Source organism: Emys orbicularis, chromosome 14, assembly GCF_028017835.1.
Source record: "Emys orbicularis isolate rEmyOrb1 chromosome 14, rEmyOrb1.hap1, whole genome shotgun sequence".
Lineage (NCBI taxonomy): Eukaryota > Metazoa > Chordata > Testudines > Emydidae > Emys > Emys orbicularis.
The window spans coordinates 483,074-686,614 of NC_088696.1; the positions used below are offsets into that span (position 1 = coordinate 483,074).

Here is a 203,541-nt window from a genome sequence, read left to right on the forward strand (position 1 = left end):
TGGTAACATACAATAGCCAGTAGGAGAACACTTCAATCTCCCTGGACAGTCTATAACAGATTTAAAAGTAGCCATACTTGAATAAAAAAACTTCAGAAACAGACTTCAAAAAGAAACAGCAGAACTAAAATTCATTTGCAAATTTAACACCATTAATTTGGGCTTGACTAGGGACTGGGAGTGGCTGGCTCACTACAAAAACAACTTTGCCTCTCCAGGAATTGACACCTACTCATCTATTATTGGGAGTGGACTACATCCACCCTGATCCAATTGGCCCCGTCAACACTGGTTCTCCACTTGTGAGGTAACTCCCTTCTCTTCATGTGTCATTATATAATGCCTGCATCTGTAATTTTCACTCCATGCATCTGAAGAAGTGGTTTTTTACCCACGAAAGCTTCTGCCCAAATAAATCTGTTAGTCTTTAAGGTGCCACCGGACTCCTTGTTGTTTTTGTGGATACAGACTAACACGGCTATCCCCTGATACTCCCCACTATTGTTACTGACAAGGTGGGAGGGCCTGTCAAGGAAGGAGAGGAAGTACAGAGGGGAGGGTGACTCCATTTAAGAGACCATAACCTGTTTTAGAGTTACTGATAAGAACATAAGAACATAAGAACATAAGAAAGGCCGTACTGGGTCAGACCAAAGGTCCATCTAGCCCAGTATCTGTCTACCGACAGTGGCCAATGCCAGGTGCCCCAGAGGGAGTGAACCTAACAGGCAATGATCAAGTGATCTCTCTCCTGCCATCCATCTCCATCCTCTGACGAACAGAGGCTAGGGACACCATTCTTACCCATCCTGGCTAATAGCCATTTATGGACTTAGCCACCATGAATTTATCCAGTCCCCTTTTAAACATTGTTATAGTCCTAGCCTTCACAACCTCCTCAGGTAAGGAGTTCCACAAGTTGACTGTGCGCTGCGTGAAGAAGAACTTCCTTTTATTTGTTTTAAACCTGCTGCCTATTAATTTCTTTTGGTGACCCCTAGTTCTTGTATTATGGGAATAAGTAAATAACTTTTCCTTATCCACTTTCTCAACATCACTCATGATTTTATATACCTCTATCATGTCCCCCCTTAGTCTTCTCTTTTCCAAACTGAAGAGTCCTAGCCTCTTTAATCTTTCCTCATATGGGACCCTCTCTAAACCCTTAATCATTTTAGTTGCTCTTTTCTGAACCTTTTCTAGTGCTAGAATATCTTTTTTGAGGTGAGGAGACCACATCTGTACACAGTATTCGAGATGTGGGCGAACCATGGATTTATATAAGGGCAATAATATATTCTCAGTCTTATTCTCTATCCCCTTTTTAATGATTCCTAACATCCTGTTTGCTTTTTTGACCGCCTCTGCACACTGCGTGGACATCTTTAGAGAACTATCCACGATGACGCCAAGATCTTTTTCCTGACTCGTTGTAGCTAAATTAGCCCCCATCATGTTGTATGTATAGTTGGGGTTATTTTTTCCAATGTGCATTACTTTACATTTATCCACATTAAATTTCATTTGCCATTTTGTTGCCCAATCACTTAGTTTTGTGAGATCTTTTTGAAGTTCTTCACAATCTGCTTTGGTCTTAAGTATCTTGAGTAGTTTAGTATCATCTGCAAACTTTGCCACCTCACTGTTTACCCCTTTCTCCAGATCATTTATGAATAAATTGAATAGGATAGGTCCTAGGACTGACCCTTGGGGAACACCACTAGTTACCCCTCTCCATTCTGAGAATTTACCATTAATTCCTACCCTTTGTTCCCTGTCCTTTAACCAGTTCTCAATCCATGAAAGGACCTTCCCTTTTATCCCATGATAGCTCAGAACCACCAGCTCTTCAATGCACATGGATCAATGTGCTGTCAATGCCCAAGAGGGGGCAGTGGTGGGGATCTGTTACAGACCAGAGAACAGGTTGAGTCACTTCTTAAATACTTGTCTGTAATATGTGGAAAGAAAAATGGTTGTGATGGGGGACTTCAGTTGAGAAGACATGCTAGAGGTCTCCTACAGCCAGGACTAAAACTCCATTAGAGTTTGTAAAACATTTCGATGCTGATTTTCTAACACAAAAGGACTGCAGCCAGCAGGAGGTAACTCTATTCTGGACCTTATTGTGATGGATAATCATGGACTGTTCACTGAACTGGAAGTTGGGTGTTACCTAGAGACCAGCAATCATGACCTAATTATATTCATTATGGGCAAAGAGAGGAAGGTTCTGACCAATAATATATATATTTGGTGCTTCAATGGGGCTGAGGGAAATTATGAGTGAAATTTACACAGAAAAATGTGAATGAAAATTCACAGTTGTTTAAGAAGAGTTTACTAGATGGCAAAAAGCCATGAATTCACAATCAAGAAAGAAGAAAACTTTGGCCAAAAGCCAGCGGCAAAATAAAGTCAGCAATCAGAAATAAAAAGGCAATATATAACAAATGGAAAAAGGTTAAAATAGATAGCAATTGATATAAATTAGAAGTGATGAAGTACAAAAAATTGATAAGGGAACCTAAAGATATCAAGGGACATTCATGGCTGGCAGGCGTAAGGAGAATAAGGAGGATTTTTTTATGAACAAAAGAAATTCTAACAATGGTATAAGCCCATTATTAGAGGGAGATGGTAAAACTGTTAATAATGATGTAGAAAACACAAGGGTATTTAATAGATATTTGTTCTACATTTGGAAATGAGAATGATCATGTACTCATATTACCTGAGGATAATGAGCTACTTTCCAGTCTACAAGTAACAAAAGAGGATGTTAAACAGCATCTACTAGAGATCAAACATTTTAAGAACAGCAGACCTGGATAACTTGTACCTAAGAGCCCTAAAAGTGCTGGCTGAGCAGATCTTTGGCCTGCTGGTTCATTTTTAATTAATCATGCAGTACTAGGGAAATTCCAGAAGACCGGAAGAGTGTTCATGTTGTGTCAATTTTCAAAAAGGGCAAATGGGATGACTCAGGCAACTATAGACATCCCACTCAAAATAATGGTAAAGATGATTCAGTTGACAAAGAATTAAAGAATAGGAATATAATTAATGCCAGTCAATGTGGTTTTTATGGAAAATACGTCTTGTCAAGCGAACCTGATTTCATTATTTCATGAGATTAAAAGTTTGATTGAAAAAGTAACTGTGTAGCTACTTAGACTTTTGTTAAGTGTTTGATTTAGTACCACATGACACTGATTAAAAAATTAGCAATATCTATAAAGAATAAGCACACGATAAATGGATTAAGAACTGGCTAACCAACAGAACTAAAAAAATAGTTGTCCCTGGGGAACAGTCACTGAGTGTGGGTATTGCTAGTGGGGTTCTGCAAGGATCAGTACTAGACCTGACACTATTCAACATTTTCATCAATGATCTGGCAGTAAATATAAAGATGACACAAAAGATTAGTGGAGTGGTAAACAATGCTGAGGACAGGGAAGTCATGCAGAGTGATCTGGATTGCTTGGTAAACTGGGCCCATTCAAACAAAATAAGTTTTAATAAAGCCAAATATAAAGAATGCCTAGGAACACAGAATGCACACCATGCCTGCAGAATGGGGGACCATATTCTGGAAAGCAATAACTCTGTACAGGATTTAGAGGTGATAGTGGACAAACAACTCAACATGAGCTCCCAGTGAGATGCTGCGGCAAAAAGGGCCAATGCACTTCTTGGGTGTACAAATAAGTGAACAGAAGGGAGGTGATTTTATCTCTGTATGCAGCATTGGTGAGACTGATGCTAGAATACCGTGAAGCAGTTCTCGTGCCCACCTTTTAAAAAGGATACTGAAAAACTGGAGAGGGTGCAGACAAGAGCCATAAAAATGATTCAAGGGCTGGAGAAACCGTTTTACAGTGAGAGACATAAAGAGGTTGGTCTGTTTAGCTTCTCATAAAGAAGATTGAGAGATTACTTGTTTACAGTACACCGGTATCTTCACAGGGAGAAAATAACAGGTACTAAAGGGCTCTTGAATCTTCTTGCAGTCAAAAGAATAATGAGAATCAGCGGCTGGAAGTTAAAGCTGGACACATTCAAATTAGAAATAAGGCACAATGTTTTTTAACTGTGAGGGCGATCAACCATTGGACCAAACAGCCAAGGGAAGTAGTGATCCTCCACCTCTTGATGTCTTCAACTCCAGACCAGTGCCTTTCTGGACAATTTGCTTTAGCCAGACACAAGTTACTGGGCTCACCAGAGGGGTAGCTGGGTGGAATTCTCTGGGCTGTGCTACACAGGAGGTCAGACTAAATGACACAGTGGTTCCCCCTGGCCTTACACTCTATGATTCTCTGAAGAAGGGGGGCTCACTGTGCCAGGCGCTGCCCAGACACAGTAAGAGACAGGCCCTGCCCCAGCTGAGATCAGGGCCCCACTGTGCCGGGCGCTGCCCAGACACAGTAAGAGACAGGCCCTTCCCTGAACAACTCACATTTTAAGCAGACAAGGCACACATTGGGCAGGGCAACAGGATCCAGCACACACTGAGCAAACAGCAATGCTCTGAAAATGGCACATTAGCGCCTCACTTACCATGAGGTACATGGCCCCCGAGGGCCGGACGGGCTGGAGTCCAGAGACGGCAGACAGGGCAGCGTAGCAAAGGTCAGCATTGGACTGAAAGGCAGAAAGGAGAGAGTTCAGGACTCGGGACATTCCAGGAAGGCAGCTCAGCAAATTGGAGACAAATTCTTGGCCAGAACCCAAGACAGGTCCCCCACTGCAAATAAAGGGGCATCTAATGCAAACAGGACAGATGTTAACGGCCTTGAGTGCAGTCGAGGTGACTGAGCTGACCTCAGCAAATCAGTGTAGACACCCCCCCCCCCCCCCCCAGCATTTCTTCCTACAGTGCCTCCTGGCTGGCAGTGCTATGATAGTCAAGAGATCCCCACAGCTGGCACTCCTGCCCCCTCCTGGCAGCACCCCCTGCTGGGAGAGGTCAGGACAGCAGTAGCCAGGAGCTCCCCCCTACCAGCACTCCTGCCCTGCTCCCTCCAGCGCCTCCTGCTGGGAGAGAGTGGACATGGGAAGATGAGGTCCCTAGCGAGACACCACTGTGATGATTCATAGTCCTGTTTGACCTGCTGATGAATGCTGCTGGTCCCCTCTCACTCTAAATACCTGTCTCTCGGGGGGACATACCTTGAGGAAGCTGAGGGTGTTGTGGTAAAACTCTGGGGGTGTTCGGTGGATGATGTGTTCCAGTGCCCCCTGGACAATTGTGCAGGGTCCCAGGATCCTTTGACTCAAGCTTACAAGGCCATTCCTGATCTGAAACACAGGTGACACTCTGACCTCAAAGATCGCACACTCATGAAGGAAAGGAAAATGCTCCCACCCTGACGCCAGCATTTCTAGCTGTTCATAGGATCAAACACGCCCACAATTGGACAAGGGGTGTTTTTCAAACTTTGCAAAGCATTCCGGAGCCAGTCCCATTATCTGGGGTCTGTATCGCAGGTGTCTGCAGACTATCTATGAAGGCCCCAGTGTCACTAGCTGTGTTTGAGGGCCAGAGCTGGTCCCAATCCTTAGCTAGGATCCAGCCCTTTCACACCACTCTTATGGTACAAAGGGGCCAGGAAGCAGCCAGAGCTCACTAGCTGGAGTTTCCTGTTACCAGAGCACATCTGATATGCTAGAGTAGCTCCTAGGCTTCTCTGAAGTAGTCTGGGGCTGAGGCTGGTACACAACCACCCCCAGAATCTCAGAATCCTTGTGCCTGAGAATCCATTGTCATTGACTGTGGATTTGACTGAACTGTGCACACAAGTGTCAGGGCTTCCCAACCAAACGCGCCAACACCAAAGGGCTGGGACTCGCCTGAAGCAAACCCAAACCAGAGCCTTTGCAAACCAGTCTCTGTTGTGACGCAGTCTTTGGCTCACTCTGCTCATTTCTATTCTGTTTAATCACCACTGGATACTGCATCATGGCCAGCCGGGGACAGATGATATCAACACTGCCCTCTCCCTCTGCTGTCCTTTGTGAGCGCTCGGGTGCCCCAGATTTGTGGAAAGCTCCCAGCTCTATGGGGTATCACCGGGCCACAAATCAATGAATGATAACTAAAGAGCCAAAGCTCAGGCTGCACCACCACCTGCTATCTTGTTCCCACCAATAAGGAGAAACCACATTACAGCATACAGGGACCACAAGGGGGCAGCACGACTTTGTGTTATTCCTGTAGGGGAAACAGGGCCTGCCTGAGAGAGGAAAGCAAAACCCTTCGCCTCCAAAGTGGCATACAAGAGAAGCAGACATGCCAAACCCACGAAAAAAATCGCAGAAATTAGGCTTGTTTTTTGGCTTAATTGGCTTGTGAGTTGCTTGTTTGGCTTGCAGCTTGTTGCTTCTTTTTATTGATCGGCTCCTGGCAAGCAGGGGCAAGGGGGGAGAGAGTCAGGGGTGCCCAGCGGGCCCAGTCCCAGACTGCACGCCGGGGGGATCTCGTCACATAGAGTGTTGGGGTTCTTAGGGATTGGCTTGTTTGGGCCTTGTTTTGAAATGGGATTAGCTTGATTTTTGGGTACTGTGAAAGTTGGGGTGCTTATTTACCGCGTGAAAGTTGGCAATTGTGAAGAGAAGGCGGCATGTGTGCATGAAGCAGCAGGCAGGAGCACGAGGGCATGTGCGTGTGAGCCTGCAAGGGAGCGCGTGTGAGCAGGAGGAAGAGTGCATGCCTGTGCATGAGTGAAAGGCAGTGGTGTGCACACGTGCAGGGGAAGGTGCCTGCTGCCGTGCATGTTTAGTGTGTGGCGCTATTGCTGACATCGAGAAGGCCACCAGACAATGTTCCTCACCTCATTCCCAAAGATGTCTCTCCGATCATTAACCAGGATCCATCCCATCCTCCAGCCTGGGACCAGCCAACGCTTGGCCAGGCCTCCGCAGGACAGGATCGGCACGTTGGTGCTGAGAGTTGCTATGGGCTCATACTTGCACTCTGCAAACACCTGTGAGACAGGAGGATGCGTTAGCAGCCACTCTCTCCTTGCCAGTTCCCTGTGAGAGTCAGGGGAGCTCTGGGAGGGCAGGGAATTGACTCATTAACTCACTGGCAGGGATATCAAAGCAGATGAGCAATGAACAGTGAGACTCTGGCATGAAACAGACAGTGCAAAGAGCAGGTTTGGGGGAGCTGTAGCGCTGCTTCAAGGGGGAATTCATGTGCAGTGCAAAGAGCCAGCCCCTGCACATCTGGTCCTAATTAAGGGATGACAGGGGCCCCTGGATGGGAGACACAAGCCCAGCAATGCACACAAGAGCGCGAGTGCTTGCACCGCAGCTCTGAGTTTGACCCACTCGGAGGAAAGGAGAGTACCAGACACGAGATGCCCTTCCAGGGGACAGCTGGGCAGACAGGACCAGGGAGCTGCAAGTACAGCACATGGCTGTTCTCAAGGGCAGCAGGACTAATGGCTACGGCTCTTGGCTGGGCTAGTTACTCTTAAACCTGCTACCAAGGGGCACGTGTGTAGTGAGAAGCCACAGACCCAGGCTCTGGGGGCAGTTTGTGCATGGCAGGGACAGGCACTCACCATGTCTCCATAGATTTCATCAGCTAGGATGGGGACACACTGTCTCGAGGCCACTGGGGGAGAGAAGTAAACACTGAAACTGGCTGCCTTGTTTCCCTACAGGGTGCAGACTCACCCTCATCCTACAGAGGCCAGGCGTGGGCTCTCCCCTAGCCCTACAGAACAGACCCCAATCCACCCACAGAGCGTCTCCATATTCCTTCTTTCGGACTTGCAAACCAGTGGACAAAGCATTAGAGAATACATTCTTAGGAACAATCCTTCCCAGGGCTAGGCTTGCAGGGCCTATGCCTGCTCTGACCCCCGGCCTGGGACAGACGCTACTGATCCACTCATCATAATGTTGAAGGCTTTCCCAGCATGGATTCTGAGAGGTGGATCAGGGGCACGATCCCCATTATACAGCCAGAGAAGGGCCACACAGTGGGTTAGGGACAGACCCTAGAAGCTCTCATCCTGCATCCCTTCCCTGGCCATGCTAACTCTGTGCAGGGTTGTCCCAAAGGCCCTGGGAATAGGGTAAGTCACAGAGTGTGGGGTGAATCCTCCAGGCCCTGGTACTGTTATTTCTGTAGCACCAACATTGCCACATAATAGGTCCGGTCCTGCCATAGAGCTCACCATAATTAGACTGAAACAGATAAGCAGAGGATAGGGCAAGGCAGCAAACCACAGCCCTGCCCTGGCTCAGTGCTCAGAGACTCACCGGCCAGGATTTTCTGGAGATGGCTCTTGCTGAATACGGAGCCGCAGGGGTTAGACGGGTTGTTCACAATGAGACAGGCCGTCTTCGCGTCCACCAGCGACTCCAAGTGCTTCAAGTCAATTTCCCAGGATTTCTCAGGCTAGTGAGGAGGAGGAGGGAGAGGGTGCATGAAGATGAAGAATAAGGCATGGCGTATGGAGCGAGGACCCAGCTGGGGGCTGGGAACCAGGCATGGGGATGAAGTGCAGCAGGGCTGGGCACAGGCTGAGGGACTAGGAGTCCAGGCCCAGAGTGAGGCATGAGGGTCCAGCCAGGCCGCCAGGTGCAGGATGTGGAGCGTGTGTGGCCAGGTGCAGGGCAAAGACCACGCAGACGTAGCTGTGCTTTGCGCCTAATGAAAGGCACCAGCATTTCTTCCTCCCTGTGAGAGGGCATCACTTACACAGGGGCCTTGGGGAGCACGGCCACCATGGAAAGCTGAAGGCCCATGAGAAGGGCTGGGCTGATGGGCTCTGGCAGCAGCTTATTTGGCTTTGGCACTTCGCGCCTTCCTCCCTTTTCTTATGAGGAGGGTAAGAGGTCCCTGGAAGCTCTCTAGAGGGGGCTGCGGCATTCCGCTCCTAACTGCCTTACCAAGAGGTTGTAGAATTTGACCTCAATCCCCATGGAGAGTGCAAGGGTCTTGTAGAGAGAGAAGCCAGGCCTTGGCACCAGGATGTTCTGCCCTGGATTAGCCAGCACTGCTAATGCAAGTTCGATTGCCTGGCTGCAGCCACTCGTCAGGATAACGTCCTGCAGACAGCAAACGAGAATGAGCTCTTTGAATGCAACCAGAGGCTGCTCTGAGAAATTCCAAAGCAGCCACTGACAGCTGAACTGGGAGTAACGAATTGTCCATGGGTCTGCCAGAAGCAAGAGCTTCTTGGCTAAAAGGGCCTGGAAGAAGCTAAACAGACAGCAGCAGCCACTGCTGGCTTCTGGGAGCTCAAACCCACCAGATCAGAAAGCCAGGAATGGGTGACAGGGGCAGAAAGCCAGATACGATCACTTTGGAAATGGATCACGTCCAGCCATCTTGCTCTCTCCCTGGATAGAGACAAGGTGTGAGAAAAGCCCAGCTGGGGCCCCACCGTGCTGCACTGTCTCGTTTGTTGCTAACACCACGGAGCCCATTCATTCTCCAGTGAGGACACTTGCCAGGAAGGCTTCATTACCTGAGCTTCCAGAGGTGCTTCGGGGCAGCTATAATACGCAGCAACCACCTGCCGGCAAGACTGGTACCCTTGGGAGAGAAGGATGGAATATGGAGTGACGGTGGTTTCACCGGATTTCCCCGTTCTGGGCAGGAACCACCAGATGCATGGGACAGAGACACGCAGCACAAAGAGGGGTCTCCAGAGGAATAAACCCCAGGGCAGGATGGAATTCGTTTGAATTCCGAAGGAAACAAAAGACAACATTAGTGGGCCCTGACACAAGCACCTTGTTCCATCACTGAACCAGCTGCTCTCAGCACCCAGGGCAGGTGAGTGACATCCTGGCCCCAGAGCAGGCCTGGGAAGTGCAGGCTTTACAGCACAGATAAGGGCCTGCTCCAATGCAAAGTCCCCCTGCCCCTGAATTAATGCCCCATGCTCAGTCCCCACAGCCCAAGTTAACTCCGCTGGTAACTGGGTCTACAACCTCCATGGCCAAGCCAACATGGTGTGGAAAGTGCAGTACTTATATCAGCTAACACCAAGAACAAAGCTGTGTGGCAATGCAGCAATCTTTGCTCTGCTCCAGGGCCCTCACTCTGAGGGGATATTCTCAGTGTCTATGGGGTCACAACAGGGATGGATTTGGCCTCCCGTGGGTCTTGAATGATTGTTTGAAGCACTTTCCTGTGAAGAATGGGACTAAAACAGCTAGCCAAAGTGACAAGATATAGACTCATAGACTCATAGACTTTAAGGTCAGAAGGGACCAATATGGTCATCTAGTCTGACCTCCCGCATGATGCAGGCCACAAAAGCTGACCCACCCACTTTCCCTTAATTTAAAGACTTCAAGTCGCAGAGAATCCTCCAGCCAGCGACCCCTGCCCTATGCTGCGGAGGAAGGCGAAAAACCTCCAGGGCCTCTGCCAATCTACCCTGGAGGAAAATTCCTTCCCGACCCCAAATATGGCGATCAGTAGAACCCCGAGCATACAGGCAAGATATGGAGCAGAATGAGGATGCAACACCCTGCCCACATCACACTACTGTGAGGAAACCTATCCAGGAGGCAGAAGAGTGTCTGGCCCAGCCTTTTCCCAGAACAATGGCCACGTAATGACTGGGACAAAGCAGCACAGTTCCTCCATGAGCAAATCAGGCCTCCAACCTGTTCAAATGCCCTGCTGCTCATTGGTGTGCATGGGCATACACAGGGCCAGAGGAGTATATGCATCAGAGTGAGTCAGTGTCAATCAGAAAGATGTAACAGGACATCCGTCTAGATCCCCTGGCTCAGCCCTGTCCTCCTGTGCACAAGCTGGGCTAGGACACTGCCCTTAGAAGAGGAATCATGGGGCCTTACCGACTGAAGGAGCATATCCATTGTAGTTCCCTGAGTCCAGGGCCTCCTTCACAGCCTGGATGACCTCATCATCAGTGGGGAGGTTTCCAAATACCGTTGGGTCACCTTTTAGGGAATGACAAACAGCAAAATCCTTTTTTCTCATGTCCTTTAATGATGGAGCTGTACACAGCACACCCTCCCCTCCTGCATGCTTCAGAGACCCCCCGGCTGCAGCTCAGCTCGGGGGCCCTCAGTACCCCACCTCTTCGCTACCACCCCCGCTGTACAGCCACACAAAGCACTGCCGGCAGGGACAGCGCATTTCCCAGTACTCACCTAGGGACAAGGAGATCATGGGCTTGTTTGGGTTGGGTTCCACTTTCATAGTGTCCACGATGGCTCGGATGGGATTGAAAGTCTTCTTGGACATCTCAGAGGCCCGGACTGCCCATCTAGGCTTCCGGCTTTTCACCTTCCCCAGGGAGAGGCTGTTCCCATTTCTATGTACATGGACATCGCTATTGCCGTTCATTTGGATCAGGTAAGAGTCCATTCTGAGATCTGCCCGAGAGAAAGGGCACTCCCCAGAGTTAGCCTTTGTTGTGCATTATTTGTTATGCACCAGCTGTGTGCTCTGCCCCATACAAGATACAAAGGGGAGTTGCTGCTTGAGGGGCCAAAAGTGAGGCCTTTGAAGTTAGGCCTTTGATGGTCACTGGGCCTTACATATCGATCCCTAGTCCCAGTTCCTAGATCAGCAGTGCCAACAGACAAGCTGGGAGGGAAAGGGGGGCAGAGAGAGTGGGGATGGGGAAGGGAGAGAGAGGAAAGAAACAGATGGGGAAAGCCAACCCACATTCTAATGAGACTAGGGTGACCACACACAAGTGTGAAAAATCGGGATGGGGGGTAATAGGTGTCTATATAAGACAAAGCCCCAAATATCAGGACTGTCCCTATTAAATTGGGACATCTGGTCACCCTAAATGAGACCCTGCCACAGGAGAGCAGGAATAAAGATGCTACTCCACCCCAGCTCCACCCACAGCACAACCTCCACCCACAGCCCCACAGGAGAGGCAGGTTTCTGCTAAAGCCACAAATTGGGAGTTTGCAACCTTGTCATTTTCGTGGTCATCACTGGGCTTCAGAATTAACACACTGCTGAGATGAATGAGGGTCAATCACGCCTCCCAGAGCTGTTAGGCTGAAACCATCCTAGGTGTAAGTCCCTGACAGCAAGGATGGATTTACCCAATTTGTGACTGCCTGTCTGTCTGCAGACATTCTGAGCACCTGGCTGGGGTGACGCTCAGAAAGGACAGGCACTTAATGATGTTAAAATGACAGCTGAGACTCTGCAGAAACGCTGTTGGCCCTGCGCTGTTCTTCAGGGCAGACCCTGCAGAGAGGAAGGTGTAAAACACACGATTCCCTCCCTGGCACTGAGAAGGCAGCAGAGAGATGGCTCACAGGGAGGAGATGAGAATTCCTGAGCAGATAATAATGGGCATAGTGAAGGGTGTGCAGCGAAGCTCCTAGAAAAGGGGAGCTGCCATTGGCTAAGGCAGAACGGACTCATTCACCTAGACTGTGGCTTGGACCAAGGGTCCCCCCCACATACTGCTCACAAGCAGGGCTGGCTCCAGGGTTTTTTCCCCAAGCAGCCAAAAAAAAAAAAAAAAGCCGCGATCGCGATCTGCGGTGTCAATTCGCCAGGAGGTCCTTCGCTCCGAGCGGGAGTGAGGGACCGTCCGCCGAATTGCTGCCGAATAGCTGGACGTGCCGCCCCGCTCCGGAGCGGCTGCCCCAAGCACCTGCTTGCCAGGCTGGTGCCTGGAGCCGGCCCTGCTCACAAGGGGCTCAGGCTACACTCACATACTGTGAGAGGCTGAATTAACTGAGCAGTGATGTTGTGCTTTCCAGCTACAAAAAGTGTAACCAGAATAGTGATGGATTCGTCCCCCAGCGAGTGTAATCCCAGCTGCACAGACCTCCCCACTGCTGGCTTTCCAGGACAGATGAGACATAGGCAGAGCACTGAGATTTCAGCCTAGGGTTGGGAGGGGCCCTCTCCTGATATCAGCCCTCACTTTTCCCCAGGTTAGTTCGAGTTTCTCCTTTGAGGTTTGAGCCCTTCTTGCACTTATCAGCTCTGCTGAGGAAAGCCAGTAGGGAGAGAGAAACCATTCAGCAGAGCCCAGTGACAAAGAAACCAGCCACAGACTCAACCCAGTCCAGAAAAGAAAAGCATTTGGCCTGAGCTTCTGGCCTCCTTGCTAGTGCAGCTGGGGTCTGAACACACACCAAGGAGCCTACTTGACCAGTCTCCAGCACAGGAGAACCTGCACGCAGCACAGCATCAAGATGGGTCTGAAACAGCCCCACAGCCTAGAACCCTGGGCACTCCCTGTCTGCAGGGGAAACTGGCTTCATGGAAAGAAGAAACTCTGCCTCTGCAGTGACCCAGGCCAGTCTCTCCCGAAGGAAACACCAAGTGCTCAGTACTTTACCTTCTACAGCGCAGAGGGAGACACTCCAGTGCCCAGTGTCCGAGTCTGTCCCTTATCCTTGACAAGTTGCCCTGAGAAGAAACTCAAATGCAATTCCCCAGCCCATGAAATAATTTCCAGAACTGGGCGTTGGGCTTGAATCCTTCGGCTATTGGCTGTCAGTGAGGGCTGTGCTCCCCCACTCAAAAACACCCCCTCCCTCCCCACTACAACTGCTCTCACTTCAAACATCTGGTGCTCTCCTGCACATTAACTCTTTCTGGGAGCTGCAGGCAGAGGGGCATAGTTTGGATTTCTGGATGTCACTGGGCACTTCCTCTCTGCGCTGGCTACCCCTGTGCACTTAGCTATGGGAGTCCCCAGCGGCCCAGGAACCCCTGACCTAAGCACATTGTAGAGCCACTGCCCCCTAAAGTGGGGGACAACAAACCTGCAAGTTTGTCCTTTCCACCCCAATGCTTTGGGCCCCTCGTTTCTAGATCCCATAGCTCAGAAAGGGCACAGATTGCAGGCATCATGCAGATACCTGTGAGAGGGGCTGTTACTCCTTTGGCAACTGAACAAACAGGCACATATCTCCTCAGCCTTTGTCTGAATGTGCCAGGGCCCTAAGAGTTAAAGGGAGTCTCAGTTGTCCCAGTTATTTGTCCCAGGGCCCACACAGCCTGATCTTCTTGGCAGATAATGGAAGGTGATGCAACTTCTCTCCCCTCAGTGCAAACAGCTCATGATTCCAAATGTTCTCTTGGGGTGGGCAGGTGCTGGGATGTCACAGCAAGGTGAAGTGACACTTCACTGCCCCTTGGGGTGCTACTCCGGGAGGGCAGCATGCACAGGTAAAGGAGGTTTTAATTTTTTAGCCTTACAAAGGCTGCTTCTAGTCCATAGATGCCAACCCTCCCCCACTGAGACTGTGTGTGTCTGGGGCTGACTGAAGATCAAAGAGCTGCTCATGGGCTGCAGGAACCCTGCTAATCTCCCTGCAAACAGACAGACTGATGACACAATGTCAGGGGTCAGCGGTCATCATGACAGTGCCTGTTGGTATCCACCAGTGTAGGTGGAGAAAGGATGAGCAAGGCCCTGGCTTGGCCCGGTGCTTACATTACCCAGCCACCAGCCCTGACAAGCTATTAGCATTAATTCTGCAGCTCTGCCCCAGAGTCAGCTGGAAACAAAACGGTGCACATCAGCCCCCAGGGTGCATCTGCATGGTGACATGTTGCCCTGTCAGAACGTGGCTATAAACAGGTGACATGATGCTCAGCATAGGCCAGGACAAGCTGCAGCAGCCTTGTGGCAGCTACTGCCCAGGGTTACTCCCAGCTAGCTGACATGGGCACCCAATTGTGCTGGATGGGGACAGAAACAGCCTTTGCCTGAAGCAAAGAGCTCACTGTTTTGTCTTCTGACAGGAAAACACATTGTTGTGTGGACCAGGTCCCAGCAGCAAGGGGCCTCCTGGGCACTTAGGGGGCTGGCCAATCTCTTGCTGGAGGCACTGGGCTTGTCTGGTGGCTGGGGAGTTGTAGAACATCCAGTGTCCCTACTGCTGAGGCCTGTGGGGCCAGGCCTGCACTATGATCAAGGAAGAGAATAGTGGAAAACAAAGTGGCTCTGCCACTGGGATGCTGAGACCCCTGGTGCTGGGACATCGAGCACTGGAGGGGCTGATGGCAGTACCAGGATACTGCACTGGTGTTAAGGGTCAGGTGCCCAGGAGCAACCCCCCAGCTGGGCAACGTGCGCTGAAATAGCTGCTGCATCCCTCGTGCCAGCACTCGTCTAAAGATTTCACAAGAAAAATGGCCTGTGTCAAAAACAAACATTTCACAAAGAAATTTAGTTTTTGAAAACTTTGTTTTTTTTCCAAATGAAAAACTACATTTTGTTATTTTCATTTGCTGTCTGTCCCCCGCCCACCCCCACACTTAAAAAAAAAAAGAAAGAAAATGAGAAGTTGGCTTCTACCAGAAACTCCCAAACAAAACATTTTCAAAATGTTTGTGAATTCTTCTTTCTGCCTCTCCCACAGGCTTTTATCTCTTTGAGTTCAGGCAGAGCTGTAAGGGTTAAGTCCTGAGGCCCTCACATAGACTATTCTGCCTGGCAATAAACACCCTAAACTGACGCAACCCAGAGACTCTACCTGTAATCCTGTGCATGGCAGTGAGGTTCAGAGGAGGGCATGGCAGGACCCTGCCTGCAGCAGGGACAATATTGGCATGGAGACAACAGGTAATCTGTGTTACATAAGGCTGGGGACTGGCCAGATGGAGCAGCAGGATGTAGGATCCAGAGGGAGCTGTGGGTTCCTTCAGGCATGGCCTACAGTAACAAGAAGGAAATGGAGGTGTTTAGGCATGCACATTCCTTACCCAGCCTCAGTTCCCTGGAAACTCAGTGCCCCCAGATACAACAGGCATGGCTTTGCAGAAGGTTCTAGAAGAGGGTGACACAGGCATCTTTGATCCCATGAGTGGGAATCTACAGAGGTCCTTGAAGAAGAATCGGGGGGCATGTCTACACTGCCCTGCTATTCGGGCTAAGGGGGTGTGAACAGCAGTGCACAGTCAGGAATACATTAATGCAAACTTGGAACCTTTACGTTCGGGACTGCAGCATCCACCTGGGGGGAGGGAGTTACAGCGCAGACCTTTGGTGCATGCACACTGCTATTCACATGCCCTTAGTCCGAACTGCGGGGCAGTGTAGACATGCCCTGAATTACACGCAAGGCTGGAGACCTGCCTAGAGAAGGAGGGAGTGAGATCCAGAGGGAGCGATTCCAGGGTTACCTCTCCATGGCACTTTAGACAGTGCATGAAGAAGCAGGGAGGAGGGGAGGATACACCAGAGACTAGGGGAGGATGGCAGTGGTGGAGTTCTTGTGCTACAGGGCACTGGGTAGCCACTCTTCTGTTCCTACCCACCAGGAAGCTGGTAGCTTCAACTAGTCAAGAACTCAACAGTCCACTTGCCAGTCCTGACACATCTCCTTTGGCCCAGTCCTACATCTTGGTTTTACTCTCTCCGTCTCCTCCTGGGCCTGTCAACTTACTGCTTTCTTTTTACCCAAGTGGTTAGTCAATATTTGGGGTGTTGGCGATTGTTTCTGTTAGGAGGAGAAATTGATGACATGAGTCAAGTATTTCTTTGATGCAATCCTATTTATAGAGGATGTACAAAGTCCTGTTTCCCCAAACACAGTAGGAACAAACAGGAGGCAGTTCCTTTGCTCACTAGTCTAAGGCCAAGGCTACACTTCAAAGTTCTCCCGACATACCAATGTCAGTCAGTGGTGCAAAGAGGTGTGATCTGTGACTGACATCACTACCTTGCCAACAGCTTCTAGCACAGATGCAGTTATATTTACTGGGGGTGGAATTAGGTATACCAGCAGAAGTTTTGCAGGAAAAACTGGGTCCAAAGGAAGAGTACTTTGCTGGTATAAAACACAGTACAGCTATATCAGCAAAGCACTCTAGTATACACTAGCCCTGAGACTCTTTCCAGCCAGCACTCTGCCCAAAAAGCTCTCTCTTGTGGCCTTCTCTCAGGGCCACATTACAAGTCACTTCACTTTCTGTCTCCTGGCTTTCGGCCTCTCTTTGGGTGCTTTCTGGCTGCTTCTGGCTCAGTCGCGGACACAGCTGCAACCAAAGGAAATCCTAGCCCATGTTTGTATTCACTCTAGTCTTTGGGCAGTAGCTGGCTACCTTTGTTTTGGCTCTCACTATACAACAGGGCATTAATTTGTTTCCTTGTTTAGCTGGAATGGAAAGTGGTTATCACACCCACCAAGGTCAGTGAAATCTGTGACTGCCCATAGATCAAAGACATACTCCCTGGAATCCAAACACCCTTCAGTATATCATACTTAACATGTCCCACACCAACTCTTTGTCTTCCCTGTCAGCCTCTCAGCTGCCCCATTCTCTGTGTCTGCTTACAACCCTATCCTCCCTGCTGCTCAGCGGGTCCCACCCTATCTGGGAGTCAGCTTTGCTGTCTCCCTCTCTCATGCCCACCTATCCAGGCCATGTCCAAAATATTGCTGGTGCTTTCTTAGTGCTGCCAACATTTATAATTTTATCACGAGTCTCACGATATTAGGTATTTTTCTTCAAGTCCCAGCTCCTGGGTTTCTGTGGTTACAAGAGAATCTCAGCCTTCATCTAAAAAAAGAAAAAAATTGCTTGCCTTCAGGGCTACAAAGAAAAGTTGGAAACTGTGAACCAGAGGGTCCAACATGAGGAGACAAATGAAAAGAACCCCACATTTATTATTTTAAAATCTCAAGATTTTTAAGTCAATTCTCAATTTTGGAGGCTGGACTCATGATGTCTGAATGATTAGGCTTGTCAATACTGCTTCCTTTATCACATCTCTGAGACCCAGACTTCTCTGAACAGTTGTGCTGAGCCCAGTCTTCTGCAACAGCCATAATGTGTAACACTGTACCACAGTCCCCAGAAAGATGTCCTGTACAAATAGCACAATGAACAGACAAACAGCATAGTGCAGGCAATCCATTCTCACTTCTCGTAAGATTTCATGTGCCACAGCTAATCAGGGTATCATCAGAACATAGCCAACATGTCTCATATACAACCACAAACCTTCTAGGCCCAGATCATGAAATCCTAGCATTTCCCTGAAAAGAGCAAAGACCAGGAGGGTGACAACATCACACTTGGTAGTGGAGATATGTACCTGTGAAATCAATGCGAGGAAGACTCAGATCACAAGCAGTACAAGTATAGTGGCTTATCCAAACTGCAGATGTGGGCTGTGGGTTTCTTAAACAGTTATGAAACAGAGGAGGAGGGACGATTACTATCACTGCAGTACAAATTCCTTTGGAAAACTTCTTCATCCCAAAATTTTATGAAGTAGGTATGGAAGGATTAGAGAAGTGCAGCTGGAAAGTGCAGTTGGGGGGAGGGATAGCTCAGTGGTTTGAGCATTGGCCTGCTAAACCCAGGGTTGTGAGTTCAATCCTTGAGGGGGCCACTTGGGGATCTGGGGCAAAATCTTGGTCCTGCTAGTGAAGGCAGGGGGCTGGACTCGATGACCTTTCAAGGTCCCTTCCAGTTCTAGGAGATGGGATATCTCCATTATTATTATTATTATTATTAAAGCTAAGGCTGCCTACATTGTACATTTATTTTAAGTCTCACTTGGCTTTTCCTGTCCCTCTGTTTATAACTCGGATACACCTGGAAGGGTTTTAACCCTATGTTATTGACATGCCTGGCCTCGATGTGGTGTCTCTAGAGATGTTCATGGTCTCTCCAGACACTTTTCACAATTTACCACGTACCTGCTTTCTCACATTGATTTCAGCCATGAGAAGATAATTGTTGTTTATATTACCCCAAGGCTAAGCTCTAGAGGAGGCCACAAAAAGCCTTCAAAAAAATGTCTGCCTCTTCAGACTGACAGGGAGACCACACTTAACTTCTGTGCATTAAAATGAGAGCCCATTTCTTAGGCTAGGTCTACACTACAGCGGGGGTCCGACCTAAGATACGCAACTTCAGCTACGTGAATACCGTAGCTGAAGTTGCGTATTTTAGGTCGGCTTACCTAGCGGTGAGGACGCGGGAAAGTCGACCGCTGCCGCGCTGCCGCCGACTCCGCTGCCGCCTCCTGCCGAGGTGGATTTCCGGAGTCGACGGCAGAGCGATCAGGGATCGATTTTACCGCGTCTTCACTAGACGCGGTAAGCCGATCCCCGATAAACCGATTGCTACCCGCCGGATCGGCGGGTAGTGAAGACAAAGCCTTAGAGTTTCTGCCCAGCTTATGCAGCAGCAGCAAGCAGGCCTCGGAGAAGCTGCTCAGGGGAACGCAGGTCTCTTGTTTCGGTGGCCATTGAACTTTACACCACGTGTGTATGGGTCTGGGAGTAGCTCTAAGAGACTCCCTGCCCTCCCCCTGTTCCTCCCAGGAGCTGAAAGCACTTGCTGGTGCCACAGGGGGTTGAGTCCAATCCCTTTCCACCCCAGCTCTTGCTCCCAGGGCTGGAGGCGCTGTAGGGTCACCAGCCAATCAGTGTGCTCAACTCACTGGCAGTCTGATGGTGCCCAAGATGATACCTGTTGTTAGAGAGAGGATCTTGGGGTGGAGGGCAATCAAAAGCCCTGACTGGCTGAGAGGGCCTGAATCGATGAGTTGTGCTCATTGTTAGAGCTGTTGAGCTTTGTGGACTCTCACAGCTGCCCAGCAGCAGGAAGTGCTATTGGGAACAACTCCGGTGTCACTGCCCTGTGTGGGGAAAGATCTCTCCTTGCTCTGCCTTAACATCAGAGCAAATATTAGGTAACTAGGTCTCCTGTTTTTGATTTATTACGTAAGTGTTTCATGCTGTTGCACAGTCCACACGGAGTAAATAACCAACAGAGCTGGGGATTGGGAGGGAAAGAGAGGTGCAGTGGGATGGAGGTGCTGTGTGTGGTGAAGAGGTGGGAGGCTGTCATATTGCGTTCACTGTTCCTATGATTATTTATTTACAAGAGACAGTTGGTACACCTTGCTATGACGTTAGGGAATGTCCAAACAAAAGGCTCCTAGCTGCCTTGCATTGGAACAACCACAGGAAGAAGAGACTGGGCATTTCACGCTATTGCCTCCTCTCTGGTTTGTAACACAGGGTGTCTATCCCAGTTACTGCGCCAGGTCAGCGCTCTCACCTAAGGGCAAGGCAGGGCAGGCCAGAGCTGAGTTCCCTCATTGACAAAAGGCACCTAGTGAAGCAGCAACAACAGAAGCAACGTGGAAAAGCAGAGTCAGAGAGAATGCCAAAGCAAGAACAAGAACTAAAATGTTGCCCCTTCCTGGCTGGCACGCCTTCCCCCCCCTCAGAACCACCTACTCCTTCCCCCTCCCCATCTGCCGCTGTCTCCCCACTTCATTGCCCCCCATGCCCTTCTCCAGCCTGCGCTCCCTCCCCACATGCCCTCTCCATCTGGCACTTCCTCCCTACCTCACCACAACTATATCCCAGCTGAGCCTGAACATGAAGGTCTCTGCACTTCTCTCCCTGCACCACAGGCTGGGCAGCATTTCCTTAAGAGTCATGGTCTGGTGAGTTTGCTGGTCTTTCCCCTGCAAACCCTGGGCAGATGTGGGGTGTTTGCAAGACGCCCTTAGACCCGCCTGGGCTGTGGGAGCTACTCTGTTTTCAAGGCTACTTACTGAAGCACAGTCTATACTACTGCAGTTTGCTCTAGAAGGCCAAAGGCATGAAATGGCCCCACTGTCTCCATGAATCTCGCATGGGGTTGTATTTTCTGCACCTCCCTGACAATCATTGCCAGCCCCAGCAAAGGAACTGAAGCAATGGACTCTTGCGATAATTGGACCTAGAAATTTACATTAATTGTGAGCTTGACTGTAAAAACTATGTAAAGTTGCTAAGATGTCACAATAACTGGGGGGAGGGATAGCTCAGTGGTTTGAGCATTGGCCTGCTAAACCCAGGGTTATAAATTCAATCCTTGAGGGGGCCACTTAGGGATCTGGGGCAAAATCAGTACTTGGTCCTGCTAGTGAAGGCAGGGGGCTGGACTCAATGACTTTTCAAGGTCCCTTCCAGTTTTAGGAGATAGGATATCTCCATTTATATATAAAAAAACAACAACCTATAACAACAAATGTTGATGGGAAAAGGTGCTGAAAAGATCTGTTGATATAACTCAAGGACTGTGTTAAGATCATGCTTGGTAAAAATAGAAGATGTGGAACCAGAAATTAATGAACCAAAATTGATGTGTCAAATATTAGGACTAATTGGTGGGCAAAATAATGAGGCAACGGGCTATTCTACCGACCATTCCCTTTGTGGGTTCTTAAAGAAAAATTGGGTAGAACAGATGGAGGCTACTAGAGTGAACTTCAGTTTCTTAGCTGCCTCCCCTACCGTTTCCTGGGACCCTGGGCCTTCGTCATCCTGATCCTGAGCAATGTCCCGATCAGACAGGCCAGAGAGAGGGCTTCAGATGACTTTGCCACCCCGACTGGTTCCAGCTGAACCCCAAGCACCACCTGAGATGAAACAGGATCAGGATCAGATTTTAGCAGCAGCAACAGCTCCAGCCCATGGCAACTAACTTCTCTTTTCCCCTGAAGGACAGTTATTACCATCTTTGATACCATCTTTCTAAGAGACTGTCAAACAAGGGCTTTCCCTTCTAACAACATTCTCCAGCTAACGAGAAGGAGAACAAGGCATGTTGTTAAAATGAAAGCCTTACTTAATACTTTACATTTCAAATGCTTTAACTTTTTTCCTTCTTCTCTCTATTGTTAACAAACAATTGAAAGGATATTTAATGCTATGTTTACCACAATACTAAGCAGGCTGAGTGTTCTGTATACCCAAACCTAGACTTTGTTTAATGCTGGACAGTGACTGAGTTATGCCCATATCTCCCATCTAAATTAATGCAACAGGGCCACTCAGCGTAAAGCCAGCCCACCATCCTGTCTGCAGCAGCACTCACCAGAGGAATAGTCAAGGGGTTTGTCTATACAGCAAAAAACAACAACCCCCAGCAGTGAGCCTCAGAAGCCGGGTCTACAGACATGGGCTCGCAGGGCTCATCCCATGGCATTAAAAATAGCCCCATGGGCATTGTGGTTCAGGCTGGAGCTCGGCTCTGAAGCTTGGGGGGGCGTTGTCAGTGCCCAAGGTGGGACGTCTCTAGCCAGCTCTCGTTAGTGCCCCTGTGCAGGAACCCGGAGTGTGTGGTAGGCCGAAGTGTGGGTCCCTGGTGTAGGGTTTCGCTGTGTAGACGTAGCCAAGGTGTCTGGCTACAGGCTCACACCCCGGTGCAGTTCCCGGGGGATCAGGTGATGGGTGTGCTGAGCTGGTGCAAGCGCTGCGGGTTTCTCCCACGGCTGCTGTGTGACTCCCCTGGGACCCCAAGTCTGGGGACGAGCATCCCCTGGCGGGGCTCGAACCCCCGCCACAGCCAGAGGCGCCTGGCTGGGTCCGCGTCCGGCCAGCGTGTACCGCAGACTTCGGCCACCACAAACACCGACCACCTCAGGCCCCGCCCCCACGGCCCGGCCCCGCCCCGCCCCGCCCCGCCAGGTGAGCCCCCCCCCGGGTGCGGGGCGGGTCTGACGCTTCAGTCCCGGCCCGAGATGGCGGAGCGCGAGCGGAGGCGGCCTCAGCAGCCGGGCAGGGCGCGCGCGGCGAGCGGCCCCTCAAGGGGCCCCCGGCCCGGCCGGTGAGAGCAGGGCGGGGCCTGGCGCGACCCAGAGCTGCCCCCCATCCAGCCCCCCTGCCTGCCCCATCCCAGGGCCCCCTCCTGACCCACCTCCTCCACCCTCTGTCCCCTGCCCCACCAAGCCCCCTGCCTGCCCCATCCCAGCGCCCCCCGACCCCCTACCTCCCCCACCTGCCCCCCTCACCCTCTGCCCCCACCCCACCTGCCCCCCCAACCCCCTCCTCCACCCTCTGTCCCACCTGCCCCCGCCCCCACCCAGCCCCCCTGCCTGCCCCATCCCAGCGCCCCTACCTCCCCCACCTGCACCCCTCACCCTGTCCTCACACCACCTGCCCTGCCCGCCTGCACCCCCAGTGCCCCCTCCTGCCTGCCCCACCTCCCCCAGCCTCTGTCTCCTGCCCCTCCTGCCCCCCCCTCTGTCCCCACCCCCACTGCCCCCCCACCTGTCCACCTGCCCCCCCCCAGTGCCCACTCCTGCCCTAAGCCACCATCCTCTGCCAGTGCCCTCTGCCTGCCCCCACCCCCTCCCAGCCCCCCGTCTCCCCCACCCTCTGTCCCCACCCCCACTGGCCCTCCTGCCCCAAGCCCCCCCCACCTGCACCACCCCAGTGCCTGCCACCCCCATAACCCCCTCTCCACCAGCCACCGCTCCCACCTGCACCTCCCCCTGCTCCTTCCCAGCACCTCCTGCCTGCCCTTCCACCTGCCCCCCAGCACCTGCCTCCATCCCAGCTCTCCCACTTCCCCAGTCTCCCTCTAGCTCTGCCCTCAGCCACCTCCCAGTCCTGCCCCATAGTGCCCCTAGCCTCCCAGTCCTGCCAGCACCCCTGCCCCCATCTCCCCACCCTGCCCCAGCCCAGCCCCGCCCCTAGCTTGCCCCCATCCCAGCACCCTCTGACCCCCAGCCTTGGCTCTTATCTCTGCCCCCCATCCCTCTGCTCCTCAGATCTGCCCCTTATTCATGGCTTCTGGACCCCTCTCCCCCACCTGCTTTGACCCCTGCCAGGTCAGCCTCTGAGTCTCTGTGTTTGGTTGGCAGTGAGGAGCCCCCACCTGTGTTGCCATCCCCCATACGTGGACCCAGCTGCGAGAGGCCGGAGTGCTACCAGGCAGAGCCGTCGGGCCTGTTGGAGTGTTACCAGTGCCGCTACCTGTGCACAGCCAGAGGTAAGACTCACCTGCCTGTGACCCAGCGGATGCTCTGTCTGCACTAATTCCTATAGTGCACAGGGCCCTGTCTGGGGGATGAGTGTGCCAGATGTCCTGTCTAAAGTGGGGGGAGAGGGGTCTGCTGCCCCTGCCCCTGCTGCCTCTTGGCTGTTAGTCCTGGTGAGGCTGGACACAGGCACCTGCCAGTTCCCTCTGTGCCCCTGGCCAGTAGCTGGACGTGTGTCTTGAGCTGCTGGGCTCGCCCTGTTCTAGGGTGACCAGATGTCCCGATTTTATAGGGACAGTCCTAATTTTGGGGTCTTTTTCTTATATAGGCTCCTATTACCCCCCCTCCCGATTTTTCACACTTGCTGTCTGTTCGCCCTACCCTGTTCCCCCAGCTCCTCCTGGGAGAATGAGGTCTGCTCCTGTGGGGGGCAGGGAGAGCCCTGATTGGCTGCTGTAGCTTAGGAAGTGGGGCAGTGGAGAAAACAGCCAATCAGAGGAGGGTCCCCACAGGTGATGCTAACAACCTGCATGCCTCAGCAACCCTACTCCTTTTCAGAAATTTGATTTCCGGGGCTAGGACCTAACCTGACATATTTACCCTGTGTGTGTGTGTGTGTGTACAAACCCACTGTAACCTGGCACACTTATCCTGTGTGTGTGTACAAACCCACTGTAACTCGGCACACTTACCGTGTGTGTGTGTGTATATACACAAACCCACTGTAACCTGGCACACTAACCCTGTGTGTGTGTGTGTATATACACAAACCCACTGTAACCTGGCACACTAACCCTGTGTGTGTGTGGGTGTATATCCACAAACCCACTGTAACCTGGCACACTTATCCTGTGTGTGTGTACAAACCCACTGTAACTCGGCACACTGACCCTGTGTGTGTGTGTGTAACCTGACATACTTACCCTGTGTGTGTATACTTAATACAGTGCATTTTAACTTGCGTGTGTCTGTGGGTGCACTTTATCCTGATGGCAATGGTCCCTTCTGTCTTTGGAATCTCCGAATCTATGCGTATGCAGACCTATTGCAACTCAGTGGACTTCAACCTGTGTGTGTGTGTGTGTGTGTGTGTGTACACAGACCCACTTCATCCCGTTGTGTGTGTACACACACACCCACTTCAACCCAGTGCTCTTTAACCTGTGTGTGTACACACACCCATTTGAACCCAGCGCACTTTAGGCCCAGGAGATGGCTATGCCTGCAGCAAGGTCCATAGCTGGGATGTATCTTGCCGGCTGGGGATCTTCCTCATTCCAATAGTCCCAAATCCTCTGAGACAAAGACGACACTTGATTCCAGGAGAGCTGTTCACTTGCTGATCCCAGGGCTAGGGTGTGTGCGTGCTGCAGAAGGGCAAGGAAGAGGTTGTGCCAGTGGCTGGTGAACTCTCACTCTAGCTCATGCCTTAAGCTGAGTGTGGGTTATTGAGGTGAGGGCTCTGGCCAGCTGCATATGGCTCTCTACTCCTGTGACTCAGTGGTGGGAATCAACCTACAGGGAGCAGCAAAGCAGCAGGAATGGTATTTGCTGTTGATGCTGAGAGGAGAACAGAGGAGGCTAGATAAAGGGTGTCAGGTAGTTATTACAAGCTCATAAAAGGGGTTGTATCAGTGGATGATGGAACTTTGTCCCGTATCAGTGCAATAAAACTCCTCCAGAAACCTGTCTGGGAGCAGGGAATGAGGGAGGGTTTTGGTGCCTTTGCATGGGTGAATTAGTTGCTCAGAAAGAGTCAAGTTGCTGTCAAGACTCCTACTTTAAAAAGCTGCCCCCTTTCTCCTTCGTACTGTTTTACAGCAAATCCAGCCTCGCACAGCAACTTGCCTCCCGTATTCTCCGCCGCTGTCATGTAATGCTCAGGGGTAAAGTCAGGGCCTGCACACAGTACCAGGGGCGGCTCCAGGCACCAGCGCACCAAGCGCGTGCCTGGGGCGACAAGCCACGGAGGGCGGCCTGCTGGTCGCCGTGAGGGCGGCAGTCAGGCTGCCTTCGGCAGCATGCCTGCAGAAGGTCTGCTGGTCCCGTGGTTTCGGTGGCAATTTGGCGGCGGGTACGCCGAAGGTGCGGGACCGGGGACCTCCCACAGGCGCACCGCCGAAGGCTGCCTGACTGCCGTGCTTGGGGCTGCCCGTGCACAGTACTGAGCCATCACCTGGGCTCTCTGCTGCCTTCTCTGACTGGACAGTTTGGAGGGTGTTTGACCAAGTTCCTTTATGCTTTATTCCAGGTGTGAGGGTGAAATTTCTGTGCACCCTTCACTCCTAAGACTCTTCCCTCCACTGGAGCAAGTGCATAGACTGTCAGTTTTTGGATATAGGGGCTGAGATGTTTGGCACAGTTAATTTGCCGTACACCCCCATGGACACTGAAGGGAGCTAATTGGATCCAGCAGCATGTGCAGCTACTGCTGGCTCTGAATGTTCAGGGACGAGAAGGCTAGGAGTATAGCGTGTTCCCAGCCAGCCAATTGGCTCTTCCCTAGGTTTGGAATACAGGGTCTTCCCAGCTGGCCCTGCCTCAGGTGGATTCTTCATTTGCACCCCAAAGTGGCTGAGTGCTTGGCAAAGTTGTGAGGCTTGCCCTGTCCACGGCATACAGTGGTGATGAGGGATGCCCCTTGGTAAGGCTGTGTGCCTCATGGGGTTTGAAGCAAGTTAAAACAAATTAGATTTTCAGAGCCCGCTAACAGCTGCCTTTATTTCCTGTTCTGGGGCTGCTGGCTTGTTTGCATTAGTGAGTTGTTGATCCTGTCTGTCAAGGTAGCTGTGTCACACCTCTCAGCATGACAGAGTGCCCACAGGTCCCATGGATTTATCTGAAGTTGTGGGTGCTCAGGACCTAAGAAAAAAGGCCCTTAAAATATAAAGATCAAAGCAAAATTGCCTCTCCTCCCTCCTAAAGCAGATTGGCTGGAACTTGGCTTCCCCTTCTGGTCCGCCCCCTGCATTCAGAGGGCAGGTGAGGAGCTCTCGTATTAATCAAGCTTCTTGATTTATTTGGATTTGTAACAATTGCAAGCCCCTCTCCAGAGCTCCAGGTACTTCAACCACAATTGAAATACACTTGACAGTAGGACTGTGAGGAGTAGTTCCCCACTATGCTGTATGGCTGCCCTGTCATCAGACACCTAAGGAAGAAGTTGGGCTTTGCAGTCCTGGGAAAATGCACAAGTTAGTGCCGTGAGGAAAAGGTGGGCCTTGCATGTTGTCCTGTGGTCATCTTTCCCTCAGTGAAAGGGAACTTCAACTACTTAATTCATGGTCAGCAACAGGCACACCCTCCCACATGCCCCTGTGCTGCTGTGAGAGAAGCCAGCCCTCTTATAGTTATGGGGGGTGCGGGACCTTCTCAATAAGAGACCCATTGCTAACTGGCCTTTGAATTGTTCATCTTTGCAGCTTGCTGCCAGCTCGTGGAAGTTCTGCTGACCATGCTGATCCTGATCTGCAGCTCTGTGTCCTACAGCTCGACAGGCGGTTACACCGGCATTCCCAGCTTGGGGGGCATTTACTACTACCAGTATGGAGGGGCTTATAGTGGCTTTAATGGGGCAGAGGGGGAAAAAGCCCAGCAACTTGACACTCAGTTCTACCAATTAAAGCTGCCGACAGCCAGGGCAGCGATGGCTGTGGGCGGGGCCCTGATGGCCTTCTCTTGCCTTCTGGTTTTGGTTGGTGTGCTGCGGCTGCCATGGCATTTCCCAGCCTGGCTGCTGCTCGAATGCACTCTGGACATATTGATTGCACTTGGCTTCCTGCCTGCTCTCTACTTCTACTTCCACCATCTGTTGGATGCCTACGATTCTCCAGTGTGCAAAGAGAGAGAGCATCTCTACCAAAGCAAAGGCTACCAAGGCTTCAGCTGCAGTGTGCATGGGGCAGAGATAGCAGCTGGGCTCTTTAGCTGCATTGCCAGTGTGGCGTTCTTGGTCAGTGCTGGCCTTGCTATCAGGGGATACAAAACAGTTCATCAGCTGAGAGAGAAGCCAGTGCAGATGTATGAGTTTTAGGGTGGCTTCTGCATACCCAAGCTGTCCTACCAGCTCATCTCTCTCTGGCTGCCAGCCTGGACACCAAGAAGGGGCAGCATCGTTTCCCCTGGCTCAGGACATTGCATCTGCACTGCTACAATCAGAACACAGGACCATGGCCACAACAAGCACCCTTACCCTGAGAGAACAGCTCCAGCTAGAGCCAAGCCAAGCTGCTTTTAACCCGCCCTTGCATTTAAATCTTGTGCATGTGAGCGGAACAGATGCATTCTTAGTTCCATAATCTACATCTGCTCCATGGCTCTGCCTCTGTTAGCAGTGACTAGCTTACTGCTTGTGCTGAGCTCAGTATCTTGGGAGTAGAGGGGCCCCTCCATCCCCTGATCTGCTGAAGCAAGATGTCCCAGCTCTCTCGTTGGTCACAGTCCCATTCCTCCCATACAAGGTAGAACTACCAGCACTTGGCAAGATACCGTGTTCATTAGCTAAGACTGAGCTTTTCACTTGACCTTAAATAAGCACAATGGGACTCCATCTCTCCTCCCGTCACTGCATGTTTGAACAACTTTGATTCCCAGCTGCTTGCTACAGCAGTGCAGGGAGCAGGAGAGAATGACATAGGAAGAGAGCCCAGGCTCGGCCACTAAACCCTGCCACTAGCTCTCCTCTGAGCCTGTGTTTCCTCACATGGCGGGGATCAGGGGGGTCACCTTTAAACAATGGTTTTTATTTTTTTTAAATGTAATTGATTGTATAAGAAAATGATTCTACAAACCCAATCATTAGCGGAAGGGTGAGTGAGGACAAACACCAACCATTGTTCCCATAAAGCAGGGGTTCTTAAACTGGGGGTCAGGACCCCTCAGAGGGTCCTGAGATTATTACATGGTGGGTCACGAGCTGTCAGCCTCCACCCCACATCCCGCTTTGCATCCAGCATTTAGAGTGGTGTTTAATATATAAAAAAGTGTTTTTAATTTATAAGGGGGGGTCGCACTCAAAGGTTTGCTGTATGAAAGGGGTCACCAGTACAAAAGTTTGAGAGCCACTGCCATAAAGCAAAGTGATGTCACCCAGGCAGTAGCATGTGACCCTAATGATTAGTTGAGTGCTGCATGCCTGCGTGGAGCCTAGCCGGAGAGCCCCCGCACAGGGCAGGGCTTTACACTATAGGAACATGTTCAGTAACACCTAGGATTGAGCCTGTGACCAACCCATGGGGAAAGGGCATGAAGGCCTGGGAATGTAATGGCTCACACTGGAAACAAGAGAAGACTGTCCTATTAAATACAGTTTCTGTGACTATCCCACTATGGTGGGACACTGTCCTCACCACTTAGCTGAATGGCCAAAGTGTAGGTGCGCTAGGGCTCCCTACAGCTCTGAACTGTAAGAGGGACAATGGCTAGGGTTGCCAACCCTCCAGGAGTATCCTGGAGTCTCCAGGAATTAAAGATTGTCATGTGAGAAAATCTCCAGGACTACATCCACCCAACATTTTGTTCTCATGCTGGAGGGCATAACACCACCTGCCCTTTGTTTATGGCTAGGCAGGAGTATCTTGAAGGGTTTTTTTTTGTTTATAACATGGGCTCACAGCCTCCAACTGGTTGAGAGCCCTGCTGGAGCTGGGCCAAGCACTAGAAAAGACCCAGCCCTGGCCCCCCCAGGTGCTAGCTGAGCTAAGCTCAGACTTTCTAGCCCTTCTACCTCTGCTACAAGCTGAGTCAGCTCGCTAGGCTTGGGCACTCCAGAGTGTTGGGAGGACAGGTCAGGCCTGGCTGAAGTGAAGGGGAGACATGTCACAGCATTGTGTATTTCACCCAGGTGTGGTGCAGCAAATCCAGGTGTTACTGAATGCTCTGGCTCTCATGTGTGGCCACTTCTTATTTTGTTCTTTCTGGATTCAGTGCTGGCTTTACAGCTGGTGGCTTCAATGATAATTACTACTGACCCTTCAAGGGCCAAGCACTGGTGCAAATCCAGCACCTGGATCAGCAGATCACCATCACCATCTTCTTGTTGGAGATCTGAATACTTGCTTCCTTGTTGGAAGGTCCAAGCCTCTGGAAGCTCTCTCGCTAGGAAATGGCTGCTTCTGGAAGCCACGTGCTGGCTCCTGGCACGTTTGGCCTATTGCACAGCGCTAGGCGTCTAGCTACACACAGCCCTACAAAGTAATGGCAAAGATCTTTGCAAAGGGAGAGAGGCTATATGGATGAAATGGACTGTGAGCTGGCAGGCACTGCTGGGGATGCCACCACTGTTGGGAGACTCCTAGCCATTTTATGGAATTAGCGTGGTTCTCATCCTATAATGTGATAGAAAAATGAACTTTTATCAGGATCTTCCAGAGCTCAGTGGTGCAGCTAGTGAAACAGTTTAGTATTGGCACTCGAGTACTAGATGGCCTCCTCATGTGAGGCAGAGCTAGGGTAACAAGCTGTCTTGGCCTGCAGGTGCCACTGCTGGTGGCTAACTCTTTCTCTAGGTATACAATTTCTAAGCAGAATGTTGTGGATAAGAATGTGCTTTTCACTGACTTTTATTCTTTCATTCACAGGCTGCCAAAGTTAGTCGCTTTTTGAGATAATGCAGGGAAGAACTAGATGATAAAATATTAGAGACTAATCAGAGTCCCATAAAGTAATTGGCCTGATGTATAACCTGGACTCTCATCAGATCTGTCTGAAGCAGCACTAAGCCAAGCTTGCTCAATCCTTTGATGGGAGATTTCCTTAGAAAAGCTAGGGTAGGTGCTGCAGGCAGTGAATCACTACTGATTCCAGCTAATGGTGTCAAGGGACTGTGGTGCTCAGAGCTCTAAACAGCATCTGTCCAGAATAAGGGTCCCATGGTGCTTTTCCAGAAGTGTTAACAGCACTTTCCTGTTTTGATCCCCAATGGGTAGGTACATTCCCCCTTGGTAAAGTCTCCCTGTAGTTTCAGCTGGCAAAAGAGATTACTATTTTCAAATTCTCTAGCTCCAGACACATGGTACACCTGCATAAGCCCCTCAGTGGTATACAACAGGGACCATCACTTGAAGAAAAATAAGTTTATATGATGCAAGATTACTCCTATAAAATTCTGTGCCAGATCACCAGCTGTCATTCTGCTGCCCCCTTTTACACCGAAGTCACTGTTTCTTATAGCACAGGGTAGTTCTGCTAGGAACATATTGTGCAGAAGACTCCATTAGGAGAGTTGACCTATAAATAAATGCCTTCCAATCAGTGCAGAGCTTGTATTAACCCTTTGAGCCAGGCATTTATATTACCATGATAGAGAAGCAATGCCAGAGACAAGTGTGTTTCCATTTTAAGACCAATCTGTGATATAAACCTCTCTTCTGGGCCAGAATAAATTTGGGCTGGAAATTAGGTTTCTAATGATCAGAGATGGGAGGTTCTGGAAAAGCCTTGCAATAGGAGCAGTGAGGGCATAAAGGATTTTAAAACAGAACTCGATACATTTACAAATAGGATTATTCAAGGGGGGTGCCTGCACTCGGTCCCCTCCACGCCCATGCTCTGTTTGTCTCACACTCTCTTAGGGGCAGGCAGGGGCACCTTTCTGTATAAAACGTGTCTGGTCTGGGCCTCAAGAGCAAGGTTAATCAGTGGAGACTGAGCAAGATCTGAGACTTTGGAAAACAGTGTTCAGCTATGAAAATTCTGCTCTCAGATCTCACACTAAAGCTTCCACGCTTTACAGTAAAGATATTAAATGCTGAGCTCTTCCTTGTATTCTTTATAAACAATTAAAGGTGAACTTTACTCTTGTTTGTTTCTTTGACTTTTTTATGGAATAAAATGGGGCAGTGGCTCTATGAAACCATGAACAAGCTTCAAAATGAAATGTCATGTCACAGCAGCCCCTCTGTATAGCATCCCTTCGTTAGCACTGACCACATGGAAAACACGCAGAACCAACATGACTGGCCAGCACTGCCTAACCCCCCCCCTCCCCAGTGAATACAAGTGATGTTTAGCCTCTAGTGTTTCTCTTACTTAATTGGCACCAGTCTCTAGTCTAAAGCATTACATGAGATCACGAAGTAGCAGGGTGGAGTCAGAGATATGGCAGGTGAAGAAAAAGATTAATAAAAGCCAATTATCAGCTGAAGTATATCTGGTTTTGCTTGGTAGTGCCCTCTTTTTGGTACCGGTCACTCATCCTCTAGGTAACTGGGAGGGGAAACGGTACTTATTTAGCAAATCCTTCTCTCAAGTCATAAGGCAAGAGGTGAATTATCTGCCCTCCATTAGCCCAAAAATACAGGGGGAGGAGAACTCTATTCCTGCAGCCTGCATAACCCTTAGCAGCCAAATAAGTAGTGTTACCAAGTGTATTCACTGCAAAGCTCTGTCTAGGCACAGTGGCTCGTGTCAGTCCTAGCCACAGGCTAATGTTTCTCCACTTACTATCTGCTGCAGATACCTCTAGAGAGCTGCACAACAAAGTACTTCTGAGGCAAAACTACTGGCCAAAACTCCTCTTCACATGAAGAAATTCCACCTTGAAGATGCTTTACAAGTACTTTATAAGGAGGAGGCCCTATTGGGGGGGAGTAGCCTGCTCAGCCAGATGACTGAGGCCATGTCTACTCTACCACTTATGTCAGCAAAACTTATGTCGCTCAAGGGTGTGAAAAAAAACCAACAGCCCCCTGAGCGACATAAGTCTTGCTGGCATAAGTGCTTGTGTACATACACAGGGTTATCTCGGCATAGGGTGGCTACACAAGAGATCTTACAGCTCATCGGTACAGCTGTGCTGCTGTAAGGTCACGAGTGTAGACATGGCCTGAGACCATCCTGGATAAAGCTGGTCACAACTGTGCTCACACCATGGCATGATTGTGGCACTATGCGAGTACTCTCCAGTGCATTAACAAACAGAATATACACCTAGATGAAAGTAAAAATCTTTATTGCTATGTCCGCTGAAAAGTTGATCAAAAATATTCTTCCTTTCTGAACTGTTCTGTATATCTTAGTAAAGAATCAATGGAATCACATTTTAACCCCAAGGATCTTCCTCCTTTTGCTGCCACATATACTGAATGCACCTTCAGCACTGCAATGTAACAATCTACTTCCACACACAATGAAAGAGGGGTATTGTTATAGCTGCATGCTAGAGTCAGGTACATAAAATAGTATACGCTTCATTTTAAAACAAAGGCATGAAAAATAGTTTTGCAGCAATTTATCTTTAACATGCTCTAGCTCATGTGACAAGTTAAAAAAGTTAACACATTTCAAAAATATCAAAAATACACAAGTCTGAAGATTGCAATAGAATTGCAGCGGACAATGATTGCACAAAAACTATGATGTGAACCCACTGCCTGAAGGCCCTTTGGCACAGAACCTACATCCTCGAGGAGAGGTGGAGAAACTCCCAGTTTACGAGGACCGGTAGATGTGGTTGAATGTTCTGCAAACTAGAGAAAGGGGGTAGATCTTAAGAGCAACCTATTCCCATGAGAGAGAGAGAGTATCCTTAACTGCTTGCCCCACTCTGGAATGAAATTAACCCTCGCCCCACAGCTTAGGAGCCTCACCTACTCTAGGCAGCTGGGAGCAGTTTGGAGACTGCTAACTGGCTAAGAATTTCTTATCCTCAATACTTTTTGCCTTGGAATTAGTTTGCTTTTATATCAGATGTTTTGTTCATTAGTTCCTTCTACTGGGACCTTATTGAACAAGTAAAGCAGATAAGTTAGCGCCTTAGGAGTATCTGCTGCTGTTGAAAGTGCACACCAAGAGGGAGAGAATTACTTGAGACTTGACACATGGAATAATACTAACCGGCAAACTGCAGCCCCCCACTGGGAAAGCGGCAGCTCCCACTTCTCTTCCATGGACAGTCTCCTTGTTACAGAGATGCTCTAGGACACTGATTCTCAACCTTTTCCATATTTTTATCACTAGAAGAAGGGGAGAGTGGCCACAACCCCCAGGTCAAGAAACCCTCTTCTATACTAAAGCTGTGTTTACGGGGAATCTTTCACTGCTGCACTCCTGCAGAGATGATAGCAACTGTGCAATGGCCTGAAATCACCATCAGGGAAAAGAAGAGGCTATGGAGAACTTTGGTCAGATAGAAATTGAAATAAGCATGGGAAACTCCTCTTTCTTTGTACTTTGCCTCACCCTCATCTGAGCGCCCATCACTAGGGCTGCCCTCACCAGCCCAGCCTGTCCCCACGTGGGTGACAGGATTCCTAAGGAGCTTGAAAATATAAGAAAATGAAGTAAGTTAGGAAAGACAAGGAAGAAGCTTGCTGGCCCCTGGAAAAGAGGAAATCAAGAGGACAGGAAGAGGGGGCAGCTCAGATTGCAGCCTGGAATGAAACACTCTTCTCATAAGATGTGTGTTAGAGCAATATATCAGAGCAAGAGGAAGCTCTGTGTTCTGATTGGCATCTATGATAACATGCCATGTTGTGCAAGGACACCGCCACTAACCAATGAGTGTACAGGATTTGGAGGGAGGGAGCTGGTCACATTAAAACCTCTTTCTGCTCGAAATACATAGGAATAGAGAAAATCCTAACTGATGATCACTGTACACAATTAGCCTTTACTTCAGCAGCTCCACTCCACAGCTTCCAGGGGGCTGTAGGAAATGGAGGCTCTGTATCTATATTCTCCATCTGAACTTTCTGTTTTGCTTTCTCCTGCACTTTTTCCACTGAGCCATACGGAGCTGATAAATCACTCCTCTCAATGACAGCTGCAAACACTCCCTCACAGCCCTGGCTAGTTGGAGCCCAGATATCATATTCAGAATCTAATTACTAGTTGGAGACGTGCTGGATTTTCCACATCAGTGCAAGGATTCCAATACAGAACCTTATTTGTAACAACACATACTAGTGTACTAGTGCAAGGATTTGATTCACATTCTTACTCAGGAAGAGGGGCACATTTTCATGTCAGTGCATTAGTCCAAGACTGAACAAGAGGCTGCACTGCAGCTCTTCTGTAGTGCTTCTGAGACTATTGGGGCTGGTTCAGAAGTTTGTTAAAATTATCAGTAGTGCAAGAATTAAAGGGGACCTGCAATTTTTGCTTCTTTTTAGGAAGAGAACCTGAAAGGTTTTGTTTTGTTTTTTTAAATAATTTTTTTGTTCTTCCTGTTCTCACTGTGGACTCCTTGGATAGCTCAGAGACAGAGTGGGAGCGCTGTTATCCCTTAATTCTCTCTAGATTGATAGAACTAGCAGAGATTTCAAATCTTTAACAAAAAGGTTCTCCCCCAACTTCTAAGTTAAAATAGGTGTTAACAAAACTCAAAGGGTGAGACCACCCTATGGGAAAGAGGCGGTTTTCTATGACATTAGCTAACATGGTAATTAAACCAAGGTGAAATCCTAGGGCTTGTACACACTAGCACTTATGTCAGTATAACTTATGTTGCTCAGGGGTGTGAAAAAGCCACCCCCCTGAGTGATGTAAGCTACATCGACCTAAGCACCAGTGTGGACAGCATTATGTTGGCAACATGCAGAGTTGGATTTATTATGCTGACAGGAGAGCTCTCTTCCGTCAGCATAGGGTGTCTGGACTAGCAGCACTGCAGCTGCACTATTGTAGCGATTCTAGTGCAGAATAGCCCCTGGTGTGGATCAGGCAGGTTTTTCCACACACGTTAGCAGGGCTAGGATGTTGGCTACCATATGGTACAAAGATACTTTTTTCCCCTAGTGAAGACAAAGCCAAGGAGTTTTACATTCTGAATAATAGCCACTTCCCCGCTATCAAGTTTTCTCACAGGATCTATGATGTCAGAATCCCACTAGTTCTCTAGTTGTACATTGAGTATTCTAGGTCAGACAAGACCTGAATTTCTGATATAAAAGATAAGCAAAAAATAAACACACCGAACAAAATAAAACTCACCCCAAAAGCCCAGAACTCTTTTGGAAAAACCTTTCAGACTTTCTTCCTAGACATAAGAAATAAGTAAAACAACAAGAAAGGGCACTAGTCCCATATAATGTCATAATGAGGCTATCAGTGTTGTCATACCACTGAGGATATGTCAACACAGCAATTAAACACCTGGGACTGGCCCGTATAGAGCTGACTCAGGCTTACGGGGCTCGGGGCTGTTTAATTGCAGGGTAGATGTTTGCGCTCGGGCAGGAGCCTAGGTCTGGGACCCTCCCTCCTTGTGGGGTCCCCAAGCCTGAACGTCTACACTGCAAATAAATAGCTCTGGAGCCCACACAGGCCAGCCGCAGATGTTTAATTGTAGTGTAGACATACCCTGAGATTACTGAGGCAGCTCCCACCTCAGAGCTATTGTTCCCAGCTCCCAGGCTGCAGACTCAGGAAGATGATCTGCCTGGATCACAGATGGAAGGTTGTCTTTGCAACCCTTTTGTAAAGATGAATGCTTAAATCCTGGAAAAACAGCCAGAAAAGGGCTAGCAGGGCACCACACTGCATACTGGCCCATCCAGGCCCTGAAGGTGGAAACTGGAACACATTTGCCAACTGGGCGCTGGGCAGCTCACTGCTACTCTCCAGAGTTGTTCTAAAGTCCTTTTTTCCTCAAGTGTGCTGATAAAAATGTTTGTATTTGGGAAAAGTTCCATTTTCCATTTTGAGTTTAAAACTAAGCAGAAACCACACAGCTTCATCTTGTTCACTTCCTGGTCTGGGCACTTGCAGCTGGAGCCCGGGCAGCCCTGGACACTGATTCTGCTCTCTGCTCCTACAGAGACAAGCAAGGGTGCTTTTGCTGCTACAGTGTAGGGGGTTCATATTTCGCAGTGTGTGTTAGAGGGAGTGCGTGTGAAATGGACCGTCAGAGACCTTCTCAGCACATGCAGGGCACTCTGGCTGCTCACTAGCCGTTACTGCTACAAACAAAACATCCCGCTGGACAAGATGAAGTCTCCCCACTCACACTTCTTAGCTTCTGCCAGCTAAGGGCACCACACAGAGCACAGACTCTGTGCTTTGCAGGGGATTCTGGCTTCATCCCATGTCTCGTGGATATGGAAGGCTCTGCCTTGAAGTGCACACCAGGGGGGTGGCCAACCCCCTATCCCCTACAGTTGTACACACTAGCCCCACCCCTACCCATGATCATATTTGTTATGGAGACAGCCAAACCCCTCCTGGGACTCCTCCATGCCCCATGGTCATATCTGTCATTGGGGCCCCCAACCCTCATGCCCCAGTTGTATCCTTCAGGTTGGAAGGAAGCCCCTGGATAACCTCATAACAAGTAGTGACAAAACTACCTCAGCTCCCCCAGTGTCCCTGGATGTACCTATCAGGAGGGCACCAATTCCCATGTGGAGGAATCCCCCCATAATACCCGTTGTGAGGTTACTGAAGCCCCCTCTCCCTAAATAGTAAAGTGCTGGGCAGATGGGGAGCAAAATGGCTCAAGTGCAGTCAATGAAAGTGCTTGCGATGCATATAAGAATCAATTCTCTGACTGGTTCTGTGTCGCTAGTAAGCTTCATTGTGACAGGCTGTATTCTCTGAACAGTAAAGCCAAGTGACCAGTCCCATCATGATGGCCGAATCAAATACTTCACAGAACTCTGGATGCTGTGCATAACCACAACTGCCTCCTCAGCTCCCACACAGAAATCAGCCCACTGCCTGGCAATTCCTCAGGAGGGCAAGGGTTAATGGCAGGTGGTGGGACCACACATAGGGAAGTCTGCCTTCTCAAATGCCAGACAATCCCCGGCATGGAGCTTGGCTGCTGGCCTGAGTACCCTGGGCTCACAGAACAGCAGGGATGCTGCCTCAAGAAGCTGGCAGCCCTGAGTTTAAAGCTCCAGGCTTGTCCTGCAATCCAATAAGGAGGGAGCTGATGTCTGTTCCTTCCCGTGCAGATGCCAACTCCCCTACACTATGGAGCAGCCCAGTGGGGTTACAAAGCTGTGTCAAACTCATCTGGAGGAGCCATTGCAGCCTTCTCATTGGGCTCCTGCTCTGCACCACTCTCATGGTGCTGCTTAATTTGTTCCTTCACTTCCTCTTCCAGGTCAGGGGGCACAACAAATCGATCCTCTGGCTCCAGCTGGGTAGGAGCAGCAAAATAACCTGTTTTCTTCTTCGGCACCTCTGTGGCTACCTCAATAAGGTTGAGGCTCTCCTCCAGAGGCACTATGGAGCCATTGGAAAGCTTCTTCCCATAGAGACAGCATGTGGAAGGAGACTTCTGCAACTCGCACCTCTCCTTGGTTCCTGCCAGGAGGATGTTGCTGTTCATGCTGTTCTGTCTCCGAATCCTGAAGAAGAGCCCCCCAGAGTCATCCTCTGAGCCTGCAGCAGGAGATCCCTCCTCAGCACCAGGAGGCACAGGCTCCAGGCTTTTTCCTTTACAGCAGTGGATGTCCACTTCCACCTCCACTTTGCTGCCATTCGTCATCACACCCTCCACAGGCTGCTCATCATCACTGTCCAGCCCATTGTCAGACTGATTACTAGAGAATGTGGCACAGGAAGGTTGGCGCTGAAAGATGCTGGAGGGGGGCACAGGATGGAGGCTGCAGCGTCGCTCGGGTCGAGGCACCAACCCTGCATCCAGACCAGCACCACTGTGTTCATCGGATGCAGTGGATCCCACCTCACTGCTAACTTCTGAGGCTGACAGCTCACTGCTGAACTCTGAGGCAATTCCACTACTTGAGGAAGGTGTTGCTGGTTTGGCAGTGGAAATAACCCCCCCAGGGCCCGGCAAGGTGTGGCCGTGCATCTCACATGTGCAGCTGTCCTCACCAATGTTCAAACACACCACCATTGCTCCCACATTGTCTTGGCAGCCATAGCTTTGGGCTAAAGTGCAGACCTTCTTTGCAGCAGCCAGTGGGTCATGCAGGTGGCGTACAGCCATGACAGCCTCTGTATAAGAGAGGTGTTCCCAGAGGGCTTTGTTCCCCAGTAGGAGCATCTCATCCTGCACAGTCAGAGGAATGGAGTAGACGTGAGGCTTGGGCAGGATCCAAGGATGCAAGTATGTGCAGCCTAGCATCCGAGTACAGCAGGTTACACCATTAACCTTGTTGTCCTACAGTCAAAGAGAAGGCAAAGTCTGAGCAGTTAGCATACAAAGACCATTCTGAGCACATTCTCTCCCTGCCTATACACTTGCCTAGAGCCCTCAAGGAGGTGGACAGGTCTTCTCTTTCACAATGGGATTAGTCCATTACTAGACAGAAATGGTAGAACTATCAATAATAAAGCAGAAAAGGCAGAACTGTTCAATAAATATTTCTATTCTATATTTAGGAAAACGCCAGATAATGTAGTCATATATGATGATGATGATGATGATGATGATGAAATACTTCCAATTCCAACATAACTAAGGAGGATGTTAAACACCAACAAGCTATTATAGTTAGATATTTTTAATTCAGCAGATCTGGATAACTTGCATTCAAGAGTTTTAAAAGAGCTGTCCGAGGAGCTTCTTGGCACACTGGGGAAGTTTCAGAGGACTGGAAGAAAGCTAATCTTGTGCCAATATTTAAAAAGCATAAAAGGGATTACCTGGGTAATTATAGGCCTGTCAGTCTGCCATCAGTCTTAGGCAAAATAACAGAATGGCTGATAGGAAACTTGATTAATAAAGAACTAAAGGAGGGTAATAAAGTTAATGCCAATCAACACAGGTTTATGGAAAATAGATTGTTAATTTGACACTCTCTCTTTTTTTCATGAGATTAAAGTTTGGTTGATAAAAGCAATAGCGTTGATGTAGGGACCAGTCTACAAGAACATTTAGTTTATGGCAAACTGGGGTGTGAATCTACCCCATGCTAGCCTGCCACACGCTCACTGTCTGTGTGGACCTTGCTGATGCTCATTAAATCTAGTTCTCTTTGAAAAAGGACTAGATCAAAGCAAATTAATGAACTGTTATTGGGCATCACCAGGGTGCACAGAGACACAGAATGCAGAAAGCTAGTGCAGGAATACAGGTTTCAGAGTAGCAGCCGTGTTAGTCTGTATCCGCAAAAATAACAGGAGTACTTGTGGCACCTTAGAGACTAACAAATTTATTAGAGCATAAGCTTTCGTGGGCTACAACCCACTTCTTCGGATGCTATATGCATCCGAAGAAGTGGGTTGTAGCCCACGAAAGCTTATGCATCCGAAGAAGTGGGTTGTAGCCCACGAAAGCTTATGCTCTAATAAATTTGTTAGTCTCTAAGGTGCCACAAGTACTCCTGTTATTAGTGCAGGAATAGTTTAACACCCACCTTCCTGTGAAAAAGTGGCTACTTACCTATGCAGTACCTGTAATTCTTTAAGATGTGTTGTGCACATATACATTCCACTGCAGATGTACATGTCCCAAAGCACTCGAGCTGGAGACTTTTACCAGCAGTAGCACTAGGTGGTGCATGTGCCTCCGTGCTGCTCAGGTTCCCAGATGACACCACCTCCCTCTCCGTTCCTCCACACTGCCGTATGTAGTGTCCAAAGTCAGGGGTACCAGAACAATTTTTATAGTGGGGGTGCTGAGAGCCATTGAACCAAACTGTAAACCCTGTATATAATGGAAACCACTTCAAGCCAGGGGGTGCGGCGGCAACACCCCCAGCACACCTAGTTCCAGCACCTATGTATGAAGTAGAAGGGAAGGTGGGAGTGTCATGGAACATATATCTGCACAACATATGTCAAAGAAGAAGCAGTTACTCACCTTTAGGGTGACCAGATGTCCTGATTTTATTGGGACAGTCCTGATTTTTGGGTCTTTTTCTTATATAGGCTCCTATTAGCCCCCACCCCCGTCCCGATTTTTCACACTTGCGACTAGTCGCCCTACTCACTTTGTGCAGTAACGATGGTTCTTCGAGATGTGTGCACCTATGGGTGCACCACTGTAGGTATGTTTGCGCCCCCACGCTGTTGATTGGAGAATTTCAATAGCAATCTGTCCTGCCTGTGCAGCTCCCTGCCTGCCACGAGGCTAGCTGGCGTGCAGAGGCATTTCTCCCTCAGTTCCTTCTCTACCGCAGAGTCAACCAGTGGAAACGCCGAAGTAGAGGGGAGGAGGGAGAATTGTGGAGCACCCATAGGGACACACATCTTGAAGAACCATCGTTACTGCACAAAGTAACTTCCTCTTCTTCTTCGAGTAGTGTCCCTATGGATACTCCACTGTAGGTGACTCCTGAGCAGTACCCACCATTGGAAACTGGGACTTCAGAGTTTGATACAAATGATAGTCCAGAGGCCCTGAATTGGGCGTCTGAAGCCGAGTCACTCAGAATGGCATAGTGTTCTGCGAAGGTATGTGCAGAGGACGATGTAGCTGCTCTGCATACCTCTGATATGGGGATACCTTTAGAGAAGGCGATTGATGAGGAGACTACCCTTGTGGAATGCGTGCGTACTGAAGATGAGGGTTTTACCTCCTGTAATTGGTAGCAGAGTTTAATACAGACAGAGACTCTCTTGGATAGTCTCTGAGCTGAGATTGCCGCACTCTTTGACCTATCTGCAACTGATAGGCAGAGCCTCAGATTTTCGGAAGACCTTTATACTGTGTAAGTAGAAGACCAAAGCTCTGTGTATGCAGGATAGCCTCTCTATTGTCCATATGAGGTTTTTGGATAGACTGTTGGGAGCTGAATGAGTTGATTCATGTGAAATGCAGAAGTTACTTTGGGAGTGAACTTCTGAGTGTGACCTTGTCCGGGAAGAACACTGTAAACAGGGGATGTGCCATCAAAGCTGCTATCTCCCCTATCCATCTGGCAGAAGTGATGGCGATGAGGAACACCATCTTCATGGAAAGGTGAGTTAATGAACAAGTGGCCATGGGTTCGAATGGTGGTCTAGTCAATCCCTTTAGCACTAGGTTGAGGTCCCATTGCAGAGTAGGGGTCCTGGATTGTGGGAAGAGGTTTGCTATACCTTTTAGAAACCTCTTCTTAATCGGGTGAGAGAAGACTGAGTAGCATTCTGGTGGAAGGCTGCAATTGCTGCCAAGTGAACCTTCAGCGAGCTAATAGAGAGACCCGATTTCTTTAAGGATAACAGAGAGTCCAGGATGACCAGCAAGGTGGCTGAATTAGGGGTGACATCCTTGGATTGGCACCATATCCGGAATCCCTTCCATTTCTGCAGGTAGGTGCGACGAGTAGCACCCTTCCTACTGTGCATTAGTACCTCCTGTGCCTCCTTGAGCAGGATGTCTCTATGTGCTGGAACCATGAAGGAGCCATGCTTTCAGATGTAGGACTGTGGATTGGGATGAAAGGTGCAACCCTCATTCTGTGACAGAAGGTAGGGAGTGATCTGTAGGGTCACCGGTGGACACAACCCCAGCTGGGACAGGGAAGGGTATCATGTCTGTCTGGGCCAGGTGGGGGCAATCAGAATGTTTGCTTTTTCCTTTTTATCTTCAATAGCACCTTTAGCAATAGAGGGAATGGAGGAAAAGCCTAAAGAAGGCACTAGTTTCAATGGATGAGGAGAGCATCTCCCTTGGAGTGTTGTCAGATCCCCGCTCTGGAGCAATAAGGTGGACATTTCTTGTTCTGGTAGGTAGCGAACAGTCTATCTCTGGCAAAGGACAGTTACCTGTTCCGTAACTGGCATTCTTCGAGATGTGTTGCTCAGGTGTATTCCACTATAGGTGTGCGTGCTCGCCACGTGACCGGTGCCGGAAGTTTTTCCCTTAGCAGTATCCGTAGAGGGGGAGCACCGCTGCGACCTCTGGAGTGGCGCCAACATATCGCGCCATAAAAGGGGCTGCGTGCTCCCCCCACCCTCAGTTCCTTCTTGCCAGACGACTCCGACAGAGGGGAAGGAGGGCGGGACGTGGAATACAGCTGAGCAACACATCTCGAAGAACGCCAGTTACGGAACAGGTAACTGTCCTTTCTTCTTCGAGTGATTGCTCATGTGTATTCCACTATAGGTGACTCCAAGCTACACCTGATGGAGGTGGGTAGGAGTTCTAAATGATAAGTGTTAAGGGTTACCCGGGCGGAGTACCGCCCTACCAAACCCGGCGTCATCCCTTGCTTGGGAGACGATCACATAGTGCGAGGAGAAGGTGTGGACAGAGGACCACGTAGCAGCCCTACAGATGTCCTGAATGGGGACATGAGCCACATAGGCCGCTGACGAGGACTGGGCTCTCGTCGAATGGGCCTTCACAATAGGAGGCGGGGGAACCCCTGCCAGGTCATAACAGGTGTGAATGCACGAGGTGATCCAGCGGGAGATCCGCTGGGTGGACACCGGTCGCCCCCTCATGCGCTCGGCCGAAGCAATAAAAAGCTGGGGGGGGCTTCCTAAATGGCCTGGTTCTGTCTAAGTAAAAGGCCAGCACTCTGCGTACGCCTAACATGTGCAGGCGGCATTCCTCATTAGAGGAATGCGACTTAGGACAGAGGATCGGAAGGAAAATATCCTGATCCATGTGAAAAGCTGAGACTACCTTCGGCAAAAAAGCAGGGTGAGGGCGGAGCTGAATCTTGTCCTTATGGAAAACCGTATACGGCAGTTCAGAAGTCAGGGCCCTGAGCTCCGAGATCCGGCGGGCTGAGGTGATGGCCACTAGGAATGCCACCTTCCACAACAGGTGGGACCACGAGCACGTGGCTAAAGGCTCAAAGGGAGGCCCTGTAAGGCGGGAGAGCACCAGGTTCAGGTCCCAGAGCGGGACCGGGGGTCTGGCATAAGGGAATGCCCGATCTAACCCTTTCAGAAACCGGGCCGTCATGTGATGCGAGAATACCAACAGGCCCTGCAGCGGGGGGTGGAAAGCCGAAATGGCCGCCAGGTGCACCCTGATGGAGGAGGGCGCCAGGCCTTGGGTCCTAAGGGACAGGAGGTAATCGAGGACAAGCTGGATAGAAGCGGAAGAGGGAGAGGAACCATTATCCCTCGCCCACATAGAGAACCTATACCACTTAGCCAGGTAGGTCCGTCGCGTGGAGGGTTTCCTACTCTCCAGCAGGACCCTTCTTACAGCCTCAGAACACCTCCCCTCCTCCTCATTCAACCACGGAGCAGCCACGCTGTCAAGTGGAGCGGGGCCAGGTTGGGGTGGAGGAGACGACCTTCGTCCTGGGAGAGGAGGTCCGGGCGTAGCGGCAGCCTGGAAGGAGGGGCCGCTAAGAGTTGCAGCAGGGACCCGTACCAATGCTGACAGGCCCAATCCGGGGCTATGAGGATAATCCTCGCCCCGTCTGACTTCACCTTCTGTAGGACCCTGTCTATTAAGGGGAAGGCGTACAACAGGGGCCCCGACCATGGGAGCAGGAACGCATCCGATAGCGCCCCGTCGCCGTCTCCTGCTCTGGAGCAGAATCGAGGACACTGTCGATTCTGGGCGGTGGCGAACAGGTCTACCTGGGGAGCACCCCACTGTAGGAAGATCCACCTGGCCACCTCCTTGTGCAGGGACCACTCGTGATGTTGGGAGAATACCCTGCTCAGGCGGTCCGCGAGCATGTTGCTCTTGCCGGGCAGGTAAACAGTCTGCAGGAGTACACTGTGGGCTATACAAAACTCCCACAGGAGCTGGGCTTCCTGGCATAAGGCCCGGGAACGCGTGTCCCCCTGCTTGTTGACGTAATACATGGCAGTCGTGTTGTCCGTGAGGACTCTGACCACCATCCCTTGTATGTGCTGGCGAAATGCCACGTACGCCAGGCGTACGGCCCTGAGCTCCCTGACATTTATGTGCAGGGTTAGTTCCTCTGGGGACCACATACCCTGGGTCCTGAAATCCCCCACGTGGGCTCCCCAGCCCAGGTCCGAGGCGTCCGACACTAGATCTAGTGAGGGAGGGGGCTCTCGGAAGGGAATACCCTGAAGCATGTTGCTCGGGAGGGACCACTATTGGAGGTCTGCCACCACCGTTGGTGGCACCATAACCACCTTGTCCAGGCCGTCCCTGGCCTGGGAATACCGGGAGGCCAGCCAGAGCTGAAGGGGCCGCATCCAAAGCCTGGCATGTCTCACCACATAGGTGCAAGCTGCCATGTGGCCTAGGATTTGGAGGCACACCCGTGCCGTGGTTACCGGAAAGTCCATGACTGAGGCAATGAGAGCTTTGAGCGTCTCAAATCTGTCCCGTGGGAGGGAGGCCATGGCCACCCAGGAATCTAACAGCGCCCCTATAAAGCTTATGCAGTGAACCGGAATTAACGTGGATTTCTCCTCATTTACCAGTAGGCCTAGAGCTCCGCAGGTGTCTAGCAGGAAGCTCGTCTGCTGTTGCACCAGAGCGTGAGACCGGCCCTTGAGCAGCCAGTCGTCGAGGTAGGGGAAGATCTGCAGCCCTTTCCTCCTGAGGTGGGCTGCCACAACCGCCATACATTTTGTAAATACCCTGGGGGCTGCTTTAAAGTCCTCTTGGGAAGAGGGAGGCGGCACCGCAACCGAATCGCCCTGTGCCGAAGAGGTGGACGGTGAGGTGCCTTCGGCGGCCAATGGCACCGTGCACTCCATGTCCGGTACCGGAGTCGGTGCCGGGGGTTCGGCGCCCACGGCCTGATCCCGGTGCCGGGGAGGCAACGCGGGTCGGCCCTGAGAGGCTCCCACCACAGAGCGAGGTCCTGGCTGCGCAGATGCCTGAGGCCACGGTGCCCACTGGCACCATTGTCCCTGCCCGGGCACGGCCTGGAACTGAGACGCATCGGGCGGCAGGACTGGTTGTTCTTGCGGCGCGGTGCGGCCCAGGGAGAGACGGCTGTGTACCGAAGCCGAAGTCCTGGAAAAGCGCACGGTGCCATGGGAACGACTGGAGCGGTCTCTATTGTGACAGCTCCTACCCCGAGACTTGGACCTGGACGATATTGACAGGTAGATGTCCGAGGAACTGTCTCCGGATTCCCTGCCGCGCCTGTGGCCACGGTGCCGGGGACTCTCGGGACTCGCTCCGGGCATGGCCTCTGTGATGGCAGACGCTTGAGTACGAGCGCCGGTGCCGACGGCGTCGAGACCTGTTCCTCTTGGAGTGGCTGGAAGAGGAACGGTGCCGTCTCTTGTTACCTCCGCGACGGCGTCCAAGAGCGGAGGAGTGGGAACCGCTCGTCGAAGAGTCCAGACGCGGAGTTGACGTGCATCTCAGGGCTCTGCTCGGCACCTCGACCCGGGACGGTGCCTCGACCTCCGACACCTCCGGGGAGGGCTGATGGGCGCCCAAAGGAGGCTTCCCACGGGATCGGGGGCCTGACTGAGGCGGCGCTCCCGGCACCGGAAGCGCTAAGATGTCACGCGCGGCCTGAGCTGCCTCTGGCATCGAAGGCATGTGTACCTCCGACGAGGCTCGCGCGGACGGGACTGGACTACTCTGCTCAGAGGTCTCTGTCCCAACGGGAATCGCGGGCTGCCCAACTCGGGTCTGGCCTCACCCCTGTCCTTCTCTCGGCGCCGCTGAGACTTCCCTGGCTTCTTAGCTGGGGAGCAGTGCCGGGACGTCAACGGCGCCTCGCTGCGCACCGAGGACACGGTACTGGGTGCTGATTCAGAATGGCGCACCGAAGGCGCTTCGCCATGCGCCAAAGACACAGAGCCCGGCGCGGTGTCGGCTCGACGCGCCGGTGCCAGGGCCAATGCCGACTCCATTAAAAGAGCTCTGAGTCAGATCTCACGCTCCTTTTTCGTCCGGGGCTTGAAGGAGCGGCAGATCTTGCACTTGTCACTAACGTGAGACTCGCCCAGACAGCGAAGACACTGATTGTGTGGATTGCTTCTGGGCATGGAGTTGCGACAGGAGTCGCACGACTTGAAGCCTGGGCCACGGGGCATGCCCCGAGCCAGGCACTCGCGAAAGTAAGTTCAGTAAGGAAAGAGATCAGTGAAACTGGATACCACTAAGCTAGAAACGCTGCAGCTAAGCTAAGCTGGAGCAAGTTCCGACTACCTTCACTGGCGGCAAGAAGGAACTGAAGGTAGGGGAAGCACGCAGCCCCCTTTATGGCGCGATACGTCGGCGCCACTCCAGGGGTCGCAGCGGTGCTCCCCCTCTACAGATACTGCTAAGGGAAAAACTTCCGGCACCGGTGCACGTGGCGAGCACACACACCTATAATGGAGTACACCTGAGCAATCACTTGAAGCAGAACCCCCATTGTTGGAATATATCATGTAAAATGGTTGGCTCTACTTCCTATTCGTGGTCGAGAGGGAACCTGCAGTTGAGGCTGTCAGCCATTGTGTTGTGTATTCCCGGTAGATAGGCCGCTGATATTAGGATGTTGTGAGAGATGCACCAATTCCATAGCTTCAGAGCTTCTGTGCACAAAGAATGAGATCTGGTGCCTCCTTGACGGTTTATGTTGTACATACAGGCCATGTTGTCTGTCATGACCTTCATGTGCATGTCGTTCATCAGTGTGAGGAAGTGAGCACATGCATTTCAAACAGCTCTGAGCTCCAGCAGGTTGATGTGGAGACATATCTCTGACAGGAAGCATTTGCCCTAAACAGTGTGACCACTGAGATGCGCTCCCCAGCCTATGAGGGATGCATCGGTGGTCAGAAGAAGGGATGGGGAAAACTGAGCGAACGGGATCCCCATGCAAACATTCATTGGGTCCTTCCACCAGTTCAAGGATTGCTTGACTATGATGGGCACTGACAGGAGCTTGTTATATTGTCTTTGTTTGGTCTGTATACCAACCATGCTTGGAGGCTCTCATGCATAGTCTGGCATGAGCAATGACTGATGTGCCCGTGGCCATGTGCTCCAGCAACTATCTGGCCAAGATTTGAGGGCTGGATTGTATTGTCTCTATCAAAGTCAAAAGACTGAGAAATCTGTGATGTGGTAGGAGTGTCCTCGCCTGAATGGAGTCAAGGTCGGCTCCTATAAAAACTAGTTTTTGAACCGGTGTTAAGGACGATTTTTGTTCATTGATTTGTAGGCCCCTTTCTCAGAAATAAGTCTTGTGTGGTCTGAATGACTCATTGGGCCTCTGCAAAGGACCATGTCCTGAGAAGGCAATCGTCCAGGTAGGGAAAAATCACGATACCCGGAGAACGTAGATGGGCCGCCACTACTGAAAGGACCTTGGATAACACCCTGGGAGCTGATGCAAGGCTGAAAGGGAGTACTCTGTACTGGTGGCGGTCCTGGCCTAGCGTGACCACGAGGTAACTCCTGTGTTTTGGTTTGATAGAGATGTGAAAATATGCATCTTGAAGATCGAGGGCCGAGAAGCAGTCCCCTTTTTCTAGCGCTGGGATAATCGTTGACAGCGTAACCATCTTGAATTTCTGCACCTTGATATACCTATTGAGCGCTTTGAGGTCCAGTATAGGTCTCCAACCTCCCTTTTTCTTTGGTATCAGGAAGTAACGAGAGTAGAAGCCTTGCCCTTGAAATGTGTGGGACCGGCTCTATAGCTCCTATGTTGAGGAGATGATTCACCTCTTGGTGTAGTAGACTCTCATGAGAAAGGTCCCTGAAGAAGGATGGGGAAGGATGTTTGGGAGGGGGAAGCGAGGAGAAGTGGATGGCAGATCCACCCTGGGCAATTTCCAGCACCCACTTGTTGGAGGTTATCCATTCCCAGGTACTGCGGATAGAGGAAAGGCAGTCTCCAAAAGTAGAAGTGGGGGTTCCCAGTGAGAGATTGTAAGGAGAATGTTGTATTGGCACCTCGACCAACCCGTCAAAAGTGTTGCTTCGAAGTTTAGGGCTGAGACAAAGGCGGCTGTGGCCCTGATTGATTGTGCTTACAGAATTTCGATTTCTTTCTCTGTGGCTTGTACAATATCCACAATGAATATTGAGGGACGTACTGCAATGATCTCAGCTTGACCTGTGGTTGAGGACTATATTTTCTTTTGTAAGCCGGCCTGTATATCCCCAAGGATCTCAGAGTCACTCAAGAATCCTTTACCACAGGGATCGGCAACCTTTGGCACGCGGCCCGTCAGGGAAAGCCCCTGGCAGGCTGGGCTGGTTTGTTTACCTGCCTCGTCCGCAGGTTTGGCCGATCACAGCTCCCACTGGCTGCAGTTTGCCGTCCCAGGCCAATAGGGGCTGTGGGAAGCGGCGCGGGACGAGGGATGTGCTGACCGCCACTCCCGCAGCTCCCATTGGCCTGGGACGGCGAACCGCGGCCAGTGGGAGCTGCGATCATCCGAACCTGCGGACGCGGCAGGTAAACAAACCGGCCCGGCCCGCCAGGAGCTTATCCTGACGGGCTGCGTGCCAAAGGTTGCCGATCCCTGCTTTACCATGTGGAGGGGCGCATCTGTCTTCTCGGCGAATAGTTTTGTTCCCTTGAAGGGGAGGTTCTCTACTATTGTCTGGACCACCTTAGGGAAGCCGGACAAATGGAGCCATGAGGCTCTCCTCATAGCCATCACGGGGGAGACTGAGTGCGCTGCTGTGTCGGCCGTGTCCAACATGCACTGCAGAGATGTTTTCACCACTAACTGGCCTTCGTTAATGATAGCCATGAATTGGTCTTTGTATGTATCCGGGAGCTGCTCAATACAGGAGTTTAATTTTGTATAGTTCTGATAATCATATTTGGCTAGTAAAGCCTGATAGTTCGCTCCCCGAATCTGGAGGGTGGCTTTTCTGCCAAACAGGTCCAAGCGTGTCCAGTCTTGGTCATATGGGGTAGATTTAAATTGGTATTGGCGACCCCTCGAACTGTCCATGTCCACTATGATGGAATTTGGAGGTGGATGGGTGAATCGCTCCTAGCAGGATCTGGGAGCTCCTTGTTAACTGGGAAGGCTACCCTGGCAGAGGTGGAAGAATGAAAAATGTCCACCAGCTTGATGAGGTTCATACACCTCATGTAGTTGCACTTGTAGGGCCTCAGCCACTCTTTGAATTAGATCCTGGAATGACAAAGTCATCTGCCAGAAATGGCGAGGGAGGCATCACCACCTCGTTAGGTGAGGATGATGAGAGGTGGATTTGAGGAGCCTCTTGCTTTTCCGTCTCCATTTCCCATTCTTCCTCCAAGAATTCTGGAGGATCGGGTGCCCTTGACATTGTCGCTGAAAGGGGACATCTCTGTGCCTGCTGGTAAATCACGCTAGGTGCCCGTGAGACTTGTTGTCTCTGGGCCTACCAGGGGTCCCAGTTTGGCTACTGTGGGTAGGGAGCTGGTGGCTGGAACCATGGTTGCGCATACCAAGGAAGTTGAAGGCCAGGGGGGTACCTCTGGTGGGACTGGGGTCTGAATGGTGACAATGAGTGAGAACCCAGCTCCTCCGGCTCGCTATCTGACTCCGAATGGGAAAGAGGTAGTACGTGGCTAAACTTGTGGAACTCCTTACCTGAGGAGGTTGTGAAGGCTAGGACTACAACAGCATTTAAAAGGGAACTGGATAAATTCATGGAGGTTAAGTCCATTAATGGCTATTAGCCAGGATGGCTAAGGAATGGTGTCCCTAGACTCTGTTTGTCAGAGGATGGAGATGGATGGCAGGAGAGAGATCACTTGATCATTACCTGTTGGGTTCACTCCCTCTGGGACACCTGGCATTGGCCACTGTCGGTAGACAGGATACTGGGCTAGATGGACCTTTGGTCTGATGCAGTACGGCCATTCTTATCTTCTTATGTGGCGTGGAGATGCAGATGCCAATGCGTCCACTGATCCTGGCAAGCTCGGTAATGAGGCTCTGATACTGAGAAGAGGCAAGTCTGGTGCATCGGATATCCAAAGGTCTGATGCACACCTGTAGTCCACTGGTGCGGACAGTACCGGTATCAGTGTGAAGGCAGCCAGTGCCGAGGAGCTTGCACTGAGGGAGTTGGAGACGTGGACCTGGTTGTATGGTCCGTCGGCGCCAAGTGCACTGGGGTCGGCATCAGTGCTGGTGATCTCATTGACGTAACCTTCCCCGGGGCAGATTGTCTATGTTTGTCACACCCTCATGTAACCGGTATCTCTTTGCCCATGCCCATTGGGCCTTTGTCAGCTTGGTACCGTGTGTGCCCTGAGTACTCTAGGCAGCTTCGACGCCATTGCTACTGAAGATACTGATAAAGCTGGAGAACGTTTCTGGCTCAAACTGGGCTCGCTACAGGGACTCTCAGACATCTTCTTACTGGTCTTTAGCGAGTGGCTCGATTCCTTAAAATCATCTGCCCTCGACATAGAAGATTGCGGTGATGTCTCACTTTGAGATTCTGGAGGCTGAAGGGCTGATTCCATGAGCAGGAGTTTTAGCCTTAACACTCTCTACTTCCTGGACCTGGGTTTTAGCTGCTGTCACCAACCACACTTTTGTGGATTGTGCTTCTCCCTGAGGCAGTGAATACACTGCAAGTGTTTGTCCGTTACCGGAATGGAATCTTTGCAGCTAGCCAGGCATATCCTTGTCCAGGGGGTCCCCTCCCCCCCCGACAGGGTTGGCGGGAGGCGAGATCTTAGAAAAGAAAGGGGCTTCAAAGCAGCAAAAAAAATTTAAAACTATCAGGAGTTAACGATCCGTGAATACACAGCTCTCAGCTCCGTCGCTAGCATAGGGTGGTTGAGAAAGAACTGAGGGAGAAATGCCCACACACACTGGCTAGTCTCGTGGCAGGCAGGCAGCCGCGTGTGCACGCACACACACCTACAGTGGAGCACCCATAGCGACACTACTCGAAGAACTACAACAGTTCCTGTACAGGTAGCTAACCATTTTTTCTCCTTTGAGTGATTGTGCACGTATACATTCCACTGCAGGTGACTCATCTGAAGTTCCTGTACAGGTGGAGTGACTTCAGATCATGTGAACAAAGATTGTAACACAGGCTTGCCAAAGCTGGCATCATCACAAGAGGCTTGAGTGATGATGTAATGTCCGGAAAAGGTATGTACAGACGACCATTTTGCTGCTTTGTAGGTATCTGCTATTGAGACATTGTTCAAAGGCTGATGAAGTGGACTGAGCTTTGTTGGAGTGAGCTGTTATTCTCAGTGGAGGAGAGACATTAGCAAGAGGATTAATGCAGTCAGAAATCCAATCTGAGATTCGCTGAGGTGACACTGATTGACCCTTAACACTCTCAGTGTAGGCTACGAAAAGCCTAGAGGAGGTTCTGAAGGACCTAGTTTGGTCCAGGCAAAATGCCAAAGCTCTAAGAATGTCCGAAGTATGAAGACTTGTCAGCTTTGGAAGAATGCAGTTTTGGGGAAAAACACCAGAAGATGAATAGTTTGGTTCAGCTGGAGAGATAACACTACTTTAAGCATAAAGTTAGGGTACAGCCTAAGGGAAACCTTGTCTTTATGGAATATTGTGGTCATGCAGGAGCTCTTGAAGTTTTAAAACTCTCCTTGTGGAAGTGACTTCCACCAGCAATGCTGCCTTCATAGACAATAAGCAAGTGTAAGGTTGTACCCATAGGTTCAAAGGGAGTCCTATTCAAAAGGAGTCCATGGGATCCAACACAGTGAGTGGAGAGATGGCAGTAGGATCCTGGGTAGAAGTTTCCTGCACAGGGGGAGGAGGAGACGACATTCTCCTAGAGCATGACTGTGATGGAGGTCTAGAATCAATCAGAGCAGCCCAAGACCAGTAAGGCCATGAAAGATACTGCATAGTTTGAGCCATCCACAGTGAGACACACCCTGCTAGAGCCTGCTTATAAGAAACCTAGGCCTGGTCCTTAGATCCTGTTCTGACACAGGACGCATCACTTCTTTCATGAGGTGAACTTTGAGGCATAAATCCCTCTGTTTTTTAGTCCTGGTGGGGAAGGATGTACAAGTACAGTAACTCCTCACTTAAAGTTCTCCCGGTTAACGTTGTTTCGTTGTTACGTTGCTGATCAATTAGGGAACATGCTCGTTTAAAGTTGTGCAATGCTCCCTTCTAACATTGTTTGGCAGCTGCCTGCTTTGTCCACTGCTTGCAGGAAGAGCAGCCCGGTGGAGCTAGCTGGTGGGTGGTTGGAACCCGGGTGGACCGACAGCCCCCCTATCAGCTCTCGGCTCCCCTAAGTTCCCTGTGCAGCAGCTGCCCAGCAATTGCAGCTGTCCCTCCCCCCACTGCCATGTGGTGCTCCTGCCCTCTGCCTTGGAGCTGCTCCCCGAGACTCCTGCTTGCTGTGCGGGGGGGGAGCAAAAGGGGGGCTAATGTCAGGGTGTCCCCCTCCCCGCTGCTCCCCGCTTACCCCATCTTCCATAGAGCAGGGGATACACAGGACAGAGGGAGCATCCAGGCAGCAGCAGCTGCAGTCTGGTCTCAGCTTGCTGATCTAATTAACAAAGCAGTGTACTTCTGACCCCACTCTTCATACTTAAAGGGGAAATGCACATCTCTCACACACACACACACACAGCTAGGGTTACCATCCGTCCGTATTTCCCCGGACATGTCTGGCTTTTGCGTCTCTAAAGAGCGATCCGGGAGGAATTGGTAACAAGGTTAAAATGTCCGGGTTTTTTTTTTCTCCCTCGCCTCCCTTCCATGCAGAGTGCGGCTGCTGATTCAGCGGCTGGGCCGACTGACCCACTCCCATTGGCCTCCAGTAGCCAGAGCCCTCCCCTGCTCCCCCCTCCCTCTGTCTGCAGCCCTGTGTAACACACAAACCGACCCACCGGGCAGCGTGTTTTGCAAACATGTGGAGCCAGATTGGTAAGAGGAGTCCGGGGGGGGGGGGCAGTCAGGGAGTGGGGGAGTGTTGGATGGGTCCCCGGCCTCCACCGCCTCTCCCTTGCCTGCTTGTACTGCCAGAGCCAGCAGCAACTGCTGTCTGCTGCCCCCGGGTCCTAGCGTCCCCCATCCACTAATGGGAAGACAGGCTGCCCTTACCCTGCCCTTCCACCCTAGCCCCGAGCCTCTCCAACGCTGTAGAGCCTTAAAATCCCTGGTCAGGAGGGAGTGAGCTGCAGATCTCCAATCAAAAGAGATGATGGCTGGGAGCCAGAAGCCTAAAATGGGTGCACTTGGTGGACCACAGGGGGGGGAATACAAGTGCAGTTGCCCTGAAACTGTGACACATGGCACATAACCACAAGTGGCATTAACTGGCCCCTTGCTGGCAATAAACGTACTCCCTTCCTACAGGTGGTCTTGCCACATCATGGAGGAGTCAACGGTGGGGGAAAGCCTTCATAGATTCTAAGGTCAGAGAGGACCACTCTGATCATCCAGTCTGACCAGCTGCATAACACAGACAAGCACATTTCACCCAGTGATTCCTGCAACAAGTCAATAACTTTTGGTTGAGCTAGAGCATCTCTTTCAGAAAATTATCCAGTCTTGGTTTAAAGACTGCAGGCGATAGAGAATCCATCACACCATTTGGTGAGTTGTTCCCATGGTTAAGTACCCTCACTGATAAAAACCTGCATCTCATTTCTAGACTGAATTTGTCTAGCTTCAGCTTCCACCCACTGGATTTTGTTACACCTTTTTCTGCTAAACTAAAGACACATCTACTATCACAAATCTCTTCCCTATGTAGGTACTTATAGACAACGACCAAGTCACCTCTTAACCTTCTCTTAGATAAACTTCATAGACTGAGCTTCTTTCGTTTCCCGCTATAAGGCAGGTTTAGGTTTGCCAGACCTCAAATAATTTGCGTAGCTCTTTTCTGAGCCCTTTCCACTTGCCAGCATATTTTCTGAAGTGCAGACAATAGAACTGGACAAAGTATCCAATAATGGTATCACCAACCTTTTGGGGAAAGAAGGACCCTATACAGGAAGAATGGGCTCCACCTAATCCAAAATGGACCTAGATTGTAAAATTAAATAGGTCACAGAGGAGTTTTTAAACTAAAGGCTGGGGAAAATCTGGCAGGTGTGGAAGTGCACATGGTTTGGACAGATGTCTCTTAGGGGAGGATTTATTAAAGGGGATACTTTATATCATAGTAAAGAGGAGAGGATAGAAGTCGAGGAGAGGCTGAGGGAGCTCGGCTTATTTAGTCTGCAGAAGAGAAGAGTGAGGGGGGATTTGATAGCAGCCTTCAAGTACCTGAAGCGGGGTTCCAAAGAGGATGGAGCGAGGCTGTTCTCAGTGGTAGCAGATGACAGAACAAGGAGCAATGGTCTCAAGTTGCAGTGGGGGAGGTCTAGGTTGGATGTTAGGAAAAACTTTTTCACTAGGAGGGTGGTGAAGCACTGGAATGGGTTACATAGGGAGGTGGTGGAATCTCCTTCCTTAGAGGTTTTTAAGGCCTGGCTTGACAAAGCCCTGGCTGGGATGATTTAGTTGGTGTTGGTCCTGCTTTGAGCAGGGGATTGGACTAGATGACCTCCTGAGGTCTCTTCCAACACTAATCTTCTATGGTTCTATGATAAAGAACAGGTAGGAACAGAAAAAAAAACAGTCAAAAGAAAAAGATTCCCATTCAATTACATCACATGAAGGCAGACAACTAAGTATTGACAAATTTTATAAGTGGTTGTATACAAATGCAAGAAGTCTAAATACTAAGATGGGTGAACTTGAATGCCTGTTATTAAATGGGAATATTGATATAATAGGTAAGGCTATGATTATGTCATGGAGGTCACGGAAGTCATGGAATCTGTGACTTCCACTTACTTCCGTGACATTTTCTGCCCTGGGGCTGGAGCTCCCAGCCAGCCCCGCCCTCACAGTTCCAAGCCCCCAACCTGGTGGGGGGACCCCACGCACCTGCCCAGCTGCGGCAGGAGGGCAGCGGGACCCTGCGCAGTTGCCCAGCTGCGGCGGGCGGGCGGCAGGACCCAGCTAGCCCTGGAACCCACAAGGGAGAGGCAATTCTTGATTTAGTCCTAAGTGGCACACAGGATCTGGTCCAAGAGATGACTACAGCTGAATCAGTGGGTTCATACCTGAGCCATTCTTTTTAGGTGACAAATCTGATGAACTGACCCATGTTGAGGAGATTTTGGAACTGATAAATTAAACAGAACTAAGTCACCAGGACCAGATGGTATTTACCCAGGAGTTCTGAAGGAACTCAAATATGAAACTGAAGAACTAGGAGGAGAAGGAGCAACTGAGGTTATCCACGAAGGAGTTGCTCATGCCAGGAAGGTGCACAGCATGGAGAGTGATGCTGTGTTTGAGGCACCAATTCCAAAGGAGAATGGCCTCCACACAGAGGAAAAGGGAGCAGGCCCTGCCCTGTTTGTTGATATATAGGACCGTCGCCATGTTGTCGGAGAGCAGTTGGACATGGCGGGAGTGGAGGAATAGTAGAAGTGCACGGCAGGCTAGGCGGATGGCTCGGAGTTCAAGAACACTGATGTGCATTCTGGCTACCTTGGGTAACCTGAGGCCCTGGGCCATGTGGCCCTCCATATGTGCTCCCCATCCTGCCAGGGAGACAACTGTGGTCAGGGTGGTGCATGGCACCGGAGATGTGAAAGGGATGCACCACCAAGTGAGGGAGGCCAGGATGGAAGTGGGGGAAGAGGACCAGCTTGGAGAGAGGGTCCTTCTGTGTGTTGTAAGTCAAGCGGAGCCAGAGCTGGAGCCAGCGCATGTGAAGGCGTGTGAAGGGTGTCACCGTGGTGCAGGTCACCATGTGGCCAAGGAGCGAGAGGCACTGTCGGACGCACGTGTGAGGTCAATGGCAAATGAGTGCAATGAGAGTGGTGAGGGCAGCGAAACAGTCTGACTGTTGAAAGGCATGGGCTGCGATAAGAGTTGAGACTCGCCCCTATGAAGATGAGGTTGGGAGTATTGATTTCTCTTTGTTGATGTAGATGCCGAGCTCGTCCAGTTTGGATAGTGGCAAGGAGACGAGTGCAGGAGAGTGCAACGAGAAGCCAGTCGTCGAGATAAGGAGAGAGGGAATGTCCTAGGCGGCACATATATGATGCTACGATGGCGAAGACCTTGGTAAAGACTTGGGGGGCAGTAGCTATGGAAAGGGCTCTGAACTGGTAGTGTGAAACGCCTACCATGAAGCGGAGAAATTTACAGTGGGCAGGATGACTGTCGATATGAAAATAGGTATCCTTCATATCAAAAGCTGTGAACCAGGCTCCCTTGGGAAGACACAGAAGTATCAGGGGAAGAACTAGATAAGTTCATGGAGGCTGGGTCCATCAATGGCTATTAGCCAGGATGGGCAGGGATGGTGTCCCTAGCCTCTCTTTGCCAGAAGCGGGGAATGGGAGACAGGGAATGGATCATTTGATGATTCTGTGTTCTGTTCATTCCCTCTGGGACACATGGCATTGGCCTCTGTTGGAAGACAGGATACTGGACTAGATGGAGCTTTGGTCTGACCCAGTATGGCCATTCTTGTGTGTCCATCCGGAAGCGGAAATTGCGGCTAAATCTGTTGAGTAAGCAGAGCTCCAGGATAGGGCTGCGTGACAGAGCTTCTTCTCCACCTCGGTGGGTCCTGCGCTTCCATTTAGCAGCGGGCTGGGGTATTCCTCTTTCCCTCCGAATTTTCCCCATGCCCCTGGGCTTGCTGTCCACACCCTGCCAGAGCAGGGTTCCCCCCTGGACTCCTTGATGAGGGGAGGGGAAAGGGTGCCTCTCGGTTTCTGGTAGCCCCTGAGGGCGTGGTGGCAACAGACCAGACACCGGATTCAGTCTGTCCCCTCTGGCGGAGTCTCTTCCCTCAGTCCTCGGGGGCCAGAAGGGCTGTCCACCCCATTGGGCAGGGATTCTCCTGCCCTTCGCCTATGTACCTGCATGGTTTCTTTCCTGGTGCTTGTCAGCGTCTGCACCATCCAGCTCTCCAGTAGTTCGCCTTCCTCCCATAGCTCCTATCGCGCACCCCTATCTGGCTGGAGGAGAGGCTCTTAACAGGTTCCGGCAGGCCCTTGATAGGTTAATTAGGACACTTGGGGCCAATCAGTTGGCGGCTCCTTCACGGAGCCATGAGCACAGGCGTGTACCTGGTGCAGTTCACCCCCGTCCCGGACACCTGCCCCTTCTGCGGCGTGAGGGAGACCCTGGCGCATGTTTACCTGGAGCGCGCCAGGTTGCAGCCCCATTCCAGCTCCTCTTAGACATCCTGTTACATTTTTGGTTGCACTTTTCCCTTCACCTTCTTATCTATGCACTCCCCATCCGTGGCCCCACAAAGTCACGGGACCTCCTGGTCAACCTCCTCCTAGCCCTGGCTAAAATGGCCATCTATAAAACCAGGGAGAGGAGGTTGGCTGATGGGGTCTCCTGTGACTGTGAGGCCTATTTCCGATCCTCCATCCGCTCATGCATCCAAGCAGAGTTCCTCTGAGCGGCATCCGCTGGCTCCCTTGATGCCTTCGAGGAGCAGTGGGCGCTGTCTGGGGTTCTCTGCTCGGTGTCCCTGTCAGGTTCCCTTCATTTGACCCTTTGACCTCACTCCTGTCCCTGTTATTTCATTAGTTGTCCCCCGGAATCATTTGGCTTCCAGGTCCTGTGGATCCTCCCCCTTAGGCTGGGGGGAGGCTTCCGCCAGCCCACTTCCTGGATCCCAATAGGACCACTCTCCTGTAGTCGTCTGGTCTGACCCCGTTACAGCAGATACCACCCCCTTTCTTCGGTATGAGGAAATAGGCGGAGTAAAAGCCATGGCTGCGATGGCATTGTGGTACTGGCTCTATGGCGCTCTTGCAGAGGAGGGCATCCACTTCCTGTTGGAGGAGTGGTATTGGGAGGGGTCCAAAGTGCGACCCCTGGGAGGGTGGCGAGGAGGGAAAGAAAGAACTCTATTAGGTAGCCATGGTGAATGACATCGAGCACCCATTGGTTGGTGGTAATCTTGCCCCAGCTGCGGGCAAAGCGGTCGCCGAAGATGATGTGGGGTGTAACCAGCAGAATGGAGGAAGGTTCATGGTTCTCTGCGAAGGAGTCAAAAATTGTGTCTGAGGGTACAGTGGGTGAACATGGAGGCAGCCGAAGTAGGGGCAGAAGATTGTTGCAGGTGTTGAGAGCATGGGCGGCGATGGGGTAGTTCAGGCTGGCGCTGTGGATAAGGCTGGTAAGTTTGTCGGGGGCAGGGGCAGAAGGAGAACCAGGGTGTAGAGACCCAGGGATCGGAGGGTGGCTCGGGAGTCTTTCAGGGAGTGAAGGGACTCGTCCCTCCTGTCGCTGAAGTTTGTTACCACCAAAGGGGAGGTCTTCAAGGACTGTCTGGACCTCCTTCGGGAAGCCGCTGAATTGCAGCCATGAGTCGCGGTGGAGCACCACCGCAGAGGCCAGCAATTGGGAGGTGGTATCTGCAGTGTTCACTGCAGCCTGAAGTGTGACTTTGGTGACCAACATGCCCTCATCTATGAGTGATTGAAAGTCCTCTTGCTTGTCTGGGGGAAGAAAGTCCCTGAATTGTGCCAGTTTGGCATAGGAGCAGGAGTCATATTTGGCCAGGACGGCTTGGTAACGGACTATACAAAATTGGAGGCCCGCAGAGGAGTAAACCTTACACTTGATAAGGCCGAGCTTTTTGGCTGCCTGGTCGGGAGGGGTGGGGGGGAAGGGGTGTGTGGAGTGAAGGTGTTGTTGGTGGGCATGCTCCGTAGCTTCCTGGAATACCAGGGAATTTGGAGGGGGTGCTGGAAAAGGAAGTCCATACCCTTGGCCGGCACGAAATAGCAGTGTTCAACTCGCTTTGGAGTAGACATACAGGAAGCCAGTGTGTGCCAGACTGCTTGTGCAGGTTGAAGGATGGCATTAGGGCAGTACGAGCAGGGCTTGGAGGCTGCAGAATATCCATGAACTGGTCTTGAGGATCCTGGATGTCCTCCACAGGAAGTTTGACGGCAGTGGCCATACGATGAAGGAGGGCTTGATACTGAGCATGATCATCTGGAGGCGAGAGAGAGGGAGGGATGAGTGTGTCATCAGGAGAGGAGATGACGCCAGTGGGGACTGGCGGAGCCAACTAGTCCAGCAGTGCCAGTGATGCAAGTGGATCCGGCGGAACGGGAGTATCCAAAGGGGCATCATAGGTGGTGGTAGCAGATGGAGAGTGGTGGCGGTGTATATAATGCCACTACGGGTCCCAAGCTGCTCAATAGGGCCAAGCATAAGGGTCGCTCGGAACTGGGGGTCCCCTCGGGTAGGTGAACTACAGATCGGCAAAGCGTCCGTAAGTTGGTGGGTAGGGCTGCCCTTTGGGATCTGGGCTGTACGAACAGGTTGGTGAGAAGGCAGGATCTGCCTCGGAGGATCAGTCCGATTCTGAAGAAGATCCGGCAGGGGCAGAGCCGTCGTAACTGTCGGGACCATCAGAGCAGCGGGAAGCAATGGAGGGCGGTCCATCAATAGGAGAGGATCCTCAACTAGGAATGGAGGACCGTGGGTGGTCGGCAGTGCAGGTTGTGGCGGAGAGCCAGCAAATGGCAGCATCAGCTCAGTCGTAGGAGTCAAGGGAGACAGGCACCCTGGGGTGCGTGGGACCAGGCAGGAGATACTGTATGGTCCCAGCAGACTGGATGGCGGTGGAGGCGAAGGCTGCGGGGTTGGTACCGGGGCCAAGGTCGTCCTCGTTGGAGCATGGTGTTGGGATTTATGCTCAGAATGAGACTTCTTCACAGGGGGAGCCTCATCTTTGGTGTGTGACTTCTCACCCGACCTGCCACAGCTTGAGGAGGAAACGCTACGCTTGTGCTCATGCATGTGCTTTTTATGCACATGGTGCTTAATTGAATGCGGCAGTGCCACTGGTGCTGGGCAGGACAGATTGGGAGTAGGGCTGGCCGCTCGCGCAAAGCAGCTGTCCAACGGATCCGCTGGGGCTGGTTTCTGTGGTGCACGAAGGTACATAGCCTCCACCATCAGGAACTTACGGAAGCAAAGCTCACAAGCTTCCTGTGTTCGGGGTGGGAAGGAGCAGCAGATAGAGCAGTGTGCAGTGATGTGAGCTTTGCCGAGACAGTATAGGCACCGTTGATGTTCTTTGCTCACCGAGAATGAGCGAGGGCAGAAAGCACCATATTCAAACCCTGCTTGTCTGGGCATAGTCCCCTGGCTGGGAAGAGAGTCCCACCAAGGGAAAAGTCTTGGATTTTTATTCCCAACAACTGACTACTAACAACTAAGGGACAGGAAAAACGAGGATGGACAACTACTCTATGAATAACTATATACAGCAAGAACTAGAGAACTCGAAACAAGCTTACAATCACTGAGGAATGGGGGTTCTGACTCTGGCCACGCGGCGGTAAGAGGGTACTGGAGCGGCATCAACCCGCACAGCTTCTTAAAGCCTCGGATGCACCACACGGTTGACGCACATTCGGGTCGACAGACACTACTATGAACAGTTCCAGCTCCAGCACATGGCATGTATACGCACCCACGATTGGAATCCACATAGGGACCATCACTCAAAGAAGAATAGATGTTTCAGAATAAGATGCGACCCCTCTTCCCGCACACACATAATATAGTCAGTCAGAGCCCTGCTGCACTAGATCCAAATCACCCTAACTTTTAGCCCAGAAAATTATGACCATTTAAAAATCCATCCCCATCCATGTGGCACCATGCTAGAGGGAGTGAAGAAGTGAAGCAGCTCATTTGTTTCACTAAGTGAATGACCCTTTGCTTAGGTCAGGGTCTTCACCATGAGCCTCAGGGAGACAACACACATCAGCTGGCAGTTTGTTCTGCCATGTGGGGTTTTAGATATGCTGGCTTCTCATACCTATCCCTCACCCTCCCAGATATGCCCAGCTATCTGTTCAGCATGGCATTTCAAGAATGCTCAATGCTGAATGTCCCACCAGCAGCAGGAGCAGAGCTGGGAAGCAGCAGAGACAAAAGAGATGCAAATATTTATCTTTGTAGACTCTCTGCTGTGATGTCCTCTGCAGCAGGTTAGAGCCCGGTGCTGTTATTAAACCCATATTGCAGGATGAAAACTGAGCTGCAGAAAGGCAGAACTGACCTCTGTTATGATGGCTTTTTGCTCCTTGACTCTCCTGGCCTCCTCAGGATATTGTTCCAGGCTAAAGACTTTGGAAAGGGGCAGGGGTTTTCCACTGCGGCACAGAATGGCTTGGCATGTGCCCACATTGGCCAATGTCAGAGTGAAGCTGCCAGCCAGATCAGTAGCATCATGTCGAATATAGCAGAGGACAGCAGAGGAGCCCAGCTTCTGGCCAGCCATCCCCAGCTTCCTATTGGAAGGAAGAGACAATATGAAAAGAACACAGCTTCCAATGACAGGTACTTAACAAACAGGCCCTTGCCTCTCCTTCATACACAGAGTGCTAGGTATCAGAGTGATATATATACCCATGACCCCAAGACCTACCCATTGGGAGGGATGCAGCTGAACACTCTGCAGAGACCATCCACACTCGATCCTGCATCAACAAGTGAGATTCCCTCTCTCCCATCGATGCGAGACGGCCCCCTCTCCCTCAACAAACCAGCCACCCCCTCACATTTCTCACCCTACAGGAACAAATCCTTGCTCACAGGTGCAGCCTCCCTACCCTGCACTGGGAGAGGATCTCTCCTGTGCCCTTCTCACATCTCCATGCATCAGTCTGACCAGTTTTAACAGGTGCCCCCAGCACCTGCTGGCCTACCTGTGGGAGACCAGGAAGGTGTTAGACATGAACACAGAGTCTATGTTCGACTGCTGCACCTCCTCCAGTAGCACGTCTGCCATAGTGCATTGCAGGAGACGGGGCAGCTCCTCATTCTTGTCACCGTCGAACATGCCGTACACAGCTTCCACACTGTCTGCAAAGCTCCCCAGAGCCAGGGCCGACACACAGAGCCTATACGGGGAGGGTAAAAGCAACTTGAATCTATTTGGGGTATTTATATGGCCTCATGACCATAGTATCTGAGTGACTCACAATCTCAAAAATATTTCTCCTCACATACCCCTGTGAAGTAGGGCAGTGCTATTATCTCATTGTACATATTGGGAACTGAGGAAAAGAGAGGCTAAGTGACCTACCCAAGGTCACATACAAAGTGTGCAATCAGCAAAGAGTCCTGTGGCACCTTATAGACTAACAGACGTATAGGAGCATGAGCTTTCGTGGGTGAATACCCACTTCTTCGGATGCACGTATTCACCCACGAAAGCTCATGCTCCTATACGTCTGTTAGTCTATAAGGTGCCACAGGACTCTTTGCTGCTTTTACAGATCCAGACTAACACGGCTACCCCTTTGATAAAGTGTGCAATGGAACTGGAACATAAATTCAGGTTTCTCAAGTCCAAGGCTAGTGCCCGGACCAATGGGGCCATCTTTCCTCGCCAGCACAGGGGGAACATGCAGGGCCTGCATGGGGAGTGCAGAGGTAGTTCTACCTAGTGGTTTCTGTGTGCGTGCGTGCGCACACACACACACAGGGAGAGCAAAGGCAGCTCTACCCAGGGATGGGGGGCAGAGACCCTCAGTGTCCCAGAGCATGTGGACTTTAGTCAAGAAAGGGAGTGGGGAAGGGAGGCCCCAGTTGCCAGGAGAAGGCAAATCATCCAGGAAGCCACAGAAGGCTGGCTAGCTCCTGGGGACAGCAGGGTTTGATTGGTGGCTGGATGGTCATTCAGCAATGTATGCTGCCCCTTGCCCCAGAACAGAGTGGGTGTCTCAGGATCCATGTGTGAGCCCCACATCAGGCAATAATACTCACTTATTCCTCTGGCCAGCCATCTCGGCTAACCCATGATTCCAGAGCGTAGAGGAGAGTGCTGAGTCTGCCGTGAGGGAGGGCTTGGCATCAATCTTCAGGGTGGCAATGTGACTGCAGAGAGAGCACCACAAAGGTCATTCTGCTCCCACATATTGCACAACAGCCTGGGGCATCCCCACATAAGCATTAGGGTTAAAGGCCAGTTCACCCTACCAATCTAGAGTTCCTAGAAAGCAGCCCCTTGGAAGAAGCTGAGACCAGGAAAGGAGATTAAGGACGAAGCCTTCCATGGGCTGTTGTTATGTATCTACAAGGTGCCAACCAAGAGATTCTTTGCCTGACTGTTCTCTGCTGGTGTAGAGCCAGAATCTGCATTTTGACTGCTGCAAGACAGACAGCATTAGTCAATCATGGATGAATGATTGTGGGAAGGGGACGTCAACAACTTCTGCTGTGCTCAGTGACCCAGTGAACACATTACTTCCACCTCTGGTACATGCTTCATAGATAAAAATGTAGACCTTATTTGCAGTCTGAATTTGTCTAGCTTCAACTTTCAACCACTGGATCTTGTTATATATTTGTCTACTAGACTGAAGAGCTCATTATCAAATTTGTGTTCCTTGTGAAGGTACTTAGAGACTGATCAAATCACCCTTAACCTTCTCTTTGTTAAGCTAAATAGATTGAGCTCCTTGAGTCTATCTAATCCTTTAATCATCTCATGGCTCTTCTCTGAACCCTCTCTAATTTATCAACATCCTTCTTCAGTTGTGGACACCAGAACTGGACATTATTGCCGAAGAGGTCGCATCAGTGCAAAATTCAGAGGTAAAACAACCTCCCTACTCCTACTTGAGGTTCCTGTTTATAGAACCAAGGATCGCATTAGCCCTTTTTGGCCACAGAATCGCATTGGGAGCTCATGTTCAGCTGCTTATCCACCATGATCCTTCAAGTCTTTTTCAGCATCATGGCTTCCCAGGACAGAGTTCCCCATCTTGCATGGATGGCCTGCATTCTGTGTTCCTAGACATATGACTTTACATTTGTCTGTATTAAAATGCATCTTGTGAGCTTATGCCCAGTTTGATAAGCCCTTCCCAGAAAGCTTCTTGCTTCATTGGCCTGGCAGCCCCACAACTCACCTGAAGATGTCCAGGGTCTTGTGTTCTAGCACCAGGTTCGTGTTTCCAGTCAGGTCCAGCTCCTGCAAGGTAGCTGGCAGCACCTCAGGGATCATGATTTCTATTAGTTCATTACAGCTCAAGTCTACAAACTGCAGAATAGAGAAAACATAACAGAGAGGGATCCCTTCCTGCAACCCCCCAAGGGCTCCGTCACTATATTTCCCCTCCATACCTATTTTCACCCCCCCCCTTCCAACGCCCCAGCGCTATATTCCCCACCCCATTTTGGATCTCTCTCCAATCCCCAGAGGCCCTGCTGCTATATCCTCAACTCCATATTATAAGGGGAGTGCAATATCTTCAGGGAGACAGACTCTCTCAGTTCTGGGTCACAGATCACTAGTTATTTGCCTTAGTGGTTTCTAAGTCTCTTTTCCACTGGTAGGTCAGGCCTGTCAGTTCCATTTTCATGACACATTTCTGGGATCTAATTGGCAGTGGGGTGGGGAATGTAGTGATGGAACCCACCACCAAGTGCAGATCAGCAATGGGATGGAGTTGGAAATATACAGGCCAGTAAGCCTCACTTTAGTACCGGGCAAATTGGTTGAAACTATCGTAAAGAACAAAATTGTCAGACACAGAGATGAACATAATTTGTTGGGAAATAGTCAACATGGTTTCTGTAAAGGGAAATCATGCCTCACCAATCTACTAGAATTCTTTGAGGGAGTCAACAAGCATGTGGACAAAGGAGATCCAGTGGATATAGTGTATTTAGATTTTCAGAAAGCCTTTGACAAGGTCCCTCACCAAAGGCTCTTAAGCAAAATAAGCAGTCACGGGATAAGAGGGAAGGTTCCCTCATGGATTGGTAGCTGGTTAAAAGATAGAAACAAAGAGTAGGAATAAATGGTCAGTTTTCAGAATGGAGAGAGGTAAATAGTGGTGTCCCCCAAGGATCTGTACTGGGCCCAGTCCTATTTAACATATTCATAAACGATCTGGAAAAAGGGGTAAACAGAGAGGCGGCAAAATTTGCAGATGATACAAAACTACTCAAGATAGTTAAGTCCCAGGCAGACTGTGAAGAGCTACAAAAGGATCTCACAAAACTGGGCGACTGGGCAACAAAATGGCAGATGAAATTTAATGTTGATAAATGCAAAGTAATGCACATTGGAAAACATAATCCTAACTATACATATACTTATACAATTATGGGGTCTAAATGAAACGGTTACTCACCTTCTTGTAACTGTTGTTCTTCGAGATGTGTTGTTCATGTCCATTCCAAGCAGGTGTGCGCGCCGCGTGCACGCCAGCCGGAAGATTTTACTATAGCAGCGTCCGCAGGGTTGGCTCCAGCGCCCCCTGGAGTGACGCCCTCATGGCGCTGTATATAGGGGCCAGCCGACCCCCCACCCCCTCAGTTCCTTCTTGCCGATACTCCGACAGAGGGGTAGGAGGGTGGGTATTGGAATGGACATGAACAACACATCTCGAAGAACAACAGTTATAAGAAGGTGAGTAACCGTTTCTTCTTCTTCGAGTGATTGTTCATGTCCATTCCAAGCAGGTGACTCACAAGCCCGAGTCTAGGTGGTGGGGTCGGAGGTCACTGCAGACTGGAGGACTGTGCGGCCAAATGCAGCATCCTCCCTGGCCTGGTGCGTGATAGCGTAGTGCGCCGTAAAGGTGAGGATTGAGGACCAGGTGGCCGCTCTACAAATTTCCTGCGTCGGGACGTGGGCCAGGAACGCGGCTGAAGAGGCCTGCGCTCTTGTGGAGTGGGCCGTGATAGGCGGGGTTGGTATATTGGCCCGACTGTAGCACTCCTGGATGCAGGTTCTGATCCAAGCCGAGATCCGCTGTGACGTGACCGGAAGCCCTTTCCTACTGTCGGCCATGGCGACGAAAAGTTGGGTCGACTTCCTGAAGGATCTCGTCCTTTCGATATAGAACGCGAGAGCCCTGCGAACGTCCAGAGAATGCAGCCTGCGCTCCTTAGCCGAGGAGTGCGGTTTCGGATAAAAGACAGGGAGAAAAATGTCTTGACCTATGTGAAATGGGGAAACCACCTTAGGCAGGAACGCTGGGTGCGGCCTGAATTGGACCTTGTCCTTGTGGAAGACGGTGTATGGAGGTTCAGATGTTAGAGCTCTGAGTTCCGATACTCTCCGGGCTGATGTGATAGCCACCAAGAACGCGACCTTATATGAAAGGTATAACAGCGTGTAGGCCTTGGTTGGGCAGATGACTGTCCGAAAGACTGCTGTTGCTGCCTCCTCCTGCCCGTTCTCCGCCTTCTGCGTGAGGCATCCCCTCGATTTTGAGGCTGGTACGGTCGAGGGGCCTGCGGCGGCCTGAACTGCCTCCGCTGGGTAACGGGTGTGTAGGCCTAAGGAACGGAGGGTGGTCTGTGAATCGTTTAGGCTATGGAGCTTCTTATCAGTCTTTTCTGAGAAGAGCGTGGGCCCTTCAAAGGGCAGGTCCTAGATCGTTTGTTGGACCTCGTGAGGGAGACCGGAAACTTGAAGCCAGGCCCCGCGCCTCATGACCACACCAGTCGCCAACGTGCGAGAGGCTGAATCGGCCGCGTCCAAGGCCGCCTGGAGGGAAACACGGGTAATCAATCTTCCCTCTTCAACCAGGGCCGAAAACTCGGTTCGTGCGTCCTGTGGGAGGAGGTCCGTGAACCTAGACAAAGCCGAGCACGTGTTGTGTCCATACCGGCTCACTATGGCTTGCTGATTGGCAATGCGCAACTGCAGGCCCCCCATTGAATATACCTTGTGCCCGAACAGGTCCAACTTTTTAGCTTCTCTATTTTTAGGAGTAGCCCCGTGGAAACCCTGGCGTTCCCTCTGGTTGGCCGCATCTACCACTAGGGAGTCCGGTGGGGGGTGTGTATAAAGATGCTCATACCCCTTAGTTGGAACAAAATATCGCCTCTCAGTCCTTTTGGCCGTAGGGGCCAATGAGGCTGGAGTTTGCCACAAGGTGCGGGTTGTGTCCGTAATGGTCTTTATGAGAGGTAGGGCTACCCTAGACGGACCTGACGGGGCCAGGATGTCAATCACGGGATCTGTGTCCACCTCGATCTGCTCAGTCTGGATCGAGAGGCTCTGGGCCGCTCGAGTAAGAAGCTGTTGGAGGATCCTATTGTCCTCTAGGGCCGGTGCCGCTGAAGTTCCCGCTACTGCCTCGTCCGGAGATGAAGAGGAAGATGTCCCATGCAACGGCCCTTCATCTACCACGTCTCCCTCTGTGAGGGCCTGCGGCACGTGGTACTCAGGCTGCGCGGCCGGTGCGGGCTCAAGATGCGGCACTGCGGCCGGTACCGAGGTCGCCACCGAACGACGAGGAGTGTTGGACGGTGCCTGCGCTGTTGGGAGCAAAGTCCCCGTCGGTGCCGTTGTTTGACCAGGGGGTGCCGTGTCCCCTTGTGGTACACTCCTGTCAGACGGCGGTGCCGGCGGTGGTGGCATTAGCGGCAGGGCCGCAGACGTTGAGGAAACAGAAGCGGTTCGTGAGCGGGGCCCGTACGCCTGACCCACTGACTGATGGTAGGCCCACGGCGTCCAGAACGGCCACTGAGGGGCCGGTTGCCATTGCTCCTGATGATGCCACTGCGGTGGGTACGGATGTCTACTCGTACGCGAGGACGATCGCCTGCTCCTCGATCTGTTAGAGCGGTACGAGTCCGCCTCTGAGTCAGAAGTCTCTGAATATGAGGACATAGGAGGCGCGGTACCCACTGTCGCCGGAGGGGGTGCTTGCACCGGTGCCGCTAACGTGGCGCGGCGTGGAGAGCGCGGTGAGCGCATCGCCGGTTTGCCCTTAGAGTGGTAATGGGGCCGAGCGGTAGCCGGAGGTTCTCTGCACCAGTGCGGCGACGCCAGCACCGGGAGGCTCAAGAGGTCTGATGCGGCCTCGAACGCCTCCGGCGTCGATGGGAGGCGCACCTCCTCCATCATGTCCGGGGATCTATGCCTTTCCGGACTCGAGCGTGCCCTCTCCAGGGCGGGAGTCAACGGGATGGCGGGATGGGTCTGTGGCGCGAGTTGTCCTGTGACACTCGTGGACAGCGCCGGACCTTTAGAGTCCCGGTGGGGAGATTGTTCCCTCAGCAGCCTGTTCTTTTTAACCGGCACTGGCGATGGAGAGCGGCGTCTTGTAGAAGACAGTTTCTTATGCGCCGACTCTCTACGGTGCCGGGGCTTCGGGGCCTTGGCCTCATGACTTATCTCCGGTGCCGGGGCACTGCGCACCGAGGATGAAGTGCTGGGTGCCAGCTCAGAAGGCCCGGGATCCGATTGCGACCGCAGTGCCGCCTCCATTAGGAGGACTTTAAGTCTCTGCTCTCTATCTTTGAGAGTCCTGGGGCGAAAAGCCCTGCAGATAGTGCACCTATCCCTTTGATGGGTCTCTCCGAGGCACCTTAAGCACGAAGAGTGCGGGTCACTCTTCGGCATAAATTTCCCGCAGTCCCGGCAGAGTTTGAACCCTGGGGACCCGGGCATGCCCCAGCGGGGCGACGAAAAGTTGGGGAAACCCCCCCCAACTAATATCTAACTAGCTAACACTAAACAACAAACTAACTAATTAACTATTTACAACAACTACAGAACACTGCCACGATTGCTGAAGAGCAAGCAAAGTTCCAGCTAGCCGTCACCGGCGGTAAGAAGGAACTGAGGGGGTGGGGGGTTGGCTGGCCCCTATATAGAGCGCCATGAGGGCGCCACTCCAGGGGGCGCCGGAGCCGACCCTAAGGACGCTGCTATAGTAAAATCTTCCGGCTGGCGTGCACGCGGCGTGCACACACCTGCTTGGAATGGACATGAACAATCACTCGAAGAAGAATAGCTGTTACCACTCAAGAAAGATCTTGGAGTCATTGTGGATAGTTCTCTGAAATCATCCACTCAATGTGCAGCGGCAGTCAAAAAAATCGAACAGAATGTTGGGAATCATCAAGAAAGGGATAGATAATAAGACAGAAAATATCATATTGCCTCTAAATAAATCGATGGTACCCCCCGCATCTTGAATACTGTGTGCAGATGTGGTCGCCCCATCTCAAAAAAGATGTATTGGAATTGGAAAAGGTTCAGAAAAGGGCAACAATAATGATTATGGCTATAGAACTGCTTCCATATGAGGAGAGATTAATAAGACTGGGACTTTTCAGCTTGGAAAAGAGGCAACTAAGGGGAGATATGATAGAGGTCTATAAAATCATGAGTGGTATAGAGAAAGTAAATAAGGAAGTGTTATTTACTCCTTCTCGTAATACAAGAACAAGAGGCCACCAAATAAAATTAATAGGTAGCAGGTTTAAAACAAACACAAGAAAGTATTTTTTCACGCAACGCACTGTCAACCAGTGGAACTCCTTGCCAGAGGGTGTTGTGAAGACCAATACTATAACAGGGTTCAAAAGGGAGCTAGATAGATTCATGGAGGATAGGTCCATCAATGGCTATTAGCCAGGATGGGCAGGAATGGTGTCCCTAGCCTCTGTTTACCAGAAGCTGGGATTGGGTGACAGGGCATGGATCACTTGATGATAACCTGTCTGTTCATTCCCTTTGGGGCACCTGCCATTGGCCACTGCCAGAGGACAGGATACTGGGCTTGATGGACCTGTGGTCTAACCCAGTATGGCCGTTCTTATGTTCTTGTATAGTGACAGAGCTCTTAGGAGTTGGGGGGAGATCCTAAATGGGGTGGAGAATATAGTAACAGGGCCCCACGGGGATGGTGGTCAGAGGTGGTGGGAAATGTAGTGATTGGGCCCCATACAGATATGTGCTGGACTTGCGTGTTCAGTTCTGCTCCTCGTGTCTCATGAATGATAGAAATTGAGGGGGTTCAGAGATGGGCAATGAATATGTAGGAGGGAATGATAAGTCTGTGACTTTAATTTAGAGAGTAGACAAACAAGAAGGAACAGAATAGATACAGGATGCACATATTATACCCTCTATGGGACCTGCATCTCTAATGCTGGAGCCTGCAGTTCCTCTCCCAGGAATTCCACTGTTATCCCTCCACTCCAACTATTTCCTGAAGCCTTTCACCCTTCAGGGGTACCTGAATACGAGGTAGGTGCAGGATCTCTGGGAAGATACTGATCTCATTTGAGTGTGCAATAAGTGTGTGCAGCTGCTTGCAGTTTGCGATCGTTGTAGGAATCGTCTTCAGCTTGTTGCCACTCAGGTTCAGCTCTTCCAGTTGCTCCAGTTTGCTCAGTTTGCTGAAGGGGAAATCCAAAGTAGCAGATCTCATGAGCCAGAACCTGCCACCGTCAGAATTCATAGGCACAGGACCCAAAGGGTTAATCTGCTCCCTGGGCAGGAGAAACTAGAGAAGCAGCCGAAGGAAAGGTTCAGCTGCTTACTAGCTGTGTTTCTGATTTATGGATAGGAGACAGCCAGCAAGTCCAAGGAGACATGGCAGTGAGAACAGGGACTGTCAGGCCAGGATTTGCCCAGTGGTCTGATTCCTTTGCTCCTGGCTCCTACATGCATGAAAGCAGAAGAGAAACTCATCACAGGCAACTTGCACCCATGAGTTTCCAGGGACTTGACTGAGAAGCTCTGTGGGTCACTAGTGTAGATATTTAACAAATCTTGGAATGCTGGGAAAGTCCCAGATGACTGGAAACAAGCTAATGTTTTATTTAATAAGGATAAATGGCATGACCCATGAAACAATAGCTTAATTAGCTTGACACTGACCCTAGGCAAAATCATGGAAAGGCCAATATAGGATACAATCAATAAAGAATTAAATGATAGTAGCATAATTAATCCCAATCAACATGGTTTTATGGAAATAGGTCTTGTCAAACAATCTAGATACAGTTTTTTTTATGAGATTACAAGTTTGGATAACATAGATAAATGTGTTGACATAATATACTTAGACTTCTGTAAGACATTGTATACAACACATACATTAACAGATTAAGTGCATTAAAAACTGGCTAACTGATAAATCACCAAAAATAAATCTAAATGGGGAATCATCATCCAATATGGGCTTTTCTAGTTGGGTCCTGCAGGGTCTGTTGATGGCCCAATGCTATTCAATACCGTTATCAATGATCTGGAAGAAAATAAAGACTCACTCATAGTAGAGTTTGCAGATGACGCAAAATTGGTGGAGTAGTAAATAGTAATAAGGATGAGTCAGTTCTAGAGATCGACCTGGATCACTTGGTACACTGGGCTTACTGAAGTGCATGTTGTTCAAATACAACAAATGCAAGGTCATACACCAACAAAGAACACAAGTCACACTTACAGGATGGGGAACTGTTTTCTGGAAAGTAGTGTAACTGAAAAGGATTTAAGGGTCATGGTAGATAACCACCTGAACAGGAGATGCCAATTCCTATGCTGTGGGTAAGAGGGGTAATTTGATCCTTGGCTGTATAGGCAGGGAATATCAAGAAGAACTAGGGAGGTAGTATCCCCTCTGCTTACAGCACTAGTGAGACCATTATTGGGATAGTGTGTCCATTTCTCATGTTCACACTTCAAAAAGTATATTCAAAAACTGGAAAGGGTTCAGAGAAGAGCCAACCAAATGATCGGAGGTCAATCTATTTAGTTTATTGAATAGGAGGTTAAGAAGTGATTTGATCACTGTCTAGAAGTACTTACAGGGGGTAAGATTTCTGATGCTATATGGCTCTTTAACAGACAAAGGCATTATGAAATCCAATGGCTGGAAGTTGACTCTAAACAGACTCAGACTTGATAAAAGCACTTTTTTTTTTTTTTTTTTTTTAATTAAAGTGAGGGTCATTAACCATTGAAACAACTTACCAAAGGATGTGGTTGATTCTCAGTCACCTGAAGTCTTTAAATCAAAAGTGGGTACCTTTCTAAGAGAGATGCTCTAGCTCAACCACAAATTATGAACTTAATGTAGGAATCAACGGATAAAATTATATGACCTGAGGTATGTAGGATGTCAGACTAAATTATCAGAATGGCCTTCTGGCGTGAAAATCTAGGACTGTATGAACAGTACGATTCAACAGCCTTCACATCAACAGCTGCTGTAAAGTGCACTGCCCACTGCTATTAGCAATGCAGCCACCCCAGGCTCAGCCAGCCATACACCCCCACCTGCATCACAATCGGCATGCACTAGGAGTACAGGAACCACAGCAGCCAGCACTATCCTGAGGGATACTGATGGATGCTTGGGAGGAGTGAATCTTGAGTCACATATCAGAGGCACAGCATCTCACCATGACATTGATAAGCTCCTACCAGTTCCCCATGACAGAAGGAAACCCACTCACTCTAAACCAGCTGAGTTGACCGATTCTAGCCCTGTTAGCTGAGCATTACCTTTCCCCACCTTTTGTGTGCATTTACCTTGCAGGGAAGGTTTGCAGTTGGTTGTTTGCCAGGTGCAGGACCCGTAAGTTTGGGTGTCCCACCAAGTCAGGGATGCACTGATCTGTGAGGTTATTATTGGTCAAGTAAAGTAGCTGCAGCGCGCTGAGACTCTCTTCCCCAGGCAAGGACTCCAGACTGTTGGCAGATACATTCAGGTACCTGAGACTAACAACAACGGATTAAGAGACATTAGGTTCCATCCCATCCAAACCACTTCACCAGATACGACAGTGACAGAAGCCATATGAGAAGCTGGACAGATAGCTAGGGCCACATTATCATAACAGACGATTATAATGGTCTCTTCTGGCCTTAAAAATCTATGAATCTAAAAATTACTAGCTATATAGTACTGGAGATGCACATAGTGCTTTGCAACAAAAAGGGAGTGCCTGCCCTGAAGAGTTTGCAAGCTAAGTTGAGAGAGAACACAGGGAATGGGTAGAAAAAAGCTGAGTGCAGGAAGCTCTCACAGTTACTTGGGAGTATAAAGCTTGTGTTTTATTTTATTTAGGATTATTCCATTCCAGTGAGTATCTCTTTTCTGCCCCTAACACCTTATACTGCACCTATCACAGTGCTATCCAAGTGCCTGTCTGCTTTCTCCTTTGTACCTCAAAAACTTATATACTGGTGTCAAAGAATGAAAACTCCTCAGGGCAGGAATTTTGTGTTCCTATGTGCATATGAATCGTGGTAGAGAAACAACAATAACTACAGGCAACTTCCTTGGTGGGCCGGTGGGTTAGACTACACTCACCTTTCCTGCTATTATACAGAAACCTGATTCCCTCAGCAGCCAGCTGGGTGATTTCTCCCCTTGGCACCTGGATTACTCTGCCTCATAAAACATAAATCTGCCCTATTACCTCTTACTCAACAGGCAATTAAGCTCCAGAACCTGGCACGGTCAGTCACGCAAGCAGCACCATAACCCTTTACAGCTCCAAAGGTGAGACAGCCAGAGGAAACTGATCTTTCACCAGAGTTAGGTAAAAGATTCCATCCTAATAAAATGTGTTCTGCTGCCACTTACTTCAGAGCCTTGAAGAAGAACATCTCCGGGAGTTTAGTGATCAGGTTATGCTGGAGGTCCAGCACCTCCAGGGGAATGTGTTCCAGCAGAGGTGGAAGGCTCTGCACGTGGTTGTGCCCCACCATCAACTTCCGAAGACTCAAACTACTCAGGGTCCTAGGAGGACAGAGAGCTTATTGAATTAGTTTGGCTCACCCTTCTTTCAGAGCCCCACAGCAGAAAGATCCTGGTCTTTAATCCTGTTATTAAACAAAATTAGGGCTGAAGAACATTACATTGCCTGGGTCAGTGAATTTTAAACAATGCAAAGAGTGAGAGGCATGTGTGATCAGGCAAGCCCCTACCTTTGTGTACACACATGTATCTGAGTGCCCCGGCAGTTCTATCCAAGCTACTGTACACGTATCTGGAGATCACTGATTTGTGCGGTAGGCATGTCTATATAGATACACTGTTGAGCATACGTCACAGTATAGGATGAAGGAGAAATGGAACAGCAAAGGATGGACTAGAATTTAGTGACTTCCTCCTTCTGACAGAAGAGACTAATCTCAATGCTGACTGACTAAGGGATTCTGGGCTCGAACTGCGCTGGATCAACAACCCAGTGCGGTTTTGAGGCTACCATCATATTCTCCAGAATCTCAGCTTTTCTTTAAAAAAACAACCCAAGTCTCTAGCCCTAATAACTGCAAAGATAATTTCAGAAAGTTGAGCTGAGTGTAACCACTACAGTGATGTCTACCTGAGTCTGCAGACAGCCCAAAATAACAACAAACAGGTGTAAACTGCCCCATTAATTTCAGTGAGATAACTCAGTTAACAGCATGGACACTGGCATCTATTTCATGACAACATGTAGGAAAGGAAGAGATCATCACACTATGGAGCTCTGAAAGCCACTGCAGGTGACAGCTTATTTGGGAACTACCAGTGAATGGTGCTGAGGAGATATCAGCATCATTTCTTCCCTGCTCCAAGGATGAAGGTGTAACATCCAATTCTCCTCATACAGCACCTGCTCTGGGGTGGGGCACCTTCTCCTCTGGCTTCCAGGAGGAGCCAGCAGCAGTTGTCAGTGGCCTATTCCTCCTTTTATCTACTCAGAAGAGCCTGGAGGCCCCTGCCCCTGTACTGCTGATGGTGGCCCTCAGTACCCTCAGGGTTTCAGGAGCCTGGTCTGCTCTAGCACTTATTTCCTGGCTCTAGAGCAGGGGATGGAAAACTTTTTGGCCCGAGGGCCACATTGGGATTGCAAAATTGTATGGAGGGCCGGGTAGGGAAGGCTGTGCCTCCCCAAACAGCCTGGCCCCTGCCCCCTATCCGACCCCTCCCACTTCCCGCCCTCTGACTGCCCCCCTCAGAACTCCCGACCCATCCAACCCCCCCTGCTCCTTGTCCCCTAACTGCCCCCTCCCGGGACCCCCCGCCCCTAACCGCCTCCGGGACCCCACCACCTATCCAACCCCCCTGCTCCCAGTCCCCTAACTGTTCTGACCTCTATCCATAGCCCCACCCCTTGACAGGCCCCCTGGGACCCCACACCTATCCAACCCCCCTGTTCCCCATCCCCTGACCCCTATCCACAGCCCCTCCCTATGACAGGTCCCCCCGGGACTCCCACGCCTATCCAACGCCCCCCCCCCGTCCCCCACCGCCCCTCAGAACCACCGCCCCATCCAACCGCCCCTGCTCCCTGTCCCCTGACTGCCCCCCGGGATCCCCTGCCCCTTATCCAACCCCCCGGACCCCTTAACATGCCGCTCAGAGCAGCATGTCTGGCAGCCGTGCCACCCGGCCAGAGCCAGACATGCTGCCGCACTGCTCAGCAAGAGCATGCGGCGGCACAGCTACGGAAGGGGGGGGACAGTGGGGGAGGGGCTGGGGTGCTAGCCTCCCCGGCCGGGAGCTCAATGACCGGGCAGGACAGTTCCGCGGGCCTGCCCACCTCTGCTCTAGAGGCTGCTGGTCCTCTCTCTGCATCAGTTACAGCCAGGGCAGTTCTCCGCCTCAAAACTATTGTTTCAAGCCCTCTGCATACCGAGACACATGTTACTGCATCAGTTAACCTCGAAAATATGACCCAACTATTTCTTTGCCACTATGAGGACCAGAAGTATAGAATCATAGAAATGTAGGGATGGAAGGCACCTCAAGAAGTCATTAAGTCAAGCCTCCTGTGCTGTGTCAGAAACAAGTAAACCCAGATCATCTCTGATATGTGTTTGTCCAACCTGTTTTTAAAAACTTACGATGAGGATTCCAAAACCTCCCTTGGAAGGTGTTTCAGAGCTTAACTATCCTTTTAGTTACAAGTTTTTCCTAATATCTAACCTAAATTTCCCTTGCTGCAGATTAAGCCTATTATTTCTTGTCCTTTCTCCAGTGGACATGGAGAACAATTGATCACAGTCCTCTTTATAACAGCCCTTAAAATATTTGAAGACTATTGTCAGGTCCCCACTAAGTCTTCTTTTCTCACATTAATCTGCCCAGTTTTTTTTTAAGCTTTCCCCATAGGTCAGGTTTTCTAAACCATTTATCATTTCTGATGCTCTCCACTGGACTCTCTCCAATTTGTCCACATCTTTCCTAAAGTGTGGTGCCCATGGCTGGACACAGTACTACAGCTGAGGCCTTACCAGTGACAAGTAAAGCTGGACAATTACCTCCTGTGTCTTACATACCACACATCCCAAAATGTTAGCCTTTTGCAACTGCATCACATTACTGACTCATATTCAATCTGTGATCCACTATATATCCCAGATCCTTTCCAGAAGAACTATCTCCATTTTGTAGTTGTGCATTTGATTTCCCTTCCTAAGTACTTTGCACTTGTCTTTACTGAATATCATCTTGTTGAATTCAGACCAAATTCTCCAATTTGTCAAGACTGTTTAGAATTCCAATCCTGCCCTCCCACGTGCTTGCAACCTGTCCCAGCTTGGTGTCATCTGCAAATTTTATAAGCATAATCTCAAGTCCATCATCCAAGTCATTAATGCAAATATTGAATAGTACCAGACCCAGGACAGACTCCTGCAGGACCCCACTAGATACACCCTTCCAGTTTAATAGTGAACCATTGATAACTACTCCGCAAGTACAGTTTTTCAAGCAGTTGTACACCCACCTTATAGTAATTTCATCTAGTTAACTTATAAGATTGTCATGTGGGACTGTGTCAAAAGACTTACTAAAAATCAAGATATATCACATCTACTGCTTCGTGCTCCCCCTCCCATCCACTTAAGAAGTAACCCTGTCACAGAAGGAAATACGGTTGGTTTGGCATGATTTGTTCTTGAGAAAACCATGCTGACTATTTCTTATAACCCCATTATCTTCCAGGTACTTAGAAACTGATTGTTTAATAATTGTTTCCAGGTATTAAAGTTAGGCTGACTGGTCTATAATTCCTCAGGTCCTCTTTGTTCCTCTTTTTAAAGATAGGTTCTATGTTAGCCCTTCTCCAGTCTTCTGGGACCTCATTCATCCTTCAGGAGTTCTTAAAGTTAACTGCTAATGGTACTGAGCATGCTTCAGCCAGTGCCTTAAGTACCTTGGGTTGAATTAAGTATAATTTGAATTGAAATGAAAGTTGAGATACTATCATCATCACATGACTCTGGGCACATTGGCCCTTGCCATGCATTTACTGTGCCTATAACTTAAAGCAGCTCTGCCCAAAAACATGCACAGATTTGGAGGACAGAAAAGACCATTATGATCAACTTCTCTGACCTTCTGCATAGTACAGGCCATAGATTGTCATCCCAAAATTCTAGCCCCATAACTTTTGTTTGAGCTAAGGCGCGTCTTTTAGAAAGACATCCAATGTTGATTTAAAGACTTCAAGTGATGGAGAATCCATCACATCCCTTTGTTAGTTGTTTCTGTTAATTTCTCTCTGTTAAAAATTTGCACATTTCTACTCTGAATTTGCCTAGCCTCAGTTTCCAGCCACTGGATCTTGTTATACCTTTTTCTGCCAAACTAAAGGGCTGTCGACTATCAGAAATCTTTTCCCCCCATAGGGAAATACATATAGTGATCAAGTCACCTCTTAACCTAATCTTCAATAAACTACATAGATTGAGGTAGTGTTGTAGGCGTGTTGGTCCCAGAATATTAGAGAGACAAGGTGGGTGAGGTAATATCTTTGATTGGACCAACTTCTGTTATCTCACCCTCCCTGTCTCTCTAAATAGATTGAGCTTTTCTTTAGTCTCTGGCTAGGTGTCATATTTTCCAGACCTCAAATCATTCTTGTAACTCTTTTCTGAAGCCTTTCCAATTTGTCAACATACTTTTTAAAGTGTGGACTCCAGAACTGGATCCAGTAAGGGCCCCCCACTGCTTACCGCCAAGGATTTAATTCACTCTCTTAGTTATTGGATTGCACCAGAAGCTCACATTCTACTCGTTATGTCCCAGTAAGTCCTTTCCAGAATCTCTGCTCTTCCAGATACAGTCCTCCATCTTATAAATGTGACCAACAGCCCTTGTTATGAAGTGCAGGACTATGCCAATGGCTGTGTTAAAATACATTCTTCAAATGAGCCCTTCAAACAAAGCAATCCAGGCTGGCATGTACAACTGACCTGTCCCTATCATTATTTACCACTCTACCACTTTTAGTGTCATCTGCAAACTTTTACCAATTTTATATTTTCTTCCAGATCACTGATAATGTTTTTTGAACATCACTGGGCTGAGAATAGATACTGAGGGATGTCACTAGACACACCTCCACTAGATGATGATTCCCCATTTATAATTACCTTTTTCTCTGTATCTGTTGACCAGTTTTTAATACATTTAATATGATTTTGTATAGTGGTATTTTTTTTAAATCAGAATGTCATGGTTCAAATGCCTTACAAAACTAAGTATATTGTGTCAACACAATTACCTTTGTCTGTCAAACTTGTAATCTGATAAAAAATGGTATCAAGTTTGTTTGACAAGAACTATTTTTCATAAGACCATGTTGACTGGCATTAATTATGATATCATAATTTAATTCTTTACTGACTGTTTCTCATATCAGCCTTTTCATGATTTTGTCCAGGTTCATCATCAGGTTAACCAGCCACTCAAAAATTTTCTAGGTCATCTTGTTTACCCTTTTTAAATATCGACACAACATTGGCTTTTGCTTCCTCGGTGTTCCCAGATTTGTTAAAAATCAAGCCAAATTGTTCAGAGAGCTCCTAGGACAATTCTTTTAATATTCATGGGTTCAATATATCTGGCCCTGCAGATTTAAAAATGTTTAACTTTAACAGTTGGTGGTTAACATCCTCCCCAGATACTGATAAAACAGAATGTATTTCATCATCACATTGAGATATGAGAACACATCATCCTGCTTCTTTTCAAATACAGAACGCCTGTATTTATTGAATGCCTCTGCTTTTTCTGCATCATAGCTGATAGTTTTACAATTCTGCCTAGTATTAGACCTATATCACTGGTAGGATTTAATTTGTTCCTGACATATTTAAAGAATGCCTTCTTACTGGCCACAGATTTTTCACTGATACCTTTAGCTTCCCTTATCAATTGTCTGTATTTCCTAACTGCTGATTTGTACTCATTGCTATCAGCTTCACTGCTTTTCCATTTTTTTTATTTCCTCTTTCACCTCCCCTCTTTGCCAGGATGTATTGTTATTGGGTTTTTTTAACTGAAGTAGCCTTCTTTTATGACTGAAGAATGTGGGGCTTGGGCATCTAACCATTCTTAAATAATTCCCAATTATCATTTGTATTTTTATGTTTAAATATTTCCTCTCACTTAATTTTGCTTGTGACTGATTTTGAACCCCAATGAGATAGTGGTAAGCCTGAGGAGACAAGAACAGCATGTGTGACCATATTTCATAGAATCATAGAATATCAGGGTTGGAAGGGACCTCAGGAGGTCATCTAGTCCAACCCCCTGCTCAAAGCAAGACCAATCCCCAATTAAATCATCCCAGCCAGGGCTTTGTCAAGCCTGACCTTAAAAACCTCTAAGGAAGGAGATTCCACCACCTTCCTAGGTAACCCATTCCAGTGCTTCATCACCCTCCTAGTGAAAAAGTTTTTCCTAATATCAAACCTAAGCCTCCCGCACTGCAACTTGAGACCATTACTCCTTGTTCTGTCATCTGCCACCACTGAGAACAGTCTAGATCCATCCTCTTTGGAACCCCCTTTCAAGTAGTTGAAAGCAGCTATCAAATCCCCCCTCACTCTTCTCTTCTGTAGACTAAACAATCCCAGTTCCCTCAGCCTCTCCTCATAAGTCATGTGCTCCAGCCCCTAATCATTTTTGTTGCCCTCCGCTGGACTCTTTCCAATTTTTCCACATCCTTCTTGTAGTGTGGGGCCCAAAACTGGATGCAGTACAGTAACTCCTCACTTAACGTTGTAGTTCTGTTCCTGAAAAATGTGACTTTAAGCGAAACAATGTTAAGCGAATCCAATTTCTCCATAAGAATTAATGTAAATGAGGGGGTTAGGTTCCAGGGAAATTTTTTTCACCAGACAAAAGACATATATAACACACACACACACACACACACACACACACACACACACACACACAAAGTATAAGTTTTAAACAAACAATTTAATACTGGTACACAGTGATGATGATTGTGAAGTCAGAGGGTGGGATATTTCCAGGGAATGCCTTACTGCTAAATGATGAACTAGCAATTGACTGAGCCCTCAAGGGTTAACTCTCTCATTCTACTGTACAAGGCAGCAGGAAAGGAGGGAGGGCAGACAGAGCCACACACACACCGGACTGCAGCTGCTGCTGTTGTGTGTCCCCCCTGCTCTATGGAAGATGGGGTAAGCGGGGTGCAAGAGCCGGGGGGAGGGGGACACCCTGACATTAGCCCTCCTTTTCCTCCCCCCCCCACAGCAAGCAGGAGTCTCGGGGAGCAGCTCCAAGGCAGAGGGCAGGAGCACCACATGGCAGTGGGGGGAGGGACAGCTGCAATTGCTAGCCTGCTGGGCAGCTGCTGCACAGGGAACTTAGGGGAGCGGGGAGCTGATAGCGGGGCTGTCGGTCCACCCTGGTTCCAACCACCCACCAGCTAGCTCCACCGGGCTGCTCTTCCTGCAAGCAATGGACAAAGCAGGCGGCTGCCAAAAGACGTTAGAAGGGAGCATTGCACAACTTTAAATGAGCATGTTCCCTAATTGATCAGCAACGTAACAACGAAACAACGTTAACCGGGATGACTAAGTGAGGAGTTACGGTACTCCAGATGAGGCCTCACCAATGTCGAATAGAGGGGAATGATCACGTCCCTCGATCTGCTGGCAATGCCCCTACTTATAAAGCCCCAAATGCCGTTAGCTTTCTTGGCAACAAGGGCAAACTGTTGACTCATATCCAGCTTCTCATCCACGGTAACCCCTAGGTCCTTTTCCGCAGAATTGCTGCCTAGCCATTCGGTCCCTTAATTAGTTGGAGGGGAAAAAAGGATTAAGAGCAACATATAGAAAAGAGGCAACAGTCTAAAATAACCTACACTGGGAAAAGTTCCTGATATTACGGGGCTTTTTTAAGTTATCTGACAAAGGTACAACAAGATAAAACAGCTGGAAGTTGAAATCAGCAAAATTCAAACTGGAAATAAGGCATACATTTTATTGTTGAGGATAATCAGCAATTGGAATCTACTCACAGGATGTGGTAGATTCTCCAGCATTTGAAGCCTTTAAATCAAGCTTGGATTATCTTTCTACAATATACTCTCTAGTTCAGCCACAAATTGTTGGGGTAGATGCAGGAATCGCTGGATGAAATTCTTTGCCCTGTGTTATTCAGGAGGTCAAATGAGATGATTATAACAATCCCTTCTGACCTTAAAAATCTATAAATGTTTTGAACATATGCACAGTCCAGACAGCGTGGCACCACATATTGGCATCACAAGCAAGTGAAACATTGCTGGGGGGGAGGAGAGGGGTATAGAAGAGTACTATCACTCTTTTTCTCCAACACACACATCCTGGAGGGAGTCCCACCCTTTGGCCAAGAAGGGGGTTTGCTATTACCTTGATGGAAGCTCTGTGAGGAGATTGTAGCTCATATCCAAAACCTCAAGTTTCTTTGCTTCGCAGGCCCAGTCAGGGATACACAGCAGCTGGTTACTGAGAAAAGGAAATGGAAAGCATAAGAGGAGGAGGGACAGCAAGATACCAGAATTCTACTGAACCTATAACCCATCATGTGGAGATTTTGCTGGAACACACTAGTGGTTCCCAAATATAAAATAGCACAAGAGACAAACCCAAAGAAAAAGAAACAACAGTGTAGAATCAGTCACACACACCAGTTCTCATTCAAACTCATTTAAAACAAAACCAGTGAGTGTAGGGCTGGTAAAGAGTGCTGATTCATGGCATGATGTTTTATCCACAGCTGTGGCAAAAGCAGGGCAAGCTTCACTATGCTGGCATGTTGATGCACTTCACCCCAGAGCTAGAGTGAGAGGAGAGGCCAAATTCCATGGCCCATTCAGTCTTTGGTCTCTCTGCTGAGACCTGCCAACAAGGGGCAAATTAGCACTGAACAAGAAGGTAGCCTGCCCACTGGGACCTGGGCTAAGATATCGCCCTTCTCCAGATTTTTACGTCATGGTCCAATAAACAGCCATTCGTAACAGCTTTCAACTCCTACTCACTGAATTTTGAACTAATGACCAAGAGCTGAAAGGCAGCCAGTCACCTAGTCATGCCAAGCTGGTTTAAAGGGGCTTCTAGTCTGGGAAATGTTCATTTTCCTTTCATGCTAGTCTGTTCTGTTACGAGGAGATGCTTCACTCTCTTCACTGCTCTCTTCTCTTTCAAAAGAACAGCTGTGCTCTACCTCTGCCCGCAAGATATGAGAAAGGGGCTGAAGAGAGAGTTGTCCCATAGAAGAGAATCCAGCAGAGGAACTGCAACTTGCACTCTCTCTCAAAGCACCAACCTGGGAAAGCCACTGTGTTTCAGGAAGCATCCTCAGAAGAATCTTTTGCTCTCACTCCTCTTATCCAGAGGCCTAATCAATCCTAAGCTAAGACTGGCATCAGGTTCTACTTTATGTTCATGAAAATCCAGGCAGACTATTTCTATCAAGGATCTACAGCCATGAACCATAGGTCTCAATCTCACCAATTTAGCCTTGCCAAATCTATTTTCTTTCTATTTTTCTCAGCTGCCTCTATACTAAGGGAAAGTAGAAATCAACAAAATGAGAGAATGTTGTTCTGATAGCATGGGGTGGGGGGAGGTGTCACTTGAGAACTTTGCAGCCTAAATGTGAAACAATTAGAACTGGGCAAAGTCTACGGAGCTAAACTTGCCACAAACCCTAAGAAATTGAGGCAACGATTAGATTAGACCTCTCAGTAACTAATTCCCCCTCTCCTGAGACAAATTGGCTGAGAGGGGGAACACAGGGTTGTCTGACTACTTGAAATTTTACAAATAAATGTTCAGCCCTAGCCACACCCAGACCTCATATAGCAACTGACATATTCAAAGCACTTTTCAAACAAAGTATTTATCCCTTCCCTGGGAAGGGGAACAGTTAATATGAAGTACAAAGAGGTTAGTTATATGTACAGTACTGATGTTCTTAAAGGTGTGTAGCCTGTCTTCATATTCCACAGTTGGTGTTTGCATGCCCAGTGCTCATGCGTTAGAAAACTTTCTAGTTAGCTGTGTCGGTTGGGGTGGCGTATGTGCCCTTCATATCCTTGTGCATTCTGGTGAGAGTATAAAGGGCAGAGTCACCCAACTACATCCAGTTCCTTTGCCATCTTTAGTGGTTTGTGAAGACTCTGAAGCAGCAAGGATGGCAGGTGGGTGATGAAATACATATACAGACTACACATCTCAAAGAACCTCAGTTACTGTACAGGTAAGTAGCCTCTTTTCTTCTTTGAGTGGTAGCCTGTATACATATTCCGCAGCTGATGAATCTCAAGCAGTAGTTCTCATTGGAGTCAGAAATGAGGAGCCTATGCAAACAGAGACTACAGCACAGTGCCTCTCTAAGTGGATGAGATTCTCCAATTGGACCCACCAGCACCATATTTCCAGGCTATGTGGGAATAACTATACCAGCTGAAACAGGTCTCTTGCTGAGAGTTCATTTGGCTGCCATATCAGTCATCCATCCACCACATGATCAATCAGTATTTGCACACTCAATGGCAAACAGATTCCTGAGGAGCATCTCTACACTGTCTATCGTTTAGGGATCCACTCCCTATGTGGGATCTTTACTTGGTGCTCTCAAAAGTCATGGATGCTCCCTTTAAGCCTATGGTCATGTGTCCCCTGTGAGGAATGGCACATTATAACCATTGTTGCCATGGCCCTGGGGATCATATCCACAGCGTCCAATGCTGCCCGTAGAGCTGTCTTGGCAACCAATTGCCCGTCAGGATGGCTTAGAACTCACTTCTGAATTCCTGCAGCAGTTTGTCAATAAAACATTCCACAGAACACCAGTCAAGGTAGTCATATTTTGCTATGATTGCTTAATAGTTCAATATCCTTATTTGGCGGCTCAAGGTTGAGTACAATTTCCTACCAAGAAAGTCTAGGCTCCTTATGCTTGCAGCCGAATTCTGGTAGCCGTGGCACATTCTCTCATTTGCCACAGTCACTACTAGTGATCCCTGTACCAGGTATGAATAGGCCAGCACCTGATACTATCTATCAGCCTACTTTGAAGTTGGTGCTAATGATGCTGGTGTCTGCCACAGGGTCTTCGCAGGATCTAGTAGGTCCTTGTTTATCATGATTGCTACGTAACATGGTACCGATACATGTAATATATTGAGCAGCCTGTGCAGTGTGCCATGTACTTCTTTGGTGGGAATCTCTATAGTTGCTGGTATATGCCTCATCAAGTCCTGGATTATTTATGGTCTTCTGGAGTGACCATCACTTGGTGTGGTATAAGCGTCTCGTCCAGTGATTATGAAGACAAATTAGCTGGTACCAGCTACTCTGGGTTTTGTGGTTGTAGCACGGGAGAAGGCTGCTGCTGTTTGTGGTTCTGAACTCCGGGTGGGGTTAGTACTGTACTCATGCCTGGGTCAAACCTATGGTCCACCTAGCCCAGTGTCCTGTCTTCTGACAGTGGCTGGTGCCAGATGCTTTGGAGGGAAATGAACAGAACAGGGCAATTATCGAATGATCCATCCTGTCATCCACTCCCAGATTTTGGAAGTTGGAGGTGCCATGATGGACCGATCCTCCACGAACTTATCTAATTTTTTTTAGAACCCAGTTATACTTGAGGCCTTCACAACATCCCCTGGTAATGAATTCCACAGGTTGACTATGAGGTGTGTGAAGAAGTACTTCCTTATGTTTGTTTTAAACCTGCTGCCTATTAATTGCATTGGCTGACCCTGGTTCTTGTGCTATGTGAATGAGGATGAGAAGTAGTTTTCTTCTGTAAGAGTGTGCGCCCTCCCAGTTGGTGCTGAAGGTACCGATCTAGCTGGCCCTGAGGATCATGGAGGCAACAGTGCTGACATTGTTGGTTCCAGGAACTGGGACAGCATCAGTGGGGAGGGACATATCAAAAGTCCAGGTAAATCCCTAGAGGTGCTTCCTAGAAGATGAGGAGGATTTTAAGGGTACTGTGGGAGGTTTTGAAGAGGCCACCAGCACTGAGTTTGATGATCTCCAGTCCCCAGAGAGTCCCAATGTCTGGAAGCCAGGATTAGAGTCTCGGTGCAGAGACTGCTCCATCAGGAAGGCCCTCAGGTGGGACTCCCTCAACTGCAGGGTCCGCTTTGAGAAGGGCATAAAGATTTTGCAATGGTCTGAAACGTGTCCCTTGCTGAAGTGGAACAGACCCCTTGCATGATCGTTGTTCAGGAGATAATGGCCTTATATGAGGGGCAGCTCAAAGTCTGAGGACTTGTGGTCTCCCAGGCAGGCAATCGGTACCAAACATTCCGTGAAGGAGAAGTCCTTTCTTCGCGGAAGTACCCAAGTTTGGAAAAAGTAAAAACCTAACATTATCACCAACTGCCAACTATAAGAACTATGCACAATGAGAAACAGGTATGTTTGCTCCAAAAGTGAGCTGCTCTGACCCATGCCACAAGCAGTAAGAAGGAACTGGGTGTGGCTGGATAGCTCCATCTTTTATATTCTTCCTGGAACAAATGGGGATGTGAAGGAAGCATGTACCACCCTAATGGATGCTGCTGAACAGAAAGTTGAGACATGTACACACTGGACAAGCAAACACCAACTGTTGAATATGTATACAGACTATCACTCAAAGAAGAACTATATCCCTCCCATTTCCTCTAGAAGGCAGGAAGTGGAACATTTGGACATTCTGGAAGTTGCTTCATGAACTTAGAGAAATCAGCTGATAAACTGAAAGCTCCCAACACCATCAGGAAATGGGACTAAGAGCTTGTCTACATGGGAAAGGTATACTGGTAAAAGCTACAGTATGAATTAAACTGATACAGTTATACCAGTATAACTCCTCATGTGGACACACTTACTCCAGTACCAGAATGCCTTTTTGCAGTATAGCTAATATTGCTTTGGAAGAGGTTTAAAGTAAACAGAAAAAACCCACTCTCATTCTGGAAGAGAAATCCCTGATAGGCAGTTATAGTAGTATACATACTGGTTTAATTACACCAGCATACTGACAAAACTTTCCCATACAGACAAGCCAAATCCAATCACTGCTGTGCTTAACTCCAGAAGCATATTTACCTCCTACATGAACAGAGCTTCTGAGGCACGAAAACTCAGGCATTGGCATTTATGTTGACCCCTTGAACTGTGGTAGAATTCCCATGGAAGCCAACATGCACACGGGGGAAGGGCATGCTATAGGGCTGAGTTCTAAGGAACAAAGATTTCTCTTCCGAAGGCAAGTTTTGGGGATGGAAAAGGCCTGAAATAACAAAGTGGCATTTCAAATGAACAGTCAACTGAACGGACAGAAAAATCCAACTGAGCATCCTTTCAGGGACAGAAGAGCAGACGTCTTTGAAGAGACGGATCCCGTGCAACAGTGGAAGTCACTATACAAAGACCTTTGATAGATCCATGCAAAACACAGATTTGATAATGATCAAGTTTCTCCTTGTAATTTCCCAAGAAGCCTAGAGAGAGTGCCTGTGTCACTCAATACACACAGCCCAGGACTTGGATTCCAGAGAATCTGCAGGAAGTGGTCCAGGCCCCCCCAGGATTTCACTTTGTATCCTTTTGTGTGTCGCCACTTACCGGGAGATTTCTAGGCAGGTCAGCAGACTAGGGACTGGATAAACATTTACGGTCATCAGACCTGATCAAATAAAGCAAACAGTAATGAGTTCAGATTGCTAGAAGGGGAACAGCAGAGACACAAACACTGTTTCCCAGAAATATACTAGGGTAGATATCAAGTGCCAACCCTTCAGGATGACCAGATAGGGCTGGAAAATCTCTAGTGCCCAAAGAGACATTTGTTGCATCTGCAGACAGGAAAAGCCCATGGTATGAAGAGCCAGGCTGCAGTTCTTCTCTCCTCAGGTATCAGAACTACATATTTCTCTAAAAGGGTGTTCCAAGAGATTATTATTTCTACTGTGGTGGTTATAGGATTCTTGTCTCTAGTATGATGCAGTGCAGCACAAAGGGCAGCAAGAGAACCAGTCTCACTCTTTCAGGAACAGCAGCAAAATGAGAATAACTTGAGGGCATGTATCATTTAATCAAAGCACCAGAGGTGGGATTGCTCTGGAAGGCTAGTGAACATGGCAAATCAAAAATGATCATTCTTGCTACAACCCAACGTCAGTACTTTAAGCAACAATGCCACAGACTAAAGTGAGAATCTGCACGGACATCCTTCCATTTGTAACTCTTATTATAAGATGCTACTGAAATGCACTTCCACTTCCTTTTCTCCCTGTGAAAAGCATGATGAACTAGAGGGAAGTGTCAGTGAGTTCTACCAGTCAGGAAGGTTCACTTTGCTGCAGGAGGCTGTACTCAGTGGATGGCTCATCAGCCTAGGCAAGTGAGGCACAGGCTAACTAAAAAACTGAAAAGCTAATTCCCAAAACCTACATTTTTTGTATATATATAGAGAGAGATGCTTAAGGCCGGTTAAGCATGTTCATAAATAGTAACAAAAGTCCACAAGAAGCTCTTATAATTTGATTTAAATTTGTCACATTATTCTCTCCATCTCAGTACTGAAACACAATGCCAGAAAATGATGTGCTGCAGGTGAGGTTCAAATCATGGTGCAGGTGAGGTTCAAATCATGGTGCAGGTATTGGTGCCTCAGGAAGCTGCCTTGTTACCACCGTATCATGCACAGGAGTCACTTTATGAGGGTGTTGCAGTGGTAACCACGGCTTGGTGAGGCCACGGCAGGATTGCAGCAATTGTCACTTCTGACAGCGGGGCTGCAGGGGGATCCCCCCAGCACTGACACAGCGGGGCTCTGTCAATCTGTTTCTTCACTTCCCCAGGTGGGTATTGTACCCACCAGGTGGGTACCCAGAAGTCACCTACTACAAGACAGGCCCAACAAAGAAAGTAACAGAACGCCACTAGCTGTCACCTGCAGCCCCCAACTAAAACCTCTCCAGCGCATCATCAAGAATCTACAACCTATCCTGATGGACGATCCCTCACTCTCACAGACTCTGGGGGACAGGCCAATCCTCACTTACAGACAGCTCCCCAACCTGAAGCAAATACTCACCAGCAACTATACACCACACAACACCAACCCAGGAACCAAACCCTGCTACAAACCCCGGTGACAACTTTGTCCACATATCTATTCAAGGGACACTATCATAGGACCTAACCACATCAGCCACACCATCAGGGGCTCGTTCACCAGCACATCTACCAATGTGACATACGCCATCATGTGCCAGCAATGCCCCTCTGCCATGTACATTGGTCAAACCGGACAGTCTCTATGCAAAAGAATAAATGGACACAAATCTGACATCAGGAATCATAACTTTCAAAAACCAGTAGGAGAACACTTCAATCTCCCTGGTCACTCAATAACAGACCTAAAAGTGGCAATTCTTAAAAAAAAAAAAAAAAAAAAAAAAAACCTTCAAAAACAGACTCCAACGTGAAACTGCAGAACTGGAATTAATTTGCAAACTGGACACCATCAGATTAGGCTTGAATAAATACTGGGAGTGGTTGGGTCATTACAAAACCTAAACCTAATTTCCCCAATACTAATTTCCCCCTACTGTTACTCACACCTTCTTGTCAACTGTCTGAAATGGGCCACTCTCATTACCACTTCAAAAAGTTATTTGCCCCTCCTTGGTATCCTGCTGTTAATTGATTTGTCTAGTTAGATTGACCTCTCACTTGTTAAGGCAACTCACATCTTTTCGTGTATTTATACCTGCTCCTGTATTTTCCACTCCATGCATCTGATGAAGTGAGTTCTAGCCCACAAAAGCTTATGCCCAAATAAATTTGTTAGTCTCTAAGGTGCCACAAGGACTCCTCGTTGTTGTTGCTGTGACTGAAACAAGACATCCCTGGCAGCAAGAAATAATGGATAGACAGGTGTCCAGTGGGGATTACAGATATCATTAAGATCCTAAAAACTGCACCTATTGTTTTATAACTTTAAAAATCGAAAGCTGGGCATGTGCCCATGCAGCCACATGTTCCCATGACTGTTACTCTTAGCCTCCTTCTCCTTCTGTTTCTTACACATACTTGGTTGGATAACCTTAACCGAGATGGCAGGCTCTTTAGGGAAGAGTTAGTCTCTTACTCTATCTGCAAAGCACTTTGCAAAATGGGGTGTTGATCTGATTGGATATTACCGTAATCAGGGCCGGCGCAACCCATTAGGCGACCTAGGTGGTCGCCTAGGGCGCTACAATTTGGGGGGCAGCGACCGCAGTGGTATTTTGGCGGCAGGACTTTCCACTGCCTCTGTGGGGGGCGGCATTTCGGGGCGGGACCTTCCACCGCCTAGGGCGGCAGAAAAGCTGGCGGCGCTCCTGACCATAATACAAGTAAATAAAATACTATACCATCAACAATATTAATACTAAGAGAAGAGGCTCTTTTTGGATGGAGCAGAGCAGCAGAACAAGCTTCTGTGGGATAATCCCTTGGGCTGCTACTGTTTCCATCTTTGAAGTGGTTACTGATCTACAGGATACTAAGGGTACGTCTACACTACCTGCCGATCCCCGATCGCTCTGCTGTCGACTCTGGAACTCCACCACGGCGAGAGGCGGAAGTGGAGTCGACGGGGGAGCGGCGGCCGTCGATCCCGTGCCGTGAGGACTCAAAGTAAGTGATTCTAAGTCGATCTAAGATATGTCGAGTTCAGCTATGCTATTCTCGTCGCTGCACATCTTAGATCGATCCCCCCCCCCAGTGTAGACCAGGCCTAAGAGCAGGGCTGAACTCCAGGGAGCCGCCAACCTGTGTTTAGAGCAGCTATGTTTCTGTGTGGGGGTGACAGGAGGGCTCTCCCTGGGTCTGGGGAGGGAGCAGGCAGGTGAAGGAGATACAATGGACATACAGTTGGCGTTGGCATAGAGGGCCCGAAGGGAGAAGCCACTCAGAGTCAGTTCCCTCAGCTGATTCCGCTCACAGTGCAGCTGCTCCAGACTGCCAAGAAAGCTCAGATCCAGGTCAGTCAGCTGATTGTCTCGCAAATCCATGTGGGTCACAGATTTGTTCCCCTCCAGGCTGTCAACAGATAATCTCCTCAGGTGGTTCAGCCTAAACACTCAGAGATAAGAGATAAAGGATCAGAGAAAAGGACATTGAACTGTTTTTTTGTTTTTTTGGGGAGGTGGGGGACAGAGTGACATGATGGCAGGAGGGAGAAGTGGGGAACAGACAGGCTGGAGACTGCGCCAAAAGGAGGGACATGGGGGAGTCTGGAGACCAAACCCAGGATAGAGGAGTGGAGGGGTGAGTGAGGTAGAGGAAGGGTCCTGGTGAAGGGGGATTTTCTGGGAGGGGTACAGACAGTACAGTCCCTACGTCTGTTCACCTACTATTCATTGTTGCATTAAATATTATTGGCTCTACTCAGTTTCTGAGCACCTTTAACAGTCAGGAGATGCTGAGGGCAGCTTCCAGAGGCTAAAAGACAAAAGGCCTGGTTCTGGGACAGAGAGCTGTATTGTGCGTGGTCACACAGGAACCTGGGAAGGAACTTGCTATACATGTTAATTCAGCTATAAGATTTTCATGTCTCTTAACTGATCAGAAGTCTCACTATGTCTTTCTAAGGATGAAGCAGACCATTGCTGCAGGAATGTACAGGCTAGAAATCAGTAACTGTCTCATCTCCAGAGAAGCAAGTGAGGCAAGGCCAGGAGAGCTGGTCAGTTCCCTACTAAGGAGTAGCAGAGCAGCAGCGCTGAACAGCAGAGGACTGGTCAGTGCTCAGCGACCTCAGCCACAGCACAATTAGCCTGCCTCTCTCTTAAATACCCTCCAAAGTGGAATTTCCCAAGCTGTGAAGATACCAATAAGAACACAACCACCCAGGATGCCTACTAAGACATGCTAGAGCATTTATACAGCTTTCTTTGCTGGAAGTGGGGTTGAGGAGCACTCTGGCTGATGTATGTCAAAGCAGCTAGAGTCCACTTACCTAAGATCCACACATCTGATGTGGCTCATCCTGTTCAGCACCCCAAGGTTCAGGGTTTCCAGCTGGTTCCCTGCCATGGCCAGTTTGTCCAAGGCAGTGAGTTTCTCACAGACCACTGGCACCTCACTGAAGTTGTTGAAGGAAAGCCCGAGGGAGCAGAGCTGCTGCAGGTGTCCCAGCTCTTCTGGCAAAGATGTGAGGAAATTCCCATCAAGACATAAGGTCTGGAGACTGTGGCAGGCAAAGGGAAAAAGAGAAACATTCAGGGATGGAGAATTGAGTCACCTGTTTAACATTGTCAGCAAATTTATACACTGGCTAATTACAGCTTATTATTTCCCATAGCTAACTGTGACTTGTTTCTAGAGTTGTACGGTTATTACATGATTATTTATTATTCAGCTAATATGCTTGAGTTTTAAAATTGGATGTGTAAAATATAAATGCTCCAGATTAATATTTCACTTGTGTAGTTAAGCTTCTAGTTATATGAATCAGTGGAAGTTAGCATAAGCAAAGCGTAATTACATTGTAACTGTAGAGTACAATTTGACAGGCAAGATGGGTGAAGTAACAATATTGGACCAACCTCTGCTGGTGAAAGAGACAAGCTTTAAGAGCTTACACAGAGCTCTTCTGCAGCTCTGGGAAAGGTTCTCAGAAGCCATGTCTACACTATACAGTTTTGTCAACAAAAGTCAGCTTTCGTCAACAAAACAGTGGAGGTGAAGACACTGCAATGCTCCTCCTGCCAATTTAACTCTCCTGCTACGCTGACATAATAAAAACACCTGGATGAGAAGCATAGAGCTTTTTACGATAAAGGTAGAGCGACACAATGTCAGTGTAGACACTGCGTTGCTTATGTCACCCTAAGTGACCTCCAGGTAGTGTCCCACAATGCTCATCATGACTGCTCTGGTTTGAACTCCACTGCCCTGCAGCCAGGTACACAAGCATGAGTCCCTCCCCCCTTAAAGCCCCGGAATTTTTGAAATTCCTCTTCCTGTTTGCTCGGTGTAGACAGCTCACATAGCATCTTCCCAGCTGCCCATGGTGGGTACCTGCAGCAAACACTCCCACCTGGAGTACACTGGAGTTGTCGGATCTGTGGGGAGAGGAGGCTGTGCAGTCGCAGCTCTGCTCCAGCCAAAGGAACTTTGATAACTATGGGCAAATTACTTGTGGCATGGAGCTTAAGGGGTACGAGAGGGACACGCAGCAGTGCCGTGCAAAGATCAAGGAGCTGAGGCAGGTGTACCAGAAGGCCAGTGAGGCCAATCGCCAATCCGGTGCGTTGCCAAAGACATGCCACTTCTACAAGGAGCTGCATGCCATCCTCAGCAGCAACCCCACCTCCACCACCAAGACCCTTGTGGATACTTTGGGGAGGCTGGAAGCAGAAGAGTGAATCCCGAGGATGAAGTGGTGGACAAGGAAGTGGAGTTGGAGGAGGATGGGGGACAGGCAATAGAGATGTCTGGGGGCATGGCAAGCCAGGACCTCTTTTAACTCCAGGGGGGTCTAGGTAGCCCCAGCACTCTGGCACACCTGATGCAGGAGAGGGGAGCTTCAGTAAATACTCATTGTGCTTTGAATCTGTAGGAAGAAATGAGGTAGAGCTATATTTTTTTTTCAAAGGGTAGAAGAGGGATAGAAATAACCAACAGTAGCACTGTTTGCATCTGCTTCTCATTTCCCTGTGCACCTAGACAGAGGAGACCCGATGGAAAAGTTTGCTGATGCACACTGAGATGTGCCAGGAATTCTCCATACTGATCTCTAGGAAACTTTCGTGGAGGTACTCTGCAATCCTCTGCCAATGGTTCCTTGGGAGGGCTGCCTTATTTCTTCCCCGTGGTAAGTAACTTTGCTGTGCTAATCGGCAATTACTTCTACAGGCACCAAACAGGCGAGCAGCATACAGACTCAGCCTGCAGCCGCACGCATGTAGGAGCTGTACCCTTGCATCCCTGGTTACCCTGAGGAACGAGATATCAGCTTCTATCACCCTTGCCTTTGGAAAACGGTGCCAGTATTCAGAATAGTGTCCCTAGGCGTTTGTAGTCATCCCCCTCTGAAACCCACCCGCCTTTTGTCCCATCTTGCCTCTTTCCCCCTGTGCCAAACCCACCATGGTTAGGGCTCTCGCTGTGCTGTGTGCCTGCTATGGGAAAGTGAGAAAGTGGTGTATGTAACTTGAAAGGAATTAAGGCTGTGAGTGCACTCATAATAGTGCCTCTGTTTATTGTTTCTTTAACTTCTTCAGATGGGGCCTTGAGGGTCTATTCCTGCACACTAGCTGAGCGGCACTGTCTGATAAGGAGATGAACCAGGATGAGTAAGGAAGAAATGTTCAGGGAGGTGCTGCAATCGTCTGATGCTGCTGATAGCGAGCAGAGAGCATTGAGAGAGGCTATCAACGAAAAATTGAGAATGGATAGCCAGGAGAGGAAACAGGGGTAGGAGTGGATGATACAGCTGCTTGAGGGCCAAACGGATTTGCTGAGGTCCCTGATTGTGCTGCAGGCAGAACACATCCATGCTTGTCTCCCCCTGCAACCCAAACAGAAAAGCCTTCTATGCCTTCACCAAACTCTCCCCACACACCCGTTCTTCGCGTGTTCCTGGTCCGTCGCAGTACTCCATGCACTCCACCCAGGAACATGTTTCACAATGATAGCTGGACATACACCCAGCTGTGAAAGCCTCATTGTAAAAAGTGCTCTTCATTGTCATGTCCCTTGTAGGTAATAGAAATGTTTGTATAGCTGTTAAATAAAAATGTACTTATAGAAAGAAAATGAATCTTTAATGGTCTACTACACATGGTGGTTGCTGCTGAAATTCATACATAATAGCAATCACTGCATTTGCAAAGTAAAATTAATGCACACACAGCAATCATTATAAGGCTCATATTACAGCGCAAGAAAGCAATGCCTGGCTCAATTCATTACAGAAAGTCATATTACTGGGGCTCATTGTCAAAATTCTCCTTCAACGCCTTCCTGATTTGAACAGCCCCCTGTTGAGCCCCTCTAACAGCCCTGGTATGTGGCTGCTCAAAAGCAGCTTCCAGCCAATCCACCTTTTCCCCCTAGTTTCACAAATGTTATGCAGAGCACAGCAGGCTGCTACGACCATGGGAATATTTTCCTCACTGAGGTCTAACCTGCCAATAGTGCCAGCAACCCTTTAATCTGCCAAAGGCACATTCAACGGTCATTCTGCATCTGCTGAGTCTGTTGTTGAAGCACTCCTTGCTACAGTCAAGGTTTCCAGTGTAAGGCTTCGTGAGCCACGGGAACAAGGGGTAGGCTAGGTCTCCCAGATCACAATTGGCATTTCCACTTCCCTGCTTACAGCTTTCTATGCAGGCCAGTGTTCCTGAAGATGCATGCATCATACACCTTCCCTGACCACCCTGCGCTGATGTTGGTGAAACAACCTTGGTGATCCACCAGCGCTCGCAATACCCTAGAAAAGTAGCCCTTTCTGTTGATGTATTCCATTGCAAGGTGGTCTGAGGCCAAAATGGGGATATGCATGCCATCTATTGCCCCGCCACAGTTAGGGAATCCCATTGCCCCAAAGCTATTTCCCACACATAGGGCAGAGTCACAGTCCTTTGTAACAGGAGGCAATTAATGGCCCTGCACACTTGCATCACTGCAACCCGCACAATGGACTTCCCACCTCCAAACTGATTCACAACTGATCAGTAGCAGTCTGGAGTTGCCAGCTTCCACACAGCAATCGCCACTCGCTTCTCTGCTGTGAGGGCAGCTCTCATTTTGGTGTCCTTGCACTGGAGGGCAAGCTCTGCACACAGTTCCAGGAAAGTGGCTTTGAGCATCTGAAAGGTCTGCAGCCACTACTCGTCATCTCATACCTGCATCATGATGCGACCCCGCCACTCAGTGCTTGTTTCCCAAAACAAAATAGCAATGGTCCACTGTATGTAGCTGCCCCATGAATACCAACAGCAACCCTGAATTGTTTCTTTCCATGGCATGCAGCAAGGCAGACACCACAGTGTCATTATCAGATTCGCAGCTCATGAAATACTGCAGGATCAGCCGCATTGTGTTTGTATTGCTCATCGCAAGACTGGAGAGCAGTGCAGGATCCATGCTTTCAGACAGAAATGGCAGATGCAGTTTACAGGGGCTGTTGAAAAGTGGCGCAAAACGTAGCAGGAAGCCCATGGAATGATGGGATGAAGAAAACTGCATCATGGGATGCTGAGCCCGCCCCCATGATTCACTGCGATCCCTTCCCAGAGCACCCAGCGGCAGATAGCTATCCACAATGTACTGCTCTCTCTGTCAATGCAAGAGCACCAACTGTGGATGCACTCCGCCAACACAAGGAGCGTTATGTGGACATGCAAAAGTGGTTTAATTACAACAGTGGATGATCGCTGACCTAACTTAAGTCAACTTAACTTTGTAGTGCAGTCATAGCCAGAGTGTCACAGATAAATATCAGGTGGCACAGAGTATTTAGCATAAGTAGTTACCACATATTGTAAGAGCCCATTCCAGGTGAAGTGGCCAGTTAACACCTCACAGTCATCGGACATAGTGAGTTACAGATTGTTGTAATAAGCCATAAATCCAGTGTCTTTATTAAGACCATGATTGTTAGTGTCTAGTAAAGTTATGAATGTAAGCTCCCAGGCTTGGCTTTGGAAGGTGATTGTGACAGGGCATCACCCCACTCCTGCCTCTTTTCTAGCCACACACCACTCAAAGACCTACTTCTGGCCAAACACCTTGTGTGCAATTTATTTACAATGTTCTCTCCTCCACCCTTACAAACTTGTGCAGCTCTGTATTTCCAATAGCATATACTCCTTAGGTGTCTTCCCACTGAGAGATTTTTCCTGGCTCTGACTCTTCAAAAGTGAAATCCCAGCAAGCTGCATGGAAACTTTTTAAAGACACGATAATAGAGGCTCAATTTAAATTTATACTTCAAATTAAAAAACATAGTAAGAGGACCAAATAACTGCCACCGTGGCTAAACAACAAAGTAAAGGAAGCAGTTAGAGGCAAAAAAGACATCCATTAAAAAGTGGAAGTTAAATCCTATTGAGGAAAATAGAAAGGAACATAGACTCTGGCAAGGGAAGTGTAAAAATATAATTAGGAAGGCCAAAAAAGAAATGGGAAGAACAGCTAGCCAAAGACTCAAAAAGTAACAGCAAATTTTTTTTAAGTACATCAGAAGCAGGAAGCCTGCTAAAGAACTAGTGGGGCCACTGGATATCAAGATGCTAAAGGAGCACTCAAGGAAGATAAGGCCATTGCGGAGAAACTAAATGAATTCTTTGCATCGGTCTTCACAGCTGAAGATGTGAGGGAGATTCCTAAACCTCAGCCATTCTTTCTAGGTGACAAATCTGAGAAACTATCCCAAACTGAGGTGTCATTAGAGGAGGTTTTGCAACAAATTGATAAATGAAACAGTAATAAGTCACCAGGATCAGATGGTATTCACCCAAGAGTTCTGAAGGAATTCAAATGTGAAATTGCAGAACTAATAACTGTAGTATATAACCTATCATTTAAATCAGCTTCTGTACCAAATGATTAGAGGATAGCTAATGTGAAACCAATTTTTAAAAAAGGCTCCAGAAGCAATCCAAGCAATTACAGGCAGGTAAGCCTAACTTCAGTATTACGCAAATTGGTTGAAACTATAGTAAAGAATAGAATTTTCAGACACATAGATGAACATAATTTGTTAGGGAAGAGTCAACATGGTTTTTGTAAAGGGAAATCATGCCCCCCCAATCTACTAGAATTCTTTGAAGGGGTCAACGAGCATGTGCACAAGGGCAATCCAGCAGATATAGCATACTTAGATTTTCAGAAAGCCTTTGACAAGGTCCCTCACCAAAGACTCTTAAGCAAAGTAAGTTGTCATGGGATAAGAGGGAAGGTCCTCTCGTGGATCAATAACTGGTTAAAACATAGCAAACAAAGGGTAGGAATAAATGGTCAGTTTTCAGAATGGAGAGAGGTAAATAGTGGTGTCCCCCATGGGTCTGTTCTGGGACCAGTACTGTTCAACATATTCATAAATGATTTGGGAAAAGGGGTAAACAGTGAGATGGCAAAATTTGCAGATGATACAAAACTACTCAAGATAGCTAAGTCCAAAGCAGACTGCGAAAAGTTGCAAAGGGATCTCATTAAACTGGGTGACTGGGCAACAAAATGGCAGATGAAATTCAATGTTGATAAATGCAAAGTAATGCACACTAGAAAACATAAGCCCAGCTTATGCACATAAAATGATGGGGTCTGAATTAGCTGTTACCACTCAAGAGAGAGAGAGATCATGGAATCACTATGGATAGTGATCTGAAAACATCCACTCAATGTGTAGTGGCAGTCATAAAACCTAACGATGTTTGGAATCATTAAAAAAGGGATAGATAATAAGACAGAAAATATCATATTGCCTCTATATAAACCCATGGTATATCCACATCATGAATACTGTGTTCAGATCTGGTCGCCCCCTCTCAAAAAAAGATATATTGGAATTGGAAAAGGTACAGAGAAGGGGTATGGAACAGCTTTCATATGAGGAGAAATCATTAAGACTGGGACTTTTTGGCTTGGAAAAGAGACGACTAAGGGGGGATATGACAGAGGTCTATAAAATCATGACTGGTGTGGAGAAAGTAAATAAGGAAGTGTTATTTACTCCTTTTCATAACACAAGAACAAGGGGTCACCAAATGAAATTAATAGGCAGCAGGTTTAAAACAAACAAAAGGAAGTACATGTCTTCACACAATGCACAGTCAACTTTTAGAACTCAGTGCCAAGGGATGTTGTGAAGGCCAAGACTATAACAGGGTTCAAAAAAGAACTAGATAAGTTCATGGAGCCTAGATCCATCAATGGCTATTAGCCAGGATGGGCAGGGATGCCAAACCACATTCTAAAGTGTCCCTAACCTGTTTGCCAGAAGCTGGGAATGGGCGACAGGGGATGGATCACTTGATGATTACCTGTTCTGTTCACTCCCTCTGAAGCACCTGGCATTTGCCACTGTTGGAAGATAGAATGCTCGGCTAGATGGACCATTGGTCTGATCCAATATGGCCATTCTTATGTTGTAAGACTCTCAGTCTCTTCCCCCCACTTGGCACGTCCTTCCTGTACCTTTTCTACTTTTTGGGTTAATTAGCCTTGTAGCTCTCTCCAGTCCATCCCCAATTGCTCAACTGGACAAAGTTTTGCCCCTCAGGTTTACTCCGGGGTGATTTAATTGGTGATCCAGTTATCAGAGTGTTGGTACAGCTACTGTTGCCCAGCACTGTCATAGTACTCTGAAGGTTTCCTTTACGGATAAGAACTGACAGGTCAGATATGAAGTGATTGCTTTGTGAAAACAGTTCATCCACCGGTGATCTGGTGTTTTTGTCTTTCAGCATCTTTCTGTGAGTTCATGCGAGAGCATAGTGATTGTCTCATTTCACCCACACACTTGTTAATGGAGTATTTAATGCACCGGATAAGGTACACCATACATTGTGATAGGCATGTGCAGGACCCAGGTATCTTGAAAGGTGTATTGTGTTCACCATCCTAGCAGTGGAGAGATGTCTACAGGTTTTGCATGTTACGGCAGGATTTGGTGCTGCTTTGAGTTGGGGCGTTCAGGTTAGTGCGGAGCTTTCCTCTGATGATGACAACTAAGTCTACCTATGTTAGGTCAACGTACAGCCACTGCAGTAATTACTGCAATTTTTCATGTCCACACTACCCTTCTTCTGTCGGTGGCGTGCGTGCTCACCAGGAGCACTTGCCTCAACTTACGGGGGACAGTTTGGGGGCAGCTGAGAGGCCGGGCTCCCAGCTGGGAGCTTGGTGCCAAGTTGACAGGCAATGTAAGTAACGCAGTGTCTACACAAACACTGCGTCACTCTAACTATATCAACCTCAGCGTTACAACTCTTATATAGGTGGAGTGATTAAGTTGGTGTAGTGAGGGAATTACATTGGCAGGAGCAACGCTGTAGTGTAGATACTTAAAAAGTTAGGTCGATGTAAGCTGCCTTACATTGACCTAACTCTGTAATGTAGATCTGGCCATATTTATAGTGGAAAACAATAAGAAGTTTATCATCAAAAATTCAAGCAATAGTGAGTAAGCGGAAGCAAACGGTTACATATAAAACAAAATAACAAAAGACTTTTTAGTTTCTAGACTTAACTAACAGGCTAGCTTTCTGTCTAAAGTTTATCTCACCACCAAAGTCCTCTGCAGCATTTTCAACCAACGTTGGGTGAGATGCCATTTTCATGAATGTAAACGCACTGCCTGTTTACTTCCTGGGTCCAGAATAAGAGGGTGTATTCTTTACCGTCTACCTATACTCCCCAGTTCATTGACTGTATTCAGAGACTGTATAACCACCTGTAATTTGTTTTTCCTGTGTGCTCCTTCCCTGCTGACGTCACATCTCTTTGATAACTTTGTATGTAAAAGGGCATCCATTTATAATGCTTAATTTACTCGTCTGACAGAAAACCTGTTTTTTCACTCCTGCTGGTGATTCGTTCCTTAATACAAACTCTAAGAATATATTTTCAGTGTATATATACACACAACTCCTTACACAGTGTCACGGAGTGTGGGGGGACACAAGCCCCTGCACCCCCGGCTTTCTGCGATTCACCATGACTCTCAGCCAGCCAGTAAAGCAGGTTTATTTAGACGACAGGAATACAGTCCAAGACAGGTCTTGCAGGCACAGACAACAGGACCCCCCTCGGTTAGGTCCATCTTGGGCTCCCAGGGCGCCCCAGCCCCCTTGGGAGGTCGGAGCCCCATCTGCCTCCCAGCCATCTCCCCAGCCAGCTCCTGAAACTCTGCCTTCAGCGACCCCTCCCACAGCCTTTGTTCAGTTTCCCAGGCAAAGGTGTCACCTGCCCTCTAACCCCTTCCTGGGTTCTCATGTTACATGTTCAGGTATTCTCAGTCGGTCAGTCTCCCATCCCCCAATGCAGACTATCCTAGCCACACTCCCCTGTCAGCATTCAAAGACCACAGTAAGAACAGTCCCAGTTCGTCACACACAGTATCTGTACAAACATTTCATAACTATATTAATAACCAGTGTGATCCTGGCTTTCATGTAAGCCCTCACATGACATTTTTTAGTGCACCAGAATGTATGTACCAGAATCAGGACATTCCTGTAACACATTGGTCAGTTGGCATTAAGGCCTCCTTGGGTCATACTGCGAAAGTCACTCTTGGGTTCTCAGTAAGGGTCACAGAGCAAGAGGACCTGTCTCACCAGTGATACCTTTACACTGTCTGCACTCAAACCAAGACATAGGGCAAGTCTATAACCACAGATGAGAGGTGTTTAAGGGCCAAGACAAAAGTCAGATAACTCACTTGAACAGGTTGCCAATCTGGCTTGGCAGGTGATGAAGCCCATTACAGGAAATGTTGAGTTCAGTCAGATTGGAGATCTCACACAGTAATATAGGAAGCTTCCCCAGCATATTATGGGACAGGTTCAGGCCCTTCAGCTGAGAGAACCTAAATGTCAAGTGTACAAATTATTCATAAAGCATAGTGGTTAGTGACAAATACACATACAAGGACAAGCACAAAGGTTCTCTGAAATAGTCCAAGTACTTTCTTAAATATGACATCCCCTTTTCTCAAACCAGCTATAGGATGGCATTTCCTGTACCAAACAGGCTATAATCCATCAATAATATATACCTAAGGCTAAGATTTTGTCACGGACATTTTTAGTAAAAGTCACAGGCAGGTCACAAGCAAAAAAGAAAAATTCACGGAAGCCATGACCTGTCCGTGACTTTTACTAAAAAAATCCCTAACAAAATGGGGATCTGCAGGTCCCCACACTGCCTGAAGTGGGACAGCTGCACAGGGGCTAGGAGCCGCCTGCAGCAGCTAGTGGGCCCGTGGCAGCAGGGAGCTCAGGGGTTCCCCTGCCACAGCCAGGAGCTGCGGGGTTTCCTGCTGCCTGCAGCAGCCGGAGGGTCAGGGGTTCCTCCGCCACTGGCGGCTCTGGAGGCTCCTGCTGTGGCCATGAACTCGGGGGTTTCCCCGCCACTGCCACGAGCTCGGGAGTACCCTGCCATCTGCGGTGGCTTGGAGCTCCGGGGGCCACCAGAGGCGGCGGGGTACTTCGCGGCTCCCTGCCCCCACGAGTGGCAGGGGACCCTGCAACTCCCGACCACTGCAGGCTGAAGTCACGGAGGTCGCTGGAAGTCAGATTCCGTGACTTCTGCAACCTCTGACTAAATGGTAGCCTTATTCATAACATTACTTCTGCTCTATATTGGGTAAGACAAGAGAATTCTAAAGTTAGGTCAACCCAGCTATGTTGCTCAGGAGTGTGAAAAATGCACAGCTAGGTAGTTAAGCCGACCTAAACCCTGGTAGACATCTCTAGGTCAATGGAAGAATTCTTCGGTCGAACTGGCTACTGCCTGTCGGGGGGAAGATTTACTACAGCAACACGAGAACCCCTCCCTTTGCTACATTGAGTGTCTACACTGAAGTGCTGTAGCAGTGCAGCTGCAGAGTTTCTAGTGAAGACAGACTAAGAGTTACACACACTCCCATCTCTTTAAACTCAGAAGCAAAGCAGACAATATCTGTCTGCTAGATAAACACCTTGGATTAGGGACTAAAAACATTAGAACAGGAGATTAATTAGCAATTTAAAATAATTTCTTCCAACAACAGAGTGTGTCATCTGAAGGATGGGGTGGAGGATTTCAAATGTGGGTTGAAAGTCCTCATTTCAGTAAGTCTACCTTCAACGTACCATTTGGGGGTGGTAAGCGACAAAGGTGGGACAGGAAAGCAGGAAATGAAACTGTTTAGCCACCAGATTAACTAGGGCCTTGAATGAATTTGGTGAAAGGCCAAGAGAAAAAGGTGTTTGGTGTAAACCAGGCACATCAAAAGAAACCTCAAAAGGCATAAACAGGGCTGTAAAGGGGGAAGCCCAGAGGCACTGTCTCTGAGGCCACATTCCACACTAGGAAAAGTGAATTGCTAAACTAAAGTTATTCACTGTAATTGGAGTTCTTTTAAGATGGACTCTACATTTTCACATTCACAGGGTGCACAGCTGGTGCCACTCTGATGGCAGAATGTTTCATAGCATTGGAGTGCTCTCCTGTCCCTGGTTGTGGTGGAATGGTATTACTACTTTGGGAAGAAATTTAGGATGGGGACCATAGACACCAGCTTCCTCTGGGCCCAGGTGTTGCTCAACCCCCTGCTCCGCCCCAGGTCCTGCCCCCACTTGCTCCCTTCCCCCAAATCCACAAACCCATCTCACCCCTTCCCCCAAGTCCCCACTCCCACCCTGCCTCTTCCCACCCCCTCCCCTACGCGTGCACCGTCCCTGCTCCTCCCCCTCCTCCCAGAGCCTCCTGCACACCGAGAAACATGTGACTGTGGCAGGCGGGAGGCGCTGGGATGGAGGGGGAGGAATTGAACGGCAGGGATGGATGGGAGGTGCTGGGGGTGGGGGAAGGAGAGCTGGCTACCAGTGTGTGCTAAGCACTCGCTACTTTTTTTTCCATGGCTGCTCCAGGGCTGGAGAGCACCCACAGAGTCAGCACCTATTGTGGGGATAGAGAACCACTTTATTCTTGTGGAAAATAATGAATGACAAATCAGCCATGAGCGCTTGTATTTCACTTACTTTTCTACCAGATGTGATTGCTATAACAAAAGCTGTCTTTAATTGAAAAGTGAAATAGGGAACATTTCCCCAAGGTTCAAAGGAAGGTTTCACAAGCCGAATAAACACTAGGTTGAGGTCCCAAGTTGGTGCTGGTTCTTTGACTGGAGGGTAAACATTCATTAGTTCCTTCACAAATCTTAGCTGTGTCATAGGTAAATACAGTCTTATGATCAATGAGGATGTGGTGTGCAGAAATAGCTGCCAAGTGCACTTTGACAGATGATCTAGAGAGTCCTTATAATTTCAAATGGAGCAAGTACGCCAGTATGGACAGAATGAAGGCTGATGCTGAATCCAGGTTATTTGCCCAAAATTGAAAATATCTTTTCCGTTTGAGATAATAGCATCTACAGATAGACTGTTTTAATAGCATCTGTTGGACACTGTCTGAAGAGGACTTTTCAAGGTCTGTCAAAGTCCTCTGGCCTATGCTGTCAACAGAAGACCGTCTGATCTGGGTGGATATCTGACCGTTCTGCTGGGTCAGCAGATCTGTGCCTACAGGGAGAGACAGAATCCTTTAGATAGATGAAAGAGGCCTGGAAATCACTCACTCAGGCTGGGGCAATCACAATTATTCTGGTCTTGTCCTGTGTTTTCTTTAGAATTCTTTGAATGACAAGAAATTGGGGGGTGGGAGGAAGCATAGACGAGATCTATTTCCCCAGTCGAGCAGAAATGCATCCAATATGGACTGGCTGGCTGTGCCTGCTCTTGAGCAAAACTGTGGGCCATGTTGTAAACAGGTCTCTCTCTCTCTCTCTCTCGATACCCTCAGAGACAGAAGATTTTTGTCTGCTACCAAGTTCTACAGTAACCATTTATGCTGCTCTCTTCATGGCACTGCTCAAATGATCTGCAAGGTCTTTGCCACAAGATGTATAGAGATATGGGATAATTAATGTGCCGGATGCACCAGTTTCATAATGCCACAGCTGCTTTGCACAGTTGACTGGAATGAGCTCCTCCTTACATGTTCACATAGAACACTTCTATTGTGTTGCCCATGACAACTTGGGACCACTTTGTCTTGTAGATGTGGAAGAAAGGTTTTGAGAGTCCACTGAATTTCTCTCAATTCATGGACACTGATATACAGATTCTTTCCCCAGAGATTCCAATGGCCCCGAATAGCCAGGTTATTGAAGTGAGCTCCCTATCCCAAATTGGAACCATTGGAAGTGACGGTAGCTGATAGGGCTGGGGAATTGAACATTACCCCTTTTAGAACTCTGCTGCATCTCTCACATAAGGGATAGGAGTACTTCCCTGGCAACTATTTTATAAACATGCTATATTTAGCAAATAATCTTTGCTAGTCAAAGCTGAAGCCGAAGAGTTTTCATCTTGAGGCTAGTATATAGGGTTATATAGGTAACTGAAGCCATGAGGCCTGGTCCATCAGTTTGAGGATCATCATTGAGGCTACATTTTAGTCACGGGTATTTTTATTAAAAGTCACGGCGCTTACCTGGGGGGCTCCCCGGAAGTGGCGACATCCCCCTTGCTCAGCTGCTAGGTAAAGGCATGGTCAGGCAGCTCTGCAGGCTGCCTCTGCCTGCAGGCACCGCCCCTGCAGCTCTCACTGGCTGGGAATCGCGGCCAATGGGAGCTGCGGGGGCGGTGCCTACAGGCAGAGGCAGGCTAGTGTGCAGAGCTGCCTGGCCATGCCTCCACCTAGCAGTTGAGCGAGGGGAATATCGCCGCTTCTGGGGAGCCCCCCCAGAGCCCACCTCACCCCGTCCCGTGCTACAATCCCCTGCCCCCTCTCACACCCAAACTCTGCTGCTGGGAAGAGGGAGGGGGCAAGGGCCCGAGACTGCCCCAGCAGTGGCCGGTGCACCTGGTGCAGGGGCTGCCTGAGCTGCTCCTGAGCCAGGCGCACCAAACACTACAGAAGTCATGGAGGTCACGGAAACCGTGACCTCCGTGACAATCTCTCAGCCTTCATCATCATCACTATTCGACACAAGTTCTTCTGAAGTACCTCGATCACTGTACGGATTTTTAAAAAATCCTTATTCCAGGAAGAAGACTCTGCCTCTTTGAAAATCAGAATTGTGCTAGTAAATAGGATTGTGTGTAGGAACTGCGTGCAATTTATCTTTCCCCAGTTTATTTTGAGTTCCAGTTTTTTAATTAGGGAGCATATCTGAAACATACCTGTGGATAGGTCATCTTGCGAAAATGCTTTGATGAGCTAGTTATTTGAATAAGGGAATATATAGGTAATCTGTGAACTTAGGTGTGCTGCTACTACAGACAGGCACTTTGTGAATACTTGAGATGTGGTCAAAAAGATCAACGGGAAGGATTCTATATATATTGTTAAAAATCTTCTCCCTCAATGAATGGTAACTGTGACATGAAAGTCTGATAGCAACATGGAAATATGCATCTTGTAAATTGAGAGCTACAAACCACTCATGAGTGGACAGGGAGGGCATAACTGAAGCCTGAGTAAGAATATGGAATTTGAACTTTCTGATGAATAAGTTGAGCTATTGCAGATCTAGAATAGGTCAAAGGCCTCCACCCTTTTTTGAGATGAGAAAAAGGAGAAGCTCTTTTCCTGGAATTCTTCAGGAATTTCCTCTTTGGCACTTGCCTTTCACTTCTGCCCTTAGCAGTCTCTGGTGAGAGAACCCTCTGAAAAGGGGAGATTTGTGGAGAGGGATGGTGGTGAACTGAATGAAGTAACCCCTTGGGAAGATTTCCAGAATCTGTCTGTAGTGATGATGGCACTCCAGGTATTGAAGGAGAATAAAAATCTGTTTCCAACACGGGTGGGGAAGTTGGTACATAAGTTAAAGTTGTTTTAAGGCTCCTGAGGATCTCATCAAACCCGAACTCTAAGACCAGGTGCAGAAGACTAGGGATGTAGTTGGTTTGCCTTTCAGGCGAGGCTTGTAAATTTTTCTCCTCTGCTGTTGCTGTGCAGATTGTTGTTGGTCTGGTCTTTTATGAATAAAGTAGGATGATGAGACAATGACTGGTATTGCTTCCTGTGACACCTGAAGGTGGAAATCTCGCAGAAAGTTGAGAGCTGCCTAGGGATTTAGGTAATAGCTGAAGCTACTATGCTAGAATTTGTGTCCAAAGAGGCTCTTAACGGATGTTTGACTCTTAACTGGCCCTCACAAATTAAAACTTTGGCCAGTTTCTTCTGCTTCTCAGGTAGCGATTTGGCAAATATGGTAATTTGGTCCCATAGATGGTACGGATACCTGGATATTAACAGCCTGGTCTATTCTAAAACCGAGCAGCTACTCTAATGCCCAGTAACACTGAAGAAAAGACCATTCTGCCTAGGACATCAAGCTTTTGCCTTCCCTGCTGGTCAGAGTGGAACTTATCCTGTTATTCTCCTGAAAGTTGCAGTGACAACTAGCGAATTAGGGAATATTAAAGAAAAAAGGAAAAACTCTCTATAGCCAATTGGTAGAGCTTATCTGCTTTTTTGGTCATAGCTTCTCCAGAGGTGAGATTCATCCACAGACTCTTAGGCCTGATCTACACTGGGGGGCGGGAATCGATCTAAGATACGCAACTTCAGCTACGAGAATAGCATAGCTGAAGTCGACGTATCTTAGATCGACATAGAATCACTTACTTCGCGTCCTCGCGGCACGGGATCGACGGCCGCCACTCCCCCGTCGACTCCGCTTCCGCCTCTCGCCGTGGTGGAGTTCCGGAGTCGACGGCAGAGCGATCGGGGATCTATTTATCGTGTCTACACTAGACGCGATAAATCGATCCCCGATAGATCGATCACTACCCGCCGATCCGGCGGGTAGTGTAGACATACCCTTAGCTGATTGTAGTAATCCTTCCAGCACAGGGCGAGTAATTTTACTCTTTGAAGGAGAACCTAGAAAGTGTAAAACAGAGTTAAGTCTCTTACATTGTCACTGATGGAATTTTCAGGTTATGAGACCATTGTCTTAACCAACTCTTGACAATGGGCTAGGCTGCTGGTGTGCTGAGACTACAGCCTATCATGTTGAGCAATATTGTCTCACTGTTTCCTTGTACTCGCCCATCAGTCTGTGTGTATCCATCCATTGTCTCTTGTTTTATATTTAGTTGGTATGCTCTTTGGGACAGGAACTGTTCTTTTGTTTTGTGTTTGTACAGTGTCTAGCACCACGGGGTCCTGGTCCATGACTGCGGCTCTTAGGTGTTATGATAATACAAATAATAATTAATCACCAATTTGTAAAATTGAATCATAACTTCCAAAGGAGAAAAGGCTGAGGATACCCAGACATTCTCATCCAGTGACATTTGAATGTTTGGCTTCAGATCCACCTCCTGAAGTTCAACAGGTACCTCAGGGTTCTTTGGACAACATGTAGCTTCTGAGACAGCTCCCTGGAAACTGGAAAGGTAGATAGATCTGGTTGCATCAGAGCCAATGCATGTGATTTGCTTTGCCCCCTTAGAGAGGAACTTTTTTTTTTAAAAATATAGATTCGTCTATCTGGGTGATGGAAAATATGACCATCTGGCCCATGGTGGTATGTCCTAGTCTTGCCTGTATCCCTGTATCAAAATTTCTATTATAAAAAACTAGTGGGTAAGAGTATTCCCTTAGTCTATGTCAGTGGTTCTCAAATGTATTTGATCACGTCCCACTTCTTTGTGTCTGTAAGTAGTTTATGCCTGATAAAAAAAAAAAGCTTGCAACTCATTAAATATTAAAAAGTAGGGCAAGCACTCATTGTAATAATAGCAAAAGCAAAACTGTGATTGTGGTCGACGCTTACAATTAAATGTGCACACTACATCATTGCAAATGGATTAACATACAGATAGCAAAAACTTTGTATAATGCTATGTAAGCTTAACAGAAATCCATCAAAATACACAGCACCATCTGAGGATCTGATATATCTGTAGGAATCAGCTTTGCTAGTTAGTTAATTAATTGATGTAGGTAAAATGTGTGCAGTAACTTTCCCCCCCCCCTTAAAGCCTCACATCCCCTCAGAATACATTCCGCGCCCCACCCCCAGTTTGAGAACCTCTGGTCAATATAATCTGTATCTAGTATCTCTATAATGTTCTCTGGTGTACCTGATCTGCCTTGCAGGAGGGGAATAGGATAGTAAAATGTCAGGTCTATCTTGGCCTAAAACATCTGACTACAAATTCAACTGTGAATCAGATGGTTTGAACAGGAGATGTTGTTGATCTTGGAAAGTGTAGTACTGAAAAGGGTGAGGCAAACTTCCCCAGGGAACTGACAGTAATCCTACTGGGAGGGAGTGTAATCCTAGGGGAAGGTCTTGTTGTTAGAATGGAATTCTCCTTTTCTTTCCTAAGGTGGGGAGGAGGGGACAGCCCAGAAGCCTCTCTTATAATCCCCTTATCTTTTTGCCCTCGGGATTCTTGGGACTAAAAAGATTTTGGATCTAAGTGAATCTAGTTGTGGGTGCGAGTTGTATATTTGAGCCACTACAGTGATAGCAGATCTGGTAGATACCAAGGAGTCTGAAGTGATCTCTGCTCCCTTCTCCAGCAATGTCATTGGATCAGGTACACTTGTTTCAGAAGGGGTATGACTCTTCATATGGGTTTTGCTTTTAAAAACCACTTGGTTTTGGTCTGGGTTTTGAGGAGATTCTCTGGATCTCCTTAAAATGGATGCACTAGAATCTCTGAATGGATGCACTAGAATCAAGGGCATCTCAATGAGAGGACTGACTCTGCTGACAAAGGCAGACACCTTCGCTATGCCACTGTCTGGAACCAAAGGGGTGTGTTTCTGAGGGCCTGTTCTGCTGGCTGGTCAGATCCCATGGCTGTGGATTCCTCAGGACTGTGGTTCTACATTTGGCTCCCAAAGAGGAGGCTGGTAACTTTGTCTGAACTTTAGAATGCTTTTTAGCCTCTGTGAGGGTTGAAGCCAGCCCGTGCATGCTCGTGGATGCTATTGGCTTGGAACGAGGCTTTAACTGCTTGTAGTTGTGACCTGTAGCAGCAAGTCCTGGAGCCTCTTCTAATGCTCTTTTCTAGCACTTGAAGTGAAGGTGCTGCATATGGAACAATGTGATAGAAAATGACCTTCTCCCAAGCAGGCTGGACACCAAACATGGGCATCTGAAGCAGCTAACACAGTAGAACAAGCGGTGCTCCTCTTAAATCCCGCCCTCTTCCTTTGTTGGATTTGCAGATCCATGCCAAGGAACAGGATACAATAAATTAATGTATTGAAATAAAGGAAATAATAAAACTAAGGCTAAACTTTAACTTAATAAACTAAGAAACAATCAAAGGCTCTGTGTCTTGATGGACCAATCCAAGTCAGATTGAACGAGCAAGGTTCCCGGTCTGTTCTAAACTGCGGCTGGAAGGAACTTAGATGGCTGGAGTGCTCTGCCCCCTTTTTACAGCCTTGTCTTTAGAACATTCAGTAACAGTGAGGGGAAAACAGGAGGGGGTACGAGAGCACTTAATGGACATTGCTACAAGAACGTTCCACCATCCAAGCTGCACTGCCCATGCAGCCCATAAGTGGCAATCTGCACAGGCCAGTCAAAGAACACCACATATATGCACTTCTAGTGTAGATGAGGCTGTTGTAATTTTAACATATGTTAGCTGTCTAGGCTCCCCCCAGGGTTTATTCACAGATTACCTCTACCTGCTAACACATGCTAAAAATACACCTTTTTCACTAGTGAAGACAAAGCCTGAGAGACTGGCACAAAGAAGGGAGAATCTCTAGAAATGGAAAGCTAATACCCTACTGTAACTAAGCAGAAGAGGTACCTATCCAGCTTGGCTCTTGATGAGCACAAGAATAGATGCACCATGCAAACTGTTTCTTTTGTTTTATTTGGACCTTTTTGCTGTATTCTTACTAAATCTTGTTTTTAAAACTCTTTGGGAATTTCACATACACTGCCTCAGAGAGAGTTAAAACATTCCACCTCTAACAAGAGACTCCCATGCTCGACATTCTGTCTCAAAGGTATAGACTAAGGATTCCTCTTGCATAAGGTGTGTGACTCCTTTCTCAAGGCTGTGGTCTGAGACACATGGATACCTAGTGACCATGCATGCAAAATCAGTTTAAAAGGCAGAAAGTGGCAGTGCCCACTAAGCTGCATCCTGGGCACGATAGTACTAGTCTTGCACATTTATACCAGATTGGCTGCTGGCTAGTGAGATGCAGGTCTCCTTAAAGTCCTTTCTTTTGGGGAGTTTCAGCTTCATTGGGCAATGACACCTGCCAGGGAGGGAGATAAGAAGTCCAGTTTTTGGCATACTAAGTCTAGAATGCAGACTTGATTGCATAGCCAATGGCAATCAATCTAAGGAACCTGCCACACTGCTGTCCCACCCAGGGACCAGGAAAACAGCATCTTGAAAGCTGCTCAGGAAGTTTCATTATTCTAATGTCATGGTTTCTAGTTCTTTTCTCACTTTTCAAATACTACAATAGACCCTGAAAGGTCTGAAAGGACCATTACAGTTTTTCCAGCCAGAGAACCTACTATTATCACTGCAACTAAGCAGGTAGGAAACCAAGACAAGCTTAGAAATAGAAGAACCTGGATAATAAACTAGACTTTAGCCCTTGATGAAATTGCACAGAAATAGCATAGTAAAGGTATATTCTTTCACCTATACCTATGGTCACCTGAATATTTCATTGCTCTCAGGAGGAGGGAGACAAAATACTATGGAGAAATTAGAGGAGCATTTTTGCACATTTCCAAAATAATCCTGCCACAGGAACACAGCTATTTGATTATGTTGCTGTAGGACGCCAGATGGCTTTCAATATTTCACAAAGTAACTGCCAGAACCCCTTGTTAGCAAGTAAAAGAAGGCAGGGACCTGCAGGAAGAAAGACTGTCCCGCTCCATCCTTTACAACGGAGTCTGATTTATTTTGGGATTTGTTTTTAAAGTTCTCTTATTTTTAGGTCTAATTGGGTCCCTACACTCTCCTACTTATCGGAGCGAGCTGTACCTAGCATACAATCCAACATGCATCTCCCACACCCAGTAAATGGATAATTACAAGTTCCCAGTGTAAAGCTGGAGTCTCGCAGACACTACCAATTCTGAATTTGTGACAGCATTAAAGATTCATTAAAACAGGCTTCTTTTACACTTGCATTCCTTAGTACATGCTTTTACTCGACTGTTTTATCATATTCTCCCTCAGCATTTGTTCTTATATCTAACTATGCTGCCAGACTGTTTAGCAAATGGCATTATAATCACCACCATATCTTCCCTATGTAATAGCATATCACCACACAAGGTTCAGCACAATCATCCTTAATATGAAAGGAACGTGTGGAAGGACAGCCTGTACATACTCTAAATTGCTGGAAGTCGAACAGTGAACGGAGACAAAAATTATATTTCCTAGTCTTCATCACCTTGAGGTAGGCAGAATCCTCCCAAAGACCAAACTCTTACAAGTATGCCAACTTCCCACAAGGACCATGGACCCTCAGTATACTCCTGCCTCCTCACCCGATTGTATATTCCAGAACCGCAAAATGTAATAGAAAATAGTTCTCTGCAGACCTGCAAAGAGAGTCAAGACCCCCTGATCCATCCAGTCGCATAAAGTTGTGTCGCAGGTTGAGGTAGGTGATGTCTTGACTGTAGAAGAGATGCTCAGGTACCTCCTCAAGGCTATAACAAGACAGATCAACTGTGCTGAGTCGCTGAGACACCACCTGAAAAAAAGAAAAGGGCAACAGAGTTACAGCTACATTTACAATTTTCTTTCCAGTTCAATTCAACACAAGTTTATTGGCGGGACAAGCTAGACAAGAGCTAACAAAGCACAAGAAAATGAAACCCCTCAGGTATCTATCAGAGGCAAATTCAGCCCACCCAGGATAGGTTTACACACAGTGTTTAGGATTTGATCCCAGGCCTGTATGTTGCTACTGTCCATTCCTGTCGGCAGGCACATACACAAGCATGGAGAAGGGCACAGGAAAGGCACTGCTCTGATTTGCATACATTTTTTGATTCAGAATACCAGCCAACCTAAATGGCAGGGGAAATCCAAGGTGAGATAAATATCTAACTTATCTTAGGCTTTAGTGCCGCTGCCTATCAGCATAATATCTGAGCACCTTCAACATCAGACAGAATGGAAACAGTGAGTACCCAGTAGGGTTTCTTTGCCAGAGGACGTTGTGAAGGCCAAGACTATAAGAGGGTTCAAAAAGAATTAGACAAGTTCATGGAGGACAGGTCCATCAATGGCTATTAGCCAAGATGGGCAGGGATGATGTCCCTAGCCTCTGTTTGCCAGAAGCTGGGAATGGGCCACAGGAGATGGATCACCTGATTATCTGTTCTGTTCATTCCCTCTGAAGCATCTGGCATTGGCCACTGTCAGAAGACAGGATACTGAGCTAGATGGACCTTTGGTCTGACCCAATATGGCCGTTCTTATGTTCTTCTGTTTGCTTGTTTTTGGAGTGTTGTAAATGTCATTCTTTTTATGCTGGAAAGGTACTATCAAAGAAGAAGGTTTTGCAACATTTCCTAGAGGTGCTCACTTTGGGCTTTGTGATCTGCACTGTCTCACAGGAGCAAAACTCTCTTGGCAGTTCAAAGATTGATATTTGGTCTCTTATGCAGCTGGGTGTAACAAGACACTGGTCCTGGGATGCACATGCACCCGTTCCAAGACTGGCCCCCTTTCACAGAATTGCTTTTCAAGTGAGGGGGCTGAGGGAATAGCAAGGTCATGTGACTATGTAAAAGGGCATGCTGAGAGATATAAGGGCAGCTTGTGTTCTGTTAGGAAGACTCCAACAGAATAGAGACAATTTTCCAGAGTTCCCAAGCAGAGGGAAAGGAACCTGCTGGGAAGGTGGTGGTCAGACTAGATGATCTCAATGCTCTCTTCTAGCCTTGGATTCTATGACTGAAAAAAACTTCAGCTGAGACATTTGCAGGAAGAAAATCTCAGCTGGGACAGGATTATAAAGGACCAGGAAGTTCTGGAAAGAGGGCAAAACCCTGGTAAACAACTGGAAGGACTACTGAGCACTGGAAAAGTCTAAAAGGAACCGGTGAGCCTGGAAAAGCAGGGTGGGCTAACTGTTATTTTGAGAATAAACCAGACCCCATAAGGCGAGAGTAATTCAAAAGCACCAACTAAGGTGGTTTGACTAGAGGGAGGGGGAGAAAGGAGCTAAACTGAGGCAACAGATGGGTCCAGTTCTGATAAGCCCCTACTACACTGGGGAACGATCTATTAACTGCTTTGGCAATTGCAACCTCTGCCTTAAACTAGCAGTGGAAGCAAACTGGAAGCCAATGGAAGAGGCAGACAGCTGCATTCTGTATCAACTGCAGTTTCTGCATTATTTTCACAAATTATACTACATAAGAGCAAAGTCTTTAGTAGTGAAAACATGTATACATTGGCCTATATGGTGGAAGCCATACACTTTATACAAGAAGCCTTTGTTAGCATTCAGGCCAATCAATGTAAAGCAGAGAACAACAAATGCAAGTCAAACACATAGAAGATCTAGCATGGAGAAATGGGATATTTTATACAGCCAAAGCTAATATAAGACATTATCTCTTAACCTGTATTTCACATCAGAAGCTGATACTGTCTAAGGTCTGAGTTAGCACAGTCCATCAATCACCAATAAACATGCTCTGTAGTACACAGGAATCATCATAGTGGATCAGACCAGTGCTCCATCTAGTCCAGAATTCTCTTTGGCAGTGGACAATACGTTTCAGATGAAGGTACAAGAAACCCTGTAACAGACAGTTATGCAATAACCTGTCCACAGAGAAACATCATCTGGCAGTTAAAGACTGGCTCATTCACTGAAGCTTGATGGTTTACATCCCATTTTTAATTCTACCTAATGTAACTGTGGATGTCCTTACTACCTGTATAACATCTAGTCTTTGTTGAATCCTGGTAAACTCTTGGCTTTTAGTTAAACAAAAATGTATTTCCTTAGATTAGATTTAAATGTATTGCCTTTCAGTGTCATTGAATGTCCCCCTGGTTCTCGTAGTCTGAAAAATGATCAATAAGAGCGCCTCATTACAGCAGACTTTCCAGGTCTCTAATAATTTTCATCCTTTTCTCTGGCTATTTCTGATATATCACTAGTTCCCTCACTGCCATCTAGGATTGAGTTTGGGCTTCAAAGTGGGATCCCTTGCTCCAAAGTCCTCTTGCCCAGACAATGGTAACATCAACTCTAGGGCCTCCTGAGTCTTAGGACCGATTCCACTAGGGTGTGGCACCAGTGAAACATAAAAACAGAAAAGCAGAATAGGCTTCCCCACTAGAGGTCCAGGAAGAATATAATGACAAAGCCACTCTAAGGAGGTGCTGACAAGGTGAGAGTCACTGGAACCTGACTCACTACCAAAGCCTGGAACAAAAGGAACAGGTGATGCTGTAACAGACAATGTCAGGGGCTAAGACCGGATAACGGCACACCCAATATGGAGGACACAGTGGATGCCAATGTGCCCAGTGACAAAGAATCCAGTGCTAAAGGTTCTGATGCAGAGATCTCCAATGCCAGGAGTACCGAAGCCAAGAGACCCAATACAAAACACAAGTCTGATATAGCCAATACCAAATGAGTCTGTGCCAATGCACCTGAAGTATCTGATACCCAAAAACCCAACAATGAAGAGGGTCTCAGACACCCAGGTTGGCACAGCACCGAGTTGTGAGATTCATGCTCATTTTTTCTGCTTCTTCCTTACTTGCAAGGAGAGAAAATGATTCCAGAAATGAAATCCCTTCAGGATTTAATGGGCCTGCCACATGAACAGGATGTTGAAGTGAAGCTCAACACTGAAGCCATCCCCTTCTGACTCTGCTCTGATGTGGAATAAGCATGTGGACCTGAACAGAATCCACCTCCTCTGGTCGTATTTGGATTCTGTGCTAACTCAAATCCATCAGAGAGGCTCTCTGTGAGTCTAGCACATTGTTCAGGTGGATGCAGCCAAGGCAGTAGGAAGGACTTATAGACTGCTGTAGCTGGGAAGAAAGAGAAGTTAGTCTCTGGGATTAGTTTTGAAGACCGCAATAAACTTCAGATGCTTGGTTAATATGAATAGTGCTATCAGTGTGGGATAGCGCAGAACTACAGCTCATAGCTGCTACATAGCTGCCGCAGTCTGGTGGAATGCTGAAATGAAGCATCCAGCAGATCAGAGAGACATGCAGCGGATAAGTAGCCTCCAACCCACAGATGTCATAGTTCAAAGGAAGCCCTCAGGTGGCCTCGGTACTCTCTAAGAACATGAGTTAGAAGCTGTGTCTCAAAAGTAAGCCTGTTCCAAAATTCTCCAAGCTTTCTTTCCTCTTGCCCTTGTATCAGAGCACCCGCACCTACAGCTTATTGGGCCTCACCGTGGATGCCTGCCGGTGCCATCTCTGGTACTCTGCCAGCGTTTCAAAGCAAACATGGTAGGTTTGAGCTTGTGCACCAGCAGAGCTGAAAGCAAGCGAGTGCTGCCGACGCTTCACTTCTTCCACCTGAAATGGGAGAAATAAGAACAAAAATAGCCCAGTCTACATTCCAACAATTACACAATCTGAAATGCAGGGGGTGGGAATGTTAAACAAAACCAATACAAGACACTCCACAAAGTACAGTCAAGTTAGTCCCCTCTGGCTGATATACAGCAAAAACTCCTTTTCAGAACCTCTCTGTTGAAACAGAGCAATTTTTACAGTAGGGGTGCTGAATTTAGAAACCATGTACACCTCTACCTCGATATAACGCTGTCCTTGGGAGCCAAAAAATCTTACCGCGTTATAGGTGAAACCGCGTTATATCGAACTTGCTTTGAACCACCGGAGTGCGCAGCCCCCCCCCCCCCCCCCCCCCCGGAGCACTGCTTTACCGCGTTATATCCAAATTCGTGTTATATCGGGTCGCGTTATATCAGGGTAGAGGTGTATTTGGTTTGCTATTACTACTTCAAGCCAGGGAGTGTAATAACACTCCCACCCCAGCACCCCTAGTTCCAGCACTTATGGAACAGACCCAATAAGTAATTATTTCTGGGTCGTGGTAAATTGCTGGACAGAACCAATACACGTAAAAGTATCATGTAATTTATGGCTGAAGCACAGAACCTGCATTCCTTTCACTGTTTTATTAAACTAAAGATTGCCTAGTAAATAAGCAGAAAGGAGCGAGGCAGATGTATTCAAACATCTTAACACAGATTCTCACTAAAGAGGCCTAGACTGACTTCTTGTAGGGAACATAATTCCTGGTGGCCCCTTCATTCTCACATCTTACCTACAGGAAACTAACAAAGAATCAGTTAGGCCCAAGAGCCTCACCTTCCCTCCGACAAGAGGCAGAATGTGCATCTTTCCTGTATGGCAATCCTTCACGGAGGATATGATGAGGCAGGTGCCACAGAGAATGACCAAGCGTTCTGCCCACTTGTGCAACTGCGTCTTCCCTTTGCGCACATTATAGACCCCAGACAGAAGGATTCGGTCTAGTTGCTCCACTTGACATGGCTTTTCTGAAAAGAAAATGGCACTTTATCATCCACTTTTCACTGGATTCTTTCTTTCCAGCTTATGGGGATAATTAGCACCAAAAAACCGCATGCAATCTCAGCTATTAAAAAAGACAACTATAGGTAAGTCAAGGCAGAATAAATAGTGGTACACTGAGAACACAGTCTCATTTGCAGGATAAACAGCCTGTAATAAATAATGCAATAATATTTACAAATATTTTGTAGAGAGATGAATGATTATATATTGTTATGCTCGAAGACATTAATGGCTGCAGTCAAGCGTGTCTGATCTACACGCAATCACAGACATCATTAAAGTTGATGGGCATGCTAGCCAACCTTCATTCTGGCTAAATGGAAATGCAATTAAGCTCCTTTACAGAGTAAGATAGCTGAAACCACTGCCCAAGGCACTGGGCCACATGGGAAGGCTTTAGCCAGAACTCAAGGCAAATGAGGAGTTTCCTTGGGGACTGATTGCAAAGGCAGGGGGCGCTGACTGGTTGCAGCTGTATTTGCATGAGTGGAAGAGATAGAAAGCAACCAGAAAGCCAGAGAAACAGGCATGAGCATGGCCCTGAGAGGAAACAGAGACAGAATTCCTTGGGGGCACAAGACTGGCTGGTAAGGCAGGCTTGGAATTTGTGAGCAAGGAAACTGGTCTGCTGTTTGTTCCTCTGGTGTACACAGAAACAGAACTGTGTACATTCTTTGCATCAAAGAAATTCTGACTTGTACCATCAATTTCTCTTCCTAACAGAAACAACTTGGCAAGACCCCACATACTGCTAACTTCTCAGGCCAAGAGGCGAGAGTATGTTCTGAGATAAACTATCATAGAATCATAGAATATCAGGGTTGGAAGGGACCTCAGGAGGTCATCTAGTCTAACCCCCTGCTCAAAGCAGGACCAATTCCCAACTAAATCATCCCAGCCAGGGCTTTGTCAAGCCGGGCCTTAAAAACCTCCAAAGAAGGAGACTCCACCACCTCCCTAGGTAACGCATTCCAGTGCTTCACCACCCTCCTAGTGAAAAAGTTTTTCCTAATATCCAACCTAGACCTCCCCCACTGCAACTTGAGACCATTGCTCCTTGTTCTGTCATCTGCCACCACTGAGAACAGCCGAGCTCCATCCTCTCTGGAACCCCCCCTCAGGTAGTTGAAAGCAGCTTTCAAATCCCCCCTTTCTTCTCTTCTGGAGACTAAACAATCCCAGTTCCCTCAGCCTCTCCTCATAAGTCATGTGCTCCAGACCCCTAATCATTTTTGTTGCCCTCCGCTGGACTCTTTCCAATTTTTCCACATCCTTCTTGTAGTGTGGGGCCCAAAACTGGACACAGTATTCCAGATGAGGCCTCACCAATGTCGAATAAAGGGGAACGATCACGTTCCTCGATCTGCTGGCAATGCCCCTACTTATACAGCCCAAAATGCCGTTAGCCTTCTTGGCAACAAGAGCACACTGTTGACTCATATCCAGCTTCTCGTCCACTGTGACCCCTAGGTCCTTTTCTGCAGAACTGCTACCCAGCCATTCGGTCCCTAGTCTGTAGCAGTGCATGGGATTCTTCCGTCCTAAGTGCACGACTCTGCACTTGTCCTTGTTGAACCTCATCAGGTTTTTTTTGGCCCAATCCTCTAATTTGTCTAGGTCCCTCTGTATCCGATCCCTACCTCTAGTGTATCTACCACGCCTCCCAGTTTAGTGTCATCTGCAAACTTGCTGAGAGTGCAGTCCACACCATCCTCCAGATCATTAATAAAGATATTAAACAAAACCGGCCCCAGGACCGACCCTTGGGGCACTCCGCTTGAAACCGGCTGCCAACTAGACATGGAGCCATTGATCACTACCCGTTGAGCCCGACGATCTAGCCAGCTTTCTATCCACCTTACAGTCCATTCATCCAGCCCATACTTCTTTAACTTGGCGGCAAGAATACTGTGGGAGACCGTATCAAAAGCTTTGCTAAAGTCAAGGAATAACACATCCACTGCTTTCCCCTCATCCACAGAGCCGGTTATCTCATCATAGAAGGCAATTAGGTTAGTCAGGCATGACTTGCCCTTGGTGAATCCATGCTGACTGTTCCTGATCACTTTCCTCTCCTCTAAGTGTTTCATAATTGATTCCTTGAGGACCTGCTCCATGATTTTTCCAGGGACTGAGGTGAGGCTGACTGGCCTGTAGTTCCCCGGATCCTCCTTCTTCCCTTTTTTAAAGATGGGCACTACATTAGCCTTTTTCCAGTCATCTGGGACCTCCCCCGATCGCCATGAGTTTTCAAAAATAATGGCTAATGGCTCTGCAATCTCATCCGCCAACTCCTTTAGCACCCTCGGCTGCAGCGCATCCGGGCCCATGGACTTGTGCACGTCCAGTTTTACTAAATAGTCCCGAACTATGATGACATTAAAAAAAAAAAATCCTCTTCCTTGATATGTCATGGTTTACCTTAGAATGCAAGCTCTTTGGGGCATAGACCTGGTGCTGTCAGCAAAGTACCATGCACATCAAAAGCATAACAAATATCTAATGGGTTAGTATTAGTTAAGCAATTTTTCCTTTGAGAAAGAAATCAAAGATGCAGCGAGGTTACAGTTTTCTAGTTAAATGAGCTTAAAAATGAATTCTGGTTTGCTAAGACATATGAAAGGCTATTTTAAGTTTGTCTTTTGATACAATAAGAATTTAAAATAATTAAAACACGTTTTCTAGTAAAATTCTGTCACAAGATCTCTCTCCTGCTTTCTTAATATTTGTATTTCTTGCATTTTGGGGAGTTTTGAAAATGCTTTGTTTTTTTGGCCACAATTCCTTTTGCAGGGTCATTTTTCATCTTCAGTAGCCTGAAAATTATTCAAACCTTGATTTGTGTGTGGCATATTTCATCTATAGGTACTGGAAAATGGAACATTTAGACTCATAGACTTTAAGGTCAGAAGGGACCATTATGATCATCTAGTCTGACCTCCTGAACAACGCAGGCCACAGAATCTCACCCACCCACTCCTGTAACAAACCCCTAACCTATGTCTGAATTATTGAAGTCCTCAAATCATGGTTTAAAGACCTCTTGACATATTGTATATGGTGTAGAGATCTGAATATACTGTTAAATAAAGAGGTATCACATATGTATATTGTTGTTTTATAAAATCCTGACAAGTTCTGGAGGCATAGCTGTTAGAATTTTTAAGAGCACCACTCATGCAGAAGACTGTACTTCTAATTTGCACAGAATGGGGCTTGGCACATCCATTAAAATTCACTGTAAACAGGAAAAGTTAAACCATTGATATAGGTACTTAGATGGTGCCCATCACTATACTATCTGAGTACCTTTGCTCTTCTATGCCAATCCAAGTGCCCACTGCAGGAAGCTGGCTTTTCTTTATTTAAAAATACACCTCTACCCCAATATAACACGAATTCGGATATAGTGCGGTAAAGCAGCGCTTTGGGGGGGAGGGGGGCTGCACGCTCCGGTGGATCAAAGCAAGTTCGATATAACGCGGTTTCACCTATAATGCGGTAAGATTTTTTGGCTCCCGAGGACAGCATTATATCGGGGTAGAGGAGTACCAATTTAAGAAGGCTCTTAAAGTAACTGAGAATAGTTCTTGAGCTTAGGAAAAGAAAGGGACCTGTAGCTTTCACATTCTACAGGGTGGCAGATGTTCAGGCACGATGCCTTTTTTGCCAGGAAAAATCCTTGATTTACAATTTAAAAAATTCATACATTGATTGTGGTTGCAATCAGAAGCATGGAATACAAATATAGAATCTTGGAAAGGGTAAACTTCTTAATGCTGATATATGGGCTATTCAGATAATCTGCTAAATGAAAACATAGTAGTTGCACATAAAATATCGCGTTGTAGGAGTAAAAATATTCCAAGACATTTAAAACAATGTCTAGAAATCAGGAATGGAGACTTGCAAACATCACTGAAGATTTGGAAATATTAGTTCTGTTTGCCAGTTTTGTACTGATATGGTTCCATGATATAAGTACACCTCTACCCCGATATAACGCGGTCCTCAGGAGACAAAAAATCTCACCGTGTTATAGGTGAGACTGCGTTCTATCAAACTTGCTTTGGTCCTCCCTGTTCCTTGTTCCCTGACCGCCCCCTCTAGAGACCTCCGTCCCTAATCACCCCCAGGATCCCACCCCCTACCCAACCCCTCTGCTCCCTGTCCCCTGACTGCTCCGACCCCTATCCACACACCCCACTCCCTGACAGGCACTCACCGGCAGCGGCGGGAAGCGGAGCAGCCCGGCCCCAGCCCGCTCCACTCTGCCACCTCCCAGCCGCGGCGCTCCGCTTCCCGCCGCCGGTGAGTGCGGGGAGGTTGGGGAAAGGACGCCCCCCCCGCACTCACCTGCAGTGGGAAGCGGAGTGACGCGGCCCCAGCCCGCTCCACTCTGCCAGCTCCCAGCCGCAGCGCTCCGCTTCCCGCTGCAGGTGAGTGCGGGGAGGTTGGGGACAGGACGGCCCCCATACTCACCTGCGGCGGGAAGCAGAGTGCCGTGGCTGGGAGGTGGCAGAGTGGAGCGGGCTGGGGCCAGGCTGCTCCACTTCCGCTGCTGCCGGTGAGTGCGGGGGGGGATCCCTTCCCCCAAGCCTCCTCCCCCGAGCGACATGGCTGGGGCGAGGGAAGCAGAGTGGGCTGCTCCCGGCCCCCTGCTAATCCCCAGGGCCACTCTGGGACTGCGGGGCCCCCAAAAGTGCCCCCCACAGCTCCTGCCTCCCAGACCCTGGGGGGGGGGAGAGCCCCTGACCACCCCCGAGACCCTCTGCCCCTCATCCAACCCCTCGGCCCTGGTCTGGCTCGGCACCCTTAACACGCTGCTCAGAGCAGCGTGTCAGAGCTTTACCGACTTGTATGCGAACCCGCCTTATATCAGGTCGCGTTATATCGGGGTAGAGGTGTAGTTCTAATGCAAGCGGAACAGCCTTTTCTGGGTTTGAGGGACTCTGCATAGAAGACACTGTGTTACATTCCCTATTTTGATACCAAAATCACAGAGGTGAGGCTAAATTGAATGAGCCTCACCACCTCATGAAACCAGGAACCCAAAACAACATCCAGCCACTCATCCTACAAAGAAGAAAACAAAGGAAAGAGGAAGCCTTCATTAAAGCAGGCATCGTGAATATAGTAAAACCGATTCTAATGGCCAACATCACATTAGCCTCAGACACTTCTGAGATATTGATGGAAACTCGCTCAGAACGATCCCATATCCTCTTTTGAATGAGAGAGATAATACATATTGATTTTAGATGACCATGTGGTTAGCCTTGCCTCAGCAGGTGGGAAATAACTAACATCATTGCACAGACAATATCCAGCTTCTAAATGGAATCCCTGAGCTCCTCCTGTAGCCCACTGCCTTCAACTGTAACCAGACAGTTCAGATCCTGTCCGCACTAAGGCCAACTGCTCATAAAACAGGCATTTCTCACCCACGGGTCTCTGCTTCAGCTGCAATCAGACGTGCCTGAGTTATGATACAGGTGGTTTAAAAGAGCGTATAGTTTGGTCAAGGTGTTTTTCATGCAGGGCCCTGAACCTGCAAATTGACCCATACGTAGCCCTTGCCCAAATCAGCAGAAACCTGTTGACATTCAGGACCCGCTGCAAGGTTCACTTGTTTTCTTGGAAAGGGCTGAGCTGGAGGTGGTTGGGGTCGTTAGGCAAAATCTTAGGTAGACGCTTAAATCATAAATGGCATCAAATAAGTAATGTAGACACATCCCAATTAAAGGGAAAGACTTGGTAACTAGATACTTATTTCTGATTTCAAAATAGTGACCTAGTGCATGTGCAGGCCTAAATATTACTCTTTCTTTCCTTGTCAAAGTCTGAGCAGAAATACAGAATCCGATCCCAGGCGCTATCTCAGGAGTGGCCAACCTGAGCCTGAGAAGGAGCCAGAATTTACCAATGTACGTTGCCAAAGAGCCACAGTAATACATCAGCAGCTCCCCAGCAGATCCCCCCGCCACGCCTCCTGCCCACCAGCAGCCCTGCCAATCAGCGACCCCCCTCCCTCTTCGCACCTCCTGATCAGCTGTTTTGTGGTGTGCAGGAGGGGGAGGAGGAGGAGCGAGGGCACAGCAGGCTCAGGGGAGGGGGCTGGGCCAGTGGCAGAGCCAGGGGTTGAGCAGTGAGCACCCCCCGGCACATTGGAAAGTTGGCACCTGTAGCTCCAGCCCCGGAGTCGGTGCCTATACAAGGAGCCGCATATTAACTTCTGAAGAGACGCATGTGGCTCCGGAGCCACAGGTTGGCCACCCCTGCGCTATCTTGTAAGTGAAGCAGAAACAGTTTTCAAACATCCTAGTTTAAAATGTTAGTGTGCTTGCCATTTTTAAGTCTGACATGCATACCTGCTACCAATATGCAACTGGAAACACATGGAAGCTTGTGTTTATAAAAAGCTTCCCAGACTCTCCCCAACATACTGCATCAGGCTATTTTGGTCTGAGCACAGACTTCCATGGAAGCATAACTGTCATCCCAGAGGAGACCAAAGGGTCCACCTAGACAATTTATTGTCAGCCGCTGGAGGCCCTGGAGCTCTCAGTCACTGCAAGCAGAAGGGGGCCCTGAAGTCATCAGCTGCCATGGGCACCTGGAGCTGTCGGCCGCCACGGGGGCACCCAGAGGTCTGAGCCACTGTGTCTGTGGCGGGGGCCATGGAGCTGTCAGCCACTGCCATTGCGGCAGGTGCTGGACGCCCCCCCTCCTGCAGCAGGGCTCAGGTTCTCCACCTCCTATCAGACCCCCACCATTATTTTTAGTAAAAGTCACAGACAGGTTGCGGGCTTCCATTAATTTTTATTGCCCACGGCCTGTCTGTGAATTTTACTAAAAATAGCCGTGATAAAATCTTAACCTTAATCATGTTATACCATTCTCTGCTACACTGACGAGAACATAATTTCTTCCCCATGTAGGTACTTATACATTGTAATCAAGCCACTCCTTAACCTTCTCTTTGTTAAATTAAATAGATTGAGCTCTGTCATAACTATAAAGGGAAGGGTAACAGCCCTCCTGTGTACAATACTATAAAATCTCTCCTGGCCAGAGACACCAAAATCCTTTTACCTGTAAAGGGTTAAGAAGCTCAGGTAACCTGGCTGACACCTGACCCAAAGGACCAATAAGGGGACAAGATACTTTCAAATCTTGGTGGGGGGGAAGGCTTTTGTTTGTGCTCTTTGTTTTGGGGGTTGTTCGCTCTTGGGACTAAGAGGGACCAGACATCAAACCATGCTCTCCAAATCTCCTGAACAAGTCTCTCATATTTCAAACTTGTAAGTAACAGCCAGGCAAGGCGTGTTAGGTTTATCTTTGTTTTCTCAACTTGTAAATGTACCTTTTGCTAGAGGGTTTACCTCTGTTTGCTGTAACTTTGAACTTAAGGCTAGAGGGGGTTCCTCTGGGCTCTTTGAATCTGATTACCTTGTAAAGTTATTTTCCATCCTGATTTTACAGAGATGATTTTTTTTACCTTTCTTTCTTTACTTAAAAGCCTTCTTTTTAAGAACCTGATTGATTTTTCCTTGTTTTAAGATCCAAGGGGATTGGATCTGGACTCACTGGGAATTGGTGGGGGAAAGGAGAGGGAATGGTTAATTTCTCCTTGTTTTAAGATCCAAGGGTTTGGATCGGTGTTCACCAGGAAATTGGTGGAGAAGTCTCTCAAGGCTACCCAGGGAAGGGAGTTAGTATTTGGGAGTGGTGGCAGCAAAACCAGATCTAAGCTGGTAATTCAGTTTAGAGGTTCACATGCAGGTCCCCATATCTGTACTCTAAAGTTCAGAGTGGGGAAGGAACCTTGACAAGCTCCTTGAGTCTATCACTCGGCCAAGAACCAATCGTGGTGGGAACCTGCCAGAAACACACCCACTCAATCGCCATTCCCTGTACACATTTACATTTTGAGACCTATCAATTAGCCAGTTTTTAATCCATTTAATGTGTGCCATCTTACTTTTATATGTTCTAGTTTAAGCAAAATGTTGTGCAGTGCCAAGTCAAATGTTATGTCAACACTATTTTTTGTATGAAACAAAGTTTGGTTGACAAAAGTGTCAAGTTAGTTTGACAGGATCTATTTTCTATAAACCCATTGATTTGCATTAATTACATTACCCTCCTTTAATTCTTTATTAATTGAGTCCCATATCAGCCAATCCATTCTCTTACTCGGGACTGATGTCAGGCTGACAGCCCTGTAATTACCCTGGTCATCCTGCTTACCCGTTTTAAAATCTGGCACAATATTAGCTTTCTTCCAGTCTTCTGGAACTTCCACAATGCTCTGAAACCTATTGAAAATCAATATTAATGGTTCAGCAAGCTCCTCAGCCAGCTCTTGCATGCAAGTTATTTTAATCTGCTGATTTAAAAAAATGTCTAACTTCAGTAGCTTCAGTTTAACATCCTCCGGAGATACTAGTGAAAGGAAACAATGTTATTACCACCAGATGATGAGACTATATCATCTGTTTTCCCCCAAACACTGAACAATATTTATTGAACATGGCTGTCTTTTCTACATTATTGATAATTCTACCATTTCTATCTAGTAATGGACCAATACTGTTGTCAGGATTCTTTTTGTTCCTAATATATTTTTAAAACTCCTCATTGTTCTTAATGCTACTGATTTTCCTTGTGTCCCTTTGCTTCTCTTTTCAACTTACTACAATTCCTAACTTCTGATATATATATATATATTCATTACTATCAATTTCTCCTTTCTTCCATTTGTTTATATAATTATACATATGTCTTCACTCCCCCTCCTCTAAACCAGGTCAGTTTTTTAATCAGCACAGCCCTCTTCCTTAATTGTGGCTTTTTGGACATCTAGTAAGGTGTTCTTAAATGATCACCAATTATCATTCACATTTTTCTGATTAAATACTTCCTCCCACTTGATCTGGCTCATAGTTAATTTCAGCTTTGTGAAATTGGCCCTATTAAAGCACCAAGTATATATCTATTACTGGGGGAGGAGGGGATTTTATTCTGCTTGCACATTATAAATGTGATCAAGTCATTATCTCTTGCACCTAAGCTACAATTAATTTTTAGTTCTGTGATCAGTTCCTTTATCTGATAGGACAAGTCTAATAAAGAATCCCCCTGCGTAAGCTGAAACTCTTTGAGTAAAGAAATTGTCATCGATAACGTTAGAAATTCCAAGGATGTTTTAATGCTGGCAGCATGAGACCTCCAGCATGTGTCACCCAAATTGAAGTCCCTCATGATCACACAGCTTTTCTTCCTACACATTATAGATAGGAACATAACGCATTCCCCAGTGTGATTGGGTGGTCTGTAGCAGACACCAACTGATACCCCGTCTTATGCTTTATATGTTAGGACATTGATCCATAAGCATTCAAGATCATTTTCTTGTCAGTTATCAGTGGCTTAGAAACAGGTCATGTCTTTTTTGACAGTGTCACTCCCCCATCCCTTTTGCTCACTCGTTTCTTTCTAAATAGATTATAACCATTGATTCTAACATTCCAGTCAGGTGAATCATCCCATCAGGTTTCAGTAATAACAAGATCAAATTTATGCTCATAAATGAGCAATTCCAATTATTCTTGTTACCGAGGCTCCAAGCAGTGGTGTATAAGCAATTAAAGTATTTCTTCTCTTCACGTCCTTTGGTTCCTTGATTTTCTTCTCAACATCTCAATTTTGTGCTGAGCACTCTTGTCTTCCCTCTTTTTACCCTCCCCTTTTGCTATTCATTTAGCCTCCTTCTCACTATTCTAGCTAGACTGTCCCCAAGGAGATTGGTCCCCACCTTCTACTGAGGTGGAGGCCATCCAAAATATACAAGCCCCTCTCCCCAAGGAAGGTGACCAGTGTTCCACAAAACCAAAACCCTCCACCTCTTACCTAGCCAGTGGTTCACTTCCAGAATCTTCTATCTTCCTTTGTTCATGGGACAGAAAGGGTCTCATAGAAGATTGCTTGGACATTCTTCTTCTTTAGCATGCTTTTGAGTTCCCCGAAATCATCTACTATCTGTGAGATATCCCGTGATGCAGTGTCATTAGTGCCAGTATGAACCATCACCAGTGGATCCTTGCCTGTTGACTGCAGAAGTTGATGCAATTTTAGAGTGATGTCTCATGTCTTGGCTCCAGGAAGGAAGCACACTGTCTTGTTGTCCACGTGTCCCTTACAGAACGTTGGTTTGGTTCTTCTGCGTATTGAATCTCCAACAAGGATAGTTTGTTTTCCATGGACAGTTGAGAACTCTGTGGGTAAGCATGATTTTCTTACAGGTTGGGCTGAGCTACCATAGACATGTGTGTTCCGTACATCTCTGTTCCCTTAGACCTGCTCGATCTTGAGAGTTATCTTCCAAAGTTTGCACATTGAGCACCTGGTATCCATTGGAAACTTTTAACTGTGTGGAATTCCTCCCAGTCCTCTTTTCTCTGGTGGCCACACTCTGCTACATAAAATGCTGCCATGACCTCCTGCCTCTGGTGGTTATGAACTGCCAGGTCTCTTCTCTGCCTTCCTCTCTCGGTGACTCCTTGGTGACCCACAAGCTTTGAAGAAGTTTATGTAAGGTGTGAAAAATCCACCACCTGAGTGGCATTTTTAAGATCACTTACATCCGTGTGTAGACAGAGTTCTTCTGTCAACCTAGCAACCACCTCTCAGGGAGGAGGATTACTTTTGCTGATGGGAGAAGCCAGTTTAGGTTGTATCTACAATGAGACAATGCTGCTGCTGGAAGGAGGTGCCATGGTACTCAGGCCCAAGGGAATAGAGGTGTATGTGTGTGTGAGGCTCATTTCCAGTAATCTCTGCATTGAGAAAAAAAGCCTTCATGAGATCACCTCCATTCAGTGGGACTATTTTCCCTGAGAGGGGGGTGAGAAGCTGACTTGACTCACGTACTAGGGGAACAGCACATACTGGTGCCCCTGCAGTCATAGCCACTGAAGACAGAGGCAGCTATAGAGGCAACTCCATGGGAAATAAAAAATCCACTAGTGCTTGTCCATTTGGTAGGAACAAGGGGTGGGGAGTAAAGATCCCGAGAGTAAGTTCTGGAGATAGAAGTTCTTACTGCAGGCAATTGGTGGAGTTAGAGCTCACTGATTTGTAATGAATAATTTGATACTTTAGCATCTTTCATTGCTAATAAAGCAGTTCTGGTTTCCTCAGATTTATTTAAAACAAAATATTATGTGACAAAGTTCCTCCTCTACCTTGGTGGGTCCTGCGCTTATTGGCGGATTTTCCTGTCTCAGAGATTCACCATGTGGGTTGGGGAACAGCCCAGAGACCTTTCCCTCTGGAAGAACCCACAGTCCAGGTCAATTGGGAGGTTTGGGGGGAACCCGGGCCCGCCCTCTACTCCGGGTTCCAGCCCAGGGCCCTGTGGACTGCAGCTGTCTATAGTGCCTCCTGTAACAGCTGCATGACAGCTACAACTCCCTGGGCTACTTCCCTATGGCCTCTTCCAAACACCTTCCTTATTCTCACCACAGGACCTTCCTCCTGGTGTCTGATAACGCCTGTGCTCCTCAGTCCTCCAGCAGCACACCCTCTCACTCTCAGCTCCTTGCGCCTCTTGCTCCCAGCTCCTCACACTCCCACCACAAACTGAAGTGAGCTCCTTTTAAAACCCAGGTGCCCTGATTAGCCTGCCTTAATTGATTCTAGCAGCTTCTTCTTAATTGGCTCCAGGTGTCCTAATTAGCCTGCCTGCCTTAACTGGTTCTAGCAGGTTCCTGATTACTCTAGTGCAGCCCCTGCTCTGGTCACTCAGGGAACAGAAAACTACTCATCCAGTGACCAGTATATTTGCCCTCTACCAGACTCCTGTACCCCACTGGTCTGGGTCTGTCACAATTATTTGTTTGTGAAAATATTTACTATCAACCTACAGAATGAAAAACTTTAACAATCTGATGTTCCAGCTGTGTTGATTAGTTGCAATTGAGTCAGACCAGGCACACAGTATGGATTCTGTTCTCTGGCTGTATGATATGCAAGCCATTCAAGTACATATTAAAAAAAAGTACATTTACCTAAGAACACTCATGCACTCAACTTTGAAGTGTGTCTTCCACAAAACATTCACATCAATAAAACAATCATTTGAATATTGGCGGAAAGTGAACACAGTAGAGTTCAACCAAGTATTTGTGGAAATGTGCTCAGCTCCACTAGGGTGCTATCCAGCATGAACATAGCTGGTGATGATGACTAGTGGAAGAATAAGAGGGACTGGTTAGAGTAGTGCAAGGAATGCAACAAAAAGCAAAGGGATGAAGTTTCAAAATGGTAACACTAGGCTGCTTATCAGGAAACATTTTAGCTGTGAGATCTATCACTCTCTCTCCCCAAGAAGTGTCAGGAGCCCCATTATTTGAGATTTTTAAACCATTCTAGAAAGAGCTTCAGAAATATAGGTTGTATTGTATTTTAGTCCAATACTGACAAGAGGTATTGCAGATTAGATGCGCCATGAAGGCATACCAAATGTCTAACTGTAGGCCAACTAGCTTGACCAGGTGTCTCAATTTTATAGGGACAGTCCTGATATTCCACCTTTGTCCCAATTTTTCACACTTGCTATCTGGTTACCCTAAGGCCAATTGGGAAAGTTACTCAGCTAATGACAAAAAACAGACAGGTCAGTAAAGGAGTATCACATCCATTATTTCTGACTATTGTCCCAGTGTGTTGGCAGTAAAACCCAAAAGGTAGTCATCCTCATACAGAACACTCCATGGGATACTTTATGCGTATATTGTGTTAATTTGTTACATTTTATGAAACACACTGCAGACAATAGACAGTTTTGATAAACATTTATATAGGTATCTCTATAATCTCTCAAATACATACAAAAACAAGTTAAACAATATTAAGGCCGCGAAGTCAAGCATTCAAAAATTACAAAATGCCAGAATTTAGTTTGCAGATGTAATCTTAACTCTACCTCTTTGTGCAGATGCATTAGAATATTGTCTTTTCCATCTCATTCAGTGGAATTGAAGCCTCAACCATGCTATCCATGCTGCAGGGACTGTTGGGAGGAGCAGTGCCTAACTATTTAGCAGCAAACAGGTAAACGAAAAGCTATTTGACTGAAGAAAAGTTAGAATTAGGTCCAATATTCAGCCAAGTAGCAATTAGAAGCTGATTCTTCATAAGCTCTAGATCAAAAAGGTCTTTTAATATCAAATTTGTAGGTTTCTATGACATGGGGGAAATTATTTGATTCAACATGTGACTCTTCAGTTTATACAGCCCTATCAAACAACTGAAAGATACTTAGCACAAACTAATTTGTTGTGGCATTTTACCCAGGTTCTTCAGCTTTGCTGCCACAACAGAGATTAGGCTATTCGGAGATAGCACGGGGGAGGTGGCTTGCCAAATTTTTAGTGTTTGAAGATTCCTGTTGATTCGCCTTTGAGCCCACAAGTTAGTGGCAGCCTGGAATGCTGGCTCTGTATCACTCAGGATGGTTGGATTCCTTACCAGTGTCATGTGAGTGCACATGAGGACAGACTAATTTTAGAAAGCCTGCATAAAATATCAGGTTCTATTTTCTCATTGCAAAGCTTATAGATCTAAGATGTTAATGAGCTGCACTGTAGCAGAAAAAAATGAAAGTGAAGGCAGCATGCAAATTCCAGCACCAACAATGCCTGCAGCATAGGCAGCAAGACAGCAGCTGCAGTAGCACAGGCCAGGCTGAGGAACAAAGCAGAGTTCAGCATGCTCCTTTACTATACGTTAGTGTAAAACAGGAGATGCTAAAGAATGCTTCAGTGCCACTACTATACATCAAGATTCCCAGGGGCAGGAAGGGTCTGTCAGGTTACATTAGTTAATGCATTAGCAGGACTTTTGGTTTAATAACTGAAGACAGCTAACTGAGAGAAGTATGAACAAATGAAGTAATGCTTATCAGGTCAGAGTATACCAGCCTGTCACTACAAATCTGCACTACATAGTAGCCTTTCCTTGAGAAATCAGGCTGCCACACCACAAGGATATGAGTAAGATGCACCACACACCTAAACCCCTTTCCCAAATGTTTCTTTCCAACAACCCATTCTCAACTAGGTTCAGGACTGCATGTTAAAACTTTCCTTGCAATACATGAGCTAAATGTGCCTGTTCTATGGAGTAAACTTTAAAAGGTACAATGGGTACCAGGTTTAATCCCTAACAGGTCCAGGGCAAGATTGACAATCTAGGGCCCTAGACACAACATAACACGGGGCTCCAGTGTCATACTGATTGCCACTTGCAGTTGTAGTAACAGAAGGAATCTGCCAGCCAGAAATGTTTAGATTCATAGATTTCAAGGGCAGAAGGGACCTCTGTAGTCAAGTCTGACCTCCTGTATAGCACAGGACATAGCACTTCTCCAAAATTATTCCTAGAGCAGATCTTTTAGAAAACATCTCATCTTGATTTAAAAATAGTCAGCGGTGGAGAATCCACCACAACTCTTGGTAATTTGGTCCAATGATTAATTGACCTTATTTTTAATTTACACCTTATGTCCAGTCTGAATTTGTCTAGATTCAACTTACGATTGGATCAAGTTATACTCTACTAGACTGAAGAGCTCATTATTAAATAATTGTTCCTCATGCAGATACTTACTGTCACCCATTAACCATCTCTTTGTTAAACTAAATACATTGAGCTCTGAGTATTACTGTAAGGTAGGTTTTCTAATCCTTTAAGCATTCTTGTTGCTCTTCTCTTAACCCTCTCCAATCAATCAATGTCCTTCTTAAATTGTGGGCACTAGAAATGGTCACACCAGTGCCAAATACAGAAGTAAAATAACCTCTCTACTCCTACCCGAGATTCCCGTTTATGCATCCCTGGATTGCATTAGCTCTTTTGACCACAGAATCACATTAGGAGCTCATGTTCAGCTGACTATCTATCACAACCCCCACCATCTTTTTCAGAGTCACCACTGCCCAGGATACAGTCCCCCATGGGACTCTATCCCCATGGCCTACATTCTTTGTTTTTACATTTAGCTGTATTAAAACACATTTGCTAGCGCCCAGTTTACCACACAATCCAGTTTGCTCTGAATCAGTGACCTATCCTCCTCTTATTTACCAATCCTCACAAATTGTGTGTCATTTGCAAACTTTATCAGTGATGATTTTGTTTTCTTACAGGTCATTCATAAGAAATGTTAAATAGCAAAAGACCAAAAACTGATCCTTGCAGGACCCCATTGGAAACACACCTGCTCAATGACCATTCCCCATTTACACTTACATTTTGAGACCTATCAGCCAGTTTTTAATCCATTTAATGTCACTTTAATTTTATATAATTTTATTTCTAATCAAAATGTCTTTGATACTACATCAAATGTCAGAGATATTTAAGTATATTACATCAACACTATTACCTTTAACAACCAAACTTGTAATCCCATCAAAAAAGATATCAAGTTAGTTTGATAGGATCTATTTTTCATAAATGCATGTCAATCTGCATTAATCAAGTCCCGTATCAGCCACTCCATAATCTTGCCTGGTATTGACTGGAGGCTGACAGGCCTATAATTACTTAGGTCATCCTGTTTATCTTTTTAAAAAATTGGCATAACATTAGCTTTCTTCAAGTCTTCTGGAACTTCCACAGTGCTCCATGACTTACTGAAAAATCAACATTAATGGTCCAGTGAGCTTGATTAAAAGTCTTGGATGCAACTTATCTTGACAAGCTGATTTAAAAATGTCTAACTTCAGTAGCTTCTGTTTAACAGCCTTCAGAGATAGTAGTGGAAAGGAAAGTGTGTTATCACCATATGATGAGACTATATCATTAAGGCCCTACTTGAATCGTGGGATGCTGTCAAATAATTGCAACTGAGTTGCGGCCAAGACATGGGAAATCGTGGAAAAGTAATAATGAACCTTTATTAATTGTGGTAATTTGGAAAAGCCAGCCACCCCGGCTGACAGATCTATAAGTCTCTGCTGCTCTCCCCCAGAGAGGGAGGAACAGCAGCAGAGGACATCCCAGTACTCACACCCTGGCTGCTAGAATATCTACTTGGGGAGAGAATGGGCTGGGCCCAGTGCACTCTTCTCCTGCCACATAGAGCCCTGTGCTGGCATAGCACTGGTGGGGAGACACCCCTCACCCAAGCATTAGGTTTCAGAGTGTTCCATTGTGTCTGAAGAGTGCAGTTAACCATGGTCTTCATCACGGAACTTCAGCTGGTCTTTTAGCTATTCTGAGCTCAGGATCTTGATGATCAGGATTGACACCTGAACTTCACTCAGTATTCTATGGGAAGCCAACATAGAGAGAATGGAGGACAGATTTGATGTGCTCACAGTAGCCTGTGTTTCTGAGATGCGTTGCATAATTCTGTACTAGCTGAAGGATCGTAAGAGCTGATGGCTTCATGCTCAAATATAGTGCATTGCTGTAGACTAAGTGAGAGGTAATGAAAGCATGTATAACTGAGGCCAGGTCATCATCTCCCAAAATGGGATGGAATCTGCTGCTAGCCAAATAGAGATGGTAGAAAGTGTTACTGGGGGATGATGCTATGTGTCAGTTTAGATCAGGGAGGAATCTAGCAGCACTTTTAAACAGTGGAGTGAACTGCCCAATTGTGGGTGTGTTTCCAAAGGAGACTGCAAAGTCACTGCAAACTCTTCAGAGCATTTTCCTCTATCCACCAGCAGAGCCTCTCTCTTGCTCAGGTTCAACTTCAACCAGCTGTTCTTCATCCATGAACTGATCTCATCCAAGCACTGGGCCACCTTGATGATAGTGGTATAGTTATACGGGGCGAAAGATAAATAGAGCTGTCTCTCTCATGTGCATATTCTGGCACTTGAGACCATGTCATCCTACTAGTTCACCTATTCGCTGCATGTAGAGATTATAAAATCAACAAGACAACGGATCCTTGTGGGACTCCACAAGTGAGGGATATGGTAGAGGTGATGGAGTTTCCATCAGTACTCTTTGGATGAATCCTTCCAGGAACAACAAAGCATTTTAGCACTTTCTACTCAACTCCTGACGCATCTATGGGCGCATGTTTTCGTCCCTTTTGCTCAGACTTAGTAGAACAGTTGGTTTGCCACACAACAAAAAAATGTAGCTCTCTCTAAACCAGAGATTAAAACAGTACAAGACATTAATGCTGAAGAAGTTTCTACTGTGCTTATACAGTGATTATTTGCACATACTTTTCGGATTAAAGGGATGAAGGAACTCTAAGGAATCCGTTTCCTAGAGCCAGATCAGATCTAGTCACTGCCAGAACATCCTAATCTGAGTCACAGAGCAAACTAACGCAGCAGCTGGGCTTCCCATAAACAAATTGGGATCAGATCTAGTCAGAATACATAAATCAGGAATTGCAATTACAGTAAATACTGTGGATTAAAAGAAAAACTAAACTTCAACCAAAAATATATATACCCAACTTTTATCAGACTCATGATTAGGATCTGTAATCCATCCCTCTAGTCCCACTGCTGCATTGTTGATTTTCTAGCAATGAAAAAATTAATACGGACCCAAAGGAAGAAAAAATGAATGAAATCTACTATAATAAAAGTCAAGTATTATTCAAAGAAGAGTTATTACTCTAGTGTTTAATATTATATTGGATATATGTTACACACACCAGCATTGCACTGACATCCCCCTTCCACCCTGCTTGACCTATCCAAAGGCCCACACAGAACTACATCACCTTCATCTACCTTTCCTCATACTATAACATGATCTCAGTGGCCCTGTACTGTCTGCATTTTCGGTCAAGGGCCCCGGGTTACAGTGCACAGGAGATGACTAAGTATACAGCAGCTCAGAACCCCCTTTGGCAAGGGGAATTTACCACCCCACCCTAACATGGAATAGTTGGACTGTAACTAAAGAACCACTGCTCAATACTAGAGGTCTCACAAATATCCTGCTACCAGTGTATAAACTCCCCTTTTGAAGCAAATCAATCAAGAAGCTACCAAAAAACCTCTATCCCTCTCAGACAGGCTTCAAGTCAGTGCATGGTACAGAAACAGCACTTGCTGCTCTTCTGAATGACAATGGAAACACATCCATACTTTTCCTGCTGGATATCTCTGCATCATTTGGTATCACTGACCAAATACGCCTGTCCTACCTCCAAGAGGCTGCAGGAGTTAATAGTATCTCCCTGATATGGCTCAGGTCCTTTCTCTCAAACAATAGGTTTGTTATGGGCAACCGTTCCTCTACTCCATACTCACACTTGTGGAGCCCCACAAGGTTCAATCCTCTCTCCCATATCACTCAATGTCTATGTGAAACTTTTGGGAAGGCTGCCAAGACAACACAGGCCGAAGTGTCAGCAGCATACAACCACCACCAAGCTCTACATCTCCTTTAGGTCAAATGTAAACGGCACTCTCTGTGTCTAAGATGAAATCAGCTCTCAGATGAAGAACAGCTGGCTGAAGCTGAAATCAGGCAAGACGGATGGAAGTGCTTCCCTCTTCCTACCAGCATCACAAGAACTTGACTCCTCTCCAGTATCCCCCAGAATTAACAGCATCTGCCCTCATGTTATCAGCTTTGTCCCCAGTCTGGATATTCTTTTGTCTCCTTAGTGCTACTGGATGCACAAATAGCGTAGCAGCAAAAATAACATAACACACAACATAAAATAAAATAAACACACTTCCATCTGAGGGTTACCTACTAGGATGGGTGCAGATACATGGCCAAGGTGAGCCATGGATTCATGGCCTCCAGGCTTGATTACTTCATTCCTAGATACGAACTTCAAGTACACAATCTGAACACAACCCCAGCTGGTACAACACACAGCAGCACATTGGTTAGCAACCCACATCACTATGGTCCCGACCCTGGAGCTCTGCTTTCATAGAATCATAGAATATCAGGGTTGGAAGAGACCTCAGAAAGTCATCTAGTCCAATCCCCTGCTCAAAGCAGGACCAACACCAACTAAATCATCCCAGCCAGGGCTTTGTCAAGCCGGGCCTTAAAAACCTCTAAGGATGGAGATTCCACCACCTCCCTAGGTAACCCATTCCAGTGCTTCACCACCCTCCTAGTGAAATAGTGTTTCCTAATATCCAACCTAGACCTCCCCCACTGCAACTTGAGACCATTGCTTCTTGTTCTGTCATCTGCCACCACTGAGAACAGCCTAGCTCCATCCTCTTTGGAACCCCCCCCCTTCAGGTAGTTGAAAACTGCTATCAAATCCCCCCTCACTCTTCTCTTCTGCAGACTAAATAACCCCAGTTCCCTCAGCCTCTACTCGTAAGTCACATGCCCCAACCCCTAATCATTTTCATTGCCCTCAGCTGGACTCTCTCCAATTTGTCCACATCCCTTCTGTAGTGGGGGGACCAAAACTGGACATAATACTCCAGGTGTGGCCTCACCAGTGCTGAATAGAGGGGAATAATAAATTCCCTTGATCTGCTAGCAATGCTCCTACTAGTACAGCCCAATATGCCATTGGCCTTCTTGGCAACGAGGGCACATTGCTGACTCATATTCTTGTCCACTGTAACCCCCAGGTCCTTTTCTGCAGAACTGCTGCTTAGCCAGTTGGTCCCCAGCCTGTAGCGGTGCATGGGATTCTTCCTTCCTAAGTGCAGGACTCTGCACTTGTCCTTGTTGAACCTCATCAGATTTTTTTTGGCCCAATCCTCCAATTTTTCTAGGTCACTCTGGACCCTATCCCTACCATCCAGCGTATCTACCTCTCCCCCCAGCTTAGTGTCATCTGCAAACTTGCTGAGGGTGCAATTCATCCCATCATCCAGATCATTAATAAAGATGTTGAACAAAACCAGCCCCAGGACCGACCCCAGGGCACTCCGCTTGATACTGGCTGTCAACTAGACACCAAGCAGTTGATCACTACCCGTTGAGCCCGACAATCTAGCCAGCTTTCTATCCACCTTATAGTCCATTCATCCAATCCATACTTCTTTAACTTGCTGGCAAGAATACCGTGGGAGACCGTATCAAAAGCTTTGCTAAAGTCACGATATATCACATCCACCGCTTTCCCCACATCCACAGAGCCAGTTATCTCATCAGAGAAGGCAATCCGTTTGGTCAGGCATGACTTGCCCTTGGTGAACCCATGTTACCTGTTCCTGATCACCTTCCTCTCCTCGAAGTGCTTCAAAATGGATTCCTTGAGGACCTGCTCCATGATTTTGCCGGGGACTGAAGTGAGGCTGACCGGTCTGTAGTTCCCTGGGTTCTCTTTTTTAAATATGGGCACTATATTTGCCTTTTTCCAATCATCCGGGACGTCCCCCGATCGCCACGAATTTTCAAAGATAATGCCCAATGGCTTTGTAATCACATCAGCCAACTCCCTTAGCAACCTTGGATGCATTAGATCTAGACCCATGGACTTGTGCATGTCCAGCCTTTTCTAAATAGTCCTTAACTTGTTCTTTCACCACTGAGGGCTGCTCACCTCCTCCCCATACTGTGTAGCCTAGTGCAGCAGTCTGGGAGCTGACCGTGTCTGTGAAGACCGAGGCAAAAAAAGCATCGAGTACTTCAGCTTTTTCCACATCATATGTCACTAGGTTGCCTTCCCCATTCAGTAAGGGTCCCACACTTTCCCTGACCACCTTCTTGTTGCTAACATACCTGTAGAAACCCTTCTTGTTACCCTTTACATCCCTTGCTAACTGCAACTCCAATTGTGCCTTGGCCTTCCTGACTACGCCCCTGCATGCTCTAGCAATATTTTTATACTTCTCCCTAGTCATCTGTCCAAATTTCCACTTCTTGTAAGCTTCCTTTTTGAGTTTAAGCTCACCGAAGATTTCACTGTTAAGCCAAGCTGGTCACCTGCCATATTTGCTATTCTTTCTGCACATAGGGATGGTTTGTTCCTGCGCCCTCAATAAGGCTTCTTTAAAATACAGCCAGCGATCCTGGACTCCTTTCCCCCTCATATTAGCCTCCCAGAGGATCCTGCCCATCAGTTCCCTAAGGGAGTCTAAATCTGCTTTTCTGAAGTCCAGGGTCCATATTTTGCTACTCTCCTTTGATCCTGCCCATCAGTTCCCTAAGGGAGTCTAAATCTGCTTTTCTGAAGTCCAGGGTCCATATTTTGCTACTCTCCTTTCTTCCTTTTGTGAAGATCCTGAACTCAACCATCTCATGGTCACTGCTGCCTAGGTTGCCATCCACTTCTACTTCCCCTACCAATTCTTCCCTGTTTGTAAGCAGCAGGTCAAGAGGAGCACGGCCCCTAGTCAGTTCCTCCAGCACTTGTACCAGGAAGTTGTCCCCAACACTCTCCAAAAACTTCCTGGATTGTCTGTGTATTGTTGTATCCAGCACTGACTCCTCTCAAAGGGTTAACCTTCATCTTGCTGGTGAAGTACCAGGTAAGGTTTTATGAAAAAGCTTTTAAAGAAGATTAAAAAATGGCTAAACCCAACATTGAACAAGCACTCCCCAATATAAGGAGTTGCCTGTTACCTGAATGAGAAGTAGGAAAGCTGACAACCTAAAGCTTCCTACTGAAGCCAGGCTCCTAACTTCACCTTGCTGCTTCTAGTAATGCCCATGACTTACTCTTTAGCACAGCCTCTTTTGTAGATTATGAATAATGCCCCAACCAAAGATTTAAAATCTTATTCTTTCAGACAACGCGGAGCCCCCTACAGTGAAAGTACCTGTGATACAACCAACCAAGGAATTTGTCACAATATTTTAATATAAAAAAAGTAAATCTCAAACTCCACCAATCACACCACAGGGCCACCCAAACATCAACTGAGGTTCTATTACTGTGTCACCTAGCCTCCTCAGGGTTATGCAAGCCCGATCACTGCTCACATACTCACTTTCTGGTCTCTTTGGGACTCAAAACTGCAACAAGGAAAGAAAACAGATGAGAAATTCAGAAAAATTATTTACTTCATTGTGCTTTGAAGGTAAACGAATTGTGAGCCATCCATACTTACATATGGAACAGGCCACAGAATACAAAAATGGTACCTCAGTGAATTTGGGGAGGCTGAGCTATTCAGGTTCATATTTTTGGTTCTGGGGTAGATCTAAAGCTTGAAGAGTGGTTTCCAGCTCAGATGAAGTCAAAACCTTGTGAGATTTTGGACCAAGACTACAGACATCTTGTAAGAGCAGCCAGACAGATTTCAGCAGCAGTGAGACCCTCACAATACCTGCTTGGCCTATTGCTAATCAAGATACAAGAACAAACATGGCAGGGGATACTGGAAAGGGCAACATCTTTCCAGAGCTTCTCAACTAAGTCGTTGTAAAATATATATATATATTTTTAACATTGGCAAAATGTATTTGTCCATTACCTCTGTCTCAGAAATGATTGAACTCTTGCTGAAACTTTTAAAAAACAATCAGCCTGAGGAAGATACCCTTAATGGGAAATTTAAGTCAGAGTGGTTAAAGTTATAAGCAACTGAAAGAGAAAATTACTTACTGTACCTGGAGGTTCTTCGAGATGTGTGGTCCCTATCTGGATTCCTAATGCGGGGTGTGCATGTGCGTCATGTGCTGAACTGTTCATAGTAGCGTCCATTGACCCGAACATACATTGACTGCATGGCATGTCCGAGGCTTTAAGAGGCCGTGCGGGTTGATGCCACTTCAGTTTCCTTGTACCAGGAAGCAAATGGAGCCTGGAGCAGAAGGGAAGGAGGGTGGGATTGGAATTCAGATAGGGACCACACATCTCGAAGAACCTCCAGTTACAATAAGTAACCTTCACTTCCTCTTCGAGTGATGGTCCCTATGTGGATTCCAAATGTGGGAGAGTTGCGAGCACTGGTCAGTGTGGAGGCCGGCAAGAGGACTCTCAAGAAGACCAAGTCTATAGTAGTTTGACCGACTGCCGCCTCCATTGCCTTCAAGGGTGCAATGGCGTAGTGACTGGAAAAGGTGTGGATGGAGGACCAAATAGCCGCCCAACATATCTCTTGTCATGGAACATCCACAAGGAAAGCCAACGTGGCAGCATACACCCATGTGGAGTGGGCTGTGACTCCCAGCAGAAGGGAAGCACAAGAGAGTGCATGGCAGATCGCTATGCAATGGGAGATCCATTTGGAGAGGCGTTGGGAAGAAAGGTCGGAATCCCGGCATCCTCCGCAATGGCAATGGAGAGCGGGGTGGGGGGAGACGCTCGGAAGCCGCAGGTACTGTGGAGATTAAAGGCTAACAGCCTGTGGATATCGAGGAAGTGGAACATGTGCTCCATGGGGGAAGCATATACTCTGGTTGAGGTGGAAGGAGGAAGCCACCGTGGGAAGGAACTTGGGGTGAAGACGTAAGGAGACCTTGTCTTTGTGGAAGATGGTAAATGGCGGATCTGCCATTATGGCTGCCAGTTTGCCGATGCACCGTGCGGAGGTGATGGCCACCAAGATTACCACCTTCATGGAAAGAGGGGCAACGGAGCAGATGGCAAGGGGTTCAAAGGCTGGATTGGTGGGGGCAGAGAGGACCAGGTTCAGATTCCAAGAGTGGGTAGGCCTCCGTACAGGAGGGGAAATGCATTGAGAAGGCCGCGGAGGAAGCGGGAGGTCGCGGGGTGGGTGAAGGTGGAGAAGCCATCCACAGGAGGAAGAAAGGCACTGAGCACCACCAGGTGATGCGGATGGAGGAGTGGGCAAGGCCCAATTGGCGGAGATGAAGGAAATAGTTCAGAAGGACAGAGATGGAGATGGAGTCCGGAGAGAGGTGATGGCAGTGTGCCCACGTGGTGAAGTGGTACCACTTAGCTTGATAACAGATACAAGTAGATTGGTGTCTGCTACGAGTGAGCATGTCTCGGATGGGGGCAGAGCAAGCCCAGTCTACATGTGAGCCGCATCCAAGTACCAGGCCGTGAGGTGGAGAGGGCTCAGGCCGGGGTGCCGCAGGTGGCCATGTGCCTGCATTAGGAGAGCTGGGAGAGGAATCGGGTTGAGCAGAGAGGTGGAGAAGATCGGTGTACCAATACTGGCAAAGCCAGAGGGGAGCCAGAAGGATAACAGTTGCTCGGTCCTTCCGCTCTTTGCGCAGGACCTGGGAAAGGAGGGGAATGGATGGGAAGGCATAGTGGAGGTTCAAGGTCCAAGGAATGAGAAGGACGTCGCCCTGTGAGCCTGGGCGCAGGGCTCCTTGGAAACAGAAGAGAGGAAGCTTGTGGTTCTCAGACGTCGCAAAGAGGTCCCAGCATGAACTGCCCCACTGATGAAAGACGGACGAGAGAGTGGTTGCCATGGAAGGACTGGCTGAGTCTGTCCGCCAGAGAGTTGCTGGTGCCCGGGAGGTGCACAGCGTGTAGGGTGATTCCGTGCCAGAGGCAACACTTCCAAAGATGGATTGCCTCCATGCACAGGGAAGGAGACCTGGCCAAGCCCTATTTGTTGATATATACAACTGCTGTCATATTGTCGGACAGCAGTTAAATATGGCGGGAGTAGAGGAAGGGCAGAAAGGCCTGACAGACAAGGCGGACGACCCATAGCTCCAGGACATTGATATGCATTTGTGTAACTCTTGGTGACCAAATACCCTGTGCTGTGCAGCCGTCGAGGTGGCTGCCCCAACCCACGAGTGAGGTGACTGCGGTGAGAGTGATGCTGGGCGTAGGGGACATGAACGAATTGTCTGCTAGAACCACGGCCAGGTTGCACCACCAGGCCAGGGAAGCCAAAATAGTGGATGGAATGACAACTGGTTTGTTCAGACAATCTGACTGTGGATTGTAGACAGAGCTGAGCCAGAGCTAGAGGCAACGCATACGGAGACGGGCCACATGATGCAGGAGGGAGACACACTGACAGATGCGCATTCGCGGGCGGCGTCAGAGCATCACAATAAAAGAAGTGAGGGCAGCAAAGCAGTCTGGGGGAAGAAAGGTGCGGGCTGCAACGGTGTCCAGGTATGCCCTTATAAAGGTAAGCATGCAGGCAGGGATGAGGATCAACTTTTCCTCGTTGATGCAGATCCCCAAGCTGTCGAGGACACATAGGGTCCGGATAGTGGCAAGGAGATGGGGGTGAGAGAGTGCCACAAGGAGCCAGTCGTCCAGATAGGGAAGGTCCTCACGGGTTGTCTGGACCTCTTTAGGGAAACTGCTAGACTGGAGCCAGAAGTTGTGGCGGAGCACCACTCCGGACACCAAAGAGCGTGACGCAGTGTTGGCGGTATCAACAGCAGCTTGGAGAGCTACCTTGGCCACCAGCTTGCCCTGATCCAACAGATGCTGAAAGTCCTGCTGCTTTTCCGGAGGGAGGAAATCCTGAAAGTCCGCCATATTGAAATAGCTTGAAATAGGACAGGAAATCATGCTTGGCAAGGATAGCCTGGTAGCTGGCAATGTGGAATTGCAGACCCACGGACAAATACACCTTGTAGCCTACTAGGTCCAGCTTTTTGGCAGTGCAGTCAGGAGGGGGCGGATTTAAAGTGCTGCTGACGGGTGCGCTCAGTGACCGCGTGGACAACCAGGGAGTTGGGCAGCAAGTGGGTAAAGAGAAAGTCCGTACCCTTAGAGGGCATGAAGTAGTGGCGTTCCACCAGCTTCAGCATAGGGGCGCAGGAGGCTGGCGTATACCAAACAGTCTGGGCTGGCTGCAAAATGGTGTCGTGGATGGGCAAGGTGGTACGGGAAGGTCCCAGAGGCTGGAGAAAGATTAAGCACAGCAGCCATACAGTGGAGCAAGCCCTGGTATTGGACATGGTCATCAGGCGGTGAGAGGGCAGGTGGAATGAGGGCATCATCTGGGGATGAAGAGGCACCCGTGGGAACCACGGGTGCTGATTGTGCCGACGGAGTGGGAGCAACCAGAGGCTCCAATTGGAAGGGATGGATAGCTCAGTGGTTTGAGCATTGGCCTGCTAAACCCAAGGTTGTGAGTTCAATCCTTGAGGGGGCCATTTAGGGAACTGGGGCAAAAATCTGTCTGGGGATTGGTCCTGCTTTGAGCAGGGGGTTGGACTAGATGACCTCCTGAGGTCCCTTCCAACCCTGTGATTCTATGAAGGGAGTAATGTGGATGTGAGATGGCAGGTGATGCAGGCAGTGCATCCCACGATCGTGGTAGGGGTCCCAAATGAGCAGTAGGGTCAGGTGTAGATATCATCAGTGTCCAGGTTGGAGGAGCACTCAGATTCAGAAGAAGGGTCCAGCAGAAGAGGGGATGTTGGTGTCGGTGGAGCCATCGGTGCAAGACGAGGTCCAAGTGGACGGTTGACAAGTAGATGGGGTTTGTCCATCACCAGTGCTAGTGGAGAAGGATGGAGCACAAGGGACTCATCCACTGGAGAGAGGAGTCCCGAAATAGGTGGCGGTCCAGAGTGTGGGGGAGAGCCGACAAAGGGCAGCATGAGCTGAGCCAATGACGTCAGGGGAGATAATCACCCTGGAGTGTGTGGGACTGGGAGGGACAGGCTGGAAGGTCCAGGCAATGGAAGGTCAAGGCCGAGGGTGAAGGAAGCGGCCCAGGTGCCGGAGCAGAAGATGGAGCCAGCAATGCACAACAGCACTTGGATCGGTGGTCCATACGAGGCTTTTTCGGAGCAGGAGTATTCATTCACAGCTACGCACAACTTCTTGCCCAACTTAACATGGCTCATTATCACACTCCCAGAGGCTAGTGCACATTAGGCGGAGGAAGAAGACGACGCGAGAGGACATGTTCTCAGAACTAATGGGCTGCTCCCGAGCCCAGGCAGCACAGCAGAACCAGTGGAGGGAGAATTTGTCCCAAATGCACCGGACACACATGGAACGTGAGGAGAGGTGGCGGCAGGAAGACCAGCAGGCGACTCAAACGCTGCTTGGACTTCTGAGGGAGCAAACGGACACGCTCCGGCGCCTTGTTGATGTTCTGCAGGAACGGAGGCAGGAGGACAGAGCCCCGCTGCAGTCTATCAGTAACCGCCCTCCCCCGCCACCAAGTCCCATACCCCCCTCGCCCAAAGTCCAAAGAAGGAGGGGCGGAAGAGTCCGTGAAAACTCTCACTCCACCCCTGCAGACTGCTCAAGCACCAGAAGGCTGTCATTCCCCAAAATTTGAAAAGTCCTTTCCTGGCCGCCTCACCCAAGCCCCCGTCCAAGTTTCACCCCCCAGTTTCATGTGTGGTTGTTAATAAAAAATACGTTTGTGTTCATTACTGTTTCAGTCAGGCTGTTTTGAGGGACAGTCTGTCTGCAGGGGGGGAAGGGGCTTGGTAATTGGACAGGACAGTCACCTTTAGCAGGCTACAGAGGCGGGGGCAGGTCCAGCAGCAGGGCACATACACAGTGCAGTGACTAGTTACCCTGGTCAGTCTGGGAGGTGGTTTTCATGTTCTGTGGGGGGCGGGGGGGGGGGTTAGTTGCTCTGTGACTTTGTGGCGAGGGAGGGCAGTTACAGATCGTATGCAGCGGTCCTTGTCCTGGATCACAGAGCCACGCAGCAGGGGATCTGTAACCCTCCTCCCCCTGCCATAAAGTCACATAGCCCCCACATACACGCAGTCCCACTCAGGAGGGCTGGCAGGCTCCGTTGAAACAACCAGTCCGCTACTGTGAATCCTGTCATTCCTGGAGTTTAGAAGGATCATTTGCATCAGTACACTACACCCGCTCCCCACCACAGTCTGCGTCCCCGGTTTCAAAGATTCCCGCGAAAACAGTACTAAAGACAACGGTGTTCAATAACAAAAGTAAAACTGATTTTATTTTTTTGGAAGGGGGTGGAGGGGGTCTGTAACTGGAGAGGATAGTCATCCTTAACTGGGTAAAGAAACGGGGGCAGGTTCAGCTTCTCTGTACAGAAACTTAAAAGTCACTGGTTACCCTGCTCACTGTGGAACCTGGCTTTCAAAGCCTCCCGGATGCACAGCGCGTCCCGCTGGGCTCTTCTAATCGCCCGGCTGTCTGGCTGGGCGTAATCAGATGCCAGGCTATTTGCCTCAACCTCCCACCCCGCCATAAAGGTCTCCCCCTTGCTCTCACACAGATTGTGGAGCACACAGCAAGCAGCTATAACAATGGGGATATTGGTTTCGCTGAGATCACAGCGAGTGAGTAAGCTTCTCCATCTCCCCTTGAGACGTCCAAAAGCACACTCCACCACCATTCTGCACTTGCTCAGCCGGTAGTTGAAGAGTTCTTTTTCAGTGTCCAGGGCGCCAGTGTAGGGCTTCATGAGCCAGGGCATTAGCGGGTAGGCTGGGTCCCCGAGGATCACTGTAGGCATCTCCACATCCCCAAGAGTTATTTTGTGGTCCGGGAAGTAAATACCTTCCTGCAGCCGTCTAAACAGACCAGAGTTCCTGAAGACGCGAGCGTCATGAACCTTGCCCGGCCATCCAACGTTGATGTTGGTAAAACGTCCCCTGTGGTCCACCAGTGCTTGCAGCACCATTGAAAAGTAGCCCTTTCGGTTGATGTACTGGCTGGCCTGGTGGTCCGGTCCCAGGATAGGGATGTGAGTTCCATCTATAGCCCCACCGCAGTTTGGGAATCCCATCGCGGCGAAGCCATCTATGATGACCTCCACGTTTCCCAGGGTCACTACCTTTGAGAGCAGTACCTTGACGATTGCGTTGGCTACTTGCATCACAACAACCCCCACGGTAGATTTGCCCACGCCAAAGTGGTTCACGACAGACCGGTAGCTGTCCGGCGTTGCAAGCTTCCAGAGGGCTATGGCCACTCGCTTCTGGACAGTCAGGGCTGCTCGCATCCGGGTGTCATTGCGCTTCAGGGCAGGGGACAGCAACTCACAAAGTTCCATGAAAGTCCCCTTCCGCATGCGAAAGTTTCGCAGCCACTGGGATTCGTCCCAGACCTGCAGCACTATGCGGTCCCACCAGTCCGTGCTTGTTTCCCGTGCCCAGAATCGCCTTTCGACAACATCCACATGACCCATTGTCACCGTGATGTCCTCGGAGCTGGGTCCCGTGCTTTGTGAGAGGTCTGTGCCAGTCTCAGACTTCAGGCCCTCACCGCGGTGGCGTAGCCTCCTCGCCTGGTTTATCTGCATCTGCCTCTGGGAAAGGTGGATGATAACCTGCGAGGCGTTGACAAGTGCCACAACTGCAGCGATGGTCGCAGCGGGATCCATGCTCGCAGTGCTGTGGCGTCCGCGCTGTCACTGACCCGAAAAGTGCGCAAACTGATTTCCCGCCGGCGCTTTCAGGGAGGGAGGGAGGGCGGTAGTGACAGACGGATGATGACAATTACCCAAAAGCACCCTCGACCCTTTTTTTTTTTTTACCCAGAAGGCATTGGCGGCTCGACCCAGAATTCCAATGGGCAGCGGGGACTGCGGGAACTGTGGGATAGCTGCCCACAGTGCACCGCTTCCAATGTCGACGCTTTCCCCGTTAGTGTGGACTCACAAAGTCGAATTACTGTCCTTAGTGTGGACACACAAGTTCGACTTTGCAATATCAATTCCACATATTCGATTTAAGTGAAATCGAAATACCCTCGTAGTGTAGACATACCCTTAGAGAGCTAAGAGCACCGAGGAACAGGGGTTCCAACTCTGGCCATGTGGCGGTAAGACAGAACTGGAGTGGCGTCGACCCACACAGCATCTTAAAGCCTCGGAAGCCCTAAGTGGTCGACACACATGCGGATCAATGGTCACTACTATGATCAGTTCCAGCTCCAGCACATGCACCCCGTGTTTGGAATCATAGAATATCAGGGTTGGAAGAGACCGCAGGAGGTCATCTAGTCCAACCCCCTGCTCAAAGCAGGATCAATCCCCAACTAAATCATCCCAGCCAGGGCTTCATCAAGCCTGACCTTAAAAACCTCTAAGGAAGGAGATTCCACCACCTCCCTAGATAACCCATTCCAGTGCTTCACCACCCTCCTAGTGAAAAAGATTTTCCTAATATCCAATCTAAACTTCCCCCACTGCAACTTGAGACCATTACTCCTTGTTCTGTCATCTGCTACCACTGAGAATAGTCTAGATCCATCCTCTTTGGAATCCCCTTTCAGGTAGTTGAAAGCAGCTATCAAATCCCCCCTCATTCTTCTCTTCTGCAGACTAAATAATCCCAGTTCCCTCGCCTCTCCTCATAAATCATGTGCTCCAGCCCCCTAATCATTTTTGTTGCCCTCCGCTGGATTCTTTCCAAATTTTCCCACATCCTTCTTGTAGTATGGGGCCCAGAACTGAACATAATACTCCAGATGCGGTCTCACCAATGCCGAATAGAGGGGAATGATCACGTCCCTCAATCTGCTAGCAATGCCCCTACTTATACAGCCCAAAATGCCGTTAGCCTTCTTGGCAACAAGGGCACACTGTTGACTCATATCCAGCTTCTCGTCCACTATAATCCCTAGGTTCTTTTCTGCAGAACTGCTGCCTAACCACTCGGTCCCTAGTCTGTAGCAGTGCACGGGATTCTTCCGTCCTAAGTGCAGGACTCTGCACTTGTCCTTGTTGAACCTCATCAGATTTCTTTTGACCCAATACTCTAATTTGTCTAGTTCCCTCTATTCCTACCCTCCAGTGTATCTACCACTCCTCCCAGTTTAGTGTCCTCTGCAAACTTGCTGAGGGTGCAGTCCACGCCATCCTCCAGATCATTAATGAAGATATTGAACAAAACCGGCCCCAGGACCGACCCTTGAGGCACTCTGCTTGATACCGGTTGCCAACTAGACATGGAGCCATTGATCACTACCTGTTGAGCCCGACGATCTAGCCAGCTTTCTATCCACCTTATAGTCCATTCATCCAGCCCATACTTCTTTAACTTGCCGGCAAGAATACTATGGGAGACCGTATCAAAAGCTTTGCTAAAGTCAAGGAATAACACGTCCACTTCTTTCCCCTCATCCACAGAGCCAGTTATCTCATCATAGAAGGCAATTAGGTTAGTCAGGCATGACTTGCCCTTGGTGAATCCATGCTGACTGTTCCTGATCACTTTCCTCTAAGTGCATCAGAATTGATTCCTTGAGGACCTGCTCCATGATTTTTCCAGGGACTGAGGTGAGGCTGAATGGCCTGTAGTTCCCCATATCCTCCTTCTTCCCTTTTTTAAAGATGGGCACTACATTAGCCTTTTTTCCAGTCGTCCAGGACCTCCCCCGATCGCCATGAGTTTTCAAAGATAATGGCCAATGGCTATGCAATCACACCCGCTAACTCCTTTAGAACCCTCGGATGCAGCGCATCCGGCCCCACGGACTTGTGCTCGTCCAGCTTTTCTAAATAGTCCTGAACCACTTCTTTCTCCACAGAGGGGTGGTAACTTCCTTGCCATGCTGTGCTGCCCAGTGCAGCAGTCTGGGAGCTGACCTTGTTCCACATAGGGATCATCACTCCAAGAAGAAACAAACAGTCTTATAGCTAAAGGTAGCACTACCAACACGCAGCCACAGTTTGCACTGATGCATTTTTACCAGTAGGTGGTCCCCAATGGCTGCAATCAAGGCAAATCCCCAGGACAAAAAATGCCTCTCCTTCCTCATGCTGTGTCCATCCCACTGGGCTAAAAGCTTCATTGTTATCTATTACACCATGACATCCGTGACCAGCATGGTGACTCAGCAAGACACTATCTTTCTACTGGCAACTGAGCTGCTGCCAGAGCACAGAAGATTCCCTGACAAACACTTACAGATTCCTATGTTCATCTATCTAGTCTAGGAAGTACCCTGATCGCCATCCCCCCGTGTCTAGTTTAGAGGCAGCCCCCACCTCATGCTCTCTGTATCTATTCTACAGCCAGTCTAGTAAGTTCCCTGCCCCTTAAGGCTCCCAGGTCCCTGTGACCATACCACTAACTAGTCCTACAGGCCCTCATTGTGAGCAAATTCATCATACTAGCATCTCTGTACCTACCTTACTGGCCAGCAGAGAAGGCTCTCTACCAGCAGCTTCCCCCATTCGTGTTCTTACGACCTCTATGGCCTGATGGTTGGACTAAGGGACTTGTTACCAATTGAAAAGGAATTGCCCCAACACCTGAAGGAAACAGGAGAGGGGATAAGGGAAACAACAGTCAAAGGTGTCTAGGGGTGCGGGTGGGGGAGGAAATCAGTAAAATTGATGCAAGTCTACTGTTGTGCCCTCTTAGAGGTATTGCCCTACATGAGTGAAGTGACTCCACCAAAACTGTTCTCAGCAATGTTTCCTCTGACTTTTCTTGACCCAAATCCAGGGCCTGTACTCAATCCTCATCCTCTGACTTTTCTTCTGGTTGCCATTCTCAACCATACACTACTTGAAATCTTGCCGTCTTCACTTTTGTGACTGTCTTCGCACGATTCTCCGACCTCTCAGATCACTCCTTCAGCATACTTTAATTGATCCTCTTCTGTCACTTTCTACATGGTCCTCCGAAGTTCTATCCTCAGTCCTCTCCTCTTTTTCCTTTATGATCTCTTCATGGGTGATTTTACCCAGCTACACAGTTTCAACTACCATCTTTTGCCAAAGACTCTGAGATACCTCTCCACTCCTGACTGTCTGCCTCCACCCACTGCCACATCTCTGCCTGTATGTCATCTCCTCCTGAATGTTAAACTGCCAGGTCATGTTTAACATACTCAAAAACTAATTCCTGATATTTCCTCCCAAGCCCTCTCCACTCTGTCACTAATGATATCTTTCTCAATCACTTTCTCTGACTCCTCCCTCTTTCACCTCACAAATTCAGACTGTCTAAATCATACTATTACTTCCTAGATTACATTATGATCCATCCTCTTCTTTCTGTCCAGACAGCATAAACCCATTGGCCAGACCCTCACTATCTCCTGTCTTGAACATTGTTCCTTCCTGTGGTATTGGTAAGGTGGCGGGTCCCAGGCCCAAAGGGTTAAATTAATTACCCTTGTTTTCCTTTTTCAATATAAAACAGTTAAGTGTGGTCCACTACAGAGTGACTATCATGAAACATTTTAAACTTTCCCTGAAACACATCAAGAGGAGAAGCAGTTAATGCATTAGAAAATCAAGTAACCCTTTAATTTTAACAGTTTCCCTCATTCTCTTCTTCTTCTGCACCTACCATCTCCTAATGCTTCACCCCTCCGTCTTCCTGTTCAACCAGTCAAGCCAGTCTCTTCTGCCTATTTGGCAGCTTCTAACATGAAACAGTGCAACACTGTTGCCAAAAAAGCAAACATCATTCTGGGATGTATTAGCAGGACGTAAGCAAGACATGAGAAGTAATTCTTCCGCTCTACTCCGCGTTGATTAGGCCTCAACTGGAGTATTGTGTCCAGTTCTGGGCGTCACATTTCAGGAAAAATGTGGACAAATTGGAGAAAATCTAGAGAAGAGCAACAAAAATTATTAAAGGTCTCGAAAACATGACCTATGAGGGAAAATTGAAAAAATTGGGTTTGTTTAGTCTGGAAAAGAGAAGACGGGGGACATGATAACAGTTTTCAATTACATAAAAGGTTGTTACAAGGAGGAGGGAGAAAAATTGTTCTTCTTAACCTATGAGGATAGGACAAGAAGCAATGAGCTTAAATTACAGCAAGGGAGGTTTAGGTTGGACATTAGGAAAAACTTCCTAACTCTCAGGGTGGCTAAGCACTGGAATAAATTGCCTAGGGAGGTTGTGGAATCTCATAGACTCATAGACTTTAAGGTCAGAAGGGACCATTATGATCATCTAGTCTGACCTCCCGCAGGAAGAATCTCTGTCACTGGAGATTTTTAAGCACAGGTTAGACAAACACCCATCAGGGATGGTCTAGATAATACTTAGTCCTGCCATGAGTGCAGGGGACTGGACTAGATGACCTTTCAAAGTCCCTTCCAGTCCTATGATTCTATGAACACTACTATGTCTTCTTCCATGCTAACCTTTATGGCATGCAACACCTTCCCCAAATGATCCATAAGGCCATCATATCCATTCCTCCAAAACTCTCGAGACTCACCTCTCTGAGTCACTTATATCAGCTGACTAATGAAGACTTAGGGGTCAGACAGGGTTACCTGGCACTTTGCACTTTTTAAAATTATAAATAAGTATTTTACTGCATCTCTTCAGGGCAGGAATTGCATATTCAAATGTTTAACGCTTTGTGCAGTGGAGCTTTGTGGTAATACAAATATTAAAAATAAAGATATAAGCCAAAACATCACTCCCTAGGAGTCTGTTTCATCCCACAACCATGTAACAAATGCTCTCTTGAGAGAACAAAAGATCTGATTTGTAAAATGTTTCTCTTAGTAACCTTGGCAGCTTATTTCTAAAAGCAGTATCCAGTGATACATGTTAGGTGTCTGATGTGATCTGTTATATGCAAATTCTTACCATTGTAAAAGCGAATCATGCAGCTGAGGTCAGAGTTTGCTGCCTCTTCCTGTATTCTCACAAGATCCTCAAAGCCGAGCCCAGCCAAGTACTCGTACACAATCTGAAGGGGTTTCTCTGTGGGCTCCAGCCTCCTAGTAACACAATCCACAAGAAGAAATGAGTTTAGTATGGACATGAAAGAATGAACTTTTTTTTTTATGACAGTTACAGTGCAAAAAGAGCAACGACTTGGTCTTTCTGCTTCTCTGAAGATATCATCTGACAAGGACTCATTCCAGGGGCCTGTGATCCCTAGTTTGAGAAAGATGAACACTTCAAGTACTAAACCTGTTGATCACGAAGGACAGGAGGTCACACAAGACACACCCTGGTGATCATGCACCACCCAGGATTCTAATGATTGCAAATTCATATCTTTCAGACAGTTTCTGGCTGAGCAGAAAGCAGAGATACCATGGAAAAAAAAGAGCAGCATGTCACAAATCAAAAAGGATTTAAAACTTATGCTTCAAAAAGACTATGTACAAAAATGAAAGAAACCCCATTTCAAGAAAGTTCCCTTCCAAATACAGCTGGCAGGAGAGCACGAGAGAGAATCCTGTGAGAAGGTTTCTTCAGAGAATTAGAGTGACAAGATAAGTCATTCCCCCTTCTTGAACGATCCCACATCCATGCAGAATTCTCACTCCTAGAGAGCAGAGAGCTTGAGGGATGTTCCCAAAGAAAAAACATCCCATAACTACAACAGGCACCAGGAACTACGCTAGGACTAAGAATTTGAATAAAGAGAAAAGGGGGGGGGGGGGGCGCGCAAGGTGTCTCTAAAACGACAAGCTTCGTGGATTTTAAGGCCAGAAGGGATCATTATGATCATTTAGTCTCACCTCGTACATAACACAGACTAGAGAATTTCACATGGTAATTTCTGCAACAAGCCCATAACTTCTGGTTGAGCTAGAGCATCTCTTTCAGAAAGAGACCAATCATGATCTAAAGACTGCAAATGATGAAGAATCCATCACATCCCTAGATAAGCTGTTGAAATGATTAATCATCTTAACTTTTAAAAATTCTCATTTCTAATCTGAATTTATCTAGCTTTAACTTCCACCCTTTGGATCCTGTTGTGACTTAGCCCTGGTCTACACTATGAGTTTAGGTCGAATTTAGCAGCGTTAGATCGATTTAACCCTGCACCCGTCCACACGACGAAGCCATTTTTGTCGACTTAAAGGGCTCTTAAAATCGATTTCTGTACTCCTCCCCGATGATGACTTAGCGCTGAAATCAACCTTGCTGGGTCGAATTTGGGGTAGTGTGGACACAATTCGACGGTATTGGCCTCTGGGAGCTATCCCAGAGTGCTCCATTGTGACCGCTCTGGACAGCACTCTCAACTCAGATGCACTGGCCAAGTAGACAGGAAAAGCCCCGCGAACTTTTGAATTTCATTTCCTGTTTGGCCAGCGTGGCGAGCTGAGAGGTGACCGTGCAGATCTCATCAGCAGAGGTGACCATGGAGTCCCAGAATCGCAAAAGAGCTCCAGCATGGACCGAATGGGAGGTATTGGATCTGATTGCTGTATGGGGAGAGGAAACCGTACTATCAGAACTCCACTCCACCCCAGAGGACTGCCCAAGCAACAGAAAGCTGGCATTCAATAAGTTTTGAAGTGCAGTGTGGCCTTGTCCTTCCCTCCTCCACCACGTCACCCGGTGCTTCCTTCTTCCCCCACCCCTCCCGGGCTAGCTTGGCAGTTATCCCCCCATTTGTGTGACGAATTAATAAAGAATGCATGAATTTGAAACAACAATGACTTTATTGCCTCTGCAAGTAGTGATCAAAGGGGGCAAGGGGAGGGCGGTTGGCTTACAGGGAAGCAGAGTGAACCAAGGGGGCGGGTTTTCATCAAGGAGAAACAAACAGAACTTTCACACCGTAGCCTGGCCAGTCATGAAACTGGTTTTCAAAGCTTCTCTGATGCGCAGCGCGCCCTGCTGTGCTCTTCTAACCGCCCTGGTGTCTGGCTGCACGTAATCAGCGGCCAGGCAATTTGCCTGAACCTCCCACCCCGCCATAAACGTCTCCCCCTTACTCTCTCAGATATTGTGGAGCACACAGCAAGCGGTAATAACGATGGGAATATTGGTTTCACTGAGGTCTAACCGAGTCAGTAAACTGCGCCAGCGCGCTTTTAAATGTCCAAATGCACATTCTACCACCATTCTGCACTTGCTCAGCCTATAGTTGAACTGCTCCTTACTACTGTCCAGGCTTCATGAGCCATGAGAGCAAGGGGTAGGCTGGGGTAGGTGCGACCGCACGGTGCTGCCGGCTGGGAGAGCAGCCTGAGGTAGAAGCCTCCAGCTCACATGATATTCCAGGCCGGACTGAATCTCCATGAGATGAAACTTAAAGAAGAGAATGACCTGGAGTCATTCCCATTTATGTCCAGGCGCCCCGACCGACCTCACTGAGGTCTGCCAGGAGCATCCATGTCTGCCCGGTCGGCCAGGAGCACCCAGGAGACGACGACGACAGCTAGCAGTCATACTGCACCGTGTGCTGCCACGAAGGCAAGGAGCTGCTGCTGTGTAGCAATGCAGTACTGCGTCTGCCAGCAGCACCCAGGAGACGTACGGTGACCGTAAGCTGAGCGGGCTCCATGCTTGCCGTGGTATGTTGTCTGCACAGGTAACCCAGGAAAAAAGGCGAGAAACAATTGTTTGCCATTGCTTTCACGGAGGGAGGGAGGGGGGCCTGATGACATGTACCCAAAACCACCTGTGACAATTTTTTTACCCCATCAGGCATTGGGAGCTCAACCCAGAATTCCAATGGGCGGCGGAGACTCTGGGAACTGTGGGATAGCTACCCACAGTGCAACGCTCCGAAAGTCGACGCTAGCCTCGGTACTGTGGACACACTCCGCCGACTTCATGCGCTTAGTGGGGGGACACACGATCGACTGTATAAAATCGATTTCTAAAAAATCGACTTCTATAAAATCGACCTAATTTTGTAGTGTAGACATACCCTTTGTCGGCCAACTTAAACAGCCATCTACTATAAGAAATCTTCTCCCTATGTATGTATTTAAAGACCACGCTTAAGTGGACTCAAATCTTTTTTCTTAAAATGAACAAATTAAGCTTCTTTAGTCTTTCAATGTAAAATGGGTTTACCAGACCTCAAATCATTCTTATACCACTTTTCTGAAGCCTTTCCAATTACTCAACATCCTTGTTGAAGTGTGAACACCAGAAGAGGACAGTATGTTCCAGGAATAGTCTCACCAATGCTATATAGCAAGGTAATACCGCTTCCTTACTTCTACTCAACATTTCCCTGCTTAGCTAACACAATGCACTATGAGCTCATGTTGAGTTGGTTTTCCACTAGGACTCTAAGGGTACGTCCAGACGATATATCGTTAAGACGCGATATATCGATCCCCGAACGCGCTCCCCGTCGACTCCGGAACTCCACCTGAGCGAGCGGTGGTAGCGGAGTCGACGGGGGAGCCGCGGCCATCGATCCTGCGCCGTGAGGACGGGAAGTAAGTCGGAATAAGATATGTCAACTTCAGCTACGGTATTCCCGTAGCTGAAGTTGCGTTTCTGACATCGACACCCCCCCCCCCAGTGTAGACCAGGCTAAGGCTTTGTCTTCACTACCCGCCGATCCGGCGGGTAGCAATCGGTTTATCGGGGATCGGCTTACCGCGTCTAGTGAAGACGCGGTAAAATCGATCCCTGATCGCTCTGCCGTCGACTCCGGAAATCCACCTCGGCAGGAGGCGGCAGCGGAGTCGGCGGCAGCGCGGCAGCGGTCGACTTTCCCGCGTCCTCACCGCTAGGTAAGCCGACCTAAAATACGCAACTTCAGCTACGGTATTCACGTAGCTGAAGTTGCGTATCTTAGGTCGGACCCCCGCTGTAGTGTAGACCTAGCCTAAGTCCTTTTCTGAGTTACTCCTTTCCAAATTCCACAGTTCTCCATTTTATAAGCTGGACCTACATTCTTGGTTCCTAGATGTATGACATTGTATTTAAGTATATTAAAACTTGTTATACAAATAAACCCCATTTACCAAGCAATCCTGAGAGCACTGTATGGCTGACCTATCCTTATTTACCATCCACCAACTTTTGGTGTCATCTGCAAATTTTACCAGCAATGATTTTACATTTACTTCCAGATCATTGATAAAGATATTGAATAGAATTGGGTCACAATCATTACATCCCTGTGGGACCCCACTAAGAAATCCCCCATTGTAAAATGGGACAGCCACTCAATTACTTTTCAAGATCTAGCATTTAGCCAGTTTTTGATCCATTTAATATGTTACATTTTGTATAGCAGTAACTATTCATAATGTTATATAGTACAATGCCTTACCAAAGTATGTTATATTGACAAAAGAAATGTGATAACTTTTAATCTCATCAAAAAACATGATCAAGTTTGTTTGACGAGACTTATTTTCCATAAAACCATGATAACTGGCATTAATTGTACTGCAATCATTTAACATATGTGGGAATATAAAGTATTTCATTATTGCTGTAAATTGAATGTGTCATCCAGCTTTGTCCCAAATACAGAACAAACATTTAACACATCTTTTCTGCAACATTAACAATTTTAGTGTCCCTGTCTATTAATAGATACCTCTGCTATAATTTCTTATGTTCCTGATATAGATTCACAGATTCTAGGGCTGGAAGGGCCTCGAGAGGTCATTGAGTCCAGTCCCCTGCCCTCATGGCAGGACCAAATACTGTCTAGACCATCCCTGATAGACATTTATCTAACCTACTCTTAAATATCTCCAGAGATGGAGATTCCACAACCTCCCTAGGCCAGTGTTTCCCAAACTGTGTTCCGCGGAACACTGGTGTTCCGCACAATGTGAATAGGTGTTCCGTGAAAGAATCATAATTTTAAAAAAGGGTCTTTAAATTTTTTTTTAATTTTAAATTTGGCATATTTGAAGTGTAGTTTACAACTCTTTTTGAATGACTATAATTTAACATAAAACTCTTTTTCCGGTTATTGATAGATCTCATATTGAATATCATGGCGTAAAGAGAACGTGGCATGCATGTTGACATCTACCCCTTTCGAGCACGTTTCAGTTAGTGACGTCGTATCCCTTCCGCTCGAGGCTGCGCAAACTGCAGCGGTATGCACACACCATTCTCTTTACGCCATGTTGAATATAACATATTCACTCAACACATTCAAACCTGTGGGTCTTTACTGTGTGTGCGATAAGCACAACTAAAATAGCTTCGCTCGAAACAATATAAATATTTGTGACAAACAAAATTTGACAAAAATCAGTATTTCTAAATACTGTTACTAAACCCAATGGTGAGCTGGAGCCAGTTCGCACCGGTTCGCACGAATTTTGAAGTGGTTTTAGAACCGCTTGTTAACCGGCTTCCCTGCGAGGAGGGGGAGCTGCGGCTTTGATGGGCTCCAGCCGGGAAGTGTGTAATTCTTCCTCCGGCCACTGGGGGCGCTGTGCTACAGGAGCAATGTGGGCCGCCTCCTGGCCCTGTTGCTGCTGCTGCTCCTCGGACTTCTGGCCCTGGGGCTCCCGCTGCTGCCTGGTGGGTCCCCGGCTGCTCTGCTGGGCCTGGGCTGCGTCCTGCTGCTCGGGCTGCTCCGAGACGCTCTCCTGGTAAGTAACCGCCACCCTGCCCACAGCCAGGCCCTGCCCGCAGCCAGCCCCTGCCGCACCCCCTGCCCTGCCCGCAGCCAGGCCCTGCTGCACCCCCTGCCCGCAGCCAGCCCCGCACCCCCTGCTGCACCCCCCTGCGGCCCTGCCTGAAGCCAGCCAGCCCCACACACACCCGTCTCCAGCCAGCCCTGCACTCCCTGCACCAGCCCTGCATCCCCTGCCCTGCCTGCATCCAGCCCCGCACCCCCTGCCCGCAGCCAGCCCCTGCCGCACCCCCCTACCTGAAGCCAGCCAGTTCCGCACTCCTCTGTCTCCAGCCCTGCCAATCCCTGCCACACACCCCTGCGGCCCTGCCCGAAGCCAGCCAGCCCGCCCCACACCCCCGTCTCCAGCCAGCCCTGCACCCCCTGCCCTACCTGCAGCCAGACCCTACCTCCAGTTAGCCCCTGCCCTGCCTCCAGCAAACCCCGCACCCCCTTGTCTCCAGCCAACCCCGCACCCTCCTGTCTCCAGCCAGCTCCGCACCCCCTGCCCTGCCCGCAGCCAGCCCCACACCCCCTGCCCTGCCCGCAGCCAGCCCCTACCTCCAGTCAGCCCCTGCCCTGCCTCCAGCCAGCCCCATGTCCACTGGTGCCCTGCAGTTCCCAGGGCAGTAACCCCGCACACCTGCTTCAATGAGGGGGGCAGGGAGCAGCTGGGACCCACACATGTGCACACCCTAGGGTGACCAGACAGCAAGTGTGAAAAATCGGGACAGGGTGTGGGGGGTAATAAGAGCCTGTATAAGAAAAAGACCCAAAAATCGGGACTGTCCCTATAAAATCGGGACATCTGGTCACCCTAGCACACCCCCAGGGAGTGGCGGGGACCCACACATGTGAAACGGAGCTCATTTCTAGTTCAGGCCCATCTTTTTAAAAAAGAACTTTAGGTAGGGTTAACATACATCCGTATTTTCCCGGACATGTCAGGCTTTTTGGTTCTTAAATTGAAGAGGACCTGCTCTTATGTGAATCTCTGCAAAGCAACACAACTGAAGAAGAAATATTCAACTGCATCAACAATTTTATCAGAAAGCATGAAATTAGGTGGGGAAAATGTATTGATGTTGTGACGTTGTGAGTGTAATAGACTCTCTCATTGAAAGATGACAGAGCCAGAAAGAGATAATTAACTCAGACTGACCTGACCCATGGGTGAACCTTAAGGACTGGTTAGGAAGATATGTAAATGAACAGAGCTTTGAAATGCAAGACTGCATTGTTAGAGTCTCAAGGGTAGATGTTTGCTCAGGTCTTGTGATGTAAGCAAACAAGTCTTGTCTATTGCTATAACTTTAATTCAAAGATCAAAAAAGGAATATTAACATTTATGATACTTGAATGAAATAGTATTATTGTCTATATGTCTCTTTGACGGTTGCGGTAACCTGTATCTGAACTGTTTAATGGATAAATTACCCTGTGCTAATTGCCAGGATGTTTGGAAGGAGAGTTAAGCTTATTGTTTTCTCAGGCCGAAAGGCTGCTGGAAATGTATAAGAACCCTGGGACACGATCCTACTTCATCTCAGATCTGCTTTGGGTTTCAAGAGGGGGAAACCTTAAGCCACAAGGATTGAGATCCCCAGTCATTGACTGGAGCCATCCTGAATATGGACATTGTACTATAACCTATGGACTATATCTAAAAGGACTTTTGGCAACTACAAACTCATCTCTCATATGTATCTGAACCTCAAGAATTGAATTCAAGTCTGTATGTATATTGATCTTTTAACCAACACACACTCTTTTTTCTTTTTTAATAAATTTTAGTTTAGTTAATAAGAATTGACTATAGTGTGTATTTTGGGTAAGATCCAAGTTATAATTGAACCTGGGTATGTGGCTGATCCTTTGGGATTGGAAGAACCTTTTCTTTAATATGATGAGATAAGATTTTCAGTAATCATCATCATATCTGACAGGTGTGTCTGGACGGAGGCCTGAGGCTGGGCACTTTAGGGGAACTGCGTTGTTTGGACTTCTGAGTAACCAGTGAGGTACTATAGAAGCTGTTTTGTGCTGGCTTGGTAAATCTAAGTATTGGAATAACCACCAGCTTTTGGGGTTTGTCTGCCCCGTTTGGTTTGCAGGTCACCCTGATTGAGTGACCTCAGCTGGCTCTCACGGGCAGCACCGTCACAGATGTATACTGACGGTGCTCGGGCAATGATTCGGAAGATGAAGGGAGCTGTAACGCGAATCATAAGTGTGGCACCAGAAAGCACTAAGAGCCACTGTGTTCTACACAGACAAGCACTTGCAGTTAAAAAAAAAATACCAGCATATCTGAAAATTGTGCTTGGTGAAGCAGTACAAATGATCAATTTTGTCAAATCTCGACCACTTCAATCCAGGTTATTTAAAATTTTGTGTGAGGAAATGGGTAGTCAGCACAAAGCACTTCTTTTACATACGGAAGTGAGGTGGCTATCCAGAGGAAAAGTGCTTGTGGGGTTTTTTGAGCTTCGTAGTGAACTACTGGTATTCTTCACTTCAGATAATTCAGGACAAAAATTTAACGATTGTCTGACAAATTCCTCATGGCTAATGAGACTTGCGTATCTTGCAGATATTTTTGCAAAATTAAATGAAATTAATCTGTCGCTGCACGGAGAGAATGTGACCCTTTTTACTACAATGGATAAAATTTAGTCGTTAAAAAAGAAACTGGAATTCTGGGCATCTTGTGTAGAACAGAATAACTTCGACTGCTTCCCTACAGTACATGAATTTCTGACTGAAATAAATTCTACAGTCCATGAAGACGTTTCCAGCACCATTTTACAGCACTTACATGACTTGCAGGCCTCTTTATTAGAATATTTTTCTACAACTACTTATGATAATGCTTGGGTTCGAAATCCGTTTGTAATTACAGCCAAACTAGTCGGCTTTACTGCGCACGATTAAGAAAGCCTAATTGACTTAATTTCTGAATCTGATTTTAAACAAAAGTTTAAGGAGCTTCTGCTGAATAATTTTTGGAGCAGCCTAATAGAAGAGTACCCTAATGTGGCTAAACATGCAATTCGAGTGCTCCTTCTGCTACAACTTATTTGTGAGAGATGGGATTTTTGTATTATACTGCAACAAAAACCAAATATAGGAATAGACTTGATGCTGAGCCTGACATGAGGATTCAACTTTCCAGCATTATTCCTAATACTAAGCGAATTTGTGATAGAAAAACGCAGAAACACCAATCCCATTAAATCCAAATTTGTATTTCTGTTTATAAAAATAGATTTTCCTAGTAAAAATCTAATTTGTTTGGTGTTTGTGTATATATAAAAACAGCTTTTTTTAAGCAGAACACTGTTTTTAATTTTGACTCTTGCACTTGATTTTTGTACTATTTTATACGTGCTTTTCAGTTAGAAATTGTTAGTTCAAGTTATTTTAAATTTGTATTTTTGCTTTGTTTTATAAAATAAAATATATTTGAGCATAAATAACGCAATTTTTTATTTGAAAACCAAACAACTACAAAATAATAATATAAGTGTTCCGTAATAGGCTAAAAAGTGTTCCGTGGCCAAAAAAGTTTGGGAAACGCTGCCCTAGGCAGTTTATTCCAGTGTTTAGCCACCCTGACAGTTAGGAACTTTTTCCTAATGTCCAACCTAAACCTCCCTTGCTGCAGTTTAAGCCCATTGCTTCTTGTTCTATCCTTAGAGGCTAAGGTGAACAAGTTTTCTCCCTCCTCCTCATGACACCCTTTTAGATACCTGAAAACTGTTATCATGTCCCCTCTCAGTCTTCTCTTTTCCAAACTAAACAAACCCAATTCTTTCAGCCTTCCTTCATAGGTCATGTTCTCTAGACCTTTAATCATTCTTGTTGCTCTTCTCTGGACTCTCTCCAATTTCTCCACATCTTTCTTGAAATGCGGTGCCCAGAACTGGACACAATACTCCACTTGAGGCCTAACCAGCGCAGAGTAGAGCGGAAGAATGACTTCTCTTGTCTTGCTCACAACACACCTGTTAATGCATCCCAGAATCATGTTTGCTTTTTTGGCAACAGCATCACACTGTTGACTCATATTTAGCTTGTGGTCCACTATAACCCCTAGATCCCTTTCTGCCGTAAACATTTTCCTACTGGCCAATTATTTTTCATTAATACATTTGACTTCTCTTATAAGGTGTCTATACTTCATGGCTTAATATACAATCACTACTATCAGCTTCCCTCTCTTTCCATTTGTTAGATTTTCATTTTTGTTCAAGTTTTTTATTACTGCTTTCACTTCACTTCTTTACCAGGAGTTCTTTTTTAAACTGACAAAGCCTGCTTTATTGATTGCAGAATTGTGGGGATTTGGGACATCTAGAAAAGTTCTCTTAAACAACTCCCAATCATCATTCACAATTATGTTTAACTTTTTCGTCCCATTCAATTCAGCTCCTAATCATTTTCAGCTTTAGGAAATTAGCTCTTTTGAAGTGACAGGTTTGAGAGTGTATGTATATACATCGGGTCAGACTATATTATTTTATACATAACAAATGTAACTAGGTTTAAACCTTCAATAGTGCGCAAAATGATCCAAACAAATAAAATATCAAAAATCTCAACTCAAATAAGGGACATCCCTAAATGAACAAAACTCTAGGTACAAGTGAATTTGGCTTCTCCTTCAGAAAAAGACAGTTACTTTTTTGTAACTGGTGTTCTTTCAAGATGTGTTCCTCATGTCCATTCCATTGCAGGTGTGTGCGCTCACCACATGCACCAGAAGTTTTTCCCTCAGTGGTATTCGTAGGGGACAGGCTCTGGTGTCCTCTGGAGTAGCGCGCATATGCACTGTAAGGGGTGCCACTGGCTCCCCCCAACCCTCAGTTCCATCTTGCCGGAAACTCCAACTGTGGGGAAGGAGGGTGAGTCTTGGAATGGACAGTAGCAACACATCTCGAAGAACACCAGTTACGAAAAGGTAACTGTCTTTTCTTCTTCGAGTGCTTGCTCACGTCCATTCCATTGTAGGTGACTCCCAAACAGTACCACCAGAGGCAGATAGGAATTCAGGCAGATAGCATCATACAAGACAGCTTTGCCAAATCCAGCATCAGCTCTGGCTTGCTGGGTGACTGCGTAATGCATCGTGAACATGTGTACCTGTCATAACTATAAAGGGCAGGGTAACAGCTCTCCTGTGTACAGTACTATAAAATCCCTCCTGGCCAGAGACTCCAAAATCCTTTTACCTGAAAAGGGTTAAGAAGCTCAGGTAACCTGGCTGACACCTGACCCAAAGGACCAATAAGGGGACAAGATACTTTCAAATCTTGGGGGGGAGGGGGGGGAAAGGCTTTTGTTTGTGCTCTTTGTTTTGGGGGTTGTTCGCTCTTGGGACTAAGAGGGACCAGACATCAATCCAGGCTCTCCAAATCTTTCTGAACAAGTCTCTCATATTTCAAACTTGTAAGTAAACAGCCAGGCAAGGCGTGTTTGTTTTCTCAACTTGTAAATGTACCTTTTGCTAGAGTGTTTATCTCTGTTTGCTGTACTTTGAACCTAAGGCTAGAGGGGGGTCCTCTGAGCTCTTTAAGTTTGATTACCCTGTAAAGTTATTTTCCATCCTGATTTTACAGAGATGATTTTTACCTTTTTCTTTAATTAAAAGCCTTCTTTTTAAGAACCTGATTGATTTTTCCTTGTTTTTAGATCCAAGGGGGTTGGATCTTGATCCACCAGGAGTTGGTGGGAGGAAGGAGGGGGGATGGTTAATTTCTCCTTGTTTTAAGATCCAAGGGGTTTGGATCTGTATTCACCAGGGAATTGGTGAAGAGTCTCTCAAGGCTACCCAGGGAAGGGAATTAGCTTTGGGAGTGGTGGCAGCGGACCAGATCTAAGCTGGTAGTTAAGCTTAGAAGTTTTCATGCGGGCCCCCACATTTGTACCCTAAAGTTCAGAGTGGGGAAGCATCCTTGACAGTACCAAAGACCATGTCGCGGCCCAGCAGATGTCCTGGATAGGGACGTGCACCAGGAAGGCAACCGAAGACTCCTAAGCCCTAGTCGAATGAGCCTTTACTATTGGTGGAGGTACAGCATGCGCCAACTCATAACAAGTACGGATGCAGGTGGTGATCCAATTCGAAATTCTCTGAGAGGACATCGGAAGGTCCTTCATCCTATCAGCTGTCACGATAAAGAGCTGGGTCCACCTGCTTGGTGCGCTCCATGTAGAATACCAGGGCGCACCAGACATCCAGAGTGTGCAGCCACATCTCCTCATTGGTCGAGTGTGGCTTTGGACAGAAAACCGGGAGGAAGATATCCTGGTTGACATGAAAAGGGACCACCGCCTTAGGCAGAAAAGCCGGATGGGGCCCAGCTGGACCTTCTTGTAGAATACCATATACGGTGGCTCTGAAGCGAAGGCTTGTTCTTGGGCATCGATCCCGGTTGGCCCTGTCTGTCACACTCATTGGCTGCCGACACAAGCAGTGAATTTGGGGCAGGGTGGGTATAAAGATACTCATACCCCTTGCTGGGAATGTAGTATTTCCTCTCTGCCTACTTGGAGATGGATGGCAGTGAGGAAGGTGTATGCCACAGGGCCTTGGTGATTTTTGCCACCCCCTCGTGCACAGGCAATGCCACCCTGGCTGGGGCTGCCGCGCTGAGTACATGGAACAAAAAGTCCGAGGGCTCTGCCAACTCCTCGGCTTCCAGCCCCAAGTTGGAGGCAACCCTCTTTAAGAGCTCCAGGTGAGCCTTAGCATCGTCCTGGGGAACTGGGTGAGAAGATCTCACTATCGCCTCATCAGGTGAAGACAATGAGGAGGCAGGTATGGGTGGGTCTGCCAAATCCGCCGCCTCGGTCGTCGGAGCCTCATGCGAGGCTGGCTGGACCTGGGGAGCCCGCTCTGACTCCATGTCCGAGTCCAAGGGCGGGAGACCGTTGCTGACTGTTTGTTGGATGCCCCCGATGCTGATCTAAGCCGCTGAGATGGTTGGGGAAATCCCCAGGGGTTCCAGAGCTGCCAAGGGCAGGCTACTGTCCCTGTGGCCATGCTGCCACTGGTGGCCCAGTGGGGAATGCCAACGCCCCTGATGGTTGGCCCTGGCCCGCAGGCAGAATCATAGAATATCAGGGTTGGAAGGGACCTCAGGAGGTCATCTAGTCCAACCCCCTGCTCAAAGCAGGACCAATCCCCAACTAAATCATCCCAGCCAGGGCTTTGTCAAGCCGGGCCTTAAAAACCTCCAAAGAAGGAGACTCCACCACCTCCCTAGGTAACGCATTCCAGTGCTTCACCACCCTCCTAGTGAAAAAGTTTTTCCTAATATCCAACCTAGACCTCCCCCACTGCAACTTGAGACCATTGCTTCTTGTTCTGTCATCTGCCACCACTGAGAACAGCCGAGCTCCATCCTCTCTGGAACCCCCCCTCAGGTAGTTGAAAGCAGCTATCAAATCCCCCCTCATTCTTCTCTTCTGGAGACTAAACAATCCCAGTTCCCTCAGCCTCTCCTCATAAGTCATGCGCTCCAGACCCCTAATCATTTTTGTTGCCCTCCGCTGGACTCTTTCCAATTTTTCCACATCCTTCTTGTAGTGTGGGGCCCAAAACCGGACACAGTATTCCAGATGAGGCCTCACCAATGTCGAATAAAGGGGAACGATCACGTTCCTCGATCTGCTGGCAATGCCCCTACTTATACAGCCCAAAATGCCGTTAGCCTTCTTGGCAACAAGCGCACACTGTTGACTCATATCCAGCTTCTCGTCCACTGTGACCCCTAGGTCCTTTTCTGCAGAACTGCTACCCAGCCATTCGGTCCCTAGTCTGTAGCAGTGCATGGGATTCTTCCGTCCTAAGTGCACGACTCTGCACTTGTCCTTGTTGAACCTCATCAGGTTTTTTTTTGGCCCAATCCTCTAATTTGTCTAGGTCCCTCTGTATCCGATCCCTACCCTCTAGTGTATCTACCACACCTCCCAGTTTAGTGTCATCTGCAAACTTGCTGAGAGTGCAGTCCACACCATCCTCCAGATCATTAATAAAGATATTAAACAAAACCGGCCCCAGGACCGACCCTTGGGGCACTCCGCTTGAAACCGGCTGCCAACTAGACATGGAGCCATTGATCACTACCCGTTGAGCCCGACGATCTAGCCAGCTTTCTATCCACCTTACAGTCCATTCATCCAGCCCATACTTCTTTAACTTGCCGGCAAGAATACTGTGGGAGACCGTATCAAAAGCTTTGCTAAAGTCAAGGAATAACACATCCACTGCTTTCCCCTCATCCACAGAGCCAGTTATCTCATCATAGAAGGCAATTAGGTTAGTCAGGCATGACTTGCCCTTGGTGAATCCATGCTGACTGTTCCTGATCACTTTCCTCTCCTCTAAGTGTTTCATAATTGATTCCTTGAGGACCTGCTCCATGATTTTTCCAGGGACTGAGGTGAGGCTGACTGGCCTGTAGTTCCCCGGATCCTCCTTCTTCCCTTTTTTAAAGATGGGCACTACATTAGCCTTTTTCCAGTCATCCGGGACCTCCCCCGATCGCCATGAGTTTTCAAAAATAATGGCTAATGGCTCTGCAATCTCATCCGCCAACTCCTTTAGCACCCTCGGATGCAGCGCATCCGGCCCCATGGACTTGTGCTCATCCAGTTTTTCTAAATAGTCCCGAACCACTTCTTTCTCCACAGAGGGCTGGTCACCTTCTCCCCATACTGTGCTGCTCAGTGCAGTAGTCTGGGAGCTGACCTTGTTTGTGAAGACAGAGGCAAAAAAATCATTGAGTACATTAGCTTTTTCCACATCCTCGGTCACTAGGTTGCCTCCCTCATTCAGTAAGGGGCCCACACTTTCCTTGACTTTCTTCTTGTTGCTAACATACCTGAAGAATCTTCTCCTCGCTGTCGGAGCCCGAGGATGGGGATACATATCTGGGAGACCAGGCCGATACTGAGGCCGCCTGTCTACCCCAATCCTGTCAGCCCTGGCCCCGAGCCTCTGCTGATGATCTGTAAGAGGGTGATGGCTCATAGTGCCGCAATCTCGGTGACCGTTGTCATCATCCAGAGGATCTGCAACAGAACCCCGACGATCTACGTCTTATGCATCGGGAGCATGAGTGGATCGACCGATGAGTCGGACAGAGCCAATGTGCCCGCAGTAAGCCGTACTGGGGGTCTGGTGATCAGTGGCGTGGCTCCAGGGACTAGTGTCTCCACCCCGCAGAGCAGTGCCATGCGCTGGGCGAGCGGCTCGGGTGCTCCCAGCACTGGGGCTCTGAAGACTGTTGCCGTGCCTCTATGGGTCTGCACCAGCCCACTGGCGATCACCACCTCAAACCTGAGGAACGCTGCCTGGAGTCAATGGACTGACACTGGGAACTCCAGCAGGCCAGTCGGTCCATGTCCACAGGCTGGTGCCATTACTCAGGCAAGCTTTGACGGGGCACCTCCTGCAGTGAGGAGCAGTGCTGTACTGATGGGGACCATTGGAAGGGTCTTAAGGCAGGTTTGCCCCTTGAACAGGGTACGGTCGTAGCCAGCATGGGCAGCACTGGCAAGGACAGGATATCTTTCACAGCATGATGGCACCACTAGATGCCAAGTGCCTCTGCCAACTCCCTGGGGTGGCAGGCGGGTCCTGGAGTAGGCTCTGCCGTTCAGCAGGAGGCGGGGCCTGACCTCCATCTGGAGGGGAAGAGCTGTCCCTCATGGGTCTTTGCTCTCCTCTGGTCCTCTCCTTCCCTCCCAGCCTCTCTTTGCTTTTTAGCCGGTACTGGGGATGGGGATCAGCGCCAGTCTGCGGCCGGTGTCAGCGGCGCACTCCAGACCGAAGCCGCAGTGGTAGGAGCAGAGTCCAACCTTGTCAGCTCTGAGGCCAGGATAAGGGCCGACTCCATAAGGAGTGCTCGGAGACGAATGTCCCGCTCCTTCTTGGTCTGTGGTCTGAAACTCTTCCAAATGCAACACTCGTCACTAACGTGGGTTTCCCCTAAGCTTCAAGCAGCTTCTGTGGGGATCACTGACTGGCATGGGTTTCCTGCAACAATCACAAGGTTTGAAACTTGGGGACCGGGGCATCCCGTCCCTAGGCTAAGTCCCATTTGGGACTAACAAACTACACTAAAACTACTCTAAGGGAACTATAAAACTAACAATTTTAAAACAACTAGATACAAAAAAGTTCGCAACTCGGTACAGTTGAGAAGACTAGGCTTGCCAAGGCAAGGAGACTGTCACTGGCAGTAAGAAGAAATTGAGGGGGGGGGGGGGAGCCGGTGGCACCTCTTATACCGGTGCATACACGCGCGGCGCCAGAGCCAGTCCCCTACAGATACCACTGAGGGAAAAACTTCCGGCATCAGTGCATGTGGCGAGCACACACACCTACAATGGAATGGACATGAAAAAGCACTAAAAGATGATCAGGTTCAAGACAGATGAATTCCTCCCTGGATATTGAATCCAAGTTACAGGTTTTGTAACATCAGAGGAGGACAACGTAGCTGCCCTGTATATATCTCAGATGGAAAGATTAAACAAGACAGGTCCTGAGGGCAGCCTTACTTGTATCAAGTGAGTCATGACATACCCTTCTAGTTTCAAGCCAGCCAGGACACATCTAAAATCTATTTAGGTTCTTATATTGCCACCCATCAACTTGGTATCTGAGCACCTATGTGAAAAAGAGGCACATTGTGGAAATGGACCTCTTGGAACAGCACTGCTCAGCAAACTAGAATTAGATTGGGTGGACTTTCTAAGGGCTTTAGTCTACTCCCAGTAGAACCTTACGAACATTTTAACATCAAGCATATGGAGAAGGCATCATCAGGATGTACATGCAAGCATCAGGAAAATGCTCATCCATGTAAAAAGCTTTAGTTCAGATTTCCTCCAGAACCTATGATCTGCCACTCAAAAGGCCAATCATGAAGTCAACTCACACGTGGAATTGTCTGCAATCATGTTCTCATTCCTTTCCAGGTTTGTGGCAAACAGGAATGTCTTGCCAGACAAAGCCCACTCCCACAGCTACAGGGCTTCAAGGCAGTGTTCCCTCTAATTTTTTACATGCATGTGCAGAATTAATTTTATGTGCACAATATGGAGGTGATGTGTGATGGTGGTGGGGCCAAGGGGTTCGGAGTGTGAGAAGGGACTCAGGGCTGGGGCATTGGGTTGGATGAGGGCTCTTGATGGAGGTGCGGGCTCTGGGGTGGGGCTGGGGATGAGAGGTTCAGGGTGCAGGAGAGGGAAAATGCCATCATGTGGGTACCTCACTCTCCCTACAACAACACACCTGGAAACACCTGAGGAAAAAGACTGAACGGGGGGAAAGTGATGGTCCCAGGCTAAGGGACTGATAGCCTGTGTATAAAAACCTGGGAAAGCCAAGCTGCAAAGCCAAGGCAGCTTGTGCCTTAAGAATCTGCCAGCCTGTTTATCACACAGGATGAGAATTTGCTAATTCATATCCTACCTATCTAGTATGTTAAGCTCAGTTTTCAGTTTTATTTATTTACTAGGTAATCTGCTTCGATCTGTTTGCTATCACTTAAAATCTATCCTTTTGTAGTTAATAAACTTATTTTATGTTTTAATCAAAACCAGTGTGCATTTGATTAAGGTGTCTGTGGAAAATCTCAGCTTGGTTACCACAAGCGTGCATGGTCCTCTTCACATTGAGGGAGAGGCTGACCAGGGTTTAAACCCATATACTGGACAGATTTGACCAGGGCAGGATGGTACTGCTCTGGGGGCCTAGGCTGGTGATTAAAGAGCCTGCATGTGACTGCAGCTGGGTGTATCCTTATCTGTGTGAATGCTGGTGAAAGTGCAAGCTTGGAGGGCTTTGCAACTTGTCACAGCAGCAGAGTGTGAGAGGGAGACCAAGCCAGTGGGCCAGAGGGCTCAGTGCTACCCCAGTTCCAGGTGGCACCCAGGGGGGAACCCATCACGAGGTTTTCTGAAATATTTTGTAGGGTTATCAAGCAATTAAAAAATTTAATCGCAATTAATCACACAGTTAAACAATAATAGAATATCATTTATTTAAATATTTTTGGATGTTTTCTGCATTTTCAAATATATTGATTTCAATTACAACACCAAATACAAAATGTATAGTGCTCACTTTATATTTATTTTTATTACAGATATTTGCACTGGAAAAAACAAAAGAAATAGTATTTCAATTCACCTAATACAAGTACTGTAGTGCAATCTCTATCATGAAAGTGCAACTTACAAATGTAGAATTATGTATAAAAAAATAACTGTATTCAAAAATAAAACAATGTAAAACTTTAGAGCCTACAAGTCCACTTGTCAGCCAATCGCTCAGACAACCAAAAAAGATACCTCAAGCAAGTAAGTTGCTGGAGAGAGACAGCTCCTACAGGAAACTCCTTTATAGACCCTGGTCAAAGACGAATGGACTGGAAGGTTCCAAGGGCAATGGTTAGAGTTCTGGGTGGTGCAGAACCAACAGTAAGTGAAAGCAGCTTGCCTCTTGACCCCATAATGTTGCCCTTAGGGGGTCAAAAATGTTATCACTTGAGGAGTTCAGCCTGTATGGAACTAGTGAATGCAAGATCCAGGATCCTAAATAGATGGTATTTGTGAAGAAAGTGCATTACCCGACACATCCTTTCATCCTCAAACTGAATACAGAAAAACATGCATCTTCCCCCAACAGAAAACAATGCAAACTGTAAACAGACAAAACCTGAAGGCAATCAGAAACGTGCAACTGAAGAGACTGTACTTGTACATGGTCTTTCCTACACACACTACAGTACACACTGAGGGTTAGTGTAGTTGGAGAATACACCAGCAATTCACTGAGAACACTTCCTCTCCTTTCATGTGGTGTCAAACCCTCCAGTCTAGTGTTTTCAGTATCACATACCAAGTACCGGTCACTTCAGCTAGGTCAGTGAGAGAGCACTATCAGGCTAGGGTAAGAAATAAGCATAGGAGGGAAGAGGAGGCCAGCACAGGACAGCAGCTTCACAGACCCTCATGTAACTTTAGTTATTGCCCATGCATAAAAGCCAGTTTTTATACATTCATAGATTCCAAGGCCACAAGGGACATTCTGATCATCTAGTTTGACCTCCTGTATAACACTGACCACAGAACTTCGCCCAAAATAATTCCTAGGGCTTTTTTTTTTTTTTTAAGAAGAAAAACACCACTCTTGATAACCCACCACAGCCCTTGGTAAATTGTTCTAATGGTTAATTGCCCTCACCATTAAAAATTTTAATTATGATTCGCTGTTTACAATTACATTTTGAGACTTATGAGTTATCCAGTTTTTACATCATTCTATATTTTTAATAAAAATGTCATGTAGTACCACATCAAACTCCTTACAGAAAGCTAAGTATATTACAACACTATTACTTTTACCAACCAAATTTGTAATCTCATCAAAAAAATATCAAGTTAGTTCGACAGGATTTATTTTCCATAAACCGATGTTGATTGACATTAATTAGATTACCCTTCTCTAATACTTATTAAAGAATAATATTTAATAATACTTATTAAAGAAGTCTCACATCAGCAACTCTATTATCTTCCCTGGGATCAATGTGAGATTGGCCTATGACTACCTGGTTCATTCAGGTACAGAAAAGAGTTTTGTCCATGTAACTTTGGGAACCTGCCCTTTGTTGTGAGCTATAACTTTTGAAAATATTTTAAAGAGAACCTAAGGAATGGAAGGTCTTAGCTAGAAAGAGAGGCTGAAGAGCTAAGACCTATACATCTTACAGAGGTAAATGCTGAGAGGAAACTTACTGAAATGTGTATGCACTTAATGAGGATCACAAAGACTGGGGGAAGATCTACTTCAGCACAAGGACACTCCTGGAAATTTAGGATAAATATCTGGGGAGCTTCTCCTTCTACCCCAAAAGGGTGATCAATATTTGTATTCTTAATCCAGGAAATGTGGGCAAAATCCACCTACGAGGATTCAAATGGTGGGGAATTAAGAGTTACTTGGGGTCCAACATATCTGGGGTACAAGTGACATCAGATGCTTGACTGGGTTATTTGCGTTCACATGCAAGTGACCAAATTGATCAGCAGATTGTGCGCTAAAATGGAATTCTCTTGGTATTTGAGAAACCTTGGGTATGGTAAGACCTTGAGTTTGGTGTCATCTTCCTCAGCAGAAGTGACCAGGACCATGGACCATATCCTAATATCAAACAAATGACTACTAAGGGGAATTTCATACTTACTGTATCTCTATGGAGACCTTCCCCCTTTGAGGTTTATTTAGGGGACTTTCCTGCTACGTTTACATTCAGAATTTTGCACAGGTGACATGCAGTAGTTCAAGAAGTGAATTTCAGGATCAAGCTTGTTGAATTGCTAAAGGCACTGAGAGGGTAGAAAGTGTGGGAGTAGGTCTTGCTGCAATCAGTTTAAAGCTCAGGGCTGGGTTTCAAAGTATCATTCACGAGACCAATTAACTTAGCTATTCAACTTGCCACAAATCAAAGGGAAGTAATGCCGCAAAACAACAAGAAAAGAGAGGCTGGAACAAAAGTTCAAAAGGGGAATTAAAACACAATCTCTTACAACTGCTCCAACAATGCATCTTCAAATCCTAACTTTATTAGGGCTTTCGGGTAAAGGGTCTGTGCTTTTCTCTAAGTGCTGGAAGATCACTACAGAACTAAGCAATGAGCCACTAAAGGCAATTTCATATAAACATTTCACCCAATAAACATAATTTATCAGCTGCATCCACGGCTTCATGCCAACAGCTGCGTATATCCTTACTGTAACTTACCTATGCCTGGGTCCTGCAACTCAGACACATAGCAAGAAAAACTCTGTAAGTGAAGGGAGAGCTCCACTACAAGTCTACTCTTACTCACCTCACTATTACGATGCAATACAGAAGAGGATGGCACTGTCTTCCTTTTCCTGTATCAATATGCTGAATTCAAGCTATGCTGCATGTTCTGTATTCTCAGCACCCAATGCACAACAGCAGAAAAATCTGGGAGCCAAATCCAGAGCTTGCAAAAGTGAGTGTAACATCACTGAATTCACTGAAACTGCACTTGCTCACAATATTGAAAAGGAAGACAGATTTTTATTATAAATCCTCTTTTTATACAAATTTTCAACTTTCAAAGAGAATATTTTGGCTTGAAAACTGCCATTTTCATAGAATAGAATTGTTTCTGAAGAAACTGATCAAACTTTACAAAACTCCATTTTCAAGATTTCATAGCCAGAGCCTTACTTAAACTGTATTACACACTAGTATATATGCATGTCAAATCTCATAAATAAGTGACTAGCTTTCATCATCAATACTTGGTTTTCCATCATGAATTCCAGTGTATAAAACTTTCTATGCCAAAACCACAACAAGACTTGTAAGCCGACAACATGTAGTGGAGACCTGGCCTGACATGAGCAATAAACATCTGGAGGGAGGCCTCATTTCTTGGACAACAGTATTAGGGAGGTAAACAGATCATTAGGTTGAAAAAGACAGAAAGTTTGAGCCAGCTAAGATAAGATGGAGAACACCCAGGGACCATTTATTAACAATGGACAAAATAATTCAGAATGTAGAGATGAGGTAAAGACTAGGTCAAGTGAGGACAATGCATGGACAGAGCATGTTGCACTGGGACTGGTTCCTGCAAAGTAACCAAGCCAATTCAAAAACATGTGATGCAACGTGAAGTGTAAATGTATATAAAGGAAGAGTTTTTCTGTGCAACTCTGGATGTATGGTACATACTATACCCACCCCTACACTTGAGTCTGATCAGCATAGCTTTGCTGTATGACAAATAAAGGAACCTGAGTGACTAAATCTGGAGTCGAACTGAGTTTTTTGGATCCCAGAAAACTGGATAAAGTGTTCTCCTAGAAGTAAGCAAGGTATTCTGGATAAGCTGAGTGGAAAAGGTCTCCGAGGGAATCCAACACTACAGCAGAAAAACTATTAAACTTTTAGAACATCAAGACTCCAGTCTTTTAAGCATTCCAAGTGAGCAATTTGTGCAGGAAAAGTTTCTATTGCGGTGAATTTGTGCAAAGTTTGGTCCCTGCAAAACTTGCACATAAAATTTTAATCAGCTGTCATGTCACAGTTCTCTCCTCCTTCATGCTCCCACACTTCTCCCTAGATAAAACCATATCTGGAATCTCGGGAACTCAGATGTTCTGTAGACCCAACCTATGCTGAGTGAGCTATGCTACCTTGAGCGTTAATCCATGCTGAGAGGCTGGGAAGGAGCTATAAGGAACATAGATTTACTTTTGAACTGAGGCAATTGGAAGCATCAGGCATCCTTCAGCTCATGAAGTCATTATACAATAAGTAATTCAGTACACACAGTTTTACACACCTATAACTTATTGTGAAGAAAAAACTTCAGTGTATAATTTATGCAAATAATACTTTGCATCACTAAGAATTTTTGATAAAGGACACCCAGTCTTTCCTCCCATCTGTCAATGACTTTCCCAAACACACTGAAGTCTAGGACCCTAGCAGTGGAACTTTTACCAGGAACTGGAGAAGTGCTCCAAAGTGCCATGCCTCTCCCTGTGCATCTTAGAACCACCACATAGATTAGGTCCACTGGGAAAAGTGTGGATTAGAGACTCCCGTTTTAGCTTTGTCCGCGAAAAGGAGTGGCAGGTTTACATGCTGAAATCCAAAGTCCACTGGAGGCAATACAGAGTCTAAATCCAAAAGGACGCTATGGCTTGTAAAGCTATGAGGAATCCATGACCTTCTCAGCACAAAGTTTGTGCACATTAAACTTTATGAGCTGAAGTCTATTTTCAGTGCATAATGACCTACGGCACAACACTTTATACACTGAAGTCAAGTTTTCTGTACATAAAACTTTATAGCCTGTCTATTTATACTCTTAGCATACTTTGCAATTCATTTTTTTTTAAAGGATATTCCCAGTGAAAAAGCATTAATTTATAAAGTTACTAAGTCATGACCATCACAAAAGTACATACCAAGATCATTTCAGTTAACAACATGTAGATGTCAAGATACAGAAATGATCATTGAAGGTAACTTAAAGAGAGATTATACATTCTCAAGAAAATTTACACTTGTGAACATTCACATTAGACATTTCCATGACCTTAACTCTGGCCCTTTTCGTCTGTGGTCTTTTTTTGGTGAATACATTTGAATAATTTGCCTAACAAATATGCTATCATTTAGGATGCCAGTTTTATAAAGATGAATAAAGCATAGTATGTTAAGATAGTATACACTGGGAGTAAAATTTAGCCCTTTATATGGAAAAAGATGCAGCCTTATATAAACAGGGACATCTCTCATGCCAGGGCATATTCCCTGTCCAACTAGAAGTTCCCAGAAGTTAACAAACTCAAAGGAAACACTCTTCATAGAGGAGGTGCTTCTAGTGGAATTACCAGTCAAACCCTCCCAGCCAAAACATCAATGAGTGTTTCCTATCTGAGCAGAACAGCTTCAGTCCATAAATTATAGCATTATATGCTCAGAGCTGGGTCCATCTGCCATACAGAACCCCTTTGTTGACCCATGACTTGAGCTCAGGTGATCATGTAAATAATCGCTTATATTTTAGAAAAAGTTAAGATGCTTGTTTAATTAGTGCAAATTAAACTAAAGCTACGGTGCAAGTCGGAATAATAAAAGAAACAATGATTATTTTAAAATGGGCTTTGTAGTGAGTCTGAAGCCTAGTATTCAGTTTGAGGCCTAGTGGTAATAGTTAGATTTGCCTATAGAACCTTCTACCAGCACAAACACTTATGACAATTGTCAGTAGCCCAAAAAATGATTAGCAGGAATGACAAATATGGTCAAGAAGCCAAGACTCAATTAAACATGGCCTCAGAAATAAGCGTGCGTAAGGAATAGGTGCCTAAAAAGGGAATCAAACCTGATGCTCAGCAGGACCTCGGGAGGGCAGGATGGTGAAAACCTTAACACTTAATCTCATTTTAAGGGGAATCCACAGCCCCACTGATTCCGGAGCATACATGATGCGGATTAGACTATTAGTCTTATCTTGTTTCCAGTTCTGTGATTTTGTTTATATTAAACATCGTATAAATAAAAAACTCAGTCTCTATGTATGTCTCACCAGTCATCATCTTAATTAATCTCTAAATAGCCACCAAAGAACAAACCCGTTATTAGTGACTAGTGCATCTTGCACCCAAAATTAATCATAAGGCTATACCTGCCTACTTCAAATCAGCCCTACTCTCATTCACACTCATTTGCACACAGCAAGAAAGCACTGCCCTCCATCCACTTCTGGAATTGGATTTACCTTTTCCTTCTGTCCTTACCTGACCAGGTCTCCATGGAGCTGCAAATAGAGGTTCTCCCTACCCTCTCCATCACAGATCTCAGATGCCAGGGTATCCACTGTACAAAGGACCAAGTGCAGGTCAGAAGAGGTCGCAGTTGCAGAGTCTGCTCCATAAATGTATACACAGCCTCGCCCAACATCCTCTTTCAGCCAGTCTCTCTCACGGGAGCCAAACCGACTCCTCCTGTTCAAGCAGTTTCTGCTCCCATTGCGCTTCATGTTCCTCTAAATGACATCAAAAGTAGATGGTTAGCTGCTGGCACTAAGACTGAAATCCAATAGATTGCCCACTGCTTTCCGACACCTCCAATGACCAGCCAAGTGTAATTTCCACCTCTCACCCACCTCTTCTTCTGCTTCCCCAAATTCCCCTCATCCCTCCTGGGTTGCAGTCATCCAAACAGCTGCTTACTCCTGGGGGAATTCTGCGCCGCTACACGTGCGCAGAATTCATGTCCCCTGTGGATTTCTTTGCTTCCCTGCAGAAAAATGACTTTCTGACAGGGAAGCAAAGGGAAGCTGCAAGAGCAATCACGCACCACTCCCTAGCTGCGCAGGTTCATCGTTTCAAACACCTGGAGCAACCAGCAGAGAGGTAAATCACCGCAGGGCTGGGAACACCCCATCCAGTGGCTCCTACACTGAGCCGAGATCAGCTGTTAGCCCCGGCTGGGCTGGAGGCAGGAGAAGACGGGATTTCCTCTTCCCCTGCAAAGGAGTGGCTGGGGCTGTGTCAGACCCACCCCCAGAATCCTCCCCCAGCTGCAGGAAGCTCAGCATCCTCCCATGCTTCCTGCCCCCATCGCTCCTCAGCTGTGGGGGGGGGGGAGAAGAGGGGTCACTGTATGGGGGAACAACTGCTCCCCCATCCACCCAATCCCCATGCATCTGGACCTCCCATATCTAGACACCCCGCCAAGCCTCACCTCATATACCCAGAACCCCACTAGCCCTCCATACCTGAACCCCACCCCACTGAACCTCAACCCCTGCAGCTGGAGCCCCCCTGCACCCAGACTCCCTGCCTCCAGACCCCCACCTCTGCACCCAGACCACCCCCCACTGAGCTCCCTGCACTCAAACCCCCACCCTGACAAGCCCAACCCCCCTGCACCATCCTGAGCCCCCACATCTAGACCCCCATGCCACTGACCCCCAACTAGCTGCACCCAGACCCCCACCCCACGAAGCCCCACTCCCCCCAGCACCCCAGACCCTTCCACTGAGCCCCAACTACTTTTACCTGGAAGCCCCTGCAGAGTCCCATTGCCCCTGCACCTGGAACCCCACACAATGAGCCCCTGTGCATCCAGATCCCCCCACACATAGACCCCCCACCGAGCAGCCTACACCCAGAGTGTCCCAAACAGAATCCTCTCACCCCACACTGAGCCCCTCCACACTTGGATCCTGCCTGTCCCACAGGTGCGCCTAGCATAGAGGGGCAGGGCCCCAGGGTGTTTCTGGGGTATATTCAGTCCTTGTGCTGTGTCAGGGTCGGGTGCAGCCTCATCACTGAGTCCTTGTCCTGGGCGTGGGGGATGGGGAGGCTGCAGGGTGATCTCCCACCTTCGTATAGCCAGTGGCCTGTGCTCCCTACTGCCATACTGAAGCCTCTGCATTTATTTATTGACTAATGAAGCTTGCAGAATTTTAAAATATTGTGTGCAGAACTTTTAATTTTTTCGCACAGAATACCCTCAGGCATAATAGTTGTGGACAAGACATGTGAGGAGACTGCATAAACTAAGGTAAGACTGGGAGTGGCCCCTGGATTGTGCTTGGAAAGCATCTGCAACACCCTGTATCTCTATGATCTGGAAACATCCTTCACCTCTTTGGATCTCACCCATTACTAAAGAGGCATACAATTAGCAGGAAAATTAAACCACGGATGGGACCAAATCCTCTACCCCAGCTGACTGGTTTGACACTCTGATGATTCAACAACAAGGATTCACTAGAATATGGAATCGTCTCCTTAATGACATAAATAGTCATGCTCCTTCCCTCTTGCCTAGGGCTCTACCCAGAGCTGACCTGGGGTGAGGGTGGGTGGGTGAGGGAGACAATTGTATCAAGGCCCCAAGTCCAGGGCTCCCCCGAAAATGTCTAATGTCTGTGTAAAGAAAGTGAAATTGCAGTGGGTGGGGCTCCAGTGAACATTATGTACTAAGGCTCCAAATTTCTCTTGAGGGGCCTGACTCTACCACTACTACTAACAAGAAAGTGCGCTAAAAGCAGCATGGCTCGATTCAAATCTCACTATGCTAGCTGTTCATTCCACAGCAGGTGTTCAAGCTCATAATCTGTGAAGAGTGAAGGCCACTGCTCCAAATGGACATGCCCTAAACCTATCACAATAAAGTGTTAGGCAAATCAATACTGCATTGTAAAACAAATATTTTTTCTCGCTCCGGCTCAGCGTCCCAAGTGCCAGATGCATATTCCACATAGCAAAGTAATTTTTACAATAGTTTGTCACTTTAGCAGTCAATGTTGTCAACTAGATTTTCCTCTATTAGTGTGAGCGAGAGGTTCATCATAGTATCTAAGAAATCCTTCTGGAGTTTGCTTTGCTTACAGATGGTGGTGCTAGACTCCCGTGAGCACCTACCATCTCACTAGCAATGCAGCATTTCATCCTCTAGAACAGGGGTGACCAAACTGCAGCTCGTGAGACGCATGTGGCTCTTTTACAGTTAAAGTGTGGCTTGCGGAACTCTCCATGCCCACCCCTCCCCCATTCTCTGCCTACCAGACTGGGTGGGGGGGAGGAGGATGCTCAGGGCTTCTGCCTTGGGTTTGGGTGGTGGGGCTAGGAGCTTCTTCTCCCCAGCAGGGAGGGGGGTCTTGGGGCTTCAACCTCACAGGACATGTCTGCCAGGACTCAGGGCTTCAGAAGGAGCAGTGCTGAAGCCCCAAGACCCCCCCTCCCCACAGGGCTGAAGCTCCAAGCCCCGGCAGGTGCCTCACAGAGAGCTGAAGCCCCATGACACCCGCTCCCCACAGGGCAGAAGCCCCTAGCCCCACCATCCTGCCACGTGGCTGAAGCCCCGGAAGGCACACCCCAGCTTTTGAACTTCTGAAGATTGTTGTACAAGTTTACCACGCCTGCTCTAGAAGCTGCTGGGCATCCACACTAAGAGGAAACAATTAGGATCCTTCTCTGGACACAGCAACCGTCGCACAGCAGCAGAATCTACACACAGGGAAATGCTTTAAAATTACAGGAACATCAATTAAACCAATATCCTCTGAGTTATATTTCTATTGAAGTAGCAACTAGAGACCTTGATCAGGATTAGGGCCCCCAATGTGCTAGGCACTGTACAGACATTTAGGCCCCAATTCTTTTTTGTGCAGGTGTACACTGGGAAAGGGAGGGAGGCAGGTGGATGCAAAGGTGGTTTTAAGACAACTTTGCACCTCTGGGATTCTGGGCCCAGTCCCCAGCTGTTCTAACCAATGGTAGCTTTGAACAGCTGCCAGTGAGCCAATCTGCCACCTCAGAACAGCTGGGAAACAGATGTTCTGGCCCCATATTTCTGCACCCCTCTCACACCTATGACAGACAAGGGGTGAGAGGTGGGGAGCAAAATAGGGCTACCTATAACATTCCTCCAAGTTAGTTCCCAGTTGGAGAAATGGACCGGGGTTCTGTCCAGAATCAGGGCCAGAGTATGAAACAATCCTTGCCCCAAAGATATCAAGGCTGGGGGATCAGCAGAGATCAGGCAAAATACATAACCAAGTCAGTCCTTCACAGCACCCTTGCATAATCCAGAAATCCATCATAAGTCCTTTCCACCACAAAGTCTAACCCAGTCCCAACATTCAATTCTCCTTTCTTAATGCAAGGAAGAGGGGTCACTTTGAATCTTGAAGATACTCACTAATTTCACAGTTCAATTTGAGAAATTACATTAGCCTCCTTCATTTCAACTTGTTATAATATGATACTTCATTTCCTGCCCTAAATTCTTACATAGCACTGCTATACTCTGTTAGACAGCTGCTGTGTTTTCATCAGAAGTGGCGGCTTTTCAGTGCTCACAAAGTGATCCTCACGTACAATCTGAAAAGCACTGAGATATCCTTCAAGATGAGAAGTCTAGGTTATCACCCTTCTTTATTAAATAGACTTTCTACACACTCTTTATGCTTCCCCCACATCACTGACTTGCAAGTTACTTACTGCACCAAGTCTGCCTTCTAAACATACCACTATTTTAGATGGAAAGCGGTGTTACATGGACTGTAATCAAGATGTAGCAGCTATAGAAATGCTGTGTCCTGAAACTTCTTGGTGTATGAATGCAACAGCTTGTTAAAAGCTGACATTTCAGTGAGCACCATTATAATTAAGGTTACAGTGGGACTTTCATTACAACCCTCCCGTTTTCACAAGCTCAAATATTCTCTTTTGGAGCTGCAAACTTTGCTCTCTGGGTTGCAACCAAGCCAGGAATTAATTTGTATTTATTTTCAAGAAGTCTAAACACAATCCTTCCTGCAGTTTTCAGTGGTGCACAGTGTGACCAAGTTAATATTACTAATAAAACCCAAACTTCTGCATTCCCTGACTAACAAAAGAACCTTTTTTGAATTCTAGGCAGTGCTACCACCCCTGAATATTAAGGTTGCCTCACATTTCCCATTATAAATCCTTGTTTTTAATTGCCTATATCTTTGCCAAATTTTAACCATTTGGGCTCCAATTTCCCATGCCAGGTGTCTGTTTCCAGCTGAACTTCTTTTTAGAAAATTTCAGCCAAAACAGTTTCTGAGAACGAGGCTAGGGAAAAATGTCTGACACAGTATAGCAGTTCTTATGTTTTGCCCATGTTAAAAAATTCTTTGAAAAGTTCTGGTGCCCCCATGCTTTGGAGCAGGGACATGAAAAGGGGAGGGGGGCTGGCTGGCCTTTGTGTCAGGAATATGCCTTTTAACATTCCCATTAAAATTTTCACAAATCAGGCCAAGCTATAAGCTTTGGGGAGGGGAGGGAAGAATCACAGTTCATACACACAGTGGAGGCTTCTTTGATTTTAGTAGCTAAAAATATCTGAAGATTCTGTCCTTACTGACCATGCTTGAGACTGCACGTGCTCCAGCAGCACGGAGCAACTGAGCATGCTTCAGCTCCTCCATGTGATTGAACTACACACGCACCATCCCCACAGAGCATGCTCCACCCCAGGGATACAGGCACAAAACCAAACTTTCCCCTGTAATGGCAGTTACCAGCTGCTCCAGGTTGTGGTGGGACCACCAGACATTAGAACTGAGAGCAGGGAGCCTTCTCTTCCGTGCTCTCAATGATCTCCCAGAGGGCATTTAGGCAGCATGGAGGAAGAAGCTGTTTGATTCAAATGCACAGGGGACAAAAACTGAACTGGGAGGAGGGAAAGGAGTAGAGTAGGACAAAGTGTCTGGTTAAACTGGCATGGGGGGGACACACGACAACATAGACTGGGCATGGAGACTGGGAGCAGGGGAAGTAGAGACTGGAACTGATTGGACAAGTAGGGTGAGACTGAGAGCCGGTGTGGTACACAGTGGGATGAGGGAAAGGGAAGAGCCTGGGAGAGCACTAAGATCAGACAAGGAAGTGGGGAGACTGGGGCTGGATGGACAATGAGTCTGGGACTAGAAACCAGTGGTGGGAAATGGGGGCAGGTGGTTTGAGCGGAGGCAGATCTGACAAGGAGCAGAGGCACAGGGCATGAACTGAGTGTGCCTCAACAAGGGACAGGGAGGGGAGAGACTGGAACTAAGTGTGAAGAGAAAGGGGGGAGACTGGGACTCAGAGTGAGCCTAGGACTGGGACAAGAAGCCGGAGGAGGGGAGACTGGGGCGAGGAGCCTGGGGTGGGGAAGAGACAGGACAGGAACAGGACTAAAGGGGTCAAACTTGGGGGGAAAGGGAAGAAGTCTCTGTACCCTCCACAGCACATTTCTCTCCATAGTCTGGAATGGAACCCAAGATTCCCAAGTCTCATCATTCCTCTGCTGTCAGCAAATATTTGTTGAAACTGATTCAAAGTATGTGTCTCATCCCCCTCCAGTGCTGGTCCACACAGAGGATGCCAACCTACTATTGTTATTGATTACTCTGTTAGCTCAAGTAGCAGAAGTCCTTGTGGTGGATCTAAAGTTTTCAACCCTGCAGATGACCTACATGGGTGTCAATGTGATGCCACGTGATGGAATTGGTCTTTTTTGGTTTGCTTTTTTAAAAGCTAGGAAGTGACACACACACAAATTATGTTAAACAAACATCAGTAAGGGTTGCAAAGTTAAGCACTCAAAAGTTAGGAAATGCCAGAATTAAGGTGGCCCGTGCAGACCTAGTTTGGCTCCCTTGGGCATATGTGTTATGATGCTACCTTTAATTACATGATCATATACTATTTGTTTCCACAGGACCCCAGCCTCACTCAGGGCACAAGATGGATACAACTCAATTAATCAGCAGTTATTCAATATTTTGTTTTCTCATTGTTTTGTGTGTGGCTCCATGCCTTGTTTACTGCACACTATTTAAACCCTGCTCTGAAGACAGAATTATTAATTTCCTCCTGGGCTTTCTATGGAGCTCATCCCTATACTATGTAAATACTTCACAAACAATTAATTTATTTCACCACACCCCTATGGGAAGAGGGGATGATAATATCCCCATCTTACGGATGGGGAAATAAGACACAGAGATCAAGGTCAAAATTTCTACTGATTTTGGGTGCCCAATTTTAGATAACTAGGACCTGATTTAGAGTACTTAGCATCATACAGGACTTTATATGTTCACAGTACACCTCTCACTGACTTCAGTTGCTGCTGCGAGTGCTCAGCACCTTTGCAAGTCAGACCCTGGAGTCTCAAGTCAGGCATTCAGAAAATGAGGAACTAATATTAGTGGTCACCTGTGAAAAGTTTGATTTAAGGGACTTGCCCAAAATCACACTGACTCTGTGGCCCATGGCCTGCCAGGGATGTTTGTTGAAGGCTCCTTCACAGAGCCATGAACATGGACCTGTACCTGGCGCAATTCACGAATTTCCCCAACACCTGTCCTTCCTGCAGTGTGGGGGAGACCCTAGCATGTGTCTACATAGGGTATGTCAGGTTGCAGCCCCTCTTCCAGCTCATCCAGAACCTCTTACTGAGGTTCTGGCTGTACTTTCCCCTGTTCCTGGCACACCCCATCCATGGCCCCACAAAGTTGTGAGACCTTCTTGTCAACCTTCTCCTGGCGCTGGCCAAGATGACCATCCACGACTCCAGGAGGAAGAAGCTAGATGGGCAGGGGTGCTCTGTGACTTAGGGCCTATATCTGTTCCCTTGTCCATTCTCACCTTCAGGCAGAGTTCCTCCTTAGATGCCTCTGGATCCCTCATTAACCTTTGACCTCACTCCCGCTCCTATTTTTTTCACTTTTTGCCCCCAGAAATCACTAGTAACCTGAGTTCAGTGGTTCTGCCCCTTTAGCTGAGAGGGCAAGCCTTTAGTTTTGGGCAATCCTATTCCTGCCCTTCCTGGTACTACTAATAGTACAGTGACTCTGTGGAAGAGGTAGGAATAGAATCCAATTCTCCAGGGCAGCATTCACTTGTCTTAACCACGAAACCATCATTTCTCCCCCTGCAATTCCTTGCCTCATTCACTACACATCTTCCAACTTCTGCAATAAACAAGGCAGGGTCCTATAGACCAGTGCTTCTCAAGCTATCTGATGTGGGGGACCGGCAATTTTTTTTTTCCAATGTGCCAGGGACCGGTGCCATATTATTATCCTATTTGATGCTCTTATGAGGAAACTCGTCAAGGACCGGCAGCCGATGGCTCGCGGACCGGCACCAGTCCGCGGACCACCACTTTGAGAAGCACTGCTATAGACAACAGCTGACTGTCTCCCCATATTCATCCCCGGAGCAGGTTCATCCTGTGCACTAAAAGAGGTGGAGTCTGGTGTAAAAAAAATAGTATGTGATCATTGTGACTGAATGCCCCCCTGCAGTCACACCCTACACACTACTGTAATAATCTTTGTACAAAATATGCCTGGTGAGGTACCATTTGAAAACTGATAATACATTGATCAATATTTTTGTGTAATGTATGTATAAAATGCATATTAAGAGTTATGAACATAAGCTGAAATTATGACTGAAATGTGTTTACCAGACAAGTCTGAGGAGGGGGTAAACCTGTTTCTCAATCACAAAGGACACGCTAATGCCTCTAGCCAGGTGTCAGCAAAGTTGATTGGCAATCACCGGTCAAGTGGCCATTCTTTGGCAACAGAGGACGGCAGGAATAAATCGATCTGCATTTTAGTAAGCAACAACATGGAACCTCTTTCACTCTCTATCCTCACAGTGGGAAGGCACTTTATCCCTCAGACAAATGCATTTCAAAGGTTGAATGGACTATGAAAGCGAGGGACAAAAAACACACCAGGTAGTCTCTTTCGCTTCCTATTTCTTTCACCTAAGACAACAGCCTTTGGACTTTGGGAGGAGTTCTGACCTGAGAATTTGGTCAGCCCTGTTGCTAGGATCATGTGGTAAGGATTTTACCTTGAACCAAGTCTAGTTTGTTAAGTTTTAGTTACTAGAAAGTGTTTCATCTTTCTCTTGTAACCATTTCTGACTTTAATACCTTACACATGTACTCATTTAAAATCTACCTCTTTGTAATTAAACTTGTTTTATTCTTTAATCAAAACTAATCCAGTGTTGTGTTTAAACTGAATTGTTTGGTGATGCCAATTAAAGTACCAAACTGTTGTATATTGACCCTTTACAGAGGCAACAGACCTCTAATATCTGAACTGTCGCGGAGAGAGCTGTACAGTGCAAAAAACACCTTTTGGGGAAAATCCAGGACCGGGAGTGTGTTGGGGTCACCCTGAAAGTGGAAGCCAGAGCGTGACTGGAATGCTGCTGGCAGGCTGCAACTATACACAGACACTCAGGCTGTGACCTGCATGCTGTTTTCCTGTTTGTGAGGGGTCCAGCTTAGAAACTACAGCAGCAAAGCATTGTGAGACACCCAAGACTACAGGGCAGGTGGTGACAACCCCTCACTAATCTGGACTGTACCCCAGAATGTGATAATCATGTAATTGACGTCTCTATAATAATAAATATGCTCACAAGGAGGCCAAATTAAGCCTGTATAGGCAATTTTAAATCTGACCTTTCTAAACTTGTGAGTGCTGGACTTTGTTATCTTAAGCATTATTCTTTTAACATGGCTTTCTGTGTACAGTTTAATTTACTTAAAGAGGCTGTTAGACCTTAGAAGTGATGAAAACTACCATCTAAACCATCTTTTCCTAAGCCACAGGAATCAACTATGGATATCTAATGAGGACACATGAAAGACAAAACAAGTTACAGTAAAAATTACATTCCATGAATTCGACAAACAGGCCAGCACTGACATAGCTGGGACAGCAAAGATAATTTGGAGGGCAGCACAGCAGGCACTGAGGGTTCCTGTTATTGCCTCCTTGTATGAAACTCCTCAGAGGAAGAGGTGTGCTGGATCTCAAGTACCAGTAGGAGTAAAGCAAGCGGTTCTGCTGGCTTTGCAAATAAATGCCCTTTCCCAATACAGATTCCTGTGTGAAGCAAGCTGGTTTTGTTATTAGTAACACAGGTAAGGGAACTACTTTTAAAGTACTTTTAACCAGCTAGTGACTCACTCAAGGTCACATGAGAAGTCTGTGGTAGAACTGAGAACACATGAGTCTTGGCGCTTAAGAACCCCTTCTTCCAAATCTTGCTCCCTTGCCATTCTCTCTTGTTTTTACTATTTAAGCTTGTCTCTTTCTTATTGCTGTGTCAAGTGTTCGACTCTTAAGACAGCATCATATCAAAGCAAGCCAGTGTCTCATTTCCTGACACCAAAGCTTTTGCTGATGCCTCCCTTGTTGTCATCAACCCTGTAATTTGCCACCCCTTGCTGTGCTCTAACTCAGACTAATCTTCTTGTGGCAAGGACCATTTTATTTTTGCTAAAGTGCCAGGCTCACCGGTGATGCTATTTGAATAAACACAGAACCAGACGATACCAAAGAGAGGGGGTAAGAGAAAAGTATTCATTCACGGGGGGAAGGGGAGAGGTTTTGTATATCCCGCTGGGGCAAGTGAATGTCATGGTTATAGTTAAGTCCTGTCCATACTATGGTAATCACCATGAACTTTTGACCACAGCATAATTAGGGAACCAGTGTAACCAACATATGGCTTCATTAGAAGTCTGTTGGGGTTACCTCTTCAAGAGGTCTTGGGGGAGAAATTCACATAATCCAAATTCCACTCCCTGGGCTGCCACAGGGTAAATTCCCTTCTTCTAACATTTATAGACTGCTTCAGGACACAGACACTATGGATGACGACCAGTTAGACATCTCCACTGGTGCAGCATCCACCACCACCAAGATATATCACAATGTGAGATCAGCAGATGGATGAAGAGCTGCTGGCCCAAGAGCAAGCCAGGGAAAGGAGAAGAGATACAGATATGTAGTTGGGGAGCGTGGGGGGAATGATGCATTAGGGAACTTGCCAATACCCTGCCCTCACCATTGATTAAGGTCCTCAGACACAGATCATCCAGGTACTAGGACCCTTTGGGGCCCCAGTGCTCCTCTCTCCTGGACTGCCCCACTGGTGGGCAGCGCTTTCTTCCACCCACTGGCCAGGAATCTCTGCCTGTGACGAAGCCCTCGCCCCAGGCCCTCCAGCTCACTCGCCCCGCTTGGGCGCAACAGCCGCCGCCCGCCTGCGGCCCCTCAGCAGCGGGGCTGCGGAGCGACCCACGGCAGCGCCGCGAGTCCGTGGCCCCCACCCCGGGGGGTCACCGCCCTGCGCCGCATCTCCCGAGCCCGGCACGTTGGGACCTGGTGCCCCAGAGACGCCTGGCCCGGGGCGCCCCGTCAAGGGACTGGACAGAGCGCGCCGTCCGGGGAGCGGGGGCGGCCCTGCTTCGGGGAGCGGGGGCGGCTCTGGGGCCGCGGCCCGGCCCCGGCCCCGGCCCCCTCTACCCAGCCCGGCCCGGCCCCTCGGCCCGGCCCCCTCACCTTCAGCACCCGGATGCCCCCGCGGCTCCCGGTCCGGTTTCCCCGGGCGCTGCCGGCTCCCGCCACCTCATTCTCCTCCAGCTCCGCCGCCTCCATGGGCCCCGGCTCGGCCCCAGCCTCCCCCATCAGCAGCGGCGCCGGGGCAGCAAGCGCCTCGCGCTCGCAGCCGCGGGATCCCAGCCGCGCCCACGGGCTCATTAGCATAACAGACCCCGCCCCGCCCCCTGCCGGAGCAGGGACCTTTCGTCAGGCCCGGGCCCCCTCAGCTCCACTGCAGCTTCTGCGGGGGGCAGAGCAGAGAATCGGGGGCAGGTTAGGGCACTGGGGGTGCCTACCCAACGGCAGAGCAGGGGGGAAGAGGGGGGCTAAGCCAGGGGGGCTAGCTGGGAGGGGCTAGCTAGGGGGCAGGTCAGGGCATTGGGGGGTGCCTAGCCAGGGGGGGAAGAGCGCGCAGGCTAGCCCGGGGGAAGAGGAGGGGGGGCTAGCCAGAGTGAGCATTGGGGGATGCCTAGCCCGGGGGGAGGGGAAGTGGGGGGGGGTTAGCCAGGGTGAGCATTGGGGGATGCCTAGCCCGGGGGAGAGGGGGCAGGCTAGCCCGAGGGAAGGGGGGGCTAGCCAGAGGGAGCATTGGGGGGTGCCTAGCCAGAGGGAAGGGGGGGCTAGCTAGGGTGAGCATTGGGGATGCCTAGCTGGGGGAAACAGGAGTGGGGGGGCTAGCAGAGGAGAGCATTGGAGGGGTGCCTCACCAGGGGCAGAGCTAGTAGCACTAGGAAGAGGTGCCCATTTCTCCAAGGCTGGGGGTGATGGAGAATATGCTCTGGCTAGATAACCAGACCTCGAGGAATAAAGCTCTCATGGTCATGCAGGCTCCCTTCGCTGTAGTGCGGGGATGAAAATGGACTGTACACCAGGCCCCAAGGACTGGAACAGTTTCCACAGGCCCTGGGGGTCGAAGAGCCCCAGTACTGTGGAACCAGAGCCAACAGGGGCAGCAGGTTTGTATAATTTTTGGTGGCGCGCAGAAGGGGTCCAAGCTGCCCCCAAAACACACACCTACCTAAGGCTCTGGGAGGGAGTTTGGGTGCTGGGTGCAGGCTCTGGGTTGGGACAGAGGATTGGGGTGCAGGGCTGGACCAGGGCTGAGGAGTTTGGGGTGCAGCAGGCAGACTGTGCTGGAGCAGGAGGCCTCCCTGCAGCCCTCTCCCTGCCCGCAGCTGCCATGCGCCTTCTCCCCTCCTCCCTCTGCAGGCACAGCAGCCACCTCAACCTGCCCCCAGCACCGCTCCCTTGTAGCCGGCAGCGGCCGGTGAAGGAGGGCAGCGTGGAACTGCAGGGACCAGCCGCCTGCTGCCCAGGGCAGGGATGGCCACTCGAGAGAGGCGCACAGGGATAGCTGGCAGGGCCGGGGGAAGAGACCCAGCCCCGAACATTGGTGGAGACAGGCTCCCCTGGGTTCTGAATTTGCTGGAGCCTGGGCACCACAGGCCCATACAACTCACCACCCCTGAGAGCCACATCAGAGGCCTAAGACAGCAAAGCTCAGAAGTGAAGAGTTTCTGGCACTAGCCTTCACCCTCCTCGTCATCTCCAGAAGAGCAGGGACCTCAATAGCACTAATGCCAGGTAGAAAACCATTTTGTCAATAAGTGTCTAGAATCAAGATCCCTCTCAAAGGGAACCAGGGGGCCTGAAGAGCTTCCCCAGCACTTGAGAATTGACACAGCCCTCCTGCTCTTTACAGATCAAACACACCTGGATTTTGACCTCCCAAGCATAAGGGCAGGTGGCTTTTTTAGTAACCTCATCCATGCTGCCTGCAGGGCCAATGGCCCCAAGGCAGGGAGAATAGCTAGAGGGGGAAACTGGACCAATGTGTCTGATATTAGGGGAAGCAGCGCAAGAGATCTAGCCATCCCTGATTTCCCCCAACAGCACAGGCACTGAAAAAAGATTGACTAGGTGACTAGTTAGCTAACTACATTAAAAAGCAGCACCCAAAAGAGAAAGCTGAGTCGACTAGCATTAAAGACACAGTGCTCCGAGCTCGCTCCACCATCAGTAGTCAAAGGAAAGTGGAGGGAAGTGTTTCCACCCTTGTGTGTGAGGAGGCAGTGACCACAATGGACACTCCTTTCTGGCCAATACCAAGGGCACATTCACCTTAAGGGGGGTCAAGGGGGGGTGTCCCCAGGGAGAATTTCCAAAGGAGGATGCACCAGATTGTAAGTAAAAGTTCACATGCTGGAGTATGATGCTGAGGCAAGGGAAGGATGCTGTGGCAAATACCATAACCAGAGAATCAATAAAGAACTAGAGAAGTTCATGGAGGATAGGTCCATCAATGGCTATTAGCCAAGATGGGCAGGGATGCAAAACCATGCTCTGAGAAGTGTCCCTAGCCTCTGTTTGCCAGAAGCTGGGAATGGGCCACAGGGGATGGATCACTTATAGATTCATAGATTCTAGGACTGGAAGGGACCTCGAGAGGTCATAGAGTCCAGTCCCCTGCCCGCATGGCAGGACCAAATACTGTCTAGACCATCCCTGATAGACATTTATCTAACCTACTCTTAAATATCTCCAGAAATGGAGATTCCACAACCTCCCTAGGCAATTTATTCCAGTGTTTAACCACCCTGACAGTTAGGAACTTTTTCCTAATGTCCAATCTAGACCTCCCTTGCTGCAGTTTAAGCCCATTGCTTCTTGTTCTATCCTCAGAGGCTAAGGTGAACAAGTTTTCTCCCTCCTCCTTATGACACCCTTTTAGATACCTGAAAACTGCTATCATGTCCCCTCTCAGTCTTCTCTTTTCCAAACTAAACAAACCCAATTCTTTCAGCCTTCCTTCATAGGTCATGTTCTCAAGACCTTTAATCATTCTTGTTGCTCTTCTCTGGACCCTTTCCAATTTCTCCACATCTTTCTTGAAATGCGGTGCCCAGAACTGGACACAATACTCCAGCTGAGGCCTAACCAGAGCAGAGTAGAGCGGAAGAATGACTTCTCGTGTCGTGCTCACAACACACCTGTTAATACATCCCAGAATCATGTTTGCTTTTTTTGCAACAGCATCACACTGTTGACTCATATTTAGCTTGTGGTCCACTATAACCTAGATCCCTTTCTGCCGTACTCCTTCCTAGACAGTCTCTTCCCATTCTGTATGTGTGAAACTGATTTTTTCTTCCTAAGTGGAGCACTTTGCATTTGTCTTTGTTAAACTTCATCCTGTTTAACTCAGACCATTTCTCCAATTTGTCCAGATCATTTTGAATTATGACCCTGTCCTCCAAAGCAGTTGCAATCCCTCCCAGTTTGGTATCATCCGCAAACTTAATAAGCGTACTTTCTATGCCAATATCTAAGTCGTTAATGAAGATATTGAACAGAGCCGGGGACCTGGCATTGGTCACTGTCGGAAGACAGGATACTGGGCTAGATGGACCTTTGGTCTGACCCAATATGGCCGTTCTTCTGTTTGCTTGTTTTGGGAGTGTTGTGAATGTCATTCTTTTTATGCTGGAAAGGTACTATCAAAGAAGAAGGTTTTGCAACATTTCCTAGAGGTGCTCAGACTCTGCAAACAACCAGTCTCCTTTGGAAGTTCATTCCGTAGCCATATCCCTTTGACTCAGAGCACTTTGTCCCTGCACTCATGTGCTTCACTTCGGGTTTTGTGATCTGCACTGTCCCGTAGGAGCAAAACTGTTGGAGGTTCAAAGATTGATATTTGGTCTCTTATGCAGCTGGGTGTAACAAGGCACTGGTCCTGGGATGCACATGCACCCGTTGCAAGACTGGCCCCCTTTCACAGAATTGCTTTTCAAGTGAGGGCTCTGAGGGAATAGGAAGGTCATATCACTATGTAAAAGGGCATGCTGAGAGATATAAAGGCAGCTTGTGTTCTATTAGGAAGACTCCAAGGATAGAGACAATTTTCCACAGTTCCCAGGCAGAGGGAAAGGAACCTGCAGGGAGGAGAAGCCTGCTGGGAAGGTAGTGATCAGACTCAGGGGTAGGCAACCTATGGCACACGTGCCCAGGTCCTGGCCACCGGTCCGGGGGACTCCGCATTTTAATTTAATTTTAAATGAAGCTTCTTAAACATTTTAAAAACCTTATTTACTTTACATACAACAATAGCTTAGTTATATATTGTAGACTTATAGAAAGAGACCTTCTAAAAATGTTAAAATGTATTACTGGCACACGAAACCTTAAATCAGAGTGACTATGAAAAAATCCTCAGCTGAGAGATTTGCAGGAAGAAAATCTCAGCTGGGACAGGATTATAAAGGACCAGGAAGTTCTGGAAAGAGGGCAAAACCCTGGTAAACGATTGGAAGAACTACTGAGCACTGGGAAAGTCTAAAGGAACTGGTGAGCCTGGAAAAGCAGGTTGGGAGACTCTGGCTTTGAGCTGTTTTGTTATTATGTTCTTAATTGCAGCAGACATGGGGGCCAAATGTTAGGTCTTCCCAGCAGACAGCACCAGATGACTAACTGCAAAGGGTCAGATCAGAGCAGCATTACTTTCAACTTACTCTACTTTGGGAAGCTCAGAACAGCACCAGGTGCACTAGAGCTGTTTGTCTGCAGTCAGCATGACAGACAACTCAGAATCGTTTCACATTTTTACCGTTACAACCACAAGACCTAGAAACTTACCCTTAAAAAGCAATGCTTAAAGCCTCTGTAAATCTAGGAGCTCTCCCATTCTCACCCTCACCCCCCTTATGAAGGACAGTTTTCTTTCAAGAAGATATTTCAGGCCTTGCAGGCAAATTGGTGGGGTGCTGCCCTCAAAGCCTGAATATCTGCCTCAGCAGGTGCAAACGAACCTTTCAACTCTCTGTATGGTGTTGGACAGCACCAACAGTAACAATCTGCTGCAATTAATGATCATGTGAAAAGTGCTATCAGTCATTTCCAGTTACTGCAGATAAGCGCCTACCCAAGTGAGTGGTACAATTCAAACCCACCTTCCTGCCTCAGGAGTTCCAAGCCTAGCGTTAGTTGCTGTTTGAACTTACATTTTACAGAGTGACAAGGTGGATGAGGTAATATCTTTTATTGGACCAATGTGAGAGACACAAGAAGTTAGTCCAATAAAAGATATTACCTCACCCACCTTGCATTTCTAATATCCTAGGACTGACACGGCTACACCAACACTGCATTTTACAGAATGACAGTCATGAGCACAGCCCTACTCTTTCTGGTAGATGTGCAATTGTTCTCAGCTTTTTCTTCCCATAAAACTCAAGAAGCTGTTCTGGTTTCTCCCTTGTGGACTTTGATCTGTAGGTAAGAAAATGCCACCTGAATCCTTATCCCAAGGGTGGCCAACCTGAGCCTGAGAAGAAGCCAGAATTTACCAAAGTTCATTGCCAAAGAGCCACAGTAATATGTCAGCAGCCCCCCCACCAGCTCCCCACCCACCAGCAGCCCCGCCAATCAGTGCCTCCTCCTCCCTCCCCGCACCTACAGATCATCTGTTTCCTGGCATGAAGGAAGCTCTGGAGGGGAGGGGAAGGAGCGAGGGCATGGCAGGCTCAGGGGAGGGGGCAGGAAAGGGTGCAGTGGGGGCAGGGCCTGTGGCAGAGCAGTGAGCACATCCCAGCACATTGGGAAGTTGGCGCCTGTAGCTCCAACCCCGGAGTCGGTGCCCATGCAAGGAGCTGCATATTAACTTCTGAAGAGCCGCATGTGGCTCCGGAGCCACAGGTTGGCCACCCCTGCCTTATCCCCTTTAATTCTTCTCTTTGAGACAGTCTCACTGACCACACATCTCTCCTCTAGGACAAAAGGGTATTGTTTCTAAATTAGTTACTTTCAAAGCTGAGAGAAACCAGCTATGATTCTCTCCTTCCTCTACATTATAAAAAGACTAACATTATAACACCATAACATAAGATAGCAATACACCCTCTGCTGGATTAGGAACAGAGGAATTGCCAGGCTGGATCAGACCCAAGGTTTATCTCATCCAGTATCCTGCCTGACACGGGCCAGAACCAGATGCTTCAGAGAAAGATGCAAAACCCCAGCAGTAGACATATGTAATAGTCTGCACCTCCACATTAGGCCTCATCCTGCTCTCTACTAGTTAGAGTGTGGTTTAAACCCAGAAGTTTGAAATTTAAAATCCATTCCAGAATTTTTTCATTAATTATGATGTCAGATATTTTTGTTATCCATATATATGTTCAGTCCTTTAGTAAGTCTTGTTAAGTTTTTGGCCTCAATGACTTCCTGTAGCAATGGGTTCCACATTCCAATTATGTGTTGTGAGTAAAAGTATTTCCTTTTATCAATTTTGAATTTCCCATCTTTTAATGTAATTGAATGTCCCCTTGTTCGTGTCATGAGACATGGAAAACCGAAGCTCCAGATCTGCCTTCTCTAGACCATTTTTAATGTACTTCTATCATTTCTCCTCCTATTCATCTCCTTTCTTTTCACATGAGAGCTTTTCTAGGCCCTTGATCGTTCTCATGGCTCTTTCTGAATCCACTCTAGTTCTGCAATACCCTTTTTGAGACTGGATAACCAGACCTACACATAGTATCCAGATGAGTCTGCATCATTGATTAATAAGCCATTAGACTATTCTTGTATTATTCTCCATCCCATTCATTACTAATCTTAACATCTTTGCTTTTTTGACCACTGCTTCAAATTGCAGATGGTTCAGTAGAGACCTCTGGTTCAGTGATGCCCCCCTGGTCCCTTCCCTGAGATGATACTGTTAATTTAGAACCCTATAAATTGCATGACTAGTTTAAATTTTTCCCTCCAATGTGCATTACGTTGGCACTTAACTTCATTTGCCATCATGTTGGTCATTCCCCTAGCCTGTTTAGGTCTCTCTAATGTTCCCCATAGTCCTCATTGCTCCTGAATAACCTCAACACTGCCACCTGCAAATTTCACTGCTCACTACCTCCTTTTGAGATCAGTAAATATATTGCCTCTTGTGGCAAAGATTGAGATAGAGTGTTGGACAAGGAGAGAACTAAGCTCAAAAGGAAAGATTAAAATACAGGAAATTAAGGGGAGAAAAGTTTGTGCAAGCAGTACAGGGTATATACCTAGAAACAGATTTGGCATTGGCTGAAGAGAAGTGGAACCACCTCAAAAGAATGTGAATAGCGGTGGCATAAGAGATTTGTAGATGAGGCAGATGGTGGACCAAGAGAAGTGCAGATAGCAATCCAAAACAAGAAAATGACATATAAAGAAAAAAGTCGTTAACCCATCAAGTGCAAATGAAAGTGAATACAAAGAAGCAAAAGCGAGCTGTCAAGTGATCAGTTAAGAAGGCCAAAACAAGTGCCCTAGATAACCGTACACTGCACTTGTAAACTACCCACAGCTGGCTGTCAAAAAGATCTATATCATTGCAAAAATTAGTCGCAAAGGGAAGAAGGGTAATATTGCAACAACATTTGTGAATGATGAGCAAATGAGACTGCTAGTAATACCTGAACAAGTGAAGGAGAGATGTAAACAATACTTTGAGTCTCTCTTAAATGAGGCAAATCCCGTTTTGGTGGAGTTGTCAACATGTGATCCTGATGTGGTGCCTGAGATGACAATGGAGGAAGAGGTGAGAAATGCGGTCCAAATAATGAAGAACAGTAAGGCAGCGGGATGAGCAGAATGGTTAAGGCATATGGGGAAAGATTGGTGCAAGTCTATCTTTGTCCCAATACATAAGAAGGGTAGCATCCATTAATGTGGAAACTATCAAGGGATAAGTTATTGTTGCACCAGATGAAGATACTGGAATGCATCCTGAATACTAGAATTAGGAGAGTTGTGGAACCTGTCCCTGAACGAGAACAGTTCAGCTTTAGGAAATGATGAGGAACCATAGATGCCATGTTTGCAATTCTTCAAGGGACAGAGAAGTGCCTCAAACAGGGGTGAGCAAACTACAGCCCACGGGCCAGATCTGGCCCACCAGCTGTTTTAAGCCGGTCCTTGAGCTCCCACTGGGGAGCGGGGTCTGGCACTTACACCACTCTGGCTCTCCAGCCGGGGAGCAGGGTTGGGGGTTGCTCCACACTGCTCCCGGAAGCCGTGACATGGCCCCCCTCCGGCGCTCCAGCTGGGGAGCAGGGTCGGGGGCTGCTCCATGCAGCTCCCAGAAGCAGCGGCATGGGCCCCCTCCGGCTCCTACACACTCCAATGGCCCCCTCTGGCAATCCAATGGGAGCTGCAGGGGCGGTGCCTGCGGGTGGGGCGGTGCCTGCGGGTGGGGCGGTGCCTGCGGGTGGGGCGGTGCCTGCGGGTGGGGCAGTGTGCAGAGCCGCCTGGCCGCGCCCCAACATAGGAGCCAGAGAAGGAACCTGCCACTGCTTCCGGGAGCTGCTTGAGGTAAGTGTCGCCTGGAGCCTGCACCCCTGAGTCTCTCCCCACGCCCCAACCTCTTGCCCCAGCCCTGAGCCCCCTCGATCCCAGCCCGGAGCACCCTTCTGCACCCCTAAGCCCCTCATCCACAGCCCCACTCCAAAGCCCACACCCCCAGCCAGAGCCTGCATCCCTTCCCGCACCCCAACCCCCTGCCCCAGCCCTGATCCCCCTCCCACCCTCCGAACCCCAGTCCCAGCCCACAGCACCCTCCTACACCCCAAACACCTCATCCACAGCCCCACCCCAGAGCCCGCACCCCTGCACCAGCCCAGAGCCTCATCCCGCACCCTGAACTCCTCATTTCTGGCCCCACCCTGAAGCCCACACCCCAACCCCAATTTTGTGAGCATTCATGGCCCACTGTACAATTTCTATTCCAAGATGTGGCCCTTGGGCCAAAAAGTTTGCCCACCCTGGCGTAGAGCACTAACAGGATAGCTTCTGGGCTTTTATAAGACCTAGAAAAGGCATATGGATCAAGCAGACAGAAGGATACTCACACCAGTACTGAGGAAGTAGTGTCCGATGATTTAATAACTATGGTGAATGCATAACAGTGATCCAAAGATATTTTGGAATAACAAGCCCCTTTGAAATGGAAGTTGGACTGTATCAGAAGTTGGCCCTTAGTCAGCTTCTGTTTATCATATTGATGGACTATGTCAGCAGGAAGATCCCAAAGAGAAAAGGTGAGAAGCTGCTATAGGCAGATAACATAGCAATAAGGGCATCCTCAAAAGAAGACCTAGAGGAAATAGTAAACCAGTAGTTTGACCAGCTAAGCAGGCATGGGACGAAAGTGAACATGACTAAGACCAAGGTCATGTGGATTATTAGAGGTGCCATAGGGAAACTGGATATAGAGATTAATGGAGTAAGACTAAACCAAACTGATCAGTTCAAGTACCTTGGTAAATGGGTTATGGAAGCAGGCATGCTTGAATGTTAGATTCAGTCCAGCCTGGGGAGTGCTGGACAAGTGTGGAATAACATCTCAAGTGTTGTTTCTGACAGAAAATAGGGTACTGAGACTGAAAACCCAACTGTACAGAACTGGGGTGCCCCCCAAAGTGTTCAAGATGAGATGTCTTCATGCACTAAAAGGAGTAATATGAAGGTACAGATTTCAAAATGAAAGCATTGGGATGGAAGTCAAAGTCCATGATGTGGCTGACAAAATTCAAGAAGTACAACTTCACTGGTTTGGAGACATACAGAGGATGAATTAAGAGAACCTGGTGAAGACAGCATGGCAGGAGAGGGTGATAAGAAAGCAACCCCAGTGAAAGCCCAGGAAGCAATTGGTGGATTGCATCAAAGAAGATGGACCTTAATGCTGCCCTGGACAGACAAGGATAGTGGATGCTTGCATGACAACCTGACCCCAGATGAAGGGATATAGGGAAGTAAGATGACCAGACAGCAAATGTGAAAAATCGGGATAGAGATGTGGGGGTAATAGGAGCCTATATAAGAAAAAGATCCAAAAGTCAGGACTGTCCCTATAAAATTGGAACATCTGGTCACCCTATAGGGAAGTAGTAATAAATATATTAAACATAAGACCTAAGACAGGACCTTGAGAAAAAATGGTAAGTTATCAATAATAGTGCAGATAAGGCAAAAGTTGTCAATAAATATTTCCATTCTGTATTTGGGAAAAAGCAGATGATGTTATATGTGATAACACTAACATCTTCTTGAGATGCTAGTGGAATGGGAAAACAGCAGCTACTAAAGTTAAACATTTTAAAATTTGCAGGTCCAGATAATTTGCATCTAAGAGTTTTAAAAGAGCGAACTAGGTCGATTACTCCAACCTCGATGTTGGATTCAGTAAGTCTCAGAACACCAGGAAATTCCAGAGGACTGGGAGCAAGTGAATATTGTGCCAATATTTAAAAAGGGTGAACAGGATGACCAAGATAATTAGAGGCCTGTCAGTCTGACATCAATCCAGGCAAGATACAGGATTCAATTAATAAATAAATAAAGGGGGTTAATATAATTCACGTCAATCAACATGGGCTTATGGAAAACAGATCTTGTCAAAATTAACTTGATATCTTTTTTTTTTTTTTTAAATAAGATTAAAAGTTTGGTTGATAAATATACATAGACTTCTGTAAGGCATTTGACTTGCTAACACATCATTTTGATTAAAAAACTAGAATGATATCAAGTTAACATGGCAAACATTAAATTGGTTAAACACTGGCTAAATGAGGGGCCTCAAAATTTAATTGTAAACATCACTGAGCAGGTGTGTATCTAGTGGGGCCCCACAGAGACTCAATCATAGAATATCAGGGTTGGAAGGGACCTCAGGAGGTCATCTAGTCCAATCCCCTGCTCAAAGCAGGGCCAATCCCCAGACATATTTTTGCCCCAGATCCCTAAATGGCCCCCTCAAGGATTGAACTCACAACCCTGGGTTTAGCAGGCCAATGCTAAACCACTGAGCTATTGGCCCTATGCTATTGAACATTTCTATAAATGACCTGGAAGAAAATAATATAATCACCAATAAAGTTTGCAAATGACACAAAAATTAGAGGAGTGATAAATAATGAAGAAGAGAGTGATTTGCATCACTTTGTAAGCTGGGTGCAAGTAACCAATATGCGTTTTGATATGGTTACATATAAATGTGTGTCTTGGAACAAGGAATGCAGGCCATACTTACAGGATGGGGGAAAAGTAGTGACTGAAAACAATTTGGGGGCATGGGCGGCGTATCTAATAGGCAGGGGAAGGCTGTGCCTACCCAAACAACCTCACATGGCCCCGCCCACACTCTGTCCAGAGCGCCCCCCTTGCTGCTAGTTGGCGCCAGCCCAGGCAGGCTGCTCCTCTTCTGGGAAGGGAAGCCTGCTGGGATTTGGGGTAGCTGGGGTTGCCCAGTGCTGGGGGTGCCCCCAGCACTGGGGCCACGCCACCCAGCACTCCAGGGCTGGGGGGTCCACACACCGCTCACCACTCCGGGGCTGGGGGGCTGCCCGCCCAGTGCTCTGGGGGCTGCGTGCCACCCGGTGCTCTGAGGCTGGGGGGCACGCCTGCCACCCACCCAGTCCTCCGGGGGGGCCACACACTGCTCGGTGCTCTGGGGGGCTGGGTGGGGGCCACGTGCCACCCACCTGCCCAGTGCTCTGGGGGGGCCATGCGCCACCCGGTGCTCTGGGGCTGGGGAGGCGTGATGCTGTGGCCGAAAGGTTAATGTGATCCTGGAATACATAAACAGGGCAATCTCAAGTAGCAGTAGAGAGATTATATTACCTCTACATTTGGCACTAGTGCAACTGCTGCTGGAATGCTGTGTCTAGTTCTGATGGCCCCAAATTCAAAAAGGATGTGGATCAGTTGGAGAGGGTTCAGAGTAGTATCTACCTGGAGAACAAATATTTAATAATGGGCTCTTTAGTCTATCAGATATAGGTGTAATGCCTGGAGTTGAAGCTAGACAAATTTAGACTGGCAATCAACAGTGAGGGTAATTAACCAGGGGAACAATTTACCAAGGGTCATGGTGGATTCTCCATCACTGGCAATTTTTAAAGTAAGATTGGATGTTTTTCTAGAAGATCTGCTGTATTAATTATTTTGGGGAAGTTCTATGGCCTGTTTTACATAGGAGGTCAGATTAGATTGTCATAATGGCCCCCCTCTGGCCTTGGAATCTATGAATAATCAGCTGAAAAAGAAAGTTATTTTCCATGAACCCATGCTGATTGGCATTACTTATGTCACCTTCCTTTAATTCTTTATTAATCAAGTCCCATATCAGCCATTCCATTATTTTCTGGTCAATGTCAGGCTGACAGGTCTATAGTACCCTGGGTCTCCCAATTTACCTTTTTAAATGTTAGCACAACTTCAGCTTTCCTCCAGTCCTCCGGAGCTTCCCCCGTGTTCCAAGACTCATCACAGGCTTTGGAGCTGGCAAGAGGGAAGGGGGTGTTTCCACCCAGACCTTGGCCTCACCACTTTTTGGCCAGGCCAAACCTGAATGGCACTGCAACCCTGTGTGCCATGTCACAACACAGTTTACTCACATTTGTGCTGTAGAGCTCTTGGGCCAGGCTGCTTGGAAGGTGGTGCCTGAGGAGGTGTCCAGAGACATCCTCTGCTAGCTCTTTTAAAATGCCTGGATGCAAATTATCCAGACTTGCTGATTTTAAACATCTAAAGGGCTTGAGACACCCATTAATTTGACAGGATTAGGAAGAAATATCCCCTCCAAACAGGCTAGTAGCTTTCCACCACAGGGTTTCTTGTACTTACCTCAAGTATCTGGTACTGGCCGCTGGCAGATTGCTCTGATAGGAATTCCATTGCCTCTGTTCCTATCTGAGGCTGAATCTACACAGAGGATTTTCACATGTTCTCCCGCCGTTGATCTAGCTTCACTACAGCTCAGTTGTGTTAGTGAGAGTTACAGTAACAATGGTAGAAGGTTCAGTCCACATCTAGCAGTTTTTACCACTACTGTCAAACCAGGGTTGATGTGAATACTTGTGCAGATAAGCACAGCTTTCTTGTACTGTAAAGCACCAAGCACAGTTATTTCACAAACAGGCCGACCAGTTGGGATAACAACTTTTTAGTGATTATTGGGGGAAGGGTGGGAGAACAAGCTTATCTAAACTTAAAATAGGAAAACCAATTGATAATATTTGTGCGAAGAACCCCGCCTGGCAACCCCCAACTGAAATAGCAATAGATCTGTAGCCTACTCTGACAACTTTAGGCACATGCCAGGAGATTCTTGTCCCTAGTTCTCTCTTGATACATTGCTGCTCCCAAATAGGCTTGTCCCAGAGTTAGCTTTCAATTGTGCTTTTTGCAATTATTCATCACTTCAAGAACTCTTACAGTGCCAAACGCTTCATCCCTTTCCTATGTGCTGCCATTACTGAGACGTGCGTTCTCTTCTTGTCCTGCTCTTCAGGCCAGGCTTTCACTGTGCACTCCATTTTCAGGTTATACATCATGCATGCTGAGGAAGTGTGTGGAGTTGCCAGGGCTAGACTCCATCAGAGAGGGACAATGAAGTTACTATTGCCCTGATTCAGAGGGGTGGGCAAAAAGGAATTGGCTCTCCAAACACATCTTTGTCCCTTTCTAGAACCATCCCTAATGGGTGGTTTTACTGTGATCTGTCCCCCCAGTAGAGCATCTAAACAAAGCTTTAATCTGGGCAGCTCTCCTGACTGTGCTACTTTGGTTTGGAAACAAATTGCAAGGTGCTGTCCCACTGCCAACAGGAAGCACAATGTTGAGCTATTGGCCTGAATTTTCCTGCGAGTGCCAAGTAGGTCACAAAAAGGAGGACACCTACAGACCAATGTGTGAATAAGGCTGTTTGCCCCATTCCCTCATTGACACATGCAATCTAAATGCAGGGGCTGAAAACTTTTTCAAACATAAGCTGTTTCTCCACTGGGTTCTCCTATGGGAAGGCTTTTGCGAACAGGGGCTGCTAACAGGGAGTTTCGCAAGGGAGTTCTCCAGGTGAAGGAGGAGCAATACAGCACCCTTTTGGGCGGACAGGGGGCTGCAGACGGGAGTTTGACAGAGGGAGGCTTACGATGGTTAGGAAGACCCGCAACACCTGTGCCAGCACTGCTTCTGTCTCCTCCACCTGCGCCTGTAGCCAGACAGAGCGCCTGAGCATGGATGCTTCTACCCAGATCCTGGTGTGGTTTTGCAGAGACTGTAACTTGCAATTTCCACTTACTGATATCCAGGCTGGGGGGACCATCCAATGTGAAAGGTGCCTGCTGGTGGAATCTCTCAGGCAGCAGGTGGGAGAGCTACAGGAGGAGGTGGCTAGGTTGAGAAGCATCCGAATCCACGAGCAGTTCCTGGACAGTGTCCATGTGGAGACAGCTGAGGTAGCTGTCCCAGTACACAGGACTGCTGATACACCACTGGTGGAGGAGGAGATGGCTCAGGGTGAACACTGGCAGCTGGTTACTTCTGGCAGCAGGCAGTGCTCCACCCCTGCTCCGAACCCTCCCACTGTGGTAATAGGTAACAGTTATGCTCTTCTTGATACAGGAAAGAAGGCATCACCCCCTACAGTAAAGGAGGAGAAGCCTCGTACCCCTAAGGCTGGGAGGTCTGCTGCCACCACTGCGAATAGGAAACGTAGGGTAGTGGTGGTCGGAGACTCTCTGCTGAGGGGGACGGAGGCGCCCATCTGTCGCCCTGACATTTCATCTCGGGAGGTATGCTGCCTGCCGGGAGCCCGTATCCGAGACGTTACGGAGGCATTGTCGAGGATTATCCAGCCCTCTGACTACTACCCCATGCTACTCATCCATGTGGGCACAAATGATACTGCGCGGTGTGACACTGAGCAGATCAAGAGTGACTACAGGGCTCTGGGAGTACGGGTGAAGGAGTTTGGAGCGCAGGTGGTATTCTCTTCGATTCTTCCTGTCAAAGGTAGGGGCCCGGGCAGAGACAGATGCATCATGGAGGTGAATGCCTGGCTGCGAAGATGGTGTCGCCAGGAGGGCTTTGGCTTCCTAGACCACGGGATGCTATTTGAGGAAGGACTGCTAGGCAGAGATGGCGTTCACCTTTCGAGGAGAGGAAAGACCCTATTTGGACACAGACTGGCTAACCTAGTGAGGAGGGCTTTAAACTAGGTTCGACGGGGACAGGTGAGCAAAGCCCGCAGGTAAGTGGGGAACATGGAGACCTGGGAGATGGGTCGCAAACGAGAGGGAGTGTGGGCTATATTGGCAGAGAGAAAGGAGGGTCAGGACAAAACTGGGAGGAAAGATCAAACCAGTATCTTAGATGCCTATATACAAATGCGAGAAGTATGGGTAATAAGCAGGAAGAACTGGAAGTGCTAATAAATAAATACAACTATGACATTGTTGGCATCACTGAAACTTGGTGGGATAATACACATGATTGGAATGTTGGTGTGGATGGATACAGCTTGCTCAGGAAGGATAGACAGGGGAAAAAGGGAGGAGGTGTTGCCTTATATATTAAAAATGTACACACTTGGACTGAGGTAGAGATGGACATAGGAGATGGAAGTGTTGAGAGTCTCTGGGTTAGGCTAAAAGGGGTAAAAAACAAGGGTGATGTCATGCTAGGAGTCTACTACAGGCCACCTAACCAGGTGGAAGAGGTGGATGAGGCTTTTTTTAAACAACTAACAAAATCATCCAAAGCCCAAGATTTGGTGGTGATGGGGGACTTCAACTATCCGGATATATGTTGGGAAAATAACACAGCGGGGCACAGACTATCCAACAAATTCTTGGACTGCATTGCAGACAACTTTTTATTTCAGAAGGTTGAAAAAGCTACTAGGGGGGAAGCTGTTCTAGACTTGATTTTAACAAATAGGGAGGAACTCGTTGAGAATTTGAAAGTAGAAGGCAGCTTGGGTGAAAGTGATCATGAAATCATAGAGTTTGCAATTCTAAGGAAGGGTAGAAGGGAGAACAGCAAAATAGAGACAATGGATTTCAGGAAGGCGGATTTTGGTAAGCTCAGAGAGCTGATAGGTAAGGTCCCATGGGAATCAAGACTGAGGGGAAAAACAACTGAGGAGAGTTGGCAGTTTTTCAAAGGAACACTATTAAGGGCCCAAAAGCAAGCTATTCCGCTGGTTAGGAAAGATAGAAAATGTGGCAAAAGACCACCTTGGCTTAACCACGAGATCTTGCATGATCTAAAAAATAAAAAGGAGTCATACAAAAAATGGAAACTAGGACAGATTACAAAGGATGAATATAGGCAAACAACACAGGAATGCAGGGGCAAGATTAGAAAGGCAAAGGCACAAAATGAGCTCAAACTAGCTACGGGAATAAAGGGGAACAAGAATACTTTTTATCAATACATTAGAAGCAAGAGGAAGACCAAAGACAGGGTAGGCCCACTGCTTAGTGAAGAGGGAGAAACAGTAACAGGAAACTTGGAAATGGCAGAGATGCTTAATGACTTCTTTGTTTCGGTCTTCACCGAGAAGTCTGAAGGAATGCCTAACATAGTGAATGCTAATGGGAAGGGGGTAGGTTTAGCAGATAAAATAAAAAAAGAACAAGTTAAAAATCACTTAGAAAAGTTAGATGCCTGCAAGTCACCAGGGCCTGATGAAATGCATCCTAGAATACTCAAGGAGCTAATAGAGGAGGTATCTGAGCCTCTAGCTATTATCTTTGGAAAATCATGGGAGACGGGAGAGATTCCAGAAGACTAGAAAAGGGCAAATATAGTGCCCATCTATAAAAAGGGAAATAAAAACAACCCAGGAAACTACAGACCAGTTAGTTTAACTTTTGTGCCAGGGAAGATAATGGAGCAAGTAATTAAGGAAATCATCTGCAAACACTTGGAAGGTGGTAAGGTGATAGGGAACAGCCAGCATGGATTTGTAAAGAACAAATCATGTCAAACCAATCTGATAGCTTTCTTTGATAGGATAACGAGTCTTGTGGATAAGGGAGAAGCTGTGGATGTGGTATACCTAGACTTTAGTAAGGCATTTGATACGGTCTCGCATGATATTCTTATCGACAAACTAGGCAAATACAATTTAGATGGGGCTACTATAAGGTGGGTGCATAACTGGCTGGATAACCGTACTCAGAGAGTTGTTATTAATGGTTCCCAATCC

At 47.7% G+C, this 203,541-nt stretch overlaps 3 protein-coding genes across 4 annotated transcripts in view; 1 reads left to right on the top strand and 2 right to left on the bottom strand.

The window, feature by feature from the left end:
* The window catches only part of TAT (tyrosine aminotransferase), a 13,920-nt gene extending 2,540 nt beyond the window's left edge, over positions 1–11,380 (bottom strand). The window contains exons 1-9 of the mRNA XM_065416705.1: positions 11,164–11,380; positions 10,846–10,950; positions 9,498–9,565; positions 8,917–9,075; positions 8,284–8,422; positions 7,578–7,630; positions 6,840–6,992; positions 5,179–5,307; positions 4,567–4,650 (exon numbers count right to left, since the gene is read on the bottom strand). Of these exons, the coding sequence (XP_065272777.1) occupies positions 4,567–4,650; positions 5,179–5,307; positions 6,840–6,992; positions 7,578–7,630; positions 8,284–8,422; positions 8,917–9,075; positions 9,498–9,565; positions 10,846–10,950; positions 11,164–11,380 (1,107 nt within the window). The remainder of the gene's footprint in view (positions 1–4,566; positions 4,651–5,178; positions 5,308–6,839; positions 6,993–7,577; positions 7,631–8,283; positions 8,423–8,916; positions 9,076–9,497; positions 9,566–10,845; positions 10,951–11,163) is intronic.
* Positions 11,381–22,496: 11,116 nt separating this feature from the next.
* Positions 22,497–27,771, top strand: MARVELD3 (MARVEL domain containing 3). Its single transcript, XM_065416859.1, has 3 exons — positions 22,497–22,582; positions 23,622–23,749; positions 27,161–27,771. The coding sequence occupies exons 1-3, from the start codon at positions 22,497–22,499 to the stop codon at positions 27,769–27,771; spliced, it is 825 nt and encodes a 274-aa protein (XP_065272931.1).
* A 9,900-nt stretch (positions 27,772–37,671) lies between these two features.
* PHLPP2 (PH domain and leucine rich repeat protein phosphatase 2) lies at positions 37,672–175,595 on the bottom strand. Of its 2 annotated transcripts, XM_065416592.1 has the most exons (18): positions 175,345–175,595; positions 151,242–151,375; positions 116,658–116,848; positions 115,713–115,838; positions 111,860–112,014; positions 100,958–101,104; positions 91,520–91,750; positions 90,431–90,633; positions 87,133–87,193; positions 81,913–82,008; positions 73,844–73,999; positions 72,784–72,972; positions 70,481–70,643; positions 64,397–64,527; positions 63,249–63,359; positions 62,186–62,380; positions 61,537–61,768; positions 37,672–38,811 (listed from the first exon to the last, which is right to left on the bottom strand). In XM_065416592.1, exons 1-18 carry the CDS (start codon positions 175,584–175,586, stop codon positions 37,672–37,674), a joined length of 3,903 nt encoding a protein of 1,300 aa, XP_065272664.1. In that variant the 5' UTR covers positions 175,587–175,595. The 2 variants fall into 2 exon arrangements, with proteins under 2 accessions (XP_065272664.1, XP_065272663.1); XM_065416591.1 differs by lacking the exon at positions 72,784–72,972 and having other exon boundaries at positions 175,345–175,586.
* Between the last annotated feature and the right edge of the window lie 27,946 nt (positions 175,596–203,541).

Bases quoted from the DNA above. Each gene is read 5' to 3' on its own strand.
- PHLPP2 (XM_065416592.1), bottom strand. From the start codon at position 175,586: ATGAAGCGCAATGGGAGCAGAAACTGCTTGAACAGGAGGAGTCGGTTT. The intron at 151,376-175,344 runs GTAAGGACAGAA...TTGTGTTACTAG, and splicing joins CTCCATGGAGACCTGGTCAG to GAGGCTGGAGCCCACAGAGA. The intron at 64,528-70,480 runs GTACCCCTGAAG...TCTATTCTGCAG, and splicing joins TGCACCTACCTCGTATTCAG to TTTGTAGACTTGAGCTGTAA.
- MARVELD3 (XM_065416859.1), top strand. From the start codon at position 22,497: ATGGCGGAGCGCGAGCGGAGGCGGCCTCAGCAGCCGGGCAGGGCGCGC. The intron at 22,583-23,621 runs GTGAGAGCAGGG...TTTGGTTGGCAG, and splicing joins AGGGGCCCCCGGCCCGGCCG to TGAGGAGCCCCCACCTGTGT. The intron at 23,750-27,160 runs GTAAGACTCACC...TCATCTTTGCAG, and splicing joins CTACCTGTGCACAGCCAGAG to CTTGCTGCCAGCTCGTGGAA.